Source organism: Oratosquilla oratoria, chromosome 7 (genome assembly GCF_046742065.1).
Source record: "Oratosquilla oratoria isolate Oo_2021 chromosome 7, ASM4674206v1, whole genome shotgun sequence".
NCBI classification, from domain to species: Eukaryota; Metazoa; Arthropoda; class Malacostraca; order Stomatopoda; family Squillidae; genus Oratosquilla; species Oratosquilla oratoria.
The window spans coordinates 7543937-7832294 of record NC_134783.1 but is presented as its reverse complement, the minus strand read 5'-3'; the positions used below and the strand labels follow the sequence as shown (position 1 = coordinate 7832294).

Below are 288358 nucleotides of genomic sequence, written 5' to 3'. Positions count from 1 at the left end.
ATTTTATCAACATTTGTTTTTACATACATTAATTTTCCCTTTCTATACTGTTGTTGTTTTTTTCATGTATTTTCCTCAGTTCCAGTTCCACTCCTTTATATATATATATATTTTTTTTTTTTGTCAAAATACTCCATTTCTCTTCTACTATTGTTTCCTCCTTGTGTATCCTTTCCCATTCTTTTTTTTTTTTTTTTTACCATTATTCTCTTATTTCATCAACATTTGTTTTTACATACATTAATTTTCCCTTTCTATACTGTTGTTTTTTTCATGTATTTTCCTCAGTTTCAGTTCAACTAATATGTGGTTACTTTTACTTAGTGGTGTCTTATTCAATCTTGTCCATTATTTCAGGTTCTGATGTAATTATTAGGTCCAGTCTCGATGGTTCTTCCTCATTTCTATACCTAGTATTCTCTTGTATCCATTGTGTCATTCTATATTCTATAATCATATCAAGTAGTACATTTCCCGATAGGTCCTCTCCATCCTTCACTGTCATTTCTTCCCAGCAGATTTTTTACAGTTAAAGTCACCCATTATAAATATTCTTCCTCCATCTTCCATTATCTTATTTAGTGTTATCCTTGTGTCTTCTAAAATATTTTGGTGTTCTCTCTCTTCCCACCAAGCCGTTTTAGGAGGCACATAATTTACCACAAACTTCATGTTCTTCTTGTCCCTGTCCTCTATTTCCATCATAATCATCTCTACTCTATTCTTTACATATGTAACATTCCTCACATTTATACCCTTCTTCGTCAGGAACATAACTCCACCCCCTTGTTTTACTTCTCTGTTTCTAATCCAATAATTATATGCACCATGTCCTACACTGTTGGGTGGTAATGGACCTTTCAATTTTGTCTCTATAATTCCCATTATGTCCGATTCTTTCTCCTTCAGGTAATCATTCAGTTCATTCAAGCCTGTTATTAAGCCATCTATATTTGTGAAAGACTTAATTTTCTGTTACCTCCATCCTGTTTTCTGTTTCCCTTCCGTTTTTCTCTGCTACGAACCTTTTCCTTACTTTCATATTCACTACTCTCCAATAAAATTTCTCTTTGTCTCTGTTCTGTTCTCGTTTTTTTCCTTAGCTTCGATTCTTTTTGTTTTCTCTTCCTCTCTTCCCTCTTTATTCATCTCTCTTTTCATCCATACCTGTTTATATTGATCACTTTTTGCTAGTTTCCCTGTTTTTTTGATAAGATATTCTCTGCTGTCGTTTGTGACCTGAATTTAGCTTCAATTTATCTGGTCTTGTCTATATTGTATTTCCCCAACCTATATATTTCTTCAATTTCTTTCCCTATTTTTTGTTGTATGGGGCAGAAACATGGAACATAAGAGAAGAAGAGAAGGAGTTTGAATGTGTTTGAGATGAGGTGTCTCAGAAGTATGATGGGGGTTACTAGGCTAGATAGAGTGAGAAATGAGGAGGTGAGGAGGAGAACAGGGGTGGAAAAGGAGCTGGGAGATAGGGTTGATGAAAAAATATTAGGATGGTTTGGACACATGGAAAGAATGAGTGAAGAAAGACTAGTAAAAGAGGTGTGGAAGGCAGATGTGGAGGGAGTGAACATGAGGGGACGTCCTAGGATGAGGTGGATGGATGGGGTGAAGGGGGCTCTGGGGAAGAGGGGAATGTCTGTTGAGGAAGGACGGGAGAGGACAGAAGACAGGGGTGAATGGAGAATGGTTGTATATGGATGATGTTGTGATAGCATGAGGTGGAATGGGCGGGGGGATGGGGGGTGAGGTAGTATGTGTGAGCAAAATTTGACGCAGCCCAAAGGGATTTCTCCCCGTCCTCTCATTTTATGCAATGGGGGACGGAGAGGGGGGTCGCCGATTTAATGAAGCGGCCTTGCTGTGGATGTGCTGTGTCTTGCGACACTGCTTCTGACCCAGGGCAGTGGACAAGGTGCAGGGATGACCCGTCATTCAGGAGGTGCTAAGATAAGAGGGAGGGTGGAGGGGTGTGGAGTGTATTCAGGGATGGAATGGGTGGGAATGATTTTATGTCCTTTTTCTTTTTGGCTACCCCCCCTTGGAAGGGGGAAAAGCCTTGGTATATGTATGTATGTATTTTTTGTTCATCTTCTTGAACTATTTTTGATATCTTGTTTATTTTTCTTTCTCCTCCTTTACTCTTGTAGTCCTATTTGGATTATGCTTCTCTTCCATTCCTAATATAATATATACATTTATTTTTATCTGCCAAGTCTCTTACTATATTTTCCTTCTCTCTCATTTCTTTAATAACTGTGTCCTTAGTTTATTCTTTCATTTGTTGTTTCACTATATCTCTAAATTCAATTTTGTTCTTCTCTTGGACTTTTTCCTACCAATTACCTCCTTTGCTATGGACTCTTTATTCTCTTTATTACTCTTTTTACTTGCTCATTCTCATCCTTTACTTCTCTTAACTGTCTTCTTAATTCTTCTATTTAGTTAGGTTTTCATTCTCCTTCTTTAGTTTTTCCAGTTTATCAACTTTTTGTGCAAGTAGTGTTAGCTGGTTAAACCTAACCTCCCAAGCTTCGTTTATTTTTGTTAGTTTCTCCTCTAGACTTACTAGTAGGGGAGGTTGTCATCTCCTTCATCAAATCCATAGAAGTAATTATCTCCTCTTTCCATTGAGCTGCTATCATCTATATTTCTACTTTCAATACCTCTGTCCACCTGTTCGATCTCATCTGTGTCATCTGCACACCTTTTGTTTACACCCCTTCTGACGTCCGGGGCCCGTTCCTCCCCTTTCTCATCTTCTTCCATTTTGCTCAATAATGTCTCCCCTTCTCCTTTTTCTTCACCTGCCCACTACACCACGAGCTTTCCCCTTCCCTACTAATGCAATACAGGTACTCCCTCGTCGCTGAAATCCACGAAAATTGCGTTATTTCCGAAGTTCTAATCTTCGCCGTCAATCCGACGTGTGTGTGTGTGTGTGAGAGAGAGAGAGAGAGAGAGAGAGAGAGAGAGAGAGAGAGAGAGAGCATGTGTATGTGTATTTACCTAATTATAGTATACAGGAAAAGGATCAAAGCTCGTTCCCGTCTTCTATTCTCTAATTAATTATTTATTCTACCTAGCCTCAAATTCATGTGTGTGCGTGTGTATTTACCTAGTTGTATCTTACGGGAAGGGGGCTTGGGGGTTATACTCATGGCGTTTCATCTCTGAATCTCGCAGTATCTAAATTGTTCTTAAATTCGTGTATGGTTTCTGCACACACTATCATTACGTCCAGTTTGTTCCATACATCCATCATTCTGTGGGGAAACCTGTTCTTTTTCAGGTCTGTTCTATAACTGTCCTTTTTTAGTTTCTTTCCATGTCCTCTTGTATTTCTCATATCCCAATTTAGTAAGTCTTTTTTATCAAAGATTTCTGTACCTCTCATGATTCTATGGTTGGTCAACAAGTCTCCTCTTTCTCTTCTTTGTTCCAGGGTCGGTAACTCTAGTTTTGACAGTCTCTCTTCGTATGACAGTTCTGAAAGTGTGTGTGTGTGGGGGGGGGGGGCAATCTTCATAGTTGCTCTTTGAATTCAATAAATTTTCCTTATATTCTTTTTGGTACTGGGTGACCATAGTGTCACTGTGCACTCCAGTCTTGGTCTTATCAATATGACTAGTACTTTCTTCAACATTTCTTCATCCAAGTAAGTAAATGCCATTTATATTGACCTCAGCAAAATATGGGTTTCTCCAACAACTTTATTTGTTTATCAGGGGATATGTCCTTTGTGATGACTGCTCCCAGGTCCTTTTCAAATCCCACTTTCTTTACATCCTTTTCACCAATTTTATGTCCTGATATCCTGTTTTTACTTTTTCCAAATTCCATTATACTACATTTCTTCCAACTTCCCAAATTTTGTTCAGATCTCTCTGCAGTGACTCACTGTCTATTTCAGTGCTCACTTTTCTCAACAATTTTGTGTCATCAGCAAAGAAGTTCATGTAACTGTCCACACCCTCGTCCATGTCATTCACATAAATAGCAAACATTATTGGAGCCAGTACCGATCCCTGTGGAACTCCACTAATCACCTCTTCCCAAGTAGAACCTTTATCTCTGAGCACTACTCTCATTTTTCTTCCATGCAGGAAATCCTCCATCCATTCCAGTAGTTTACCTTGTAGCCCTTTTACAGTTTTCCTAAGAGTTTTCTATGTGGCACTTTATCAAAAGCTTTTTGTAGATCTAGGAAAGCACAATCAGCCCATCCATCCCTTTCCTGTATTATATCTAATAGTCTTGAGTAAAAGCAGATCAGATTTGTGGCACATGATCTTCCCTGTCTGAATCCAAACTGTCTTGGGTTTAGTATGTTGTTCTCTTCCAGATGTTTTGTCCATCTATTTTTGATAACTTTTTCACAAATTTTGGCTACAGTACTTGTATGGGATACCGGTCTAATTTGTTGGGTCTTCCTTGTTACCTCATTTATATATTGGTATGATGTTGGCCTTTTTCCAGTCTTCTGGTATTTTTTCTTTCTTAAATGAACAACTTATTATATTATATATTTTCCTAATAATTCATCTTTACACTCCTTTATTATCCAGTTTGCAATTCCATCCAGACCGTGTGATTTCCTGACATCAAGGCTTGTTATTTGATCCATATTTCAGCTATTGTTGCTATTATTTCCGCCATAGGGTTTCACCTCTCACCCTTCATCTCAATGCCATACTTTTTCTCTAGTGAAAACCGATTTGAAATGTTTACTCATGACCTCAGCCATTTCTATATCTTCCGTGTATTCCATTTTCCCATGCCTTAGTTTCTCTATTTCATACTTGTTTTTCAATTTACCATTCATATATCTATAGAATAATTTTGGTTGATCCTTACATTTTTATTATGTATTTTTCATTTTTTTTTTTCTTTCAGTGATATATATTTGCCACTTTCTAGGATTTTTCTCTTTTTTTATCCATCTTTTCTAAGCTTCATATATATATATATATATATATATATATATATATATATATATATATGTATATATATATATATATATATATATAAATATATATATATATATATATATATATATATATATATATACATATATATATATATATATATATATATATATATATATATACACCACTACAATCAATAAGTAATGAGAAAATGTCAGGAGAGACACTATTTTCATAAGCTTACAAAACTTTGTCTCCTTCAAATTAATTACCTCTCGCATCTACACACTTCTGCATGCATCTCTCCCAATCCTGGAATACCTCCTCAAAGTCCTTTTTCTGTAGTCCCTTTAGGTAACTTTCCGATGCCTCTTTCAGCTCCTCTGTTGACTGGAATCTGGTTCCCCTGAGGCTGTCTTTCATGCATGGGAACAGGAAGAAGTCTCAAGGGGCTAGGCCAGGGCTGTAGGGTGGGTGTTGTACCACTTTCATTTCCCTGTCGGCCATCCAGGTGGTCACCAGCGTTGACTTGTGGCATGGGGCATTGTCCTGGTGGAACCACCGCTGACCACTCCTCCAATGCTGAGGCCTCTTCTTCCTCATCTTCTCCCTGAACCTTTTCAGAACAGTAAGGTAATATTCTTTATTGATGGTTTGACCCTGAGGAACCCATTCAACGTGAATGAGCCCCTGGGAGTTAAAGAAAGGAATGACCATGGCCTTCTCTTGCGACCTGCTCATCTTTGCATTTTTGGGTCTCGGGGAGGTCGCGTGCTTCCACTGAGCATTCTGACGTTTGCTCTCAGGGTCATAGGTGAACACCCAACTCTCGTCGCAAGTCACTACCTTATTTAGGAAACCTGAATCAGCCTCTATCATTTCGAGAATGTCAGTGCAACATTCCACACGAAACTGCCTCTGGTCGTCGAAGAGGATCTTTGGCACGAACTTGGCAGAGACTCTGTGTAGCTTCAGATCCTCGGTCAGAACTGTCTCTACTGTGCCAATACTAATACCGACAGCTCCAGATATCATCCTCACAAATATCCGATGGTCTTGTATCACTAACCTTTGCACTTCCTCAATGTTTTCCTACTTGCATGCACTTTTCAGTGCTCCAGATCTGGGTTCATCCTCAACCTATTCATTTCCTTCAGAAAATCTGTTAAACCACCAATAGAAACTTGTTTGGCTCATCTGTTCATTCCCATAGGCCTCCTTTAACATTCCATAAGCTTCTTGTTTACTTTTCTTAAGTTTAACACAAAATTTGATGGCGTAACCTTGCTCCATCCCTGCATCTTGACAAGTGTTCACAGATCGGCAAACCGAATCAGACTGGTTCCACCACATTCACCGCTGCACTCAGACCTACAAATATAAAAAGTTGCCAGTTAGTCATTGTACAGATTATATGCACGTGTATTTCACCATGGAGTAGTATGAGTGGATGGGTGGCGAGGTAAACACGGGGAACCATTAGGGATTTATTCTGACGTTTAGTCCTTACCAGGACTTCAGAGTACATACACCTTCAAACAATTCACACCCTAAATACCCGCCAGAGCTCTCCGCGTTCCGCCATGATCGACCTGACCACTTGTCCTCCTCTGCTCTGCCTCGCGAAGTATCAAACGGCTCGCCATTTTTGTTAATTTAATAAACCCATCGCGGTGGTTGTTGTTTGGATGGGAAGCAATGTAAGCTGCATCAGTCATTTTTCTTCTTTTCTTAGGAAGTCCTTTCTGCAGTACCTCTATTCTGTCCCAGTCTGGTAAGTGGCCATGAGTATCTACATGAACCATTAGCGAGTTGGATACTCGGTGTGCCTCCTTTATATATGCTATGTTATGTATTTTGTCCATTAGTTCTTCTTTGCATTCTTTTAGAATCCAATTTGCAATTCCATCTGCACATGTGTGTATGAATTAACAGATAAGTAAACTTACAAAACAGCATTTCAAAAGATACATTTATAATTAGCGTGCTGGTACTTATGTGCCCTTGGCATCTTTCCAACAGATTGGGGTGCAGATCCACATAGGTACCTCCGTGAACAAAATGAGCCATGAGAAAAGACACGAGCACTTCCGCACCCTTTTCCAGGTAATCAAATACTCATTACTTGGGGGTAATTGGGTCAAGGTCACCAAAAATATAGAATGATTATTATTTTTATTTTGTAGCTTTATAAAAGAAAAATTTAGTTACCATGAAAAAATATTCTTTCTCAAATTTCTTAATTATAATCTTAAACATCAGAATGACCTTTAGCAATTGTGAGAAGTGAGCCTTCAGCTTATTTTATTTCTATTTTTTTTAGAGAAGCCTAACTCAAAAATGGCTACAGAGATGTTAAATGTGGTGGCACACTAGGCATTTCTCCCTAGCATGCTATTTTCTTTTGCTACCTTGATTGAATAGAAACTACTTCGGTTGCAATTTTTTTTTTTTTTTATTCCAAATGTATGTAAAGCAAAAGGTAAAGGTTGCAAAGAGGAGAGCAGATGTGAAATGGAGTAAGAGTTTGACAGAAAATTTTGAACGTAATAAAAAGATGTTTTGGAAATAAATTAAGAGAGGAAGAGGAGGCGAATCAGGTAGAGAAGAAAAGGTAAAAGGTGCAGATGGAGAGATGATAATGGAAGAGAAGGCAGTAAGGGAAAGATGGGCAGAATATTTTAGGGAGTTGCTAAATGTGAAGGAGGATAGGGAAGGAAAGATAGCTGCAGTGGGAAATGCGAAGAAAATGACCGTGATGAGTGAGGAGAATGGAGGAGAAATAAGGAAGGATGAGGTGAATGCAGTTGTTAAGATGATGAAAGCAGGTAAGGCACCTGGTCTGGTTGGATGATATGCAGAATGTCTGAAAAAGGGAGGTACAGTGATGGTGGACTGGTTGGTAAGGTTATTTAATGTTTGCTGGAGAGAGGGTAGAGTGCCGGAGGACTGGAGGAGTGCCTGTATAGTTCCTCTTTACAAGGGAAAAGGGGACAAGTGTGAATGTAGTAGTTTCAGAGGGATTAGCTTGTTAAGTGTAGTTGGGAAGGCTTATGGGAGGATCTTGATTGAGAGGATTAGGAGAGAAGAACAGGAGTAATTGGTGAGGAACAGTGTGGATTTAGGACAGGTAGAGGTTGTGTAGATCAGATCTTTGTGGTAAGACAGATATGTGAGAAAGCTATAGGAAAGGGGAAGGATGTTTTTTGGGCTTTTATGGATCTGGAAAAGGCTTATGATAGGGTAGACAGGAAGGCACTGTGGGAGGTTATGCAGATATACGGGATAGGAGGAAAGCTTCTAGGAGCTGTCAAGAGTTTTTATGAAAGTAGTAGAGCTTGTGTCAGGATAAGAAATGGAGAGAGTGAGTGGTTCGAGGTAAAGGTGGGACTTCGTCAAGGATGCGTTATGTCGCCCTGGCTCTTCAACTTATACATGGATGGGGTGGTGCGAGAGGTAAATGCAAGGGTAGTGGACAAGGGATTGGAGATGGTTAAAGAAAATGGAGAAAAGTGGGAGGTGAGCCAGCTGTTGTTTGCGGACGATACTGCGCTTGTGGCAGGATCGGAGGGGGGATTGAGGAAGTTGGTGGCAGAGTTTGGGAGAGTATGTGATAGAAGAAAGCTAAAGATAAATGTGGGTAAAAGTAAGGTGAGGAGATGTACAAGGGGTGAAAGTGGCAGTAGACTGGAAGTGAGCATTAAGGGAGAGCGACTGGAGGAAGTGGATAGTTTTAGATACTTGGGTGCAAATGTGGCAGGGAAAGGTGGAGTGAAAGTGGAGGTAGAATGTAGATTGAGAGAAGCGAGTAAATGCCTGGGTGGATTAAAGAGTGTAATGAGGAATAGACATTTGGGAATGGATGCTAAGAGGAGACTGTATGAAGGAGTGATTGTGCCAACAGCACTGTATGGGGCAGAAACATGGAACATAAGAGAAGAAGAGAGAAGGAGTTTGAATGTGTTTGAGATGAGATGTCTGAGACGTACGATGGGGGTTACTAGGCTAGATAGAGTGAGAAATGAGGAGGTGAGGAGAACAGGGGTGGAAAAGGAGTTGTGAGATAGGGTTGATGAAAGAATATTGGGATGGTTTGGACACATGGAAAGAATGAGTTTAGAAAGACTAGTAAAAGAGGTATGGAAGCCAGATGTGGAGGGAGTGAACATGAGGGGACGTCCTAGGATGAGGTGGACGGATGGGGTGAGGGGGGCTCTGGGGAAGAGGGGAATGTCTGTTGAGGAAGGATGGGAGAGGACAGAAGACAGGGGTGAATGGAGAATGGTTGTATATGGATGATGTTGTGATTGCATGGGGGGTGATTGCATGGGGGGTGAGGTAGTATGTGTGAGCAAATTTTGACGCAGCCCAAAGGGATTTCTCCCTGTCCTCTCCTTTTAAGCAATGGGGGAACAGAGAGGGGGGGTCGCCGATTTAATGAAGCGGCCTTGCTGTGGATGTGCTGTGTCTTGCGACACTGCTTCTAACCCAGGGCGGTGGACAAGGTGCAGGGATGGCCCATCATTCAGGAGGTGCTCAGATAAGAGGGAGGGTGGAGGGGTGTGGAGTGTATTCAGGGATGGAATGGGTGGGAATGATTTTATGCCTTTTTCTTTTTGGCTACCTCCCTGGTAAGGGGGAAAAAGCCTTGGTATATGTATGTATGTAAATGTCAAATTACTATTGCACAATATAGTGAGAAGATGAATGATGAACTAAGACATGTTAAACCTATACAAATGTTAGACACATTGTTGAAATGTTCCTACGAAAGTCTAGAATAATGTAACCAAGATTGTTTCTCCCCAAACAAAGTAGCAAAAGCAAGCAGCAAACTAGCCAAATGTGCCACCACCTTTACTATTATCAAGTTTTAGTAACCAGTCTCTCATGGCACAATGTGCCCTTTGATTTGGTCAAGTAATTCAATATCACTAAACATCACTGTAAAAAAATAAATCAATACGCAATCACTACACACTAGTGTTATCTATATCAACAAAAACCATAACGAAGGAGACCACAAGAAACAATATGGCCTTACACTAGGCAGTTCAATGTCCATTACCACCTATGATCCCCCATCCATAAAGTTATCTTATCTTTTTTTAAAACAGCCAATTGTTTCAACACTCACTGCATGGTTACTAATTCTATTCCATTTGTTAACCACTCTATTGGTAAACCAGTTCTTGTTTATTTCCTTCTTAAAACTAAAATTGTCCAATTTGTATCTATATCTGACATATAACTTCTGGGAAGGGTAGGAAATTGTCTCTTCATGACCCTCATTCAATTGGAAAGTCATTATTACACTGTACTATTTTCCCTCCCACTGTTGGAGCAGATTTGCAGCCCACAGCTTTTGGAAAGGAATCTGATATGATGGAGGAAAATAATTTTCCTCTAGCATATCAAATGACATTCTGTGTATTTCTGTTGAAAAAACAAAATAGTTTCCCATAATTATTTTATGATGAAAAAATATCTGGAAGTGGGCGGTACAGCCAATTAATTGAAGGTTGGAGGACAAGTAGCCTAGTGTGATAACCCCTTAACTGGGCCAGGAATAGGATCAAGATTTTTTTTTTTTTTTTTTTTTTTTTTTTTTTTTTTTCTTTCTCAAGCACCTCATACCAAAAACATTGAGATCTCTATCTTATTTCTCAGTTACAACTGTCATATGATTAATTCTACTGTGTTGTAGCATGGGGCAGTATGCTACTGACTGATAGAAGGGGAACAGTCCCTGTTCATTAGGTCTCCATGTATAGATAAAAAGTAGATAAATAAATATAATAATAATAAAGTAATAAATAAGGAAAGATTGTCAAAGTAGAGATCTTGGGCCTCATCTGGGGACCAAATGACAGCCCTTCAGGGCTGGCACCTCCAGAAGATGATTTGAAGACGAGTAGCATGGAGATGATTCTTACCAATGTGCACATTATGGGACCACCACAAGCAGATACCCATTGTTGGCCCTAAATTCAGGAATTAACCATGTTTTAGTTTCATGGAAAGCAACTTATAAGCTTCAGGTTAGCCACTGATGTTTTGATGTCAGCATATTTGAATGCAGGGATAGAGCTTTGCATTAAGCACAAATCCCCTGCAAAATGCACCCATACATCATATCCCCTTTACCTGTTTGATTCTAATCTTTACTTTTATTTACAGATTCTACAGGGGTTGACATGTTTGGGCTACAAATATATTCTTGGAAGATCTGTTAACTACTACAGAGAAAGAATTGTCATTCCTGAAATGAAGAATGCTCGTTTTTTTTCTGCTTATGAAGTAAACTTTGCCAAGGTTTTACCAACAGAAAAATATAATGCCTCAGCTTAACCTTATGAAAAGGTGGCAAAAACCTCAAGCGGTGAGATCTTCATGTAACTTTGTCTTTGCAAATATGAAGTATGTGTTAAACACAGCCAAGACAGTCAAACAACATATTTGTTTTTATGATCCACATATAGAGGAATGCTGAACTATGTAGCTCAAACAAATCTTGGATTCATTTCTATTTTTCAACAGTGGTCTGAGTTGAAGTGTGATGTATTACATGAACAACATGAACAAACATGGCAGAGGGATCATGGCTCATATGTATCATGTGTATCAAAGTAATTAAAATAGGTAATATTTATCAAGTGCCATCTTTATCTTAATACATCAAGTAAAATACTGTAAAGACAACCCAACCTGGGTTGAAAAGTAACTCACAAAAACAGACCTGGTAAAAAAAATTACTATTTTATACTAATTTTAATATCTTTATAAAATTGAATGTTTGTATGAAACACAGCCATGGAAATCAAACATCTATTTAATAAACATTTTATACCAATAAGTTGCATATTTGTAGGACCTGGTGAATGTCAAATTGAATGCCCAATCTATGAATATTTTCACAAAAGGCTTACATGAAATTCTAAAACCTATGATGGACATCAGGATAAAAGTATTATACTTCCCTGCATACATAGTTACCAAGGCAGATTTTACAGAAATGAGTCAATTCTAACCATATTTTTCACTAGTTAAGAACATGGCCATTGGTTACTTTGAACCTTTTGAACATGCAGGAACAAATTAAACAAACCCAGATCAGAAACCCACCTCAAAAGTATCATAATATACTTCCCTACATGCATACTTGCCAAGGTGGATTTTACAGAAATGAGTTAACTCTAACCTCATATTTTTCACTGGTTAAGGACATGGCTGCTGGTTACTTTGAACCTTTTGAACATGCAGGAATACATTAAACCTAGATCAGAAACCCACCTCATTTAGCCACCCACTATCTTTTCACACCCACTCTGCCTCACCATCTTCTTTCTCACTTTATCCATCTTTGAAACCTCCACCATACTTCTCAAACACATCTAAACTCCCCCTTTCTTCTTCTTTAAATTCCAAGTCTTTACCCCATACAGTGTCATTGACACAAAGTCACTTTTATAGTCTTTTCTTTGCATTCATCCCTAAATACAAAATTTTTATCCATATACTTTCTTCGTTTCTTAAACACATTCTTCCTCAGTTACTCCCTCTACTCTCTTCCTAATCCTCTAAATTAAAGCCCTCCTATTTGCCTTACCAACCACACTCCAAAGCTGCTGTATTCATATTTGTCCCCTTTTCCTTTACAAAGTAGAACTATACAAGCACTCCTTCAGTCCCTCTCTTTGACACACATTAAACTAACCAATCCACTATAACTGTTCCTCCATTTACACTCCACACAACAACCATGTAACCTAGGTGCCTTACCAACTTTCATAATTTTCACTGTTTTCATGTCTTTTCCTATAGCTAAAAAAAATTATTGTGACATTTACCTAGCATCTCCCAATACCACAATCTCTATCTCCCTCCACATTCAATTAATTTTTACTCTACCATCTTTCCCTTCCTGCATTTACTTCCATTAACATTGTCTGCCTGCCCCTTTTACCTTTTTCCTCTCTACCCTTTTCAGTCTTTCTGCTTCCTTCCACAACATATTTTCATTCTTTTCCAAATTCTCTATCAAAATATTCTACTTTACATTTGCTCTTTACCTCCCTCACCTTGCAATTTTTCTCCTCTTGTCTTTCTGTCTCTCTCATATGCTTCCCTAGTTTCTTTGCAACCAATCATCATAAGCTCACTTCTCTTCCACCATTGCCTTCATTTCATCCCACCATTTGCCATCTCTCTCCTTCACTCCCATCCCACATACCATCTTTACACACTTTATCACTTCTTCCTGGTGTTAAATGTTCTATGTAGTGTTCTTTGAATCTGGGAGTCTGCCAGGAGTCTTTGTCTTGTTGAGCTAATAATTCTAGTTCTATCATTAGAGTTTCTCCTTAGTGCTACATATCTCTCGAAGTTTTGCATTTGTCTCCCAATTCATTATATACTCAGGGAGAATTTCTTTATCAATTCATTGTTAGCTGACTTCAAGACCAAGAATTGAATGGTCCAAGTCAGGGCCCACTTCATCTTGGTATGGATGAGGCTAGGAATACAATATCATTTAATTGATCAGAGTTGAAGTTATTAATTGTGGTGTTTTGAGTCTGTTGATGATGCTGATGGTGTCAGTTTTTACACTCTGTGAAGAGGGTAGGTAGTTGCTCTATTATTATTGTTCTTGAGCTTGGGTAGGGGGGTGGGGTGGGATGTCTTCCCTTCACTTGTAAGGAAATGTTGCAGGGCAGGAGTGCAATAGAGGGACCTTGGTTTTGGGAGGGCTGTTAATCCTTTTTTTTTTTTTTGTTTGGTTATTATTATTATTCATCATGTGTGACCTTAGCAGAGGTGGTTCCCCAGCAAAGTTCGCCCCTTCCTCATGGTGTGTTATTCCTCATCCTCACACAGGGCAATCACTGGGTCTAAGCTAGACTTCCAGATATTACTATCTCCTGCCCCTACCATCATTCACCATTGCTAGAGGACTTATGACAGTTAGTTGGAAGAATAAAGTCATCACAAGTTACTGGGAAAGACAGTGACTGAATGCAGTTTCCTCTTTGTCTCAGTCATTTCCTCACTCTCAGCATAACCTGGGAGCACAACTTGGATGTGGCGAGATATCAGCTGGTTTCCCTTCAACCTGCTTTAAGAACATAAGAACCTAAGAATGAAGGAGACTGCAAGAGACCATAAGGCCTACACTAGGCAGTTCCATGTCCATTATCACCTGTCATACCCACACATAAAGTTGTCTGTTTCTTAAAACAACTAATAGTTTCAGTGCTCTCTACATGGTTACCAAGTCTATTCCATTCATTGACCACCCAATTAGTAAACCAATTCTTGCCCATTTCCTTCTTAAATCTAAATTTGTCCAGTTTAATTAAATTCATTACTGCGAGTCCTGCCCTGTTGTCTTAATATGATGAGCTTGATTACATCACCCTTGTTAAAGCCTTTGATCCACTTATACACCTCTATTAGATCACCCTGCACTCTGCATCTTTCCAGAGGGTGTGAGTTAAGGTGCCTTAAACCTTTCTTTGTAAGGTAAATTTCTGAGCCCATATATCATTTTAGTCATTCTCCTCTGTACTGATTCTAGTGAATTGATGTTCATTCTATAAGACGGTGACCAAAACTGTACCACATAGTCAAGGATGGGTCTAACACTATTGTTTGATAATTACCTCTACACTTCTATTCATAACAGTCCTCTGTTAGCTTTATTCCTGGCACTAATGCACGTTTCCTGTATTTAAGGTCAGGACTCATTAGAAATCCCAAGTCTCTCTCGCACTCAGGTTTCTCTAAAAATGTGTTATCTTATATCTATTTTCAGGGTTTTGTAGCCCTACATTTAACATGCTACACTTTGAGATATTTAAGTTCATTTGCCATTTCACCAACCATGTGAACAATTTGTTAAGATCATCCTGCAGAATCTCAGTGTCGTCTCCTTACCTAATTAGATGTCCTATTTTAGTGTCATCTGCAAACTTAACACCACTATTAATCCCATTGTCCAAGTCATTTATGTAGATAATGAACAATAAGGGATTCAAAACAGAGCCCTGGGGGACCCCCACTAGAAACACTCCCCAAGCTGGATTTTACACCATTTATGGTGACCCAAAGTTTTCTTTCACTGATCCAAGCTCTAATCCATTCTAACATCTCCTCCTATACCATGGGCTGTGATTTTATTTAGTAGTTTCTAGTGGCATCTTGTCATACGCTTTGCCGGTCAAGGTAATTAACATCATAACTATCATTGTTATCCGACACCTTATGTACATTAGTGTAAAAGGATAGAAGGTTAGTCATGATTTACCCTTGGAGAAACCATGCTGTGTGTCACGCATCAAATTATGTCTCTTGATGTGTTCCCAAAGTCTATTAACTATTATTGATTCAAGCATTTTACCTATAACTGATCTCAATAGGCACAAAACCAGTGTCTACTGACTTATGAAACATTTCTGTTAACTGGTTGTAGATTTCAAATTTACACTCTTTAAGCACCCTCAGAAAAATGTTTGGACCCGGGGATTTTGCAGCTTCAAGTCTTTCAATCTGCTTGACTACTTCTACCTTATTAATGTGGATATTAGATAGTCCACTTTCTTCATCCTGACTGAAGATGAGATCGCAGTCAGGTACCTCAGTAAACACCGAGAGAAAATATTTGTTAAATGCCTCATTTATTCCTCTTATCTATCATGACATTTTTGTCATTTTGAATTGGGCCAATACTTTCCTTATTTTTTCTGTAGAGATGAAAGAAGCCTTTTGGGTTGGATCTCGCTTGTCTGGCAACCTTAATTTCGTAGTTATATTTCCCTGTGCGTGTATTCTTTTTAACCAGTCTCACTATATCATTATATTTGGATTTAAGGTGTGTTTCCCAGTTTTTTCTTCTTACGTAAAGTCCTCTTTTCATTCTGATCTCATGTTTTAGCATGTCTGTCATCCATTTGGGAGTATTACCATTCTTCAGTATTGACCACCTTTTCTTATGTAGGAGATAAGCTAAAGATGGCCACAAGACCTTGAAATGGCATTCATAGTAGGTAAATAAAAATTAACTCCCTTTGTAATTTATGTTAAAATCTTGTTTTATCAAATGCCTACTTTAGCAACCACTGCATTTCTATCATCTATGAAAATTCACCATACCTAAATTTCAATCAAAGGAAAAGAAAAAATCAACACCAATGATTTTTATAAATATCATTTATACCATTCTATGAGTATGTACATAAAATCCACTTCTAAATTGTACAGATTACAATAAACCATTATCAGCTCCAGGTTGTTCAATACGGTCTTTGGCCATATCTATCTCGAAGTCAAAGAAACTTGTTTCATTATAACAATAATATTCAGCATTCTTGTAATCTCCTGTTTTGGATGCACCAGGTCCGACAGCTGCAAGTAATCAGAGTTATCACTAAAACTTCAAAACCATTTTGCACCAAAGCTCAAGAGCTTCGAATATATATTTCAAAATCCATATCTTCACTAAAGTATATAATATTAAATCACCCATAGTGGCATTTTGAAGAAAGGCAGGTTATTTTTTCCAAGTTCTAAATAGGCTTAACAACTGTCGTTGAATTACAGTGATTTACATATTAAATTAAGATATCAAGACCAATGACAAGTACCTGTTCATAGTGATCCTGCAAATTGGATATATTTCATCTTCAAAACCCATCAACATTTGATCTTCAGACCTGGCCCAAGATAACTATTAACTTTGACAACATGTCCAACCACTTTTTGACAAAGGAGGGCCAAGTGGTGGCACAGAAACATACCCACTCTAATACAATGCAAATAAATCCAAAAAATTTCCCATAGACCTATGGGAAGGCTGAGAGATGCTGTTGGCTACTGTGAAGCTGCAGGTTTCCAATCAATTAAAGTCAATGCAACAGCTACTGTCATTGTTATAAAAGATACTTAAGAACTTCTGCACAACATAAACCCTATTGATGTTAAATTTGCACATACTAACAAAAGCTAATAATAAAAAATTCACATTACAGTAGCCCAATGAGACATTCTTGCCTACTCTGTAATTTTTTTAAGTGGATGAACAAGTGAGTGAGTGTGCATTTACCTAATTGTATCTTACGGGAAGGGGAGGTATAGGAGAGAGGCCAAACACAGAGTGTGGGATCCAATGTATTAAATGTTTTGCCCAGCAGGGCTTCTTCAGAAATAACACAGTGGAGAAACATCTGACTCCTTATATAGCCCGAGCTTGTGGGGAGAAACAAACATAAAACTGATGTAAACATAATTTGCATAAATTGCAGGTAACTTGGTTATTAAAATTGCTAAAGGCTTATTTATTGTAAAAAAATCCATTGTTTTGATTTATATTATCAATGAGAGATATAAAAGCAGATTCAAAACATCTACATGTATGGTTTTCATATTATATAATCTTAGATTTATTCCAGTCAACATTGTGGCCTGTATCGAATCTATGCCTAAAAATGGCATTATTCATATTGTAAGTTTTCATATCGTATTTGTTCCAATATTCTTTTATCAATACCATGGAAACTTTCACCAATGTATTGATAAAAAAATATTGGAACATAAATATGATATGAAACTTACAATATGAATAATGCCATTGTTAGACATAGATTTGATACAGGCCACAATGCTGACTGGAATAATTCTAAGATTATTAAATATGAAAACCATACACATAGATGTTTTGAATCTACATTTATATCTCTCACTGATAATATAAATCAAAACAATGGATTTTTTACAATAAATAAGCCTTTAGCAATTTTAATAACCAAGTAACAAGCAATTTACGCAAATTGTGTTTACACCAGTTTTATGTTTGTTTCTCCCCGCAAACTCAGGCTATATAAGGAGTCAGATGTTTCTCCACTGTGTTATTTCTGATGAAGCCCTGCTGGGCGAAATGTTAAATACATTGGATCCCATACTCTACGTTTGGCCTCTCTCCTTAAGTGCTGTTGCAATCGTTGCGGCTTTTACTCAAGGGGAGGTATTGCTTGTGGTGCCCCGTCTTCGTATCTCGAAGTGTCTAGTTTGCTCTTAAATTTGTGTTTAGTTTTTGCACATATTACTGTTTTATCCAGTTTGTTCCAGATACCCATTACTGTGTGTGGAAAACTTTTTTCCAGGTCTCTTCAAAAATTATCCTTTTAAGAGTTTTTTTTTCAAGTTCCTCTTATGCAATTTAGTAAGTCCTCTCTATCAAGGATTTCCATACCTTTCATGATTCTGTAGATGGTCAGCAGGTCACCTCTTTCTCTTCTTTGTTCCAGAGTTGGTAATTTCAATTTAGCCAGTCTCTCCTCATATGACAGGTTTCAAAAGTGTTGGGACCATTTTCATGGCTGCTCTCTATATTCTTTAAATTTTCTTTATATTCTTTTTGGTACTGGGTGACCATAGTGTCACAGCATACTCTAGTCTAGTCCTTATTAGTGTGACTAGTATTTTTAACCATTTCTTCGTCTAAACAAGTAAAAACCACTTTTATTGATCTTAGCAAGTTCTAAGATTCTCCGACAATTTTGTATGTTTATGTTGATTAGGGGACATGTCATTTGAGATAATTACTCCCAGGTCTTTTTCAGATCCCACTTTCTTCACTTCCTTTGTTCCAATTGTATATTGTCCTTTTTTTTTTTTTTTTTTTTTTTTTTTTTACTTTTTCCGAACTCCATTATGCTACATTTCATGTTGAAGTCTACTTGCCACTTCCGACTCCATTTCCAAAACCTTGTTTAGGTCTCCATAGTGATTCACAATTAGTTTCAGTATTCACTTTCCTCAGCAATTCAGCATCATCTGCAAAGAAGCTCATATAACATTCCACATCTTCATCCATGTCATTCACATAAATAGTGAACGCTACTGGAGCCAAAACCAATCCCTGTGGAATTCCGCTAATCACCTCCTCCTAAGCTGAACTCTTTTCTCTGAGCACTACTCCCTTTTTTCTGCCATGCAAGAAATCTTCCATCCAATTTAGTAATCTCCTTGTATCCTTCCTATGTCTTCCAGTGTGTGTATGTGTGTGTGTGATTCACCAGTCTCGATTCACAAGTTGGACTCATGGTCAACACCTATTACCCTCCTGGATAAGAGGTCAGAGCTTGTATATGGCTCAATCTATGGATAACACTGTGACTTTACACACCCACAACTCCTTGTCCACCAGAGTTGGAGTGTTGACTCACAATGGAATGATGCTGAAATTTTCAGCCCTGGGCAGTTGTACTTAAATCACTGAATTAGCAGCAGAGCACAGTACCACCACACCAGTGTGTGTAATTACCTAATTATAGTATACAAGAAAGGAGCAACACTTGTTGGGTCCCATTTCCTATTCCCTAACTTTTTATTATACCAAGCTTCAAATGCATGAACAGTTCCAATTTAATCCATATCCTTGATTTCCAATTATCATATTTACATTTGAGCCCATGTATTGTTTGAGCTTGGGCTATACCACCTAAGCTATTCCAAGTATTTTTACATCTATATGGAAAACTATTTCTTCACATCCTTTAGACATGTGGTCTTTCTCGATTCACTCCCATGACCTCTTAAAACCTTCATCTTTAATCAGGAGATTCTTTTCTCAGTGTAATCTATCCCATTTAGTGACCTGAACACTGTAATCATATCACCTTTCTCTTTGCTCTTTCAGAGTTGGCAGATCCAGTGCTATGTCTTTCCTCATATGGTTTATCTGCCAGGCTGGGTACCAGTTTGGTTGTTGCCTTTTGTATTCTCTTGATCGTTCTGTGTGGGGACCAAACTACTAACACCTATTCCAGTCTTGGACGGATTAGGATTTTGAGGAATTTTTTCATCTCTTCATCCATTTCGTGAAACACCACTTTAATTTTCTGCAGTAGTCCACACATCTCTCCCACAATCCTGCTCATATGTCTGTCAGGTGACAGATTGTCTTTTATCAACATTTCCAAATTTGTTTCTCTTTTTTCAGGGTCTGACCCTGCTGTGAAAATGCTGCATTTTACTGTGTTGTATTTCCTTTGACCAGAACAGTGTGGCAGAGGATAGGGGTGACTCTCTCCACGTGCTAAGACAGGACGGCCAATGAAAATCTTTTGGATGGGTGCAGAATGGTTTACTCTGATTTCACCAACTTCCTTATAAGAGAGACAAGGGCCTTTACCAGTAATGGTAATTCTTCCTAGCAAACAGCATACAAACAGCACTCTGAAGGAAATTGTAGCTCTGGATTTATCACTTTAAAATTAGTTGTTCCCTTGGAGTGAGAAGCTGCTTTATGGATCATCACTATATGCTAAAACCAAACCAAATATACATCTGGGATTACTTTGATCAAGCTGCAGGCTGTTACAAGAATGTGGTAATCAAAGAGATTCACATATATATTCATGTGCTTAGAGTTGGAAAGTTATACAACCTGTAATGGCCTATGACATTTTATGTAACAGGTAGTTGCCAACAAGTCTACCAAAAGAAACACCATAAAAGGACACAGCCTTTATTAGTACTATGTTTTGCTCATTAGAGCTTTATATCGAGACTTGATATAAAGCTCTAACAAGCAAACCATTGTACTAATAAAGTCTCCATCCTCACAAGGTGTTTCTTTTGATAGCCTATGACAGTGGATAATCTTGACTAAAACACATGAAATCTGTTTTCCCTAAAAAAGCGTAGACTCAGAGGTGACTTGATACAGGTCTTTAAGATTTTAAAGGGAATTGGCAACATCAAGTGACCAAATTTTCACATTGAATGAGAATCAGACAAGAAACAATGGTCTCAAACTGTCCGGAAATAGATTCAATTTGGAAGTAGGTAGAAACAACTTTGCCAACCGTGTAGTTAATGAATGGAATAAACTTCCTGCACAGGTAGTGCAATGTAGTTCAGTTCGAAGCTTTAAGAATCATTTAGATAAATACCTAAGTAAGATGCTGTAATGATTATAATTTATCATATATTATTTGTTTTTGTTTTGTTATCATTTGTCTGTCTGATTTTCATTTATTATTAGTTATATGTCAATTTATTATTATTTACTATTTACCTGTTTGTTTATTATTTAACTATACCTAAGCATTTATTTATGTATTTTATTTGTTATTTACATTATTATATTTTCTATTTATTATTCTATTATTAATATAATTTCTTTTTTCGCATCCGACCTAGATATGGATCAAAAGGTCTCCTGTCGGCATGCTCCGCCTTTGTAATCCTTTGTAACTCCAGATAACTCTACAGAGGGACAAAAGTTCTGGTTCTCAAGACTCCCTTGTGATTCCTGTATTGTTATATATATGCAAGACTGTTCCTGAACAAGGCTTTACTGGATATACTCAATGTTATCAACATGAGACAATTAACCCACCTTATCACCAAGCACCAACTGAGGCACTAATGTCACAAGACTTGCTTCCCCCATGATGACCCTTTTCATGCGGATACCTGATTTATCTATATTAATTTATTATGATAATAGAGCGACAAACCTAGTACAGTGGGTACTTTTTATCTATACAGTATGCATGACACACAGGTCACATTACTAAGTACAGTGAAACTGTACAGCAATAATAACAAGGGGATAACCTGAGAGAGAAAAAGCATAGTGGACAAGTGGGGATGGTCACCCACTTGGGATATGTCTGGGTCAGATAACCTAGTCTACCTGGTAACAGTGGGGAAGGTGGGGAAGGACAGTCTCTTGAGGAGCTTGACAGAGATGATCTACCCGGGCTAAAGAAGGTGAGTGCACTTAGACTCTGTCATGGCATATGCTATCACCGAGTGACAGAGAATTAGAAAAATGTAACAAGAAAATAAAGAGAAGAACAAGATTACTGACCATATTGAATTATCAAAGCTGTCAGAAAGGCAACTAAAAATATTTGATTATATATACTTTATTTTTGGCAACCTCTCTTGTAAAGGGAAAAAAGCCATTGGTTATATGTATCCTTTTTTACAACAAATTTAATGTCTAGGGAAAGAATGACAAGAAACTGAAAATTAAGTTACAGTGACCACTGTCTTATGTTGCCAATCAATATGCTGCCCCATATCTCTCTTGCTGGAGACCTGTAGCCCTAAGGACTTTAAGCACAGATATAAGGTCAGCTTCTATATCACACAGAGAAGATATCTTGGGGGATGTCTAGGGTGAAAGAGTGTAGGGCAGTCACACATTCTTTTGTTTGGAAACAAATCTTCCCTCACAAAGCAATGCCAAACCACTTTTCAAATTTCATTATCCTTTGTTTCTGCTAACATTCTCAAATCATATATTCTGCCTCTTCTGTTACTATGGTGCAGAATGGTCATCACTATTTCCCAAGCAAGTTGTAAAAGGTGATTAAATGTATTGAAAGAAGGGAATTGGAAATTTCTTTCTGGTGTTTTTCTATTGAAAGGAATAAAGGCCTCCTATGACCTGGCCAATACCCTAGCAGCAAGGTGAAAGGACATTGGTGCATACATCTTCCATGTAGTGAATTCATCTGGAGCACTTGGTATCTGATGTTTTCATAACATTCTAATTGTTGGGTTATGACTTGATTAGTTGTACTAGTGTTATTTCTGTATCTCTTGAGTGATTTCTGTGTTAATGCCCAAGGGTGCTTGATAAAGTACAGCTCTTTTTTTTTAGTAGACAGAAATATTTATGTAATCTGTGTATGTTGTTGCTAGGCTTGATTTTTTGTTGCACCCTGTGAGCTGTGCTTCTGTGATGTGATGCAATGGGTAACTGGGTCTGAGGGGTCTTGCATAGAATTGTGTGCCAATTATTTAAAATCTACTGCTCTGAGTGACTGGGTTTAAGGCCTTTTGTACAGAACATGGTACAAATTCTTTCCAATGTAATGTTCTATAAAGATAATTTTGGTTTACAAGTGTAAATGCCCTATTGAAATTATTTTTGGGCAGTCATCCATTATTTTCAAGGATCCAATTTTACTAGGAAGCTCACTGACTGAGCAGATTTGAGCACCGTTACTAGCAGCAAAGGTCAAGGGGATGGCAGTTCGAACCCTGCCACCAGCAAAGTTGAACCATGGGCATAGTTCAATAAATTCCATGCTACAAAGTCCTCAGTAAGGGCTACCATCCTAGCCTCCCATTAGGGGGGAGTTTGTGATGTTAAACCATATCATCATTATGGTTTTTACTGCTTGCAGGCTGTTTTATTTACAGCTGGGTAAGCTGTGAAAGCAGTTGTGTGTTTATGAGTTATTTTATACCATACTGAATGCTACTATCCCTCATTTAACTTTTTTCTTTACAGCTTCCAACTCCATCTCTTTAGCATAATAATGCCCCCAAGAAGAAAAGAGCATTGTTTATCTGAGAAAATACAAACATTGTGGTGTTTCTTTCTGTTACCCAAATCCTATGCTGACAGTGACAACCATTTAGAGCATGTTTACTTTTGTATTTGCCTTCACCGAGGTCTTTTGTGTAGATAACAAAGCTCTGTGTACTGAATGTGAGGACATAGTTTTTTATTTGTGCAGAGGGCTGGCCAGTTACACCACTCAATGCTTTTTTTTTTATTCATGGCTATTAAGGGTGACCAGTGTTACTGAAAATTTTCAAACGGGTGCAGACATGGATGAGATGGGATGGTCACCAAATGATGAAGTGGGAGTATACCAGCTCTGGCTACTGGACACTACTATAGAAACCCAGTTTCACTGGACTGCTTTTAACCCAAGCAATGAGGTATGGGACAAGGTTAATTTTTCTTCCTCTAGGTGCGAGACAAGAGTGGTGTACACTGGGTTTTAATGTGAATGATGAGGGTGTATGCTTTAACCTGCAAATCACCCTTACAAAGGGGAAAGGGCCTTCAGTATCAATTAACCACCCCCTTTAAAAGGGGGAAATGGACTTCAGTATCAATTGCCCATCCAATTTATAAGTGAGGAAAGGGCCTTCATTCAATCAATCCACTGCCCCAGGTCTTTCTTTAAGGAGACCCATGGCTTCTACATAACCAGCAACAGCCACCAGGTTGGCCCATAAGTCACTCATGGAAGAAATATTATGTTGTCTCAATATGGCTAAGATTGGGCAGTAAGATGAGATGTTCAGTGTCTTCTGTCAAATGGTTGAATTTGGGGCAGCTTGTTTCTGTGACCAAGCCTACCTTAGTATTTTCTTAGTGTGGGTTGGTGACATGAATAGTGGTGCAAGTGTGATTCTTAACCTCTTCAATACGAGTCAAATTCTCATGTGCAGCACTGGATGCCTAATGTACAATACATCTGTTACAACTACATACATACATATACCAAGGCTTTTTCCCCCTTACAAGGGAGGTAGCCAAAAAGGGAAAGGCATAAAAACACTCCCACCCATTTCATCCCCAAATACACTCCACACCCCTCCCACCCTCCCTCTCATCTGAGCACCTCCTGGATGACGGGTCATCCCTGCACCCTGCCCACCGCCCTGGGTCAGAAGCAGTGTCGCAAGACACAGTACATCCACAGCAAGGCCGCTTCATTTAATCGGCGACCCCCCCTCTCCGTCCCCCTCTGCATATAAGGCGAGGACGGGGAGAAATCCCTTCGGGCTGCATCAAAATTTACTCACACATACTACCCCGGCCCCCACCCCCCCGCCTATTCCTCCTCATGCAGTCACATCATCATCCATATACAACCATTCTCCACTCACCTCTGTTTTCCGTCCTCTCCCTTCCTTCCTCAACAGACATTCCCCTCCTCCCCAAAGCCCCCTTCACCCCATCCATCCACCTCATCCTAGGACGTCCCCTCATGTTCACTCCCTCCACATCTGCCTTCCATACCTCTTTTACTAGTCTTTCTTCACTCATTCTTTCCATGTGTCCAAACCATCCTAATATTCTTTCATCAACCCTATCTCCCAAATCCTTTTTCACCCCTGTTCTCCTCACCTCCTCATTTCTCACTCTATCCAGCCTAGTAACCCCCACCATACTTCTCAGACACCTCATCTCAAACACATTCAAACTTCTTCTCTCTTCTTCTCTTATATTCCACGTTTCTGCCCCATACAGTGCTGTTGGCACAATCACTCCTTCATACAGTCTCCTCTTCGCATCCATTCCCAAATGTCTATTCCTCATTACACTCTTTAATCCACCAAGGCATTTACTCGCTTCTCTCAATCTACATTCTACCTCCACCTTCACTCCACCTTTTCCTGCTACACTTGCACCCAAGTATCTAAAACTATCCACTTCCTCCAGTCGCTCTCCCTTAATGTTCACTTCCAGTCTACTGCCACTTTCACCCCTTGTACATCTCATCACCTTACTTTTATCCACATTTATCTTTAGCTTTCTTCTATCACATACTCTCCCAAACTCTGCCACCAGCTTCCTCAATCCCTCCTCTGACCCTGCCACAAGCGCAGTGTCGTCCGCAAACAACAGCTGGCTCACCTCCCACTTTTCTCCATTTTCTTTAACCATCTCCAATCCCTGACCCACTACCCTAGCATTCACCTCTCGCACCACCCCATCCATGTATAAGTTGAACAGCCAGTTACAACTACAAAATAGATATAATCAAGACACCGACGCCGGCATTCTCGTATACCCACTCACACCTCATGACGCCTATGTAGGCATCATCACATCAAAGAGGTTAATTCTCTTGGGAGGGATTTTTCTCTGAATGGCTTTGTTGTTGGAGGAAAGAGTAAGGTGGTCAATCTTGGAGTGGCTGTTTTGTGATATGAGTGTGAACATGTTTTTGTATGGATGCATTGTGTGGTGCAGATGGAAGGTATGTATGTATTGTATGTCTGCATGTATGTATGCATATATGCATGCATGTATGCATATATGCATGCATGTATATATACATGCATGCATGTAATACATGTATGCATATAATACATGTATGCATTTACTTAACTGAAGTACAGTATACAGGAAAGGAGCAACACTCACTGGGTCCCATCTCCTACACCCCAATGTCATCATAGGATGCCTCAAATTCATGTACAGTTCTAACTTAATTTAAATCCTTGATTTCCAATTATCATATGCATGTATGCATGCATGCATTCATATATGTATGTACCTTTTTCCAGTAACTTAGATATGATGGAGAGGGACGTGATAGGCTTATACGACTCAGATAGATCCGATAGTTTTTCTGCTTTTAGCATAGGTACTATGTGCTTTTTCTAAACTGTGGGCAGCTTATGTGTCCAAGAGCTGTTGAAGATTACTGTAAAAGCAAATTGTCTGACTGGACTATCTGTATGTTTTCTAAGCTTCTGAATATTTTTCTTTCTCTCTGCTGATGAAAGACAGTTGGTTTCAGGTGCTTGGCTTTCAAACTGAAGACAGTCAACAAGCAAGTAAAAATAAGGTTTTAATACTCCTGAGGGAAGATATAAGAGCCTGAGATAGATGGGCATAAAAATGTGACAGTTCAATTATGGTTCCATAATAATTATATAAAATAATTTCTTTGGTTTTTACTTACGCTCACTTGGAGGTGAAGGTGTTGCCTTGCCTAAATCATATTGAACAGATGCTGAAGCAGCTGCAGTTTCCCCTGATGATGGCATATTAGTGCAGAGGCGACTAACCAAAGTTGCCTGAATCTGTTCATTAAAATTTTAAAAGATTAAACTACAATTCTAGTCATATAAGAAATTTCTAATATAATTAATCTAACACCTTTTGCTTCTTACATATATTACAAATAATTCAATACAATAAAATATCTCGTACTATTCAACTGTATGCACAGTTATCTATTGATAATTGTTAATCAAATTTGAGTCACTACTGTATAATAATCTAATACTTGCAAAGAAACATTGATTTCTATACATATCAATTTCAACATCTTTAACTTCTCCCTAATATATGAATAATTGTATTGTCATAAATAACAATGTTACAATCATTTCCATCCTTGTGAACAATACTGCACTAAAGTGTAATAAAGTTGGTGAAAGATTTAAGATACAAAAAGGTAGGACTGAAATTAAAGATAATAAACATTCTTTTCTTGATTGGAGATGTCTTTTATCCCGCGAGGGATGTCGTGTCCTCAAAGAGTTTAGACAATTAATACACATATAACCTCACAGACTGAATAGGAAATGTCACTGAGCTCACGATGGAACCGTCGTAAATCTTTGTCCTTTTAGAAATTTTGTGATTGGCATTGGTTAACTTAAGTACCAGAGCAACAAATGTTAAGTATCAGAAGTAATTGCTGTCAAATTATTTCAAATTTGAGATGTTAATGGAAAAAGCCAAATTGGTTACTATTCTATGTGAAACAGTGACCCGAAACATATAAAAAAAAATCTAGATGAACCTCAATTATAGTAACCAATAGGCCACCACCAGTGGCAGTGACCATTACAGGCACATGATATAGGCCTATATTACCTTGAGATTATTAAGGCGTCTTGCAATAGTCGCCATCCCCTTTAGGTGTGTGCAAGGAAGATAACAATCGTAGAGGTAATGATAAAATGTAAAAAGTATTCACACTTCCTTGTTTCACTACCGCTTTCTCACCGAGAAGCTATGTCGTCATCGAGTATTATTTTGACTCGGTTGTCTAGTGTCCGATTCCAATGACAAATACCTTGCCAACAGAGACAACCCAAATGAAAGTCAGGTGCTAGATTTATTGAACAAGTTTTTCAGTCATCTACATTTGATAAATCATACAAAACCATTCTACCAAACCAATGCAAGAAATATTTCCAAAATTTTACTTATTTTTAAAAAGGAAGACAACGTTGTGGAGAAATCGTCAGACAAAATAAGTATGCGAAAGAGTGGAAAACCGATACTAAACCCGTGACGGTCTGGCACGCCATTTATTGTTATATAGCAACTCAACAAATCCGTATTCTCTAATGCCTAGCTGCTCTCAAATTTCGAAGTTCAACAGCAAACGCCCGCAGGGATCGTAAACAAATTGGCTATATGGTGGTAAAACAAAAAATCTGCGTGGTAAAGTGAAATAGCAAGATATTCGCAGTGTTTAGTTCTTCAAAATACCTGGCGGGGAAAAAAGCCCCACCGGAAAAAAGCCCCGACGAAAAAAAAAAAAATTATAGAAGATATGTAGTGACGTGATGCAGCTTACGACCCGTCACACACTAATCAAAGAAATCTTCGGAGCTAGCCTTTCCAAGTTCCTGTAGTTGGCAAGCGTAGTTCGCAAGGGTGTTCCTGCCAGCCAGCGGTCAGCCAATCAGGAACTTGGAAAGCTCCTCACGTTCCCGCCAGCCTCCTTTAAAAGGTCGGCGTTTGGCCGAGATGGGCAGAACAGTAATAATGATAATAATAATAATAATAATATCGCATGTAGCCCATTAACTGACAGGCTACAAAAATATGCAAACAGCTCAAACCCAACCTGGGGTAAAACAGGAATTCTCATGTCTTACCTGGGGCTAATCAGGAACGCCCTCTACACGCGGGAAGTGAAATCTACTCACCGTAAATTACACACACACACCTCTCACGAACATAACCACATCCCACGCATAAACATATACACTTCCTTTTTCTTTGACTAAAATTCGTTTCCTTTCTAACTTTCTCTTATACTACATCTTCTCATTTCAGTTTACCTCCCACTAAAGATTTTTCCGTTTTTCCCCCTTTCTCTCCTACTACGTCTCCTACTATTTTCCAAACTTTCGTTGGTGATATAATCTGCTCTTCCTCCCGGCATTGACGCCGCCGTCCAAGCTCCTAGCCCAGTTCTCCCGAGTCACGACAACAAATAAATAAACCCCTAATGGCTCGCAATTCGCCCGGTGGCAATAGCCCTCTTTTATACGCTACTATCTTTTCATTTTCTTACAGACATTCTTCCCCTCCCACAAAACCCGATCCCGCGCAAGCGAGGTGGTCTTTTCTTGGAATCCAGAATCCAGAATCAACACAGCGCTCGTAGAGGTCGGACGTCTCTTCAACCAGCTCTCACAACAAGCTCCAAGAATCATCGCCGGCCGGTGGTGGCTGGGAGATATATCTCCTAGCTGCTGCCGGTCTGGCATGACCGACCTCTACGTTGACGTCGGCAGGCGGGTTTGCACCAAGACAAATACACACACACTTTTCCCAAGTCACGTAAATCTCTGTTTTCAGAGTAGTGCTTGGAAGAAAAGAGGCACACGCACACTTTCTCGCTGGCAAAGCAGAGGCCCAAACCGTCTCTCTCAGAACGCCCAATCTGACCGCAGGCTGGTTGACGGAGAGACTTGGGACACCTTTCTGTCCAACCGGCCCGCAACCTAATGCTGGCCTCTCGCTGACGCTGGTGAGCGAGTTTACACTTCTGACATTTACACACAATTCCCAATCGCGTAATTCTCTGTTTTCAGAGTTGTGATTGGAAGGAAAGAGACCATACAACACCCGCCCGTCTGCCCCTCCCTCGCACCGCCACTGAATCAACTCTTCTTGAATCCAAACCCAGTCTGGGGATAAACAGGCAACGCTCGCCCCACCTGTGGCTCATCAGGAACGCGCTCGCCAGCGGTGGCGGCGAGGAGTTATCTCCTTGCGGCTGCCGTTCTGGTTACGGATCTCTTCGTTGACGTCGGCAGGCGGGTGTACACCGCCCGTCTGCCCCCCCCCCCTCGCACCGCCACTGGATCAACTCTAAAGAACTTCAAACCCAAAACCTGGGGACAATCAGGGTACGCTCGCCCCACCTGTGGCTTATCAGGACCGCCCTCTACACGCGGGAAGTGAAATCAACTATCTTCTCGTAAGATACACACATACACCTCTCACGAACAGAGCCACAACACACGCACAAACATCTACACCTACTTTTTCTTCGACTAAAATTCGCTTCCTTTCTAACTTTCTCTTCTACTACATCTTCTCATTTCAGTTTACCTCCCACTAAAGATTTTTCCGTTTTTCCACCTTTCTCTACTACTACGCCTCCTACCATTTTCTAAACTTTCGTTGGTGATCCTAACCCCGGCGTCAAGCGCTGCCCTCCAAGCTCCCGGTCCAGTTCTCCTAAGCCACGACAACAAATAAGCCCCTAATCGCTCGCAATTCGCCCGGTGGCAATAGCCCTCTTTTATACACTACTATCTTTTCATTTTCTAACAGACATTCTTCCCCTCCCACAACACCCGATCCCGCGCAAGCGAGGTGGTCTTTTCTTGGAATCCAGAACAGTACCGATCAGACCGACCAACGCACAAACCACATATCCTCGTCCAGTCTTCTAACTGTCCCATCGAGCCTCGCCGTCATCATCTGCTACCGCCTCGCTGACGTTAGGCTCCACGCCCAGCTACAACCATAAGCTCCACTAAGCTGTGGCCTTAGTCCGAGCTTCACCTATATTTCTCATGTGACACTTCTAGTGTCGCACCTTGTGGCTAATTACCAAAAGAAAGAGATTAAATATTTTGTGTTGATTTTCATTTGTCCTGCCGTTGTTCCGAACTAAAACTACTATAGATAGATAGACTTTATTTGGCAATGAATCTATGTACATGAAGTGCAAATAATCATAATGACAAGAACACATAGTTCGGAATAATAATTGCAAATTCCCGAGGATAACACAAAATGCATGTACGCTTATGTCCATTGTGCTCCTCAGATTGTTATTCTACACTAAGTCACAAAGACAACATATGTAGAGGGTTAAGGGGAGCAGAGACAATCATGAGTAATACCAGTTAGTACAGAAAATCCCCAATTAAGAAAATAAGAAGACCATTTAAAGTAAAATGATATGTTTATTGAGTAAGAGATGAGTTTACATAATACAACAATTATGTTATAAAATAGTACATTTAGTTAACCCTATTTAGTTCAAAGGTTTAAATGAGTGAGTTGGTATCGAAAAGAAGTCCCACAGTGAGTCTTTTCTATTTAAAATATCTTCATGCCCTTTCAAAACAACTCATATCGAGTGAATTGCCTTCAAAGGGTAAGCCCAGTTATTTTTCAAGGTATACGGTGAGTTCTTTTCACATTCAGTGAGGTGGTGTTTAATTGGATTAAAGGTGTGAAGTAGGCTTCCTTAATAGTGTGGGTATATAAGTAGCAATTCATACCATTATTGTGCTCGTCATGTTGAAATATATATATATATATATATATATATATATATATATATATATATATATATATATATATATATATATATATATATATATATATATATATATATATTTCAACATGTGAATTATAAAAAACAACAAAGATGGACATAAACTTTGTTATGATGGTTACATGTATACAAAGAATATGAATAAGATGTCTATACGATGGGAGCGTTCTAGGAGAAAAGCTTTGAAATGCAGTGCAACACTGCACATGGACTTTGGACATATTGAGTGTAATCAAAGCTACAGAGCATAGCCATGCCTCCAGTGGTTCTGAAGTAAATGCCACGAAGCCCAGACTTCAGATGAATGAACATGCTTCTCCCGCCAGAGGAAGGCCAAGTCAGATTATTGCTGACACCATCGTTGATCTTTCCGTCGATGCGCGTGCTGAGATTGATAACTCAATCTATCAAACGCACGATTCGCAATCATAAGCGCCATGCTCTTGCCAAAGATGCCGCTTGTCTCCAATATGTCTCCAATAACTGGACAACCCATGGACTATGTTTGACGGCCAGGCGTTCATGTTTTATGATAGTGGCGCTGATGCCAGTAGACGGATTAATGCCTTTGCAACTGAAGAAGGATTGCGTTATCTTGCTCGTTCCACTCCATTCAGTTCAGTTCCAAAACACTTTAATCAGCTTTACATAATTCGTTGCCCTTTGGGCAAATCACAGAACACATATGAAGAACTTTTCCGAGCCATTGTTGAACAGTGTGCCACATTAGGATTCAACCTTGATCCTACGACAATTACAACAGACTTCGAACTCGCTAACGTGAATGCTATTCGGACTGTTTTCGGTGAACATGTTCAGTGCCACGGTTGTTTCTTTCATTTAACACAGAGTACCTGGAGAAAGATCCAGGAATGAGCCTTGTGACGTTGTACAACACAGATCCTGAAATTAGACTATTTTGTTCGATGCTGGGTGCCTTGACTTTTCTATCATGTGACAGAATTTCGGATGGGATGGCATTCCTTAGAACTATTGTTTCCGAGCAACTGTATTGTCTGGTGGATTATTTCGACGCAACCTACCAGTCTGGAAGATATTGCAGTATCCAGATGCCTGCAGAACGCCCAGGTGATGTGCTCACCGTTTCGTATGCGCCGCACCCCACCCCTTTTTCAACCCAAACTTTGGAACGTTCCTTGTCTGGTGAGCATCGCACGGACAATCATTACGAGGCGTGGAATCATGCCTTCAAAACTCGATCACGATCGACACAGAAGGACGGTCGTGATAGGACACGACCATCCTTTTGTGTCGATTGTGTCATAGTTATTATGGCAAACAGTAGTCATGATACAAAGAAAAATTAAGTTCATGCCATTCATAATGTTAGCACAAATATTCAATATATGTTATTGAATATAAACCACTTAATCATAACATAAATAACAAAGGAAAACAGGTAATATGGTCCTAGTGAAAAAGTAAACTGCATATCATTCATGTGGTCAGTTTCATTAGCTTTCTGTTTTGACCTTTGCATGACTTATGTTTTTCCTTATTTGTCTTAATGTTATTATTTAGATTCCTAATTCTAAAGTACACATATATTTTGGCAAAAAATGATATGGCATCATGAGGTACATAAAGTCCAACATTTTCTAATTTTTGCCAAAATATCTGTGTACTTTAGAATTAAGAATCTAAATAATAACATTAAGACAAATAAGAAAAAACATAAGTCATGCAAAGGTCAAAACAGAAAGCTAATGAAACTGACCTCTCCTCCTCATCCTTACTACAGAGCATTGGCAAATGAACTTCAATATCTCTAAGTGTAGCGTGTTAAACGTAGGGCCACACAACCCCGAAAATAGATGCAGCTTAGATAACACGCTTTTAGAGAAAACTGAGTGCGAGAGAGACTTGGGAGTTCTAGTGAGTCCGGACCTTAAAACCAGGGAACAGTGCATTAGCACCAGGAATAAAGCTAACAGAGCATTAGGTTTCATTGATAGGACGGTAACGAATAGAAGTGCAGAGGTAATTATTAAACTCTATCTAGAGATAGTTAGACCCATCCTTGACTATGCGGTACAGTTTTGGTCTCCGTCCTACAGAATGGACATCAATTCACTAGAATCAGTACGGAGAAGAATGACCAAAATGATACATGGACTCAGAAATTTGTCTTACGAAGAGAGCCTTAGGCACCGAAACTTACACTCTCTGGAAAGACGCAGAGTGCGGGGTGATCTAATAGAGGTGTTCAAGTGGATCAAAGGTTTTAACAAGGGTGATGCAAACAAGGTCATCATATCAAAACAACAGGGCAGGACTCGCAGTAATGGGTATAAACTGGACAAATTTAGATTTTAAAAGGAAATAGGCAAGAATTGGTTTACTAATAGGGTGGTCGATGAATGGAATAAACTTAGTAACCATGTAGTAAGCGCTGAAACTATCAGTTGTTTTAAGAAACGACTAGACAACTTTATGGATGGGGATGACACGTGGTGATGGATACGGAGCTGCCTAGCGTAGGCCTTATGGTCTCTTGCAGTCTCCTTCATTCTTATGTTATGTTCTTATGTCTGCAGAACTGCCTCGGGATGAGCATGCCAGGAAGATCTCCTCATAGTCTGCTCCATAATCTGAACAACCTTCCTTGGCTGACTCCTCAAGAGTTCAAACTGAAAGAGAACATGCCTTGGTGTTGAAACAGTTTGGCAAGTAAACACCCACGATGAACTGGATAATAATTCCCAGGTTGTGAAGCTGGTTCCCCTTCAGTTTATGATGGGCGACCCAAATTCTGCAAAGCCTGAGAGCCGTTGTGAGCTACCTAAAGTGTGAGACTGGACCTATCTGCAGGTAAGCAGGTCTATCAGGTATGACCCTAATCCTGATGACACTGCCAACCATGTAACCATAGTACTGGTCAATACTCAGGTCGTCAATCACAGTCTGTGCAAGTTCAACGAGTGCAGGGCCAACTGTGATTCTTTCAAACCTCGGTTTTATTTCTGACTCAGTGGTAGAGTTCAGCATCTTGCCAAGAGAACCAGACCATCTGTTGTTTGAAAGAGTCTTGCCATCCAGCTCCTGGATCAGATGTCTGAGTGGCAACTCGTTGGTGTGGAGGTCACAAACAATCCAGACCGGCTTCCTCCCAATCTTCCGCTCTATCCACTGCATGACCCCACCCTTTGCCATCCTGTGTTTGCGTTGGTCCAATGGCCTTCAGGCTCTGGTCTATGTTCCTCCCTTTGAGGCAGTTCACAATGTTATCTGCCACTATCTCAGCTGATTTCTTGATGTCGTCTTTCTCTGGAGTGAAATGCCACAAATATTTCCCTCCTGGCTCACTGCACCATGTGTAGTGTTCCTCTTCACCATAGCAAGGAACAACTTGGCAGAATCTCTTATCCTCTTATCAAACTCCTCTTCTAGATTACTGACAAGTTTCTCCTGAGCTCTCCTTACTTTGTATGATCTATCACCAGGTGAACGTCATCAGGTGTTATTAAACCATCGTCAATCCAGGCAGCTCTTGCTATCTCTACAGTTTCTCTGAGACCAGTGTGGTGTTGCATGCAGGCCAGAGCTATGTTCGATATGTCTTTCCTATTTCGAATCTTATGCCTGGGGTGTTTGGAATTATTATTTTCTGGGTTAGGGACAAAGGCATCGTTCTCCTGGTCAGCATTCGAATCAGCCATGGGGAAATCATTAAACTGTGAATCAGCTTGACTCCAATCATCGGCCTTTTTTTTTTTTTTTTTTTTTTTTTTTTATCTCAGCCTGGGCCTTCTCAAGTCTCTTTTCCTCGGCAACTGGTCTCTTCTGTCTCTCCGTGGCAACCTCCTGTCTCTTGGACTCCGGAATATCATGGCTAGAAGTTATGAAAGTTCCTATACTGCCAGTCTTCTTTCTCTGAGTTTTGACAAATGCCAGTTCGATCACATCAATTTTCAGTTCACGCTTGCAAATACAGATGTGGGTCTCGGATTCACAGTCACGCTCACATTCAAACTCAGAACAGAGAACTATTGGGCACTTGCAAGTAATGATGTCAAATAACTGATCCAGTTGCTTGGCAAAGTTATCCTTAAATGCAAGCTTTCCTCTCCCAAAAGAGATATCACTTGCCTTTTCCCAACTGGCTTGCAGTCTCTCACTAACCTTCTTTTGACTTCTTATGACTGGAGACTTGAACTGAGCGTTAGCCAGAGTGTACTGTGCCAAGACAGCTTTGGTCATATCACTGGCACTGTCTTTATTTGTGTAAGTTCTTTGTTTCTTTTCGCTGGTTTGACTGATTAAAACACCGTATCTCAAAACATCTCACAATGTAAGCAACTCTGATTTCAGGAGCTCTCCCAGTCCCAAGATAGTGACTCAGATGGTTGGATTTCTGGTTCCTCGTCCTGACAGCAGCAGTCATCGTGATTATCAAATCATAAATGAAAGAAAAAATGTTAGTTGCTTGTTAAAGAATGTAACCAGAAAGCAACGTTCACTGTTTAATTGTAACGCAGCTCTACGTTAGATTTTCGAAAAAAAAATCACGCTAATAATTACCTAGCAAAAGGTTAAAAAATATTTAAACAATTTTTTTCTGTTTATATATACCAAAATCTACCGAAAAATATGGGTCATTTGTTTTAACTGACCTCCCCTCCTATGACACATCCTAATACCCAATGTCTCAGTGTTGCCAGGGCAAGTTATTGAAGTATCATCCCATGAAGTTGAACCTTAGTCTCCTGAGCCACGACACAAGTTCCAATAAATATATTTAAAATCGTTCACTAGTAATAGCCCCCTTTTATACACCACTATATTTTCATTTTCCCACAAACACCGATTCCGTGTGAGTGGGTGATCTTTTCTAAGTAGTCGTTCGACAGCCGTTGAGGAGAGAATTACTTGGTCCGAAAGGCTTGTCTGTAGAATCTACTTAAAGTCCAACTGAGAAGGTTTTGGTTTTCTTTGTTATTATTTTTTTCATATATGAAAATATAACTCAGAAGAAGTTAGAACACTAAAATGCACGTTTCTAACATTTTATAGTATTGATTTTATCCAGATAGCACGATCTTAAAAGTGCCTGGTAGCAGATGAACTTTTCAGTATCGTAGTTACATTTTCCACCGCTAGGGTATACTAATGACATAACAGCTGCTGTTTACATTCTTCAAAATGGCCAGCACGCAATACGAAAGTGACAAGAACCCCCTCCAGTCCAACACACCCATCATCTGTATACCTATCCAGTACCTCTCCTCGCTGACTCCAGCACCTACAACCTTACCGCCCCAAGAAACTCCCATCATTCCAGGAAAAACAGTCGATGTAAAGAGGAACGTCACTTCACCAGTAAACCCTCCCCACCCACCCAAAAAGCGCCTCATATTACCCTCTCACTCCAAACCAACCCAAGTAAAATTCACCTGTCCACCACACCCACCGGAGCATACACAAGTACGTAGGCTACCTCAATGAAAACCACATACTCCCAACATTAAACCCTATTTAAGTCTTCTAGACCTTCCAACGCCTCTACCAGGCCTAAGTGGAATGGATAAGCACTTGTAAGTTCACTCACACCAATCCACCACCATCCTCCCTCAAATAACTGACAAAACCCCGATTGCAGCGATCAGTAAAGCCAGCACTGTTCTTATTGATACACAACTTGAACCAACCACCACACTCTACCAACCCAAATAACAATGCACTCCATCATATATGGGAGTCTTCGAAAACTCCTCCTAAACTAGGAAATCTATGTATCTTTCTCTTGCATCATGAGGGGAGGGAAATACAGATGAAGTAAAGCTTAAGGTAATCGGCAAATACTGCATATCTACTGGGGTTATGAGCCTGTATAGTTCATAGATGTAGGAAAGAAAAGAGGACCCAGCACTGAACTCTGTGAGATGCCAGTGAGACTTTTGAGCTGAGGGAGCCATCAAAGGAAGGTCTCATGGTTCGACCAATGAGAAAGCTCTTGGCCTATTTGTGGAAGTTTTCAGTTACCCAGGACTGCCTGGTGGTGTACCTTGTCGAAGACTTTTTAGAAGTTGAACAAAATTACATCCATCGTGTGGCAAAGGTCATAATGTGGATTATGTGGTTGTAAGTCACAATTGATCCAGAACGGACTGTTCTGACCGAAAGCCGAATTTGTTTCGAGAAAGTTCTAATGTGCCTTTGCGATTAAACGTTTCATTGTCTTATAGACTGGAGTGTAAGACTTGTAGGTCAATAAGGGGTTCAGATATCCTGCCGTTCATGATCAATAATGATGAGATTTGTGAGGTTTTGCAGATGTCTGGAAACGTATCAGAGGCAAGCGAGAGAAATAGCCCTCAGCATGGAATCGTTTTGTTAGCATAGATAGATTTCACTAGGCATATTGCACTCTCGGTTTGATGGGCCTACAGTAGTGTTTCCCTAGGGGTGCTGAAATAAAATTTCAGGGGTGCTGGGAAGTACTGAATTCATGGCAGTACTTCACTTTTCTTTATCTCTCTAGTAATCAAAAGTTAACCAGAGTTAGGGGATGCCAGGCTGCCCAGATCTGACTACATGGGTGATAAGGTCGGATTTTTTTTTTTTTTTTTTAATAATAATAAATGCTGGCCTAGAGGTATTGGCACACTTGGGTTGTGATGATAGTTGTGGGAATTTTATATGTGCGTTTTTTTTTTTTTTTTTATAAATTGTCTAGTGTTATCGTCTCCAGTGTATGTAAAAAGTTTGCCTTCTGTCATCATACTTTTCTGAATATATTTTTTCGTAAAAAATAATGTCTTGCAAGTACATGTGCTTAATATCCACATTTCAGCCAGTGCTAAAATATGCAAAATACATACAACGTAGATGAAAGTCAAGATGCATGCGTTATCACACTATTATAGAATATGAAACATATAGGCGTGTTTCACCGGAGACTATTTTGCATTAGCAAGATATTCGTGAACATTTGGAGATAGATTTACATCTATAGCTCTTTATCGTTTTCTTTCTTAAGTAATCTAACTCGTTAATAGATGGCGTGAGCATGTAAGTTTGTGGTGACTATAATATTTTGTAATATTAAACAAAATTATGCAAGTTATAAGTAAATGGCGAATAAATAAATAATTTTAGTAAACCTGTTGTAACTGGAAAAATAGTATATGTTAGATATAGTCTAGTCTAGTCTAGGTCAGATATAGATGTGTAAAACTGTTATAGAAACTTTCGTATAAAGTTTTCACCCAAATTAAAGCAAAAACCTTATGCTATTCTACCATAATGATAATATATTTTTAGCACAATATTGAGAATTTTGTTTTCAAAAGGTAATCTTAGTACTGTTTCATAAAATAATTTAAAATATTGCAACTCTTGGCAATAATTGATCGTATACCGACTGTTCCCGAGTATTACCGAATCCTCAGGCATTGACTGCTATACCCGTAGGAGGTAGTGCCGTCGATCCACCGGACTGGTACAATGTTGGGAATTACAAGAACTGCCTGTTCTGCTGCACTGAAGGCTGTAGCACCAGCAGCTAGTAGCCGCATCCTTCAAAATGGAACCACCAAAACTCTTCCAGCATTATATACTGCTCGTAAGTAGCAAATTAAGGTTGTGTTAACGTGAAATTTATATTTGTCCATAGGCCGAAGCCGGTGAAAATGGCGGTGGTGTACAAGTGATGTCTGCCCTAGCCGGCTGTAAATAAGTTATTCCGTTTGGCAAATTATCACCATGTATTTGAAATGATTGTATGTACCGGTATTTTTGCCAGGCGTTTATTTATCGTGTATATGTAGGGATTTCATTGATGATGCTGTCGCACTGATATTAAGTCCGGCGACATGCTTGGCTCCCGGAAATTTACCACATAAATAACATGTAGGTTGAAACCTCGGTGGATTTCCTTTTAGTTCGTTATGGTAATTTATTAAAATACCTTCAGATTTACAGGAAGCTGCGCCATAGCATAATGCCATAAAGACCCGTAATGTGTGCGGTCACGAGAGTAGGCCATTACCCAGCCTCCAGCTGGTCGAGAGGTGACCGGTTAGGAGAAAGGTCATGGAATGGGAGACATACTGACATTGTAGATTAACCACATAACTTGATTCATTTAGTAATTTGCCCTAATATATCCGTAGAAGTACTTAATTGACGTTGAAGAATAAATAAGGGAACCGAAAGATTGCACAGTGACCGTGTATCCTGTGGCTTGCCTGTTATAGATTGGTTAAAATTTTGGGTATATGGGTAACCCTCAACCAAGTCATTTTTTATGGTAATTTTGACCTTGATTTGGGGGGATATTGGTTGGTAAACCTGCACTGTGATTAATATTTGGATGGTTAAAAAGGTTGCCTGTGACTTGGCCTGGTTGACGTTGGTACTTTGGACATAAGGTAGCCGTGGTGGTTATTTGTGCCTTAGTCAAATTTCTCTTCCTGGTATTTCCATACTTAGTTTCTCAAATTTTACTACAGACTACATTGACTACAAACTCCAGTAAGTTGTTCCAGGTAATCAGATTTGAAAATGTATATAATTTGTTGAGCCCTAATCATGAACTTTTCAATCTGGGTCATCCTTCTGGGAAATGGTCTTCTACACCTCAATCTGATGGACTCTTGATCATCTGTAGGCTAATATATACAGTTCATGTTTGTCTTCATGAGTCTTTAGTTGTGGTACCATTCATGTTGCAAGATGTGTTCCACATATATTGCCTCTACAGATCTTGTTTGCATACTCCAGGTGAGGCAGCACCTGGGCAGTATACAGTGCTTTTAGTAGTAGAAGTTGAGCATCCATCTTTCAAACCATTTTTGTAGTTCATCTAAGTCCTGAAGCTTGTCACCGTCCTTATTAGCAATTTTCCTGAATACTTTGTATTGTCTGCATTCTTCTATGCATAACTGTATCCAGGAGATAATTATTAAACACAAACAGGGGACCCAGCACTGATCCTTGAGGCACTCCACTGGCACTGGTAAGTGCTGATGGGTAGTAGAATAATGTAGTCTGCCTACAAGTCTTTCTTCCTGCTCAGCAGTGATTTTAACATGGAATTTTATATCGCTTTCATTTATCATGTCTTCACAAGTTGATGATTTTAGCTGTGAGAACACATTTTGAATTAAATTGGCCTTACCAACCAGCTCCACACTTGCTGATTTTTAATTTTTTTTTCTTGGAGGTAAATAGCCCTGTTGAAAATACAAGCTTGTGCCTTTGTTTTTGTGTCCTCATAGATGCATATTTTAATATGTAGGTATTATTTTAGTTGTGCACACCTACGCAATATAACATTAGAAAATTATATATTTTGTAAATTAAAATGCATGAATGTAGTATGCAATTTTCTTGGCTGAAATAAATAGCAAAAAACCTTGCTACAAGCATATCTACTAATGAACGAAGATGCTAGGATACAATATAGATGCCATGTTGTGTCCAGCCCAATCAGTGTCTGTTAGATGGCTTTCACATAGGTTGTTAGATGAGTTTATCTTTAAAATTCTTTGACCTCCACATAGATCAAAACAAATGTTGCATCATTTAACCCCTTCCATACGGTGCCGCACACGTAGGCGTCATGGGGAGCGAGTGTATTCGCGAGGCTGCCATATCGGCGTCTTGATTATATTTATTGTAGTCGCCCCTCCATAATGACATTATTTCTAATTCTTTTGTAATCGCATTTTCTATGGTTATCAAAATTCACGGGTGAAGAGAGAACGATCGATATAAGCGGTGACTATATTTTATGATGCGAGTATTATTACGACACGTCGTACGGCTGGCATTGGCTGCTGCCACCGAGATCTAAGTCCATGACGCCTACGTGTGCGGCACCGTATGGAAGGGGTTAACAGCAGTGACTTCATTAAGTTGGTTTTAGCAACTTTTTTTATTTCCACCAAGAGAATCTTTTACATTGATGCAGTATAATTTATATACATACATACATATACCAAGGCTTTTTCCCCCTTTCAAGGGAGGTAGCCAAAAAGGGAAAGGCATAAAAACACTCCCACCCATTTCATCCCTAAATACACTCCACACCCCTCCACCCTCCCTCTCATCTGAGCACCTCCTGGATGACGGGTCATCCCTGCACCTTGCCCACCGCCCTGGGTCAGAAGCAGTGTCGCAAGACAAAGCACATCCACAGCAAGGCCGCTTCATTTAATCGGCGACCCCCCCCCCTCTCCGTCCCCCCTTGCATATAAGGAGAGGACGGGGAGAAATCCCTTCGGGCTGTCAAAATTTACTCACACATACTACCTCACCCCCACCCATTCCTCCTCATGCAATCACAGCATCATCCATATACAACCATTCTCCACTCACCTGTCTTCCTTCCTCAACAGACCTTCCCCTCTTCCCCAAAGCCCCCTTCACCCCATCCATCCACCTCATCCTAGGACGTCCCTCATGTTCACTCCCTCCACATCTGCCTTCCATACCTCTTTTACTAGTCTTTCTTCACTCATTCTTTCCATGTGTCCAAACCATCCTAATATTCTTTCATCAACCCTATCTCCCAGCTCCTTTTTCACCCCTGTTCTCCTCATTTCTCACTCTATCCAGCCTAGTAACCCCCACCATACTTCTCAGACACCTCATCTCAAACACATTCAAACTCCTTCTCCCTTCTTCTCTTATGTTCCACGTTTCTGCCCCATACAGTGCTGTTGGCACAATCACTCCTTCATACAGTCTCCTCTTCGCATCCATTCCTAAATGTCTATTCCTCATTACTCTTTAATCCACCAAGGCATTTACTCGCTTCTCTCAATCTACATTCTACCTCCACCTTCATTCCACCTTTTCCTGCTACACTTGCACCCAAGTATCTAAAACTATCCACTTCCTCCAGTCGCTCTCCCTTAACCCCTTCCATACGGTGCCGCACACGTAGGCGTCATGGACTTAGATCTCAGTGGCAGCAGCCAATGCCAGCCGTACGATGTGTCGTAATAATACTCTCATCATAAAATATAGTCACTGCTTATATCGATCGTTCTCTCTTTCACCCGCGAATTTTGAATACCACAGAATGGGATTCAGGGCACATTTGAGAGAATGTAAAAACACAGGGGCGACTACAATAAATATAATCAAGACGCCAATATGGCAGCCTCGCGAATACACTCGCTCCCCATGACGCCTACGTGTGCGGCACCGTATGGAAGGGGTTAATGTTCACTTCCAGTCTACTGCCACTTTCACCCCTTGTGCATCTCATCACCTTACTTTTACCCACATTTATCTTTAGCTTTCTTCTATCACATACTCTCCCAAACTCTGCCACCAGCTTCCTCAATCCCTCCTCCGACCCTGCCACAAGCAGTGTTGTCCACAAACGACAGCTGGCTCACCTCCCACTTTTCTCCATTTTCTTTAACCATCTCCAATCCCTGACCCACTACCCTAGCATTCACCTCTCGCACCACCCCATCCATGCATAAGTTGAAGAGCCAGGGCAACATAACGCATCCTTGACGAAGCCCCACCTTTACTTCAAACCACTCGCTCTCCATTTCTAATCCTGACACAAGCTCTACTACTCTCATAAATACTCTTGACAGCTCCCAAAAGCTTTCCTCCTATCCCATAAATCTGCATAACCTCCCACATTGCCTTTCTGTCTACCCTATCATAAGCCTTTTCCAGATCCATAAAAGCCCAAAAAACATCCTTCCCCTTTCCTATAGCTTTCTCACATATCTTACCACAAAGATCTGATCTACACAACCTCTACCTGTCCTAAATCCACACTGTTCCTCACCAATTACTCCTTCTGTTCCTCTCCTAATCCTCTCAATCAAGATCCTCCCATAAGCCTTCCCTACTACACTTAACAAGCTAATCCCTCTGAGACTACTACATAAACATTTGTCCCCTTTTCCCATGTAAAGAGGAACTATACAGGCACTTCTCCAGTCCTCCGGTACTCTACCCTCTCTCCAGCAAACATTAAATAACCTCACCAACCAGTCCACCATCACTGTACCTCCCTTTTTCAGACATTCTGCATGGCATCCATCCAGACCAGGTGCCTTGCCTGCTTTCATCATCTTAACTGCCTTCACCTCATCCTTCCTTATTTCTCCTTCATTCTCCTCACTCATCACGGTCATTTTCTTCGCATTTCCCACTGCAGCTATCTTTCCTTCCCTATCCTCCTTCACATTTAGCAACTCCCTAAAATATTCTGCCCATCTTCCCCTTACTGCCTTCTCTTCCATTATCATCTCTCCATCTGCACCTTTTACCTTTTCTTCCCTACTTGATTCGCCGCCTCTTCCTCTCTTAATTTCTTTCCAAAACATCTTTTTATTACGTTCAAAATTTTCTGTCATACTCTTACCCCATTTCACATCTGCTCTCCTCTTTGCCTCCTTTACCTTTTGCTTTACTTCTCTTTTCTTTTCTTTGTACGTCTCGTATGACTCCCTCGTCCTCTTTTGTAACCAATCTGTGAAAGCTTGCTTCTTCTTTTCTACAACCTTCTTTGTTTCCTCATCCCACCATTCACTACCCTTTCTTCTATTTCCCCCTGTCCTTCTTGTTCCACACACCATCCTTGCACACTTTATGACTCCCTCCTTGAACCATCCCCATTCCTCCTCCACACCCATCTCTGCTCCATCCTTTACTCCCTCCCACTCCTTCAGCATCTTTTCGTACTCCTTCTCCGTTTCATTCAAGGAGTTCACTCTTAAGAACCTCCCTACCTTTTGTCCCTTTCCTCTTTCTCCATCTATCCTCCACTCTCAGCTTACCTTCCACCAAAAAATGATCCGATATTTTTTTATTATTATTATTATTATTATTATTATTATTATTACCATTATTATTATTATTATTATTATTATTAATTATTAATTATTATTATTATTATTATTATTATTATTATTACCACCTTACTGACTGCATCTTTAGCATTCTGCATTTGTTGATGAACTATTTCTTTGAAAATTACCTCTTCTTTTTCTTGGTCTCCTACATTCATTTCTGAGTTGTAAATCCTACTTTTTTTTTTTTTTTTTTTTTTTTATGGCCTTAGTTCATTTACATCTTCATGGTCCCAACTGGCTTCTCCCACTTTTCTCCATTTTCTTTAACAATCCAATCCCTGACCCACCACCCTTGCATTTACCCCTCGCACCACCCCATCCATGTATAAATTGAACAGCCAGGGTGACATAACACATACCTGCCAGAGTCCAACCTTTACCTCAAAACACTTATCTCCATATCTAATTCCAACACAAGCTTTACTATTCTTGTAAAAACTCAAAACTCTTGACTGCTCTTAACCCCTTCCATACGGTGCTGCACACGTAGGCGTCATGAGGAGCAAGTGGATTCGCGATGCTGCCATATCGTCTTGATTATATTTATTGTAGTCGCCCCTGTTTTTATTCTCCCTAATCTGCTCTTAATCCCATTCTGTGGTTTTCAAAATTCACGGGTGAAAGGGAGAACGATCGATATAAGCCGTGACTATATTTTATGATGCGAGTATTATTACGCGAGATTTAAGTCCCGTAGTGAAGTGGTTAAAAGCATTTCTCTTATCCCATATATCTGCAATACCTCTTACAGTGCCTTCCTGTTTACCCTGTTGGAAGCCATTTCCAGATCCATAAAAGCCCAAAAAACCTACCTTTTCTTAAAGCTCGCAATTTCTTACCTCAAAAAATCTGATCTACGCAACCCCTACCTGTCCTAAACCCACACTGCTGTTTACCAGTTACTCCTTGTTTCTCTCCTAATCCTCTCAGTCAAGACCCATAAGCCTTCCCAACTACACTTAACAAGCTAATCTCTCTGAAACTACTACTACCACCCCTTTCCCCTTGTAAAGTGGAACTAAATAGGCACTCCTCCAGTCCTCTGGCACTCTACCCTCTCTTAAACATTAAATAACCTCACCAACCAGTCCACTATCACTTGGCCTCCTTTTTTTAAAAAGACCTTATGCATGACCTCCGTCCTACCCAGGTGCCTTACCTGCTCTCATCTTAACTGCCTTCACTTCATCTTTCCTTATTTCTCCGTTGTCCTCACTCATCACGGTAATTTTCTTAGCACTGCCCACTGCAACTGCCTCTTTCCCTATCCTACATTTAGCAACTCTAAAATACTCTGCCTGTCTTACACTTGCTGCCTTCTCTTCAGTTATCTCTCCATCTGCACCTTTTACCTTTTTTACTTGATTTGCCTCCTCTTCATCTCAATTTCTTTCCAAAACATTTTTTTACTCAAATGTTGTAATCTTGCCCCCATTTCACATTGCTCTTTTGCCTCCTTTATCTCGTGCTTTGCTTCTTTTCTTTGTACCTCTTATGATTCCCTTGTCCTATTTTGTAACCAAATTGTGAAAGCTGTATTCTCTTCTACAACCTTCTTTACTTCCTCATCCCATCACTCGCTACCTTTCCTTCTGTTTCCTCCCATCCCTGTTCCTCCTCCACTCCTATTTCTATTCTATCCTTCACTCCCTCCCACTCCTCTCCCAGCTTCTTGTACTCCTTTTCTCTCATTTAAGCAGTTCACTCTAACATTTTCCATCCTTTTCCTTTCTCCATCTGTCTTCCACCCTTGACTTTCCTTCCAAGAAATCTGATATTCCCCACTTTCCCCTCAGAACATGTATATCCTTAACTCTTCCTACTAAACTCCTGGTTACCATTATATAATCCATTAAAACACTATCACCCTTCCATCCACCACCCTCTTCCATGAGTATTTATGCTTGACTTTCTTCCTAAACACTATTTGCTATCAACACTTCTAGACATCAACTCTCCACTATGATTTTTTCTGGAACTTCACACTTCCCAACCACACTATTGGGTTATTTCCTACCCTAGCATTAAGGTCTCCCAATACAACTATATTAACGTTTCTCCCTAATCCCTCTATGCACTCATTTAAATCCATCCAAAAAGCCTCTTTCCCCTACACTCTTCTCGCTACCAGGCCTGTATGTACTTGCAAAAACCCACATCTCCCTTCACAGCTTCACCTTCATCCACATTAACCATGAAGAAACCTTCCACTCCATGCTCTCGTCACTCCTGAGAACCTCCCAACTACACTCCCAAACTCACTCGCCCCTCCCTCAGTGTCACTCAAAGCCAACACATCCATCTTTCTTCTCATACTGCCTATCTCTGCCCTTTTACTCATCTGTACCACATCCATGCACATTAAATGACCCAAACCTTAGGGTATTGGTTGGAAAACTAGACCATGCTATGCCTTTACTTTTTTTAGGAATCCTTTTGGGGCTACAAGGAGAAGGATGCCAAGTCCTATCCCCCATACCCTTTTTTTGTACGACTCGAGTGGGAAGCCTTGGCAGAATTTTTTTCCCCTCCACAGGGTTAGGTGAAAAAATACATGTATTCGGAGAAAGGGTACAGGACAGTAACAAGGGGTGGGGGAACAGCATAATGGAGGGACAGCTGCAGTATAATAAAGTATCCTCATTTCTCTATTGACAGATTTCCTATATCACAAAATTTTGTGGCTCTGGTCTGTAGGGGCACTACGTATAGACCCTAAAATATCAACTGCATGCAACTTAAGCCACAGTAACATGCAGCCAATACCCCAGACACTGCACTTGTAGCAGGATCAGAGGAAAGATTAAGGAAGTTAGTGACAGTTTGGGAAGGTGTACAAAAGAAGTTGAAGATAAATGTGGGTAAGTAAGGTATTGAGATGTAAAAGGGGAGCAAGTGGCAGCAGACTGGAAGCGAGTATTAAGGGAGAGACTAGAAATTAAGCAGAAACATGGAACATAAGAGGAAGAGTTTGCATGCGAGATGAGGTGCCTGAGAAGTGAAGAGGGTCACTAGGCTGGATAGTGAGGAAGAGAACAGGAGTTGAGAGATAGGGTTGATTTAGTATTGGGATGGTTTGGATACATGAGAAAAACAAGTGAAGAAAGACATGGTAAAGAGGTGTGGAAGGAGTGAACATGAGGGCGACCTAGGATGAAGTGGATGGGGTGAAAGGGATTAGGAAAGAAGGGAATGTCTGAGGAAGGATGGGAAAGGACAAGATAGGGGCAAATAGAGAATGGTTGTGTATGGATAATGCTGATGCGTGAGTGGGGGGGGGGTGAAGGAGTGTGAGAAATAAATTGATGCCGGCTGAAGGGATTTCTCAGTCTTTTTTGTATGAGGGGACAGAGAAAGGGAGTCGCCAATTTAATGAAGTAGCGTTGCTGTGGATGTGCAGTCTTGCAACACTGCCTCTCACCCAGGGCAATGGGCAAGGTGCAGGGAGAGTATGTTGGGGATGGAATGGGTGAGTTTTCCTCCTACCTCCCTTGTGGGTGGGTGGGAAAGCTTTTGGTATGTGTAACCTCTTTATGGTCACACGATTAGTGGTATCATTCTCACATTTTAAATGCTAGTTCTTATTTTAGTGCACCTATTTACTTTTAAGTCGATCGTTAGTCTCTTACTTCTATGATTACATCAAGTCTCATCTCCCTCTGTATAATTCTACTTAAGTCTTTTCTCGTACCCACTGAATCCAGAAAAATGTCCTGCATTGCCGCTATCTAAAATAAAAAAACCAGAGGCTATCTGAAGCTCGTATTTACTTGATGTTTCACTATTGTACTGATAGATGGCTCCGAGTACATATTTTCGTTACTGTTCACTGCTCCACTGCCAAGGTGATTCTCTGTCCTGTCATCTTCCATTTTACTTCAATACTCTCTATGCTGTAATGTAACATCTCTGGTATCCACAAGCACTCCCTTTCCCATTTACAAAGGATTACAAAGGCGGAGCATGCCGACAGGAGACCTTTTGGTCCATATCAAGGTCGGATGCGAAAAAAAAGTCATAATAAAATGATAAATTAAAAACTAATGTAAATAACAAATAAAATACAAATGATAAATTAAAAACTAATGTAAATAACAAAAAAATGCAAATAAATGCATAGGTATAGTTAAATAAACAAACGGGTAAATGGAAAATAATAAATTGACATGTAACTAATAATAAATGAAAATCAAACACAAATAACAAAACAAAAACAAATAAAATAAATTATAATCAATACAGCATCTTGCTTAGGTGTTTATATAAATTATTCTTAAAGCTTCGAACTGAACTACATTGCACTACCTGTGCAGGAAGTTTATTCCATTCATTAACTACACGGTTGGCAAAGTTGTTTCTACCTACTTCCAAATTGAATCTATTTCTGGACAGTTTGGGACCATTGTTTCTTGTCTGATTCTCATTCAATGTGAAAATTGTCACTTTTAATGTCGATTCCCTTTGGAATTTTAAAGACCTGTATCAAGTCACCTCCGAGTCTACGCTTTTTTAGGGAAAACGGATTCATATGTTAGTTGATTTTTGTATGATTTATTTTTGATATTTGGAATCAGTTTTGTGGCTCGCCATTGTACTTTTTTCAATCTGTCAATGTCTTTAACCCCTTCCATACGGTGCAGCACACGTAGGCGTCATGAGGAGCAAGTGGATTTGCGACGCTGCCATATCGGCGTCTTGATTATATTTTGATTATATTTATTGTAGTCGCCCCTGTGTTTTTACATTCTCCCAAATGCGCCCTGAATATCATTCTCTGTGGTTTTCAAAATTCGCGGGTGAAAGAGAGAGCGATCGATATAAGCGGCGACTATATTTTATGATGCGAATATTATTACGTTACGTCATACGGCTGGCATTGGCTGCTGCCCGCGAGATTTAAGTCCCGTACTGAAGTGGTTAATGAGATTTGGTAACCAAACGGAAACAGCATATTCCAAATGTGGACGAACTAACTATTTATATAGCTTGTTAATGAGTGATGTACTTTTGAAATCAAAAGATTGTGCAATCAGTCCTAGAATCTTATTTGCTTTCTCAGAGGCTGAAATACACTGCGTGGATGATTTGAGGTCATTACTGATAATTACGCCGAGATCTTTTTCACTATCCACTTTTGTTAATGAATTTCCAAATAACTTATAATCGTACTTACTGTTATTTTTACCTATGTGCATTACCTTGCATTTACTTGTTAAATTTCATTAGCCACTTTTCAGACCATTGCTGTAATTTATCTAAATCTTCTTGAATATCTAATTGGTTAGTGATTTGCCATTCCGCAGAGTTTTGTATCAGCAAATTTGGAAACAGTAGATTTTAGTCCATGGTCTTTATCATTTATATATACTATGAATAGAAGTGGCCCAAGAATGGAACCCTGAGGAACTCCACTTGTAACATTTTTCCATCTAAGTTTTTCCATTTAAAACAACTCTGTTTTTGACCATTCAACCAATTACTAGTCCAACCTAATAGGCTACTACTTATTCCGTGTAAAGCTAATTTAGTAAGTAGTCTTTCGTGTGGGTCGGTATCAAAAGCTTTTGCAAAGTCGAGATATATTAAATCTATATTGTTTCTCGTCATAATTCGAGATAACTATGTTGTAGAATTCAAGTTAGTCACGCAAGAACGTTTCCGTCTGAAACCATGCTGGCTATCATTTATCAAACAGTTACTTTCTTAATGATGTTCGATAGCATCTCTGATGATAGTTTCCATTGTTTTTCCTACAATTGAAGTCACTTATAGGCCTATAGTTATTTGGTTTCTTTTTTGTCACCTTTTTTTTTATATGGGGGTAACGTTAAGCTAGCTTCCATTCTCTTGGGACATCTCCGGATATGATGGATTTCTTGAAAATAATATCTAATGGAACAACAATCTCATTTTTCATTTCCTTTAAGATTCTTGGATGCCAACCATCAGGCCCTGGTGTTTTATTAACTTAGTTTATCTATACACCTTTTAATTTTTTTAATTTTTTATTTACCGTAGTGAGTAAGTTTACCCTAGACTTTCCACAGGTTTCAGTTTGGAGTTCACTTTGAGGTGTTTAGTTTACGAATACTGAGCTAAAATAATTGTTTAAGATATTACACATTCCTTCATTTGAATATTCAAGTTGACCTTGACCGTCAGCAGATAATAGTGGACCAACCTAGGTATCCTGTTAATGTAACACCGAGACATTCCACTTTTAATGAGTTTCAGGAGCTTGAATTTTATGTAGTAATCTTGGTGTTTGCTTGTGTGTATTTACCTAGTTGTATTGTGCAGGAATGGGAGCTATGCTCATGACCCATTTTTATGTTGTAATATCTATTTTTTAAAGTTGAATTCCTGGATGCTGTTCTCGCACTATTGCTTCGTTCAATTTGTTCCAGACATCCACCACTGTGGGTGGAAAACTGTTTTTCAGATCATCTATAACTGTCCTTTTCGAGTTTTTTTCTATCAAGTCCTATATGTCGAAGATTTCCTTGACTAATTTAACGTCTTTATTGGTCTTGATAAATTGTAAGTTTCTCTATTTTGTTTATCTGTCTGGACATGTCTTTGATTACTCCTAGGTCCTTTTTGGAACCAACTTTCTTTTACTTCATTTGCATGGATTTTATTTTGTCATGTTTTTTTCCCCTCAATTCCCTTATACTACATTTCTTAATATTGAAGTTAACTTAAGACTTCATTTCCAAACTTTTTCCAGGTCTGTAGAGATTCACAATCTTTCCATTCTTTTCGAAGTTTTGCATTGTCTGCAAAGAAGTTCATGTAACATTCTACACCTTCATCAATGTCATTTACATGTGTATTCCTTGGCGTCTGGGAGGGTGTTCATGCATGGTGTGGAAGTTTTTCATTGTGATTTTTTAAACTTGAACATATAATTATGGTATTGCGTACATCTTGTGATTGCTTCTCTGAAGGTGTTCCCATATGACATTGTTCTGGTCATGGATTTGCACATGTGAAGCACTTTGTATTACACTACCCCCACATACTGCTCATATGAAGCACTTTGTATTACACTACCCCCACATACTGCTCATATGAAGCACTTTGTATTACACTACCCCCCCCCCCCCACACACACACTGTTTCACAACAAAACACTACCCCTACACTGTTCCATGACAAAAACACTTTCTTCCATTAATGACTTATGGGACTGACCTGGAGCCTTTGTTACTTGGGACTGTTGGTCTCCTGCAAGAGACAGATGGCAATAGATTGATTAATTGCAGATCACACGCACTTGCCCACTCGCTCCCTAGGGGAGAGGGAGGAAGAGACAGGAGCCTATGAGCATTGCTCCTTTTCTCTGTACAGCAATTGCATAAATATAGACTACTCTTCTTGGCCATCCATTCATATAGTCCTTGATGGTTAGTATAGCAAAGATAGGTATCTGGATGGGAGCTACAAGTTTTATAGCTGTAGTATAAAAAAATTGTCCATGTGGGAAGTTGCTAATGCATAGGAATTGGATAGATATGGATTTGGGAGACTGGAGGAATAATTGAGTTGTAGGGAGAAGGTGGGTGATGGTGCACTGGAGAAAAGGATGTTGGTGGGTGCGATAAAAGTTAAACATCTTCAGTAAGTCAGATTCTCACGGGCAGCATTGGATGTCTATGTATGATGCATCACACAACTTGTTATAAATCATGAAGTCGCTGCTCTATTACTTGTTCTTTCATGTGATCAAGCCAATTCACTGAATTCGGGGGTCGGCTACAACTACAAAATATAATAAAGATGCAGACACTGGCATCCTTGTATACCCACTTGCACCTACATAGGTGTCATCATATTGAAGAGGTTAGTAGTTGTGTAGATTTTTGAGAACTAGTTTTGGGTGATTATGGGAAAATAAAAAGTGGTGGAAAGAGCAAAGTATGCTAGGAGTTTGAAATGAGAAAAATGACCATGCTGGTTGATGGGATTGAGGGGGTAACTGGAGTTTTTATTCAATTTGACAGTTTTGTTTAATTTTCAGACCGTAATTATGCTGCACAGGTTGACGCTGGTAAGATTGTAGCTGTAATTGGTGCTGTTGTTGATGTTCAGTTTGATGGCGAGCTGCCACCCATTCTTAATGCCCTTGAAGTTACGGATCGCTCCCCCAGGCTAGTCTTGGAGGTTGCGCAACATCTTGGTGAGTTTTTATTTTCGAGTGTAGTTTTTTTCAACGGTACTGTGATGACAACAATTTGGCGGGACTTAGTAATTATGCTGATTTATGCTTCCTGAGGATAATGTAATATTAAGTTTTCAATTGTGTATGTGAAATGCTGACATAACAATTTTTCAGGTGAAAACACTGTGCGCACCATTGCCATGGATGGTACAGAGGGTTTAGTGCGTGGCAATGATGTCATCGATACAGGAAGTCCAATCTCAATCCCAGTTGGACCTGCCACTCTGGGACGTATCATTAATGTCATTGGTACGTATTATGTTTAAATCTTTCATGAATACTTCTCAACTTCACAGGATGTGTAGTTCCAGCCTTCTGTCCCCTTTTGTCACCTTTTATGACTTCTAGGAATTAGGCAGATTTCTATTTTCCCAATACTGCAGGGGATTGAAGTGTTACCAGAAATAGGCATCTGGAGAGGGATGAAGGGGTAACAACATAAACACTGGGGTGGAGACTTGGAATTTGAGGCAGAAATGAGAAGCTTAAGTGATGAAATGGAGTGTCTGGGCAGTGGTGGGAGTTGCAAGGCTGGATAGTGAGAAATAAAGGGAGGAGGAATAGATGACAAATGTGCTTATGAAAGAAAATTGGGATTGGGCACATGGAAAGAACGAGTGAAGAAATATTAATGTGGAAAACGGAGGTGGATTGAATGAACTTAGAGGGGGATGACAAGGAATATAATGGATTGGGTGAAATAGGCTTTGAGCAAGTTGGGATTATGTTTAGGGAATGGATTTTCATGTCCCAGTGGGTCCCAGTCTTTAATTTCTACACGAGGGTATGAGGGAGGGCTGCCATGTAAATGAAGTGGTCCTGCTGTGGATGTGGTGTATCTTGCCTCTGGCCACAGTGGGCAGGAGGCAAGGATGACCCTTCATCCATGAGGAGCAAGGGTGAGAGGGAAACTTTGGTTGATAGATGGGAGTGGATGCATATATTGGTAGGCTACATCCTACAAGGTGGAAGAGGACTTTGGTAAACAGATTGATGAATAATTGTGGGACAATTTTCCTCCACTGCTTACCACAGCAATGTTTTTTATACATTGCTGTAAATTGAAATGGAGGGAAAGCAATGTTGTGGTAAAGCATTAGTATACAGTACTTGCTGTATAATGCTTTATTTTCAGACAATTTTTTACATGTCTGATGTGACATGTTGGACATTGCTTAACCACTTCCATACGGTGACACCTACGTAGGCGGCATGAGGAGCAAGTGGGTACTCGATGATGCCGACGTCGGCATCTTGATTATATTTATTGTAGTCGTACCTACGTAACTTCCATTCTCTCTAAACTGGCTTCATCATATTTTCTATGGTTATCAAAATACACGGGTGAAAGAGAATGAACGATTGAGCACTGACTTTATTTTTTATAATGTGATTATGACGCAACATCGCACGTCGGGCAGCCAATGCTGCCAGATGTGCGATATGCCCCGGAGTGAAGATGTTAATTTTTTGTGCAATTTTGCAGGAGAACCAATTGATGAGCGTGGCCCAATTCCTACTCAGCACTTTGCACCCATTCATGCTGAGGCACCTGAGTTTGTAGAGATGTCAGTAGAGCAGGAGATCCTTGTAACTGGAATTAAGGTGGTGGACCTTCTTGCCCCATACTCCAAGGGTGGAAAGATTGGTAAGTAGCCAATAGTTTGTGTGATGTACTTGATCCTTGTGATAAAAAATTTGGTTCTTTGTATAATGTGCAGAAGAGGAGCCAAGGAAAAGGTGGTGAATGGGAGTAGTGGAGTATGTGGGTATGAAATGGGTGGGAGTGGATTTACCATTGCCAGGCTAGTTGTGACACGAATAAAAAAAAACAAAAAAAACTGCACAGTTTGAAGGAATGAGGGTTCAGGCAGGGTAATTTTTTTTTTTTTTTTTTTTTAGCATTAATGCAATATTTTGTAAATTATGATACACCAATGTAATATTTTTCTTGGCGGATATCAATAACAATGTTGCTAAAAGCTATGCACAAATGAACAGTCCTGTAGACTCTTTTAGACACCATCTTTGTCTTGATAGAATAGCCAGTCCACTAAAATGGCTCCTTCCTTCGTACACTAGTGAATTGGCAAAAATTGAGTGTGCTTAAGGGAAAGGGGTCAGTGGACATGAGTGAATGTTCCATTGCATAAAGGGGAAATTTGGATGGTGGAAGTTGGGAGAATTAGGAAAACTGAGTAAAGCAGAGCAGTGTGGTGAAGATAGGGTGTGGATTGAATTTTCATACCTGTAGTAGATATGTGTATTATAGAAAATATTCAAACTTGTAATATTGAATTGTTTTTAACCTTTCAGGGTTGTTTGGTGGTGCAGGTGTTGGCAAAACTGTACTCATCATGGAGCTCATTAACAATGTTGCCAAAGCTCATGGTGGTTACTCTGTATTTGCTGGTGTTGGAGAGCGTACCCGTGAGGGTAATGATCTCTACCACGAGATGATTGAATCTGGTGTCATTTCCCTTAAGGATGACACTTCCAAGGTGTCCCTGGTGTATGGGCAAATGAATGAGCCTCCAGGTGCTCGTGCTCGTGTGGCTTTGACTGGTCTAACAGTTGCCGAGTACTTCCGTGACCAGGAGGGACAGGATGTGTTGTTGTTCATAGACAATATCTTCAGATTCACTCAGGCAGGTTCAGAGGTATCTGCTTTGTTGGGCCGTATTCCATCTGCTGTGGGTTACCAACCTACCTTGGCCACAGACATGGGTAGCATGCAGGAACGCATCACCACAACAAGGAAGGGATCAATTACATCAGTGCAGGCCATCTATGTGCCTGCTGATGACTTGACTGATCCTGCCCCAGCCACAACCTTTGCCCATTTAGACGCCACCACTGTACTGTCTCGTGGTATTGCTGAACTGGGTATCTACCCAGCTGTGGATCCTTTGGATTCAACATCACGTATCATGGATCCCAACATCATTGGTGGCCACCATTATGAAGTTGCCAGAGCAGTACAAAAGATTCTTCAGGTAAGGGAATTGGTTTTTGCCTAGTTAAACTTAAACTAGTCTTGTGCCAAGTTAATTAACGTGATTGCATGTTATGTGGGACCACTCACTGGAGTGCAATGGTTATTTCAGGATTACAAGTCGCTTCAAGATATTATTGCCATCCTTGGTATGGATGAATTGTCTGAAGAGGACAAGCTCACTGTGGCCCGTGCACGAAAGATCCAGAGATTCTTGTCTCAGCCTTTCCAAGTTGCAGAAGTATTTACTGGGCATGCTGGAAAGTTTGTATCGCTGCCAGAAACGATCAAGGTAAATATATTAGTTTCTGTTGAATGTTTGAAAGACCTGCTATTAGGTATAAGAATACTGGTATACCCCACAAATCTGATTGGAGGAGTGGTGTATATACTGTTTCCTTAGGTCAGCATATTTATGAAGGGACTGTCAATGTATGTACAATTTGAAATGTACTTAAGCACTGTAGGTGATGAAGTGGGTCTGATTTGCAGGGCTTCAAGGACATTTTGGATGGTGCGTATGATCACCTACCAGAGGCTGCCTTTTATATGGTTGGAGGAATTGAAGAAGTTGTTGAAAAGGCAGATCAACTTGCAGCATCGATGAATTGAAGTGGTTAAAAGTGTAATATAGTTGTTGGTGACCAATGTCAAAATGTGCCCCAAGATAGGAGAAATCCTTGATGTACAGATTCCAGTGGATGAATGTAAATTTATATGAATAAATATTATGTAAGTTTGTTTTACTTTGATTATCATCTAATGGGATGGTTTGGACACATGGAAAGTGAGTGAAGAAAGATTAGTAAAAGGTGTGGAAGTGGTGAATATGAAGGGACATCCTAGGATGAGATGGATGGATGGGGTAAAAGGGGCATTATGAAAGAGGAAGGATGGGAGGACAGAAGATAGGGGTGAATGAAGAAGGGTTGTGTATGGATGATGCTGTGATGCATGAGGGGGTTGGGAATGGGGGCTGATGGAGTATGAGAAGTGAATTAATGCAGCCAGAAGGGATTCTCCCTGACTTCTTTTCTGCATGAAGGGATGTAGAGAGGGGTGGGGGGTTGCTGTGTCTTGGGACACTGCTTCTGACCCAAGGCAGTGAATAGGATGCAGGGATAACCAGTCATCCAGGAAGTGCCAAGATGTGAGGGATGGGTAGGAGTGGTTTGTGCCTTTTTCCTTGTGGGAAAGGAGCCTTTAGTATATGTATCGTCTAATGGATCCTGGAAATGTGCTGCAGGACATTAAAGTAATGGAGGTTAGAATTTGTAATGGAAGGTTATACAAGTTTAGTAAAATCCATCTTATTCAGCTCTAGAGCCACTAGTAACCATAAATAAAGATGTATGTACAAGGACTCTCCTGGGTGTAATGCAGCATTAGGGACCTGCCTCAAGATTTGGAACATGGAAAGTAAAATTTGGTTTTGTCCAGGATATGTATATAGAGTGGGTGTTCTGGCCTTTGTGTATAGAGTGGATGAGCAGGGGCAATGCCACATGAAATTGAGGTAAACCAAATATTAACTGAAGAACCCATTTGTGGAAGCATTGTGTAGACTTTGTATCCTTAAGGTATGGTTACATTAGTGGACAGATTTTAGATTTAGTTGGGGAATGGATTTCATCCAGTGCTGGAGGATTGTGGTTGGTATTGAAGCCCAGGGACACTCAATGCAATACCGTTAGTCCACACCTCGGAAGAGATCCAAGGAAAAGAAACTGAAGGTATGGTAACGGTTCATATTTGACAAAGAAAATATAAAATTGTTTCAGTAATAAGACTTTATTTAATGTAAAGTTATCTTTAGGTAGGAAATAATTTTTGAATTTATATTTACATAAATTAGTCATTTGAATACTGCTGAATGTAAATGTTGGTAATTTTTCTTGCACAAACTACTCACCATTTGGTTGATATCTACATTTTTCCAGTAGACCATGCTCCAATAAAGATGCCACAGGAGAGGCTTTTGGATGCAAGGCATCCCAACTATATTAAGAAATAATACTCTGAATCAGCCCTTCAATTACCATTTTATATGGTTGGCAAGTATATTTTTGCCTAGTGCTTGATAATCTGTGTTTAAGATGTGCAAAGATCAAGTATGCATTTTAAGATCACGAGTCAGTTATTTGGGATAAAATACTTGAGAAAGTGGCATAGGCATTGGCTCTGCCAATGGGATTCCTCATTCTGGATAGTGGGGCTTACAGTAGCTCCTTTTGCGATTGGTGAGAATTTCTCCAAAGTAGGCTGGGCTTGTGTGTAACCACTTAATATTGGATGAACGAATGCCAAAATTGGACTGCAAGCTTTTGTCAACTAGTGTAACCATACCTTTAGAGGAGGAAGTAGGGAAATAAGATTGGATACTGTAGAGGTGCAAAGATGTGAAATGGGAATATACTTCCATATAAAGGGGAGAAATATCCCATGAGACTATTGTTTTTCTTCATGAAATTTTGAATTATGTGCAAACATTTTTCCTTTTAAAGTTACAAGGAAGAAAGATTTGTTCAAGAAATTCTGCCAGCATAGGGAGTTCAAAACAGGTGTGGTTTTAGTTTGGTACTTTGCTTGTCTTGTGAAGTATACCATATCAGGACCTAGTCATGAGGAAAACTGGAACAAATGCTAGAAAATGTAGGTATATATTTTGGGGAGCACTAATAATTATTCTTTACCTTGTTTAGGAACTTGGTCTAACTTGAAATGGTTCAACCCATGTGCAACAGATGAAATAAAGCTACATCTTCCAAGGTGTTAATGCCCAATGTGATACCACCATTAACTTAATGCATGATGCTTGGCAAGATGAAAATGATGTAAGGTATGTAAGCATCATGTCTGGTAGGAGATTAACAAATGATGTACCATCTTTCGGGACCTAAAATCTTGAGGAAAACTTAAACTGATAATATGATGGAAGGTGATGATGACACTGTGCGTGTGCATTTTCTAATATTCAAACTTTTTCTAGAATTTGGAATAGAAACTTCAAGCAGTCCAGATCTTACAACTTGGAAATACTTTAAGGTATGTAAGGTCCATGTTTGGTACTAATTACCTTTTATGGATGATGGACCATCTTTCGGGACCTAGAATCTTGAGGATAGCTTAAACTGATGCAAGGGTAAAAAAATATGTATATATGCTATTTCTACATTTTTTAAATTTCAAACTACTACTTTCTAGGGTTTGGAATGAAAACCAGTAGTTCAACCAGTATGCTTGATGATAAGAATAATCCAAGGTATGTAGGCATCATGTGTGGTAGATTAATATGAATGATGTACCATCTTTCGGGACCTAGAATCTTGAGGATAGCTTAAACTGATGCAAGGGTAAAAAAAATGTAAATATATGCTGCTTATATATTTTTTAATTTCAAACTTCTTGTAGGGTTTGGAATGGAAACCAGTTGTTCAACCAGTATGCTCGACGAGATAAGAAGAATCTAAGGTACGTAAACATCATATCTGGTAGGAGATTAACATAAATGATGTACCATCTTTCGGGACCTAAAATATTGAGGAAAACTTTAACTGATGCTGTGATGGAAGAAGTTGATGCTGTGCATGTGCATTTTCTAATTCTCAAACTTTTTCTAGAATTTGGAATGAAAACTTCAAGCAGCCCAGCCCTTGTTATTAACCATGTTGGAAATACTTAAGGTATGTAAGGACTATGTTTGGTATTAGATTACCTTTTATGGATGATGGACCATCTTTCGGGACCTAGAATCTTGAGGACAGCTTAAACTGATGCAAGGGTGGAAAATTACAAATATATGCTGTTTATAAAAATTTTAATTTTCAAACTTCTTCTTACAGGGTTTGGAATGGAAACCAGTAGTTCAACCAGTATGCTTAACAAGATATAAATTTTTCCTAAGGTATGTAAACATCATGTCTGGTAGGAGATTGATATAAATGATGTACCATCTTTCGGGACCTAAAATATTGAGGAAAACTTTAACTGATACTATGATGGAAGAAGGTGATGACGCTGTGCGTGTGCATTTTCTAATTTTCAAACTTTTTCTAGAATTTGGAATGGAAGCTTAAAGCAGCCCAGCCCTTGTTATTAACCATGTTGGAAATACTTAAGGTATGTAAGGACTATGTTTGGTATTAGATTACCTTTTATGGATGATGGACCATCTTTCGGGACCTAGAATCTTGAGGACAGCTTAAACTGATGCAAGGGTGGAAAATTACAAATATATGCTGTTTATAAAAATTTTAATTTTCAAACTTCTTCTTACAGGGTTTGGAATGGAAACCAGTAGTTCAACCAGTATGCTTAACAAGATATAAATTTCCTAAGGTATGTAAACATCATGTCTGGTAGGAGATTGATATAAATGATGTACCATCTTTCGGGACCTAAAATCTTGAGGAAAACTTTTAACTGATACTATGATGAATGAAGGTGATGACGCTGTGCGTGTGCATTTTCTAATTTTCAAACTTTTTCTAGAATTTGGAATGGAAGCTTCAAGCAGCCCAGCCCTTGTTACTAACGATTTTGAAATGCTTTTAAGGTATGTAAGGACCATGTTTGGTACTAGATTACCTTTTATAGATGATGGACCATCTTTCGGGACCTAGAATCTTGAGGATAACTTCAACTGATACAAGTGTGAAAAAAAGTAAATTTATGCAGTTTATACATTTTTTTTTAATTTCCAAACTTATTCTATAGGGTTTGGAATGGAAACTTCTGCAGTTGAACCAGTATGCCAAGATAAAAATAATTTCCTAAGGTATGTAAGCACCATGTCTGGTAGATTAACATTAGAAATGATGTACCATCTTTCGGGACCTAAATTCATGAGGAAAGCTTCAACTGATAAAAAAGAAATGTATACTTTTTGAATTATTGGTTTTGTATTTATTTAATTTCCAAATCTTTATTCATTTCAGACTGGTCAGAATGAAGTAGCCCAACTAGTATGAAATTAGATTTGCAAGAAAAGGTTAACTGGTGCTGTATGAAGAATTTGTATATTTCTGCTGTAGATATGGAATGTGGGAAGTGGCACACTTTAAGCAGACCAACCAATGTCACAAATTTGAAACTGCTGAACCATGTGAATGATTAAATTATTTGACCAAATTTAATCTTACATGGATCCAGATAAAAAATTTTGAATAGTCTTACATGGATCCAGATAAAACTTTTGGAATAGTCTTACATGGATCCAGATAAAACTTTTGGAATAGTCTTACATGGATCCAGATAAAACTTTTGGAATAGTCTTGCATGGATCCAGATAAAACTTTTGGAATAGTCTTACAAGGATCCAGATAGAACTTTTGGAATAGTCTTACATGGATCCAGATAAAACTTTTGGAAGAGTCTTACATGGATCCAGATAAAACTTTTGGAATAGTCTTACATGGATCCAGATAAAACTTTTGGAATAGTCTTACATGGATCCAGATAAAACTTTTGGAATAGTCTTACATGGATCCAGATAAAACTTTTGGAATAGTCTTACATGGATCCAGATAAAACTTTTGGAATAGTCTTACATGGATCCAGATAAAACTTTTGGAATAGTCTTACATGGATCCAGATAAAACTTTTGGAATAGTCTTACATGGATCCAGATAAAACTTTTGGAATAGTCTTACATGGATCCAGATAAAACTTTTGGAATAGTCTTACATGGATCCAGATAAAACTTTTGGAATAGTATTTTGTCGCCAGACACCAAGATATCATAAACTAAGTTTTCATATAACAAGAACTGATAGCTGGCAACTGCTCCCTAAGCTGGTAACAAATTGTCCCACATTAATACAACAAATGTCAAGCTATCCCAAATCTGAGATGAGATAGCCTGAGGACATCAGTGAAACTAGTAAAAGGGGACAAATGTGAATAGTTTCAGAGGTATCAGTTTGTTGAGTAGTTGGGAGGGATTGAGAGAATTAGGAGAGGACATGACATGCATACATATACCAAGGCTTTTTCCCCCTTACAAGGGAGGTAGCCAAAAAGGAAAAGGCATAAAATCATTTCCACCCATTCCATCCCTGAATACACTCCACATCCCTCCACCCTCCCTCCCATCTTAGCACCTCCTGGATGACTGGTCATCCCTGCACCTTTTCCACTGCCCTGGGTCAGAAGCAGTCGCAAGACACAGCAAGGCCGCTTCATTAAATCGGCGACCCCCCTCTCCGTCCCCCCATTACATAAAAGGAGAAGACGAGGAGAAATCCCTTTGGGCTGCGTCAAATTTTGCTCGCACATACTACCTCGCCCCCCATCCCCCCGCCCATTCCACCTCATGCAATCACATCATCATCCATATACAACCATTCTCCATTCACCCCTGTCTTCTGTCCTCTCCCGTCCTTCCTCAACAGAAATTCCCCTCTTCCCTAAAGCCCCCTTCACCCCATCCATCCACCTCATCCTAGGACGTCCCCTCATGTTCACTCCCTCCACATCTGCCTTCCATACCTCTTTTACTAGTCTTTCTAAAGTCATTCTTTCCATGTGTCCAAACCATCCTAATATTCTTTCATCAACCCTATCTCCCAACTCCTTTTCCACCCCTGTTCTCCTCCTCACCTCATTTCTCACTCTATCTAGCCTAGTAACCCCCATCATACTTCTCAGACACCTCATCTCAAACACATTCAAACTCCTCTCTTCTCTTATGTTCCATGTTTCTGCCCCATACAGTGCTGTTGGTACAATCACTCCTTCATACAGTCAACTCTTAGCATCCATTCCCAAATATCTATTCCTCATTACACTCTTCAATCCACCAAGGCATTTACTCGCTTCTCAATCTACATTCTACCTCCACCTTCACTCCACCTTTTCCTGCCACATTTGCACCCAAGTATCTAAAACTATCCACTTCCTCCAGTCGCTCTCCCTTAATGTTCACTTCCATTCGACTGCCACCTTCACCCCTTGTACATCTCATCACCTTACTTTACCCACATTTATCTTTAGCTTTCTTCTATCACATACTCTCCCAAACTCTGTCACCAACTTCCTCAATCCCCCCTCCGATCCTGCCACAAGCGTAGTGTCGGCCGCAAACAGCTGGCTCACCTCCCACTTTTCTCCATTTTCTTTAACCATCTCCAATCCCTTGTCCACTACCCTTGCATTTACCTCTCGCACCACCCCATCCATGTATAAGTTGAAGAGCCAGGGTGACATAACGCATCCTTGACGAAGTCCCACCTTTACCTCGAACCACTCTCCATTTCCAATCCTGACACAAGCTCTACTACTATCATAAAAACTCTTGACAGCTCCTAGAAGCTTTCCACCTATCCCGTACATCTGCAATACCTCCAGAAGCTTTCCTCCTATCCCATATATCTGCAATACCTCCCACAGTGCCTTTCTGTCTACCCTGTCATAAGCCTTTTCCAGATCCATAAAAGCCCAAAAAACATCTTTCCCCTTTCCTATAGCTTTCTCACATATTTGTCTTGCCTCAAAGATCTGATCTACACAACCTCTACCTGTCTTAAATCCACACTGTTCCTCACCAATTACGTTCCTCTCCTAATCCTCTCCTCTCCTAATCCTCTCAATCAAGATCCTCCCATAAGCCTTCCCCACTACACTTAACAAGCTAATCCCTCTGAAACTACTACATTCACACTTGTCCCCCTTTCCCTTGTAAAGAGGAACTATACAGGCACTCCTCCAGTCCTCCGGCACTCCTCCAGTCCTCCGGCACTCCTCCAGTCCTCCGGCACTCCTCCAGTCCTCCGGCACTCCTCCAGTCCTCCGGCACTCCTCCAGTCCTCCGGCACTCCTCCAGTCCTCCGGCACTCCTCCAGTCCTCCGGCAGTCCTCCGGCACTCCTCCGGCACTCCTCCAGTCCTCCGGCACTCCTCCAGTCCTCCGGCACTCCTCCAGTCCTCCGGCACTCCTCCAGTCCTCCGGCACTCCTCCAGTCCTCCGGCACTCCTCCAGTCCTCCGGCACTCTACCCTCTCTCCAGCAAACATTAAATAACCTCACCAGCCAGTCCACCATCACTGTACCTCCCTTTTTCAGACATTCTGCATGGCATCCATCCAGACCAGGTGCATTACCTGCTTTCATTACACACACTCCAGCACTACCCTCTCTCCAGCAAACATTAAATAACCTCACCAGCCAGTCCACCATCACTACCTCCCTTTTTCAGACATTCTGCATGGCTTCCATCCAGACCAGGTGCCTTACCTGCTTTCATCATCTTAACTGCCTTCACCTCATCCTTCCTTATTTCTCCTCCATTCTCCTCACTCGTCACTCATTTTCTTCACTCATTTTCTTCACTCATTTTCTTCACTCATTTTCTTCACTCATTTTCTTCACTCATTTTCTTCACTCATTTTCTTCACTCATTTTCTTCGCATTTCCCACTGCAGCTATCTTTCCCTCCCTATCCTCCTTCACATTTAGCAACTCGCTAAAATATTCTGCCCATCTTCCCCTTACTGCCTTCTCTTCCATTAGGAGAGGAACTGAGGGAATAATTGGTGAGCAACAGTGTGGGTTTAGGAAAGGTACGGGTTGTGTGGATCAGATTTTTGTGGCAAGATTGGAAGGGCTTTATGGATTTGGAAAAGGCTTGTGACGGGCAAGAATGCACTGTGGGAGGTTTTGCGAATATATGGGATTGAGGTAAAGCTCTAAATAGTAGCCAGTTAGAATTGGAAATAGAGCAATTAGTTTGGGGTAAATGTGGGACAGCATCAGGGCTTTTAAGTCCCCATGGATTTGGTGGTGTGGGAGGTAAATGCAAGGGTAATGGGCAGGAGACTGGAGATGGTTAAAGTGAGGCAAACCAGTTCTTGCTTTTTGATGACCCTGCTTGTAACATTCAGATGGAATTCAAAGGAGTTGATAGATTGGGAGGGTATGTAATAGGAGAAAGTTGAAAAAAGAGTTAAAGTCTGAAAGGAGAGTCTGGAGAAAGTGAAGTTTTTGGTATTCGGAATTGCATTTGGCAGGAAAGTGGATGTGAATTGTAGATTGAGAAGCTAGTAAATGGCCCTGTTTAAGGCAGGGCATTCTGTGAAGGAAATCTCTGAAAATATAGGAGTTATAGTGCATTCAGTTTTCATGTCCACTACCCATAGCCAATAACATGCCATACCACTGAGAATTTACATAAAATTGAAGGCAAAGCGTGGCACTCCAGAAACATAGTCCTACCCCTGTTGAATCTCAAACAGCACTGAGCCTGGAAACTCTGCATACCCTGGTGGCAGCCAACCTTGGTCTCGCTGTCAGACATGAAAAAATATCTGGCTGGCTTGGGATATTTAGGGCAAGGGGCTTCCAATTTGTGGGTATTGACATCAGCATTATCGCATCCAAACTTATGGCACCTATGGTACTAATAAGTGAAGAGATAGGTAAATATGTGGAGTGGAAGTTTTCTTAGAGGTTAATGTGGATGAAGATGTAACTGGGAAGGGAGATATGGGTTTGTAAATGCATATGGGCATGTTAGTGAGGAATGTTTAGAGGAAAGGGAGGCTTTTTGGATGGATTTAAGTGAGTACATAGAGGGTTTAGGGGAAATGTCAAGTAGTGGTATTGGATCTTAATGCTAGGGTAAGAAATTAACCAATACAGTGGTTTGGAAGTGTGGAGTTCCAAGAAAAAATTGTAGTGGAGAGTTGGTAGAGATGTCAAGAGTTGATAGCAACTAGTGTTTAAGAAGAAAGTTTAAGTACATAAAGGAGAGAAAATAGTGGATGGAAGGGTGGTAGATGTGGTATATGGTATAGTGCTTTGGCCTAAGATAGCATAGAGCAGGGTACCACAGTGTTGTGGCATGCCCTGACCAGCAATGATGCCTCCTGTCCAAGAACCTCATTGTTGCAGCTGGCAAGGCCCCTTTTCGTATGTGTACTAGGTGTAACAAGGTTCTTTGTTCTGTAGCAAAGGACACAACCCCCACACCAGTAGATACCAGTCTGTCTTACTGTTTACATCTAGCGCTCCCGTGTACACACAACCCACTGATTAATAAATACATGAATTTCCCAACCTGTTTCACTGTTGCCCCCCCCCCCCCTGCAACATTTCTTGCAAGCATGGCATTGAGTAAGATTACTTGCAACAGTGAAACATGGAACAATACAAAAATCAGTGGCGTGTATGTGAATGAAGTGCCAATGGAACTAGATGAATCGGTGATAGTGTGCATGCTAGACTGTGAGTGCAGTGCAACAGTGTGCATGCTGGACCATGAAATGCCGTGCAACTGTGTGACACTTTTGTTGGACATGTAGTGGTGCAAACAAGGGCCCTGTCCCATTATCCTGGTCACTGAGCACTACCTGCCCTGACAGCATGGAGCACAGCTGACCCACACAGGCCACGCCCACCCAGCCGAGGAACTTGTACAATGCCTCTGCTCCCTCAGTGCAATACGTCGCTGCAGAAGTTAGTGACCAACTGCCACTCACACGAGCCATTGAGGGTGACTGTCGAGGAGGACCTATATGCACGTGCTGTGTCAGCATGTCAGAGGGCCCCACGCCAGGTGTGCGCACCCCTGCCTCTGTGGACCCCAGGCCCTGCACCTTCCCCCGGGAAGGTTGGCACCTGCTGCCCGGTGTCGATCTGCTATCACCCTCCACCACCTGTTGGCATCCACATACATATGCTACCATGGATGCCGATGCCGCCTGGTGTCTGACAGCTATCGCTGTCTGCCACCTGTCAGCATCCGTATCCATATGCTGCCTGACATAGGTGTGGACATCACGGTGATAGGCATTTGTCATCTAGGCATGTTGGGGATATCCAGAGCCAGTTTACAGCTACTGCTCTCAGACATATGTGGCCAACATATCTTACATGCCCCTGCAACAGGACTTCCTGCCAATCACCCTCTGCCACCTGTCCATCCGCTTCCGTATGATGCCTGACACAGGTGCAGACATCACGGTGATTGGCACTCGGCACCTAGGCGTGTTGGGGATATCCAGTGCCAACTTATAGCTGTTGTTCTTGGTGCCGACATATGTGGCTGACTATCTTGCATGACCTCCCCACCCCCACAACGGAACACTTCCGGGCTACCTTGACGCTTGGAGACAGACTGCAATGCTGCCATATGGGTTCACGAGGTCCAAACACCCCTCCTCTCCTTCGGCTTGGCTATAGTCCTGCCTGACTACCTGAAGCCTATCCTGGCAGTGACGTATGCAAACAGGTGTACTGAGCTAACACTACCCATTGACAGCTCATCAGCTGCTGCTCATGATTACTTCCTACAAGAATTTAGTGATGTGCTGGTCAAAATACAGCCCATATCAGCTTAACTGCCCCACTTTGTCACCAGTGACACCAATGTTTTGTGGGGATGACCTGTCATCAGACGCCAACAGGACACTTCAAAGGCTCTGGGCTGTGGCACAGATAAACCCTGCTTACCTGTGTCCTTAAGGTTCCTGTCCAACCATTTCGCCCTACCCAAATCGATCCCTCCGTATAGGAAGCTCTGAGATGCCCTCTCCGCAGACAGGAAGCTGGCGCAGTGCATCATCATCCCCACCGCCCTACAGAAGCGCCCACTGGCCCCCCTAGACTCGGTCCATCCTTCGGTGGAGGACCGCTCCTCATGCATGGCCCCCCGCCACAGCTTGCAGATAGGCATACCTCTTGTAATGGTCCAGCAAGTGCGGTTGGGGGGGAGTTATTACTTTGGCCTAGGATACTAACATAGAGCAGGGTACCACAGTGTACCTGTCTGCCTTGCCATGCGCATCTAGTGCTCCCATGTACACATAGCCCGCTGATTAATAAATGCGTGAATCTCCCAACCTGTTTCACTGCTACCCCCCCCTCCTGCAGCATTGCTTGCAAACGGTAGATAGGGCTTTAATGTTACTACATAGTGGTAACCAGAAGAATTTCATATGTACATGTTCTAGGGGGAGAGTGTGATGGAATACTGAATAATTTTTTGGTGGAAGGTAAGTCGAGTGGTGAGAGGAAAAGGACAGAAGGTAGGGAAGTGTATAGAGTAAACCAATTGAATGAGAAAAAAGGAGTACAAGAAAAAGCTGAGGGGGGAATGGAGATGGTTCAAGTAGGAAGTTGCAAGGTGTAGCATTAGATAAAGGAGAGCAGATGTGAAATTGGGGTAAAAGTATGACAATTTTGAAAGTAATAGAAGTTTTGGAAGGAGATAGATTGAAGTGAATCAAGTGAAGAGGTACATACATACATATACCAAGGCTTTTTCCCCCTTCCAAGGGAGGTAGCCAAAAAGGGAAAGGCATAAAAACACTCCCACCCAATTCATCCCTAAATACACTCCACACCCCCTCCCACCCAATTCATCCCTAAATACACTCCACACCCCCTCCCACCCAATTCATCCCTAAATACACTCCACACCCCCTCCCACCCAATTCATCCCTAAATACACTCCACACCCCCTCCCACCCAATTCATCCCTAAATACACTCCACACCCCCTCCCACCCAATTCATCCCTAAATACACTCCACACACCCTCCCACCCAATTCATCCCTAAATACACTCCACACACCCTCCCACCCAATTCATCCCTAAATACACTCCACACACCCTCCCACCCAATTCATCCCTAAATACACTCCACACCCCCTCCCACCCAATTCATCCCTAAATACACTCCACACCCCCTCCCACCCAATTCATCCCTAAATACACTCCACCCAATTCATCCCTAAATACACTCCACACCCCCTCCCACCCAATTCATCCCTAAATACACTCCACACCCCCTCCCACCCAATTCATCCCTAAATACACTCCACACCCCCTCCCACCCAATTCATCCCTAAATACACTCCACACCCCCTCCCACCCAATTCATCCCTAAATACACTCCACACCCCCTCCCACCCAATTCATCCCTAAATACACTCCACACCCCCTCCCACCCAATTCATCCCTAAATACACTCCACACCCCCTCCCACCCAATTCATCCCTAAATACACTCCACACCCCCTCCCACCCAATTCATCCCTAAATACACTCCACACCCCCTCCCACCCAATTCATCCCTAAATACACTCCACACCCCCTCCCACCCAATTCATCCCTAAATACACTCCACACCCCCTCCCACCCAATTCATCCCTAAATACACTCCACACCCCCTCCCACCCAATTCATCCCTAAATACACTCCACACCCCCTCCCACCCAATTCATCCCTAAATACACTCCACACCCCCTCCCACCCAATTCATCCCTAAATACACTCCACACCCCCTCCCACCCAATTCATCCCTAAATACACTCCACACCCCCTCCCACCCAATTCATCCCTAAATACACTCCACACCCCCTCCCACCCAATTCATCCCTAAATACACTCCACACCCCCTCCCACCCAATTCATCCCTAAATACACTCCACACCCCCTCCCACCCTTCCTCTCATCTGAGCACCTCCTGGATGACAGGTCATCCCTGCACCCTGCCCACCGCCCTGGGTCAGAAGCAGTGTTGCAAGACACAGTACATCCACAGCAAGGCCGCTTCATTTAATCGGCGACCCCCCCCCCTCTCCGTCCCCCTCTGCATATAAGGTGAGGACGGGGAGAAATCCCTTCAGGCTGCGTCAAAATTTACTCTCACATACTACTCCACCCCCCCACCCATTCCTCCTCATGCAATCACAACATCATCCATATACAACCATTCTCCACTCGCCTCTCCCTTCCGTCCTCTCCCTTCCGTCCTCTCCCTTCCGTCCTCTCCCTTCCGTCCTCTCCCTTCCGTCCTCTCCCTTCCGTCCTCTCCCTTCCGTCCTCTCCCTTCCGTCCTCTCCCTTCCGTCCTCTCCCTTCCGTCCTCTCCCTTCCGTCCTCTCCCTTCCGTCCTCTCCCTTCCGTCCTCTCCCTTCCGTCCTCTCCCTTCCGTCCTCTCCCTTCCGTCCTCTCCCTTCCGTCCTCTCCCTTCCGTCCTCTCCCTTCCGTCCTCTCCCTTCCTTCCTCTCCCTTCCTTCCTCAACAGACATTCCCCTCCCTTCCTTCCTCAACAGACATTCCCCTCCCTTCCTTCCTCAACAGACATTCTTCCTCAACAGACATTCCCCTCTTCCCCAACAGACATTCCCCTCTTCCCCAAAGCCCCCTTCACCCCATCCATCCACCTCATCCTAGGACGTCCCCTCATGTTCACTCCCTCCACATCTGCCTTCCATACCTCTTTTACTAGTCTTTCTTCACTCATTCTTTCCATGTGTCCAAACCATCCTAATATTCTTTCATCAACCCTATCTCCCAAATCCTTTTTCACCCCTGTTCTCCTCACCTCCTCATTTCTCACTCTATCCAGCCTAGTAACCCCCACCATACTTCTCAGACACCTCATCTCAAACACATTCAAACTCCTTCTCTCTTCTCTTATGTTCCACGTTTCTGCCCCATACAGTGCTGTTGGCACAATCACTCCTTCATACAGTCTCCTCTTAGCATCCATTCCCAAATGTCTATTCCTCATTACACTCTTTAAACCACCAAGGCATTTACTCGCTTCTCTCAATCTACATTCTACCTCCACCTTCACTCCACCTTTTCCTGCTACACTTGCACCCAAGTATCTAAAATTATCCACTTCCTCCAGTCGCTCTCCCTTAATGTTCACTTCCAGTCTACTGCCACTTTCACCCCTTGTACATCTCATCACCTTACTTTTACCCACATTTATCTTTAGCTTTCTTCTATCACATACTCTCCCAAACTCTGCCACCAGCTTCCTCAATCCCTCCTCTGACCCTGCCACAAGCGCAGTGTCGTCCGCAAACAACAGCTGGCTCACCTCCCATTTTTCTCCATTTTCTTTAACCATCTCCAATCCCGGACTCACTACCCTAGCATTCACCTCTCGCACCACCCCATCCATGTACAAGTTGAACAGCCAGGGCGACATAACGCATCCTTGACGAAGTCCCACCTTTACTTCAAACAACTCGCACTCTCCATTTCTAATCCTAACACATGCTCTACTACTCTCATAAAAACTCTTGACAGCTCCCAAAAGCTTTCCTCCTATCCCATAAATCTGCATAACCTCCCACAGTGCCTTTCTGTCTACCCTATCATAAGCCTTTTCCAGATCCATAAAATCCCAAAAAACATCCTTCCCCTTTCCTATAGCTTTCTCACATATCTGTCTTACCATCTAGGTGCAAATGAAGAGATAATTGAAGAGACAGCAGTAAGAGGAAGATGGGCAGAGTATTTTGAGTTAGTGTGAAGTGGGATTGGGAGGGAAAGGTAGTTGCAGTGGGAAGTGCTAAAGAAAATGAGTAATAAATGAGGAAAGATGAGATGAAAGCAGTTGTTAAAATGAGCAGGTAAGGCGCCTGGGTTAGATGGATGGCCTGCAGTCTAAAAAAGTGAGGTACAGTGATGGTGGACTGGCTGGCAAGGTTTTGTTTGTAAAAAAGAGGGTACAGGGCCAAAGGACTGGAGTGCCTGTATAGTTCCACATTACAAGGAAAGGGGTTAAAGTGTGAGTATAGTGGTTTCAGAGGGATCAGTTTGAGTAGCGAGGCTTTAGGGAGGATTAGAAAAGGAATGTGGAGTAATTGGTGAGGAACAGTGGGTTTAGGACAGGTAGTTGTGTGGATCAGATTTTTTGTGGTAAGATATGTGAGAAAGCTAGGGTTTTTATTTTTTTATTTTTTATATATCGGAAAAAGCTTTTCTGAAGAGGAGGCGAATCAAATAGAGAAGAAAAGGTAAAAGGTGCAGATGGAGAGTTGATAATGGAAGAGAAGGCAGTTTTAGGGAGTTGCTTAATGTGGAGGAGGATAGGGAGGGAAAGATAGGTGCAGTGGGAAATGCTAAGAAAATGACCGTGATGAGTGAGGAAAATGGAGGAGAAATAAGGAAGGATGAAGTGAAGGCAGTTAAGATGAAAGCAGGTAAGGCACCTGGTCTGGATGGATGCCATGCAGAATGTCTAAAAAAGAGGTACAGTGATGGTGGACTGGTTGGTGAGGTTATTTAATGTTTGCTGGAGAGAGGTTAGAGTGCTGGAGGTGCCTGTACAGTATAGTTCCATTTTACAAGGGAAAAGGGGATAAGTGAGTGTAGTAGTTTCAGAGGGATTAGCTTAAGTGTAGTTGGGAAGGCTTATGGGAGTATCTTGATTGAGAGGATTAGGAGAGGAACAGTGGATTTAGGATGGGTAAAGGTTGTGTAGATCAGATTTTTGTGGTAAGACATATGTGAGAAAGCTATAGGAAAGGGGAATGATGTTTTTTGGGCTTTAATGGATCTGGAAAAGGCTCAAGACAGAAAGGCACTATGGGAGGTTTTGTGGATATACGGGATAGGAGGAAAGCTTCTTGGAGCATGTCAGGATAAGAAATGGAAAGAGTGAGTGGTTTGAGGTAAAGGTGGGACTTCATCAGGGATGCGTTATGTCGCCCTGGCTGTTCAACTTGTACATGGATGGAGTGGCAGGTCAGGGGATAAAAAAGATGAAAAAAAAAGGATTGGGGAAGTTGGTGACAGAGTTTGGGAGTGCGTTTGAGAGAAGAAAATTTAAGAAATGTGGGTAAAAGTAAGGTGATGTGATGTACAAGGGATGAAAGTGGCAGCAGACTGGAAAAGAGCATTAAGGGGGAGGAAGTGGATAGATTTAGATACTTGGGTGCAAATGTGGCAGGAAAAGGTGGAGAGGTGGAGGTAGAATGTAGATTGAGAGAAGCGAGTAAATGCCTTGGTGGATTAAAAAGTGGAATGAGGAATAGACATTTGGGAATACATGCTAAGAGGAGACTATGAAGGAGTGATTGTGCCAACAGCACTGTATGGAGCAGAAACATGGGACATAAGAGAGGAAGAGAGAAGGAGTTTGAATGTGTTTGAGATGAGGTGTCTGAGAAGTATGATGGGGGTTACTAGGCTAGATAGTGAGAAATGAGGTGAGGAGAATGGGTGGAAAGGGAGTTAGGAGATAGGGTTGATGAAAGAGTATTGGGATGGTTTGGACACATGGAAAGAATGAGTGAAGAACATGACAGGATGAGATGGATGGATGGGGTGTAGGGGGCTTTGGGGATTAGGGGAATGTCTGTTGACGAAGGACAGAAGATGGGTGAATGGAGAATGGTTGCATATGGATGATGTGATGCATGAGGTGGAATGGATGGGGGGGGGTGAGGTAGTATGTGTGAGCAAAATTTGACGCAGCCCGAAGGGATTTCTCCCCGTCTTCTCATTTTATGCATGGGGGGTTGCCGATTTAATGAAGCAGCCTTGCTGTGGATGTGCTGTTACTTGCCACACTGCCTTTGACCCAGGGCAGTGGACAAGGTGCAGGGATGATCCGTCATCCAGGAGGTGCTAAGATGATCCGTCATCCAGGAGGTGCTAAGATGATCCGTCATCCAGGAGGTGCTAAGATGGGAGGGAGGCTCTGGAGGAGGTATTGCAGATATACAAGATAGAAGGAAAGCTGTTAAGAGCAGTCAAGTTTTTGAGGGTAGTAGCACTTGTGTTAGAATTAGAAATGGAATGAGTGGTTTCAGATAAAGGTGGGATTTTGCCAGGGATGTGTTATGTCGCCTTGGCTGTTCACTTTATACATTGATAGGGTATGTGGAAGGGTAATGGGCCAGGATTGGAGATGGTTAAAGAAAATGGGGGATAAGCCAGTTATTTGCTGATGACACTGCTTGTGACAGGATCTGAGCAGGGAGTAAAGAAGTTAGTGACAGTTTGGGAAGGTGTGCAAAAGAAGGAAGTTGAAGATAAATGTGGGTAAAAGGTGATCAGATGTACAAGGGGAGAATGTGGCATCAGATTGGAAGCGAGTATTAAGAGAGATTGGAGGAAGTGGATATCTAGATACTTGGAAATGAATGTGGTGGGAAAGGGAGGAGTGGGGGTGGAGGTAGAATGTAGATTGAGAAAAATGAGTAAATGGCTTGTGAGATTAAGAAGTGTAATGATAGACATTTGGGAATGGATACTAAGAAGATTATATGAAGGAGTGATTGTGCTGACAACACTGTATGGGGCAGAAACATGGTGTTTGAGATGAGGTGCCTGAGAAGTATAATAAGGGTTACTAGGCTGGATAGAGTGAGAAACGAGGTGAGGAGGAGAATGGGGGTGGAAAGGGAGTTCATAGAGATATGGTTGATGAAAGAGTATTTGGACACGTGGAAAACAAATGAAGAAAGATTAGTGGAAGGCAGAGGTAGGAGTGAACATGAGGGGGTGACCCAGGATGAGATGGATGGATGGGGTAAAAGAAAGGATGGGAGAAGACAGAAGATAGGGGTGAATGGAGAATGGTTGTGTATGGATGATGCTGTGATACATGAGGGGGTATGGGAGGTGAGGGAGTATGTATCAGAAATAAATTGATGCAGCCCAAAGGGATTTCTCCCCGTCTCCATTTCTGCATGAGGGGATGAAGAGTGGGGTCACCAATTTAATGAAGTGGACTTGCTGTGGATGTGCTGTATCTTACGACACTATTTCTGTCCCAGGGCAGTGGGCAAGATGCAAGAATGACTTGTTATCCAGGAGGAGCCAAGATAAAAGGGATGGATGGGAGTCGAGTATATGGGGATGGAATGTGTGGGAGTGGATTTTATGCCTTTGTTTTTTGGCTACTTCCCTTGCAGGGAGGAAAAAGCCTTTGGTATATGTATGTATGTAATATTATTATTCATGGTTGTCTGGTGAGCAATGTCATTTTTTCTTTTATTTTGAGGGGGGAGGGGGGTAAAGCTTCCATTCCATTATTTTGGAGCCTTTGTTCTGGTTTGTTCATATTGGCTTAGGTATTCTTTACTATTATTTTGTATTTTCTATGCTAGGTTATTGTTGTCAGGTCATTTTTATATGGAAGTGGAGTACGTGAGGATGAAATGGGTGGAAGTGGATTTATGCCTTTGATTTTGGCTATCTCCTTTGTGAGGGGGGAAAAAGCCCTTGATATATATATAGATAGAAACTAGGTAGCAAAATACACCTAGGTCTCTTACTACAACACTTGCCAACTGCCACTTGTGGATGTTTTGGCCCAGGAGATACACCCACTTAAGGAATTGGTGGTGTTTTATGTCCTGGTTCCAAATGTCTGCACAAGTGGCAGTTTGTGAGTGTTGGATTAGGAGCCCTGGTATTTATTTACCTTGTATCTTATGGGCAAGGGAGTTATGCTCATGGTGTCCTGTGTCTGTATCTTGCCATATCTAATTTCCTCATAAATTCTTGTACTGTTTTCGCACTCACTATTGTTTTGTCCAGTATGTTCTATGCATCCACCACTGGGGAAAGCTGTTCTTTTTCAGGTCTCTCCTATAACTGCTCTTTTTGAGCTTTCCTTCTGTGTCCTCTGGTTTCTCTCATCCCAATTTAGCAAGTCTTCTCTATCAAGGACTTCTATACCTCTCATAATTCTGTAGATGGTCTAGGTGTGTATAATTGGATGCTCACTGACTCGAGTGGGTAAGAGCGTCACTACCTGCCGTGGAGGTCAATGTGACAGCAATTCTAACCCTACCACCAGTGAGTTGGACCAAGGGCAAGGTTTCTTAAGTTCCACACTTAAGTTATCTGAAAGGTGCACTGTCCTAGCCTCACAATTGGGGGAGTTTGTGACATAAACCGAATCCCATCAATCAGTCGTATGTAATTTACCTAGTTTTATCATGAACCACAGAACTCTTTTCTTGCCAATCTGTTCAAAGATTAAATATTTGTAGATGAAATTGCTATTTTATTCTTAGGTTCTAGTATGATTGTAATATATTACAATTTAAATCATATATTTCTCAGTAAACTTGAATTTTAGGCCATGGTGAAACTTTTAAGGTGCAAGTATTTACCTAGTTGTATTATACAGGAAGGGAGCTATGCTCATGGTGACCCGTCTTTGTATCTCTCGGCATCAAGTTTTTTCTTAAAATCTTGAAAAGTGTTTGCACACACTGTTTCTTTGTCTAATTTGTTCCAAGTATCTATCACTGTGTGGGAAGCAATTTTTTTTTTTTTCTTTAGATCTCTTCTGTAATTATCTTTTTTTAGTTTCTTTTCATGTCCTCTTGTTTTTCCATCATCTCGTTTCAATAAATCATTCTTATCTAAGATTTCCATTCCCTTCATAATTCTATAGATAGTAGGTCTCCTCTTTCCCTTTGTTCTAGAGTTGGTAATTGTAATTTGGACAGTCTTTGTTCATATGTCATTTTGGAAGGAGTTGGTGCCAGTTTTGTTGTTGCTCTTTGGATTCTAATTTTTATTTTATTTTTGGTACAGGGTGTCCACAGTGTTGCTGCGTATTCAAGTTTTGGTTTTATTAGTGTAGTTAGATTTTTTTTTTCTATCATGGTTGTATATGGATGATGTTGTGATTGCATGAGGAGGAATGGGCGGGGGGGTGGGGGGGTAGTATGTGTGAGTAAATTTTGACGCAGCCTGAAGGGATTTCTCCCCGTCCTCTCCTTATATGCAAGGGGGGACGGAGAGGGGGGGTCGCCGATTAAATGAAGCGGCCTTGCTGTGGATGTGCTGTGTCTTGCGACACTGCTTCTGACCCAGGGCGGTGGGCAGGGTGCAGGGATGACCCATCATCCAGGAGGTGCTCAGATGAGAGGGAGGGTGGGAGGGGTGTGGAGTGTATTTAGGGATGAAATGGGTGGGAGTGTTTTTATGCCTTTCCCTTTTTGGCTACCTCCCTTGGAAGGGGGGAAAAGCATTGGTATATGTATGTATGTATGTATGTATCATTTCCTTGTCCAAATAGGCAAATGCCACTTTTATTGACCTCAATAAATTGTAGGTTTCTCCGACTATTTTATTAATATGCTTATCCGGTGTCAAGTCTTTGCTGATCATCACTCCAAGGTCTTTTTCCGAGATTACTTTTTTGACCTCTTCACCAATTTTATAATCTCTCGATATTTTGTTTTTACTTTTTCCAAATTCCATTATACTACATTTCTTGATATTGAACTTCACTTCCCACTTTTGAGTCCATTTCCAGATCTTGTCCAAGTCTTGTTGTAACGAGTTGCAATCCTCCTCAGTTTTTACTTTCTTTAGTATTTTTGCGTCGTCTGCAAAGAAATTCATATAACAGTCCACTCCTTCATCCATGTCATTTATGTATATGGCAAACATGATCGGGGCCAGTACTGATCCCTGCGGGACATCACTTATCATTTCTTCCCAATTTGAGAATTTATCTCTAATTAATACTCTAATTTTCCTTCCAGTGAGGAAGTCTTTCATCTATTCCAATAATTTTCCTCTGATGCCACCTATTGATTCTATCTTCCTTATTAGTTTGTGTGGTACCTTATCAAATGCCTTTTGTAGGTCCAGAAAGGCACAGTCTGCCCAACCATCTCTCTTGTATTATGTCTATTAATCTTGAGTAGAAGCAGATCAAGTTTGTTGTACATGGTTTTCCTTGTCTGAATCCAAATTGATTTGGATACAGTATAGTTTTTTCTTCCAAATGTTTAACCCATCTATTTTTGATTACCTTTTAAAAAAAAATTTGCTACTGTGCTTGTCAGGGAGACCAGTCTGTAGTTTGATGGGTCTTCCTTGTTTCTTTCCTTGTAAATTGGTACAATATTTGCATTCTTCCAGTCCTGTGGCACTTTTCCTTCTTGAAGTGAGAATTTAATTATATTGTATATTTTATCTGTTAATTCCTCCATGCATTCTTTTAGTATCCAATTTGCAATTCCATCTGGACCATGTGATTTTCTGACGTCAAGGGTTTTGTTTTGGTCGCTGATTTCTTTGTGTTACAATTATTTCTTTCATTGAGGGGGATATCTCTCTATTTCCTCACAGTTAGGTGACTTTTCTATTGTGAATACTGATTTGAAGTGGTTCATAATTTCAGCCATTTCCAGTTCTTCTGTATATTCATATTTACCTTGGCGCAGTTTTTCTATTTCTTGTTTGTTCTTCAGTTTGCCATTTACATACCTGTAAAATAGTTTGGGTTCTTCCTTGCATTTTTCTATTATTTTTTTTTTCATAGCTTTTCTTTTCATCTCTGCGTATTTTTACATAATCATTTCTTAGTTTGATGTACATTAGCCATTTGTTTGTTTTCTTGTCTCTTTTCCATTTCTTCCATGCTTTCTCTTTTATCCCTGGCCTCACTACACCTTTTGTTGTACCAGCTTTTTATGTTCTTTCCATTTTTTGTTGTATGTATTTATTCACTCCCTCATTATAAATATCTTTTAGTATATTCCATTTTTCTTCCATCCCTCATTCTTCATTTAGGAATTTTTCCCAGTTCGTATTGCAAAAGAATTTTTAAAGTTTCTCAATTTGTTTTGTTGTACATTAGTCTTCCTATTCTATGCTTATCATTTCTGCTTCGATCCATTTGCTCTTTAAACTCAAATTCTATTAGTACATGGTCACTCTTTCCTATTGGAGTTTTGTAATAAATTCTATCGACAATTTCAGGCTCTGTCGTAAGTATTAAATCCAGCCTTGATGGTTCTTCACTACTTCTGTATCTGGTATTTTCCTTTATCCACCGAGTCATTGTGTATTCGATGGTCATATCAAGCAGGACGTTGCCCCAGAGTTCCTCTGCCCTTCGCTGTCATTTCCTCCCAACATATTTCTTTTGAATTAAAGTCACCCATGATTACTACATTTCCTCTCCTTTAGTATATTGATTAATATTTTGTATCTTCCAATAATTTGGAATGATCACTTTCTGTCCAGGATTGTGTTTTGGGGGGCACATACACCACTACAAATTTTCTACTCTTCATATGTTTGCTTTCAACTTGTATCGTAATTGATTCTACATTATTTTTCCTTCAGTTATTTTTGTTACATTTAAATCTTTAATAGTCAAAACCAATACTCCGCCACCCTGTTTATCCTTTCTATTTTTTCTCCAGCAGTTGTATAAACCTTGTCCCACAGTGTTGGGTGGTGGAGTACACTTTAATTTAGTTTCCACAATTCCCATTATGTCTGGTTTTTCCTTGGCCAGATAATCATTTAATGCATTCATTCCTGAAGTTATTCCATCTTTATTGGTATAAGCAATTTTTAATTTCCTTTCTCGTCTTTTTCTGTCTTCTGTTTCCTTTTTCCTTATATACCATTTTCTCAGCCTCAGGTTTACCACTCTCCAATCTTTTTTTTTTTTCATTCACTTCGTTTCTACGTTTATTATTTTTCTTCATTTGTTTCCTTTTTTATCCATACATTCTTATAATGTTCACTATTTGCTAATTTCATTGTTCTGGATAGTACTTCCTCGGCAATTGTTTGAGATCTAAGCTTTACTTTCAGTGGCCTGTAGTGTTTTTCTTGAGAGTATCTGCCCATACTATAGGTCTCCTCGATTTCCCTATCCAAACCTTGTTCTTCCGCTTGTAATTCTTTCAGAATTTCCTTTGCGATCTCTTTCTCCCTCTGATATCTAGGTACATCATGCTTCTCTTTAATGCCATAGATTACAATGAATCTTTTTTTTATCCACTGTGTCCCTAACTAAGTTGCCTTTCTCTTTAATTACTTGGATCACCGTTTGGATCTATGCGTTTGTATGAAACTGACAGAAGCCAACCAAGTGTCCTCCAACCTTCAACTTCCAAGCCTTGTCAAAATTGTTCTGCTAGTTTTGATAAGGGTCTAGAGTCAATACTAATTCCAGTATGCTCCCATTGGTCAAAAGAATGGGGCCAATCCTTTACAGATGAAATGGATCCTACCAATAGCATTACAATCAAGAATCAAAGAAGCCCATCCCTCAACTGCAGCTGATGTCCTGGTTAAAATATACTACAACATTGAACAACAGTTGTCAATAATCCAGTAAGAGTATACAGGAAATCTTCAATGAACTGACCAAGAAGTAAGAATATACAAAGTTATGGTCTGTACTTTGCCACTTCAGTCTTTGTAGGCAATCTTGCACTGCCATTGTGCATTCTTTGTATTGGTCTAGTTAAGGGTACAAGGGTAAAGTTTTTCTGCCAGTTATAAATTCCTTTTCAGGGTCTTGCAGCCCTCTATTTCTCTACCCAAGAGAGTGGCAAGATCTTAGAAATGGGGTATTGGAAGCAGGCTTAAGGAAAACTAACTGCTGCCTTGTCATCTCCCAGCCTCTGGTGTAATGGTGCTTGCTGTGGACAATTTTGCGATGCCATTGTGCATTATCCTTTATGGACTAAGTTGGTCAAGGGTCCTTAAGTCTAAACATACACATTATACAGGGAAAGGAGAGGGCAAGAGATAGGTGTGAATGGATTATAAACTGATATGGCTTGAAGGGAAATCTTGTCTTCTGTAATTTCTGAAGTTGAGAAAGGTCACCATATAATGAAGAGGTGTGGGTAAACAAGCTTTGACAGTTGGGCTACTGCTGACCTGGGCACCAGGTGGAGGTCTGGGATGGCCCATCATTCACAGGGAGCTAAATGGGTGATGGATGGGAGCATAGCTTTCCTGGCCTCCCAATAAAAAGAAAGGGCCGTTAACCCCTACAATATGATGTCTACATAGGTATCATGAAAAGTGTGGGTATATGAGAATACTGGCATTGGTATCTTGATTATATTTATTTTGTAGTTTAGCTTGTAGGTAGAATGTAGATTGAGAGAAGCGAGTAAATGCCTTGGTGGATTAAAGAGTGTAATGAGAAATAGACATTTGGGAATGGATGCTAAGAGATTATATGGAGTGATTGTGCTGACGGCACTGTATGGGACAGAAACATATAACATAAGAGAGGAAGAGAGGAGTTTGAGATGAGGTGTCTGAGAAGTACGATAGGGGTTATTAGGCTGGATAGAGTGAGAAATGAGGAGGTGAGGAGGAGAATGGGGGTGGAAAGGGAGTTTAGAGATAGGGTGGATGAAAGAGTATTGGGATGGTTTGGGCACATGGAAAGTGAGTGAAGAAAGACTAGTAAGAGGTGTGGAAGGCAGAGGTGGAAAGAGTGAACATGAGGGGGCGAACTAGGATGAGATGGATGGATGGGGTAAAAGGGGCTTTGAGGAAGAGTGGAATGTCTTTTGAGGAAGGACAGGAGAGGACAGAAAATGGGTGAATGGAAAATGGTTGTATATGGATGATGTGATGCATGAGGTGGAATGGGTGGAGGATGGTGGATGAGGGAGTACGTGCAAGAAAAATTTGATGCAGCCCGAAGGGATTTCACTCTATCTTCTCCTTTTCTGCATGAGGGGACAGGGGGGGTCGCCAATTTAATGAAGTGGCCTTGCTGTGGATGTGCTGTCTTGCAACACTGCCTCTGACCCAGGGCAGTGGACAAGATGTAGGGATGACCCGTCATCCAGGAGGTACCAAGATAAGAGGATGGAGGGGAGTGGAGTGTGATAGGGATGGAATGGGTGGGAGTGGTTTTCATGCCTTTGTTTTTTTTGGCCACCTCCCTTATAAAGGGGAAAAAGCCTTTGGTATATGTATATATGTCGTTGTAGCTGAGTGACCCCCATATTCTGTGAACTGGTCTGATCATATTTTGTGGTTATTAACTTTCAGAGTGAAAGAGAATACAGCTGTAACTTTGTATTTTATAATGCGAGTATTGTGATGCATCATCATAAATCAGGCAGATAATACTGCCTGTGAGAATTTGACTCATATTGAAGAGTTTGGAAACAACATAGAATCTAGAGCAACTATAACTTGTATAAGTTTAAAATGCCCCCATGTGCAGAGTTCAGAGGATGGAAATATTGCAACACAATATAAGAACTGCTGTTTCCAGAGGTGACTGCTGGTTGATGTTTGAGAGTAGATAGTTGTAGGATGTTCTGTAAATTTGACTATCTAGAATAGTATAATATTGGGGGGGGGGGATCCTTGAATTGGTAAATAGGGAGTGTCTTCATGAAGTGGCTGTGTGTGGGGCTTGATATATTAAGCTCTTGATTCTAGTTCTATCATTAGGGTTTCTCCTAATGGTAGAACTCTCAGTTCTGCAATGGTCTTCAAATTTATTGTAAAATCTCATTGGGCATGTCTAATAGATTCATTATTGGTAGGCTTCAGAACCAAGTATCATGGATAGTATAAGTCAGGGTCCATATCTTTGTGTTCCACATCTCAGGTTTTTATGGTTAGTTGGGCTGTGTAGGCTCAGTTATGTAATAACCTTTAGTGGGATTGGAGTTGTAGTTATTCAGTGTGTTGCTTGGATCTGCTGATATAAATGGTGGGAAGAATTCCCCTATGTAGTTGTTATTATGAGCTGTAGTTTCCCAACATTTGTCCTTGTGGACAATCGTGTACCACTTGTGCATTATCTTGAATTTCATGTTGGTTTATAGTCAAGAGAATTTGTAGTTTGGTTATTAATCCTATTTTCTGTAGGAAGTTGTGGAGAGATGATAGATGTATTGGTGTTTGTTGCCCAGGATTTGGTGTTTGAGGGAGTAAATGACATTAGGTAGTTATGGTGGAGTGTAAATTGGACAATCAGCATGTGATATTGTGAGAGGGAGGCTTGATATTGGCAAATGGGGGTGGGGGAGAAATTCCCTGTCATGTGAAGCAGGAATATCTTCAGAAATACTAGTGCAGTTTAATAATATGTTGATATGAAGATAGCCATAGATGTATATGGGGCATGATTACCTGTAGATGACTTTATTGTTGTTCCCAGCATCTTTGCCACATGTTTAGCATTGTTGACTGAGGAACTGGATAAGTTTGTTACTGGCAACAGTGGAGGTATTGAAAAGGGTGGATGTGGTCACTTTGTTAGCTTCATCAATGATGTAGACACCTACATGAGATGGCACACAGCAGAAGGATATAAATTTAAAGTAGGTAGAGATTTGAGGAATAGACATTTGGGAATGGATGCTAAGAGGAGACTGTATGAAGGAGTGATTGTGCCAACAGCATTGTATGGGGCAGAAACATGGAACATAAGAGAAGAAGAGAGAAGGAGTTTGAATGTGTTTGAGATGAGGTGTCTGAGAAGTATGATGGGGGTTACTAGGCTAGATAGAGTGAGAAATGAGGAGGTGAGGAGGAGAACAGGGGTGAAAAGGGAGTTGGGAGATAGAGTTGATGAAAGAGTATTAGGATGGTTTGGACACATGGAAAGAATGAGTGAAGAAAGACTAGTAAAAGAGGTATGGAAGCCAGATGTGGAGGGAGTGAACATGAGGGGACGTCCTAGGATGAGGTGGATGGATGGGGTGAAGGGGGCTTTGGGGAAGAGGGGGAATGTCTGTTGAGGAAGCACAGGAGAGGACAGAAGACAGAGGTGAATGGAGAATGGTTGATGTTGTGATGCATGAGGTGGAATGGGTAGGGGGGTGAGGTAGTACGTGTGAGCAAAATTTGACACCGCCCGAAGGGATTTCTCCTCGTCTTCTCCTTTTATGCATGGGGGCATAGAGAGAGGGGGTTGCCGATTTAATGAAGCGGCCTTGCTGTGGACGTGCTGTGTCTTGCGACACTGCTTCTGACCCAGGGCAGTGGACAAGGTGCAGGGATGACCCGTCATCCAGGAGGTGCTAAGATGGGAGGGAGGGTGGAGGGATGTGGTGACTTGATACAGGTCTTTAAGATTTTAAAGGGAATTGACAACATCAAAAGTGACCAAATTTTCACATTGAATGAGAATCAGACAAGAAACAATGGTCTCAAACTGTCCAGAAATAGATTCAATTTGGAAGTAGGTAGAAACAACTTTGCCAACCGTGTAGTTAATGAATGGAATAAACTTCCTGCACAGGTAGTGCAATGTAGTTCAGTTCGAAGCTTTAAGAATCATTTAGATAAATACCTAAGTAAGATGCTGTAATGATTACAATTTGTTATATTATTTGTTTTTGTTTTGTTATAATTTGTCTGTCTGATTTTCATTTATTATTAGTTATATGTCAATTTATAATCATTTACTATTTACCTGTTTGTTTGTTATTCAACTATACCTATGCATTTATTTATGTATTTCATTTGTTATTTTTACATTATTATAGTTTTAATTTATTATTAATTTTTTTTTTTTTTTTTTTTTTTTTTTTTTTTTTTTTTGCATCTGACCTAGATATGGATCAAAAGGTCTCCTGTCGGCATGCTCCGCCTTTGTAATGTGGAGTGTATTCAGGGATGTAATGGGTGGGAATGATTTTATGCCTTTTCCTTTTTGGCTACCTCCCTTGTAAGGGAGAAAAAGCCTAAGGGATATGTATGTAGAGATATGGCTGCATGCCTTGGCTTGCTACCTGCCTTGTGAAGGGGAAAGAGGATCTTGGTATGGTAGATTGATAGATAGCTTTAGATTTAGATGATCAATGAATGGATTTTGTGAACCAATGGGTGACAGGATTTAAGGGTGGAGACTGCTTGTAGAGGTCTTTATGAATCCGATACGATTATACAGGATGCAGGTTGTGAGAGGTGTGGATAATATACAATATACAAAGCAGTGAGGATGATAGTTTAGCAATGAAGATTGAGGAAATTGGGGGAGCTCCACATGTTTGACTTGCATAACCCACAACATGGTTTGATTGGGAGCCGTCTGTATATATTTTGTTGAATGGGTAGATACATGGAAGAGTTTCTTGTCAAATAGTTTCAGTTGGCGTTTGATCTTAAAATTGATTAGGTGAGGCAGAGGTGTATTAGAGGAAGTAGCCAAGGATGGGGGTAGTTTCCTAGACTGTCTGGCCAAGCATTCCCATCTCCTTGAGGAACACCATGGCTTGAACAGGGTTTTTCCCACAAATCCTATATAATGTACATTGTGTTATTGACATGTGATTGTGTATAATGCAGTCTTCCTTAATGTGTTGTATAGTATGGGATGAAGTGTTACATCCTGGGTGGTTGTCTGCAACGCTGTCACCCACCCTCTTCTGGTAGCTTTGAAGGGATGTGGTAACCACATTGCAGTCTGGCCAGGTGGACTTGGTCCTTTTCGAGGAGAGGATTCAGAGAGATGGATATCAGGGGGTCTGGCATGCAACAATTTATTGTCTTTCAGTTTCTTGATGGAGCAGTGAGTGATATGATTATGGATATGCTTCTGGAGGCTGGTGTCTGGTGATTGTGGAGGAAGAGAAGTGTGTGTGATACAGGTTTTTGGTTCTGAAGTTTCTTGGTGTGTGTGGGTTTTCTATGTAGTGTAATGGATGTCCTGTTCTTGTGTGCCTCAGCTTTGTCTTTCCTTTTATGCTGTAAATGGTCTGTAGGTGTTGCATTTGTGCAGCCTGTAATGGTCTTTAGGGATTTGTTTTGTATGGTCTGAAGGGTGTTGTAGTGTGCCCTAGATTAGGGGCCCAAGTGGGGCTCATAATTCATCAATGTATGTATACTTTAGAATTAGTTTCTTCTTGTCCAAATGTTGTTCCTGCAATTTAGGTGTGCATTTAGTCCTTATGTTTGTGATGTGTTGTTTGAATGGCATGGATGTATTGTATGTTACACCAAGAATCTTGGTTGTATGTGTACGAGTTATTGATATAGAGGTGTGGTATTTGTTCTGCTGTCCAATTGGTGAGAAGAGTGGCTGTAGATTTGGTTGGGGCTATCAAGTCTTTGTAGTGAACCAGGTATCGAGTGTATTGAGATATGGGTGGGTGTAGTATTTCTGCATCTTTGTCTACTGAAGATGTTTGGATTTCTGAGGTGGGGGATAGAACTGAGCCATGTGGTACTTCGTTCTTTCAAAGTTTCTGGTGTACAATGATTGGTCATTATGACATAAGGATTTCTACCTACCAGATAAATGGCCAGCCCCCCCCTTTTTTTCCCCCATTTGTACATACATATACCAAGGCTTTTTCCCCCTTACAAGGGAGGTAGCCAAAAAGGAAAAGGCATAAAATCACTCCCACCCATTCCATCCCCGAATACACTCCACACCCCTCCCATCTTAGCACCTCCTGGATGACAGGTCATCCCTGCACCTTGTCCACTGCCCTGGGTCAGAAGCAGTGTCGCAAGACACAGCACATCCACAGCAAGGCCGCTTCATTAAATCGGCGACCCCCCCTCTCCGTCCCCCCATTGCATAAAAGGAGAAGACGGGGAGAAATCCCTTTGGGCTGCGTCAAATTTTGCTCACACATAATACCCCATCCCCCCGCCCATTCCACCTCATGCATCACATCATCCATATACAACCATTCTCCATTCACCCCTGTCTTCTGTCCTCTCCCGTCCTTCCTCAACAGACATTCCCCTCTTCCCCAAAGCCCCCTTCACCCCATCCATCCACCTCATCCTAGGATGTCCCCTCATGTTCACTCCCTCCACATCTGGCTTTCATACCTCTTTTACTAGTCTTTCTTCATTCATTCTTTCCATGTGTCCAAACCATCCTAATACTCTTTCATCAACCCTATCTCCCAACTCCCTTTCCACCCCTGTTCTCCTCCTCACCTCATTTCTCACTCTATCTAGCCTAGTAACCCCCATCATACTTCTCAGACACCTCATCTCAAACACATTCAAACTCCTCTCTTCCTCTCTTATGATCCATGTTTCTGCCCCATACAGTGCTGTTGGCACAATCACTCCTTCATACAGTCTCCTCTTAGCATCCATTCCCAAATATCTATTCCTCATTACACTTTTTAATCCACCAAGGCATTTACTCGCTTCTCTCAATCTACATTCTACTTCCACCTTTTCCTGCCACATTTGCACCCAAGTATCTAAAACTATCCACTTCCTCCAGTTGCTCTCCCTTGATGCTCACTTCCAGTCTACTGCCACTTTCACCCCTTGTACATCTCATCACCTTACTTTTACCCACATTTATCTTTAGCTTTCTTCTATCACATACTCTCCCAAACTCTGTCACCAACTTCCTCAATCCCTCCTCCGATCCTGCCACAAGTGCAGTGTCGTCCGCAAACAACAGGTGGCTCACCTCCCACTTTTCTCCATTTTCTTTAACCATCTTCAATCCCCGACCCACTACCCTTGCATTTACCTCTCACACTACCCCATCCATGTATAAGTTGAACAGCCAGGGCGACATAACGCATCCTTGACGAAGTCCCACCTTTACCTCGAACCACTCACTCTCTCTATTTCTAATCCTGACACAAGCTCTACTACTCTCATAAAAACTCTTGACAGCTCCTAGAAGCTTTCCTCCTATCCCATATATCTGCATAACCTCCCACAGTGCCTTTCTGTCAACCCTATCATAAGCCTTTTCCAGATCCATAAAAGCCCAAAAAACATCCTTCCCCTTTCCTATAGCTTTCTCACATATGTCTTACCACAAACATCTGATCTACACAACGTCTACCTGCCCTAAAACCACACTGTTCCTCACCAATTACTCCCTTTCTTCCTCTCCTAATCCTCTCAATCAAGATCCTCCCATAAGCCTTCCCAACTACACTTAACAAGCTAATCCCTCTGAAACTACTACATTCACACTTGTCCCCTTTTCCCTTGTAAAAGAGGAACTATACAGGCACTCCTCCAGTCCTCCAGCACTCTACCCTCTCTCCAGCAAACATTAAATAACCTCACCAGCCAGTCCATCATCACTGTACCTCCTTTTTTTAGACATTCTGCATGGCATCCATCCAGACCAGGTGCCTTACCTGTTTTCATCATCTTAACTGCCTTCACTTCATCCTTCCTTATTTCTCTTCCATTTTCCTCACTCATCATTCTCATTTTCTTAGCATTTCCCACTGCAGCTATCTTTCCCTCCCTATCCTCCTTCACATTTAGCAACTCCCTAAAATATTCTGCCCATCTTCCCCTTACTGCCTTCTCTTCCATTATCATATCTCCATCTGCACCTTTTACCTTTTCTTCTCTACTTGATTCGCCTCCTCTTCCTCTCTTAATTTCTTTCCAAAACATCTTTTTATTACTTTCAAAATTTTCTGTCATACTCTTACCCCATTTCACATCTGCTCTCCTCTTTGCCTCCTTTACTTTTTGCTTTACTTCTCTTTTCTTTTCTTTGTACCTCTCATATGACTCCCTCGTCCTATTTTGTAACCATTCTGTGAAAGCTCGCTTCTTCTCTTCTACAACCTTCTTTGTTTCTTCATCCCACCATTCACTACCCTTCCTTCTATTTCCTCCTGTCCTTGTTCCACACACCATCCTTGTACCATCCCCATTCCTCCTCCACACCTAGCTCTACTCTATCCTTCACTCCCTCCCACTCCTCCTTCAGCTTCTTTTTGTACTCCTTCTCCTTTTCCTTTTCATTCAACGAGTTCACTCTAAGAACCTCCTTACCTTTTGTCCCTTTCCTCTTTCTCCATCTATCCTCCACTCTCAACTTACCTTCCACCAAAAAATGATCTGATATTCCCCCACCCTCTCCCCTTAGGACATGTACATCCTTAACTCTTCCTATCATAATCCTATTTACCACTACATAATTCATTAACGCTCTATCTACCACCCTCTCCCATGTGTACTTATGCTTGACTTTCTTCCGAAACACTGTATTTGCTATCATCAACTTTCTTTCTAGACACATTCACAATCAACCCTCCACTACGATTCTTTCCCGGAACTCCACATTTCCCAACCACTCCATCAATTGGACCATTTCCTACCCTAGCATTAAGGTCTCCCAGTACTATTACATTGACATTTCTCCCTAAATCCTCTATGCACTCATTTAAATCTATCCAAAAGGCCTCCCTTTCTTCTACTCTTCTCACTGCCAGGCCCATATGCACTTACAAAAACCCACATCTCCTTTCCCAGTTTCACCTTCATCCACATTATCCTTGAGGAAACCTCCTTCCACTCCACTACACATTACATATTTTGTTTGAGATTTTGATTGGGGATGGCATCAAAAGCTTTACTGATGTCCAGATTTATGGGAAGTGTTTTGTGTGACTTGAATGAATCGATGCCATCATAAACTGAGGATTATCACAAATGTGTTTGTGGAGTGATTCAGCAAGGGTAGTATGTGATACAACAGGTTGTAATACGAGGTTTTCTATGACTTTGAAGGGGTGCAGAGAAGTGTGATAGTGATAATTTTCTCATGCTTCCAGTTGTCTGGTATAATGTGTGAATAGCTATAGGTTACTATGTTGGTGAGTGTGTATATGCCATGTAGTCCAATGTGTTTTGGATGTTATGAGGGGGCTTGGTTAGGTGTTGTGGGTTAGATTTTGTTAGTTTCCATTGTAGATAACAGCTGTGTCATTCTTTTGTCATGGATGAACACTTTATAGATTTCAATTCTTGATGCATAGATGAGGTTGAAATAGAATATGATTGAGGTGCTCTTATACAAGGGAGTGTCCACTTTCTGTATACATTTTAATGCATATCAATGCAACAATCTAGGTAAAAAAAAACTGCAATGTTTAATTATACACTGTCTAATTTGCTAATCCAGTGTTATTACAATATTCTATTAATAAATTTGGTACATAAAACAGATCTACAAATTGCTATCATTTGGCAGACATTTTAATGTCCACAAGACTAAAATTCATATAAATTACAATGTCACAGTAAACATAATTTTCTATTAGGCAATTCTTTTATGTAAACCTATCAAAATAAATACGTAACAAAATCATACTTTATTACAATAAATATAATAGGAATCGAGATCAAACCTACCTACACAGGGAATGTGATTCTAGTTGTCATTTCTTAAAAATAGGTGTACCTCCAGGAGACCAATTTTGTGCAGTTTGAACAGATTCTACACAATTGTGAATATTGTACAGTGTATTGGCTCATTCCCTACTTCAAAGCAACTCGACAGTTACTGAAATGGGTTAGACACAATGATGGCCTACAATTCGATTATTCTTGTTTTACAATCTAATTTGCGTTGCTTCATAATGGGGTCAACATCTACTTGACTTACACGCTGGCGATTTGAGCGAAGTCGTCGGGGGTCTAAATTAGCGCCAATGCTTTGCACACCACGTGCAAAGCGGTTGGTTGCTCCTGGTGCAAGAAACTGGACTCCTTTAGCTAGTCGAGAAAAGGGAGCCAACATATTTTCCTTATTAAGAGCTGACAAGGGAGATAGGGGATTACTACCAGGCTCCATAATTTCTCCTGCTATGCCAACCTGCCCATCTGAATGGCTGGTACTTAGCTGTAAGGTTAAATCTTGGGCAGAGGAGGATGCACGCTGTACTGAATCCTCACACTGCATGCCACGTTGGTCCACTTCATCTGAAGAGTGTGAAAGTTTACGAACTCTCTGCATGAATAATGAGGGGGATAGTGCCCCTAAGCTTGCCATGATTGGTGACTGGGGAACTGGCATGCCTTCTGGTGGAACTTCTTTTGCAGCTTCAACTCCACTAACCAAGATTTCTGGTGTAGCCGAGCGCTGACTAAATGACACGCTACGAATATCACCTTCACTAAAGCAGTGTACCAGTGGGGAGGTAACTACAGGGGTATGCATTACTGTGTGAATAGATGACATTAAGATACCACATGATGGTAAATGCAGGCTGGACTCTTGTGATCTCTCTTTGCTGTCAACTTCGCTGTGAACGTGCACCTCAGGTTTCTGAAAAAGGAAAAAAAAAATGTAGAAAGGCTAAGTTTAACAATATGATAATGTGAAGTAGGTATAGAAGAAATCCTCAACCTTTTCATTCCCATCTTGTTCCTTCAAACACAAGAAAATGGCAATACACTTGTACAATGCAGGATTACAAATGATTTCAATGTAGATACATAGCATGAATAGTATTACTAGTTAGGTTTGGTTTCTGATGGCCACAATTTCCCCATTTTCCATTCTATTGCACAATAACCTAATAGAATTAAAGTTGTAAAGTATGACTTTGTAATTTTGCATTAACCACTTCAGTATGATGACGCCTATGTAGGCATCACGAGATAAGAGTATTTACCTAGTTGTATTATATGGGAAGGGAGCTATGCTTGTAGTGACCCATATTTGTAACTTTCAGCATCAAGTTTCTTAAATTCTTGCATAATATTTGCACATACTGTTGCCTCGTCCAATTTGTTCCAGATATCCACTACTCTGTGGGAAGCTATTTTCAGATCTCTTCTATAACTATCCTTTTTGAGTTTTTCATGTCCTCTTGTTTTTCTCTTATCCCACTTTAATAAATCATCTCTGTCTAGAACTTCCATCCCTTTGATAATTCTGTAAATGGTCAGTAGATTTCTTCTTTGTTCCAGGGTTGCTAGTTCCAATTTGGACAATATGTATGTCAATTTAGAGAGTGTTGGTGCCATCTTAGTCATTGCTCTTTGTATTCTAATTTCTTTATATTCTTTTTTAGTACTGCGTGTCCATAGCATCGCAGCATACTCCAATCTTGGTCTTATCAGTGTAACTAATATTTTCTTTACCATTTCCTCGTTCAAGTAATCAAAGGTCACTTTCATTGATCTTAATAAACTGAAGGTTTCTCTGATTGTTGATATGCTTGTCTGGTGACATCTTTGCTAATAATTACTCCTAAGTCCCTTTCTGAGTTAACTTCTTTAACTTCCTTTGTACCAATTTTATATTGCCCCGATATTATATTTCTACGTTTTCCAAGCTCCATTATACATTTCTTGATATTGAAGTGCACTTCCCACTTTTGACTCCATTTCCAGACTTTATCCAGGTCTTTCTGTAGCGATTCAGTCTTCCTCTGTACTTTCGCATCATCTGCAAAGAAGTTCATATAACATTCCACACCTTTATCTATGCCACATATATGGCATACATAATTGGAGCCAATACCGAACCTTGTGGGACTCCAGGTCTAGTATTTGTATCTAAGTACTACCCTCATTTTTCTCCTGGTCAAGAAATCTTCCATCCATTCCAGAAACTTTCCTTGAATACCACCTATTGATTCAATTTTTCAATAGCTTTTTGTGTGGTACTTTATCAAATGCTTTTTGTAGATCTAGGAAAGCACAATCCGCCCATCCGTCCCTTTCTTGTATTATTTCTATTAGTCTCAAGTAGAAGCAAATCAAGTTTGGCTCATGATCTTCCGTGTATAAATCCAAATTGTGTTGGATTCGGTATATTATTTTCTTCCAGATATTTAATCTATCTACTTTTGATAACCTTCACATATTTTTGCTATTGTGCTTGTAAGGGAGACCGGTCTATAGTTAGTTGGATTTTCCTTGTCCCCTCCTTTATATATTGGTACATTATTTTCATTTTTCCAATCCTGTGGTACCTTTCCTTCTTTGAGTGAGTAGTCAATATCTTGTATATTTTGTCCGTTAGTTCATCTATGCATTCTTTTAATATCCAATTTGCAATTACATCCGGACAGTGTGATTTTCTGACGTCAAGGTGTCAGTTATTTCTTTCACTGGGGGGGATCTTTCTGTATTTCCTCCCAATTTTGTGTACTTTCAATTGTGAATACAGATTTTTGTAAATTTCAGCCATTTCTACATCTATATATTCATTATTACCTTGGTGCAGTTTTACTATTTCTTGTCTTTTAGTTTACTATTCACATGTCTTTTTCATATATTTATTTCTTTGATATATATTTGCCACTTTTTTTTTTCCATCTTTTCCAAGATTTCTCTTCTATCTTTTCCAAGATTTCTCTTCTATCTTTAGCCTCGCTACATTTTTTGTTGTACCAGCACTTAATGTACACCCTATCTTGCTTCTGCTTTGATATTTTTTTTATTCCCTCATTATAAATTTCTATTAATATGTTCCATTTCTCTTCCATCTTTGTTTCCCCAATTTGCATTTAGAAAGTATTTTCAGTTTCTCCAAATCCCTTTTGTTGTACAGTCAACTCCCCGTTAACGGAACATAATTTCTCCATAAGAAATAATGGTAATAGTGGGGGTTACGTTCCTTGACAACGGAAAAGTCTGTCTATTTTGGGATTTTATTACTAAAAATCCTAAACAAACACACTATTAATAAATTTGAAGGTTACAGAAACAATAAAAACACACATTCTTACTATATTGGTATTTATAGTGTGGTAAAATAACATTTTTTTATGCATGTAAACATGACGCATCACTACTATCACTGTCGCTTGCCGTGCTCCCGTCCCCAACCTCACTCCCCTCTCCTCGCCCTGCCTCCTCTTCCTGTCTTTTTTTTGAAAGAAATGGTGGAGTTTCATCTGCGTCATCTTTTTCTTCTTTTGATCTAACATCACTGTAACAGTTCAGCTCTGACATAACTTTTCTGGCCACTGTTGTACTTCTGTTAATATTCGGATCTTTGGCTTCCAAGATATCCAGTCCTTCTCATATAAACAAGAGTGTTTTTTCGAGATCACTTTTGGTCAAGACTCTCTCGGGCTCTGGGTTTTTTTATATAGGCCGAGATGCAGCTGCCTCCAACTCTGCATTCTGTATCGTCTCCATCTCTAACAGTTCTTCGTTAGTCAGCTCCACTGTGTGCGATTCTAGCAGTTCATCAATGTCCTTCTGCTCAAGTTGGTCAAACCTGGCTTCCCTGGCCTTGTCAAGACTTTCCTTGTTAGCTTTAGAGACATTTTTTTGGATGTCAAAGCCGATGAAATCGTACACCAACTGAGGAGAGCATCTTTGATGGTAAACTGCTTCCAATATTCCTTCACTGTCATCTTGTCTTCTCTCAACCATGTCAGTCAGGGTCGAACGTAGATAATACGACTTGAAGGTTTTAATAATTCCTTGGTGTATGATGGTCATGCTGATAAGGACATTATGCTTGTTTTGGTTTTGGATCCATTGTGCCAATAACTTCTCCATCCTCTCCATGGATCTTGCTCAGGAACATTGTGAAGAGGAGGCTGATGTACCAGCAATAGAACTGGCTCTGATCTTGTCAGCATTCGCCCTGATGATCCGCAAAGTGCTCTCATTCAGTCCGGTAGCATGAACAATAACGGAAGTTCTTTCACCCCGATCATAAAGATCCAACACTTTTAACTTCTTTTCTATGGTCATAAGTTTTCTTGACTTCTTTGCTGCACTCTCCTTTGGGGTACCAGGACGCTTGGGTGCCAGTACACGAATTTATGTAACACAAAACTTTGATAAAATTGTTTGAGTTCCACACGCTGAGAGGGCTGGCTTCACATTGAGGACAAGAGGCAGAGAGTGGGAGTCAGAGCGTCTCTCCCGTGCTCTGGTGGCGAGATATTCAACTCGCATAACATCGGACATTTCGTGTTATCAGAATAAATCTTAAGTTGTGTAAGATCGAAATTGTGTTAACAGAACTCGATAATGGGGAGTTGACTGTATATGTCTTCCTTTTCCATGTTTCTAATTTCTTTTAGTTCGAACTCTATTAGTATGTGGTCATTCTTTCCAATTGGTGTTTTGTATTCCATTTTGTCCACTACTTCAGGCTCTGACATGGGTATATGAGGATGCTGGCATTAGTACATACATATACCAAAGCTTATTCCCCCTTACAAGGGAGGTAGCCAAAAAGGAAAAGGCATAAAATCATTCCCACCCATTCCATCCCTGAATACACTCCACACCCCTCCACCCTCCCTCTCATCTTAGCACCTCCCGGATGACGGGTCATCCCTGCACCTTGTCCACTGCCCTGGGTCAGAAGCAGTGTCGCAAGACACAGCACATCCACAGCAAGGCCGCTTCATTAATTTGGCGACTCCCCCTCTCTGTCCCCCCCGTGCATAAAAGGAGAAGACGGGGGAGAAATCCCTTCGGGCTGTGTCAAATTTTGCTCACTCATACTACCTCACCCCCCATCCCCCCGCCCATTCCACCTCATGCATCACAACATCAACCCTGTCTTCTGTCCTTTCCTGTCCTTCCTCAACAGACATTCCCCTCTTCCCCAAAGCCCCCTTCACCCCATCCATCCACCTCATCCTAGGATGTCCCCTCATGTTCACTCCCTCCACATCTGCCTTCCATACCTCTTTCACTAGTCTTTCTTGACTCATTCTTTCCATGTGTCCAAACCATCCTAATACTCTTTCATCAACTCTATCTCCCAACTCCCTTTCCACCCCTGTTCTCCTCATCTCCTCATTTCTCACTCTATCTAGCCCAGTAACCCCAATCATACTTCTCGGACACCTCATCTCAAACGCATTCATACTCCTCTCTTCCTCTCTTATGTTCCATGTTTCTGCCCCATACAGTGCTGTTGGCACAATCACTCCTTCATACAGTCTCCTCTTAGCATCCGTTCCCAAATGTCTATTCCTCATTACACTTTTTAATCCACCAAGGCATTTACTCGCTTCTCTCAATCTGGCATTAGTCAATTATATATATATTTTTTTGTAGTTGTACACGAGTTACCCCAGATTCTGTGAACTGGTTTGATCACATTTTCTGTGTGTGGGTTAATATTACTCGCAGTAAAAGAGAGTGTGAATGTGTTAACTAAAAGCAATATGACAACATAATCGGGCTTATTTTTCTATTTTCAGTATATTGAAATAGAATACTGAAAAAAAAGGAGGGACCCAAGCCATGGGACAAATGTAAAATACATAGCGAACTTTCACTGTTACCTGAATGTAAAATGCTGCTGCTGAATTTTGCTCTGGTCCTGCACTTGGTCGCCTCAACTTCAGTCCTGCCATAGGGTTAAGCTTAGCTAACCCAGAGGTAACATTGTTGAATGCACGAGTACCTACAAATATAATGAAGATGGTTACATACTTTCTTCAAAGAGAAAAGAAAGTTAAGTGAATCAATCTGTTGTTCCCTGGTCTTTCCAGAAGAACCACAGCCTTCAGGTAACTGGCAACAGTCTCTAGTTAAGTCCAAAAGTCACTCAATGAATATATACGAGTTATTTAGGTATTGTTAGTGTCGGGTAATGTAATACAAAGTGTCCTGTGTGGTAGTTGCACCTGGGGCACTTTAAATCTGGCCAAGCCTATTCTGTATTAGTATTGTTAGTGTAGAGCACTGTACTATGTGTTCTGTGTCCTTTTGGGTTGTGATTGCCAGTTTGAATCTGATGCAGGCATGCCAGTGTTGCTCTTACCAGGTTTTTTCTTTTTCTTTTTTCCTCTCGCTTTCTCTTTCCAGTGGTCTTGAAGGGTGAGCCATTGCCATTTCTCAGGCCCCAAACTTTCAAATAAAACTTTCTTAATATCAGTGTTTGCCTTCCAATCAGGCTACCCCCTAAACATCCTGACATTTGGGGCCCTGATCCCCATCTCGCTGCCAGCACAGCCTGCCTGCCTGCCTACACTCCTGCCACCACAGGTATCATTAATGGCCTACCACCACCACCACCAATCTATCATTTAGTGAACTAGAGCTGCAATTGTCCCTACCTTGACCCACTCACATATTGAACAGAGATCATGAGGTTTTGTACCCCAACTCCAGTAAAGCTAATGACTAGCAATCTTGAATGTCAAAAGTCCATGATGCCCTGGGTGGCCTGCCACCCTTCCCACTAACCACAATCATTCTGAAGTGTCTTTTCAGGGAGGTGTTACAGCCATGCTACCAAAGCCATCATATGACATGATCCAGGATGTATTTCAAGTACAAGTTCTTTGAGCAGCCTCCTGAGATGAACAACCTCTTTTACGTCATCTAAGACACAGGACAACTCCAGTCCCAAGGGAGTAGCCGAGCACCCTGAGGCTTGCTACCCTGTGACAAATGGATTACCATGGCTACTGCCCCTGCCGTCTACTTGCCAACACTCCCACCTTCAAGTTCCAGCCCCATCATGTCTGGGACATGCCTCACCACATTACCATGACCCAGCCATTTTGGTGCCACCAATTCCTCTGGGAACACCTGTACCTCCGTCCCCAGCACAAAGTGCCCTGAAGATCCCCCAGGGACAACTGATCATAAACACCTGGCCCAGCCAGGTCAATGGCTAAGGAATATCCCGGCATGTGACTTCCTAGTGGCATTGACACTTCTCTGTAGCAGCCAAATAAAGTGTGGGTCATGACCTGACCCAGTGCATAAACTGGACAGAAGTCACCAAAAAAGAGGTCTGCCTCAGAGCACCATGCTGTGAGCATAGCTCGCTGCCTCCATAGCCATTTCTCGGTCACCTACCTTTAAATTTAACTGTTTCTCCTTATCAGTGATTCCCTTCCAGCCAGGCTAACACTTCCACATCCTGACATTTGGTACCCAATGTAAAATGTCTGTAGGTGGAGGGGGTAGCCTGGCTGGAAGGCAAACACTTATGTAGAGAAAGTTTTATTTTAAAAGTTGGGTGTGTGAGAGATGGTAATGGCTCACTCTGGCAGCAAGAGGAGTGGGAAGGAGGAAATGGCGATGGAAGCCACAAGTGGTCTGAAGTTTGTGATTTTTTTCCAGGTTATATACCAGTGTGCTCTAATTGGCTGCTAGGGAGAAGTGTCAATGCCACTGGAAAGCCAACTGCAGGGAAATTCCCAGGCCACTGACCTGGCTGGGAACCTTCGACAGAGCTGGGAACTACATGTGCATTCCCAGGGGACTTGGTTTTTTCTGACCCACGGACCTCAAGGAACCGCTTTGACCCAACACAGCCAGGTGTTCATGATCAGTTGTCCCTGGGGACTTCAGAGCACAAAGCAGTTGGGGAGAGATGCAGGTGCATTCCCAGGGGACATCATACAAGCTGATGGGGTCATGGGATGCTGTAAAAACATATGCCTAACATGCCCCTCATGGAAGTCGAGGCTGGAGGTGAAGTTGTGTGGAGCCTTGACAAGAAATCTGTAAGGTAGTTGTCCTGGCCCCAGATATAACAGGGCCAAAGCTTGAAGGTGTGGTGGTCAGTCTGTCACAGGATAGCAACCATTGAGATGCTTGGCTATTCCCATGGGACCAGTTATTCTTTACATCTTGGATGACATCGACGGGGTTGGTCATCCCAGGAAGTTGCTCAAAGGAATGTATCCTGGGATCATACTGTATGGCTTCGGTGACATGTGAGAATGGTTGAGTGGGGTCAAGGTGGGGCTGCTCACAGCTCTAGTTTGCTAAATGATACCTGTGGTGGCGACATTGTAGGCAGGCAAGTGGTGGCAGTTCAGCAGAGCCAAATGTCAGGATATGGGGGGATAGTCTGGCTGGAAGGCAAATACTGATGGGAAGAAACGGTTTCATTTAAAGTTGGCCTGAGAAATGGTAATGGCCACTCTGGCAATGAGAGGAACAGGGGGGATAGACAGCAATGGAGGCAGCAAGCTATTTACCTAATTGTAGTATACAGGAAAGGAGCAGCAGTTGTTGGGTCCCATCTCCTATTCTCTAATTTTCTAACATGTATGGTTCCAATTTAATTTACATCTTTGATTTTCAATTATCACATTTAAATTCCACATATACATCTACAGTATATGGGAAAATTATTTCTTTACATCCTTTCAACATGTGGTCTTTCTTAATTTACTTCTATGACCTCTTAAAGCCCTCCCATCTTTAATCAGGAAATCTCTTCTATCAATACAATTTATCCCCTTCAGTGACCTGAACACTAATTATGTCACCTCTTTCTCTTCAATCTTTCCAAGTTGGTAGGCCCAGTATTTTAGTCCTTCCTCATATGGTTTATCTGCCAGATTTGGGACCAGTTTGATTGCTGCCCTTTGTATTCTCTCAATATTGCTTATATCCTGTGTGGGGACTACACTACTGACACACATTCTAGTTTTGGATGTATCAGGGTTTCGATGAGTTTTTTCATCATCATCTGCAGTAGTCCATACGTCTCTCCCACAATCCTGCTGATATGTCTTTCAGGTGACAGATTGTCTTTTATCAACACTCCCATGTCTTTCTCCTCTTTTGCTTTTGTGATGGGTTCGCTTTCCAAGGATGGCCTTTTGTTCCCATTGCCCATTTCCGTTTACTTTGTATTTTTTGGTATTGAACTACATTTCCCATTCTTAGCTCTATCCAAAAACAGTATCTAGATCTTTTTACAATACTCTACTCTCTCATTTGTCACTCTTCTCATGTTGGCATATCTTGTTCCTTCCATTATGTCATTAACATAGACAAGAAACATTACTGGTGCAAGCATTGAACCTTGTGGAAATCTGCTCATTATTGCTCTCCAGCTTGACATTTTGTCCTTTACTATTGTCCCCATGTATTTTTCCTTCAAAAAGTCTTTAATCCACTTAGTTGTTTGCCTCTCAGTCCTCCAACATGCTCCAATTTCCACACAAGTCAACTGTGTGGTACTTTATCAAATGCCTTCTCTCTTGTAACACATCGATCACTATCGAGTAAAAGCAGGTTCAACACATGACCTTCCAAATCTGAAGCCAAATTGACTGTCAGAACGTTCAAGATATTTCAACCATCAATCTTTCATAATTGTTTCACATAATTTCACTATTGTGCTGGTTAGTGATACTACCCTATAATCTAGTGGGGGTTTCCATCTTTATGAATTGGCACCATGTTTGTCCCTTTTCCAATCAAGTGGCACAATGCCTTCTTTCAATAAACATGTAATAAGACTGTGGATCTTGTCTGCTAGTTGTTCCCTACATTTTAAGTATCCAGTTTGAGATCCTGTCGGGTCCTAAAGCCTTTGATCCCAGGAGATTGAGTACATCCCTCACTTCTACATTTATATTGGCTAAACCTGGTATTTTGCTCCCCCCACTTTTTTCCAAAAAGTTGTGCTCTTTTGTGAAGACCAATTGGAAACCTTCATTCATTATTTCTGCCTGAGCTGAGGCCTCTTCAAAGACCTCGCTATCTACTATATCTCTTTTAAAATTGCTTTCTTCCTCCCTGCAAATTCTGGTATAATCATTCCTAGCTTGTTTGTAAACTTTTTATTTTATTGCTTATTTTCTTCATTTTCCCCAAGCCACATCCCTGGCCTTTTTTTGTTAAACCTGTCCTGTTTTTGCTTCCTCCTTTGTCACATGTTTGTTCATTCCTAAGTTGTAAATGTCAAAAATTTCCCATTTCCTCCTTATTCATGAATTCCTCCCAGTTTGTTTCTTCAAAGCTTTTTTTTCAACACTAAGTAATCAGCTTTCCTGATTCATTCCTTGGCTATATTTCCTCATCCTCCAGATGAAATCCAGTTGTAACATGTCCCTTTTCCTTTTTGGGCAAAGGTAGTTCAAGGAGTTGATGATGTCTGGCTCTTTGGTTAGTAACAGGTCTAATCTTGTGGGAGTGTCATCTCCTCTTACCCGTATCACTTCCTTTACCCACTGGGTCATTGTGTTCTCCATTGCTATACTCAGCAGGGTATTTGCTTGGCTGCTTGTTTCCCAATCCTCCCAGTTGACCTCAGCACAATTAAAATCTCCAGTAAGGACCATGTTACTACTCTGTTCAATATTTTACTTTAGGAAAAGAGCTGTATCCAATAACATTTCTTGTCTTGGAGGGAACATATGCCACTATGAAGACTCTTTTATTGTGCCATTTAGAATTGATCTTTAGGTAAATTGCTTCAGACCTGCCTTCACTCACATCTGCTTCTTCCACCTCTATGTCGCTTCTCACCACAAACATTACTCCTTCACCCTTTTTATCTTCCCTGTCTCTTCTCCAGGAAGTGTATTTCAAAACTTTGGGGGAGTTTAGTCTCTACTAGACACAATATATCAGTCTCATTTATCTCCAAAGTTTCCTTGGAGTGCTTACTTTGAAATACTGCCTTCTTGTTTTCTTAGAAACAATTTCCTCACCTTCGAATTGACAACTTTCAAAAAAAAGTTCTTTGTTCTTTCATTTTTGGCTTGAGCTTTTGTCTTTGCTTGTTCCTCCTTGTTAACATCTTTCCTACATACATATACCAAAGGCTTTTTTCCCCCTTACCTGGGAGGTAGCCAAAAGAAAAAGGCATAGAAAACCACTCCCACCCATTTCATCCCCTACATACTCCACTCACTCTCCCCTCCCTCTTATTTTGGCACCTCCTGGATCATGGGTCATCCCTGGGTCAGAAGCAGTGTCCCAAGACATGGCATATCTATAGCAAGGCCACTTCATTAGTTCAGCGACCCCCCTCTCCGTCCCCTCATGCAAAAAATGAGAACACGGGGAGAAATCCCTTTGGGCTGTGTCAATTTATTTCTCATGCATACTCCCTTACCCCCCATCCCCTATGCATTGCATCACAGCATCATCCATACACAACCCTTCTCCATTCACCTCTATCTTCTGTCCTCTCCTGTCCTTCCTTAACAGACATTTCTCTCTTTCGAAATGCCTGTTACCCCATCCATCCATCTCATCCTAGGATGCCTCCTCATGTTCACTCCTTCCACACCTCTTTTGCTAATCTTTCTTCACTCATTCTTTCCATGTGTCCAAACCACCCTAATACTCTTTCATCAACCCTATCTCCCAACTCCCTTTCCACCCCTGTTCTCCTCCTCACCTCATTTCTCACTCTAGCCTAGTAACCCCTATCATACTTCTCAGGGTTTCATCTCAAACACATTCAAACTCCTTTTCTCTTCCTCTCTATGTTCCATGTTTCTGCCCCATACAATGCTGTCGGCACAATCACTCCTTCTTAGCATCCATTCCCAAATGTCTGTCTCATTACACTTTTTAATCCCCCCAAGGCATTTACTCACTTCTCTCAATCTACATTCTACCTCCAACCCCACTCCCTTTCCTGCCACATTTGCACCCAAGTATCTAAAACTATTCACTTCCTCCAGTCTCTCTCCCTTAATACTCACTTCCAGTTTTACTCACATTTATCTTCAGCTTCCTTCTTTCACACACCTTCCCAAACTCTGCCACTAACTTCCTCAATCCCTCCTCTGATCCTGCTACAAGCGCACTGTCGTCAGCAAACAACAACTGGCTTATCTCCCACTTTTCTCCATTTTCTTTAACCATCTCCAATTCCTGACCCACTATCCTTGCATTCACCTCTAACACCACCCCATCCATGTATAGATTGAACAGCCAGGGTGACATAACACATCCCTGACGAAGTCCCACCTTTACCTTAAACCATTCACTCTCTCCATTTCTAATCCTAACACAAGCTCTACTACTCTTGTAAAAGCTCTTGACTGCTCTAAACAGTTTTCCTCCTATCCCATATATTTGCAATACCTCCCACAGTGCCTTCCTGTCTACCCTGTCATAAGCCTTTTCCAATCCATAAAAGCCCAAAAAACATCCTTACCTTTTCCTATAGCTTTCTCACATGTCTTGCCACAAAAATCTGATCTACACAACCCCTACCTGTCCTAAAACCACACTGTTCCTCACCAATTCCCTCTGTTCCTCTCCTAATCCTCTCAAGACCCTCCCATAAGCCTTCCCAACTACACTCAACAAGCTCATCCCTCTGAAACTACACTGGCCTACCAGCTCTGGTGCTTGGCCTTCAAGCAAAAAATTCCATAAATCAACCTCTGAAACTACTACATTCACACTTGTCCCCTTTTCCTTTGTAAAGTGGAACTATACAGGCACTCCTCCAGTCCTACAGCACTCTACCCTCTCTTAAACATAAAATAACCTCACCAGCCAGTCCACCATAACTGTACCTCCTTTTTTCAGACATTCTGCATGGCATCCATCAAACCCAGGTGCCTTACCTACTCTCATCATCTTCAGAGCTGCTTTCACTTCATCCTTCCTTGAACTTTATTTTCATTGGATGTGTGCAATTTCTCTTATACTTGCCTAACCTATACATGTTATCAATCTGGTCTGTTACATCCAAAGCCTTCCCTAGAGTTGATGTGATTTCCTTAATCATTCGAGTTTCTTTTTCTTGATGTAACTTCCATAAGGTTGTATTCTTCCTGGGATCCAAAGATTAAGACACATCTAGACTTATCTACAACATCTCTGAGATTTTTTTTTTTAACAATAACCTTGACTATCTCTTTCCTGCTGATCCATGATCTCTCCTATCCTCATTTGTTGGTGGCCTATCTTTTTCCTCCATGGTGTTAAGATTTCTCTCGTTTATCATAGATTCATTTTCCCTTCTCAATTTATCAATCCCCGTTTTCTGAGCAAGGTTTGTTTCCTTTTCCTGCTCAAATTTTTTCTCCAGATTGTGTAATCTAGCTTCATGTGAGGAAATTAGGTCTCTAAATCTTTCCAACATGGTGGTGCAAGGTGGTCTGCTTCTTCAAAACCGGAGCAAATAATTACCATCTCTCAGGCCCCTAAATCTAACATACCGTATATTTCCGTGTATAAGACGAGGTACAAAATTAGAGCAAATTTTTATGAATTTATCTCATATCGGTAGTATAAGACGACTGCTAAATTACAAAAGCATCAGTGTATCAAACCTACCGTACAAAAAGAATTGTTTTGATTACGTTTATCAGCTGTTTTTTCCGCTTTTTCTCTTTTCTTTCTCATTACTTAACTGTATCCTTATACCAGATAAATTACTTACTGTATCCTTATAAATTCAAAATAAATGAAATAACAAAGCAAATCATGTATCATGATTTTCTGAGAACACACGTCAACTAACAAAAATTATTTGTTTACGTTCCTGGTTCAACTACTGTAATATATTTTTTTATTGATAAATAAACGTTTTATATACTGTAATCCAAAATTGTTATTTTCAGTCTTAAAAATTACTGAAAAGTTAGTGAAAAAAAAAAGGTTGCTATGAACGCAACCAGTGCTTGATGTTTACATTTTTTCAGCTGTGTTAAATGTGCTTACATAGAGTAGTTAAAAGTACCGTAATTTCAATAATATAGAATTATTCCTCGAATTTATCAACAATTGCCATTTACTATAAAGATATGCCAATAATATATAAGGTAAATATGGTTTAGTTACCTTTATTACCAGTTCTTATCATAATGTGAATCATTTCCTGTGTATCGGTGGTTATCGGCAGGCTAGCCTACCAAGTCATCTCACGTAGAATTCAAGGTCTGATTTTTATAATGGCAGTATAAGACGACCCCCAATTTTAAGGGGTGAATTTTTGGATTTTAGGGTCGTCTTATACGTGGAAATCTACGGTAACACTTCCCCCCCCCCCCCCCTCAGTGTTTGCCTTCCAGCCAGGTTACTCCATCCAGATCCCCAATGTTTGGGGCCACAATCCCCAGCTCTGCAAATTGCATCTCCTATTTAATTTTATAACATACCTAGACTCAAATTTATGTACTGTTCCAACTTAATCTATATATTTGATTTCCAATTATCATATTTAGATTTTAATTTCTGTATTATTTGAACTTGGGTTATATCACCTAAGCTATTTCTATATGGAAAACTATTTCTTCACATCCTTTTTCTTAATTTACTTCCATGACCTCTTAAAGTCCTCCCATCTTTGATCAGATCTCTGCAATGTATCTCTTTTAGTGACCTGAATACTGTAATTATGTTACCTCTTTCTCTTCAATCTTTCTAGGTTTGGCAGATCCAATACCTTTAGTCTTTCTTCATATGTTTTATCTGCCAGGCTAGGGACCAGTTTGGTTGCTGCCCTTTGTATTCTCTCAATCTTGTTTATATCCTTCACTCTGTGTGGGGACCACATTACTGATATATATTCCAGTCTTGGATATATCAGGGTTTTGATGAGTTTTTTCATAATCTTTTCATCCAAATAATGGAATGCCACTTTAATTTTCTGAAGTAGTCCAGTCTCTCCCACAATCCTGCTGATATGTATGTCAGGTGACAGGTTGTCCTTTATCAACACACTCAAGTCTTTTTCCTGTTAAGTGTAGTAGGGAAGGCTTATGGGAGGATCTTGATTGAGAGGATCAGTGTGGATTTAGGACAGGTAGAGGTTGTGTAGATCAGATCTTTGTGGTAAGACAGATATGTGAGAAAGCTATAGGAAAGGGGAAGGATGTTTTTTGGGCTTTTATGGATCTGGAAAAGGCTTATGATAGGGTAGACAGAAAGGCAATGTGGGAGGTTATGCAGATTTATGGGATAGGAGGAAAGCTTTTGGGAGCTGTCAAGAGTTTTTATGAGAGTAGTAGAGCTTGTGTCAGGATTAGAAATGGAGAGAGTGAGTGGTTTGAAGTAAAGGTGGGACTTCGTCAAGGATGCGTTATGTCGCCCTGGCTGTTCAACTTATACATGGATGGAGAGGTGAATGCTAGGGTAGTGGGTCAGGGATTGGAGATGGTTAAAGAAAATGGAGAAAAGTGGGAGGTGAGCCAGCTGTTGTTTGCGGACGACACTGCGCTTGTGGCAGGGTCGGAGGAGGGATTGAGGAAGCTGGTGGCAGAGTTTGGGAAAAGGTGGAGTGAAGGTGGAGGTAGAATGTAGATTGAGAGAAGAGAGTAAATGCCTTGGTGGATTAAAGAGTGTCATGAGGAATAGACATTTAGGAATGGATGCGAAGAGGAGACTGTATGAAGGAGTGATTGTGCCAACAGCACTGTATGGGGCAGAAACGTGGAACATAAGAGAAGAAGAGAGAAGGAGTTTGAATGTGTTTGAGATGAGGTGTCTGAGTAGTATGGTGGGGGTTACTAGGCTGGATAGAGTGAGAAATGAAGAGGTGAGGAGGAGAACAGGGGTGAAAAAGGAGCTGGGAGATAGGGTTGATGAAAGAATATTAGGATGGTTTGGACACATGAAAAGAATGAGTGAAGAAAGACTAGTAAAAGAGGTATGGAAGGCAGATGTGGAGGGAGTGAACATGAGGGGACGTCCTAGGATGAGGTGGATGGATGGGGTGAAGGGGGCTTTGGGGAAGAGGGGAATGTCTGTTGAGGAAGGAAGGGAGAGGACGGAAGACAGAGGTGAGTGGAGAATGGTTGTATATGGATGATGTTGTGATTGCATGAGGAGGAATGGGCAGGGGGTGGGGTAGTATGTGTGAGTAAATTTTGACGTAGCCCGAAGGGATTTCTCCCCGTCCTCTCCTTATATGCAAGGGGGGACGGAGAGGGGGGGTTGCTGATTAAATGAAGCGGCCTTGCTGTGGATGTGCTGTGTCTTGCGACACTGCTGACCCAGGGCGGTGGGCAAGGTGCAGGGATGACCCGTCATCCAGGAGGTGCTCAGATGAGAGGGAGGGTGGGAGGGGTGTGGAGTGTATTTAGGGATGAAATGGGTGGGAGTGTTTTTTATGCCTTTCCCTTTTTGGCTACCTCCCTTGAAAGGGGGAAAAAGCCTTGGTATATGTATGTATGTATGTTTTTGTAATGGGATCACAGCATGGTGATCAGAGGCAATCTGCTCTTCGGTGATTTCCATCCAGCTTATATACCAGGTCAGGTCATGATCTGCACTTTAATTGGCTTCTTGGGAGAAATGTCAATGCTGCTGGGAAGTCAGATGCTAGGACATTCCCAAGCCGCCAACCTGGCTGGGACTACACATGCATTCCCATGAGACTCGGTTTGTCTAACGTGACAAGGCCGGGTGTTCATGACTGGTTGTCCCCAGGGGACTTCAGAGCACCGAGTGGCTGGGGATGGAGGTGCATTCCCAGAACCAAACAGCTAGGTCATGGTCGTGTCGTGAGGCATTTGGACAACTGCCTAACATGCCATTATTAGTTTTTCCATCTACTTTGTTGGTCAGTTTTTCCCATTTTCAATGTTGTTTATTAAACAAAATTTGGGATATTTCTATTTAAATTCTTTAGATGTTCTATCATCTGACTCCACCACAAAAGCAGGGTCATCCACAAACAACAAATGTAATTACATACATATACCAAGGGCTTTTTCCCCCTTATAAAGGAGGTAGCCACTCCAACTTCATTCCCACATACTCCACTCCCATTTACCACTCTCCTCCCTCCCTCTTTTCTTGGCTCCTCCTGGATGACAGATCATCCCTGCATCTTGCCCACTGCCATGGGAAAGAAGCAGTGTAGCAAGACACAGCACATCCACAGCAAGGACACTTCATTTAATCAGCAACCCCCCCCCCCTCTCCGTCCCCTCATGCAGTAAAAAATCTGGGGAGAAATCCCTTCAAGTTCTGTCAAAATATCATTCACACATACTCCCTCACACCCTATCCCCCACCCACTGCTATCACAGCATCATTCATACACACTCATTCTCCACTCACCCCTATCTTCTGTCTTCTCCCTTCCTTCCTCAATAGACATTCCCCTTTTACCCCATCTATCCATCTTATCCTTGGCCACCCCCTCATGTTCACTCCCTCCATATCTGCTTTCCACACCTCATTTACTAATCTTTCTTCACTCATTCTTTCCATGTGTCCAAACCATCCAAATGCTCTTTCATCGACTCTATCTCTCATTTCTCTTTCCACCCCAACTCTCCTCTTCACCTCGTTTCTCACTCTATGACATTCAAACTCTTCCTCTCTTATGTTCCATGTTTCTGCCCCATACAGTGCTGTTGGCACAATGACCCCTTCATACAATCTCCTCTACGAACATTAAATATAATAGAAGAAAAGAAAGAAAAAGAAAAAAGAAACTTACCTGCATTCTTTATGGAATCAGGAGAAGTCTTTGTGAGCGAAGTAATAGGACTGAGAAGGTGAAGTGGATTTGTAAGCTGACTGCGTCCACGACTACGTTTTTTCTCCAACTTGCCACTCAAAAGTTGAACCTCACATCCAATCATTTGTACTGCTACTTCAAAGGTTTCCCCTATGGCTTTCACAGATTCTGAAAAAAAAAAAAAATATAAATAAAATAAATAAAAATTATACATATGACAAGGGCCTTTTCCCCCTTACAAGGGAGGTAGCCAAAGTCAAAGGCAGAGATCCACTCCCACCCATTTCATCCCCACATACTCCACTCCCATTCTCCACCCTTTCCCCCTCTTTTCTTGGCTCTTCCTAGATGATGGGTCATCCCTGTATCTCATCCACTGCCCTGGGTTGGAAGCAATGCAGCAAGACACAGCACATCCGCAGCAGCCACTTCATTTAATCAGCAACCCCCCTGTCCCCTCATGCAGAAAATGAGGGGATGGGGAGAAATCCCTTCAGACTGCATCAAAATATCATTCACACGCACTCTACCCTCTTTTATACGAACATTAAACAACCTCACCATCCAGTCCACTATCACTGTACCTCCCTTTTTAGACACTATGCATGACACCCATCTAACCCAGGTGCCTTACCTGCTCTCATCATTTTAATAACTGCTTTCACCTCGTCTTTTCTTATTTCTCCTCCGTTTTCCTTATTCATCCCTGTCAATTTCTTAGTGCTTCCCACTGCAACTACCTTTCCATCCCTATCCTCCTTCGCATTTAACAACTCCCAAAAATACTCAGCCCATCTTCCTCTTACTGCTGCCTATTCCATTATCATCTCTCCATCTACACCTTTTACTTTTTTTCTCCAATTGATTCACCTCTTCCTCTCTTACCCCCATTTCACATCTACTTTCCTTTTTGCTTCCTTTATTTTATCCTTTACTTCTCTTTTCATTGTACCTCTCATATGATTCATCCTATTTTGCAACCAAATGTGAATGCTTGTTTCTTCTCTTCTACAACCTTCTTTGCTTCATCATCCCACCACTCACTACCCTTCCTTCTATTTCATCCTGTCCTCCTTGTTCCACACACCATCTTTGCACACTTTGTGACATCCCCATTCCTAGTTCTACTCTATCCTTCACTCCCACTCTTCTCTCAACTTCTTCTTGTATTCCTTCTTCTTTTCTTTCTCATTCAAGCAGTTTAATCTAAGCATCTCCCTACCTTCTGTCCTTTTTCTCTTTCTCCATCTACCCTCCACTCTCAACTTACCTTCCACCAAAAAATTATCTGATATTCCCCCACTCTCTCCCCTAAGAACATGCACATCCAAAACTCTTCCTACTCTTCTTCTGGTTACTACTCTAGTCCACTGAAGTTCTATCTACCACCCTTCCACCCACCACTCTATCCCATATGTACTTATGCTCGACTTACTAAACACTGTATTTGCTATCAACTCTTTCTAGACACATCTCCACCATCAACTCTCCAGTATGATTTTTCCTGGCACTCCACACTTCCCACTCCATCTATTGGTTCATCTCCTACCATACCATTGAGATCTCCCAATACCATTACATTGATATTTGTCCCCAAACCCTCTATGCTCTCATTTAAATCTATCCAAAAAGCCTCCCTTTCCTCTACACTCTTCTCACTACCAGGGCCATATGCACTTTCCAGTTTCACCTCCATGCACATTAACCTTGAAGAATCCTCCTTCCACTCCACCACATGTTCACCTATCTCTTCTCTTACTGGTATAGCCACCCCTTCTCTCCCTCATCCTCTCTTCACTCCTGACACCCTCCCAAACTCAATACCTGTAGTAGGGGAGAAAGAATACTACCACCAAGTGATCCCACTTCAGTTGTAAGAGATGGCAAAAGAGAGAGAGAGAGAGAGAGAGAGGACCAGGCATCCTACTCTGTCCCCCCAGGAGGGGTATTCCTAAATAAAGCAAAGGCATAAGAGGGTCTGAGAGATTTCCAACCAGACCCCTAAGGTTTGGGTCTTTTCATGTGTGTGGGTGTGGTACACATACCAAAGGCTTTTTCCCCCCTTACAAGGGAGGTAGCCAAGAAACAAAGGCATAAAAACCACTCCCACCCATTCCATCCTCACATACTCCACTCCCATCCACCACCTTCCCTCCCTCTTATCTTGGCTCCTCCTGGATGATGGGTCATCCCTGAATCTCGCCCACTGCCCTGGGTCAGAAGCAGTATCGCAAGACACAGCACATCCACAGCAAGGCCACTTCATTAGTTCGGCGATCCCCCCCTCTCCGTCCCTTCATGCAGAAATGGAGAAGATGGAGAAATCCCTTCAGGCTGTCTCAATTTATTTTTCACACATACTCCCTCACACCCCATCCCCCACCCACTCCCCCTCATGCATCACAGCATCATCCATATACACCCATTATCCATTCACCCCTATATTCTGTCCTCTCCCATCCTTCCTCAATAGACATTCCCCTTTTTCCCAATGTGGTACAGATGAGATTAAAAGGGAAGAGATAGGCAGTATGTTTGTGAGAAGAAAGATAGATATTTTGGCAGTGAGTGAAACTTAGCTTGAAAGGGAGGGGCAAGTTTGAGTTTGGGAGTATTGAATAAAAAATTATGATAATGATAATTATAATTGCCAGCTATAATAAAGCCACAAATTCTGGTCAGTGAAATTTAAGGCAACAATTGTATGGTGTACTTCAAAATATGTTACAACCAACATAAACGACCCAAGAGTACATGTCACAACTTCAACCCCTCAACATCACCAACTGCATTTTGGTATGGTCCTAAGCCAATTTAGCAATATAGACAAAATTAGTTTTTGTAAAGTCATTTGGCTCTATTGTTATGGAGTAATTGTACACAAAACTTGAAGATCTTACCTATCATTTCTTCTTCTGATTTAATGGTGACAGCCATGTTGTTGAAGAATCTAACATTCATGGAACGAAACATGTGGAAGTAGCCGGCCTGCCCATCAACCAAGTAATTAAAGCGAATACACTGATAAGGACGACTCTGCTTAAACACTGTCTGGCTGTGTATACAAAGGAAAAAAAAATATGATGACTGAATATTAAGAATCAATATTAAGAATTACTGTGTATTCAATCTGGAAAAAAAAATCATAAACATGTTTCATCATAAACAATCAGTACTTATCCTCTGACATATATTCACTGCTGGTACACAGCCTTTATTATTAATACCTGAGTAACCTACACAACTAAAAGACATCACAAAGCTAATTAACAAGAAGAAAGCTGGGAAAACACAAATATAACTTATGACAAATGTAAAGAACTATAAAAACTTTAAAAATTAAAAAAGATAACCCACCACTGACTTATGAAGCAGTTGAAGCAACCCATGGAAAAATGCTATCACCAAATAAGTGATGCAATATTATTAACAAACATATGTATGTACCTTTTGGGTTTTTCACCCTTATAAAGAAAGGTGGTCAGCCAAGGCATGCACCCACCCTTCACCCATCCCATGCTCAACCAACACCCATTTGTTTTCTCTTTTACATAAACTCCTTGTGTATGCAGGGCCATCCCTGTTCCCTGCTCACAGCCAGTGTCAAGCAATGCAGCCAAACAAAACACTTCCACAGCAGGGTCTGACAGCCGAAGCTTGTCCAGCACTACTTTAATCCATAGAGACAACCTGCCTCATACACCCAAGAATTTACAGAACAGACAAGTAGAAATAACTTTAGGTCATGTCAGTTTATCATCCACTCATACCTATCTGTTGCCCTCTCCCTTCACTGTTCAACAGACATTCCCTTTATATTCAAGACCCAGTTCTCTCCATCCCTCTATCATTCGCAGTCTTCCCCTCAAATTCCCTCCATCCTTAGCTGCCCTTGACACTTTTCGTTTGTATTTTTACATTCTTTCCATATGCCCAAACTATCCCAGCATTCTTTGATTAACCCAAACTGCTTGTCACTTTTCACCAACTCTGCCTCATTTCTTCAAAATAAGTTTCAAACCTACATAACTCAATACAGAAAAATAATTAAGATATATTAAAAATCAAACTAGACCCCTTTATCTAACAAAGATATGGAGTGGGAAATAAAGAATTTTATAAATTCCCACACAGGAGGCCCAGATACAATCTTGAACATCCATCTAAAACACCTCAACCTAAATGCAATAAAGACCTAGTCTGGTATTTTCAACCACTCTAGGTTGTACAATACAACCCAACAAACCACCAAGAAATATATGGCATCTTACAGACCAACCTCATTACTAGCCACCATATCTAAGTTAATGGAAAGACAAGTTGCAGAAAAACGACTAATCTACCACCTCCCAAAACCATCATGAATATGTATACTTACATTTTGCTCTTCTTAAATATGGTTTGTTATTGGGAACTTCCTTTCTAAACATCTCCAATATAATCTCTTATTGTAGGTTGTGCTACAATCTATTCTCTACTGGCTCATCTCCTAGTCTAGCATTGAGATTCCCCAGTACCACTACATTTACATTCCTCCCAAAATGCTCTAACACTTGTTTAAATTCATCTAAACAGCCTCCCATTACCCTTCACTTTTCTCACTGCCAGGAATATATCCACTCACAAAAACCCACATCTCCCATTAGTTTCACCTTCACCCACAACCTGGAAGACACTTCCCTCCACTCCATCACACACTTTCCTATTTCAGCACATACCTGTAGAGCCACTCATTCCCTCCACTTCATCACTCCAAACAATCTCCCCACCATACTCCCAATTTCAAATTCACTCCTCCCCTTCAATTCAGTTTTACTTAAAAGCTAACACATCCATCTTCCTTCTCACAAACTGCCAACCTCCTTCCTTTTGTACCACTAACAACACACCCAATTATTAGTGTTCTGGTTGGAGCCCTCCTCCTAGACCCTCATATGCCTTGACTTTTTGTAGGATGAATATATAGAGTACAATCCCTAGTCCCATCACTCCACCTTAGTTGCCTTTTCAGACACCCATGGGAAACAGTGGCAGAAACCCCCCCCCCCATCACACACACACACCATTACCACAAGGGATCCAGAAATAGTCATAGGAGTGGTACATGCATACATATACCAAAAGCTTTATCCCCCTTACATGGGAGGTAGCCACAAAACAAATGCATAAAAACCACTCCGACCCATTCCCCACATATCCCACTCCCATCCACCCCCTTCCCTCCCTCTTATCTTGGATCCTCCTGGATGATGGGTCATCCCTGAATCTCATCCACTGCCCTGGGTCACAAGCAGTGTCGCAAGACACAGCACATCCACAGTAAGGCCACTTTATTAAATCAGTGACCTCCCTCTCCTTACTTCTTTCTTTTGCACATCCTCTCAAACTCTGTCACTAACTTCCTCAATCCCTCCTCTGATCCTGCTACAAGCACAGTGTCATCAGCAAACATCAACTGGCTTATCTCCCACTTTTCTCCATTTTCTTTAACCATCTCCAATCCCCAACCCACTACCTCTCACACCATCCCATCCATGTATAAATTGAACAGCCAGAGCAACATAACACATCGCTGACAAAGTCCCACCTTAACTCAAAGCACTCACTCTCATAAAATCTCTTGACTGCTCTCAATAGCTTTCCTCCTGTCCCATATATCTGCAATACCTCCAAAGTGCCCTCCTGTCTACCCTGTAATATGCCTTTCCAAATCCATAAAAGCCCCAAAAACATCCTTACCACAAAAATCTGATCCATGCAACCCCTACCTGTCCTAAATCCACACTGTTCCTCACCAATTACTCCCTCTGTTCCTCTCCTAATCCTCTCAATCAAGACCATCCCATAAGCCTTCCTAGCTACACTTAACAAACTGATCCCTCTGAAACTACTACACTCCCACTTGTCCCCTTTTCCCTTGTAAAGTGGAACTATACAGGCACTCCTCCAGTCCTGCAGCACTCTACCCTCTCCTAGACAAACATTAAATAGCCTCACCAGCCAGTGTCCACTATCACTGTACAGGAGTCCCTCAAATAGCGCGGGGGTTAGGTTCCTGAAATTACCGCGTATGACCAAATCCGCGTATGCTGACTTTCCATATTAAATACCGAGAACCGTATGTATGTGTATGTGTTGGTGTGTGTGTGTGTGTGTGTGTGTGTGTGTGCGTGTGTGTGTGTGTGTACGTGTGTGTGTGTGGATGTGGCGTATGTATGTGTTTGTGCGTATATACATGTGTATGTGGTGTATATACATGTGTGTGTATGTGGCGTATGTATATGTGTGTGTATGTGGCATATGTATGTGTGTGTGGCGTGTGTGTGTGTGTATTTACCTAGTTGTATTTACCTAGTTGTATTTTACGGGAAGGGGAGCTATGCTCGTGGTGTCCCATCTTCATATCTCATTTTATCTAAACTATTTTTAAATTCATGTATTGTTTTTGCACACACCACTTTCTCATCTAACTTGTTCCAACTCTGTGAGGAAAGCTGTTCTTTTTCAGATCTCTTCTATAGCTGTCTTTTTTTATTTTCTTTCCCTGTCCTCTTGTATTTCTATCATCCCATTTTATCAGATTCTCTCTATCAGTAATTTCTATGCCTTTCATGATTCTGTAAATAGCTATCAAATCTCCTCTCTTCGTGTGTGTGTGTGTGTGTGTATTTACCTAGTTGTATTTACCTAGTTGTATTTTACGGGAAGGGGAGCTATGCTCGTGAGGTCCCGTCTTCATATCTCATTTTATCTAAACTATTTTTAAATTCATGTATTGTTTTTGCACACACCACTTTCTCATCTAACTTGTTCCAACTGTCTATTGCTCTGTGAGGAAAGCTGTTCTTTTTCAAATCTCTTCTATAGTTGTCTTTTTTTATTTTCTTTCCGTGTCCTCTTGTATTTCTGTCGTCCCATTTTATCAGATTCTCTCTATCAGTAATTTCTATGCCTTTCATGATTCTGTAAATAGCTATCAAATCTCCTCTCTCTCTTCTTTGCTCTAGTGTCTGTAGTTTAAGTTTTTGTAGTCTCTCTTCATATGATAGTTTTGAGAGTGTTGGTGCCAGTTTAGTAATTGCTCTTTGTATTCTTTCAAGTTTTTTTATACATTTTTTTGTACTTGGTGACCATATCGTTGCTGCATATTCCAATCTTGGTCTTATCAGGGTGACTAGGATTTTCCTCACCATTTCTTCATCCAGGTATGTAAATGCCACTTTGATTGTTCTTATTAAATTATAAGTTTCTCCAAAAATCTTATTTATATGTTTCTCAGGTGACATATTATTCATAACAATGACTCCCAGGTCCCTCTCATTTTCTACTCTTTTTATTCCTTCTTCTCCCAAATTATATGATCCTGTTATTCTGTTTTTGCTTTTTCCAAATTCCATTATACTACACTTTTTTGTATTGAACTCCATCTCCCACTTCCTACTCCATTCTTGTACTTTATTTAGATCTCTCTGTAGTGATTCACAATCTTCTTCAGTTTTCACTCTTTTCAGTAATTTTGCATCATCTGCAAAGAAGCTCATATAGCTTTCAATTCCTTCATCCATATCATTAATATATATAGCAAACATTATTGGGGCCAGAACTGTTCCCTGCGGGACACCGCTTATTACTTCATTCCATTTTGAGTGCTGATCTCTTATCACTACTCGCATTTTTCTTTCTTGCAAAAAGTCTTCCATCCAATTTAGCAATTTACCTTGTATTCCTCCTTCATATTCTAATTTCTTAAGCAACTTCTTATGTGGTACTTTGTCAAAAGCTTTTTTTAGGTCTAGAAATGCACAATCAGCCCATCCATCTCTTTCTTGTATTATATCTATTAGCCTTGAATAGAAACATATTAAATTGGTGACGCATGATCGTCCTTGTCTGAATCCAAATTGCCTTGGATTTAGTACGTTGTTTTTTTCCAAGTATTTTACCCATCTACTTTTGATAATTCTTTCACATATTTTTGCTATTGTACTTGTTAGAGAGACTGGTCTATAGTTGGTAGGTTCTTCTTTATTTCCTCCTTTATATATAGGTACTATATTTGCTTTTTTCCAATCTTCTGGAACTTTTCCTTCTTTTAAGGAACTGCTTATTATGCTATGTATTTTGTCTGCCAGTTCATTCCTACATTCTTTCAGAATCCAGTTTGCTATTTCATCTGGCCCATGCGATTTTCTGACATCAAAATTACCCAAGTGTGTCAATATTTCATTCTTCGTTACTTCTATTTCTTCCATAGGGGGGACTTTTTCCTTCCACTCAATCTCTTCAGGTTGTATATTTTCCCTTGTAAACACTGATTTAAAATGTTTGTTCATAATTTCTGCCATTTCCATTTCCTCAGTGTATTCAACTCCCCCTTGTCTTAATTTCTCCAAGTCTTGTTTGTTTTTCAGTTTATTGTTTACAAATCTGTAGAATAGTTTTGGTTGATCTTTACACTTTTCTATAACATCTTTTTCATATTTTCTTTTTTCCTCTCTGCACTTTTGTACATATTCATTTCTATAACCAGTATATATTTTCCATTTTTCAGGTCTTCTGTCTTTTTTCCATCCGGTCCAGGCTTTGTCTCTTTTGTCTTTTAACTCCCTACAACTTTTGTTGTACCAGCATTTTACATATTCTTTTTCTTGTTTTTGTCTTGGGACATACTTTTCCACTCCTTCTTTGTAAATTTTTGTCAAAATATTCCATTTCTCTTCCACTGATGTTTCTTCTTTGTATATTTCTTCCCAGTTTTCTTGTTGGAAGAATTCTCTTATTTTATCAAAGTTTGTTTTTTCATACATCATTCTTCCTTTTCTATATTGTTCATTTCTTTTCATATATTTTTCTTCATTAAGTTCCAGTTCAATCAATATGTGGTCACTTTTACCTATTGGTGTTTTATATTCAATCTTGTCCACTATTCTAGGTTCAGATGTAATTATTAAGTCTAGCCTCGATGGTTCTTCTTCATTTCTATACCTAGTGTTCTCTTGTATCCATTGTGTCATTGAATGGTCAGTAATCATCTCAAGTAGAGCATTTCCCCATGAGTCATCACCACTCTTTACTGTCATTTCTTCCCAGCAGATTTCTTTGCAATTAAAGTCGCCCATCATAACTATTCTTCCTCCGTCTTCCATTATTTTAGTTAATGCTATCTTTGTGTCCTCTAACATACTTTTATGTTCATTCTCCTCCCATGAGGCTGTTTTCGGAGGCACATAGTTGATCACAAATTTTCTGCTCTTCTTATCTCGGTCTTCCACTTCTATCATAATCATCTCTACTGTATTCTTTCCATATATGACACCTTTCACGTTTATATCCTTCTTTGTCAGGAACATAACTCCACCCCCTTGTTTTTTCTCTCTGTTTCTAATCCAATAATTGTATGTATCATGTCCTACACTGTTGGGTGGTAGTGGGCCTTTTAATTTTGTTTCTACAATTCCCATTATGTCCGGTTCTTTTTCTTTCAAATAATCATTCAGTTCATTCAATCCTGTTATCAATCCATCTATATTTGTGTAAGACACTCTTAGTTTTCTGCCACTTCCATTGTGTTCTCTGTTTCCCTTATGTTTTTCTTTAGTATGTCGAACTGCTTTATTTTCATGTTCACTACTCTCCAATAGAATCTCTCTTTCTCTGACTCCGTTCTTTCCTCGTTTTTTGCCTTAGCTTCAATTCTTTTCTGTTTTTCTGCCTCTCTTTCCTCCTTATTCATTTCTCTTTTTATCCATACCTTTTTATATTGATCATTTGTTGCTAGTTTCCCTGTCTTGGATAGAATTTTCTCTGCCGTTGTTTGTGACCTGAATTTAATCTTAATTGGTCTGGTCTTATCTGTACTATATTTTTCGAGTCTGAATTTTTCCTCAATTTCCTTTATAATTTCTGGTTCATCTTCCTGGACTAATTTTAATAAACTGCTTACCCTTTCATTTTCCTCCTTGATTCTTGCGGTTCTATCTGGGTTATGTTTCTCTTCCATTCCTAATATAATTATACATTTCTTTTTGTCAGCTAATTCTCTTACTATGTTCTCCTTCTGTCTCATCACTTTAATAACTGAGTCTTCATTATGTTCTTTCAATTGCTGTTTGACTATGTCAGTGAATGAAACCTTATTCCCTTCTTGAGTTATTCTCCAATTTTTAGCTTCTGTAGCTATTTTCTCACTGTTTTCATTACTATTCTTCTTCAATTTCTCATTCTCCTCCTTTACATTTCCTAACTGTCTTTTTAGGTCCTCTACTTCTTCAGTTAAGTTTCTGTTAGCCTTCTCTAGTTGTTCCAATCTTTCAATTCTTTGGAGAATGGAGCCTACATTACCTAACTTACGTTCCAAGTCCTCGATCACCTTATCAACTCTCTCCTCTAGTCTTATCAGTCTGGGGGGGGTTGTGTCCCCCCCACCCTCTTTAAATCCCTGGAACATATTCTCGTCACTTTCTACTGTATTTCTCCTCTCTATACTTCTAATCTTTACATTTTTATTTGCCATTTCGTCATCCGGTGGTCGTTTCATGTTGACCTTCCGCCCGTCTGCCTGGGCCAAGTCCTCCACATCCTCATTACCTTCCATTTCCCCAGTAATCCCTCCCCCTCTCCTCTTTCCTTACTTTCCCACTACCTCACGAGCAATTCCCCCCCCCTGCAAATACAAAAAGGCACTTCTCTTTGCGTTGGTATCCTCAATCTGCACTTTTCTTCAGAGCGTTCGTCAAGCCGTCCGTTCGTTGAAAGTGTGTGTGTGTGTGTGTGTGTGTGTGTGTGTGTGTGTTAACATGTACAAGTAAGCATGTACGTGCGTGTGTCTGTGTTCGTATTTGTGTGTACATGCACGCGCATGGTTGTCTAACACGTGTCTACGTGTGCGTGTCTACAAGTGTGTAAGCGTGTATATGTCTGTTTTTGATCTCCCAAACCACCACAGCCAGTAATAAGAACCTCATAAGAGAAATTAAGACACGACAAGTGCAGTCATTATCAGACTTATTAGTTGTGTTCCAAACGAAAGAAACATTACACTTTAACAGGTTTGAGCAGTAAAATTGTTTGTGATGGTGCCGCGTGTGTGCATATTCGTGCCCGACTCGGCGCGAATTTTAAAACGGTTCTCTACATTTGAGATGGTTTTCAAATAAAATCCACGTATGATTGAATCCGTGTTATTCGAATCCGCGTTATTTGAGGGACCCCTGTACCTCCTTTTTTTTTTTAGACATTCTGCATGACACCCATCCAACCCAGGTGCCTTACCTGCTCTCATCATCTTAACAACTGCCTTCATCTCATCATTCCTTATTTCTCCTCCATTTCCCTCATCCATCAATGTCATTTTCTTAGCGCTTCCCACTGCAACCATCATTCCTTCCCTATCCTCCTTCACATCTAGCAACTCTAAAATAATATGCCCATCTTCCTCTTACTGCCTTCTCTTCCATTATCATCTCTCCATCTGCACCTTTTACCTTTTCTTCTCTACTTCATTCACATCCTCTTCCTCTCTTAATTTCATCCCAAAACATGTTTTTATTACTTTAAAAAATTTCATAAATACTCTTACTCCATTCCACATATGCTCTCTTCTTTGCCTCTTTTATCTTATGCTTTACTTCTCTTCTCTTTTCTTTTCTTTGTACCTCTCATATGATTATCTTGTTCTATTTTGTAACCAATCTGTGAAAGCTCACATCTTCTCTTCTACAACCTTCTTTGCTTCCTCATCCCACCACTCACTACCCTTCCTTCTATTTCATCCTGTCCTTGTTCCACACACCAACTGTGCACACCTTGTGACTCCCTCCTTGAACCATCTCCATTCCTCCTCCACTCCTAGTTCTACTCTATCCTTCACTCCCTCCCACTCTTCTCTCAGCTTCCTCTTGTACTCCTCAATTTCTTTCTCATTTAAGCAGTTCACTTTAAGTGCCTCACTAACTTCTGTCCTTTTCCTCTTTCTCCATCTATTCTCCACTCTCAACTTACCTTCCACCAAAATATGATCTGATATTCCCCCACTCTCTCCCCTTAGAACATGTATATCCTTATCTCTTATTATACTCTTGGTTACCACTATATAGTACATTAATCCTCTATCTACCACCCTTCCATCCACCACCACCCTCTCCCATGTGTACTTATGCTTGACTTTCTTCCTAAACACTGTATTTGCCATCAACTCTCCAGTATGATTTTTTCCTGGAACTCCACACTTACCAACCACTCTGTCTATTAGTTTATTTCCTACTCTAGCATAAGTCTCCCTATACAAATACATTGACATTTCTCCCTAATCCTACTATACACTTATTCAAATCTATCCATAGAGCATCCCTTTCCTCTACACTCTTCTCACTACCAGGCCCATATGCACTTACAAAAACCCACATCACATTTCCCAGTTTCACCTTCATCCACATTAACCTTGAAGAAACCTCCTTGCACTCCACTACACATATACCTATATCTTCACTTACTAGTATAGCCACCCCTTCTCCCCCCTGGATGTTAGAAGTAGTAAAGGGCAATTTCAAGGGACAGCTGTAGTACAGAAGCAGCATCATTCCTCCATGGATAGTACTCTAACATAGACAAATGATGTTTATTTCTGGTCCACAGGGGTACCCTAAAACAGTCCCTACAGCACTGGCTGCATGTTACCATGTAATCACTACTGCGTGTTACCATGCAGTCAATACCCCAGTGTGGAAACTTTCTTTTCTGCTGTCCTTAAATCTCTCCTCTATCACTTCCAGGACAACCAGTTTTTTTTTTCCATATGCCATTCTTCTGTATTTGTTCCTAAAATTAACATAAGAATAGATGAAGGAGACTTCAAGAGACCATAAAGCCTACACAAGGCAGTTCCATGTCCATTACCACCTATCATCCCCATCCATAGTTATCTAACCTCCTCTTAAAACAACCAATAATTTCAGTGCTCACTACATGCTTACTTAGTCTATTCCATTTGTTAACCATTCTATTAATAAACCAGCATACATAATGCATACTATTATTATTATAGATACAGCACTGTGACAAGGAAAGCAATGAACAAGAAAAAAGAGAAATATTAAATAATAGATAAGAGGAACTTTGAGGGCAAGATTCTCCTACATGAGGTTTGGTGGCCTCTTATCATACTTGAGATGAAACTTGTCTTTCTCTCTAAGTATTTTCTGACATATAGCATTATTAATGTTTTCTTTATTGGGTTGTGATAAAATACCTTTCCCTTTCTTATCCTGTTGGGGTTTGAATACTTGAGGACAGGTTGGGCACTCCCACTTTGTCTGGGGATAAACCAAAGTTGAAAAATAAATATACATACATACACATACCTACATACATATATACATACATACCAAAAGGCCTTTTCCCACTCATGGATGAATGGATTCCTGTCTCCCACCACACTGATTAAAGGCAATTGAGCATTACACAGCACCTCCATGGCAGGGCCCAACAAGTGAAACTAGTTTTCTCTCATTGCTTCACTACATGGTGACACCCTCCCTTATCCACTTGAAAAATTTAAGAGTAGATGTGTTTAATTTCCTCTATTTATAACCACTCTCCATTAATTCATTCCTTTTGCACTTTCATTCTTGCTTGACAAAACATTTCTCTACCTTCAAATGTCCCCTTTGCCCAATTCAGCCACCCTCATTCTCAGTCTTCCTCAAGTTAACTTCATCCAATTCTGCTTTTCATATTCTTTTTGATAATCTTTCCTCACTCATCTTTTCCAAAAATATGCCCAAACTACCTCACCACTCTTTCATCTACTCTGTGCCAGCTCTTTCCACCCTTGCTCTCTACCCCACATCCACATTTCTCACTCTATTCATCATGTTTAGGATTTTCCTTTCTTCCCTTTTTAATTTCAGTCTCTGTTTCATATCATGCCTTGGGTAAAATCATTCCCTCATACAACCTTCTCTTCGCATTCATCCACTGACACCCATTTCTCACAACTTCATTCCCCCCCCACCACAGTACATTTACCTGCCTCTTTTACTCTATAATTCACATCCTTCTTCACTCCCCTACCCATCACCACATGTGACACCAAATACTCACCACTTCCTCCAGCTTCACATATTTTAAATTCACATCCAACCTGCCACCATCATCAATCCTTAAAAATCTCATTACCTTACTTTTGCACTGATTTAATTTCAGTATTCTACTCTCACACACACTCTTAAACTCCATCAATTGCTTCAGTCTATTCTTTCCCACCTCAGCCACAAACACAAGCCATCTGCAAATGAACTGGCTTACCTCCCACTTCCCTCTACTTTCACCCAAAAACTCCAATTACTCATCCAACACTTGTCACATGATGACATTACACAGCTCTAGTGCAGCCCCTACTTGATTTTAAACCATTCACTCTCTCCATTCCTGACCCTCACACAAGCTTTATCGTATAAAAAAAAAATTACTGTCCTCAACAGATTTTCCCTTATCTTGTGTATTCTCAATACACTCTACAAAACACATCCTTACCCTTTGCCAAAATCTCTCATCTGTCTTACTGTAAATATTTGATCTATGCACCCTCTTCCTCTCCTACTGTTCTTCCTCAACTATTCCCTCTGTTCCCCTCCTAATCCCCTCAATTAACACCCTTCCATACACCACTTAACTGACTGATCCCTCTTAAACCTATTATATCCTTATCCCTTGTCCCTTTGTATGGTGGAACTATATATGCATTCCTCGAATCTACTGGTACACTTCCTTCCTTTTGACACCCAGTAAACATTTTCCCAACTATTTCACTATAATTAGTCCACCCTTTGTGAGACACTCTACATGACAACTATGTAACCCATGTGCGTTACCAGCTTTCATCTCTTTCAGTGCTCTTTGTATATCCTCTTTTGCTCACTTTATCATTCTCCTCTCCCATCGGTCATTTTCCTGGCCACAATCAAAGCCTCACTATTCCCTTCTAAATTCTACAATTCCTTGAAATAAAAATCCTGCAGCTCCACAGTAGCTGGCAATGGTCTTGGTGCCTTCCCACAGATCTCTTTGGGAAGAAACCTTGGATTATTGTTTGTGTTGTATCAATCAATCAATCAATCTGTTACCCTAAGTCTCTTTCAAAAGACCAACAGCTCTTGGATAGGCCCATAAGTCACTCAGGGAAGTCATATTTTGTTTAGGGATTGTTTGTGCTGGGCATCATACAATGAGGTGCTTTGTGTCTTTTGTGTGGTAGCTGCATCTAAGGCAGTTTGAATCTGTGGCCAAGCCTATTTTGTGTTGATACTATTGCATTGCTGTATGGTGTCCTGAATACAAACATGCCAGTGTGGATTTTTCCAAGGGGATGATGTTTTTGAGGTACAGGAGGAGTATTGATTTCAGTGGTCTGCCTTGGAGAGCTTGTTTAGTGATCTGAGTGTGAATGTGTTTTTATGTGGATTTATCATGTCATGCAGGTAGAAGGTTGTATATGTGGATATATGCTGGGGTGTTTTATTTTGGTCACATTCAGCTGGTAGTGCTTGTGTGATATAAGATGGATGGGTGGTGTTTAGGGTTCTAGCATAGAAATGTGTACCCATTATTTTCATGTGATGTTCCCAAGGGAGGATTTTAGTTTTTCTGTGCAGGTGTCTTATTGGAGTAGTTTTAGTGTATTCTGTTATTACTCTCCGTGCTTTATTTTGTATTGTTAGCAAAATGTTTGTGCTTGTTTTGCTAATAATTGGGGACCATGCTATGGAAATATACAAAGGATTACAAAGGCCGAGCATGCCGACAGGAGACCTTTTGGTCCATATCTAGGTCGGATGCAAAAAAAATCATAATAATGATCAAATAATAAATAAAAACTATAATAATGTAAATAACAAATAAAATACATAAATAAATGCATAGGTATAGTTAAATAATAAACAAACAGGTAAATAGTAAATAATGATAAATTGACATATAACTAATAATAAATGAAAATCAGACAGACAAATTATAACAAAACAAAAACAAATAATATAAAATAAATTATAATCATTACAGCATCTTGCTTAGGTGTTTATCTAAATGATTTTTAAAGCTTTGAACTGAACTACATTGCACTACCTGTGCAGGAAGTTTATTCCATTCATTAACTACATGGTTGGCAAAGTTATTTCTACCTACTTCCAAATTGAATCTATTTCCGGACAGTTTGAGACCATTGTTTCTTGTCTGATTCTCATTCAATGTGAAAATTTGGTCACTTTTGATGTTGTCAATTCCCTTTAAAATCTTAAAGACCTGTATCAAGTCACCTCTGAGTCTAAGCTTTTTTAGGGAAAACAGATTCATATGTTTTAGTCGATTTTCGTATGATTTATTTTTGATATTTGGAATCAGTTTTGTGGATCGCCGTTGTACTTTTTCCAGTCTGTCAATGTCTTTAACGAGATTCGGTGACCATGCGGAAACAGCATATTCTAAATGTGGATGAACTAATGATTTATATAGCTTGTTAATGAGTGATGGACTTTTGAAATCAAAAGATTGCGCAATCAGTCCTAGAATCTTATTTGCTTTCTCCGAGGCTGAAATACACTGCTTGGATGATTTGAGATCGTTACTGATAATTACGTCGAGATCTTTTACACTATCCACTTTTGTTAATGAATTTCCAAATAACTTGTAATCGTACTTACTGTTATTTTTACCTATATGCATTACCTTGCATTTACTTGTGTTAAATTTCATTAGCCACTTTTCAAACCATTGCTGTAATTTATCTAAATCTTCTTGAATATCTAATTGGTTTGAGTGATCATTTGCCACTCCGCACAGTTTTGTATCATCAGCAAATTTGGAAACAGTAGCTTTTAGTCCATGGTCTATATCATTTATATATACTATGAATAGAAGTACCCGTCTGGGGTATTGGCTGCTTGCTATTGTGGCAAAGTAGCATGCAGTCGATACTTTAGGGTCTATATGGGGCGCCCCTACGGACCAGAGCCACACATCATTTTGTCTATGATAGAGGAAAACTCTGTTCATAGAGAAATGATGACACTTTTATACTACAACTGTCCCTCCGTTATGCTGTCCCCCAACCCCTTGTTGCTGTCCTGTACCATTTCTCTGAGTATTCTTTTTCTCTGTGTGTGTGTGTGTGTGGGGGGGGATTCCCTGTGGTGGGGGAAAAGAATACTGCCACCAAGTATTCCCACTTGGATCGTAAGAGGCGAGAAGAAAGGGACGGGGATTGGGACTAGGCATCCTTCTCCTTGTAGCCCCACAGGGCACATTCCTAAAAGTAAAAGCAAAGGCATAAGAGGGTCTGGAAGTTCTCGGACCAGCACCCTAAGGTTTGGGTCTTTTAATGTGCGTGGATGTGGTACAGATGAGAGTAAAAGGGAAGAGATAGGTGGTATGTTTGTGAGAAGAAAGATGGATGTGTTGGCTTTGAGTGAAAGTAAGTTGAAAGGGAAGGGCGATTGTAAGTTTGGGAGTGTAAGTGGGAGGTTATCAGGAGTGAAGAGAGGGCGAGGGAGGGAAGGGGTGGCTATACTAGTAAGTGAAGAGATAGGTAAACGTGTAGTGGAGTGGAAGGAGGTTTCCTCAAGGATAATGTGGATGAAGGTGAAACTGGGAAAGGAGATGTGGGTTTTTGTAAGTGCATATGGGCCTGGCAGTGAGAAGAGTGTAGAAGAAAGGGAGGCTTTTGGATAGATGAGTGCATAGAGGGTTTAGGGAGAAGTGTAAATGTAATAGTACTGGGAGACCTTAATGCTAGGGTAGGAAAGGATCCAATTGATGGAGTGGTTGGGAAATGTGGAGTTCCAGGAAAGAATGGTAGTGGAGAGTTGATGGTGGAAATGTGTCTAGAAAGAGAGTTGATGATAGCAAATACAGTGTTTCGGAAGAAAGTCAAGCATAAGTACACATGGGAGAGGGTGGTGGAGGGAAGGGTGGTAGATAGAGCTTTAATGGACTATGTAGTGGTAAATAGGATTATGATAGGAAGAGTTAAGGATGTACATGTCCTAAGGGGAGAGGGTATATCAGATCATTTTCTGGTGGAAGGTAAGTTGAGAGTGGAGGACAGATGGAGAAAGAGGAAAGGGACAAAAGGTAGGGAGGTGCTTAGAGTGAAATCTTTAAATGAAGAGGAAAAGGAGAAGGAGTACAAGAAGAAGCTGAAGGAGGAGTGGGAGGGAGTGAAGGATAGAGTAGAGGTAGGTATGGAGGAGGAATGGGGATGGTTCAAGGAGGGAGTCACAAAGTGTGCAAAGATGGTGTGTGGAACAAGAAGGACAGGAGGAAATAGAAGGAAGGGTAGTGAATGGTGGGATGAGGAAATGAAGAAGATTGTAGAAGAGAAGAAGCGAGCTTACACAGATTGGTTACAAAATAGGACGAGGGAGTCATATGAGACGTACAAAGAAAAGAAAAGAGAAGTAAAGAAAAAGGTAAAGGAGGCAAAGAGGAGAGCAGATGTAAAATGGGGTAAGAGTATGACAAAATTTTGAAAGTAATAAAAAGATGTTTTGGAAAGAAATTAAGAGAGGAAGAGGAGGCAAATCAAGTAGAGAAGAAAAGGTAAAAGGTGCAGATGGAGAGATGATAATGGAGGAGAAGGCAGTAAGGGGAAGATGGGCAGAATATTTTAGGGAGTTGCTAAATGTGAAGGAGGATAGGGAGGGAAAGATAGCTGCAGTGGGAAATGCTAAGAAAATGAGAGTGATGAGTGAGGAAAATGGAGGAGAAATAAGGAAGGATGAAGTGAAGGCAGCAGTTAAGATGAAAGCAGGTAAGGCACCTGGTCTGGATGGATGCCATGCAGAATGTCTTAAAAAAGGAGGTACAGTGATGGTGGACTGGTTGGTGAGGTTATTCAATGTTTGCTGGAGAGAAGGTAGAGTGCCGGAGGACTGGAGGAGTGCTTGTATAGTTCCATTTTACAAGGGAAAGGGGGACAAGTGTGAAAGTAGTAGATTCAGAGGGATTAGGTTGTTAAGTATAGTTGGGAAGGCTTATGGGAGGATCTTGATTGAGAGGATTAGGAGAGGAACAGAGGGAGTAATTGGTGAGGAACAGTGTGGATTTAGGACAGGTAGAGGTTGTGTAGATCAGATTTTTGTGGTAAGACAGATATGTGAGAAAGCTGTAGGAAAGGGGAAGGATGTTTTTTGGGCCTTTATGGATCTGGAAAAGGCTTACGACAGGGTAGACAGAAAGGCAATGTGGGAGGTTATGCGGATATACGGGATAGGAGGAAAGCTTCGTGGAGCTGTCAAGAGTTTTTATGAGAGTAGTAGAGCTTGTGTCAGGATTAGAAATGGAGAGAGTGAGTGGTTTGAGGTAAAGGTGGGACTTCGTCAAGGATGCGTTATGTCACCCTGGCTATTCAACTTATACATGGATGGGGTGGTGCGAGAGGTAAATGCAAGGGTAGTGGGTCAGGGATTGGAGATGGTTAAAGAAAATGGAGAAAAGTGGGAGGTGAGCCAGCTGTTGTTTGCGGATGACACTGCGCTTGTGGCAGGATCGGAGGAGGGATTGAGGAAGTTGGTGACAGAGTTTGGGAGTGTGTGTGATAGAAGAAAGCTGAAGATGTGAGTAAAAGTAAGGTGATGAGATGTACAAGGGGTGAAAGTGGCAGTAATCTGGAAGTGAGCATTAAGGGAGAGCAACTGGAGGAAGTGGATAGTTTTAGATACTTGGGTGCAAATGTGGCAGGAAAAGGTGGATTAAAGGTGGAGGTAGAATGTAGATTGAGAGAAGCGAGTAAATGCCTTGGTGGATTAAAAAGTGTAATGAGGAATAGACATTTGGGAATGGATGCTAAGAGGAGACTGTATGAAGGAGTGATAGTGCCACAGCACTGTATGGAGCAGAAACATGGAACATAAGAGAGGAAGAGGAGCTTGAATGTGTTTGAGATGAAGTGTCTGAGAAGTATGATGGGGGTTACTAGGCTGGATAGAGTGAGAAATGAGGAGGAGAACAGGGGTGGAAAGGGAGTTGGGAGATAGGGTTGATGAAAGAGTATTAGGATGGTTTGGACACATGGAAAGAATGAGTGAAGAAAGACTAGTAAAGGAGGTATGGAAGGCAGATGTGGAGGGAGTGAACATGAGGGGACATCCTAGGATGAGATGGATGGATGGGGTGAAGGGGGCTTTGGGGAAGAGGGGAATGTCTGTTGAGGAAGTATGGGAGAGGACAGAAGACAGGGGTGAATGGAGAATGGTTGTATATGGAAGATGTTGTGATGCATGAGGTGGAATGGACGGGGGGATGGGGGGTGAGGTAGTGTGTGTGAGCAAAATTTTGACGCAGCCCGAAGGGATTTCTCCCCGTTCTCTCCTTTATATGGGGGGACGGCCTTGCTGTGGATGTGTTGTGTCCTGCGACACTGCTTCTGACCCAGGGCAGTGGACAGGGTGCAGGGATGACCCGTCATCTAGGAGGTGCTGAGAGGGGAGGGAGGGTGGAGGGGTGTGGAGTGTTTTCAGGGATGGAATGGGTGGGAATGATTTTATGCCTTTTACTTTTTGGCCACCTCCCTAGTAAGGGGGAAAAAGCCTTGGTATATGTATGTATGAATAGAAGTGGCCCAAGAATGGAACCCTGAGGAACTCCACTTGTAGCATTTTTCCATCTAGAAGTTTTTCCATTTAAAACAACTCTCTGTTTTCGACCATTCAACCAATTACTAGTCCAACCTAATAGGCTACCATTTATTCCGTGTAAAGCTAATTTAGTAAGTAGTCTTTCGTGTGGGACGGTATCAAAAGTTTTGCAAAGTCTAGATATATTAAATCTATATTGTTTCTTTTGTCATAATTCGAGATAACTGTGTTGTAGAATTCGAGTAAGTTAGTCACGCAAGAATGTTTCCGTCTGAAACCATGCTGGCTGTCATTTATCAAACGGTTACTCTAAATGATGTTTGATAGCATCTCTGATGATAGTTTCCATTATTTTTCCTACGATTGAAGTCAAACTTATAGGCCTATAGTTATTTGGCTTCTTTTTGTCACCTTTTTTGAATATGGGAGTAATGTTAGCTAGCTTCCATTCTCTTGGGACATCTCTGGATATGATGGATTTCTTGAAAATAATTTCTAATGGAACAACAATCTCATTTTTCATTTCCTTTAAGATTCTTGGATGCCAACCATCAGGCCCTGGTGTTTTATTAACTTTGAGTTTATCTATACACCTTTTAATTTTTTCTTTTGTTATATTTACCGTAGAGAGTAAGTTTACCCTAGACTTTTCACAGGTTTCAGTTTGGAATTCACTGAGGTGTTTCGTTTACGAATACCGAGCTAAAATAATTGTTTACGATATTACACATTCCTTCATTTGAATATTCAAGTTGACCGTCAGCAGATAATAGTGGACCAATGTGATTCCTAACAACCTTTTTATCTCTAATGTAACTATAGAATTCTTTGGGATTCTCGTTGGATTTATCAGCGATGTTAATTTCGTATCGTCGTTTTCTTTTTCTTAGTCTTTTTTTAAATCTCTCTGTATTGATACATAACTTTCATAGTCATTAGATGCACCCGAGCACTTATATTTCTTATAAGCCTGTCTCTTTTTAGCAATACTTTTTTCAGTTTCTTTGTCGAGCCACTTTGGGCGAGCCTGATTTGGGGGATGTCTGTCCTTAAAAGGAATGTAAGTTTGAATCATCTTAGTGAGCGTATTTTGAAATATTTCCCACACCTGATCTACAGGTCTTTCGTTTAATTTTGCCTCCCAATCTGTAAGCTGAAGCTCCTGACGTAGTCCTATGAACTGAGCTTTACTGAAATCGTGTATTTTAGAAACACAAGTATCTATTCTAAAATTGTTTAGGAGTTTGAATCTAACTAAGTTGTGATCGCTATTTGCAACAGATTCACCAACTTCTACATCAGTTACCATGCTTTCACGGCTAGTGATCAATAGATCGAGTAAGTTTCCATATCTTGTGGGCTCTTTTACATGCTGAATTAAGTAATTGTCACCAAGAAAATCAATCAAGCGACTACCTATATGGCCATGTTCAAGGGTCATCCAATCAATGTCAGTAAAATTGAAATCACCCATTATCAATAAATCCCGGTTGCAAGTACTAGACAGTTCTTGAAATAACAGTTTGTTGTCTGCTAATGATAATGTCTTTGGCCTATATACATACATGAGTAGATACATATACCAAAGGCTTTTTCCCCATTATAAGGGAGGTAGCCAAAAAACAAAGGCATAAAAACCACTCTCACCCATTCCATCCCTATCATATTCCACTTCCCTCCCTCTTATCTTGGCACCTCCTGAATGATGGGTCATCCCTGCATCTCACCCACTGCCCTGGGTCAGAAGCAGTGTCACAAGACACAGCACATCCACAGCAAGGCTGCTTCATTAAATCAGCGACCCCCCCCCTCTCCATCCCCTCATTTAGAAAAGGAGAAGACAGGAAGAAATCCATTCAGGCTGCATCAAGTTATTTCTCACACATACTCCCTCATCCCCCACCCATTCCACCTCATGCATCACAGTATCATACATATACAACCATTCTCCATTCACCCCTATCTTCTGTCCTCTCCCATCCTTCATCAACAGACATTCCCCTCTTTCCCAATGCCCCTTTACCCCATCCATCCATCTCATCCTTGGTTGACCCCTCATGTTCACTCCTTCCACACCTCTTTTACTAGTCTTTCTTCACTCATTCATTCCATGTGTCCAAACCATCCCAATACTCTTTCATCAACCCTATCTAACATCAACTATATTTCCACCTCTGCCTTCCACACCTCTTTTACTAGTCTTTCTTCACTCATTCTTTCCATGTGTCCAAACCATCCCCAATACTCTTTTATCAACCCAAACATCAATTATATTTCCATCCTAGGGATGGAAATATAGTTGATGGTAATTCTTATGAATTCTTTAAAGACAGTAATTATAGTTTCCCCTGTAGTTCAAAGTCTGTGCTTGCAGCGGATTTTAGTAGGATTATTTTGTTTTCCTGTTTATTTTCACTATCAGATCTTTGATGTGAAGGTCATATAAGTATCAAATGTGAGGCCTAGAATGTTAGGGTTCTTTTCCAATGGAAGGAACTGGCCATTTATATACATATAACAAGGGAAGTAGCCAAAGTCAATTTCATTGCCACATATTCCACTCCCATATACCACCTCTCCCTCTTTTCTTGACTCCTGGATGATAGGTCATCCCTGCATCTGGCCCACTGCTCTTGGTCAAAAGCAATGTAGCAAGAAACAGCACATCCACAGCAAGCCTGCTTCGTTTAATCTGTGACTTTACCCCCTCTCCTTTCCCTCATGCAGAAATAGAGAAGACACTGAAGAAATCCCTTCGGGCTGTGTCAAAACATCATTCACATATACTCCTTGACATCAGGAAATCACACAGCCCACACTGAATTGCAAATTGGATACTAAAACAATGTAAAGACAAACTAATGGACAAAATATATAATAAGTTGCTCACACAAAGAAGGAAAAATACCAAAGGACAGGAAAAATGCCAATATTGTACCAATATGTAAAGGAGGAAACAAAGAAGACCCAACAAATTACAGACTGGTTTCTCTTACCAGCACTGTAGCCAAAATATGTGAAAAAGTTATTAAGAACACAGGGATAAAACATCTGGAAGAAAACCATTTACTAAACCCAAGACAATTTGGATTTTGACAGGAAAGATCATGTGCCACAAATTTGATTTGTTTCTACTCAAGACTAATAGACATAATACAAGAAAGGGATGGATGGGCTCATTGTGCTTTCCTAGACTTACAAAAAGTCTTTGACAAAGTACCACACAAAAAATTAAGAAAACTGAAAACCAGAGGAGGAATACAAGGTAAACTACTGAGCTGGATGGAGGATTTCTTGCATGGAAGGAATATGAGGGTAATGCTCAGAGAAAAAGAGCTCAACTTGGGAAGAGGTGATTAGTGGAATTCCACAGGGATCAGTATTGGCTCCAATGTTTGCTATTTATGTGAATGACATGGATGAAGATATGGAATATTACATGAGCTTCTTTGCAGATGATCAACATCAAGAAATGTACCATAATGGAATTTGGAAAAGGTAAAAAAAAATGAGGACAATATAAAATTGGTACAAAGGAAGTAAAGTAGAATCTGAAAAAGACCTGGAAGTAATTAAAACAAATGACATGTCTCCTGATAAACAGATAAGCAAAACTGTCAGAGAATCTTACAGCTTGCCAAGATCAATAAAGATGACTTTTACCTACTTGGACAAAGAAATGGTGAAGAAAATACTAGTTACACTGATACAGCCTACACTGGAGTATGCTGTGACACTATGTTCACTCAGTACTAAAAAAGAATATAATGAAAATTGAGAGAATCCAGAGAGCAAATACAAAGATGGCCCCAACACTTTCAAAACTGTCATATAAGGATTGTCAAAACTGAAATTACCAACTGGAACAAAGAAGAGAAAGAGAGAGCTTGCTAACCATCTATAGAATCATGAAAGGCATGGAAGTCCTTGATAGAGAGGACTTATTAATTGGGATAAGAGAAATACCAGGGGACTTGAAAAGAAACTCGAAAAGGACAGTTATCCACACAGAGTGGTGAATATCTAGTGTGTGCAAAAACTAGACACTGTGAGATACAAAGACAGTACACCACAAGTGTAGCTCCCCTTCCTGTAAAATACAACTAGGTAAATACACCACCATCCTCCACCTACACCCTTCCATACATCACAATATCATCCATACAAAACCATTCTCCACTAACCTCTATCTTCTCCCTTCATCTCCCAACAGACATTCTTCTCTTTCCCAATGCCCCTTTAATCCCATCCATCCATCTCATCCTTGGTTGGCCCCTCATATTCACTCCTTCCACACCTCTTTTACTAATCTTTCTTCACTCATTCTTTCCATGTGTCCAAACCATCCCAATACTCTTTCATCAACCCTATCCTCCAACTCCCTTTCCACTCCCACTCTCCTCCTCACCTCCTTATTTCTCACTCTATCCAGCCTAGCAACCCCCATCATACTTCTCAGGAATTTCATCTGAAACACATTGAAACTCTTCATCTCTAATGTTCCATGTTTTTGCCCTATACAATGGTGTTGGCACAATCACTCCTTCATACAATCTCCTTTTAGCACCTACTTCCAAGTGTCTATTTCTCACTACACTTTTTAATTCTCCAAGGCATTTATTTGCTTCTCTCACTCTATGTTCTACCACCACCTCCACTCCTCCCTTTCCTGCCACATTCACAACCAAGGATCTAAAGTTATCAACTTCCTCCAGTCCCTTAATACTCATTTCCAATTTGCTACCAACCTCTTCCCTTGTACATCTCACCTTACTTTTACCCACATTTATCTTCACCTTCCTTCTTTTGCACACCTTCCCATACTCCATCGCTAACTTCCTTAATCCCTCCACTGATCCCGCTACAACCACAGTGTCCTCAGCAAACAACAACTGGCTTATCTCCCACTTTCCTCCATTTTCTTTAACCATCTTCAGTCCCCGGCTTATTACCCTTGCGTTTACTTCTCGCACCACTCCATCCATGTATAAATTGAACAGCCAGGGCAACATAATACACCACTGGTGATGCCCACCTTTACCTCAAACCACTTACTCTCTCCATATTTAATTCTACCACAGGCTCTACTACTCTCATAAAAACTCTGACTGCTCTTAACAGCTCTCCTCCTATCCCTTATATCTGCAACACCTCCCACAGTGCCTTCCTGTCTACCCTGTCATAAGCTTTTTTTCAAATACATAAAGGCCCAAAAAACATCCTTACCTTTTCCTAAAGCTTCCTCACATATTTTTCTTACCACAAAAATCTGATCCATACAACCCCTACCTGTACTAAACCCACACTGTTCCTCACCAATCCTCTGTTCCTCTCCTAATTTTCTCAATCAAGACCCTCCCATAAGCCTTCCCAACTACACTCAACAAACTGACCCCTCTGAAACTACTACACACACACTTGTCTCCTTTTCCTTTGTAAAGTGGAACTATATAGGCACCTACAGTCCTCTGGTAATTCTACCCTCTTTTAGATAAACATTAAACAACCTCACCATCACTGTACCTCCCTTTTGTTAGACTCTCTGCATGGCACCCATCCAACCCAGGTGCCTTACCTGTTCTCAACATTTTAATAACTGCTTTCACCTCATTTTTCCTTATTTCTCCTTCATTTTTCTCATTCACCACTGTCATTTTCTTAGTGCTTCCCACTGCAACTACCTTTCCCTCCCTATCCTCCTTCACATTTATCAACTCCCTAATATACTCTGCAATCTTCTTCTTACTGCTGTCTCTTTCATTATCATTTCTCCATCTACACCTTTTACCTTTTCTTCTCTACTTGATTCACCTTGTCTTCCTCTCTTAATTTCCTTCCAAAACATATTTTCATTACTTTCAAAATTTTCCATCATACTCTTTCCCCATTACACATCTGCTCTCCTCTTTGCCTCTATCTTATGATTTACTTCTCTTTTCTTTGTACCTCTCATATGATTCTCTTGTCCTATTTTGTAACTTTCCTTCATCATCCCACCACTCACTACCCTTTCTTCTATTTCATCCTGTCCTCTTTGTTCCACACACCATCTTTGCACACCTTGTGACTCCCTACTTGAACCATCTCCATTCCTCCTCCACTCCTAGTTCTACTCTATCCTTCACTCCCTCCCACTCTTCTCTCATATTCTTCTTGTACTCTTCTTTCTCATTTAAGCATTTTACTCAAGCACCTCTGTACCTTGTTCTTTTCCTCTTTCTCCATCTATCCTCCACTATCAACTTACCTTCCACCAAAAAATTATCTGATATTCCCCTACTCTCTCCCCTCGAATATGTACATCCAAAACTCTTCCTACTCTTCTCCTGGTTACCAGTATGTAGTCCATTAAAGCCCTATCTACCACCCTTCCATCCACCACCCTCTCCCTTGTTGGCCATTTACTTTTACTAAAGGGTCTTTCATTCATGGTTGTCTGGAGTAAATGCAGTGCTCGACAAGGATGTACAACGGTTAGCGAGAATGAGTGATGAGGAGTGTTGAGGATTGTTTTTGCTGAAATGCACAATTTTATATAAAAAATTAGCATATGGTTGCATTATTTGACCTATTTTCTTTAAAATGTGTGATTTCCATGTAATTTGATCAAAGACAAGTTACGTTTTTATCCTCTACAAAATTACCAACCACATACCGTCCGACTCACTAATTGCCGACCTCAACCAAACATTGACGGTTTTTGCTCAAATGCACAATTCTATATAAAAATTAGCATATGGTTGCATTATTTGACCTATTTTCTCTAAAATGTGTGATTTCCATGTAATTTAATGAAAGAGAAGTTACGTTTTTATCCTTTGCAAAATTACCAACAGCTATGAATACCGTCCGGTTTTTGCTGAAATGCACAATTTTATATAAAAAATTAGCATATGGTTGCATTGACCTATTTTCTTTAAAATGTGTGATTTTCATGCAATTTGATCAAAGAGAAGTCACGTTTTTATCCTCTGCAAAATTGCCGACCGACTCGCTCATAGTCAACCAAACTCGAACAAGAACAGTTTTTGCTTAAATGCACGATTTTATATAAAAAATTAGCATATGGTTGCATTATTTGACCTATTTTCTTTCAAATGTGCGATTTCCATGCAATTTGATCAAAGAGAAGTTACGTTTTTATCCTCTGCAAAATTACCGACAACAGCTATGAATACCGTCCACTCACTCATAGCTGACCAAACTCAAACAAGGATGTTTTTTTGCTGAAATGCACGAATTTATATAAAGAAAATAGCATATGATTGCATTGTGACCTAATTTCTTTAAAATGTGTGATTTTCATGTAATTTGATAAAAAAAAAAAAAAAAAAGTTACGTTTTTATCCTCTGTTAACTTACCGACCACAGCTACGAATATCGTCTGACTCATTAATAGCCGACCAAACTAGAACAATAACGGTTTTTGCTGAAATGCACAATTGTATATAAAAAATTAGCATATGGTTGCATTATTTGACGTATTTTCTTTAAAATGTGTGATTTCCATGTAATTTGATCAAAGAAAAGTTATGTTTTTATCTTCTGCAAAATTGCCAACCACAGCTATGCATACCGTCTGACGGTTTTTGCTGATATGCACGATTGGTCAAATTACATGAAAATCACACATTTTAAAGAAAATAGTCAAAATAATTTAACTATATGCAATCTATTACACTAATAACACAATAGTAAGAAACTTAATAGAGTGTAATTTGATCCATACCACCAGTGATCATAGATGGCAGGCTGGACGAATCGTAGCTGTGGTCAGTAATTTTGCAGAGGATAAAAGCGTAACTTCTCTGATCAAATTACATGGAAATCACACATTTTAAAGAAAATAGGTCAAATAATGCAACTATATGCTAATTTTTTATATAAAATTGTGAATTTGAGCAAAAACCGTCAATGTTTGGTTGAGGTCGGCAATTAGTGAGTCGGACGGTATGTGGTTGGTAATTTTGTAGAGGATAAAAACGTAACTTGTCTTTGATCAAATTACATGGAAATCACACATTTTAAAGAAAATAGGTCAAATAATGCAACCATATGCTAATTTTTTATATAAAATTGTGCATTTCAGCAAAAACAGTCCTCAACACTCCTCATCACTCATTCTCGCTAACCATTCGTACATCCTTGTCGAGCACTGTAATGTTAATGAGGCTTTCTGGGATAAGGCTTCCATTCTGTTATTTCTGAGATACTGCTCTGTTTTGTATTAGTGTGGGGATGTTCCTATATCACTAACTGAAAGTTTTAGGGGAAGGGGAACAGTCACTGTTGTCAGTTCTCCATGTGTAAAAAAGTGTTAAGGAATACAGCTAAAATTGAGAGAGAGAGAGAGATCTTGGGCCAAGTCCAGAGACTAAGTGAGCCTCTGATGGAGGTGAGGAGGTTGACAGGTTTAGAAAATGGGCAGCTTTGCTGTCCATCTTGCAGGACCATCTTATGCAGGTACCCATCATTGGTCCCAAACAAAAATATAAATAGCATAACATAAATAGAAAAACTGTATTATGTGAACATATTCAAATAATAACCCACATTCAAAATATATACCAGGAAGCTAAAAGAAACATTTGCAAGTCATTTACTTACCATGTATAAGGCCCTATTTCAATCTTTTCCAAATCAATCAGTGAAACCCTCTCATATCTTGGAATGATGTCACTTTCATCATCATATCTGTTGGAAGAAATTTATAAGCCAGAAGCAAAATCATAAACATACATATACCAACAGCTTTTTCCCCCTTTCAAGAGAGGTAGCCAAAGTCAAAGGCATAAATCCACTCCCACCCATTTCATCCCCACCCACTCACTCCCATTCACCACCTCTTCTGCCCTCTTTTCTTGGCTCCTCCTGGATGATGGGGTCATCCTTCCATCTCACCCACTGTCCTGGGTCAGAAGCAATGAGCCAAGACAGAACACATCCACAGCAAGGCTGCTTCATTTAATTGGGACCCCCCCCCCCCCCCCACCTCTCCATACCCTCATGCAGAAAATGGGATGGGGAGGAATCCCTTCAGACTGTGTCAAAATATCATTCACACATACTCCCTCACCACATACCCCAATCCCCCACCTACTCCCTTCCATGCATCACAGCATCATCCATATACAACCATTCTCCACTCAACCCTATCTTCTGTTGTCTCCCTTCCTTCCTCAACAGACCTTTCTCCCTTTCCCAATGACCCTTTTACCTCATTCATCCATCTTTTCCTTGGTCACCCCCTCATGTTCACTCCCCCCACCTCTGCCTTTCACCTCTCTTTTACTAATATTTCTTCACATTTGCTCACCTCTTTGCTTCCTTTATCTTATGCTTTACTTCTACCTTCATTTTAATGTATGTTAAATCAACTTTATGGCATCTATTAAAGAATTTAAAACAACAGAAACACCAAATACTTACTGAGCAACATAGTACGAATCTCTTGTTAAAACTAGAATTATGTCCATATCAATCTGATCAGGATCTCCCATTCTGAAATAATGAACAGAATGAATATAAAAATTCCTGAGACCAAAGAGGTTTGACATGGCATTGGCCATACATGAAAAAAATGCAGTTTTCAGAAGGTTTACTTGGTTTCTTTGACTTCTTAACTTCTTGTAAGAATAGGGTTACAGAGGGCAACACTCCATACCGTTTTAGTTGGCTTTTATGACCTAAGTGGGAAAACTCTGTGGCAGTATTCTGTAAGAGGTTGGTAGATAAGGTAGACAAATAAGGTAGATAGAGGGGTAGGTGGCGAGAATTTGATTTTATGTGTAGGATATTTGGAAAACATAAGTTGCAAAGGAGTTGCATAATCTTGCTCCCCATCTAAAGTTTATAAACAACCGCTAGGGAACAGATTTTAACCACTTCACTCCGGGCCAAAATCTCGCGGGCAGCATTAGCTGCCAGACGTACGATGTTGCGTCATAATACTCGCGGCATAAAAAATAGTCACCGCTTATATCGATCGTTCTTTCTTTCACCCGTGAATTTTGATAACCATAGAAAATGTGATGAAGCCAGTTTAGAGAGTATGTCAGTTACGCTGGGACAACTACAATAAATATAATCAAGACGCCGATATGGCAGCCTCGCGTATCCACTTGCTCCTCATGCCGCCTACGTAGGCGGCACCGTATGGAAGAGGTTAATGCCGATGTGACAAAATGTAAACTAAGCCATTCCTGCCTTGATATTGACTTGTGGGTAGGTGTTGGACAGAGGATTTTGCAAAGAATAAAAAGATGTTTTAGCAGGAAGTGAAGAGTAAGGGGAGAGTCAGGTAGGGGAAAAATTAAAGGCTCCAGAAGGACAGATGTTAATGGAAGTGAAAGCAGCAAGGGGAATATATGCAGATTATTTCTGGGTCTGTTGAATGGAAGGGTTTGACTGGAGCAGTGGGAAATACCATGAAAATTATGGGGCTAAGGGAAAAGGTGAGATACAAAGAGCACTGAAAGGGATGACAGCTGGTGAGACACCTGGGTTACGTGGATGTCATATGGAGTGTCTGGCAAAGGGAGAAATAGAAATTGTAGATTGGCTAATGAGATTGTTTAATGGGTGCCAAAGGGAGGAGAATGTGGTAAAAATCTTTTACAAGACTAGTAAAGCTGGGTAGGGAATAGAGAGCAAGAATGGTTTGAGGTAAAGGTGGGGTTGTGTCATGTCATCATGGTTGTTTGACATGTACATGGATGGGGTGGTGTAAGAGGTAAATACGAGGGTGATGGACTGGGGTTTGGACCTGGTGAGAGTAGAGGAGGGAGGTGAGACAGTTGTTGCTTGCAGATAATGCTATGCATGCAGCTGGGTTAGAGGAAGGGTTGAGGCAGCTCATGGTAGAGTTTGGGAGGGTATGTGACAAGAGAAAGTAGCAAGTAAATGCAGGTAAAAGGTGATGATCTGTACAACTTACGAAGGGTCTGCATCAATCAATCCCCAAGCTCCAAGAATAGTCTCAGCATCTGGTACTAAAAGATTCTTGCAATCATCAATAACATGTTTGACATGTTCTGGGCTCATGGAGTGCTCTTCATCTTCTCCGGCCAGTTCTGGGTTATACACAATCATGTCCTCTGTTATAGGGATTCCTAATGGAAAAAAGAAAAAAAAATTGTAAAAAACATTTTTATGAGGATATAAGGCCATACATGTAACATATGGCTTTTTCCCCTTTATAAGGGAGGTCAACGTTCACACCCACACAACACCCATCCTGACCCATTCGTCACCCCTCCCATCTTGACACCTCATCACATAACTGGGTCACAAAGTTGATCACTCTATACCTGCTGCCAATAACAAGGGGAGAATGATGATACCAGTGAACTGTGATCTTTCAAAATGGATATCAGGATCATCTCCCTGCCAACCATCTTCAAAACCTGTCAACATACTCACCTCCATTTGCAGAGTTTGAAACTTGATCTATGAACCAAGCTCAAACTCTTTCTCTTTATTAACTTGCAACTTTATTTCTTTCACCTTTTCACATGGGGAAAGCTGACATCTGGTGATTGCTCCCTCCTAGTACTATGAGCCCATGACAATATAAACTGTTCCACACCAAAACAACATGGACAACAGTCCCATGTTTCTTCCCAGAGGTATAGGAGGGCCTGAGGACCATTGCCAGCCAATGTGGGGCTGCAGGTTTCTATTCAGTGAAACTTGGCAAGAATTATATTATTACAGTCCCCATTAATCAATAGGGATAATGGAACTAGTCAAATAAACAAGAGTAGTCTGACTTACCTAACATATGATCTATGGTGGCTTGTCTATATGCATCCTTAAATCTATTCATATAATATCTGAAAGGAAAGACATTTGTTGTCTTAATTTATTTGAATATACTTTATAACAGCATTCAACAAAGTGAAAATATCTATGAAAGAATAATTGACACAATGCCATTTCCCTAATGTCAGCATGTACCACTGGCAACTAACTACCAACAGAAATCTTCTACCAGGATGATTCATGCTATCAAAGATTGGGAGATAAACTTGATAAATATAGGGATAGAAACTGAAGTGTACTCAATATGCCTGGTACAAATGTGAAATATACATACAAAAACCTTAATGCCCATGCATAACATTATCAAACCACCTGGAATATCCAGCAACCTAATAATGTATGCTCATTCTGTGTTGAAATATATCAATAATTAAGTCCTTATTATTCAGTCTGAACACACAATCTCGACAGAGTTTACAACTAGTTGCAAAACTAAGTATTGTGTAGCCACACAATTATCCCATGTACTGTAAAGTGAGACATTAACACGCACTGGTATTACCATGGTACTGTGGATGAACATATGGACTTTTTTTTCAAGACCATCAATATCTGCTAAATGAAGAGAAGACTTGAGACAACAGTAGGTATTTCTTGGAAAAGGTAGGTGCATCAAACAACCAGAGGAGAGGTGGAACTTTCAAACAATTACAAACTGAGAATGCACTTTGATGAACTTTGCAATGTGAATGTATTCAAATACTGCAACTGGTAGTAAGTGAGAAAACTCATTCCATACAAAGTCCCATGTCTAATTACAAAATGCAATATCCCTACCACAATGCAGCTTAATTTCATATTTAGAATGTACAAAATGCAGTACTGTATACAAAATCAATAATAGCCTATACAATTCATGTTCTGACCTGGACAATGAATACAGTGCACTGGCTAGATATTTCTCAGGGCCTAGAGCAATGTCGGCCATGTATGAAGGGGGACCCACTGGCATCAAGGCACTTGCTACATTAACAATCATTTCTACATAGTTGACCTCAAGCCACAAGTCTTGTGACACTGAGCATCCCTGCATCAGGTCTATGCCTGCCTGTCGATATGTGTCAAGGAAGTGACAGCGGTAATATCTGCAAAAAAATGCATGGCCAAGATACTGCAACCACATCTTAACTTCCAAGAGCTATATATGTGGTTCTTTCCAATTCATTTGGACTCGATTTTGTCTGTACATTTCAATTGTTATGCTACTAAAGATTATTCACTAGTTTTGTTTATTATTTTAGTTTTATACCTCTGGGCCAGGCCTTTGATAACACTAACAAATTGAAAGTCTGTATAGATCAGAAAACTACAAATTACATAAGGTCCAATCACAACCTAACATTTAAACACAATTTCATCTAATTCTACAATTACTGTTAAAAGAAATACATGCTATAAAGAAAAATAAATAAAATTGAAAAAATACAGTTGAAACAGCAATTTTTCATGATATTGGACAATGCTAAGATTTTTATGGTGTTATTTGATAATGATAAAAATAATGAAGAGGGTTATCCACATGACAAGAAAGAGTTCTGGGGACAGATTTTCCTGTGTGATGATGGAAATACAAAGGGCTTCCACATTTTATATATATATATATATATATATATATATATATATATATATAATATATATATATATATATATATATATATATATATATATATATATATATATATATATATATATATATATATATATATATATATATATATATAAATAATGGAAATAAATTGTGAAATGGCAATTCTATATAACAATAAATATTCTGAAATTTTATATCATACATCTGGCTATCTGGCTAATTTGTTATTTTCTTTATTTGTGTGACAATTCCCTACAAGACCAAACAAGCTTTAATGCTACCTGTTGGCAGAATTTACTCCATCCTTCATCATTCCAGTAAATTTTCTTTCTCCTGTGCGAGTGAAGTCTCCCTTAAAAGGAAAGAAAAAAAAATATATATATATATACATACATATACTACCATACTTGGGTACTAGTTCCATAGTTATATGGATGAAGTAATGGGGAAATGTGGTGTGCTGGTTGGGGGAGGGGTTTGTGCAAAAATAAAATGGAGATTTGTGCTGGAAGAGACGTGATGATAGTGAATAATATATTTAAAAAGAAAGATATATTTACCTAATTACTTATACTTATAGAACACAGACAACAGTCTCAAGTTTCTTCCCAGAGAGATCCATATGCATTGCCAGCCACTGTGGGTTTTCCACTTTATGAAACTTGAGACAACAATTGATCAACTAAAAATCATAATCAAGTCTCCTATTTCTTTATGATCTTTCAATGTTGACAGACTCAATGCTTTTAGTCTTTTGAATAGCTTATCTACCAGGTTAGGTACCCATTTGGTTGCTGCCCTTTCTATCCTCTTCATCTTCCCTGTAGTACTGGTACATATTCCAGTCTTGGATGGATTAGGGTTTCTAGGAGTTTTTCATTACAGTGAAAAGCCACCTTAATCAATAATAGTGAGATTGGTCTCTATGATGCAAGGTTTTCAGGCAGTTTGTTTATTTTCATTATTGGAATCACATGAGCTCCTTACCCAGATGGGATTTTGTTGTACAACCAGGAATAATTGAAGATATCAGTTAGGGTTTCTTATAGCTGTTGAACCAAAGTGTGTGACATGGATGCTTGATATTTTCTCTGGGCCTTCAGTGTGGGAATTTTTCAATTTCTTTATTGTGCTTTCTACATATGTATTGGTGAAAGGGGTGGGGTTGGTTTCTGTGTCCGTTTTGTGTCTATCCAAGCCTCCAAAATCACTTCTTGTACATCTCATCATCTTACTTTTGTACAAACACTGAACATTCTCCTCACACACACACACAAACAGGGATGGAAGAGAAATGGAATATACTAAAAGATATTTATGAGGGAATAAATAAATACATACCACAACAAAAAATGGAAAGAACATACATGAAAAGCTGGTACAACAAAAGGTGTAGTGAAGCTAAGGATAATAGAGACAAAGTTTGGAATGGAAAAGAGACAAGAAAACAAGCAAATAGCAACTGTACATCAAACTAAGAAATGAATATGTAAAAATACGCAGAGATGAAAACAGAAACTATGGAAAAAAAATAAATAAAAGAATACAAGCAAGAACCAAAACTATTTTACAGGTATGTAAATGACAAACTGAAGAACAAACAATAATTTGAAAAACTGCGCCAAGGTAAAAATGAATATACAGAAGAACTGGAAATGGCTGAAATCATGAACAACCATTTCAAATCAGTATTCACAATAAAAAGCTCACCTAACTGTGAGGAAATAGAGAGATATCCCCCTTAATGAAAGAAATAATCATAACACAGAAGGAAATCAGCGACCAAATTAAAACCCTTGATGTCAGAAAATCACATGGTCCAGACAGAATTGCAAATTGGATACTGAAAGAATGCATGGAAGAATTAACAGACAAAATATACAATATAATTAAATTCTCACTTCAAGAAGGAAAAGTGCCACAGGACTGGAAAAAGGCAAATATTGTACCAATTTATAAGGGAGGAAACAAAGAAGACCCATCACTCTACAGACCGGTCTCCCTAACAAGCACAGTAGCAAAAATTTGTGAAAAAGTTGTCAAAAATAGATGGGTTAAGTATTTGGAAGAAAAAACTATACTGAATCCAAATCAATTTGGATTCAGACAAGGAAGATCATGTACAACAAACTTGATCTCCTTCTACTCAAGATTAATAGACATAATACAAGAGAGAGATGGGTGGACAGACTGTGTCTTTCTGGACCTACAAAAGGCATTTGATAAGGTACCACACAAAAAACCAATAAGGAAGATGAGTCAATAGGTGCCATCAGAGGAAAATTATTGGAATGGATGAGACTTCCTCACTGGGAGGAAATGAGAGTAGTAATTAGAGACAAATTCTCAAACTGGGAAGAAGTGATAAGTGGTGTCCCACAGGGATCAGTACTGGCCCCGATCATGTTTGCCATATACATAAATGACATGGATGAAGTAGAGTGTTATATGAATTTCTTTACAGATGATGCAAAAATACTAAAGAAAGTAAAAACAGAGGAAGACTGCAACTCATTACAACAAGACTTGGACAAGATCTGGAAATGGACCCAAAAGTGGAAAGTAAAATTCAATATCAAGAAAAATAGTATAATGGAATTATGCTGTCCCACAACCCCTTGTTGCTGTCCTGTACCATTTCTCTGAGTATTCTTTTCCTGTGGTGGGGGAATTCCCTGTGGTGGGGGAAAAGAATACTGCCACCAAGTATTCCTACTTGGATCGTAAGAGGCGAGAAGAAAGGGACGGGGATTGGGACTAGGCATCCTTCTCCGTGTAGCCCCACAGGGGACATTCCTAAAAGAAAAAGTAAAGGCATAAGAGGGGCTGGGAGTTTTCCGACCAGCACCCTAATGTTTGGGTCTTTTAATGTGCGTGGATGTGGTACAGATGAGAGTAAAAGGGAAGAGATAGGTAGTATGTTTGTGAGAAGAAAGATGGATGTGTTGGCTTTGAGTGAAACTAAGTTGAAAGGGAAGGGTGAGTGTAAGTGGGAGGTTATCAGGAGTGAAGAGAGGGTGAGGGAGGGAAGGGGTGGCTATTCTAGTAAGTGAAGAGATAGGTAAACGTGTAGTGGAGTGGGAGTAGGTTTCCTCAAGGATAATGTGGATGAAGGTGAAACTGGGAAAGGAGATGTGGGTCTTTGTAAATGCATATGGGCCTGGCAGTGAGAAGAGTGTAGAAGAAAGGGAGGCCTTTTGGATTGATTTAAATGAGTGCATAGAGGATTTAGGGAGAAATGTCAATGTGATAGTACTGGGAGACCTTAATGTTAGGGTAGGAAATGGTCCAATTGATGGAGTGGTTGGGAAATGTGGAGTTCCAGGAAAGAATGGTAGTGGAGAGTTGATGGTGGAAATGTGTCTAGAGAGTTGATGATAGCAAATACAGTGTTTTGGAAGAAAGTCAAGCATAAGTACATATGGGAGAGGGTGGTGGATGGAAGGGTGGTAGATAGAGCGTTAATGGATTATGTAGTGGTAAATAGGATTATGATAGGAAGAATTAAGGATGTACATGTGCTAAGGGGAGAGGGTGGGGGAATATCAGATCATATTTTGGTGGAAGGTAAGTTGAGAGTGGAGGATAGATGGAGAGAGAGGAAAGGGGCAAAAGGTAGGGAGGTTCTTAGAGTGAACTCTTTGAATGAAAAGGAAAAGGAGTACAAAAAGAAGCTGAAAGAGTGGGAAGGAGTGAAGGATAGAGTAGAGGTAGGTGTGGAGGAGGAATGGGGATGGTTCAAGGAGGGAGTCACAAAATGTGCAAAGATGGTGTGTGGAACAAGAAGGATGGGAGGAAATAGAAGGAAGGTTAGTGAATGGTGGGATGAGGAAACAAAGAAGGTTGTAGAAGAGAAGAAGCAAGCTTTCACAGATTGGTTACAAAAGAGGACGAGGGAGTCATATGAGAGGTACAAAGAAAAGAAAAGTAAAGCAAAAGGTAAAGGAGGCAAAGAGGAGAGCAGATGTGAAATGGGGTAAGAGTATGACAGAAATTTTGAAAGTGATAAAAAGATGTTTTGGAAAGAAATTAAGAGAGGAAGGAGGAGGCAAATCAAGTAGAGAAGAAAAGGTAAAAGGTGCAGATGGAGAGATGATAATGGAAGAGAAGGCAGTAAGGGGAAGATGGGCAGAATATTTTAAGAAGTTGCTAAATGTGAAAGAGGATGGGGAGGGAAAGATAGCTGCAGTGGGAAATGCTAAGAAAAGGACCGTGATGAGTGAGGAAAATGGAGGAGAAATATGGAAGGATGAGGTGAAGGCAGTTGTTAACCACTTCACTCCGGGCCAAAATCTCGCAGGCAGCATTAGCTGCCAGACGTACGATGTTGCGTCATAATACTTGCATCATAAAAAATAGTCACTGCTTATATCGATCGTTCTCTCTTTCACCCGTGAATTTTGATAACCATAGAAAATGTGATGAAGCCAGTTTAGAGAGTATGTCAGTTACGCAGGGACAACTACAGTAAATATAATCAAGACGCCGATATGGCAGCCTCGCGTATCCACTTGCTCCTCATGCCGCCTACATAGGCGGCACCGTATGGAAGAGGTTAAGATGATGAAAGCAGGTAAGGCACCTGGTCTGGATGGATACCATGCAGAGTGTCTAAAAAAAAGGAGGTACAGTGATGGTGGACTGGCTGGTGAGGTTATTTATGTTTGCTGGAGAGAAGGTAGAGTGCCGGAGGACTGGAGGAGTGCCTGTATAGTTCCTCTTTACAAGGGAAAAGGGGACAAGTGTGAATGTAGTAGTTTCAGAGGGATTAGCTTGTTAAGTGTAGTTGGGAAGGCTTATGGGAGGATCTTGATTGAGAGGATTAGGAGAGGAACAGAAGGAGTAATTGGTGAGGAACAGTGTGGATTTAGGACAGGTAGAGGTTGTGTAGATCAGATCTTTGTGGTAAGACAGATATGTGAGAAAGCTATAGGAAAGGGGAAGGATGTTTTTTGGGCTTTTATGGATCTGGAAAAGGCTTACGATAGGGTAGACATAAAGGCACTGTGGGAGGTTATGCAGATATACGGGATAGGAGGAAAGCTTCTGGGAGCTGTCGAGTTTTTATGAGAGTAGTAGAGCTTGTGTCAGGATTAGAAATGGAGAGAGTGAGTGGTTCAATGTAAAGGTGGGACTTCGTCAAGGATGCGTTATGTCACCCTAGCTGTTCAACTTATACATGGATGGGGTAGTGCGAGAGGTAAATGCAAGGGTAGTGGGTCAGGGATTGGAGATGGTTAAAAAAAATGGAGAAAAGTGGGAGGTGAGCCAGCTGTTGTTTGCGGACGATACTGCACTGTGGCAGGATCGGAGGAGGGATTGAGGAAGTTGGTGACAGAGTTTGGGAGAGTATGTGATAGAAGAAAGCTAAAGATAAATGTGGGTAAAAGTAAGGTGATGAGATGTACAAGGGGTGAAAGTGGCAGTAGACTGGAAGTGAGCATTAAGGGAGAGCGACTGGAGGAAGTGGATAGTTTTAGATACTTGGGTGCAAATGTGGCAGGAAAAGGTGGAGTGAAGGTGGAGGTAGAATGTAGATTGAGAGAAGCGAGTAAATGCCTTGGTGGATTAAAAAGTGTAATGAGGAATAGACATTTGGGAATGGATGCTAAGAGGAGACTATATGAAGGAGTGATTGTGCCAACAGCACTGTATGGGGAAGAAACATGGAACATAAGAGAGGAATAGAGGAGTTTGAATGTGTTTGAGATGAGGTGTCTGAGAAGTATGATGGGGGTTACCAGGCTGGATAGAGTGAGAAATGAGGAGGTGAGGAGGAGAACAGGGGTGGAAAGGGAGTTGGGAGATAGGGTTGACGAGAGAGTATTAGGATGGTTTGGACACATGGAAAGAATGAGTGAAGAAAGACTAGTGAAAGAGGTATGGAAGGCAGATGTGGAGGGAATGAACATGAGGGGACGTCCTAGGATGAAGTGGATGGATGGGGTGAAGGGGGCTTTGGGGAAGAGGGGAATGTCTGTTGAGGAAGGACAGGAGAGGACAGAAGACGGGTGAATGGAGAATGGTTGTATATGGATGATGATGTGATGCATGAGGTCGAATGGGCGGGGGGATGGGGGATGAGGTAGTATGTGCGAGCAAAATTTGACGCAGCCCGAAGGGATTTCTCCCTGTCTTCTCCTTTTATGCAATGGGGGGACGGAGAGGGGGGGTCACCAATTTAATGAAGCGGCCTTGCTGTGGATGTGCTGTGTCTTGTGACACTGCTTCTGACCCAGGGCAGTGGACAAGGTGCAGGGATGACCCGTCATCCAAGAGGTGCTAAGATAAGAGGGAGAGTGGAGGGGTGGGAATGATTTTATGCCTTTTCCTTTTTGGCTACCTCCCTAGTAAGGGGGAAAAAGCCTTGGCATATGTATGTAAAAACAGAATATCGATAGATTACAAAATTGGTGGAGAAGAGGTCAAAAAAGTAATCTCAGAGAAAGATCTTGGAGTGATAATCAGCAAGGACATGACACTGGATAAGCATATTAATAAAATAGTCAGAGAAACCTACAATTTATTGAGGTCAATAAAAGTGGCATTTGTTTATTCGGACAAGGAAATGATAAAAAGAATCCTAACTACACTAATAAGACCAAAACTTGAGTACGCAGCAACACTATGGACACCCAGTACCAAAAAGAATATAAAGAAATTAGAAAGAATACAAAGAGCAACAACAAAACTAGCACCAACTCTTTCTGAAATGACATATGAGCAAAGACTGTCCAAATTAGTATTACCAACTCTGGAACAAAGAAGGGAAAGAGGAGACTTACTATAGAATAATGAAAGGAATGGAAATCTTAGATAAGAATGACTTATTGAAATGGGATACTGGAAAAATGAGAGGACACAAAATGTAACTAAAAAAAGATAATCACAGAAAAGATCTGAAAAAAAAACCCACCAGCTTCCCACACAGAGTGATAGATACTTGGAACAACTTAGATAAAGAAACAGTGTGTGCAAACACTATTCAAGATTTTAAGAAAAAACTTAATGGCTCCCTTCCAGTATAATACAACTAGGTAAATACACACAATGAGAGAAATAATTGTGACACAGAAAGAAATAAGGGACCAAATAATGAACTTTGATGTCAGAAAATCACACAGAATTGTAAACTGGATACTAAAAGAATGTATAGATGAACTGATGGACAAAATATACAAGATAATAGATTGCTCACTCAAAGAAGGAAAGGTACCAAAAGACTGGAAAAATAGCAATATCATGCCAATATATAAAGGGAGAAACAAAGAAGACCCAACAAACTAAAGACCGGTCTCTCTTTCAAGTACAAAAGCCAAAATTTGTGAGAAAGTTATCAAAAGCAGATGAACTAAACATCTACAGAACCAAATCAGATACAATTTGGTTTTAGACAGGGAGGATCATGTGCCACAAACTTGATCTGTTTCTATTCAAGGTTAATAGATATAATGCAAGAAAGGGACAGATGGGCAGACTGTGCTTTCCTGAACTTACAAAAGGCGTTTGATAAAGTACCACAAAAAATTATTAAGAATACTCAAAACACCAGGAGGCTTACATGGAAAACTATTGAAATGGATGGCAGATTTCTTGCATGGGAAAAAAAATGAATGGTGCTCAGAGATAAAATTCTACTTGGGAAGAAATCATAAGTGGAGTCCCACAGGGTTCAGTACTGACTCCGATAATGTTTGTTATATATGTAAATGACATTGATGAAGGTGTAGAATGTTACATGAACTTTTTTGCAGACGACGCAAAACTACTAAAGAAAGTAAGTACGGAGAAAGACTGTGAATCACTACAGAGAGATTTGGACAAGGTCTAGGAATGGAGTCAGAAGTGGGAAGTGTACTTTAACATCAAGAAATGTAGTATAACGGAATTCAGAAAAAGTATAAAAAAAAAAAAAAAAAAAAAAGTAAAAAGGAAGGGATATCAGGACAATATAAGATTGGTGAAAAGGAAGTAATGAAAGTAGGATCTGAAAAAGACCTGGGGATGATCATCACAAAAGATATGCCCCCTGACAAACAAATAAACAAAATTGTCAGCAAAACCTATAACTTGCCAAGATCAATAAAAATGGCTTTTACTTACTTGGATGAAGAAATGGTAAAGAAAATACTAGTCACACTGATAAGGCCTAAATTGGAGTACACAGCGACACTATGGTCACCCAGTACTAAAAAGAATATAAGGAAGATTAAGAAAATCCAGAGAGCAACTACGAAATTGGCCCCAACACTATCAAAACTGTCATAAGATTGTTAAAACTAGAATTACCAACTCTGGAATAAAGAAGAGAAAGAGGTGACATGTTGATCATCTACAGAATTATGAGAAGTGTAGAAGTCCTTGATAGAGATGACTTACTAAATTGGGATAAGAGAAACACAAAAGGACATGGAAGGAAAACTCAAAAAGGACAGTTATAGAAGAGACCTGGGAAAAGTGTGTGCAAAAAAAAATAAAAGAATTTAAGGGCAAATTAGATATGGCGAGATACAGATGGGACACTATGAGTGTAGCTCCCCTTCCCATAAGATACAACTAGGTAAATACATCCAAAAGCAGTCACACACACACGATGCTGACATTGGTGTGAATGAACTCCAAGCCAGCACTTTTTCAATAAGAACAACGAAATGCCTATGTTGTGCTTACAGAAAAGTTGAGTTTTTCGAGTGACCACTATGGTATAATAAGTATCCAGTTTGACTTAGTGGAGGAAGGAAAAGAAGAAAAAAGGAATAATGAGCCAATGAGGAGATGATTGGACATGAGCAGAGTCAAATCACCACTGGGAGTAATACCGAAAAGAACTTGTTTGAATGATACCCCTAAGTCAACTCAAAGGTGGGACAACAATATTTTTTCAGGGTTTCAAAGAGAAAGAGGACTCTTAGGTAAAGGTTTAGATATAGAAAGAGAAACTAGGTATAACAATGTACTAAGGAATCAAGACATTATCAACTTGATGGAGGAGCTAATAGATTTAAGATTTGACTATAGAGCAATGCACAGAGAGATAACCAATCTATGAAAAGCTAACGAAGATATGAAGAGAGCTTAATGATCTAAAAAGTGAATTACGATCGGAAGTGATAACAAAAGAATGAAGATTGAAGACAAATAAAAACGAGAAATTGAAAAAAAAAAGAGATCAGAGAACAAATACAAGCAGTGACTGAAAAAGTTGGAGAATCAATTAAGGAGATGGATCTCCTAGAAATAAAAAAATCATTGAAAACAAGAGCAAGAAAATCAGAAAATAACATTTAAAGAAATAGTACAACAGTAGTTAGAGGAAAATGCTAAAAAAAATGTAATTTTCGCAGGAAAGTTAATTTTTCCCTGATACAAACCTGAGGTACTCCTTACAATAGGATACTTTCGCGTAGCGCGAATATTTCTACTGCGAAATTAAAATCCTCACTCTGTGGGTCTGGGCAACGCTTATCCTCAGTAAGGGGCCCCATTGGGGCAAGGGGGGGGGGGGCTTGCCCTCCACCACAAGTCTCGCACACTATAACCATTCTCTGAGCCAGGTATGAATTAAGCACAAGGTTTGTCAGGCAAGGAGAAGGAACTGTTTAGAGGGGTGGTTGAGGAGGGCCATTAAAGGTAAGGAGTACCTCAGGTTTGTATCAGGGAAAAATTAATTTTCCTGCGAAAATTACATTTGTTCCGAAGAATACAAACTCTTCGGTACTCCTTACAATAGGAGACTTGGACTTAGGAGGGAAGGAAGTTGTTATCTAGCCTGGGAAACCGCTGTAAGGAAAATCTAGTGTGCTAAGACTATGTTGACCAGACCCCTATACATTCCCCTCACTTTGAAGTGCACCCATTTCTGTTCCCTGGAGTGGAGACAGACAGGTTATAATCACTTTTGTACCACTGAAGGGCTTGAATTGATTCCCTTGGAATGCTTGAGAGCCCGCGGGTGAGGTAAGGGAATGTAAGAGTATGAGAAGGACTTTGGAAAGTTATCCCTGCAGTTGCCGAGCCAGAACCTGGATGAGTTGTCAGGGTCGGCTGTGTGCTCTTGAGGAGGGGTATATCATTTTCAGGACTTCTTGGGCGGCCACTATGGGGCCCAAAGATAAGTTCCCTAAAGATTCCCGTATAACTTCTTTGAGGCAAAAGGAAGTGAACGTATTCTGGCTCTTCCATATACCTGCTTGAAGAACCTGGTTGACTGACAGATTCTTTCTGATGACTAGGGAGGTCCCTACTGCCCTCAGGTCATGGACAATCTGTGTGGTTCATGTCGCAGGCTCTGCGGATGACTTCCATTTTGCAGTAAGAAATGGAATTCTTAGTGATGGGCTACCTTTAGTAGAGATGAACAACCTCTTTAATTCTGGTCGAAGATGTTCGGTTCTCTTGAGGTAGGTCCGGATGGCTCGTACCGGGCATAGAACTGTTTCAGTCTATTCTCCCCCTGCAATTCGTCTAAGGACAGAACACTAAAGGACCAGAATCTAGGGTCGGATTTGGCAGGATCTTGGTTTTTGGCAATGAATTGAGGCATGAAAGTGAAGGAGACCTCTTTCCATCCTTTGGAATGGGCGACTCTATAAGAGATGGCATATAACTCCCCTACTCTCTTGGAAGATGCCAGGGCTAGCAGAAAAAACTGTCCTCTAGGTGAGGTCCTTCAGATGTGCCTCTCGGAGAGGTTCGTAAGGGGGACCCCTCAGAGAGTTCAGGACTAATGCCACATCCCACGGAGGAGAACTGATTTCCCTGGGGGGGCATGATCTTTGAAGTGCCTGAAGAGCATGGAAATTTCCGGTGAAAGGGCTAGGACCATGCCCTTCAGAGAAAACACCTGATTTAGAGCTGCCCTATAGCCTTGTACTGCCGAGAGGGAGATCTTCTTGGACTTCCTGAGGAAGTGGAAGGAGGCGATCTCAGGAATGGTGGCTCGATCTGGGACTAACTTCCTGGAGTGGCACCATTTTGCAAAGGCATTGCATTTCCCTTGATAAAGGTTAGCTGAGGAAGAGCGAATAGGAGCGGACATGTCCTCTGCCACTTCTCTGGGAAAACCCTTCTTTAGGAGGATCCGGACCATAGTCTGAATGCGTGAAGATTGAGTGCTGAAGGGTTCTTGTGCCAAGGCCCGTTGATGGGTGAATACAGAAGATCTGGTCTTCCCTGAAGGGCCAGAGGCTCTTCTACTGCTAGCTCGAGGGCGTCTGGAAACCATGGGGCTTCGGGCCACCAAGGATCGATCAAAGTCATCCGAAGGTAGGATGCGTGTCTTGCTCTCAGGAGTACCTTCTGGAGCAAGGGAAATGGTGGGAAAGCGTAGGAGTCCAGGTTGTCCCAACTTTGCAGAAGAGCGTCTTCTCCTGCTGCCAGAGGATCCGGGAAAGGGCTGAAATATATTGGGAGTTGGTGATTCCATCTCATTGCAAAAAGGTCCACTAGAGGGGAGCCCCATTTGCTGAGGATGAAGTTCGCTACCTCTCGATAGAGGGACCATTCTGTGTTGATTATCTGATTCTTCCTGCCGAGGTGGTCCGCCCAGACATTCCTCTTCCCTGGGATGTAGCGGGCTTTGAGTGACACCTGGAGATTCTTGGCTAGGTTGAGGATGTCCATCATCAGAAGGCATAGTTCCTGGGAGACTGTGCCCCCCCTGCTCGTTCAGGTAGGGTACTACCGAGGAATTGTCCGACATTATGCCCACTACTTTTCCTGAGACTTGATCCTTGAAGTGACGGAGAGCCAGGAGTACTGCTTTCAACTCAAGCCAATTGATATGGGCTGTCCGCTCGACTGTGGACCAGGAACCGCTGATGTGATCGTCGTTGAGGTGGGCTCCCCAGCCCTCCTTGGAGGCATCGGAGAACAGGAGGACTTCGGGGGGAGATGGGCCAAGGGGCATCCCCATGAGAAGGTTGCATGGGCCTTCCACCAGAGAAGAGAATCCTTGACTTCTTCGGTGAGGGAGATGTGTTGTAGGGGTTCTCCCTCTTGCGGGGCCCACTGAGACTTGAGGAGCCACTGTAGCGGTCGCATTCTTTGTCTACTCCTGGGGATTAATTTCTCTATGGAGGCCATATGGCCCAGGAGGATTTGGCATTGTGTCGCCGTCAGGAACCTGGTCGATAGTGCCTGTGCAACTAGAGAAGCGAGATTCTGGATCCCCTTTTCTACTGGGAAGGACTCCATTAGGGAGGAGTCCAGGACCATACCCAGGTACGTGACTCTCTGTCTTGGTAAGAAATCTGACTTTTCCGGGTTGACTACTGTGCCCAATTTCAGGACAAAGGTTAGGACCATTCTCAGGTGTTCTTGGCATAGCTGGGCAGAATGTGCAAGGATCAGCCAGTTATCCAAGTAACGGAGTAGTTGAATTCCCCTGGAGTGGGACCATGCTGAAACGAGGTTGAACACACTGGAGAAGACTTGGGGTGCTGTGGAAAGTCCGAAGCAGAGGCAGGGGAAGTGGAAGGTGTTGCCCCTGTGGATGATTCTGAGGAATTTCCTGGAGGAGGGATGCACTGGTATGTGGAAATAGGCATCTTGGAGGTCCAGCGACACCATGAAGTCCCCTTCCCTGATAGACGCCCTTACGGACTCTGGGGTGTCCATTCGGAACTTCGTCAGGGAAAGGAACTTGAGTGGAGACAAATAGATGACTGGTCTCCACACCCCTGTTGTCTTTTCTACTAGGAATAGCCTTGAGTAGAACCCTGGGTCTGGAGTCGAGACTTCCTCTAAAGCTCCTTTCTGGAGCAGAACGGAGGATTCCTCCGCTAGGGCCCGCCCGCGAGCCGAGTCCGGGTGGAAGCTGCTGACTTGGATGGGATAGGGGGAGAGGTTTGGGACAGTGGGGAAGGGAAGACAATAGCCTGTCTTAATGACTTAGTAGGTCCAGTCTTCCACCCCGGCCTCTTCCCATGCTCTCCAGTAGAGGGAGAGGCAACCCCCTATCTTGTGCGGAGGGGCTGGCGAATTCCTAGGATTCCTGTGGGGGAGTCCGGAGCCTCTATAATGTTTGCGTCTAGGATCTCTAGTCGTAAAGGGACGGGGCTTTCCTGTCTGCCTTTTTGACTTGGAGTGGAGGGGTAGGGAATCAGCATGCGGGTTAGAAGGGGGGGCTCTTTGTCTTTGAACCCGGGTTCTTTGTCCGTGCCGGCGTTGAGTTTCCGGGATGCGTCGGGGGCAAGTCGCAAGCGACCACATCCGGGAAAAATGTCTTACAGGAGCGGTAGCTAGAGGTGGCCTGAGGCGCATGTCCGTCTACGCTAACCGTCCTGGTTGAAGGAAGAGAGGACAACTTAGCCTGAGAATGACTCGAAGTGGACGTTGTACCACCTTCCTGGCTACTACGCTTTGGAGGGACCGTCGAGTATCCGGGATGGGTCGAGGGCAAGCCGCAAGCGACCTCATCCGGGACAAATCTCGTACAGGAACGGTAGCTAGAGGTGGCCTGAGGCGCATGTCCGTCTACGCTAACCGTCCTGGTTGAAGGAAGGACAACTTAGCCTGAGAATGACTCGAGGTGGACGTTGTACCACTTTCCTGGCTACTACGCTTTGGACGAGGGACCGTCGAGTTTCCGGGATGGGTCGAGGGCAAGCCGCAAGCGACCTCATCCGGGAAAAATCTCGTACAGGAACGGTAGCTAGAGGTGGCCTGAGGCGCATGTCCGTCTACGCTAACCATCCTGGTTAAAGGAATAAAGGACAACTTGGCTTCCTGTCTACTACGCCGTGGAGGAGGGAGAGAATTGCTCGTCTCCTCTGAAGCCGTAGTCTGCCTTCTCTTGTTTTTGGGGGGTGAAGAGGGAAGCTATTTTCTATGCTTGCGCACCTTTTCCCCTGCATGTGCTTTCCTGTGAACATGAAAGTACACGGAACACCGACTATCATCTCACTGAATGCACGTCTCACATGGGGATGAAGGTGAACACTTAAGAGCTATACACTTGAAACACCAAATGTGAGGATCCACTTGGGCTGGCGGTAAGGGGGGTGAGACAAAGGTATCTCCCTTCGGCGAAGGCACCCAACCCATCTTGAACAACAACAATACTGGAACCAGATTCCATACTTACAGTGAAGGGTAGGATACCCGGTGGCGGTTAAGGGAATAATACAGGAAAGGGATACGCACTTAATAAATTCCAGGACACAGGATGGCGTAGGGAAAACCCTGATGAAATTGAAGGACGACGAACTCCTTAGCGTCCTGGGAGTGAGCTGGCGACAATCGAAGAGGGTTGCTTGATTTTCGGCCCATACGTAAACATAGAACCGTTGAGTAATTAACGGTTCGCTGCCGCGCTAATAATGGAGTTTGACTGAGAATCGGCCCATTAACCCCTTCCATACGGTGCCGCACACGTAGGCGTCATGAGTAGCAAGTGGATTCGCGACGCTGCCATATCGGCGTCTTGATTATATTTATTGTAGTTGCCCCTGTGTTTTTACATTCTCCCAAATGCGCCCTGAATCCCATTCTCTGTGGTTTTCAAAATTCACGGGTGAAAGAGAGAACGATCGATATAAGCTGTGACTATATTTTATGATGCGATTATTATTACGACACGTCATACGGCTGGCATTGGCTGCTGCCCGCGAGATTTAAGTCCCGTACCGAAGTGGTTAAGGGGGAAACCGATAAAAACTAAACATGTATAGTAGAGAGATGTTAACGCGGTCACTACTGCGAAGAGAATGGTTATAGTGTGCGAGACTTGTGGTGGAGGGCAAGGGCCCCCCCCCTTGCCCCAATGGGGCCCCTTACTGAGGATAAGCGTTGCCCAGACCCACAGAGTGAGGATTTTAATTTCGCAGTAGAAATATTCGCGCTACGCGAAAGTATCCTATTGTAAGGAGTACCGAAGAGTTTGTATTCTTCGGAACAAATGGTAATTAAAGTAATTAAAGAAAAGGAAAACTGGGTAAAAGACACGGATAAAAAAAAGTTCATTGTAGTTCATGGTATTAAAGGAAAACATAATGTATACAAATACCAAAGAGAAAAAGAAGAGAAATTGCAAAGGAAATTCTGAAAGAGGTTCAAGAAGAGGGACAAGAATTGGACAAAGAAATAAAGGAGGCACATAAGATGGGACAATACTCTAGAGAAAAACACTATAGGCCACTAAAAATTAAATTAAGGAATCAAATGATAGCTGAAGAGGTACTATCAAAAGCAGCAAAGCTAGCAAATAGTGAAAATGATAAAGATATATGGATAAAAAAGGAAATGAGCGATGAGGAAATAGAAAAAGAAAAGACACTTGAAATGAACCAAATGAAAAAAATGTGAGAAGAAAAGAGATTGAAAAGAATATTTTTTCTTGGAGAGTACTGGACCTGAGGCAGAGAGAGAGAAAAAAAAAAAAAAAAAAAAAAAAAGGAGGGAGGGGGATGAATGGGAGTGGAATATGTGGAGAGGGAATGGCTGGGAGTGGATTTTATTCCTTTATTATTTGGCTACCTTTCTTGTATGGGAAAAAAAAAGCCATTGGTATATGTGTATGTATGTATATGTGTGTATATATATATATATACATACATACATGGAACATATGAGAGGAAGAGAGAAGGAGTTTGAATGAGTTTGAGATGAGGTGTCTGAGAAGTATGATGGGGGTTACCAGGCTGGATAGAGTGAGAAATGAGGAGGTGAGGAGAAGAACAGGGGAGGAGAACCGGGGTGGTAAGGGAGTTGGGAGATAGGGTTGATGAAAGAGTATTAGGATGGTTTGGACATATGGAAGGAATGAGTGAAAAAAAAGACTAGTAAAAGAGGTATGGAAGGCAGATGTGGAGGGAGTGAACATGAGGGTACATCCTAGGATGAGAAGGATGGATGGGGTGAAGGGGGCTTTGGGGAAGAGGGGAATGTCTGTTGAGGAAGGACGGGAGAGGAGAGAAGACAGGGGTGAATGGAGAATAGTTGTATATGGATGATGTTGTGATATATGAGGTGGAATGGGTGGGGGGATAGGGGTGAGGGAGTATGTGTGAGCAAAATTTGACGTGGCCCGAAGGGATTTTGCCCCGTCTTCTCCTTTTCTGTAGGGGGGACAGAGAGTGGGGGTTGCCGATTTAATGAAGCAGCCTTGCTGTGGATGTGCGGTGTCTTGCGACACTGCCTCTGACCCAGGGCAGTGGACAAGGTGCAAGGATGACCCATCATCCAGGAGGTGCCAAGATAACAGGGAGGGGGGAGGGGGAGGGGGGAGTGGAGTGGAGTGTGTTTTGTGATGAAATGGGTGGGAATGGTTTTTGTGCCTATTTCTTTTTGGCTACCTCCCTTGTAAGGGGGAAGAAGCCTTGGTACATGTATGTATGTGTGTATATATATATATGTATATATATACATATATATATATACAGTAGACCCTCGTTTTACGCGGATTTTTTTATGCGCGGTTTTGAATTTACGCGGATTTTTGGGTTTTTGGGTTTTTGGGCATTTAAGGCCTATTACACATGGCTTTCTATGTCTCGAATGCACTCTATCCTAGATGAGAATCCAGACCTGGGCGTCAAAGAATATTGGAAATCATTCACAATTGCAGACTGCCTCACTATTGTGGAAGGGGCAACCAAGGAAGTTAAGCATCAGACTGTCAACTCTGTATATATACACAAACACACACATATATTGCACTGGAAAAAAAATCAACATTTCATCTGCTCACTATGTAGATATATAAAGAATGTGAAAAATGGAAGGGGGAAACATGGGTCTTGATCCAGTTATTGAGTTTATTATTGACCGGTTTTGCTTTACAGCAGCTTCTTCAGAGGAATGATACTCTGGGTCGAAGTTGGCAGCATATATCGGGAGCCAGACCCAGGTTTCCTCCTTGTGAAAAAAAAAAAAAAAAAAATCATACTATGGTGAGACCCACAGGAGGCTTATGACCAGGATCAAAGAACACAAAGCGAACCTAAGATACAACAGGCTTTCCAACGCAATGGTGGGACACAGATCAAGAAGGTCATATGCCCGATTGGCAACGATCAGGGGCCGTATACACAAAACTTTTTTGTTAGCCTTAACAATCTCTGCTAGCTAACAGAAAACCACTAAAAGTTATACACCAATGCTTAACTAACAAATGTTAGCTAGCAAACAGTTGTTTGTCAAGTCCCGCTAAACAGTGCTGAAGTTAGCAGCTTATGAACATGTAAATGGATGTATTATTAAAAATTGCACACATAAAACAGTGTTATTAATGCTGTTGTTCAGAATTTATTAATAGAGTATCATGATAGCACATAGATATCGTATGTATGGTTTTTTAGGAGTACTTATTAAACGACAGATATTTTTGGACGAAGGCGCATTGTACAGGCGGCCGCGCCACATTCAAATCTTCCGACACACGACTCAACAATTATTTCATAGGATATAGACATGGCAGAAGAATCACAGAAAAAGAAAAGGAAGCCAAACTGGTTACAAGAGGAAACACTCCTCTTGGTCAACGTGATTATGGAGAAAAAAATAATTATAAATGGGCGATTCAAGCCAAGTTTAAACCACAAGGACAAGAGGGAGACATGGCAAAGCACATTGATGCTGTGGTATCGTTTTCTGTTTACATATAAATGTTCATCGACACTTGGAGCCACAATTCTAATGTTTGTGTCATCTATGGTACCCACAACACCGGGAAACCTACAGTCTTTCATGAACTCCGCTTGTTTTACTTGCACTTCTTGGCGAGTCAATGGGAATTTTACAAATTGAGTTACAATATCTGGTTCTGATAGTGCATCAATTGTTTGAGTAATGACACGGCTGATTGTTGCTTGCGAGGTCCCAAAGTCGTCACTGCTGCATTTTACCTATGGCTAAATATCATAGGGTAATTGCCACCTTCGTTTCAGGACTCAGTGGTCGATTCCTTTCTGTTCGGGATTGAAGTTTGTCCCTCACTAAATCAGCCATTGTTATTATACCAGCACGGTTCATTCTGAAGCGTTTGATGAATTCGTCGTCATTGTACTAGTTAAATATGTCCCGTCGCTGTCGATAAACTCGCTGTCGTCTTTGTAGTTGTTGTTGCTCCGCCATCTTCTCTACTAACAGGAATTTGTTAAGAGCTTAACCCCTTCCATACGGTGCCGCACACGTAGGCGTCATGAGGAGCAAGTGGATTCGCGACGCTGCCATATCGGCGCCTTGATTATATTTATTGTAGTCGCCCCTGTGTTTTTACATTCTCCCAAATGCGCCCTGAATCCCATTCTCTGTGGTTTTCAAAATTCGCGGGTGAAAGAGAGAACGATCGATATAAGCGGTGACTATATTTTATGATGCGAGTATTATTACGACACGTCGTACGGCTGGCATTGGCTGCTGCCCGTGAGATTTAAGTTCCGTACTGAAGTGGTTAATAGTCCTCCACAGCACTTATACCTTAACAGTACTTTTAAGGCCCTAACAAGTTTTCTGTATCCACTGTTAGTGCTTAACAGCTAAATGTTAGCCTTAACAGGAATTTGTTACCCTTAACAGCTATTTGTTAGTGCTAACAAGTTTTGTGTATACGGCCCCAGAGGTGGTAGAAAAAGGAATGACAAAGAGGAGAAGGAAAACAGTTGAAGCATTATACATAGCTACCAAACCCAACGTAATCCAAAAAGTAGGAGACATAAAGTGGTCAGAATAAACAGCAGCTATAGAGGGATGCCCCAGGACAGCTCCAACCTAACACGGGGATTTTGTGCAGTGAAAAATGTCAGATAAAACATCACGGTGACATATATTTTCATATTTTACAAAGGATTACAAAGGCGGAGCATGCCGACAGGAGACCTTTTGATCCATATCTAGGTCGGATGGAAAAAAAAAAAAAAAAAAAAAAAAAAAAAAAAAAAAAAAAAAAAAAAAAAAAAAAAAAAAAAAAAATTAATTAAAACTATAATAATGTAAATATAACAAATAAAATACATAAATAAATGCATAGGTATAGTTGAATAACAAACAAAAAGGTAAATAGTAAATGATTATAAATTGACATATAACTAATAATAAATGAAAATCAGACAGATAAATTATAACAAAACAAAAACAAATAATATAACATAAATTATAATCATTACAGCATCTTACTTAGGTATTTATCTAAATGATTCTTAAAGCTTCGAACTGAACTACATTGCACTACCTGTGCAGGAAGTTTATTCCATTCATTAACTACACGGTTGGCAAAGTTGTTTCTACCTACTTCCAAATTGAATCTATTTCCGGACAGTTTGAGACCATTGTTTCTTGTCTGATTCTCATTCAATGTGAAAATTTGGTCACTTTTGATGTCAATTCCCTTTAAAATCTTAAAGACCTGTATCAAGTCACCTCTGAGTCTACGCTTTTTTAGGGAAAACAGATTCATGTGCTTAAGTCGATTTTCGTATGATTTATTTTTGATATTTGAAATCAGTTTTGTGGCTCGCCGTTGTACTTTTTCCAGTCTGTCAATGTCTTTAATGAGATTCGGTGACCATACAGAAACAGCATATTCCAAATGTGGACGAACTAACGATTTATATAGCTTGTTAATGAGTGATGGACTTTTGAAATCAAAAGATCGCGCAATCAATCCCAGAATCTTATTTGCTTTCTCAGAGGCTGAAATACATTGCTTGGATGATTTGAGGTCGTTACTGATAATTACGCCGAGATCTTTTTCACTATCCACTTTTGTTAACGAATTTCCAAATAACTTGTAATCGTACTTACTGTTATTTTTACCTATGTGCATTACCTTGCATTTACTTGTGTTAAATTTCATTAGCCACTTTTCAGACCATTGCTGTAATTGATCTAAATCTTCTTGAATATCTAATTGGTTTGAGTGATCATTTGCCACTCCGCACAGTTTTGTATCATCAGCAAATTTGGAAACAGTAGATTTTAGTCCATTGTCTATATCATTTATATATACTATGAATAGAAGTGGCCCAAGAACGGAACCCTGAGGAACTCCACTTGCAACATTTTTCCATCCAGAAGTTTTTCCATTTAAAACAACTCTCTGTTTTCGACCTTTCAACCAATTACTAGTCCAACCTAATAGGCTACCACTTATTCCATGCAAAGCTAATTTAGTAAGTAGTCTTTCGTGTGGGACGGTATCAAAAGCTTTTGCAAAGTCTAGATATATTAAATCTATATTGTTTCTTTTGTCATAATTCGAGATAACTGTGTTGTAGAATTCGAGTAAGTTAGTCACACAAGAACGTTTCCGTCTGAAACCATGCTGGCTATCATTTATCAAACGGTTACTTTCTAAATGATATTCGATATCATCTCTGATGATAGTTTCCATTATTTTTCCTACGATCGAAGTCAAACTTATAGGCCTATAGTTATTTGGTTTCTTTTTGTCACCTTTTTTGAATATGGGAGTAACGTTAGCTAGCTTCCATTCTCTTGGGACATCTCCGGATATGATGGATTTCTTGAAAATAATTTCTAATGGAACAACAATCTCATTTTTCATTTCCTTTAAGATTCTTGGATGCCAACCGTCAGGCCCTGGTGTTTTATTAACTTTGAGTTTGTCTATACACCTTTTAATTTTTTCTTTTGTTATATTTACCGTAGTAAGTTTACCCCAGACTTTTCACAGGTTTCAGTTTGGAATTCACTTTGAGGTGTTTCGTTTACGAATACCGAGCTAAAATAATTGTTTAAGAGATTACACATTCCTTCATTTGAATATTCAAGTTGACCGTCAGCAGATAATAGTGGACCAATGTGATTCCTAACAACCTTTTTATCTCTAATGTAACTATAGAATTCTTTGGGATTCTCTTTGGATTTATCAGCGATGTTCATTTCGTATTGTCGTTTTCTTTTTCTTACTGTCTTTTTTAAATCTCTCTGTATTGATACATAATTTTCATAGTCATTAGATGCACCCGAGCACTTATATTTCTTATAAGCCTGTCTCTTTTTAGCAATACTTTTTTCAGTTTCTTTGTCGAGCCACTTTGGGCGAGCCTGATTTGGGGGACGTCTGTCCTTAAAAGGAATGTAAGTTTGAATCATCTTAGTGAGCGTATTTTGAAATATTTCCCACATCTGATCTACAGGCCTTTCGTTTAATTTTGCCTCCCAATCTGTAAGCTGAAGCTCCTGACGTAGTTCTATGAACTGAGCTTTACTGAAATCTGGTATTTTAGAAGCACAAGTATTTTTATCTCTTATGTATTTTCATTGATCAAAAACCTTGTATCATATATTTTATTCTTTTATTGATATATATATTTAATTTTATATCAATACTCTACTGATTTATATATTAGATCGGACAGCCTAACACAGGGATTTTGTACATACACACACACACACATATATATATATATATATATATATATATATATATATACCAAGGCTTTTTCCCCCTTACAAGGGGGGTAGCCAAAAAGAAAAAGGCATAAAACCATTCCCACCCATTCCATCCCTAAATACACTCCACCCTCCCTCTTAGCACCTCCTGGAAGATGGGTCATCCCTGCACCTTGTCCACTGCCCTAGGTCAGAGGCAGTGTTGCAAGAAACAGCACATCCACAGCAAGGCCGCTTCATTAAATTGGCGACCCCTCCTCTCCGTCCCCCCATGCAGAAAAGGAGAAGACGGGGAGAAATCCCTTCGGGCTGTGTCAATTTTTTTTTCACACATACTACCTCATCCTCCATCCCCCCACCCATTCCACCTCATGCATCACAGCATCATCCATATACAGCCATTCTGCATTCACCCGTCTTCTCTCCTCTCCCCTCCTTCCTCAACAGACATTCCCCTCTTCCCCAAAGCCCCCTTCACCCCATCTATCCATCTCATCCTAGGATGCCCCCTCATGTTCACTCCCTCCACATCTGCCTTCCATACCTTTTTCACTAGTCTTTCTTCACTCATTCTTTCCATGTGTCCAAACCATCCTAATACTCTTTCATCAACCCTATCTCCCAACTCCCTTACCACCCCTGTTCTCCTCCTTACCTCCTCATTTCTCACTCTATCCAGCCTGGTAACCCCCATCATACTTCTCAGGCACCTCATCTCAAACATATTCAAACTCCTTCTCTATTCCTCTCTTATGTTCCATGTTTCTGCCCCGTACAGTGCTGTTGGCACAATCACTTCTTCATACAGTCTCCTTTTAGCATCCATTCCCAACTGTCTATTTCTCATTACACTTTTTAGTCCACCAAGGCATTTACTTGCTTCTCCCAATCTACATTCTACCTCCACCTCCACTCCACCCTTTCCTGCCACGTTTGCACCTAAGTATCTCAAAATATCCACTTCCTCCAGTCGCTCTCCCTTAACCCCTTCCATACGGTGCCGCATACGTAGGCGGCATGAGGAGCAAGTGGATATGCGAGGCTGCCATATCGGCGTCTTGATTATATTTATTGTAGTTGCCCCTGCGTAATGACATACTCTCTAAACTGTCTTCATCACATTTTCTATGGTTATCAAAATTCACGGGTGAAAGAGAGAACGATCGATATAAGCGGTGACTATATCTTATGATGCGAGTATTATTACGACACATCGTATGTCTGGCAGATAATGCTGCCTGCGAGATTTTGGCCTGGAGTGAAGAGGTTAATGCTCACTTTCAGTCTGCTGCCACTTTCACCCCTTGTACATCTCATCACCTTACTTTTACCCACATTTATCTTCAATTTTCTTCTTTCACACACTCTCCCAAACTCTGTCACTAACTTCCTCAATCCCTCCTCTGATCCTGCTACAAGTGCAGTGTCGTCCGCAAACAACAGCTGGCTCACCTCCCACTTTTCTCTATTTTCTTTAACCATCTCCAATCCCCGACCCACCACCCTTGCATTTACCTCTCACATCACCCCATCCATGTATAAGTTGAACAGCCAGGGTGACATAACACATCCCTGACAAAGTCCCACCTTTACCTCGAACCACTTACTCTCTCCATTTCTAATCCTGACACATGCTCTACTACTCTCGAAAAAACTCTTGACAGGGATTTTGTACAGTGGTAAAATGTCAGACAGCTCTGTCAATACGTCACAGTGACACTTATAATTTTTATTTTTATATGTAATTCCAAAAAATCTTGTATCTTGTATTTTATTCTTATTGTATGTATATTATATCGATGCTGATTTATTTATTGTACTGAGACCAACTATTCCTCAAGGAGGGAGAGTGGGCCTGGCTCACTATATACACTGCCAACTTCGACCCAGAGTATCATTCCTCTGAAGAAGTTACTGTAAAGCAAAACCAGTCAGGAATAAACTCAATAATCAGATAAAGACCTGTGTTTCCCCCTTCCACCTTTCTCATAATTGTCCCAATGTCTCAACATATAAAGAATGTGATTACCTTAAGTGCAGAAGTGCCAGCATATTGTTTGCTAATAATGTCTCCATTGTTTGCCCACATTATCTGTAGAACTGAGCGGCATATTGGGGGCAGTGGACTCTCTGGAGGAAGCATTCCAAGCTTTACAAACTGACTTTCTAAAACTGATTTGGCGATGGCAGTCTGGTTTGGAGAAAGAGAACACATTAGTTTATACAATACCCCTAACCTTTGCTTCCAAACATCAGTTAAGACTTCAAATAAATACTAATAAACAGCCTTAGAATATACAGGTAACTATGACTGGATTTCAAATATATTACTACTTGAAGAAACCCACTTCCTAAGACTATCATTTGTATAGGAATTAGCTAAAGTTATCATAAAAAAATAACATACAACTGGTAAGGTTCCTGTGTTTGATGAGTCTCAAAGGGAGTTTTGATGAAAATAGGAACAGTCATAGTGGACTAGCTAGTGAGGTTGTTTAATGTGAGCATAAGAGAGGGGAATCATGTGCCAGAGTGATGGAGGAGTGCTTATTAAGTTCCACTTTACAAAGGAAAAGGGGACAAATCTGAATATAGTAGCTTTAGAGGGATCAGTCTGTTAAGGCATATGGGAAGGTGTTGAGAGAATTATGAGAACAGAGGGAGTAACTGGGAAAGAAGAGTGTAGGTTTAGGAAAGGAAGAGGATCCATGTACAAAAAATTTCTAATAAGGCAGACATATGAGAAGTTTTAGCATGTGCATGTATTTACCTAATTGTATTATACAGAAAAGAAGCAACGCTCATTAGGTCCTGTCTCCTATTCTCCAATGTATCATACCTAGCCTCAAATATACAGTTCCAACATAATCTATATCCCTGAATTCCAATAGATTTAAATTCATGTATTGTTTCAGCTTGGGGTATATCACCTTCTCATCTGTATCTGTCTGTATCTATACCTGTGTATGTCTATATCTACACCTGAATATGCATCTATGTGTGTCTGTTAGTTTCTGCATCTGTTAATCTATGTATCTGCACCTGCCTGTATCTGTCTGTCTGCCTGCACCTGCATCTGGCCCAGATCAGAAGCAATGCAGAGACACAGCACATCCACAGCAGGGCCAGACAGCCTAATCTGGTTTACTTCCACCACTTCATTTACATAGTGTTCCTCCACCCCTTATATCTATGCATGTATATACATATGTATGCATGTATATATGTACGTATCAATCAACCCACTGCCCTAAGTACCTCTTGCAAGAAACCCACAGCTCCAGCATAGCCATTAATGGCCACCAGAGAGACACTTAGGTGATCTAGGGAAAAAATAATGCTTTATATAGATGTTTGAAAATTTATCTGGGCCTTTAGCATGGCAGTTATGAAATTTCTTTATTGCTCCTTCCATGTCCTTGCTAGAGATGAGGGACAGAGCACCTGTTAAATCTGATTTTTCACATTCTTTTTTTCATACAAGGGAAAAGAAAATGGAATGGGTGGGAATAGGTACATTTTTGGCTACTTGGCTACCTTGATTTGGCTACCTCCCTTATAAGGGGGAAGAAGCCCTTGGTATATAGATAAATAGATAAAAAAAAATTTTTTTTTTTTTCTTATTTTCTTGAATTGTGGATTTGAAACTTGTTTTGGAGAAGTGTTTGAAGAAATTGCTACAAAATAAAATTGTGATAAAAAAGTTTCAGTATACAGCAGGGATAATATGCCCCACAATTTTTTTTTAGAGATGCTGAGATGGGAGGGGTGGATGATTGGGTCTTTAGATGTGGCTCCAGTTCAGCCAACACCATTAAAAAGGGGAGAAGGCCATAGATAAATACATACATACACTATGAAGACATTACAAGTAAATACTATTTCATCTAATATGAATGTGTTTTGTGTGTGTGTGGTGGATGGGAATAGAATGGGTAGGAGTAGAATGGGTGTGTGCCTTTTGACTTGGCTGTCTCTCTGTATATAGATAGATGAATGTGGTACAAAAATACAAAACTTACCTGAACTACATTAGTCCTATCTAAACAGTCCATGCAGTTGACACGAAAAATCCCGTTCTGGCAACATATTACACCTTCTTTGTCTACCCAACAGTAAAGCATCTTGTTGATAATATCATGTAAGCTCTCCATTAAGATGGCAACATTTTCAAATCGCATGCCACGGCTGAGAAAATGTAAAACAACAAATAAAATCAAGCACTTTGTATGATGTATTTACTAAAATCTTTCACAGGTATAAACATTACAGTTTTAACAATTCTTTTTTGTAAGCTGACTACTGAGAACTGCCCTAGCCACCACATCATGTTACCCTATTTCTACCCAGATTTTTTCAGCTTTTTCCTCTCACACATCTACAAACAACCAGCTTATCTCCACTTCCCTCAATTTTCACTCACCAACTCCAAACCCCTGCCTACCACCCTCACATTTACCTTTTTCACTGCCCAATCCATACACAAACTGAACATCCATGGTAACTTTACAAAACTCTAGCACAGCCCTACCTTCACCTCAAACCACTCAATCTCTCCATTTCCTACCCTCACATAAGCTATACTAATGCAAAAACTTTTGACCACCCTTAACAGAATTCTCCCTCTTGTACATCAACATTGAAAACACATTTTATAATGCCTCTCTGTCAACCCTGTCATTTGGCTTCTTTAAATCCATGAAAGCACAAGACATCTTTATCATTTGCCAAAAAATTCTTGCATATCTTACAACAAAAGCTTGATCTACACACCTTTCTTTCCTAAATCCACACAACTTCCAGAATTACTCCCTTACTTCCTCTTAACCACTTCAGTATGAGTTAAATTCTCACATGCAGCATCTGCTGCCATATGTACAATTCATCATACTACTCATAAAATATAATGTCACTGCTGTATTACTCATTTTCTTTTACTCTGAGTAATAATAATCACAGAAAACAAGACCAAACCAGTTCACAGAATCTGGGGGTAACTAGTGTACAACTACAAATATATATATATATATATAATCAAGACACCGACACTGGCATCCTCGATTACCCACTTGCGCCTCATGACACCTACGTAGGCATCATCATACCAAAGTGGTTAATACTTTCAATTATTGCCATCCCATACACCTTATCAATTTCAATTAACAAACTGATATCTCTACAATTACAACATTCATACTTGTCCCCTTTTCTTTTGTACTGTGAAACTATACATACATTCCTCCAGTCCACAAATACTTCCATCCCTTAGGCACACAGTAAACAATCTTTGTATCTTCTCTTTTCTTATAGCCCTACCATTCTCCTCTCCTATCACAGTTATTATTGTGGCATCTCCCATTGCCACAATCAACCCTTCCCTATCCTCCCCTTATTACTTTCAATTCCATTAGCATCTGTTTCACAAGATCACCATTTCTAGGTACCCATCACTGATCCCTTCAACCTCAAATTAAAGAATCTATTTAGACTATCTAAAGGCCTCTTCACCCTTATATAAGAAGTAGCCTTAATTACAGAATATATACAAAAACATAGATTTTTTTCTTACCAATATTCATGGAAGTCAAATGTGACAAATATAAGATGAGGAGAATCAAGGGTGAGAATATTATTGAGGTAGGCATCAGCTATGACCTTCTCCTTCCCTGTTTGGGCCACAAGATTCACACATACTACCTGTCCAAAACGCACCACTTCTTCTTCAAAATGTTTGGTAAATGCTGCTGCTGTTTCTGTTGTATCTGCAACATCAATATTTACTTTAGTAAGCTTGCAATACACAAGTAATTACATGCATTATCAAAAGAAGGCTATGAGGAAGGATATAGAACATAGCATTTCTGCAATATCATGTCTTCATACAGCCACCAACCACCTTTACCTCTACTATATTTTCCCATGTATACTTATGCTTGGTTCCTCTAAAACAGCGTGTTTGCTACCACCAACTACCTTTCTAAATTCATCTCTAACATTATCTCTCCACTAAGGATCTTACCTGACACACCAATCCTGCCTACTACTCCATTTCTTACTTTAGCAATGAAATTCCCCCAATACCATTACATTCACATTCCTCCCAAGACTCTAAACACTCATTTAAATGTATCCAAAAAGTCTTCCTTTCCTTTTTTAATTTTCTCACTACTAAATCCATATTTCCATTTATATACCAAGGGCCTCTTCCCCATTATATGGGAGGTAGCCAGCCAAGGCACACACCCACTTTCACCCATTCCACTCCCAGCCACCACCCACTGTTTCCCTCTCATCTTAGCTCCTCATCCCTGTCTTCTGCCCAAATCCATATGTACAAACAAAAACCCACTTCTACCATCTCATGTCTTTCAAACAACACCTCACAAACATAAAAAACAAATGCACACCTAGACTTAACGCACTTAAGTCAATCACTGGAACAACATTTGGACAAAACAAAGAAACTAATATAATATACAAACAATGCATACGCTCAGTGATGAATTATGCGAGTCCTGCATGGGCTCCTAATCTCAGTGAGACACACCACAACACCCTTCAAATCATACAAAACAAAGCCCTAAAAACAATTACAGGCTGCACAAATACAACACCTACAGACCATTTACACCATGAAACAAAAGTCCTCAAAGTCAAGGACCACCTCGACATGAGAGGCACACAAACACTTGCTGCAGCCACCACAAACACATCACACCCGCTACACTACATAGCAGAACACCCACACACACCAAGAAACATTAAAACAACACCCAAAGACCTTTATTACGCACAGATACTCTCTTCTCTTCCTCCACAACCACCAAATACCAGCCTCCGGAAACATATTCATAATCATATCACTCACCGCTCCATTAACACACTGAAAGACAACACACTGCTGCATGCCAGACCCCCTGATATCCACCCTTCTGAATCCTCTCTCCCACGAAAGGACAGAGTCCACTTGGCCAGACTGCGATGCGGTCACCACCCAGCACTTCTAAGCTACCAGAAGAGGCTGGACGACCGTGTTGTGAACAGCTGCCCAGGATGTAACACTTCACCCCATACCATACAACACATAATGGAAGACTGCATTATACACAATCATGCACGCAAACAACACAACATACACTCTATAAAGGATTTGTGGGAAAACCCAGTTTCGGCTGTGGCCTTCCTTGGGGAGACGGGACTGCTCGGACAGACAGTCTAGGGAACGACAACAACAACCATCTCAGTTTCACCTTCACACACATTATACCTTGAAGACACTTCCCTCCACTCCACCATATGTTTTCCTATCTTAATATTTACTGGCAGAGCCAGGCCTTTCCTCCCTTGCTCTCTCATAACTCCCGATACTCTCCCAAACCCAAGATCACCTCTCCCTTTCAACTTAAGTTTCACTTAATGCTAATACATACATCTCCCTTTTCACAAACTGCTAATCTCTTCCCTTTTACTCTCATCTATATCACAACCATACACATTTAATGATCCCATTTTTAGGGTTCTGGTAGTTCTTTCCCTGAGAGCTGATCTAAATAAATGCTCATACCACATGTTCAAAATTTTACAAATCCTAGACTATATATTTTACATTTCAGTATATTATATAAATGACCAATGTAATATCATATTTTGCACAATTACTTTATGTCACTAATTATGCCCACAACATAAGTTTCAGAAATCTAATCTGACCATATTTCTGCCTCATACAAATTGGACAAAATCACCATAAAACTCTTTTCTTCTTTAATTAATCTTCCTACCTAAGCTAAATGGTTAATAAAAAAAAAAATCTCTAAACCTTTATAGACTTGTGTTGTTCTACATTAGTTTGAAGGTGTTGAGATAAAGGCATTGCTTGGGTTCTTCACTTTATTGGCAAGTCTTGACAGTAGCATAGTCAAGCTTCATCTCACTCTCGTCATGTAGGGCATGACAAAGAGAATGAGTGCCGGTTGCCAACAAAATGATAATTCCATTATTATATTCCTTATGACTAAATTCATGTCTAATATAGAACTGAGTGTGAGCACCCAGTATAATTTATATATACATATATATATACAGGAAAAACTACATATATATGGAAAGAAACATTATCCTATCGACGTAATTAATAACACTGGGTAACAGCCAAAAAATCGTCAGAGGTTTCTCAGCTGATTTAGACTAATTTTGGTGTTCTGAGTCCGAATATCACATTGGTTTTGCTCAATCAGGTCAACTTTTTGAGATACAGCCATAGGCCTACCTGACGAGCTATACATATGATAATTTGAAGGGTTTTGAGTTCAATCCTATTTTTCTTGAAGAATATAGCGAATTATTCATATATAAATGGTTGCTTCTGGTGTGTTTCTGTTTGAAATTGACTAATTGACTTATTTCTTTCTTTTCAGGGTATTGATATGGCTTCGGCGCGACGGTCATGCAGGAATAATCCTGACATTTTCTGCTACATTTGCGGAGAATACACGCTGTCAATGCACAGGAAGAGCATCACAAGCTTTGTGAAGCGCGCATACCAGGCTTACTTTCAAGTCAAGCTGGGTGACCAAGATAAGTCCTGGGCACCGCACATGGTGTGCATGACGTGCGTGGAATACCTCCGGCGGTGGACGAAGGGCACGAAAACTTCACTGAAGTTTGGGATTCCGATGGTTTGGAGGGAGCCGTCTGACCATGAATCGGATTGTTACTTCTGCGCCATCAATACTACTGGCATCAACCGGAAGAATCGGAGCAGCCTCCAGCACCCCGACCTTCCATCTGCCCGCCGTCCAGTTGCTCACTGCGAAGAACTTCCTGTACCAGCGTGCAGAGAGCTTCCTGACAGCGACGTCGAGGCCACCACTGCATATGAGGGAGGAGATACAGAAGAAGAGTATGAAACACAAGATGGTCCGCAGCCCTTTTCACAATGTGAGCTTAATGATCTGGTTCGGGATCTCAGCTTGTCGAAGACTTCCGCCGAGCTGTTGGCCTCCAGACTCAAAGAGAAAAATCTACTCGGCGAGGACGCGCGTATCACATTCTTTCGTAGAAGGCATCAGGACTACATGGGCTACTTCTGCCAGGAGGAAGACCTCGTGTACTGCCGAGATGTCGCCGGTCTTCTTGTTAAACTCGGCGCTCCTCAATATGATCCGAGAGATTGGCGACTCTTCATAGACAGTAGCAAGCGCTCTTTGAAGAGTGTGCTCATCCACAACGGGAACGAGTTTGCCTCAATTCCTCTTGCGCACTCCACAACTCTCAAAGAGAAATATGAAGCAGTCAAGTACGTGCTCGACAAAATCCAATATGAGCAGCACCAATGGCTCATCTGCGTCGACCTTAAGATGGTGAACTTTCTACTTGGTCAGCAGTCCGGGTACACAAAGTACCCATGCTTTATATGTAAGTGGGACAGTCGAGACAGAGCCCAGCACTATGTGAAGAAAGAGTGGCCGGCGCGAGAGCAGTTAGTACCTGGGGCGAGCAACATCATAAACGAACCTCTTGTTGACCGGGAAAAGATTTTGTTCCCACCGCTTCACATCAAGCTTGGGTTAATGAAACAGTTCACGCGCGCTCTGGACAAGGATGGGAGGTGCTTCAACTACCTGTGGCGAGCCTTCCCTGGAGTGACCATTGAGAAGCTGAAGGCCGGCATTTTCGATGGCCCACAGATACGGCAGCTCATCAAGGACACAGAGTTCAAAAACTCCATGAACACGCTAGAGTGCGCCGCCTGGAGGTCGTTTGTGCAGGTGGTGAACAACTTCCTGGGGAACAAGAAGGCAGCAAACCACGCCACACTCATCAACAGCATGATAAAGAACTTCCAAAACCTCGGGTGTTTGATGAGTATAAAGATGCATTTCCTGTTCTCACACATGGAGAAGTTTCCTGAAAACCTTGGTGCGGTCAGCGACGAGCAGGGAGAAAGGTTCCATCAGGACATGCGTCAAATGGAGGAGAGGTACCAGGGGAGGTGGGACGCAGTCATGCTCGCGGACTACTGCTGGTCGCTGAAGAGAGACAACCCAGCAGCTGCTCACACACGGAATTCGAGGAAACGGCGATTTACGCCGTGAACTCAGAACTTTTGTGTCACGTAACGCTCATGTACATGTATTAAGCTTATCAAATGTAATCGAGTATATAAAAAATGAATGAATTTGCATACGTTGACTTTTATTTCCCCAGGAAAACGGAAAAACCAAATTTTTATGATCCGCAGAAATTGGGTTTTTGGACGAAAAATCGTTTTTTTCTTAAATGTCTGCAGCGAACAATCCTGACCTGATTGAGAAAAACCAAGGGCATTTTCGGACTCAGAGCATCACAGTCTAATTCCTCTGGAAAACCCTGGACGATTTTAAAAAAAAAAAAATTTTGTTACCCAGTGTAATTTGTCATAAGGTAACACTGTATGGCCAACTCCCTAGTCGGGATGCAGGTGGCTTTGATGGTTGAATCTGAGGTCAAGCCAAAGTGAACACAGATCAGGTCAGACAATGGGTGGTTTGGTGAAGCTTGCTGATACCACCACCATCTGAAATCATGTAGCTTATACATGTGCATGTGCACACTAGTATAGAATGAATCACGGCACTACCATTTGCTGACAAGAGTGAAGTCAATGCTCGAAGATAAAAATATAGTATTTGCCATACAATATCAATGTACATGGATTTTGAGCAATTTCATTACAAGAAAGTACTACTGTTTACAATAAAATTTACTTAATCTTGTGAAGGAGGATAGGGAGGGAAAGGTAGTTGCAGGGGGAAGTGCTAAGAAAATTACAGTGATGGAGGAGAAATAAGGAAAGATGATGCGAAAGCAGCTTTTAAGATGATGAGAGCAGGTAAGGCACCTGGGTTGGATGGATGCCATGCAGAATTTCTGAAAAAAGGAGGTACAGTTATGGTAGACTGACTGGTGAGGTTATTCAATGTTTGTTTAAGGAAAGGGGGACAAGTACGAGTGTAGTAGTTTCTGAGGGATCAGCTTGTTAAGTATAGTTGGGAAGGCTTATGGGAGGATCTTGATTAACCCCTTCCATACGGTGCCGCACACGTAGGCGTCATGGACTTAGATCTCGGTGGCAGCAGCCAATGCCAGCCGTACGACGTGTCGTAATAATACTCGCATCATAAAATATAGTCACCGCTTATATCGATCGTTCTCTCTTCACCCGTGAATTTTGATAACCATAGAAAATGCGATTACAAAAGAATTAGAAAGAATGTCATTATGGAGGGGCGACTACAATAAATATAATCAAGACGCCGATATGGCAGCCTCGCGAATACACTCGCTCCCCATGACACCTACGTGTGCGGCACCGTATGGAAGGGGTTAAGAGGATTAGGTTAGGAACAGAGGGAGTAAATGGTGAGGAACAGTGTGGTTTTAGGACAGGTAGGGGTTGTGCAGATCAGATTTTTGTGGTAAGACATATATGTGAAAAAGCTATAGGAAAAGGTAAGGATGTTTTTTGGGTTTTTATGGATTTGGAAAAGGCTTATGACAGGGTAGACTGGAAGGCACTGTGGGAGGTATTGCAGATATATGGGATAGGAGGAAAACTGTCAAGAGCAGTCAAGAGCTTTTATGAGAGTAGTAGAGCTTGCGTTAGGATTAGAAATGGAGAGAGTGAATACTTGAGGTAAAGGTGAATGCAAGGGTAGTGGGTAGGGGGTTGGAGATGGTTAAAGAAAATGGAGAAAAGTGGGAGACAAGCCAGTTGTTATTTGCTGATGACACTGCGCTTGTAGCAGGATCAGAGGAGGGATTGAGGAAGTTAATGACAGAGTTTCGGAAGGTGTGTGAAAGAAGGAAGCTGAAGATAATGTGGGTAAAAGTAAGGTGATGAGATGTACAAGGGGCGAGAGTGGCAGCAGGCTGGAAGTGAGTATTAAGGGAGAGACTAGAAGTGGATAGTTTTAGATACTTGGGTGTGAATGTGGCGGGAAAGGGAGGAGTGGAGGTGGAGGTAGAATGTAGATTGAGAGAAGTGAGTAAATGCCTTGGTGGATTAAAAAGTGAAATGAGAGACATTTGGGAATGGGATGCTAAAAGGAGATTGTGTGAAGGAGCAATTGTGCCGACAGCACTGTATGGGGCAGAAACATGGAACGTAAGAGAGGAAGAGAGAAGGAGTTTGAATGTGTTTGAGATGAGGTGCCTGAGAAGTATGATAGGGGTTACTAGGCTAGATAGATTGAGAAATGAAGTGGTGAGGAGGAGAATGGGGGTGGAAAGGAAGTTGAGAGATAGGGTTGATGAAAGAGTATTGGGATGGTTTGGACACATGGAAAGAATGAGTGAAGAAAGTTTAGTAAAAGAGGTATGGAAGGCAGAGATGGATGGAGTGAACATGAGGGGGTGTCCTAGGATGAGATGGATGGATGGGGTAACAGGGGCATTGTGAAAGAGAGGAATGTCTGTTGAGGAAGGACGGGACAGGACAGATGATAGGGGTGAATGGAGAAGGGTTGTGTATGGATGATGATGTGATGCATGAGGGGAGTGGATGGGGAGGGGAGTGGATGGGGGTGGGGGGGTGAAGGAGTATGTACAAGAAATAAATTGTCTGATCCAAAGAGGACAAAATGGGGGCGATTCCAATATTGACCTTTTTATGGCACTATTAATGCAAGTTTGAACCATGGGGACATGTTCATCCCAAGAAGGGTGAAGGTCAGACACAAGGTGTCAAAGACCATTGAAAATCTTTCAGTTCTGGCATTCAACTAAGCCATTTGAACTAGGGCGGTATGCAGTAGTATTACATTTTGTGATTTGAAAGTATTTACAAATATTAGAAAAAAAATCTCCTTATCATACTTAGTCCCACTGTTAGAAATCAGAGTTATGGGTGTAGTGAAGGGGCATATGAGTTTGTCAATAAGGGTCTTTGTCACATGTTGTGCTGTTTTGTCTGGTAGGGGAGAAAGAATACAGAATTGGGAAAAATGGTCAACACAAACAGAGGTATTGATTTCCTCTGGGTATAAGTGGTAACTTAAGGATGCCAATAGCTACTGTATTGAATGGTTTGCAAGGGGTAGGATAAGTTAAGACAGGAACATCTCTGCACATGAGTGACAAGCATCTATGTATGAGTGTATATCCTTCCTAATGGTTAACCAGAAGTATTGCAATCTGGCTTGTGTAACATATTTCTCCTTGTCTGGGTGTGCGGCAATGGGTGTATCATGTAGGAGTTTCAGAACTTCAGGAATGAGGTCCGTAGGGACTACAAGCTGAAATACTGACCAGTTGGTTCCATGATTGTTCATTAGTGGTGTTTTGTGACAGTATGTCATCAACTAATGTGTAATTGTTGAAAATGGGAGGGAAATTATCTGTATCAGTTGTGTCTGCAGATTCGAGGAAGTATATAACATGCTTCCATAGAGGATCTGATCTTTGCACTGCAGCTATGCACACTTCGGTAAGAGTTACTGAAATAGGATTTTGAGTAATGGTTATGATATGGAGACTAAGAGCGTCTGCTACTAAGTTCGCTTTACCCTACACAAAATGAAAGGTGGGCATGAACTCCTGTATTATGAGGAACCAGCGAGCATGTTTTCCTGAGAGTTTCTTTCCTTTTAAGAGGTGTAAGACTAGTTGATGGTCCATGTAAATGTGCATGTCATAACCAGGATGATCTCTTCAAAGTGTTTGAGGACATACATTACAGCCCATGCTTCTATTACTGTGACTAAGTAATTTTGTTTATGTTTCTTGAGTGTGCAGCTAGCATAGGTAATTGGTCTGAGTTTTTTGTATATTGTAAAAGGAAACTTGTGGTTTGGGAAGGCAAAGAGAGGTACCATGGTTAAGGCTCTCTTTAAGTCATAAAGGCTTTCTCCTGGTCAGGTGTCCAAGTGAAGGGGGTGTCCTTCTTAAGTAGTTAAATTAATGGTTCTGTTATCTCAGCATAACCTGGAATGTTTGATGACTGATGATTTGGTTTAATGTCACAAACTCCCCCCTAACAGGAGGCTAGAAAGGTGCCCCTTACAGTGGACTTTGTAGCATGGAATTTAATGAACCATGCCTTTAGTTTAACTCACCCTGAGTAGGATTGGAATCACCATCATCTTGACCTATGCCTGTAAAATCCTGATAGACCAAGGAATGAATATTGTCAACAGAAATAGGGCATGGAAAATCAAGACTGCCTTGACCTTGTCCTGCAAGATTAAAATTCCTTGTGAGTTAAGGACATGACCTAAGAAGCGTATTTCTTTCTGAAGGAAGGAGTACTTCTTAATCTTTAGTTTGAGGCCTGGATTTGCTAGTCACGAGAAGACAGTGTTAAGAGTGTGTTTGCTAACCAATTTCAAAGCAATGATCACATCAATGAGGTAAACACAGAATGGCCTATGAGACCTGCAAGGACTGTGTGCATAAGTTGTGTGAACACTGAAGGAGCTGAAACAAGACCCATGGCTGATTGTTTCAAGTGATAGTGTCCTGTGGGGCTACTGAAGACTATCAGGGGTCTTGACTCTGGAGCAAGGGGAATCTGGAAATATTCCGACAAACTCCAAGGTCAAGAACACTATGTTCTTTTCACCAATAGAGTGTAAGAGGTCTTACAATACAGGGAGGGCTGTCTATCTGGGATAGTTAGCTTAACCTCTTCACTCCAGGGCACATCGCACCTCTGGCAGCATTAGCTGCCCGACGTGCGATGTTGCGTCATAAAAATCCCATTATAAAAAATAAAGTCAGTGCTCAATCGTTCGTTCTCTTTCACCCGTGTATTTTGATAACCATATAAAATTGAATAAGCCAGTTTAGAGAGAATGGAAATTACGTAGGTACGGCTACAATAAATATAATCAAGATGGCGACGTCGGTATCATCGAGTACCCACTTGCTCCTCATGCCGCCTACGTAGGCGTCACCGTATGGAAGTGGTTAATTCCCTGAAGTCTACTACTGGGTGGAAGGAACCATCATGTTTAAGGATAACAAAGTGAGAGAAATTCCATTCATTGATTGATGATTCAATGATGTCCTCAGTAATCATGTCTTGGATAAGGTTATCTACAATTATGTGTTTATTGTGTGGCATTCTGTATGCAAGAATGTAACATGGTTTTGAGTTCTCACAATGGGGTACATGATTCTGAACAAGGTTAGTAACTCTGAGGTATTCACATGGAGTGGCAATAGTTTGTCTGAACTTGTTGCAAAGTGCAATCAAGTCTGCTTGTGCATCAGGGAAGTGTATAGGGTTGAAATGTGATGCATCAATGGGTTCCTGTGCCATAGGCACATCAGAAGTTATGGTACAAACTTGAGAAGTAGGTAATTGGTCATCCATGACTTTGATACAAATGTTTGTACCAACTGTGAGATGGGGGGGTACATTAGTGTCATTGGCAATCAAAATGCAATTGTGACCTTTCTTTGATGTTGAGCTGATGGCTGAAAGAAGGGAGATGCCACTGACATGGCAAGTTTCTGGTATACAGAATACATCAGTGCCTGGGGGCTTGAAAAACTCAGTGTATCATTATATACTCATAATGGAACCGTGTCTTTGGGGTGATGAGCACTGTGAGTGTGTCGGGATGTAGATGCCACTTCTGATACTAGAGTGAATATGATGTTGAATTCCTCAATAAGGGGCAAAACATTTTCTTCAGTCAACATGCAAGAGTTAGTACATCATTTGGAATACATGTCCACAGCTGTCAGTAACGTGGAAGAGGTAGAGTCCTGGGGAAGGTTTGGAGTGGTTGAGCACTGGGAACTCTGTTGTATGAAGGTATTGGAACAATTTATACTAGCAGCTGGTGAATCCTTGTGTGATGAAGCGGAGTGAATTTGAAGGGAGTACAAGCAACTGACAAGGGGTCATGGTCTGCCTGTGCCTGCTTGGCCACATGAATGTGATTTATGTTATGAGTTGCTGCTGATGGCAATGAAGGGAGGAAATGGTTTGTATTAATGATACCATTTCGAACAGGGGAAATGACTATGTTATGTTGCTTCATCAGTTTTAAAACTACGATGATATCAGCAGGGAAGTGAACATCAGCTATGTAGGCAGTAACTGGAATGGATGGGCACTGATCTTTCCAGCTACTGTCTAGGGAGAATTTACCAACAATCAGGAATGGTACACCATCTTCAGTGCATAGGTTGACATCAGGGGGGTTCCAAAATGGTGACATTTTCTTGCAGTGCAAAATTTATGGAAATCTGAATTGATATTTTGTTGACTGGGGAGTTCGTGTGAAGAAAGATTTCCACTTTGCTGTTACTAGAAGTTGCACTGAATGTTAAGGAAGGGGAAGACATGTCTGGGATATGCAGGGTATGAATAGGGAAGGTTGATGAGGGAATTTCTGGGTATGGAGTGATAACCCTTGATGTGCACTGAATGTTGGTGTTCATTAATTATAAAGGAGATATGTTACATGATTTTCTTGTGGGAGAGTAATCTAGGGAGTTTGGTCTTTGTTGCCTCCATGCTAACAGCACATGGCAATGATCACTTGTGTGGAAACATGTTCTGTGATAATCGAAGTGGTGTGGGCAAAGGTGACTTAGGGAATAATTGACACTTGGTGTAGTTTAAGTGCTATATTCTGTGGATCCTTGTACAACAGCCTAAAGACTGACAAGATGCGGCCCATGTGGGGGGGGGGACCGACCACAAAGGCCTAGCAACGTGCATACAGAAGTATGGCCCAACTGTCTGGGTGTGAAACAGCATGAGCAAATGGATGACTGAGTCGGCTGAGTGGCTTACCCACTCAGGGGAGGCAGTATATATACCCAGGACTGATCTGACGCCTTGACCCGATGCGAATTACTTGGGTTGACCCATCCTAACCTTCAAGCAGCAAGTCAGGTCAAACTACCATCCACCTTTGTGTGCATTAACTTGCACCTACAAGCATACCAGTGCATGTATACACCACATTACCTTCCTTCCCTGCAAAGCATGGGGAGGCAACCTTGTACAGATGACAGCAGAGATGTCTGAATTGGTGACACTGGCAGCGGCGACGTCAGAAGCGGTTGACCTTGGCAGTGGCGAATTCAGAAGTGGGGCGGCCATGAGCAACATCAGTGGAGGCAAGAACCCTCTGGGGGTGGTGCAGACAGCAATGATGAAAGTGGTGACATCCCTAGCGTGGCAAACATCAATCTACGTCAATCATGACATCGATCTGCGGTGCTCGTGATGTCGATTTGTGTTGATTGTGACGTCGATCTGTGTTGATTGTGACATTCAGCTATGGTGATCATGACGTCGATCTGTGTTGATTGTGACATTCAGCTACGGTGATCATGACGTCGATCTGTGTTGATTGTGACATTCAGCTACGGTGATCATGACGTCGATCTGTGTTGATTGTGACATTCATCTACGGTGATCATGACGTCGGTTGTTATTAAACGTGATGTCCAGCTACGGCGATCGTGACGTCGGTTGTTGTTAAGCGTGATGTCCAGCTACAGCAATCATGGCGTTGATGCTGGGCCGGAGTCACAAAGCTTGTCGATGGTCCAGGGTTGACTGGGTGCACTCGCATCAAAACTCCCAGGGGTCACCAATGTGGGCAAAAGTGACGTACGGAGTAATTGACACTTGGGGTGGCCTGAGTGCTTTATTCTGTGGATCCTTGTACAACAACCTAAAGACTACCATCCAACTCAGAGTGCATCAACTTGCACCTACAAGCATACCGGTGCATGTATACACCACAGCGGTTTAGTTGTGAAGGTTGTCTATGGTAACATGTTTGCAATATGTCCTGGTTTGTGACAGTATATACAAACCAGTTGTGTTCTTGATGGAGAGCATTAACGTTGGTGTGAGCGATGTAAAGTGCAAGAGGTATATCTTGACCTCGTGTTACACTGTGTGGACCGTATGACTTGGGCTATTGTGTGGGTGGATGTGATGGGTACTGACTGGCTCTGGATCTGGGTGATTGCTTTGTCAGTGTCAGAGAATTTCCTTGAGAATTTACCTAGTGTGATACCTGGTGTGAATGGGATAGTACCAGCTTTCTGGAGTGTGTGTCTGGGTGTAACTGGAATAGTAGTCAAAAACATGCTACGAGTGGGACTGTGTGTTCCTATGAAACTTTGTCTTCTGAGACCCAGTCAGAGTTTTTGAGGCTCTCAGTTCGGTTTTAAATGTTGAAACAATTTTCACAGCTTTCTCTTTGGTGAGGTGTGGACCATGACTGTATGTCATAGCCAACAAGAACAGGGGTGGGGAAGTGATCCAAGTGGCTCAAATGATGCAAAGGACTTCTTAACCACTTCCATACGGTGATGCCTACGTAGGCGGCATGAGGAGCAAGTGGTTACTCGATGATGCCGACGTCACCATCTTGATTATATTTATTGTAGTCGTACCTACGTAACTTTCATTCTCTCTAAACTGGCTTCATCATATTTTCTATGGTTATCAAAATACATGGGTGAAAGAGAACAAACGATTGAACACTGACTTTATTTTTTATAATGCGATTATTATGACGGAACATTGCACGTCGGACAGCTAATGCTGCCAGACGTGCCATGTGCCCCGGAGTGAAGAGGTTAAAGTGCTCTATGAAATCATGATAAGACTTAGTTTCTTCAAAAAGATCAAACTGAATGACATCCCCAGCTAATGTGTTACTTTTGTTTATTCTGCATATTAGAATGGATATTTCATCTTTGTCAAATGTGCTGTTTCTATATGTAATTTCTGATTCAACCTCGAAAAAGAAACTGTGTACAGGAACGTTCTTCCCTTTAAATCTAGGTAATTTTGTTTCATCCTTGACAATGGTGATAAAATTCTGTGTTGTCATGGTGTTTTGCATGGTAGGTGAATTATTTGAAGAGCTATCGGCAGAAGTGGGGACATGTCTGGTGTTTTGCAATTCAGAGCAAAGCAGCTGCATGTACAGAGTCTGTATGTTGTAATGGTGACCTTTCTTGTGTTTTTATGTATATTTCCCGTTGTGTTTATTTATCAATATTAATTTATATATTGTGTACATTTTTGTAATCGAACCATGCGTTTTTTTTTTTTTTTTGCCGTGAATTCGTGGTGTGCCCAGCGACGCCAGTATTTTGATAGCCGCGGAAGTGAGTGCATGTCAGTGCTTGTATAAACACTATCATATTAAAATTGTGTGTTATTCAGCCCCCCTAACATTTGGTGGCAGCAGAATTTTTTTTTTTATATTGTGTGAACTCGTTTAGTGCCGCGTTATTCACGTGAACATTCAAAAAGTACTCTAAAAAATTGAGTTTTGACATTGCTCAGAACTGAGTGCCGGCTGGCAAAAATTTACGTGTGCCTTTTGTCCCTTCTCTCCTTCTCGTTTTCTAGGATTGCAGGTTTAATAACTTTCAGGAAGTAATGGTCCTAACGACCAGTATTGTGAAGGAACTGATTACCGAGTGTTGGCGACATTCATTACGTGATTTTTTTGAGGAACACATGCTTCATGGTTCTTCGTGTCTGGCTTCGTTTGAACTTTTTTGCCATCGCCATCGTCTTCAGCATAGCAAAGAGCACTGCCTCATAAGTAATGCAGCTCAGCATAGAGTCAGGTAGTGGCTATGGTCAACCGGAGTGTAGATCTCTGATGTCTCTTCTCAGCATGTGGAATCTACTTGGGTGCCTCGTAGGAATGTGTGTTGAATTCCAGGGAAGGTGTAGTATAGAATGTCAAATATCCCACTTGTCTGCTCCCAGAATGTAGACTCGTGTTGTTTTACATTAGGCATCACTTGGGCTCTTCTCTTTATTGGTAAGTCTTCACAGTAGCACAGTCAAGTTTTGTCTCACTCTCACCACGTAGGGCACAACAAAGAACGAAAATTGGTTGCCCACATGGTTATAATTACATAATTATATTCCTTATGACTAAATTTATGTACAGTATAGAACTGAGTGTGAGCACCCAGTATAATTTATACATATACACATATATATATACAGGAACATTACCCTATCGATGTAATTAATAATTTGTCGTAAGGTAACATTGTATAGCCAACTCCCTGGTCAGGATACAGGTAGCTTTGATGGCCAAATACGAGGTCAAGCCAAAGTGTCTGTGGGTTGGGTCAGACAATGGATGGTTTGTTGAAGCTTACTGATGCCACCCAAATCTGATATCACATAGCTAATGCAAACTAGTACAGAATGAATCCATGACACTATCTACAGGCATTTCTTGCAACACCTTAAAAAGTGCACTCTACCTTTGTCCAATCTTGGTGGAGGTCTGTACTTGTAGCCAGGTTGACTCCAATACACTGGAACAGATCCTCGAACCTTGTGTATGGAAAAAGCTATTTCAGAATATATACAATTTCAAGACTTTGTATTACTAAACATAAGTGCAAATGAGGGGTGGTAATTATATCTTAAGGATGGTGTGTGGAACAAGGAGGATGGGAGGAAATGGAAGCAAGGGTAGTGAATGGTGGGATGAGGAAGCAAAGAAGGTTGTAGAAAAGAAGCAAGCATTCAGATTGGTTGCAAAATAGGATGAGAGAATCATAAGAGAGGTACAAAGAAAAGACATGTAAAGTGTAAGATAAAGGAAGCAAAAAGGAGAGCAGATGTAAAATATGGTAAGAGAATGACAAAATTTTAAATGTAATAAAATGGTGTTTTGGAAGGAAATTAAGGGGGCTGTCACGATGAATTTCCGAAAAAAATTGAAATATTAAAAAAAAAATTCCCTGTCATCTAGTGGCCTTTGGCAAGCCAGTCCTGAAATATTTCAGCAAAATACAAAAAAATAAAGGAGGTATGACTATTTTTCTGACTCTCCCCCCCCCATTTCCCAGTACACCTTCGCTGCACATATGTTCGACTAAGTTATTTCATCGCAATAAAAATGGCACAAATGCGATGTATTTTCTTATTCACTAATAAGACTAGCTGGAAACTTGTCCTAAACATGGAGAAAGCACTTCGCACTCGTGAGTAAACCGAGAGAATTTTTGTGAGTAGGCGGAGAAAGCAAGTTGTCGCGCCTTGGAGAAATTTTATTTACTTTATTTGAAGCTATAATCATTTCAAGAATGCCTAAACATTCGAAGAGGAAATGTGCATTTCATGAAAGAGCTAAGAAACTGAATCAAATTATTGAGAAAGAGTGTACTGCCTCGGTTATTACTGGAGATGACTCGTAGCAATGCTGCTGCACACCCGGGCTCGCTACACTGACCGCGTTATCGCACTCCTCTGCCCCTCCACATCCTCTTTTCTAAAATGACATCACCGCAAACATCGAGCATGCGTGACGTACCATCACGTGCCTCTTCAACCGAAACGCTCCGAGTGCTTTTCGTCACAAGAGCGACTGTCATTGATCATAACTTTGGAAGGACACAATCTTCTTTCTCACTTGGTTGGAGTCAATCCCATCATTACAAAAGCACTTGAGGAACAAGACAAAGACACAGAATGGAAAAGGACACCAAAGACCAGAAAGAGGAAGAGAAAACTATCGTTCAGCTCCGATTTCCAGCTGGGAGCTTTCTAGTAAGCGAACCTGGCGACAATGAGGGAGGTGGTGCCTCCTGAAACCCTTGCCTTCTGAGCTGCTAATACCTCATAAAAGGGGGGAGCAGGTACCAGCTACACTTTATAATGACATTTGAATGACATAGAATACATGAAGATTGGTGCAGAGAAAAAAATCTAAATGAAATATATAAAAAATGCAGAGAAATGTATTTTGAACTTCAAAGCTCAATATCTCAAAACTACACTTTTCTCTAAAAAAAATTCTATCTCCACAACTACTTGGCCAATTTTAATGGGGTTTGGATCATTTGAAAGCTGAATAAATTTGCAATTTTTTTATGGTGGCGTTTTTCATTTTTTGTGATAGTAGATATATTGTATTATGTAAAAAAAAAATCAACATTAAAAAAAAAAACAATCTTTCTCATAAACAAAGAGGAAATTCCAAAAACTGTACAACAATTATTTAGGTATTGCTATAGAGCATTTGTGGTATTTTTTTCAGCATGCTCAGTCAATGGATAAATAAGGAGATAGAAAGTTTGTAATAAAAACAAAAAATAATAATAATTACTTCATTGTTTTTCAACCAAATGATATGAAAATTGGTGGTGAACATCTCAGTATATGTATATATAACATATTAAAAATTCGCGAAATTCCGATCATAATTGACGAAGTTCGAATATTTCGATTTTTTTCGGAAATTCATCGCGACGGCCCCCTTAAGAGGGGAAGAGGAGGCGAATCAAGTAGAGAAGAAAAGGTAAAAGATGCTTATGGAGAGATGATAATGGAAAAGAATTTTGGGGAATTATTAAATGTGAAGGAGAATAGGGAGGGAAAGGTAGTTGCTGTGGGAACTGCTAAAAAAAATGACAGTGATGAGTGAGGAAAATGAAAAAAAAAAAAAAAAAAAAAAAGAGGTGAAAGCAGTTATCAAAATGCTGATAGCAGAAAAGGCACCCGAGTTAGATGGGTGTCATGTGGAGTGTCTAAAAAGGGGAGGTACTGTGATGGTGGACTGGCTGGTGAGGTTATTTAATGTTTGTCTAAAAGAGGGTATTGTGCTGGAAGCCTGGAGATGTGCATATATAGTTCCACTTTACAAGAGAAAAGGAAACAAGTGTGAGTGTAGTAGTTTCAGAGTGATCAGTTTGTTGAATGTAGTTGGGAAGGTTTATGGGAGGGTTTTGAGAGGATTTGGAGAGGAACAGTGGGAATAATTGGAGAGGAAATCTTTAGGACAGTTTGGGGTTGTGTGGATCTGATTTTTGTGAAAAAGCCTTGGCAAAAGGTAAGGATGTTTTTTGGGCCTTTATGAATTTTAAAAAGGCTTATGACAGGGTACACAGGAAGGCACTGCAGGAGGTATTACAGATATATGGGATAGGAGGAATGCTGTTATAAGAGCAGTAAGAGTTTTTACAAGAGTAGTAGAGCCTGTGTTAGAATTAGAAATGGAGAGAGTAAGTTGTTTGAGGTAAAGGTGGGACTTCACCAGGGATGTGTCATGTTGCCATGGCTGTTCAATTTATACATGGATGGGGTGGTGCAAGAGGTAAATGCAAGGGTAATGGGCCAGGGATTGGAGATGGTTAAAGAAAATGGAGAAAAATGAGAGGTAAGTCAGTTGTTGTTGTTTGCTGATGACACTGTGCTTGTGGCAGGATCAGAGGAGGGCTTAGGGATGTTAGTGACAGAGTTTGGGAAGTTGTGTGTGTAAAGAAGTTGAAGGCAAATGTGGGTAAAAGTAAGGTGATGAGATGTAGAAGGGGAGAGGATGGCAGCAAATTGGAACTAGGTATTAAGGGAAAAAGACTGGAAGTGGATAGCTTTAAATACTTGGGGACAAATGTGGCAGGAAATGGAGTGGAGGTAAAATACAGACTGAAAGAAGCAAGTAAATGCCTTGGTGGATTAAAAAGTGTAATGAGAAATAGACATTTGGGAATGGATGCTAAGAGGAGAATGTATGAAGGAGTGATTGTGCTGACAGCACTGTAAGGAGCAGAAACATGAAACATAAGAGAGAAAGAGAGGGAGAGATTAAATGTATGGGGCAGAAACGTGGAACATAAGAGAAGAAGAGAGAAGGAGTTTGAATGTGTTTGAGATGAGGTGTCTGAGAAGTATGGCGGGGGTTACTAGGCTAGATAGAGTGAGAAATGAGGAGGTGAGGAGGAGAACAGGGGTGAAAAAGGATTTGGGAGAGAGGGTTGATGAAAGAATATTAGGATGGTTTGGACACATGGAAAGAATGAGTGAAGAAAGACTAGTAAAAGAGGTATGGAAGGCAGATGTGGAGGGAGTGAACATGAGGGGACGTCCTAGGATGAGGTGGATGGATGGGGTGAAGGGGGCTTTGGGGAAGAGGGGAATGTCTGTTGAGGAAGGAAGGGAGAGGACGGAAGGGAGAGGACGGAAGACAGAGGTGAGTGGAGAATGGTTGTATATGGATGATGTTGTGACTGCATGAGGAGGAATGGGCGGGGGGTGGGGGGTGGGGTAGTATGTGTGAGTAAATTTTGACGCAGCCCGAAGGGATTTCTCCCCGTCCTCTCCTTATATGCAAAGGGGGACGGAGAGGGGGGGTCGCCGATTAAATGAAGCGGCCTTGCTGTGGATGTACTGTGTCTTGCGACACTGCTTCTGACCCAGGGCGGTGGGCGGGGTGCAGGGATGACCCGTCATCCAGGAGGTGCTCAGATGAGAGGAAGGGTGGGAGGGGTGTGGAGTGTATTTGGGGATGAAATGGGTGGGAGTGTTTTTATGCCTTTCCCTTTTTGGCTACCTCCCTTGGAAGGGGGAAAAAGCCTTGGTATATGTATGTATGTATGTATGAGATGAAATGTCTGAGAAATATGGTAGGGATTACTAAGCTGGATAGAGTGAGAAATGAGGAGGTGAGGAGGAGAGCAGGGGTGGTGAGGGAGTTGGGAGATAGGGCTGATGAAAGAGTATTGGGATGGTTTTGACACATGGAAAGAATGAGTGAAGAAAGATTAGTAAAAGAGGTGTGGAAGGCAGAGGTGAAGGGAGTGAACATGAGGGGGTGACCAAGTATGAGATGGATGGATGGGGTAAGTGGGGCATTGGGAAAGATGGGGATGTCTGTTGAGGAAGAGAGAAGACAGAAGATAGGGGTGAGTGGAGAATGGTTGTGTATGGATGATGATGTGATGCATGGATACATGGAAGTGAGTGGGTAGGGATGGGCATGAAGGAGTACATGTGAATAATATTTTGACACAGTCTGAAGGGATTTCTCCCAGTTTTCTCTTATTCTGCATGAGGGGATAGAGAGGGGGGTTGCCAATTATATGAAGCAGTCTTGCTGTGAATGTGCTGTGTCTTGCTACATTGCTTCTGAGCCAGGGTAGTGGGCAAGATGCAGGGATGACCCATCATCCAGGAGAAGCCAAGAAAAGGGGGAGGGATGGTGAATGGGAGTGGAGTATGTGGGGATGAAATGGATGGGAGTGGATTTATGCCTTTGACTTTGGCTACCTCTCCTGTATGGGGGGGGAAAGTTCTTGGTATATGTAATTATATTTAAACCATATATGCATGAATATCAATACAATTTTCCTATCATATCTAATAAATTTGATACATCCAAGGTTTAATTATGTATTTTCTAACTAGGGCTAACAAAATATACTTTTATATATTGTATGAACAAACAACCACAGAAAGCCATGAATCTCTTGCAAGAGAGATCTAGGGCAATGGTTTGACATTCACCCATACAAAAGATTCACTGAGGAAAAACAACATGGCCAGCTCAACAAAGGAGCATATTATGGCGGGATTAGATTTACACAACATTTAATTTACAAATTTAAACCCTATGTGCCACACAGTCACCCCTTACTGAAATGGTGGTGATGATATCAATCACTAAATCAATCCATTGCCCCTGACCTCTCTTGAAAAAGACCTGCTGCCTTCAGGGAACTGGCAACAGCCTCTGGGTGGGACCAAAAGTCACTTAGAGAAGAGGTACTGTGCTGTTGTCTGAGGATTATTAGTGTGGGTCATGGCTGTATGAGGAGTTCTGTGTATTCGTGTTGTGTGTACATCTGGGGCAGTTTGAATCTGTGGCTAGACCTATTCAGTGTTGATACTGTATTAATGAAAGATGGTGTCCTGTGTGTAGGGGTGTTAGTGTGGTTCTAGTCTGGTATGTTTTTTTTTTTTCTGTGGGAGTTACATCTGGAGGTTTGTTGTTGGTCTTTCTTGAAAGACTTGTTTAACTCTCTGGATGTAAATATCTTTCTGTGGTCTGGGTTGTAGGTTGTGATAGATGTTTGAGTAGTATGCTGCTTGTATATCTTTTTTATTGTATCTGGTAGTGGTGCTTCTGAGATATAGTGTAAAGGGTGTATACTGTTTAAAGCTCTGGAATAAAATTGTGTTCCTGTCATTTTCATACGACGTTCTATTCAGAGGATTTAGTTTCTAAATGTAGGTGTCCCTTGTGGGTGGTTTTGGTGCATCCTGTTATTACTCTCAGTGCTCCAATCTGCAGTGTTTGTCCATTGTTAATGTCTGATTTGCTGATTGCTGGGAGCCATGCTGTGGAGGCATATTAGGAAAGTTCTTATGAAGTGTTTATAGATGACTATTAGAGACAAATTTTGTTTCACAAAAGTCTGTGCTAGAGATGGTTTTCAATAGGTTTGTTTTTTTGTTGCACTTTACTGTCAGGTCCTTGATATGTGTGCTCAATGTCATATGGATATCAAATGTCAGATCCAGAATTTCAGGATTCCTTTCCAATGGAAGGGTTTGGCATTTTGTTTCACTATGGGATGTTTTTTGATTCATGATTGTTTGGAGTGAGCAGTGTTACTGTTGAATTCTGGGGTGATACTTCCATTCTGTCATTTAGGAGCCATTGTTCCAGTTTGCTCAAGTATGTTTGAGCATTTTTTTTTTTTTTTTTGCTATTATTTTGTATTTAATGTGCTGGGCTATTACTGTCATCTGCATACAGGATAACTCAGGTGTTTAGTTCTGGTTCACGAGTTGGAAGATCACTCATGAAGAGGTTGAACAGCAATGGTGAAAGTATTGCACATTGAGGGACTCCATTGTATAGTATTTTTGTACCTGAGATATATCTGTTTAGAGTTACTCTGCATTGTCTTTCTGCTATGAAGTTGATTAACCATTTGTCATTGCTATGAATATTTGTCTCAATGATCTTTTTGAAAAGTATATGTCTGGAGACCTTGTCAAAAGCTTTGTTTATATGTATAACTACCACAACTGTTCTTTCTGATAGGGCTTTTTCATTGAGTCCTTCTAGAAGTTATGTGATATTTGTGAGCAGACAATGATGACAATGATGGTGATGACTGAATAACAAGAGGAAATTAAGGTTAGAAATCTACAAAAAGAACAATAATTACTTCCCTGCATTGGTGTAGTAGTAATATAATAATAATAGTAGTAGTAGTACTCTTTTCCTTTCTCCTCCCCTCCTGATCCCATCCCCCTTCTCCCCCTCCCACCCTCTTCCTTCTCCTTCTCCTTTCTGGCATATTCTTTTCCATAGTGTATCTCTTCTCCTGCTCCCTCTAAATCTGTATTACTTGCATACCCTTGAAACTCCCCACACCCTGGCTCTCTTTCTCTAGCAGCCCCTCTCATAATATCTGTGCAGTTACAATCCCAGACACCCCCTCCCATCACCCCTCTTATCCAAATGCTTTTTATCTCTTTCTCCATGTGTTCCCTCAAACATGAGAGAAAAGTTGTGAACTATCATCTGAGAATTGAGTACGGGCAAACCAGGGGATGAACCATAGATGACAATTGTAAGGAATTATAATATTATAGAGGTCTCCGAGACTGGCACAGGTGGGATCTGGTGGTGTTCAATTTAAGGGACCCAAGGACTAGGAATACCACTCGATATGGTCAGCAAACCATGCTGCATTTGCACAACAAAATTGCAGACAATGCGCATGCATCAAAGGTGGAAGAAGGTGCACAAATTGCAGAAGAGGAGGGGAATGCAGAAACTGGAGGGAGTAACAACTTCTGGAGGCAAGGAGCAGTCAACTGGGAAAGGATGTGGAGACTGTGGAGAATGGGAGGGATGTGATGGAGATGAATGTGGGTGGTGGTCTGGTGAGTGAGGGAAGAGGGAAGTGATCCCACAATATTGAGGTTGGAGGGCACCAGCCCATGCCATCAAGAGCAGCAGGGTGGGAAATGGGAGGGTAGATTCTGGCAGATGTAGCAACAGCCCATGGCTGAGGGATGGATGGATGATGCCTACAGTGATCTTTGAGCGCATCATGAGAGAGAAAGGATCTGGAGTCATGCTCTACACACCCAGGGAGTAACAGGACCATCAGGCTTAGATGCATCTGGATGGAAATATTTCAGCACCAGCCTATTTGGGACAACAGCGGAGAGACTGCAGGATGCCATCACTGGTTTGGCAAGGAAAATGGCTACTGAGGACTGTCAGAACCTTGAGGCATACACAGCGTACAGACTTATCACACTGGACAAGAAGCCTGGCTGTCATCCAATTGGTATAGGTGAGGTGCTGAGAAGAATAATAGGGAAAGCTATCATGGAGGTTGTATTTTAGGTGGATGGTGGAGGTGGATGGATGGGGTAAAGGGGGCTTTGGGGAAGAGGGGAATGTCTGTTGAGGAAGGACGGGAGAGGACAGAAGACGGGTGAATGGAGAATGGTTGTATATGGATGATGTTGTGATTGCATGAGGTGGAATGGGCAGGTGGATGGGGGGTGAGGTAGTATGTGTGAGCAAAATTTGACGCAGCCCGAAGGGATTTCTCCCCGTCCTCTCATTTTATGCAATGGGGGGACGGAGAGGGGGGGTTCACCAATTTAATGAAGCGGCCTTGCTGTGGATGTGCTGTGTCCTGCGACACTGCTTCTGATCCAGGGCAGTGGACAAGGTGCAGGGATGACCCGTCATTCAGGAGGTGCTAAGATAAGAGGGAGGGTGGAGGGGTGTGGAGTGTATTCAGGGATGGAATGGGTGGGAATGATTTTATGCTTTTTTCTTTTTGGCTACCTCCCTTGTAAGGGTGAAGAAGCCTTGGTATATGTATGTATGTATGTATCATGGAGGTCACAAAGGACAGAGTGCAAGAAGCAGCAGGTAGCCTTCACGTGTGTGCAGGGCAACAGGTAGGATACGAGGCAGCAATTCACACCATGAGGAGGATATTTGAACAACCAGACTGCAAAGCAGTCTTATTAGTCGATGCATCCAACACCTTCAACAACATAGAGAGGCTACTATACACAACAACAAAATCAAGTGCTCAGTTTTGGCCAAATGTGGAGAACACATACAGGGAACCAGCAAAGCTATTCATCAACATAAAGACACCAGGGTTAACAGGTAGCATATGCAGATGATCTCACGGGGGCAGGGAAAGTAGCAGATGTAAGAAAATGGTGGGGTCTGGTGCAGACACACAACCCAGACTTGAGTTATATCTCAAATGCAGAGAAGTCCATCCTCATAGTGAAGCCAGATTACTTTGACAAAACCAAAAATCTTAAAGATAGTGAAGTGAAGATAACTAAAGAGGGGAAAAGACATCTCGGTGTAGTGATCAGTTCTGAATCACACACCAAATCACCCAGGGCAGTGGACAAGGTGCAGGGATGACCCGTCATTCAGGAGGTGCTAAGATAAGATGGAGGGTGAAGGGGTGTGGAGTGTATTCAGGGATGGAATGGGTGGGAATGATTTTATGCCTTTTTCTTTTTGGCTACCCCCCTTGTAAGGGGGAAAAAGCCTTGGTATATGTATGTATGTATGTATATCAAAGACAAAGTTATTGAACTTCCATGAAGGATGGGGGAGTTTGGCATTTAAACCCTCTAAACCCTGCCAACATAGAACATCAAAACTCCCTGAAACTTACATCCTCCTTGACAAACTTTTCACAAGACCAACAGGAGACTAACGAAGATGAAATCAGAGAAATTAGAAGAAACATAACATAGGACAGGGAAGTGAGGCTGAGGGAGGAGCTTTGCACCCTATTATATCAGCTATTGAATCATATGAAAAGAAAGCAATGGCACAGGAAAATGGGGCATCCAATTGGCTGACAGCACTACCAATCAGGGCAAAGGGATTCAACCTAAACAACAGAGAATTCTGGGATGCCATGGCCTTGAGGTATGGATGGACACTGGAAAGGCTGTCTAACAGATGTTCCTATGGTACACAGTTTGATCCAAACCATGCAGTGATATGTAAGCAGGCTGGATTCATCTACATGAGACATGACGAGATAAGGGATCTCACTGCGCAAATGCTTCAGGAGGTATGCAAGGATGTGACCATTGAACCAACATTACTCCCACTAGGAGGGGAGACCTTCAGGCACCATACTTCCAACACATCACATGAAGCAAAAGTGGATGTCAGCATAAGTGGTTTCTGGACATGGAGATAACTGGCCTTGATATGCGAACATTTGATCCAATAGCCCCATTACAATAACCTAACTATTGAGGTATCCCACTCCTGGAATGAGAATGAGAAAATCAGGATGTACAAGGAACATATACAGAATGTAGACCAAGGCTCATTCACTCCAATAACCTTTACGACTTCAGGCGGGATAGGTCCAAGGGCAAAGGCATTCTACATTCATCTGGCAGAGGTGATGGCAGAAAAGAAAACCAAAAAGCAGCATTGTATCATGGATGAGCTGTAGACTGTCATTCTCACTCTTAAGGGGGTACGCGACACCTGGGGGGGTGAATTTGGTCAAGATATGGCATTTTTCAAAACTGTGTTCAAAATGTTCGTATACCACTTAGAAATAAATCCCGACAAATAATTTTCCAGCCGCGCGCAATTTAAAGGTCCTGGGTGAGGTTTAAAGGGACAGTTTTAAAGGCGCAACCCACACTAGAGGGAGGCGTGCCACTTAGGACCTTCAGGCGCAGCGAATAACGTTGAAATTTGATTGAATTTACACTCGCCCAGTGTATCAACGGCCAATACGATTGTGGAGGGGAAGGGAGGAAGGTGGAGGGAGAATATTTCGCCAACTTTGTGCGAAACTAAGCGTTAGTTACCGGATAGCTCTGAAAAGGGAAGTACGCATGTCTCATGAGCTCTCATTGCAATCTATTACTTTAGCTAGTACATATTACTCTTTAGTACAGTCATCATGGGTAGCAAAAAGAACAAAAGAACATCACAATGACAAAAAACAGCAGTTAAAGATGGCAAGCAGTCAAAGACGACTAAAGATCTCACCACCTCTCACTCCACCACCGCCCTCACCTGCACCTCTGTGACGGTGACAGAGGTAAAGGACAACATTAGACTAAACAATTCAAAGAGGAAGATTAAATCCAAAGAAGAAAGCAAGAGGAAAAAGATCAAGGCTATACAGGGAGAAGAAAGAAGAAGGGACATCATATGATGCTGGAGGGGGTGCCCTACCAACATAGATTGGCGAGGGGAATCTGATGAGGAAAGAGAAGGTGCCCACTACTGGAAAATAAACCTCTTTCCAATGATTTAGATACCCTGAAGACCCCCAGCAGAGAGGTTTCATATGAAGAAACCGCCAAAGGTGCAAAAAAGCAAATTATATGATGTTGTCGTCTGTGCGTCGTCACTACTGTGACATACTTATACTTTAGTTTTTCAGTATTTAAAGTACTTATAATTAAAATATGTTGATAATTTTTACTGTACTTACTTATTATATAATAAGAATTAAGCCATGAAAAAATCAGTCAAATTGGTGAAACTATAAGCAAGTTACAGATATATTCATATTTCAAGTTGCCATATCTCCGTTCGATATTTTTCTACTTTTTTTTAATCATAAAAAATCTAATATACATCAGATTTAGATGAAACTTACAGGGAATATTACTTTTAGTAACTGCTAGGGCCGATCGTTCGAATATTTTGAATAGGATGAAAGAATTCGGAGTAATAGTGGAAACGAGCAAAAAAATTGTATTTTTCACGATTTTTGCCAGACATTAAAATTGAAATGCCTGTATGCAAAAGTATAAAGGAAATTGTTCAATTACTCAATGACCGGCCCTAGGTGTGCCTACTGACTAATCATAGCCAAAACATAAAACAAATTGGTCCACGTATTATGGTGTTGTGCACTTTTAAATGTCGCTACTGGTATACGTACATGTGTACATGTGTACATACATCATTCTGCTTCACCTAAAATGTAGGCAATATGGATACCTATTTACCTGAGAAGTTTCAGCTCTTTACTCTAAATATTTTAGAAAATGACCTCCAGGTGTCGCGTACCCCCTTAAGATCAGCCATCCTATGCCTGAGAGGTACCAGGTCCCCGCCACCCAAATCAGCACATGTACAAAACCTCAATTTTGAACAGACTGTAGCAGATAGTAGGATAAATGAACTTCTGTATTAGGCTTCATTAAAACATATATAAAAGTGTAGTTGACCACAGTCATTGATGATAGAGGTGCCAATAAACTGTATCTGTGGGAGACAGATCCTGCTTTCACCACACAAGGATGGAGGTTGTTTATCATAAAAGCAGCATCGGCAGAAGCAGCAGATAGTTATCAGAGTTTCTTTCTGTTGTCCAAAGTCACTGTTTACAATGGATTTAAGTAGATTTGTTTTTTGTTGATTTTTTCTATTTGGTTTTTGACATGTGAGCTGAAATTCATACGAGTATCAAGCGAGGCTAAGAATTTTAAGGTTCTTTTCCAATGGAAGGATCTGGTCATTCAATTCTAATACATACATACATATACCAAGGCTTTTTCCCCCTTACAAGGGGGGTAGCCAAAAAGAAAATGGCATAAAATCATTCCCACCCATTCCATCCCTGAACACACTCCATACCCCTCCACCCTCCCTCTTATCTTAGCACCTCCTGAATGACAGGTCATCCCTGCAACTTGTCCACTGCCCTGGGTCAGAAGCAGTGTCGCAAGACACAGCACATCCACAGCAAGGCCGCTTCATTAAATCGGCGACCCACCCTCTCCATCCCCCCATTGCATAAAATGAGAGGACGGGGAGAAATCCCTTCGTGCTGCGTCAAATTTTGCTCACACATACTACCTCAACCCCCCCATCCACATCCACCCGCCCATTCCACCTCAGGCAATCACATCATCATCCATATACAACCATTCTACATTCACCCCTGTCTTCTGTCCTCTCCCATCCTTCCTCAACAGACATTCCCCTCTTCCCCAAAGCCCTCTTCACCCCATCCATCCACCTCATCCTAGGACGTCCCCTCATGTTCACTCCCTCCACATCTGCCTTCCACACCTCTTTTACTAGTCTTTCTTCACTCATTCTTTCCATGTGTCCAAACCATCCTACTATTCTTTCATCAACCCTATCTCCCACCTCCTTTTCCACCCCTGTTCTCCTCCTCACCTCCTCATTTTTCACTCTATCTAGCCTAGTAACCCCCATCATACTTCTCAGACACCTCATCTCAAACACATTCAAACTCCTCTCTTCTTCTCTTATGTTCCATCTTTCTGCCCCATACAGTGCTGTTGGCACAATCACTCCTTCATACAGTCTCCTCTTAGCATCCATTCCCAAATGTCTATTCCTCATTACACTCTTGAATCCACCAAGGCATTTACTTGCTTCTCTCAATCTACATTCTACCTCCACTTTCACTCCACCTTTCCCTGCCACATTTGCACCCAAGTATCTAAAACTATCCACTTCCTCCAGTCGCTCTCCCTTAATGCTCACTTCCAGTCTACTGCCACTTTCACCCCTTGTACATCTCATCACCTTACTTTTACCCACATTTATCTTTAGCTTTCTTCTATCACATACTCTCCCAAACTCTGCCACCAACTTCCTCAATCCCTCCTCCGATCCTGCCACAAGCGCAGTGTCGTCCGCAAACAACAGCTGGCTCACCTCCCACTTTTCTCCATTTTCTTTAACCATCTCCAATCCCTTGCCCACTACCCTTGCATTTACCTCTCGCACCACCCCATCCATGTATAAGTTGAACAGCCAGGGCGACATAACGCATCCTTGACGAAGTCCCACCTTTACCTTGAACCACTCACTCTCTCCATTTCCAATCCTGACACAAGCTCTACTATTCTCATAAAAACTCTTGACAGCTCCCAAAAGCTTTCCTCCTATCCCGTATATCTGCATAACCTCCCACAGTGCCTTTCTGTCTACCCTATCATAAGCCTTTTCCAGATCCATAAAAGCCCAAAAAACATCCTTCCCCTTTCCTATAGCTTTCTCACATATCTGTCTTACCACAAAGATCTGATCTACACAACCTCTACCTGTCCTAAATCCACACTGTTCCTCACCAATTACTCCTTCTGTTCCTCTCCTAATCCTCTCAACCAAGATCCTCCCATAAGCCTTCCCAACTACACTCAACAAGCTAATCCCTCTGAAACTACTACATTCACACTTGTCCCCTTTTCCCTTGTAAAGAGGAACTATACAGGCACTCCTCCAGTCCTCCGGCACTCTACCCTCTCTCCAACAAACATTAAATATCCTCACCAACCAGTCCACCATCACTGTACCTCCCTTTTTCAGACATTCCGCATGGCATCCATCCAGACCAGGTGCCTTACCTGCTTTCATCATCTTAACAACTGCCTTCACCTCATCCTTCCTTATTTCTCCTCCATTCTCCTCATTCATCACTCTCATTTTCTTCGCACTTCCCACTGCAGCAATCTTTCCTTCCCTATCCTCCTTCACATTTAGCAACTCCCTAAAATATTCTGCCCATCTTCCCCTTACTGCTTTCTCTTCCATTATCATCTCTCCATCTGCACCTTTTACCTTTTCTTCTCTACTTGATTCCCCTCCTCTTCCTCTCTTAATTTCTTTCCAAAACATCTTTTTATTACTTTCAAAATTTTCTGTCAAACTCTAACCCCATTTCACATCCACTCTCCTCTTTGCAACCTTTACCTTTTGCTTTACTTCTCTTTTCTTTTCTTTGTACGTCTCATATGACTCCCTCATCCTATTTTGTAACCAATCTGTGAAAGCTCGCTTCTTCTCTTCTACAACCTTTTTTGTTTCCTCATCCCACCATTCACTACCCTTTCTTCTATTTCCCCCTGTCCTTCTTGTTCCACACACCATCCTTGCACACTTTATGACTCCCTCCTTGAACCATCCCCATTCCTCCTCCACACCCAGCTCTACTCTACCCTTTACTCGCTCCCACTCCTCCTTCAGCTTCTTTCCGTACTCCTTCTCCTTTTCCTTCTAATTCAAAGAGTTCACTCTAAGAACCTCCCTACCTTTTGTCCCTTTCCTCTTCCTCCATCTATCCTCCACTTTCAACTTACCTTCCACCAAAAAATTATCTGATATTCCCCCACCCTCTCCCCTTAGCACATGTACATCCTTAACTCTTCCTATCATAATCCTATTTACCACTACATAATCCATTAGTGCTCTATCTACCACCCTCTCCCATGTGTACTTATGCTTGACTTTCTTCTGAAACGCAGTATTTGCTATCATCAACTCTCTTTCTAGACACATTTCCACCATCAACTCTCCACTACGATTCTTTCCTGGAACTCCACATTTCCCAACCACTCCATCGATTGGACCATTTCCCACCCTAGCATTAAGGTCTCCCAGTACTATCACATTGACATTTCTTCCCAAATCCTCTATGCATTCATTTAGATCTATCCAAAAGGCCTCCCTTTCTTCTACACTCTTCTCACTGCCAGGCCCATATGCACTTACAAAGACCCACATCTCCTTCCCCAGTTTCACCTTCATCCACATTATCCTTGAGGAAACCTCCTTCCACTCCACTACCCGTTTACCTATCTCTTCACTTACTAGAATAGCCACCCCTTCCCTCCCTCACCCTCTCTTCACTCCTGATAACCTCCCACTTACACTCCCAAACTTACACTCACCCTTCCCTTTCAACTTAGTTTCACTCAAAGCCAACACATCCATCTTTCTTCTCACAAACATACTACCTATCTCTTCCCTTTTACTCTCATCTGTACTACATCCACGCACATTAAAAGACCCAATTCTAATAGTTTTTTTTTTGTTTTTTTTCATAACTGCCTGATATAAGCAACATTACTGTTGATTTCTGGGGTGAGGCTTCTATTATTTTTAAGACACTGTTCTAGTTTGTTCAAGTTTGCATGGGTGTTCTTTGCTGTTATTTTGTATTCATTATGTTGGATTATTATTGTCAAGTCATTTGTATACAAGAGAACTTTGGTGTTTAGTTTTGGTTCTGGAGTTCAGAAATCACTTGTGAAGAGATTGAACAATGATGGTGAAAGTATTGCACCCTGAGGCATTGAATAGTTTTGGTTATTTTGAGCTACTCTGTACTGTCTTCCTGCCATAAAAATAGTTAACCAGTTTCTTGTTGTTGTTATGAAATGTCTGACCCAGTAATTTTTTTTGTATAGTACATGTCCAGGGCCTTTGTCAAAAGCCTTGCTTATATCAATGGTTACCATAACTGTTCTTTCTGATGGGTCTTTTTTACTAAATCCTTCCAGCACTTGTTATGTGATGTTTGTGAACAGTGTGTATATATATACCATAAGGCTCTATACTCTTTATAAGGGGAATGGCCAAGTCAAAGCATACACCTAAACCTTCACCTATCCTGCACCCATCTTAAATCTATTTGTTGTCCCTTCTATCTTAGCTCCTTGTGGATAAAGGATTGTCTTTCTCCCCTACTTATTGCTCAGGTCAAAGGCAATGCAGCAAAATACACCACTTCCACAGCTGGGAACTACAGCCAAAGTTGGTTTATCAATCTGCTTCATTACATGGCAATTCTCCCCCTTCATCCATTTAAGAATTCACAGAGCAGAAAAGATCCTTGTGGAGTAATGATGGCCATCCCAGCTCCCCACCTACTGACTGGGTCAGAAGAAATGCAGGAAGACTGACCCAGGCACTGGGTGGAGGGCAGGAATGCCTTTTATCAACATGGAAACAAGATAAAAGGGAAATTTCTACACACTCATTTCAATTGATCTGAAATACTTCTCTCTTCACTTTTCTCACTACTTAAGCCATATGCTGTTTAATGGCTTTTTCCCCCTTACAAGGGAGGTAGCCAAAGTCAGACATATTACTATTATTTTGTAAGCACAAAAATATCATACTTAAAATAATAATAATGACTAAAATAAAATACATACTTATACCAAGGGCTTTTTCCCTTTTACAAGGGAGGTAGCCAAAGTCAAAGGCATAAATCTGCTCCCAACCATTTCATCCCCACATACACCACTCCCATTCACCACCCCTCCCTCCCTCTTTTCTTGGCTCCCCCTAGATGATGGGTCATCCCTGCATCTCACCCACTGCCTTGGGTCAAAAGCAATGCAGCAAGAAATATGTATGTGATATGGTTTAATGTCACAAACTCCCCCCTACCGGAAGGCTAGGATGGTGCCCCTCACAGAGGGCTTTGTAGCGTGGAATTTAATGAACCATGCCCTTGCTTCAACTTCACCGGTGGTAGGATTCGAACCACCATCCCCTCGACCTTCGCTGCCCTAACCTTCTCAGCCAGTGAGTTTACTAGGTTAAAAAAACAAAAATAATAAATAAACAAATAAATAATAATAATAACAATAGCAATAATATCCCTTAAAACTTACCTGAAGAAAAGCAACTCTATGATGTGAAAATGATATAATCTGTTCAGTTTCAACATAGTTTGCAACTCTTCCACTTTCATCTACACCTCTTCTTTTGTACCTTGTTCCTGCTCTGTGACGACTTCTTCGTGATATTAAAGACAGGGTATAGGCATCCTTTTTCTGAAATAAATATGCAGGTAATTAAACATTTGTCACACATAAAAGATCTGTGACTTCTTAATCCTCCCTCAACTTATGCATCACTATCTGCAAAAAAAGTTGGCTTAGCAAGGAAGAAGGACATCCTAACCCTTTTCACGACCATCAGGGACTAATGATAGCTACCTGCTTGTGGTGGTCCTGTGAGACACATCAGAGCATAATTTCCCCAAGTGCTTGTCCTCAAACCCCACAAACTCTATCCCTATCTGGATGTGCAGCACCAAGACACTAACAATAAATATCCACACTTGGCCCAAGATCTACATGAACTATCTTTCCTCCATTTCTTCACATAATTAGAGCAGACAACCAGTGACTGCTTCAATCTTTACTAGTTGGTGATACAAAGAGCCACACTTATACAAAGGATTACAGAGGCAGAGCATGCCAACAGGAGACCTTTTGGTCCATATCTAGGTCAGATGCGAAAAAATCATAATAATGATAAATGAATAAATAAAAACTATAATAATGTAAATAATAAATAAAATACATAAATGCATAGGTATAGTTAAGTAATAAACAAACAGGTAAATAGTAAATAATAATAAATTGACATACACATATACCAAGGCTTTTCCCACTTACAAGGAAGGTAGCCAAAGAGGAAAAGGCATAAAACCATTCCTCCCCATTCCATCCCTAAATACACTCCACTCCCCTCCACCCTCCCTCTTATCTTAGCACCTCCTGGATGACGGGTCATCCCTGCACCTTGTCCACTGCCCTAGGTCAGAGGCAGCTGTTGCAAGATCCAGCACATCCACAGCAAGGTTGCTTCATTAAATCGGCGACCCCCCCTCTCCGTCTCCCCATACAGAAAAGGAGAAGATGGGGAGAAATCCCTTCGGACTGCATGAAATTTTTCTCACACAAACTACCTCACCCCCCATCCTCCCACCCATTCCACCTCATGCATCACATCATCCATATACAACCATTCTCCATTCACCCGTCTTCTGTCCTCTCCCGTCCTTCCTCAACAGACATTCCCCTCTTCCCCAAAGCCCTCTTCACCCCATTCATCCATCTCATCACTCCCTCCACATCTGCCTTCCATACCTCTTTTACTAGTCATTCTTCACTCATTCTTTCCATGTGTCCAAACCATCCTAATACAGTAAAAGCCCTCTTATCCGGCATTCAGGTATCCAGCATAGTTTTTCCGAGCATTAAAATCTATAAAAATCTATATGAAATAAATACAAATCGATAAAATTTCCCGCGCGAGGCTTTAATTGTTCCCGCCATCACCAGACACACCACTGTCTGGGTCACTTTTGCACCACCTGCCACAGCCCACCGCCCACGCTGTTCAGTCTCACATGTGCCACGTTTGTGTTTGTCTCCGCTCAGTTCAGCTAAACTTTCATCATGCCCAAGGTTGATAAATGGAAACGTGTTGTGCTTATACTTAGGCAGAAGGTGGACATTTGCAAACGTTTAGAGAAAGGGGAAAACAGAAAAATACTCATGGACGAATTTGGCATAGGCTCATCAACCATCTACAATATCAAGGCCCAATTGAAGAAGTTACATGAGTTTATGAAGGGGACAGATACCCCAAAAGCTGCTGAAAACAGTCACACTTTACAATATCAGCGTGGTGACGCCACAATCATGTGATGCTTTGTTTATGTTACGGTATGTGATACTATATGTTAACTGACATTAACCACTTCCATAAGGTGACTCCTACGTAGGCGGCATGAGGAGCAAGTGGGTACTCGATGATGTCGATGTCGGCATCTTGATTATATTTATTGTAGTCGTACCTACGTAACTTCCATTCTCTCTAAACTGGCTTCATCATATTTTCTATGGTTATCAAAAGGCACGGGTGAAAGAGAACGAACAATTGAGCACCGACTTTATTTTTTATAATGCGATTATTATGACGCAACATCGCACGTCGGACAGCTAATGCTGCCAGATGTGCGATATGTCCCGGAGTAAAGAGGTTAATAGTGAATAAAGGGGGTGATTGTAGACATATTTCTGTACCCCTTCACTCACTTTAGCAACCCCTTCAAGTACAGTAGAAGCCTGATTTAACGGATATCAATTTAGCAGAAGCTCAAATTAGCGAACTGCAAATAGCAATAATGAAAATGCTCAACTTAGCGGAAATGGTCCGCTAAGTTGACCATTTTCCGCTATCTGGCCAGACGTGTGTCTACGGAAATAGCTCAATTTAGCAGGAACGGTCCGGTAAGTAGAGCATTTTCCGTCAACTGCTCACATGCGTGTCTCAGAGTCCAATGTTACCAGATTGTGGTGGTGGAGTCAAGGAAAAATTTATAATTTAGTATTTTGGAGGTATATAAATATATATATATATAAATATATATATATATATATTTATATATATACTGTATATATATATATATACTGTATATACGTACTATAATACTGTATATATACAATAATATATAATTCAGTATATGTATAAAGTATAATTCTAGCAGAAATATATTCAAGTAGAAATAGACGGTATAATAGGAAAACAAAATAATGAAACAGTAAGTTGATGGGAAAATTCAAAATCAGTACGCGAGAGTAATCACCACGAAAAACACTTCTATAACAACAAACTACATTTTCTGCAACAACACAACAATAACACTCACTATCCAAAAACCAACTGCCCAGTCCTATTAATCGCTAGAATTATGTACATTGAACCAAACACGAAGCTATGACTAATATTCCCCGAAATTCAAAGACACCTCATATCATTGTTATACGACACACACACACACACGTTGCAACAAATTACTGCACGTTGCTGTTCGTTTGCAATTCATGATTGTGCTGCCTATAATTCACTTACAATAATATATATACTGTATGTGTGTGTGTGTACACTAGGGAATTTTTAGGTACGTATCATTTTTACAATCCGCTCTGGCAACACTGTTACACCAACGCTCACTCGCTCAATTTAACAGAAAATTCACTTTAGCGGACTGGACCTTGGCTGAATTAGTTCGTTAAATCAGGCTTCTACTGTATCCGGAATTTTTGAGTATCTGGCATGCCTTTGGTCCCAGTGATGCCGGATTAGAGAACTTTTACTGTACTCTTTCATCAAAGCATGTAACTAATAATAAATGAGATTCAAACAAATAATATAAATGATATAGACCATGGACTAAAAGCTACTGTTTCCAAATTTGCTGATGATACAAAACTGTGCAGAATGGCAAATGATCACTTAAATCAGTTAGATATTCAAGAAGATTTAATTAAATTACAGTAATGGTCTGAAAAGTGGCTAATGAAATTTAACACAATTAAATGCAAAGTAATACACATAGGTAAAAATAACAGTAAGTACGATTACAAGTTATTTGGAAATTCGTTAACAAAAGTGGATAGGGAAAAAGATCTCGGCGTAATTATCAGTAACGATCTCAAATCATCCAAGCAGTGTATTTCAGCCTCTGAGAAAGCAAATAAGATTCTGGGACTGATTGCGCGATCTTTTGATTTTAAAAGTCCATCACTCGTTAACAAGCTATATAAATCGTTAGTTCGTCCACTTTTGGAATATGCTGTTTCCGTATGTTCACCGAATCTCATTAAAGACATTGACAGACTGGAAAAAGTACAACAGCGAGCCACAAAACTCATTTCCAAATATAAAAAATAAATCATACAAAAATCAACTAAAACATATGAATCTGTTTTCTCTAAAAAAGTGTAGACTCAGAGGTGACTTGGTACAGGTCTTTAAAATTCTAAAGGGAATTGACAACATCAAAAGTGACCAAATGTTCACACTGAATGAGAATCAGACAAGAAACAATGGTCTCAAACTGTCCAGAAATAGATTCAATTTGGAAGTAGGTAGAAACAACTTTGCCAACCTTGTAGTTAATGAATGGAATAAACTTCCTGCACAGGTAGTGCAATGTAGTTTAGTTCGAAGCTTTAAAATCATTTAGATAAACACCTAAGCAAGATGCTGTAATGATTATAATATATTTCATATTATTTGTTTTTGTTTTGTTATCATTTGTCTGTTTTGATTTTCATTTATTATTAGTTAGGTCAATTCATTATTATTTACTATTCACCTGTTTGTTTATTATCTAACTATACCTATGCATTTATTTATGGAGGAATGGGCAGGGGGGTGGGGGTGAGGTGGTATGTGTGAGCAAATTTTGACGCAGCCCGAAGGGATTTCTCTCCGTCCTCTCCTTATATGCAAGGGGGGAAGGAGAGGGGGGGTCGACGATTAAATGAAGCGGCCTTGCTGTGGATGTGCTGTGTCTTGCGATACTGCTTCTGACCCAGGGCGGTGGGCAAGGTGCAGGGATGACCCGTCATCCAGGAGGTGCTCAGATGAGAGGGAGGGTGGGAGGGGTGTGGAGTGTATTTAGGGATGAAATGGGTGGGAGTGATTTTATGCCTTTCCCTTTTTGGCTACCTCCCTTGAAAGGGGGAAAAAGCCTTGGTATATGTATGTATGTACATTATTATAGTTTTTTTTTTACATCCGACCTAGATATGGACCAAAAGGTCTCCTGTCGGTATGCTCCACCTTTGTAATCCTTTGTAAACATACAAATGATAACAAAACAAATAAACATATAATATAAAATAAATGATAGTCATTACAGCATCTTGCTTAGGCGTTTATCTAAATGATTCTTAAAGCTTCGAACTGAACTACATTGCACTGCCTCTGTAGGAAGTTTATTCTGTTCATTAACTACATGGTTGGTGAAGTTTTTTCTACCCACTTCCAAACTAAATCTATTTCTAGACAGTTTGAGACCATTGTTTCTTGTCTGATTCTCAGTGAAAATTTTGTCATTTTTGATGTTGTCAATTCCCTTTAGAATCTTAAAGACCTGTACCAAGTCACCTCAGAGTCTATGCTTTTTTTAAGAAAAACAGATTCATATGTTTTAGTCGATTTTCATGATTTATTTTTTATATTTGGAATTAGTTTTGTGGCTCGCCATTGTACTTTTTCCAATCTGTTAATGTCTTTAATGAGATTCTGTGAACTTATGGAAACAGCATATTCCAAATGTGGATGAACTAACGATTTATATAGCTTGTTAATGAGAGATGGACTTTTGAAGTCAAAAGATTGCACAATCAGTCCTTGAATCTTGTTTGCTTTCTCAGAGGCTGAAATACACTGTTTAGATGATTTGAGATCATTACTGATAATTATGCCGAGATCCTTTTCACTATCCACTTTTGTTAACGAATTTCCAAATAACTTGTAATCGTACTTACTGTTATTTTTACCTATGTGCATTACCTTGCATTTACTTGTATTAAATTTCATTAGCCACTTTTCAGACCATTGCTGTAATTTATCTAAATCTTCTTGAATATCTAATTGACTTCAGATCATTTGCCATTCTGCACAGTTTTGTATCATCAGTAAATTTGGAAACAGTAGATTTTAGTCCATGGTCTATATCATTTATATATACTATGAATAGAAGTGGCCCTAGAACAGAACCCTGAGGAACTCCAATGGTAACATTTTTCCATCTAGAAGTTTTTCCATTAAAACAATTCTCTGTTTTTGATCATTCAACCAATTATTAGTCCAATTTAATAGGCTATCACTTATTCCGTGTGAAGATAATTTAGTAAGTAGTCTTTCATGGGGGACAGTATCAAAAGCTTTTGCAAAGTCTAGATACCCGGTGCATTAAATCAATATTGTTTCTTTTGTCATAATTCAAGATAACTGTGTTGTAGAATTTGAGTAAGTTAGTCACGCAAGAACGTTTCCATCTGAAACCATGCTGGGTATCACTTATCAAATAGTTACTTTCTACATCATGTTCGATAGCATCTCTGATGATAGTTTCCATAATTTTTCCTACGATTGAGGTCAAACTTATAGGCCTGTAGTATTTGGATTCTTTTTGTCACCTTTTTTGAATATGATAGTAACGTTAGCTAGCTTCCATTCTCTTGGGACATGTCTGGATATGATGGATTTCTTGAAAATAATTTCTAATGGAACAACAATCTCATTTTTCATTTCCTTTAAGACTAGTAAAAGAGGTATGGAGGGCAGATGTGGAGGGAGTGAACATGAAGGGACGTCCTAGGATGAGGTGGATGGATGGGGTGAAGGAGGAGGGGAATGTCTGTTGAGGAAGGACGGGAGAGGACAGAAGACAGGGGTGAATGGAGAATGGTTGTATATGGATAATGTTGTGATGCATGAGGTGGAATGGGCGGGGGGATGAGGGATGAGGTAGTATGTGTGAGCAAAATTTGATGCAGCCCAAAGGGATTTCTCCCTGTCTTCTCCTTTTATGCATGGGGGGATGGAGAGGGGGGGTTGCCGATTTAGTGAAGCGGCCTTGCTGTGGATGTGCTGTGTCTTGCGACACTGCTTCTGACCCAGGGCAGTGGACAAGGTGCAGGGATGACCCGTCATCCAGGAGGTGCTAAGATAAGAGGGAGGGTGGAGGGGTGTGGAGTGTATTCAGGGTTGGAATGGGTGGGAATGATTTTATGCCTTTTCCTTTTTGGCTACCCCCCTTGTAAGGGGGAAAAAGCCTTGGTATATGTATGTTAAGATTCTTGGATGCCAACCATCAGGCCCTGGTGTTTTATTAACTTTGAGTTTCTCTATACACCTTTTAATTTTTTCTTTTATATTTACCATACCAAGTTTACCCTAGACTTTTCACAGGTTTCAGTTTGGAGTTCACTTTGAGGTGTTTCATTTACAAATACGGAGCTAAAATAATTGTTTAAAATATCACACATTCCTTCATTTAAATATTCAAGTTGACAGTCAGCAGATAATAGTGGACCAATGTGATTCCTATCAACCTTTTTATCTCTAATGTAACTATAGAATTCTTTGGGATTCTCTTTGGATTTACCAGCGATATTCATTTCATACTGTCATTTTCATTTATTGTCTTTTTTAAATCTCTCTGTATTAATACATAACTTTGATAGTCATTAGATGCACCCGAGCACTTGTATTTCTTATAAGCCTCTTTTTAGCAATACTTTTTTCAGTTTCTTTGTCAAGCCATTTTGGGCGAGCCTGATTTGGGGGACATCTGTCCTTAAAAAGGTTGTAAGTATGAATTATCTTAGTAAGCATATTTTGAAATATTTCCCACATCTGATTTACAGGTCTTTCACTTAATTTTGCCTCCCAATCTGTAAGCTGAAGCTCATGATGTAGTCCTATGAACTGAGCTTTACTGAAATTGGGTATTTTAAAACAGAAGTCTCTAATTTTTAGTAGTTTCAACCTAATTTGTGATTGCTACCGTATTTTACGGCTTACAAGACGCACTTTTTTTCCTAAAAAATACCCTGAAAAATGCTAATGCATCTTCCAAGACGAATGTTGTACTGTATTGTAAGGCAACATCCAGGCTCATGCAAGCTTGGACATTTGACCGATAGCGACCTGGATTTGTATGTTGAGTCATTACACTATGATGTTAGCTTAAGTACTATTTAATTCAACCTTTTATATTATGTAAACTCAGTAATTAGCTGTTACAAGTATTTCCAATACCATAATCCTTCCTGGAGCCTACTCGGCGTATGGAGAAAACGGGCCATTCCCTCGTCTCATAGTAACACACACACACACACATACACACGAACGCACGCAAATGCCAGGTGCCTTTATCAGTTACCACCAGGCTATCACACGTGTCATAAGATTTTTTGTCCTGGAAATTATCACCCATGGCTAGTTCATCAAAACGGTTTAGTTATACTATCGCATACAAGCTACAAGTTGTACGATATGCCAAAGAACACTGGAAAAGAGCAGCAGAAAGACACTTTGGACCACCACCTACCGAAAAAATTATTCGGCAGTGGAGTTTTATATATCTACCTCCATATTTTTGACATTTTTATCTTATTTTCATGAAAATAAAACCACCCTTGGACAATGAAAAATGTATAGTATATTTACTAATCACCAACCAGTATCATCACCATACAAACAAAATCGGACAACTGATTTTGTAATGTAAACAATACGTCCAATATGTGTCGTCCTTGCTTCTTATATTTTTGTGTTCAGTGGTCGGGTATATGGTGAATGTGTTCTTGTATGAGAATGACTTTTTTTTTTTTCTTAGAAATTTCTTTCAAATATTAGGCTGTGTCTTCCAAGATGCAGCGTCTTGCAAGCCAAAAAATACGGTATTTGCAACAGTTTCACCGACTTCTACATCGGTTATCATGCTTTCACGGCTAGTGATCAATAGATTGAGTAAGTTTCCATGTTTTGTGGGCTCTTTTACATGCTGAACTAAGTAACTGTCACCGAGAAAATCAATCAAGCGACTACCTATATGCCCATGTTCAAGGGTCATCCAATCAATGTCAGTAAAATTGAAATCACCCATTATCAATAAATCCCGGATGCAGAAACTACACAGTTCTTGAAACAACAGTTTGTTATCTGCTAATGATAATGTCTTTGGCCTATATATTACACCTACATTCATTTTTTGTCCATTTGTTTGGATTAATTCTACCCACAAACTATCATATGCAGCCTGTTTCACTTTCTCTAAAACACAAGCATGGACATTGTTTTTAACGAATAACAGAATACCCCCACCTTTCTTGTGGTTTCTGTCCTGATGAAAGTGTTTAAATCCCACATTATTAAATTCAGCTTCAAACTTTTTACCATTTAACCATGTCTCTGTTATTCCTATCATATCAAGATTTTTGCTTTTGACATGCGCCTGTATTTCTTGGAATTTGTTCCTAATACTATGAACATTAAAGTACATGGTTTTAAGAAACTCGTGATTATTTCTTTTTGACACATTTTGAGTTTCAATATCATGGCTTACATCATAATTATGTTCTTTATTGACACCTTCCTCTATATTGATATTTGGTCCTTCAATGACATTCAATGCCATATTAACATTTCCCCCATCACAGACACCTGGTCGCTCACTGTCATCCAATCTCTTTTGTACACTTTATCCACCATGTCACCGCGTTTCACACCGGCCACCCGTTGTTCATTGACATTCTGTCCGGCATCCCTTCCTAAAATTATATTTTGTCCTCCAGAGACATTATATCCTACCATGATATTTTGTCCTACACTATCATTACATCCCGTCATGATCTTTTGTCCTCCATTGTCATTACATCCCATCATGATCTTTTGTCCTCCATTGTCATTATATCCCATCGTGATATTTTGTCCTTCAATGACATTCTGTCTGACATCCCTTCCTAAAATTATATTCTGTCCTCCACTGATATAGCCTACCATGATATTTTGTCTTCCACTATCATTACATTCCATCATGATATTTTGTCCTCCACTATCATTACATCCCATCGTGATCTTTTGTCCTCCACTGTCATTACATCCCATTGTGATATTTTGTCCTTTGACATTACATCCTAATGTAATATTTCGTCCTCTACCGACATTATATCCTAAAATTATATTTTGTCCTATACTGGCATATTGTTCTACATTATTGCTATACTCTACTCTGTTTTCCCCAGTACACTCTATTTCCCCTTCCCTTTGGGTTTCTACCCCAAAAAAGGAACTAGTTCATTACAAACTCCCACAATGAGGTTTGTAAGAACATCTTTGCCTCTGCGGGTAAGGTGGATCCCATGAGAAGTGTAAAGGTTATGACGCTTGGAAAAGAGATACCAAGGATCAAGAAAGTGGTATCCCAGTTGTGTGCACAATTGTGATATCCTCTCATTGATCCCTATGGCTGTACAAGTCAATCCAATCCATTGCTCCAACCCTGCACTCTATAACAAGGTACAATAAGTAAATACATACACACCAAAAGGCCTTTTCCCTTTTATAAGGGGTGTGGCAAAGTCAGAGCATATGTCCACTGTACATCCATCAATATGAGGAAATAGAAAGACCAATGTAAACATGTACATACATAAATATACCAAGGGTTTTTCCCCCCTTATAAGGGAGGTAGCCGAAGTCAAAAGGCATAATTGCACTCCCACCCATTTCATCCCCACCTCTCCCTCCTTCCCTCTTTTCTTAGCTCCTTCTGTAAACAGATGCAGGGATATGTAAACACATACATACGCATGAACCACAGGCTGGAACAGACATCTAGAATGAGCTCTGAAGTGCAGTGCTTTTTCAGTAAGTTTGGAGGAAACACCTAGTTTTGTATTTGTATTTCAGGATAGGGAGCTTTGTTTATTGAGTGACCAAAATGATAAAATAGAGTAATTCCACATTAATGGTCAATACACAAAATGGAGAAAGAAGAAAGACAAAAATATAGTGAACCAACAATGAGAAGACAATGTAAGCAGGGTGGAATCACCATTAGGGGTCATACCAAAAATCAGTTGCAATATGGAAACCCCGAAATTGAATCACAGATTTGAAAATAATGTTTTATCAGGGTTTATAAAAGAAAGTGGAATACTAGGTAGAGGTTTAGAGTTGGAAAGAGAATCAAGGTTTAAAGATATAAGAAATCAGGAGATTACAGAATTGATAAATGAAATTATTGGTATTAAAGAAAAACATAATGTAGCTAGATATCAAAGAGAAAAAGAGGAAAAACTAATTGCAAAAGAAATTCTGAAAGAGATACAAGAGGAGGGACAAGTAATGGAAAAAGAAATTGAAGTGCATAAAATGGGACTATACTATAAAGAAAAAATAGACCACTAAAAATTAAGGTCTCAAATTATAGTGGGAGTACTAATGAAAACAGCAAAGTTGGAAAAAAGAGAAAATTACAAAAATGTATGGATGAAAAAGAAATGAGTGATGAGGAAAAAGAGAGGTAAAAGACACTAAGAAATGAAGCAAATGAAAAAGAATGAGAAAAGAACAGAGACCAAAAAGATTGATTTTTTTTTCTTTTGGAGAGTATTATACCCAAGGCTGAGAAAATGGTATATAAAAATATAAATAAATAAAAATAGAAAATAAAAATAAACAAGAAAGGTGAAAGATAAAAATTAAAAATAATGTATACCAACATAGATGGCATGATTTCAGGACTAAATTAATTAAACAACTACCTGACAGAAGAGAAACCAGTTATAATGGAAATTGTGGAGATGAAATTAAAAGGTCCACTACCACCTAATATGTGGGACAAGGTTTATACAACCATTGGATGAAAAATAGAAAGAAGAAACAGGGTGGAGTCATGTTTTTGACTAAGAAAGGATTAAATGTGACAAAGATAACAGAAGGAAATAAATAATGTGGAATTGATTATGATAAAAGTTGAAAACAGTGATATGAAAAGTAGAAAATTTGTAGTAATATATATGGCACCAAAACCACATTCTTGGACAGAGTTGGAAGACACAAAGTAAGCATTAAATGAATTACTGAAAGGAGGAAACAGTAATTATGGGTGACTTTAACTCAAAAGATACATGTTGGGAAGAGATGACAGTGAAAGGTGGAGAAGACCTTTGGGGAAATATACTACTGAATATGACCATTGAATACACAATGACTCAACAGGTAAAGAAAAATACCAGATATAGAAACAATGAAGAACCATTGAGACTAGACTTAATATTTACGTCAGAGCCTTAAATTGGAGATAAAATGGAATACAAGACACCAATTGGGAAGAGTGACCACATACTAATAGAGTTCAAACTAGAAGAACAAACTGTTTTGGGAAGAAAAGAAAAACACAGAAAAGTAAGACTAATGAACAACAAAATGGATTTTGAGAAACTCAGAATTTTTTTTCAAAAAGTAAATTAGGAAAACTTCTTAAATGAAGAAAGATGGAAGAGAAATGGAACATACTGAAAGAAATTTATAAAGAAGGAACAGATAAATACGTACCAAAGCAGAAACTGGAAAGGATGTACATTGAGTGTTGGTACACCAAAAAATGTAGTGAGGCTAACGATAGAAGAGACAAAGCTTGGAAAAGATAGACAGAAAATGGGTAAATGGCAAATGTATACCAAACTAAGAACTATGTAAAAATACATAGGGAAGAAAAAAGAGACTATGAAAAAGACATAATAGACAAATGTAAGGATCACACAGGGAAGAAAAAAGAAACTATGAAAAAACAAAACATAATAGACAAATGTAAGCATCGACCTAAACTATTCTACAGGTATGTAAATGATAAATTAAAAAATAAACAAGAAATAGTGAAACTGCATCAAGGGAATGAAGAATATATAGATGTAGAAATAACTGAAATTATGAACAAACATTTTAAATCTGCATTTACAATTGAAAATCGATTAAGAGAAGCGAGTAAATGCCTTGGTGGATTAAAAAGTATAATGAGGAACAGACAATTGGGAATGGATGCTAAGAGGAGACTGTATGAAGGAGTGATTGTGCCAACAGCACTGATGGGGCAGAAACAGGGAACATAATAGAGGAAGAGAGAAGGAGTTTAAATGTGCTTGAGATGAGGTGTCTGAGAAGTATGATGGGGGTTACTAGGCTGGATAGAGTGAGAAATGAGGAGGTGAGGAGGAGAACAGGGGTGGTAAGGGAGTTAGGAGATAGGGTTGATGAAAGAGTATTAGGATGGTTTGGACACATGGAAAGAATGAGTGAAGAAAGACTAGTAAAAGAGGTATGGAAGGCAGATGTGGAGGGAGTGAACATGAGGGGGCGTCCTAGGATGAGATGAATGGATGGGGTGAAGGGGGGTTTGGGGAAGAGGGGAATGTCTGTTGAGGAAGGACGGGAGAGGACAGAAGACAGGGGTGAATGGAGAATGGTTGTATATGGATGATGATGTGATGCATGAGGTGGAATGGGTGGGGGGATGGGGGGTGAGATAGTATGTGTGAGAAAAATTTGATGCAACCCAAAGGGATTTCTCCCCGTCTTCTCCTTTTATTCAAGGGGGGTCGGACAGGGGGGGGGGTCACCAATTTAATGAAGCAGCCTTGCTGTGGATGTGCTGTGTCTTGCAACACTGCCTCTGACCCAGGGCAATGGACAGGGTGCAGGGATGACCCATCATCCAGGAGGTGCTAAGATAAGAGGAAGGGTGGAGGGGGGTGGAGTGTTTTTAGGGATGGAATGGGTGGTAATGGTTTAATGCCTTTTTCTTTTTGGCTACCTCCCTTGTAAGGGGGAAAAAAGCCTTGGTATATGTATATTTGTATGTACAATTGAAGGAGTTTGAATGTGTTTGAGATGAGGTGTCTGAGAAGTATGGTGGGGGTTACTAGGCTAGATAGAGTGAGAAATGAGGAGGTGAGGAGGAGAACAGGGGTGAAAAAGGATTTGGGAGAGAGGGTTGATGAAAGAATATTAGGATGGTTTGGACACATGGAAAGAATGAGTGAAGAAAGACTAGTAAAAGAGGTATGGAAGGCAGATGTGGAGGGAGTGAACATGAGGGGACGTCCTAGGATGAGGTGGATGGATGGGATGAAGGGGGCTTTGGGGAAGAGGGGAATGTCTGTTGAGGAAGGAAGGGTGAGGAAGGAAGGGTGAGGACGGAAGACAGAGGTGAGTGGAGAATGGTTGTATATGGATGATGTTGTGATTGCATGAGGAGGAATGGGCGGGGGGGGTGGGTGGGTGGGGTAGTATGTGTGAGTAAATTTTGACGCAGCCCGAAGGGATTTCTCCCCGTCCTCTCCTTATATGCAAAGGGGGACGGAGAGGGGGGGTCGCCGATTAAATGAAGCGGCCTTGCTGTGGATGTACTGTGTCTTGCGACACTGCTTCTGACCCAGGGCTGTGGGCAGGGTTCAGGGATGACCCGTCATCCAGGAGGTGCTCAGATGAGAGGAAGGGTGGGAGGGGTGTGGAGTGTATTTAGGGATGAAATGGGTGGGAGTGTTTTTATGCCTTTCCCTTTGTGGCTACCTCCCTTGTAAGGGGGAAAAAGCCTTGGTATATGTATATTTGTATGTACAATTGAAAAAACACAAAATTGGGATGAATGGTAGAAAGATCCCCCACGCCATGAATGAAATAGTTGTGACACAGAAAGAAATAAGGGACCAAATAATGAACCTTGATGTCAGACAATTACACTGCCCAGATGGAATTGCAAATTAGATAATAAAAGAATGTATAGATACACTAACGGACAAAATATACAAGATAATTGATCACTCACTCAAAGAAGGAATGGTACCACAAGATTGGAAAAATGCAAATATAGTACCAATACATAAAGGGGGAGATAAGGAAGACCAAACAAACTATAGACCAGTCTTCCTTACAAGCACAATAACTAAAATATGTGAAAAAATGAAAAAAAAAAACAAAAAAATAGATGGATTACACATCTGGAAGAGAATAATATATTGGATCCAAAACAATTTGGCTTTAGACATGGAAGATCATGTGCCACAAACTTGATTTGTTTTTACTTGAGGCTAATGGGCATAATGCAAGAAAGGGATGGATGGGCCGATTGTGCTTTCCTAGAATCACAAAAGGCATTTGATAAAGTACCACACAAAAAGCTACTAAGAAAACTCAAAATAATAGGTGTACAAGGAAAATTATTGAAATGGACTGAAGATTTCTTGAACAGGAGAAAATGAGGGTGGTACTTAGAGACAAAAACTCAGATTGGGAAGAAATGACAAGTGGAGTCCCACAAGGTTCTGTATTATAAAATTTGTAGTAATGAAGGTGTAGAATGTTATATGAACTTCTTTGCAGATGATGCAAAACTACTAAAGAAAGTACAGAAAAAGACTGAATCACTACAGAGAGACCTGGACAAAGTCTGGGAATGGAGCAAAAAGTGGGAAGTGAACTTCAACATGAAGAAATGTAGTATAATAGAGTTTGGAGAAAGTAAAAATAAGTTTTATTTCAATATACATGTTTTTTTATGCAATGGGGTTGCCAGAAGTTGCCAATAAATTATCTATTTTACTCTGTATAAAAAAAAAATGGAATTGAGCTGTAATATTTGGTCAAAGTGTTAACAACATTATAGAGATTCTTTTGAAATGTTTACCTAAAATTCGTTCATGTGCCAAAATTTTTCGAGTGATTGCCCACTAGGCTCCCTTAACAAAGACATGTCACCAGACAAGCATATAAACAAAATAGTTGGAGAAACCTACAATTTACTAAGATCAATAAAGGTGGCTTATAATTACTTGGATGAAGTAATGGTAAAAAAATATATATATACATATCAGTCACACTGATAAGACCAACACTGGAGTACACTGCAACGCTATGACACCAAGTACAAAAAAGAATATAAAGAAATTAGAAAGAATCCAAAAAGCAATGACATAGATGACGCCAACATTTTCAAAACTGACATATGAACAATGATTGTCTAAACTGGAACTACCAACCCTGGAACAAAGAAGAGAAAGAGATCTACTGGTCATTTACAGAATCATGAAAGGCATAGAGGTCCTTGACAGAGAAGACTTATTAAGTGGGATAAAAGAAAAACAAGAAGACATGAAAAGACACTTAAAAAGGACAGTTATAGAAGAGATCTGGAAAAAATAGTTTTCCATACAGTGATGGATGTTTGAAACAAATTGGACGAAACAATAGTGTATGCAAAAACCATACAAGAATTTAAGAACAAACTAGATGCTGAGAGATACAAAGACGGGTCACTGTGAGCATAGCTCCCCTTCCCATATAATACAGCTAGGTATATACAGAGCGGTGGATGTCTGGAACAAACTGGATGAAACAATAGTGTGTGCAAAAATTATATGTGAATTTAAGAGCAAACCAGACACTGCAAGAAAAACGGGACACTACAAGCATAGCTCCCCTTCCTGTAAGATACAACAAGGTAAATACATACATATACCAAGGGCTTTTTCCCCCTTAAAAGGGAGGTAGCCAAAGTCAAAAGACAATTCCACTCTCACTCATTTCATCCCCACCCACTCCACTCCCATTCACCATCCCTCCCTTCCTCCCTCTTTTCTTGGCTTCTACTGGATGAGGTCATCCTTACATCATGCCCATTACCCTGGGTCATAAGCAATGCATCACTGTAAACACAACTTTGTTGGCTCCTCCTGAATGACGGGCCATCCCTGCATCCCGCCCACCACCCTGGGTCAGAAGTAATAGTAATGTAGCAAGACATAGCACATTCACAGCAAGGCCACTTCATTTAATCTGTGACCCCCCTCTCCGTCCCCTCATGCAGAAAAAGAGAAGACAGAGAGAAATCCCTTTGGGCTGCATCAAAATATGATTCACACATACTCCCTCACCCCCCCCCCTATCCCCCACTACTGAAAGAAGATTTATTGCACATCACAGGACATCACACTTACTTCATCTATTGATCACTAGCCGTGAAAGCATGATAAATGATATAGAAGTTGGTGAAACTATTGCAAATAGCAATCACAACTTAGATTCAAATTGCTAAAAAAAATTTAGAATAGATACTTGTGTATCTAAAATACCCGATTATTGTAAAGCTCAGTTCATAGGACTATGTCACGAGCTTCAGCTTACAGATTGGGTGGCAATACTAAGTGAAAGACCTGTAGATCAGATGTGGGAAATATTTCAAAATACACTTACTAAGATGATTCATACTTACATCCAGTTTAAGGAGACGCCAACCCCCAAAATCAGGCTTGCCCAAAATGACTCGACAAAGAAACTGAAAAAAGTATTGCTAAAAAGAGACAGGTTTATAAAAAATACAAGTGCTCCATCGCTCATCAGTCGTTCGCATTAACTTACCGCCCAATTCCATTTCCTCTCTTTTACCGCCTCTACAATATCTTTCACTCTAGTCTGCTCTTTCACCTAACTTGCTCTCTTTCGGTCTCTCAGTGTTATTCCCATCATTGATCACTCCATTCTCCTCTGTGTTGTCCTTAGTTTTATTTCCATTGCCTTCGTTAGTTTCCATGTCTCACACCCGTAGATTATTGCTGGTAGAATGCATTGATTGTAAACCTTACATCTCAAACATAAAGGCAGAGAGCCTCTCAGGATTTTATTGTACTTACCAAACACTTTCCAACCAATTGTAATGCGTCTTTTTATTTCATTATCATGATCTTTAGTCATTTTCACCATCTGCCCTAAATAATTGTACTCCTCAACCTCTTCAAGACTCTCACCATCAAATACAATCTCTTTACTTTGAACTTTCGTGTTGAACATTACTTTGGTCTCAAAGTAGGTTTAAAAATGAATAAAATTAAACATTTATTAATTTTTAAACCTACTTTGCAACTTTTGTTGATTAGATCACTCACCATATCTTGCAAGTCTTCTGCTCTTTCTGAAATAAAAATGATGTCTTCCACAAATCTTAGGTAGTTCAAATATTCACCATTAATCTTTAAACCTTTCTTTTTCCAACCCAATCTTCTGAAAATATCTTCCAAACAAGCTGTAAATAATTTAGGTGAAATTGTATCACCTTGCCATACTCCTTTCTCGATCTTGATCTTTTCTATATCTTTATGTAGTCGAATTATAGCAGTACCTTTCACATAAATCTTTTCTAAAACTCTTACAATCTGTTCGTTTGTACCCTGCTTGCGTAGCGAGTTTAGTATTGCTATTTGTCCTACCAAGTCAAAGGCCTTCTCATAATCTACAAAAGCTAAACACAGGTATAGAGTATTCTGTCTTTTTCTCGATTAGTTGGTTTATCAGGTTCACTTAATGACTATTAAAGTTATGTAATAATACAGAGATTTAAAAAAGGCAATAAAAAAATAAAACGACAAAACGAAATGAATATCGCAGATAAACCCAAAGAATTCTATAGTTACATTAGAGATAAAAAGGTTATTAGGAATCACATTGGCCCACTATTTTCTGCTGACAGTCAACTTGAATATTCAAATGAAGGAATGTGTGATATTTTAAACAACTATTTTAGCTCAGTATTTGTAAATGAAACACCTAAAGTGAATTCCAAACTGAAACCTGTGAAAAGTCTAGGATAAACTTACTACGGTAAATATAGCAAAAGAAAAAATTAAAAGGTGTATAGAGAAGCTATAACAGGGCCTGATGGTTGGCATCCAAGAATCTTAAAGAAAATGAAAAATGAGATTGTTGTTCCATTAGAAATTATTTTCAAGAAATCCATCATATCCGGAGATGTCCCCCAAGATCATATCTTCTCGGTGAACGGAAATGTATCTACTTTCCACATGTCCTTAGATTTAAGTAATTATAATAAATTTATCTTCTTTGAGCAAATCGCTGAGGGTAGCGACTGCTAGCTGGACCGAGCACTGTTGACAGAAGATATATTACACGTCACAGGACATCACAAATACACATCACAGGATGTCACAATATGAGAAGATAGATATTAAGCATACAACATCACATATCTTGCAGCAGCAGCACCAAGCGGCTCTTGAACGTCATGTATAACCAGAACCAGACCAGAGGCCACTTAACTGGAATTAGGCCAACCTAACCTTTACCTCTTAGGACACCTGGTCTGCACAAGATGCGACTATTGAGAAGCATACATCCACAGAAGGAATTATCTTTATATTTTACTTTTCACCCCGTCTGGGGTATTGGCTGCATGTTATTGTGGCAAAGTAGCATGCAGTTGACACTTTCGGGTCTATATGGGGCGTCCCTACGGACCAGAGCCACACATAATTTTGTCTGTCATAGAGGAAACTCTGTTCATAGAGAAATGATGACACTTTTATGCTACGACTGTCCCGTTATGCTGTCCCCCAACCCCTTGTTACTGTCCTGTACAATTTCTCTGAATATTCATTTCCTTTTTTTGCCTACCCTGTGGAGGAGGAAAAGAATGCTACCACCAAGTCTTTCCACTTGAGTTGTAAAAGGCGACAAAAAACAGGACGGGGGAATGGATAAGGAGTCCTGCTACCTGTAGCCCCAAAGGGGACATTCCAAAAAAAAGTAAAGGCATAAGAGGGTCTAGGAGTTTTCCAACCAGTACCCTAAAGTTTGGGTCTTTTAATGTGTGTGGATGTGGTACAGATGAGAGTAAAAGGGAAGAGATAGGCAGCATGTTTGTGAGAAGAAAGATGGATGTGCTGGCTTTGAGTGAAACTAAAATGAAAGGGAGGGGTGAGTGTGAGTTTGGAATTGTAGTTGGGAGGTACTCAGGAGTAAAGAGGGGATGAGGTAGAGAAGGGGTGGCTATACTAGTAAGTGAAGAAATAGGTAAGTATGTAGTGGAGTGGAGGGAGGTTTCTTCAAGGTTGATGTGGATGAAGGTGAAGCTGGGAAGGGAGATGTGGGTTTTTGTAAGTGCGTATGGGCCTGGTAGTGAGAAGAGCATAGTCGAAAGGGAGGCTTTTTTGGTAGATTTAAATGAGTGCATTGAGGGATTAGGGAGAAATGTCAATGTAGTTGTATTGGGAGACCTTAATGCTTGGGCAGGAAATGAACCAATAAATGGAGTGATTGGGAAGTATGGAGTTCCAGGTAAAAATTGTGGTGGAGAATTGATGGTGGAGATGTGTCTTGAAAGAGAGTTGATGATAGCAAATACAGTGTTTAGGAAGAAAGTCAAGCAGAAGTACACATGGGAGAGGGTGGTGGATGGAAGGGTGGCAGATAGAGCATTAATGGACTATACAGTGGTGATCAGGAGTATGGTAGGAAGAATTAAGGATGTACATGTTATAAGGGGAGAGAGTGGGGGAATATCAGATCATTTTCTGGTGAAGGTAAATTGAGAGTGGAGAATAGGTGGAGAAAGAGGAAAAGGGCAGGTAGAAAGGTACTTAGAGTGAACTGCTTAAATGAGAAAGAAAAGGAGAATGAGTATAAGAAGAAGCTGAGAGAGGAGAGGGAGGTAGTGAAGAATAGAGTAGAACTAGGAGTGGAGGAGGAATGGGGATGGTTCAAGGAGGGAGTCATAAGGTGTGCAAAGATGGTATGTGGAACAAGGAGGGCGGGAGGAAATAGAAGGAAGGGTAGTGAATGGTGGGATGAGGAAGCAAAGAAGGGTGTAGAAGAGAAAAAGCAGGCTTTCATAGATTGGCTACAAATTAGGACAAGGGAATTGTATGAGAGGTACAGAGAAGGGAAAATTGAGAATGGAGAATAGGTGGAGAAAGAGGAAAAGGGCAGAAGGTAGAAAGGTACTTAGAGTGAACTGCTTAAATGATAAAGAAAATGAGAATGAGAATAAGAAGAAGCTGAGAGAGGAGAGGGAGGTAGTGAAGGATAGAGTAGAGCTAGGAGTGGAGGAGGAATGGGGATGGTTCAAGGAGGGAGTCATAAGGTGTGCAAAGATGGTATGTGGAACAAGGAGGGCAGGAGGAAATAGAAGGAAGGGTGGTGAATGGTGGGATGAGGAAGCAAAGAAGGGTGTAGAGGAGAAGAAGCAGGCTTTCATAGATTGGCTACAAATTAGGACAAGGGAATCGTATGAGAGGTACAGAGAAGGGAAGTTAAGTATAAGATAAAGGAGGCAAAGTGGAAAGCAGATATGAAATGGGGTAAGAGTATGACAGAAATTTTTTAAAGTAATAAAAAGATGTTTTGGAAAGAAATTAAGAGAGGAAGAGGAGGCAAATCAAGTAGAGAGGAAAAGGTAAAAGGTGCAGATGGAGAGATGATAATGGAAGAGAAGGCAGTGGGAGGAAGGTGGGTAGAGTATTTTAGGGAGTTGCTACATGTGAAGGAGGATAAGGAGGGAAAGGTAGTTGCAGTGGGAAGCGCTAAGAAAATGAGAGTGATGAGTGAGGAAAATGAAGGAGAAATAGGGAAGGATGAAGTGAAAGCAGCTGTTAAGATGATGAGAGCAGGTAAGGCACCTGGGTTGGATGGATGCCATGCAGAATGTCTGAAGAAAGGAGGTACAGTTATGGTGGACTGGCTGGTGAGGTTATTTAATGTTTGTTTAAGAGAGGGTAGAGTGCCGGAGGACTGGAGGAGTGCCTGTATCGTTCCGCTTTACAAGGGAAAGGGGGACAAGTGTGAGTGTAGTAGTTTCAGAGGGATCAGCTTGTTGAGTGTAGTTGGGAAGGCTTATGGGAGGGTCTTGATTGAGAGGATTAGGAAAGGAACAGAGGGAGTAATTGGTGAGGAACAGTGTGGTTTTAGGACAGGTAGGGGTTGTGTAGATCAGATTTTTGTGGTAAGACAGATACAGTATGTGAGAAAGCTATAGGAAAAGGTAAGGATGTTTTTTGGCCTTTTGTGGATTTGGAAAAGGCTTATGACAGGGTAGACAGGAAGGCACTGTGGGAGGTGCTACAGATATATGGGATAGGAGGAAAGCTGTTGAGAGCAGTCAGGAGTTTTTACGAGAGTAATAGAGCTTGTGTTAGGAACTTAGGATTAGAAATGGAGAGAGTGAATGGTTTGAGGTAAATGTGGGACTTCGTCAGGGATGTGTTATGTCACCCTGGCTGTTCAATTTATACATGGATGGGGTGGTGCAAGAGGTGAATGCAAGGGTAGTGGGTATGGGGTTGGAGTAGTTAAAGAAAATGGAGAAAAGTGGCAAATAAACCAGTTGTTGTTTGCTGACACTGCGCTTGTAGCAGGATCAGAGGATGGACTGAGAAAGTTAGGGACAGTTTGAGAAGGTGTGTAAGAGGGAAGCTGAAAATAAATGTGGGTAAAACTAAGGTGATGAGATGTACAAGGGGAGAGAGTGACAGTAGGCTGGAAGTGACCATTAAGGGAGACTGGAGGAAGTGGATAGTTTTAGATACTTGGGTGCAAATATGGTAGGAAAGGGAGGAGTGGGGGTGGAGGTAAAATGTAGATTGAGAGAAGCGAGTAAATGCCTTGGTGGATTAAAAAGTGTAATGAGAAAAAGACATCTGGGAATGGATGCTAAGATGAGGTTATATGAAGGAGTGATTGTGCCGACAGCACTGTACAGGGCAGAAACATGGAACATAAGAGAGGAAGAGAGAAGGAGTTTGAATGTGTTTGAGATGAAATGCCTGAGAAGTATGATAGGGGTTACTAGGCTGGATAGAGTGAGAAATGAGGAGGTGAGGTGGAGCACCAGGGTGGAAAGGGAACTGGGAGATAGGGTTGATGAGAGAGTATTGGGATGGTTTGGACACATGGACAGAACGAGTGAAGAAAGATTAGTAAAAGAAGTGTGGAAAGCAGAGGTGGAAGGAGTGAGTATGAGGGGGCGTCCTAGGATGAGATGGATGGATGGGGTAAAAGGGGCATTACAAAAGAGAGGAATGTCTGTTGAGGAAGGATGGGAGAAGACTGAAGATAGGGGTGAATGGAGAAGGGTTGTGTATAGATGATGCTGTGATGCATGAGGGGGAGTGGGTGGGGGATTGGGGGTGAGGAAGTATGTACAAGAAATTTGACGCAGCCCGAGGGGATTTCTCCTCATCTTCTCCTTTTCTGCGTGAGAGGACAGAGAGGGGGGGGTCGCCGAATTAATGAAGCCACCTTGCTGTGGATGTGCTGTGTTTTACGACACTGCTTCTGACCCATCATCCAGGAGGTGTCAAGATGAGAGGGAGAGAGGAGGGTGGAGGGGAGTGGAATATGCAGGGGATGGAATAGGTGGGAGTGGTTTCTATGCTTTTTCTTTTTGGCTACCCCCCATGTAAGGGGGAAAAAGCCTTAGGTATATGTATGTATATATATGTTATTAAAATATGTCATGTCCTTCTATGTATCATAACTGTATGTGTTTTTATTTAATATTGAGTGTATCTCACAACCATGTAAATACCTATTTCTGTCACATTGTAAATATTACTGTATGACCAAAAATAGATGTAATGGCAATAGTCACAGCCTTCATGGTCAGTTGCCTTGCTTCCTAGCACAGATCACGACTGGCTCTGCACAAGACAACTAGCTACAACTTACTAGAGTAAATCCATAGAACGAAACAACATTTTACTTCCTCTGCTACTCACATCGCCTCCAAAGTATGGATACAACCTTCCACACCACCCACTCCCTTCCATGCATCACAGCATCATCTATACACAACCATTCTCCACTCACCCCTATCTTCTGTCTTCTCCCTTCCTAACTCAACAGACATTCCCCTCTTTCCCAATACCAGTTTTACCCTATTCATCCATCTCATCCTTGGCCACCCCCTCATGTTCACTCCTTCCACATCTGCCTTCCACACCTCTTTTAGTCTTTCTTCACTCACTCTTTCTATGTGTCCAAACCATCCCAATACTCTTTCATCAAACCTATCTCCCAACTCCCTTTCCACCCCCACTCTCTTCCTCACCTTGTTTCTCACTCTATCCAACTTTGTGACCCCTACCATACTTCTCTGGTATTTCATCTCAAACACATTTAAACTCCTCTCTTCCTCTCTTATGGTCCATGTTTCTGACCCATACAGTGCTGTCAGCACAATCACTCCTTCATACAATCTCCTTTTACCATCCATTCCTAAATATCTATTTCTCATTACGCATTTTAATCCTGCAAGGCATTTACTTGCTTCTCTCAATCTACATTCTACTTCCACAGCCACTCCCTTTCCTGCCACAATCACAAACAATTACCTAAAGCTATCCCCTTCTTCCAGTCTCTCTCCCTTCACTTCAGTACAAATCAAATTCTCACATGCAGCATCGGCTGAAATATGTACAATTCATCACACTACTCGCAATATAAAATATAAAGTCACTACTGAATTACTCATTCTCTTTTACTCTGAACACAGAAAATGTGATCAAACCAGTTCACAGAATCCAGTGGTAACTCACGTACAACTACAAAAAATATATATACAATCAAGACGCCGATGCCTGCATCCTCATTTACCCACTTGCACCTCATGATGACACCTACGTAGGCGTCATCATACCGAAATGGTTAATACCCACTTCCAATTTGCTGCCACTTTCTCACCTTGTACATCTCATCACCTTACTTTTACCCACATTTATCTTCAACTTTCTTCTATTGCACACCTTCCCAAACTCTGCCACTAACTTCCTTAATCCTTCCTCTGATCCTGCCACGATCAGTGTTGTCAGCAAACAACAACTGGCTTATCTCCCATTTTTCTCCATTTTCTTTAACTATCACCAATCCCCAGCCCAATACCCTTGCATTTACCTCTTGCACCATCCCATTCATGTATAAATTGAACAGCCAAGGTGACACATCCCTGGTGAGGTCCCACATTTACCTCAAACCACTCATTCTCTCCATTTCTAATTCTAACAGACTCTACTACTCTCATAAAAATCTCCTATCCTCCTATCCCATATATCTGCAATATCTCCCACAATGCCTTCCTGTCTACCCTGTCATAAGCCTTTTCCAAATCCATAAAGGCCAAAAAAACATCCTTATCTTTTCCTAAACCTTTCTCACATATCTGCCTTACCACAAAAATGTGACTCCTGCAACCCCTACCTGTCATAAACCCACACTGTTCCTCACCAATTACTCCCTTTGTTTCTTTACTAATCCTCTCAATCAAAACCCTCCCATAAGCCTTCCCAATTACACTCAACAAACTGATCCCTCTGAAATTACTACTCACACACTTTTACCTTTTTCCCTTGTAAAGTGAAACTATACAGGCACTCCTTTAGTCCTCTGGCAATCTACCCTCTTTCAGACAAACATTAAACCTCACCAGTCAGTCCACCACCACTGTACCTCCTTTTTATAGACACTCCACATGACACCCATCTAGCCCAGGTGCCTTACCTGCTCTCATAATTTCAATCACTACTTTCCCCTCATCTTTCCTTATTTCTCCTCCATTTTCCTCATTCATCATGGTCATTTTCTTAGTGTTTCCCACTGCAACTACCTTTCCCTCCCTATCCTCCTCCACATTTAGCAACTCCCTAAAATACTCTGCCCATCTTCCTCTTACTGCTGTCTCTTCCATTATCATCTCTCCATCTGCATCTTTTTGCTTTCCCTCTCTACCTGATTTGCCTCCTCTTCCTCTCTTAATTTCTTTCCAAAACCCCTTTTTGTTACTTTAAAAAATTTCAGTCATACTATTACCCCATTTTACATCTGTTCTCCTTTTTGCCTCCTTTATTTTATGCTTTACTTCTCTTTTCTTTTCTTTGTACCTCTCATATGATTCATCCTATTTTGTAACCAATCTGTGAATGCTCACTTCTCTTCTACAACCTTCTTTGCTTTATCATCCCACCACTCACTACCCTTCCTTCTATTTCCTCCTGTCCTCCTTGTTCCACACATCATCTTTGCACACCTTATGATTCTCTCCTTGAACCATCCCCATTCCTCCTCCATTCCTAGTTTTACTCTATCCTTCAATCCCTCAAACTCTTCTCTCTGCTTCTTCTTGTACTCCTCCTCCTCCTTTTCTTTCTTGTTTAAGCAGTTTACTCTAAGCACCTCCCTACTTTCTGTCCTTTTCTTCTTTATACATCTATCCTCCACTCTCAACTTACCTTCCATCAAAAAATTATCTGATATTCCCCCACTCTCTCCCTTTAGAACATGTACATCCAAAACTCTTCATACTCTTCTCCTGGTTACCACTATATAGTCCATTAAAGCCCTATCTACCACCCTTCCATCCACCACCCTCTCCCATGTGTACTTATGCTTGACACTTTTTTACACTGTATTTGCTGTCATTAACTCTCTTTCCAAACAAATTTCAACCATCAACTCTCTAATACAATATTTTCCTGGAACTCTACACTTACCAACCACTCCATCTATTGGTTCATTTCCTACCCCAGCATTAAGATTTCTCAATACCACTACATTGATATTTCTCCCTAAACCCTCTATGCACTCATTTAAATCTATCCAAAAAGCCTCCCTCTCCTCTTCCCTCTTCTCACTACCAGGCCCATATGTACTTACAAAAACCCACATTTCCTTTCCCAGTTTCACCTTCATCAACATTTACTTTGAAGAAACCTTCCACTCCACCACATGTTTACCTATTTCCTCACTTACTAGTATAGCTACACCTTCTCTCTCTCATCCTCTCTTCACTCCTAACACCCTCCCAACTACACTTCCAACTCAAACTCCCCCCTTCCTTTCAATTTATTTTCACTCAATGCCAACACATCCATCTTCTCACAAACATATTACCTATCTCTTCCCTTTTATTCTCATCTGTACCACATCCATGTACATTAAAAGACCCAAACCTTAGGGTTCTGGTTGGAAAACTCCTCCCAGACCCTCTTATGCCTTTGCTTTTTTTAGGAATGTCCCCTTTGGAGCTACAGAGAGTAGGATGCCTAGTCCTATCCCCATCCCGTTTTTGTCACCTTTTACAACTCAAGTGGAGGCACTTGGTAGCAGTATTCTTCTCCCCCACCACAGGGTTCGGTGAAAAAAGGAAATGAACATTCATATAAGTGGTACAGGACAGTATAAGGGTTGGAGGACGGCATAATGGAGGGACAATTGCAGTATAATAAAGTATCATTAACTCAAAATTTGCAACTCAAAATGCTAAATTTGCTAAGTGCACTCAATCCTTATTTTAACAGACCTCCATTCAATGGATATTGGAAGCAACAAATAAAATCTGTTGCAGCCAACTGTCTGTAAAGGGGTTACCACACTGGGCTTCCATAGGCTTTAACAGATTGTAAACCTATATGAATGTTAGACATACTGTTGAAATGTCCTTAGAGAAGTCTAGATTCCTGTAAGAAATGTCATATTCTAGTTTTTCAAATGGAGGTTGGAGGTAAGATGTGGGAGGGAAAAAATAGCCCAGTTTGATAGCCCTTTAAGTCCTACTTACTGCAGACAGTTGTGGCCACACTAAAGATGAGCCGATTTGGAACTAAAAATGCTGAATTTACTGTATTATAATGTCTATTTACAGCGTACAGGTATTTTACACTGTCAGATTGGATGGTGTGCTTGATTAAAAGTAAAGTACTATATTATTCCTCTTTCTTTCATACTGTAGTTGTTGATATTAGCCACAACAGACAGAATGTCAGTAACTGCAGACAATTGGCATTAACAGACTGATGTTCCCCTCTTTTTGTCCATTAAAATGAGGGATGAGTGTATATCCACCAAACCTTAATGAGAAGCTTAATATTACCTTATTCATTTCATCATCAGGTGATAGCAGCCTAGTTTCACCAACCATTTCCAGTGGAACAGTTTCCACTTGAACAAATCCTTGGATAACAGGGACAATCCATGGATCAAACAGAGGATCCTGAATAAGATAATGATCAAGAAATAAGCCAACTAATTACATGTCCACTTTCAAGGGAAAAAAGAAATCACAACAAATATTTTGCATCATGTAATCAAGAGATTATATAAAAGATAACTTTATATATACAAATATCTTACTACTTACATTTTCGTCTATCAGTTCATGCAACATGTGTTTATTCCAAAAGAACTGATCATCAGCTCTTTTCCATAGTGGAAGATCTAAATTGTATGTCTCTGAACTTTGTCGCTGAAGAGAATTTGTTAAATCTCCTTCAAACGAGAAATAGAACGAATTGGATTCATTAAACATTTTACTAAGTTCATCAAGAACCCGTTTTTCATATCTCTCTTTGTCTCGACCATCTCGACGTGCTCGCCCTTTCTGAAAATATAACTTTCATTGAAATATAGTCAAGAAAGTCTAATTAAATTATGCTTTTGATTAATAAAACTTAGTAGTCTGAAACATATACTCTAATATTCATACCAAACCTGAAGACCTTACTTGGCCCGTTGCTGAAACAGCTGCATTAACAGTTGCAGTTCGCAAAGATGAGGTAACATTCCTTATAGTACCAAAAGTTTTAGAAAGAGCAACCTTTTGTTGAAGATCACCAAATGGCAGTTTTCGCTCAGCCCCACTGTGAAAAAATTATAAACAAACATGAAATATTACAAGCAGAATGAATAGTAATGCAGAAACATGACTATACTATGCTGTTTATACCAGTATTTGTAGAACTTCAATCTCTCACCTAAAGTTTATAGAACAAAAACCAAAGTTTTTATTTTACCAAGTGCTTTATATAAGACTCCAGTGTTTCTTCTAAACACATAGGCCAAAGCAAGTCTGTGTAAGAAACCCATACAGTGGGTTCCAAATAACAAACTAACTTTGGTCAGGAGAAGGAGGAGGAGGAGGATAGGAGGAGGAGAAAAACTCACAATCTGTTGTTGTTTTTTATTTACTGTATCAAACCTGGCCATGATTTGAAGTTCTATCAATCCATTTGTCAGCTTACTTCTGCCTTATTTATCGGGTACTTTCTTACACTGGATATGAAATATAGGTGAAATGCAAAAATATGTAACTACCGTATATTTCCATGTATAAGACGACCCTAAAATCCAAAAATTCACCCCTTAAAATTGGGGGTCATCTTATACTACCATTATAAAAATCAGACCTTGAATCCTACGTGCAATGACTTGGTAGGCTAGCCTGCCAATAACCACCGATACACAGAAAATGATTCACATTATGATAAGAACTGGTAATAAAGGTAATTAAACCATATTTACCTTATATATTATTGGCATATCTTTATAGTAAATTGCAATTGTTAATAAATTCGAGGAATAATTCTATATTAATGAAATTACGGTACTTTTAACTACTCTATGTAAACACATTTAACACAGCTGAAAAAAATGTAAACATCGAGCACTGGTTGCATTCATAGCAACCTTTTTCTTTCGCTAACTTTTCAGTAATTTTTAAGACTGAAAATAACAATTTTGTTTTACAGTACATAAAACGTTTATTTACATACATACATATACCAAGGCTTTTTCCCCCTTACAAGGGAGGTAGCCAAAAAGGGAAAGGCATAAAATCATTTCCACCCATTCCATCCATGAATACACTCCACACCCCTCCACCCTCCCTCTTGTCTAAGCACCTCCTGGATGACAGGTCATCCCTGCACCTTGTCCATTGCCCTGGGTCAGAAGCAGTGTCGCAAGACACAGCACATCCACAGCAAGACCGCTTCATTAAATCGGCGACCCCCCCCTCTCCGTCCCCCCCATTGCATAAAAGGCGAAGACGGGGAGAAATCCCTTCGGGCTGCATCAAATTTTGCTCACACATACTACCTCACCCCCCATCCTCCCACCCATTCTACCTCATGCAATCACATCATCCATATACAACCATTCTCCATTCACCCCTGTCTTCTGTCCTCTCCCGTCCTTCCTCAACAGACATTCCCCTCTTCCCCAAAGCCCCCTTCACCCCTTCCATCCACCTCATCCTAGGACGTCCCCTCATATTCACTCCCTCCACATCTGCCTTCCATACCTCTTTTACTAGTCTTTCTTCACTCATTCTTTCCATGTGTCCAAACCATCCTAATATTCTTTCATCAACCCTATCTCCCACCTCCTTTTCCACCCCTGTTCTCCTCCTCACCTCCTCATTTCTCACTCTATCTAGCCTAGTAACCCCCATCATACTTCTCAGACACCTCATCTCAAACACATTCAAACTCCTTCTCTCTTCCTCTCTTATGTTCCATGTTTCTGCCCCATACAGTGCTGTTGGCACAATCACTCCTTCATACAGTCTCCTCTTAGCATCCATTCCCAAATGTCTATTCCTCATTACACTCTTTAATCCACCAAGGCATTTACTTGCTTCTCTCAATCTACATTCTACCTCCACCTTCACTCCACCTTTTCCTGCCACATTTGCACCCAAGTATCTAAAACTATCCACTTCCTCCAGTCGCTCTCCCTTAATGCTCACTTCCAGTCTACTGCCACTTTCACCCCTTGTACATCTCATCACCTTACTTTTACCCACATTTATCTTAGCTTTCTTCTATCACATACTCTCCCAAACTCTGTCACCAACTTCCTCAATCCCTCCTCCGATCCTGCCACAAGCGCAGTGTCGTCCGCAAACAACAGCTGGCTCACCTCCCACTTTTCTCCATTTTCTTTAACCATCTCCAATCACTTGCCCACTACCCTTGTATTTACCTCTCCCACTACCCCATCCATGTATAAGTTGAACAGCCAGGGCGACATAACGCATCCTTGACGAAATCCCATCTTTACCTCGAACCACTCACTCTCTCCATTTCCAATCCTGACACAAGCTCTACTACTCTCATAAAAACTCTTGACAGCTCCTAGAAGCTTTCCTCCTATCCTGTATATCTGCATAACCTCCCACAGTGCCTTTCTGTCTACCCTATCATAAGCCTTTTCCAGATCCATAAAAGCCCAAAAAACATCCTTCCCCTTTCCCATAGCTTTCTCACATATCTGTCTTACCACAAAGATCTGATCTACACAACTTCTACCTGTCCTAAATCCACACTGTTCCTCACCAATTACTCCCTCTGTTCCTCTCCTAATCCTCTCAATCAAGATCCTCCCATAAGCCTTCCCAACTACACTTAACAAGCTAATCCCTCTGAAACTACTACATTCACACTTGTCCCCTTTTCCCTTGTAAAGAGGAACTATACAGGCACTCCTCCAGTCCTCCAGTACTCTACCCTCTCTCCAGCAAACATTAAATAACCTCACCAGCCAGTCCACCATCACTGTACCTCCCTTTTTCAGACATTCTGCATGGCATCTATCCAGACCAGGTGCCTTACCTGCTTTCATAATCTTAACAACTGCCTTCATCTCATCCTTCCTTATTTCTCCTCCATTCTCCTCACTCATCACTCATTTTCTTCGCATTTCCCACTGCACCTATCTTTCCCTCCCTATCCTCCTTCACATTTAGCAACTCCCTAAAATATTCTGCCCATCTTCCTCTTACTGCCTTCTCTTCCATTATCATCTCTCCATCTGTACTTTTTACCTTTTCTTCTCTACTTGATTCGCCTCCTCTTCCTCTCTTAATTTCTTTCCAAAACATCTTTTTATTACTTTCAAAATTTTCTGTCATACTCTTACCCCATTTCACATCTGCTCTCCTCTTTGCCTCCTTTACCTTTTGCTTTATTTCTCTTTTCTTTTCTTTGTACCTCTCATATGACTCCCTCGTCCTATTTTGTAACCAATCTGTGAAAGCTCGCTTCTTCTCTTCTACAACTTCTTTGTTTCCTCATCCCACCATTCACTACCCTTTCTTCTATTTCCCCCTGTCCTTCTTGTTCCACACACCATCCTTGCACATTTTATGACTCCCTCCTTGAACTATCCCCATTCCTCCTCCACAGTAGTTGCATTTAAAACATAGAAAATTTAAAAATTATAAAATTATAAAACTTAATTTCTAATCATCATCAATATTACACATCAAACGTATTTCTAAAACCTTTATTTTCAATGAAATTACATTACATTACTTCTAAAACTTAAAACATTATAAAACTTTATTTCTTTATTTATTTACATAAAAGCGGAAAAAACAGCTGATAAACGTAATCAAAACAATTCTTTTTGTACGGTAGGTTTGATACACTGATGCTTTTATAAATTAGCAGTCGTCTTATACTACTGATATGAGATAAGTTAATAAAAATTTGCTCTAATTTTGTACCAAGTCTTACACAAAGGTCGTCTTATACACGGAAATATACGGTACTTTTACTTATTCACAAATACAAAAATAAGAGCTGTCAAGTTTCTACAAGAGTAGTGAGGCCCATGTTAGAATTAGAAATAGAGAGAGCAAGTGCTCTGACTTCACCAGTGATGTGTCATGTCACCATGGCTATTCAATTTATATATGGATGGGGTGATGCAAGAGGTATATGCAAGGTTAATGAGCCAGGGAGTGGAGATGGTTAAAGAAAATGGAGAAAAGAGGGAGATAAGCCATTTTTTGTTTGCTGATGACACTGTGCTTGTATCAGGATCAGAGGAGGGATCAAGGAAATTAGTGACAGTTTGGGAAGGTGTGCAAAAGAAGGAAGTTGAAGATGTGGGTGAAAGTGTGGAGATGAGATGTACAAGGGGAGAGGATGGCAGCAAATTGGAAGTATTAAGGGAGAAAGACTGGAGGATGTGGATAGCTTTAAATACTTGGGGGCGAATGTGGCAGAAAAGGGAGTATGAGTAATGGAGGTGGAGGTAGAATGTAAATTGAGAAAACCCAGTACAGGCCTTGGGAGATTAAAAAGTGTAATGAGAAATAGACATTTGGGAAAGGATGGTAAGAGATTGTATAAATGGGCAATTGTGCTGATGGCACTGTATGGGGCAGAAACATGAAACATAAGAAAGGAAAAGTTGAAATGTGTTTGAGATGAAATGCCCGAGTAGTATGGTAGGGGTTACTTGGCTTGATGGAATGAGAAATGAGGTGAGGAGGAGAGTGGGGATGGAAAGGGAGTTGGGAGATAGGGTTGATGAAAGAGTATTGGGATGGTTTGTACACATGGGAAGAATGAGTGAAGAAAAATTAGTAAAAGAGGTGTGGAAGGCAGAGGTGGAAGGTGTGTATATAAGGGGATGACAAAGGATGAGATGGATGGGTTGGGAAAGAGAGGTATGTCTGTTCAGGGAGGAAAGGAGGGAGAAGACAGAAGATAGGGGTGAATGGAGAATGGTTGTGTATGGATGATGCTGTGATGCATGGAAAGGAGTGGGTGGTGGATGGGGAGGGAGAGGGAGTATGTGTGAATGATATTTTGATGCAGCCCAAAGGGATTTCTCCCCATCTTGTCTTTTTCTGCATGAGGGGACAGAGGGAGGGTCACAGATTAAATGAAGTGGCCTTGTTGTGGATGTGTTGTGTCTTCTTACAATGCTTCTGACCCAGGGCAGTGGGCAAGATGCAGGGATGACCCGTCATCCAGGAGGAGCCAAGAAAAGAGGGAGGGAGGGGTGGTGAATGGGAGTGGAATATGTGGGGATGAAATGGGTGGGAGTGGATTTATGCCTTTGACTTCGGCTACCTCCCTTGTAAGGGGGAAAAACCCCTTGGTATATGTATGAATAAAAAAATAAACTTACATGATACAAGGGGTTTGAACGAGGGCACAATTGTTGCGTTATAACATGCATACATATACCAAGGCTTTTTCCCCCTTACAAGGGAGGTAGCCAAAAAGGAAAAGGCATAAAATCATTCCCACCCATTCCATCCCTGAATTCACTCCACACCCCTCCACCCTCCCTCTTATCTTGGCAACCCTCTTTTTATATGTGGGGTACTTGCAAGTGCCAATGGCATAGGTGCCATTTTCTATATCTATAGGCCTAGTCTATATTCCTATTTACCTGTAGATTGAGAGAAGCAAGTAAATGCCTAGGTGGATTGAAAAGTGTAATGAGAAATAGACATCTGGGAATGGATGCTAAGAGGAGGTTATATTTACCTAGTTTTAATATACGGGAAGGGAGCTATGCTTGTGGTGACCCATCTTTGTATCTCTCCGTATCGAGTTTTATCTTATGAAGGAGTGATTGTGCCAACAGCATTGTATGGGGCAGAAACATGGAACATGAGAGAGGAAGAGAGAAGGAGTTTGAATGCATTTGAGATGAAATGTCTGAGAAGTATGATAGGGGTTACTAGGCTAGATAGAGTGAGAAATGAGGAGGTGAGGAGGAGAACAGGGGCGGAAAGAGAACTGGGAGATAGGGTTGATGAAAGAGTATTAGGATGGTTTGGACACATGGAAAGAATGAGTGAAGAAAGATTAGTAAAAGAAGTGTGGAAGGCAGAGGTGGCAGGAGTGAATATGAGGGGGTGGCCTAGGATGAGATGGATAGATGGGGTGAAAGAGGCATTACAAAAGAGAGGAATGTCTGTTGAGGAAGGATGGGAGAGGACAGAAGGTAGGGATGAATGGAGAGGGGTCGTGTATAGATGATGCTGTGATGCATGAGGGGGAGTGGGTGGGGGATGGGGGGTGAGGAAGTATGTATGAGAAAAATTTGACGCAGCCCGAAGGTATTTCTCCCTGTCTTCTCCTTTTCAGCATGAGGGGATGGAGAGGAGGGGTTGCCGAGTTTATGAAGCAGCCTTGCTGTGGATGTGCTGTGTCTTGCGACACTGCTTCTGACCCAGGGCAGTGGACAGGATGCAGGGATGACCCATCATCCAGGATGTGCCAAGATGAGAGGGAGTGAGGAGGGTGGAGGGGAGTGGAATATATAGGAAATGGAATGGGTGGGAGTGGTTTCTATGCCTTTTTCTTTTTGGCTACCCCCCCCCCCCCCGTGTAGGGTGAAAAAGCCTTTGGTATATGTATGTATGTATGTACCCGGTTTCACATTTATTTCACTTCTTTATTTCTGTGTGAAGAATGTTTACAAATTATCATTAGCTACCTATCTGGATCTTCCTTATGATTAGGTATGGTGATGGCACTACTTCCCTATGCCATAACTATATTCACGACCCTTGACCTCTGTTTTTTTTTTAACCATTTCTTGTACTCCTCCACTATATTCTACTGCATTTTATCCTCAAGAGCTTTGTAAACTAGTATCTATATTTTAGTTTACTTTTTTATGGTCCTAGTTTTAGATACTTGGGTGCAAATGTGGCAGGAAAAGGTGGAGTGAAGGTGGAGGTAGAATGTAGATTGAGAGAAGCAAGTAAATGACTTGGTGGATTGAAGAGTGTAATGAGGAATAGACATTTGGGAATGGATGCTAAGAGGAGACTATATGAAGGAGTGATTGTGTCAACAGCACTGTATGGGGCAGAAACATGGAGGTAGCCAAAAAGGAAAAGGCATAAAATCATTCCCACCCACTCCATCCCTAAATACACTCCACGCCCCCTCCACCCTCCCTCTTATCTTAGCACCTCCTGGATGACGGGTCATCCCTGCACCTTGTCCACTGCCCTGGGTCAGAAGCAGTGTCGCAAGACACAGCACATCCACAGCAAGGCCGCTTCATTAAATCGGCGACCCCCCCCTCTCCGTCCCCCCATGCATAAAAGAAGAAGACAGGGAGAAATTCCTTTGGGCTGTGTCAAATTTTGCTCACACATACTACCTCATCCCCCATCCCCCCGTCCATTCCACCTCATGCAATCACAACATCATCCATATACAACCATTCTCCATTCACCCGTCTTCTGTTCTCTCCCGTCCTTCCTCAACAGACATTCCCCTCTTCCCCAAAGCCCCCTTCACCCCATCCATCCACCTCATCCTAGGACGTCCCCTCATGTTCACTCCCCCCACATCTGCCTTCCATACCTCTTTTACTAGTCTTTCTTCACTCATTCTTTCCATGTGTCCGAACCATCCTAATACTCTTTCATCAACCCTATCTCCCAACTCCCTTTCCACCCCTGTTGTCCTCCTCACCTCCTCATTTCTCACTCTATCTAGCCTAGTAACCCCCATCATACTTCTCAGACACCTCATCTCAAACACATTCAAACTCCTTCTCTCTTCCTCTCTTATGCTCCATGTTTCTGCCCCATACAGTGCTGGAATGAAAAGAAGACTTTACATAAAAATAAAAAATTGGGAAACACACCTTAGATCAAGATGTAACAAAATGGCAAAGCTGGTCAAAAAGAATACACGTACAGTGAAATGTAATTATGAAATTAAGGTTGCTAGTCAAGCATGATGCAACCCAAAAGGTTTCTTTCATCTCTATAGAACAAACAATAAAGAAAGAATTAAAAACGATGAAAATGTCATGATAGAACCAGAGGAAAAAATGAGTGAGGAGTTTAACAGTTATTTTCTATTGGTGTTTACTAATGAGAGGTTAGATAAGTACCTGACTGCGATCCGATTTTCAGAGGGGATGAAGAAAATTGTCTATCTAATATCAGCATTAGTAAAGTAGTAGTCAAGCAGACTGAAAGACTTAAAGCTGAAAAATCCCCGGGTCCAGATGAAATTTTTCCGAGAATGCTAATTTGAAATCTGCGACCAGTTAACTGGAATATTTAATAAATCAGTAGACACTGGTTTTGTGCCTACTGCTTGGAGGCAAGCAAACGTTGTTCCTGTTTTTAAGAAGGGAGATAGATTGTCTATATGCAACTACAGGCCAATCAGTTTGACATCGGTTATAGGTAAAATGCTTGAATCAGTAATAGTAAATAGACTCAAGAGAACAAATTGAAAGACATAATTTAATTTGTGATTCACAGCATGGTTTCTCCAAGGGTAAGTCATGTGTGACTAATCTTCTATCCTTTTCTTTTACACTAAAGTGTATAAGGCGTCAGTTTATCATAATTACGATGTTATTTATCTTGACTTTAGCAAAGCGTTTGACAAGGTGCCACACCAGAGACTACTAAATAAAATCAAAGCCCATGGCATAGGAGGAAAAGTGTTAGAATGGATTAGAGCTTGGATTAGAAACAGAAAACAGCGGGTCACCATAAATGGAGTAAAATCTAGGTGGGGCAATGTTACTAGTGGGGTCCCTTGTTGTTCATTATGTACATAAACGACTTAGACGACAGGATAAATAGTGATGTTAGTAAGTTTGTGGACGACACTAAAGTAGGATGCCTAATTAGGTCAGGAGACAATGCAGACATTCTGCAGGATGATCTTAACAAATTCTTCACATGGTCGGTGAAATGGCAAATGAACTTCAATATCTCTAAGTGTAGTGTGTTAACCCCTTCGATATGATGATGCCTACATAGGAGTCATGAGGAGCAAGTGGGTACGTGAGGATGCCGATGTCGGCGTCTTGATTAAATATATTGTAGTTGTATACTGCTACCATGTATTTCCACTTGGATCATAAGAGGCGAGAAGAAAGGGACGGGGAGTGGGACTAGGCATCCTTCTCCTTGTAGCCCCACAGGGGACATTCCTAAACAAAAAAGTAAAGGCATAAGAGGGTCTGGGAGTTTTCCGACCAGAGTGGGAGGGAGTGAAGGATAGAGTAGAGCTAGGTGTGGAGGAGGAATGGGGATGGTTCAAGGAGGGAGTCACAAAGTGTGCAAGGATGGTGTGTGGAACAAGAAGGACAGGAGGAAATAGAAGGAAGGGTAGTGAATGGTGGGATGAGGAAACAAAGAAGGTTGTAGAAGAGAAGAAGCAAGCTTTCACAGATTGGTTACAAAATAGGACGAGGGACTCATATGAGAGGTACAAAGAAAAGAAAAGAGAAGTAAAGCAAAAGGTAAAGGAGGCAAAGAGGAGAGCAGATTTGAAGTGGGGTAAAAGTATGACAGAAATTTTTTAAAGTAATAAAAAGATGTTTTGGAAAGAAATTAAGAGAGGAAGAGGAGGCAAATCAAGTGGAGAAGAAAAGGTAAAAGGTGCAGATGGAGAGATGATAATGGAAGATGGGCAGAATATTTTAGGGAGTTGCTAAATGCGAAGGAGGATAGGGAGGGTTAGATAGCTGCAGTGGGAAATGCTAAGAAAATGACTGTGATGAGTGAGGAAAATGGAGGAGAAATAAGGAAGGATGAAGTGAAGGCAGTTGTTAAGATGATGAAAGCAGGTAAGGCACCTAGTCTGGATTGATGCCATGCAGAATGTCTAAAAAAAAGGAGGTATGGTGATGGTGGACTGGCTGGTGAGGCTATTTAATGTTTGCTGGAGAGGGGGTAGAGTGCCGGAGGACTGGAGGAGTGTCTGTATAGTTCCACTTTACAAGGGAAAAGGGGACAAGTGTGAGTGTAGTAGTTTCAGAGGGATTAGATTGATAAGTGTAGTTGGGAAGGCTTATGGGATGATCTTGATTGAGAGGATTAGGAGAGGAACAGAGGGAGTAATTGGTGAGGAACAGTGTGGATTTAGGACAGGTAGAGGTTGTGTAGATCAGATCTTTGTGGTAAGACAGATATGTGAGAAAGCTATAGGAAAGGGGAAGGATGTTTTTTTGGGCTTTTATGGATCTGGAAAAGGCTTATGATAGGGTAGACAGAAAGGCACTATGGGAGGTTATGCAGGTATATGGGATAGGAGGAAAGCTTCTAGGAGCTGTCAAGAGTTTTTATGAGAGTAGTAGAGCTTGTGTCAGGATTAGAAATGGAGAGAGTGAGTGGTTTGAGGTAAAGGTGGGACTTCGTCAAGGATGTGTTGTGTCGCCCTGGCTGTTCAACTTATTCATGGATGGGGTAGTGCGAGAGGTAAATGCAAGGGTAGTGGGTCAGGGATTGGAGATAGTTAAAGAAAATGGAGAAAAGTGGGAGGTGAGCCAGCTGTTGTTTGCTGACAACACTGCGCTTATGTTCCATGTTTCTGCCCCATACAGTGTTGTTGGCACAATCACTCCTTCATACAGTCTCCTCTTAGCATCCATTCCCAAATGTTTATTCCTCATTGCACTTTTTAATCCACCGAGGCATTTATTCGCTTCTCTCAATCTACATTCTACCTCCACCTTCACTCCACCTTTTCCTGCTACACTTGCACCCAAGTATCTAAAACTATCCACTTCCTCCAGTCGCTCTCTCTTAATGCTTACTTCCAGTCTACTGCCACTTTCACCCCGTGTACATCTCATCACCTTACATTTACCCACATTTATCTTCAGATTTCTTCTATCACACACTCTCCCAAACTCTGTCACCAACTTCCTCAATCCCTCCTCCGATCCTGCCACAAGCGCAGTGTCGTCTGCAAACAACAGCTGGCTCACCTCCCACTTTTCTCCATTTTCTTTAACCATCTCCAATCCCTTGCCCACTACCCTTGTATTTACCTCTCGCACCACCCCATCCATGTATAAGTTGAACAGCCAGGGCGACATAACGCATCCTTGACAAAGTCCCACCTTTACCTCGAACCACTCACTCTCTCCAGATCCATAAAATCCCAAAAAAATCCTTACCTTTACCTATAGCTTTCTCACATATCTCACCACAATCCGATTTACACAGCCCCTACCTGTCCTAAACCCATACTGTTCACCAATTATTCCCTCTGTTCCTCTCCTAATCCTCTCAATCAAGATACTCCCATAAGCCTTCCCAACTACACTCAACAAGCTGATCCCTCTGAAACTACTACACTCACAATTGTCCCCCTTTCCCTTGTAAAGTGGAACAATACAGGCACTCCTCCAGTCCTCCGGCACTCTACCCTCTCTTAAACAAACATTAAATAACCTCACCAGCCAGTCCACCATAACTGTACCTCCTTTCTTCAGACATTCTGCATGGCATCCATCCAACCCAGGTGTCTTACCTGCTCTCATCATCTTAACCACATCCATACGGTGACGCCTACGTAGGCGGCATGAGGAGCGAGTGGGTACTTGATGATGCCGATGTCGCCATCTTGATTATATTTATTGTAGTCGTACCTACGTAATTTCCATTCTCTCTAAACTGGCTTCATCAATTTTCTATGGTTATCAAAATACACGGGTGAAAGAGAACGAACGATTGAGCACTGACTTTATTTTCTATAATGCGATTATTATGACGCAACATCACACGTCGGGCAGCTAATGCTGCCAGACGTGCAATGTGCCCCGGAGTGAAGAGGTTAACAGCTGCTTTCACTTCATCCTTCCCTATTTCTCCTCCATTTTCCTCACTCATCACTCTCATTTTCTTGGTGCTTCCCACTGCAACTAACTTTCCCTCCCTATCCTCCTTCACATTTAGCAACTCCTTAAAATACTCTGCCCACTTTCCTCTCACTGCCTTCTCTTCCATTATCATCTCTCCATCTCCACCTTTTACCTTTTCCTCTCTACTTGATTTGACTCCTCTTCCTCTTTTAATTTCTTTCCAAAACATTTCTATTATTTTCAAAATTTTGTCATACTCGTAAAAACTCTTGACTGCTCATAATAGCTTTCCTCCTATCCCATATATCTGCAATACCTCCTACAGTGTCTTCCTGTCTACCCAGTCATAAGCCTTTTCTAAATCCACAAAGGCCCAAAAAAATTCTGACCTTTTCCTACAGTTTTCTCACAAATTTGCCTTACCACAAAAATTTGACCTATGCAACCTCTACCTGTCCTAAACCCACACTGTTCCTCACCAATTACTCCCTCTGTTCCTTTACTCTTCCTTTCAATCAAAACCCTCCCCAATTACACTCTACAAACTGATCACTTTGAAACTACTACACTCACACTTGTCCCCTTTTCCCTTGTAAAGTGGAACTATACAGGCACTCCTCCAGTCTTCCAGCACTCTACCCTCTTTTAGACAAACATTAAACAACCTCACCAGCCAGTCCATCACAGTACCTCCCTTTTTTAGACACTCCACATGACACCGATCTAACTCAGGTGCCCCACCTCCTTTCATCATTTTAATAACTGATTTCACCTCATCTTTCCTTACTTCTCCTTCATTTTCCTCATTCATCACTGTAATTTTCTTGGTGCTTCCCACTGCAACCACCTTTCCCTCCCTATCCTCCTTCACATTTAGCAACTCCCTAAAATACTATGCCCATCTTGCTTTTACTACCGTTTCTTCCAATATCATCTCCCCATCTGCACCTTTTAACTTTTTTTTTCTACTTGATAGCTGTACAGGAATCAAAAGATTTCCCCTCCCCTCCCAATGTTGGTAGTACTCATGAATTCCTCCTGGTCATTTCTTCAAAAAATTCTCTCAAACCTAAGAAGGCCATCTTCCCATAATTAGGACTCCTTCACCTGTACAAGTAGCACATCCAATCTCGTCTTGAGTCTTGTCATTTACCCATTGGGTCATCATGGCTTTCATTGCAATATCTGAGTGTACTGTCTCAATAATTATCACTACCACATATTTCCAGTCCTCTGGGTCTGGTGTGGGAAGACCATTTATAAACTGGTTAGCACTGGTGATAGTACTGCTCCCTGGAGCACTCCATTATACAGAGGTACCTCTACTTACGAAATTAATTCGTTCTGGAAATCGTTTCGTAGCGTGAAAATTTCGTAAGTAGAAACGCTTTTTATCCCACAAATGCCCTAATCGGTTCCAAGCCCCTTAAAAATCGGACATAATTTTTTTTATAAATTACGAAAATGCATCAAAACCTGTAACAATTATATGTTAGAATTAAATTACTGCACAATAAACATAAAAATGAGAGTTAAACACAATGTAAAGAATAAATTTTTTTTTTTTTTTTTCATTTAATTTTTCTCGTTTTAACTGCTATCGTTGTCACCTTTTGCCTTCTTCGGTTCAGGTTCACTCTCAGCAGTGGTTTTTGCCTGGCATTTTGTGAAGAACCGACCCAAGGTCATTTGCTTTTGTCGGCTTTTAACAATCTTTCGAAAATGTGCAAGGCAAACATCATCATAGTGAGCGATAGCCCGACTAGTGAACACTTTTTCTGGGCGATTCTTTTCAACAAATTCCGAAACTTCATAGAATTTTCCTAAAATGTCTTTTATTCAGGCTGTCAGAATAATGGCTGCCTCCTCTTCATCTTTACTGAACTCCTCCTGCACTGCCATGTGTTGCATCGCCTCCAACTCCCTCAACTCCTCCGTCAAAAGCTCCTCGTGGTGCTCCTGAATCAACTCGTCGGTGTCCTCGTCATTCACCTCAAGCCCCATGCACTTTCCCAGCAAAACAATTTCGTTAACTTCAGGCTCAACTTTACCCTCCAACTCCACCTCAAACCCCTCAAAATCTCGTGGGGCAACAGCATCACGCCACAGCTTTCTCCAAGCCGCATTAAGGGTACGCCTGGTCACCTCCTGCCAAGCCATGACGATTATCTTGAGGCAAACAACAATATCGAAGTGCTGCTTCCAAAACTCACGAAGGGTAAGCTGGGTGTTTTCAGTGATGTCGAAACACCTCTTGAACAAGTGTTTCGTGTAGTTTCTTAAAGTTCGAAATGACTTGTTGGTCCATGGGCTGGAGGATAGAGGTGGTGTTAGGTGGGAGGTACAGTACCTTAATAAATGAGAACTCCTCCAGGATATCATCTTCAAGGCCGGGCGGGTGGGCAGGTGCCAGCGGCAGCGCCAGGAATTTTTAGTTGGGGAGGCTAAGGGGGGGCTGAGCAAATTTTTGGGGGGGCTAATAGTAATATGATAATACACATATATTATCCTCATTTCAGAAGGGGAGGGGGGTTAATGGTAGGGCTAGTACTGATGGCTGACAAATCTTTAGCCCTGGCAATTAAAAATTCCACTTAATAAAATTATTTCAATGAGTGTTTTAAATTTTCAATTTGCTCATATCAGTTGGGGGGGCTAATGGGGGGGCTGGCCACTTTTTTGGGGGGCTAAAACCCCCCCAAGGCACCGCCACTGGCAGGTGCATTATCAAGAATGAGGAGGCACTTGATGGGGAGATTGTTCTCCTCTAGGTACCTCTTAACAGCAGGGCCAAAAACCAAATTGACCCACTCAACAAAAAATTGTCTGGTAACCCAGGCCTTGGCATTGGCCCTCCATAGCACCTGAAGTTTTTCTTTTAATATTTTGTGGGCCTTAAATGCTCTGGGATTTTCGGAGTGGTACACCAGCAGGGGCTTGATTTTACAATCCCCACTGGCATTGGCACCAAGGGCAAGTGTAAGGCGATCCTTCATGGCTTTGTGGCCTGGCATTTTTTTTCTCTTCTACTGTGATGAAGGTACGGCGAGGCATCTTTTTCCAAAAAAGGCCAGTCTCGTCACAATTAAAAACTTGCTGTGCAACGTAGCCTTCATCGATCACCAATTGTTCAAATTTTCGCACAAATTCGTCGGCCGCTTTCTGGTCGGCGCTAGATGCCTTGCCATGCTGAACAACAGAGTGAATAGGTCCTGGAGCTGCAGCGTCTACGTCGTGGGACCACCCCCCAACCCCAAGAGTTGGGGGCCAAACGGCAGCAACTACCCCTGGCCACCGGCTCTACGCAGGTGGCACCAATCCCCAAGAGGAGCTACGCCTACCTTGGGGAGTACCACAATCCTTTTTCCCAACATGCAATATTACGTTTTTTCTGCACCAAGGGGTGATTTTCCGGCGATCACCCCTCTTCTTCTACTTTTAGCTGGAGATGTAGAGAGCAATCCTGGGCCCACCACAAAATACACATGCCCAACATGCTCTAAACCCATTACTTCGAGCAGACAGACAAAGGGCTCAGTTCAGTGCAATATGTGCAAAAACTGGGCCCACCTCACTTGTACAACACTTGCTGACACAAACCAATACACAAACACTTGGACATGTTCTACCTGCCCTCCAGTAACTCCACTCCCACCTCCCCAACCACAGCCAGCACCCTCACCCACTCACAATTTCCCTCTGCCCTTAGCCCCGATTAGTACTCCCCTTCCTTTGTCCCCGATCTCTCCTTTCCCTCCCTCTGACCCAGATCCTACACCTTCCCCACTACCACCCCAACCTCAACCCCAAACGGCAACATACAACACATACAAAACACACAACATCAACATATTACAACACAACATTGACGGTATTAACACGAAAAAACATGAACTTGAACACTTTCTTAAACAACACAACATACACATTGCGATTTTACAAGAAACAAAACTAAGACACTCACACAAAACACCATCATTTCATAATTACACCACCATCAGACAAGACCGGACTGACGGCTATGGCGGTGGACTCATCACCCTGATCCACCACTCCATCTGTTTTGTGGACACAAGTGCCACAACCAAAATTCTCCTCCCTACCACAGATAACACAACAGAAATCCAATCCATTCGAATCTGCACAGGCAACAAATCAACACTGACAATAGTTAACATGTACATTCCCCCCCAATCATCCCCCACAGTTCCAGACACCTTCAGGCCTCATTTTAGCCAACTAGCCTCAATCACCAACCTGATCATGGGTGGAGACTTCAACGCCAAGTCGTCTGCCTGGTATGTCGACAACCCTGACACAGACAGAGGGCTTGATATACAGACTCAGTTTGACTCATTGACTATCATGAACAACACACATAATCATACACATATCCCACACCAAGCCCTCTACACTCCCTCCTCTCCTGATATCACCTTCTGCTCCCCCTGCCTAACCCCAACAACATCATGGAGAGTGGTCGGAACCCTTGGCTCTGACCACCTTCCAATCATCATCACCACCAAAACAAGATGCACCCCAGTCGGCCACAGACACACTTACACCAATTACAAGAGAGCTAACTGGGAAGCTTTTACTGAAGAGACAGAACAGCATTTTGAAACACTTAACAGTACACCAATCACAAACATAAACAATGCTGTGCACACTTTTAATACAATCATACAAAATGCAGACAAGAGATACATCCCTAGAGGCAACAGAAAATCACACAACCCCAACTTCACACCAGAAATCCAAAGCCTCATCAGACAACGTGACACACTTAAACACGGTACCCCCACACCTATCCCTCAAAACATAGCAGACCAAATACAAATACTAAACACTGTGATTGCCAATAAAATACATGAACAAAAAACACAGAATTGGCAAAACTTTATCAATACACTTGATCACAAAACAAACACCAGCAAATTGTACAAAACACTCAACAGCATTACACTATCCAACAGTAACACTACACGCTCTCATGCAGCAATAATCACAACAACAGATAATCTACCCTCAAACAGACAACAAGCAAACGCACTCATACGTCATTTTGCACAGACAAGCCATCTCACTTCTCACCCTGATGACCGACGCACCATTCGACGTAAGAAAGACTTTCCCACAGACTCAGACTATATACCCTTCATAGACAGTCAGACAAAACTCATAATACATAGTCTCAAGCACTCATCTGCCTGTGGCCCTGATAACATAAGCAACATCCACCTAAAACACATTGGACCACAAGGTATACACGCACTCACAAACATTGCAAACTACAGCTATTCATACAACACTATACCCGACATCTGGAAGCATGGTAAAATAATCACCATTCCAAAACCGAACAAAGACCCAACAATCCCAACATCGCACCGTCCAATCACACTTCTCTGCACCCCCTCTAAAGTCATTGAACGCCTAATACTTAAACTTGTCACACCACATATTCCCCTTGCTGACTCACAACACGGTTTTAGGCCACTACACTCCACAAACACTCTTCTGACAAACCTCACACAAAGAATTTTAGATGGCATCAATTCGGATAGGTCCCACCAAAGAACACTTCTTATAACATTAGACATTAGTAAAGCTTTTGATGCTATCCCCCGCCACAACCTAACAAATAAAATATATAACACAGACATGCACAATAACACCAAAAGATGGCTGGCCAATTATCTGGCAGGTAGGAATGCTTACGTGTCATATAATGGCCAATCATCGCACATCAGAAACATTAAGAACGGAGTACCACAGGGCTCGGTTCTATCCCCCACACTATTTAATCTATACATGCATGACTTACCCACGCCAGACACCTCAGAAATACAAATCTCTTCCTACGCAGACGACATAACAATCACATGCACACATCGTAACACAGACAAAGCTGCAGAAATAATCCAGCCATACCTTGACACACTAAACACATGGTTCATCACAAACACTCAAAATAGCTCCAACCAAATCTACAGCAACACTTCTCACCAACTGGACAAAAGAACACAAATACATACCTCATCTCTACATCAACAACACTCTAATACCACACACAAACACACCGAAAATTCTTGGTGTAACATACGATACATCCATGTCTTTCAAACAACACATCACAAACATAAAAAACAAATGCACACCTAGACTTAACGCACTTAAGTCAATCACTGGAACAACATTTGGACAAAACAAAGAAACTAATATAACAATATACAAACAATGCATACGCTCAGTGTTGAATTATGCGAGTCCTGCATGGGCTCCTAATCTCAGTGAGACACACCACAACACCCTTCAAATCATACAAAACAAAGCCCTAAAAACAATTACAGGCTGCACAAATACAACACCTACAGACCATTTACACCATGAAACAAAAGTCCTCAAAGTCAAGGACCACCTCGACATGAGAGGCACACAAACACTTGCCGCAGCCACCACAAACACATTACACCCGCTACACTACATAGCAGAACACCCACACACACCAAGAAACATTAAAACAACACCCAAAGACCTTTATCACAAACAGATACTCTCTTCTCTTCCTCCACAACCACCAAATACCAGCCTCCGGAAACATATTCATAATCATATCACTCACCGCTCCATTAACACACTGAAAGACAACACACTGCTGCATGCCAGACCCCCTGATATCCACCCTTCTGAATCCTCCCTCCCACGAAAGGACAGAGTCCACTTGGCCAGACTGCGGTGCGGTCACCACCCAGCACTTCTAAGCTACCAGAAGAGGCTGGATGACCGCGTTGTGAACAGCTGCCCAGGATATAACACTTCACCCCATACCATACAACACATAATGGAAGACTGCATTATACACAATCATGCACGCAAACAACACAACATACGCTCTATAAAGGATTTGTGGGAAAACCCAGTTTCGGCTATGGCATTCCTTGGGGAGACGGGACTGCTCGGACAGACAGTCTAGGGAACGACAACAACAACAACAACAGAGTGAATTCCAGTCCTCCTTTTGAACTTCTCGAACCACCCACGCGATGCCTTAAACTCCTGGTGTGGTTCTTGCACCGAAGTTCCCTCGCCTGCATCCATCTTTACGAGGTCATTAAAGATGGTGGTCGCCTTTTCGCAAATTATGGTCTCGGTCACTGTGTCTCCAGCTATCTCTTTCTCCTTTATCCACACGAGGAACAACCTCTCCATTTCATTGTTCACTGCCGACCTCCTCTTTGAAATGACAGAGAGGCCTTTGGAAGGAGTTGTAGCTTTTAGGGCTTCCTTTTGTTTTAATATCGTGCCGATCGCAGATGGATTACGGCCATATTCTTTGGCAAGATCAACCAAACGCATCCCTTTTCCGTACTTTTCTATTATCTCTTGCTTTGTTTGTATGGACAAAACAACTCTCTTCTTCTTCTCACCACTTTTCTCCATCACTTTCTTGGGGCCCATAGTGAATAAAAGTTAATACACACACGTAAAGTTGCAATAAACACTAACAAAAGCTGACGAAAAACTGTCCGAACACTTCGTGCTTTACTGAATTTCGCTAGTGTGAGACTGAGGCTTCAGTGATCCTCTTGGGCCGACGGGAAAACGAAGAGGATTCTGGGTATACGCACATACACACAGAGGTCCCTCCTAGCCAATGGGATGCCAGGAAGATGCTGGGCAATAGCCAATGGCAGAGCAGCTAGGACGTGCCACTTTCAAACCAAGATACAGGATGCTACAAGTATGTTTACGTTCGGTGGACTCTGGGAGCTGTGAGTAGCAGCGCGTATTTTGAAATTTTTGCCTTTCGTATCCTGAAATTGCTTTCGTAACAAGAAGCAATATTTTTCCGAAGAAGTGTTTCGTAACCTGAAAATTTCGTATGTAGAGCCTTTCGTAAGTAGAGGTACCACCGTACATTCTTTTGATACCTAATGGATGGTTGTTCTGCAACACTAAGCCAGCCAGGTTTGTTAACTATTTCTTATCAATACTGTGGCGTCTTGATTATATTTATTGTAGTTGTACCTGCATGACCCCCATACTCTGTAAACTGGCTTCATCATATTTTCTATGGTTATCAAAATTCACGGGTGAAAGAGAGAACAAGCAATACAGCAGTGACTTTATTTTTTATAATGCAAGTATTATGACGCAACATCGCACGTCTGGCAGCTAATGCTGCCTGCAAGATTTTGGCCCGGAGTGAAGGGGTTAAAGCACACAATAAAATGATGTACTGAATCATTGCTTGTATTAACCCCTACTGTCAAGGAATTTGGGGATAATACTTTCCTACCAAGGACAGTCGCAGTTATAGAGCTCAAAATATTTACCATGAAAATAAAAATATTATATATATATTTATACATATATATATATTGTATATATAAATATATATATATATATATATACATATATATATACATATATATATATATATTATATACATATATATATATTATATACATATATATATATATTTACTTACCTAGAATAAGATGTGTGTTTGTGGCAAGGTCGTAGGTTTAATTCACAATCAAATGGGCCCGACAAAGGTAGAAAAATAATTCTTGTAATGCAAAAAACAGGATAATTGTCTGCCAAGTTTCCCACTTCACGTGCCCCAGCTACAATAAGAAGTCGAGGTTCAATATCTGAAACAATCAAACAAATAACTACAGATCAAGAAATATATGAATACAGACGCTCCTCTACTTACGTTCATTCGTTTTACGTTTTTTCAATTTTACATTTGAACTGACTGTAAAAAAAAAATTGTAAAAGAAAAGAAAAATTTAAGTGAATTTTTGAGTTTAGCGCGCTCTCCGTAGTATGAGACATTCAAGCGATACTTATGCATGACACTGCGTCCATTGTTTACATCGCACAAATGACAGACTGAACGTGCCTTGCCTCCTCCTCCACCATCTCACTTTATGTTGCTTGAATTTAATTTATTTGAAATTAATGTTATTATTTTACAATGTTATGTTTATAATTAGTGAATTAGGGGTGTTTTATAAGATATAGTAATAGAATTTATGGATGTATAGTTCGGAATGTAACAAAAACGTAAGTTGAGGAGCGTCTGTATATATAGGAGATGAAAAGCTACCATTACCTTACTCCTTTGTACGAATAAAATATGAAAAAACTAAACAGCTGTTCTCTTACTTTTGCTGTTATTATAATAAAATAAACAATAACAATAATAATTCTATTTCTATACTAAAAACCTCTTCCCCTTTATAAGGGAGGTAGCCAGCCTAGGCATGCACCCATCCCCACCCATTCCACTCCTATCATCATCTCAATAACAATAACAATAATAATAATAATAATAATAATAATAATAATAATAACAACAACAATAAAAATCAAACTGAGTAGTCCTCAGTCTTGTCCAGAGACTAAGTATTTGACCATGTGGGTTATATCTCAGGGTGGAGGTGAGGTTTGTGAAGGGCATTTGGTTGAAAGCTGTTCATGTGCAAAGGCTTGCTTTCCAAGTATTCCTGTTTAGTTGGGCCTATGCAGATCCTTATGTATGCACCCATCCCCAGATTCAAACAAGTCAAAATAATAATAATAATAATAATAATAATAATAATAATAATAATACAATCATATTAGTTTCAACTACAAAAATTTTGAGTTAACTGGACAAATCTTGAAAAAACAAGATAACTTAACAACATACTTATTCCAGTAGCATTAGGCCTCCTATTCATAAGAACTAATGAAGTTATAATAATAATTAATGCCTAAAGTTTCACCAAGTAGGAAACTCAGAGCCCCATAGCTGCTAGTAACAGTCCTCAGGCCCTCCCACTGATTTCTTTGCAAAGAAACATTAGACTGTTGTCTGTGTTGTACTGGTGTGGGGTTGTTTTTATGTCACTGGCTGAAAACAGGAAGGGCTGTAGTTACCAGGTGTCAACCCTCCATGTGTGAAAAGGTTTAAGAACTGTAGTTGTAGGTGAAAGAGAGATGGGCCCAGTCCAGAGACCATGTGTCATCCTTCAGGGCTGCATCTCCCTAAGGAGGTGAGGGGGTTGATGGATTTTGAAAACGGACACCTCTGCTGCCCACCCTGCAGGACCACCACAAGCAGGTACCCATCACTGGTCCTTAAAATGAAGTAACAAACATCCAATACAAACACCACTTTATGCCATCTTACCTGCATGAATCTGAATTTTTCCCACCAACCCATGTACTATGCCTAAGCACACTGGATTTATAGCTGCAGCAAGATCCCAACCTGAAAAAAAATAACATCACATTCAAACAATCTGTGTTGTACTCAGTACCGTACAACAAAATGATACAAGAATCACGGTTACCATACAGAAAGAACAGGGGTCATGTCATCCAGTCTGGGGTATTGGCTGCATGTTATTGTGGGGTTAAATGCTGCTAGTAGCATGCAGCCAATACTTTAGGGTTTATATGGGGTGCCCCTATGGACCAGAGCCACACATCATTTTGTCTGTGGTAGAGAAAATCTCTATTCATAGAGAAATAATGATATTTATACTGTGACTGTCCCTCCCTTATCCTGTCTCCACACTCTTGTTACTGTCCAGTACCATTTCTCTGAATATTCATTTTCTCATTTCACCAAAACCTGTGGTGGGGGAAAAGAATACTGCCACCAAGTCTTTCTACTTCAGTCGTATGAGGCAACAAAAATGGGATGGGGATAGGACTAGGCATCCTTCTCCCTGTAGCCCCAAAGGGGACATTCATAAAAAAAAAAGTAAAGGCATTAGAGGATCTAGAAGGAATTTTCCAACTAGTACTCTAAGGTTTGGGTCTTTTAATGTACATGGATATGGTACAGATGAGAGTAAAAGGGAAGAGATAGGAAGTATGTTTGTGAGAAGATGGATGTGTTGACATTGAGTGAAACTAAGTTGAAAGGGAGAGGAGAGTTTGAGTTTGGGGGTGTAGTTGGTCGATTGATTTATGAAATTTTTGGCTTGAAGGCCAAGCATTGGAGCTGGTAGGCCATTCAGCGCATATATATCATATACAAATAGAATAAAAAAAAATTGAAGTAAAACGGTAAAAAAATAAGCATTTACAAAAACACATCAAAACAAGATACATATACAACCAATCATATGCACAATTTTAAATTCCATAAAATAAATTGACGTCATTTAAAAACTTTAAAACATTCTCCACATGAGCCTTCTCCCCTAAAACTTCTTCAAGAGATAAATTTGTTAAAAAGTTTGCCCTGCGCTTATTAAAGTATGCAGGTCACTGAATTAAAATGTGTTTGATTGTAAAAACAACTTGGCAAGTGGGGCATTGGGGGGCCAGCCTTTCTGCTCTACTTGTCATAAAAAATTTATGGGTAATGTAGGAATGGCCAATTCTTAATCTTGTTAAAACAATACTTGATCTCCTGTCTAAAGAATGAGACTTCCAAGGGCTCACCGAGGGGTGAATCTCTTTTAACTTGTAACTACCATCCAGCCTTGTCCATTGTTCCTGCCACTTCTCCATTGCATGACAATGAATTACTTGTTTGAAGTCTGTATGTGGGATTTTTGTGTCTGTTATGTGGCCGAGTCTAGTAGCGGGTTTGGCTGCAACATTGGCCTGTTCATTTCCAGTGATACCCACATGGGACAGCACCCAGCAAAATTTTACTTTTATTTTCTTCTGGTTGTTAATAAGAATCAACCAGTCCTGTGTTTCTTGGACTAAATAGTGAAGAGGCAATAATTTACTCAGAGAGGATAGAATGCTCAGTCTGTAAAAATAATGTTATTAGATAAAACTGAATTAAAAACAAAATTCAGGGTGTTGTTGACTGCTAGCAGTTCAGTAGTAAAAACAGAGCTAAAATAAGGCAACTTCCTCTTTAACCCCTTCCATACGATGACGCCTACGTAGGCATCATGAGGAGCAAGTGGGTACGCGAGGCTGCCATATCGGCGTCTTGATTATATTTATTGTAGTTGTACCTGCATAACCCCCATACTCTGTAAACTGGCTTCATCATATTTTCTATGGTTATCAAAATTCACGGGTGAAAGAGAACAAGCAATACAGGGGTTACTTTATTTTTTATAATGCGAGTATTATGACACAACATCACACGTCTGGCAGCTAATGCTGCCCGCAAGATTTTGGCCCGAAGTGAAGGGGTTAAAAGTGTTATCAGATACAACAGCACAACCAACACCATCTTGGAATTTTGATCCATCAGTATAAATAAAAACTGAATCAGCATGTATTGATAATTGTTCTAAAAATTCACTCCTTAGCTCTACAGCAGTTCTATTTTTCTTGTTTTTAAAAGGACAAATTGCAGTGGGAGATCAGTTCCAAGAAGGGAATTTGGGAGGCATAACCTCAGCAATTGTAACAGGAACAAGTCCTACCTCCTCTGCCCCAACTTCACATCTCACTTCTAAAGGTTTCAACAAAGTACCTTTTCTTGGAGCTCTGTCTACCGGCTGCTTTACATATTTGAAGTTTGGATTTTGTTTTGATGCTAACACATGAGATACATATCTAAGGCTTAATTCCTCCCTGCGAATATAGAGGGGGGGGGGAATTCCTGTGTCCACATGCAAGCTATCCACTGGAGATGTTCTATAAGCTCCTGAACAAATCCGCAAAGCCATATTGTGGACTACATCAAGGTTCTTTAATAAAATCTTACATGCTGATCCATAAATTTGACATCCTTAATAGATTTTGCCAAGGCACAATGCTTGGTAAAGCCTTATTAGAGTTATACGATCTGCTCCCCAGTTGAAGCGAGACACTACCATAAACTAGGATGCACTTGTTGTTGTCGTTCCCTAGACTGTCTGTCCGAGCAGGACCGTCTCCCCAAGGAAGGCCACAGCCGAAACTGGGTTTTCCCACAAATCCTTTATAAAGTGTATGTTGTGTTGTTTGCGTGCATGATTGTGTATAATGCAGTCTTCCATTATGTGTTGTATGGTATGGGGTGAAGTGTTACATCCTGGGCAGCTGTTCACAACACGGTCGTCCAGCCTCTTCTGGTAGCTTAGAAGTGCTGGGTGGTGACCGCATCGCAGTCTGGCCAAGTGGACTCTGTCCTTTCGTGGGAGAGAGGATTCAGAAGGGTGGATATCAGGGGGTCTGGCATGCAGCAGTGTGTTGTCTTTCAGTGTGTTAATGGAGCGGTGAGTGATATGATTATGAATATGTTTCCGGAGGCTGGTATTTGGTGGTTGTGGAGGAAGAGAAGAGAGTATCTGTGCGTAATAAAGGTCTTTGGGTGTAGTTTTAATGTTTCTTGGTGTGTGTGGGTGTTCTGCTATGTAGTGTAGTGGGTGTGATGTGTTTGTGGTGGCTGCAGCAAGTGTTTGTGTGCCTCTCATGTCGAGGTGGTCCTTGACTTTGAGGACTTTTGTTTCATGGTGTAAATGGTCTGTAGGTGTTGTATTTGTGCAGCCTGTAATTGTTTTTAGGGCTTTGTTTTGTATGATTTGAAGGGTGTTGTGGTGTGTCTCACTGAGATTAGGAGCCCATGCAGGACTCGCATAATTCATCACTGAGCGTATGCATTGTTTGTATATTGTTATATTAGTTTCTTTGTTTTGTCCAAATGTTGTTGTTGTTGTCGTTCCCTAGACTGTCTGTCCGAGCAGTCCCGTCTCCCCAAGGAAGGCCACAGCCGAAACTGGGTTTTCCCACAAATCCTTTATAGAGTGTATGTTGTGTTGTTTGCGTGCATGATTGTGTATAATGCAGTCTTCCATTATGTGTTGTATGGTATGGGGTGAAGTGTTACATCCTGGGCAGCTGTTCACAACACGGTCGTCCAGCCTCTTCTGGTAGCTTAGAAGTGCTGGGTGGTGACCGCATCGCAGTCTGGCCAAGTGGACTCTGTCCTTTCGTGGGAGAGAGGATTCAGAAGGGTGGATATCAGGGGGTCTGGCATGCAGCAGTGTGTTGTCTTTCAGTGTGTTAATGGAGCGGTGAGTGATATGATTATGAATATGTTTCCGGAGGCTGGTATTTGGTGGTTGTGGAGGAAGAGAAGAGAGTATCTGTGCATAATAAAGGTCTTTGGGTGTAGTTTTAATGTTTCTTGTTGTGTGTGGGTGTTCTGCTATGTAGTGTAGCGGGTGTGATGTGTTTGTGGTGGCTGCAGCAAGTGTTTGTGTGCCTCTCATGTCGAGGTGGTCCTTGACTTTGAGGACTTTTGTTTCATGGTGTAAATGGTCTGTAGGTGATGTATTTGTGCAGCCTGTAATTATTTTTAGGGCTTTGTTTTGTATAATTTGAAGGGTGTTGTGGTGTGTCTCACTGAGATTAGGAGCCCATGCAGGACTCGCATAATTCATCACTGAGCGTATGCATTGTTTGTATATTGTTATATTAGTTTCTTTGTTTTGTCCAAATGTTGTTCCAGTGATTGACTTAAGTGCGTTAAGTCTAGGTGTGCATTTGTTTTTTATGTTTGTGAGGTGTTGTTTGAAAGACATGGATGTATCGTATGTTACACCAAGAATTTTCGGTGTGTTTGTGTGTGGTATTAGAGTGTTGTTGATGTAGAGATGAGGTATGTATTTGTGTTCTTTTGTCCAGTTGGTGAGAAGTGTTGCTGTAGATTTGGTTGGAGCTATTTTGAGTCTGTTTGTGATGAACCATGTGTTGAGTGTGTCAAGGTAAGGCTGGATTATTTCTGCAGCTTTGTCTGTGTTACGATGTGTGCATGTGATTGTTATGTCGTCTGCGTAGGAAGAGATTTGTATTTCTGAGGTGTCTGGCGTGGGTAAGTCATGCATGTATAGATTAAATAATGTGGGGGATAGAACTGAGCCCTGTGGTACTCCGTTCTTAATGTTTCTGATGTGCGATGATTGGCCATTATATGACACATGAGCATTCCTGCCTGCCAGATAATTGGCCAGCCATCTTTTGGTGTTATTGTGCATGTCTGTGTTATATATTTTATTTGTTAGGTTGTGGCGGGGGATAGCATCAAAAGCTTTACTAATGTCCAATGTTATAAGAAGTGTTCTGTGGTGGGGCCTATCTGAATTGATGCCATCTAAAATTCTTTGTGTGAGGTTTGTCAGAAGAGTGTTTGTGGAGTGTAGTGGCCTAAAACCGTGTTGTGAGTCAGCAAGGGGAATATATGGTGTGACAAGTTTAAGTATTAGGCGTTCAATGACTTTAGAGGGGGTGCAGAGAAGTGTGATTGGGCGGTGCGATGTTGGGATTGTTGGGTCTTTGTTCGGTTTTGGAATGGTGATTATTTTACCATGCTTCCAGATGTCGGGTATAGTGTTGTGTGAATAGCTGTAGTTTGCAATGTTTGTGAGTGCGTGTATACCTTGTGGTCCAATGTGTTTTAGGTGGATGTTGCTTATGTTATCAGGGCCACAGGCAGATGAGTGCTTGAGATTATGCATTATGAGTTTTGTCTGACTGTCTATGAAGGGTGTATAGTCTGAGTCTGTGGGGAAGTCTTTCTTACGTCGAATGGTGCGTCGGTCGTCAGGGTGAGATGTAAGATGGCTCGTCTGTGCAAAATGACGTATGAGTGCGTTTGCTTGTTGTCTGTTTGAGGGTAGATTATCTGTTGTTGTGATTATTGCTGCGTGAGAGCGTGTAGTGTTAGTGTTGGATAGTGTGATGCTGTTGAGTGTTTTGTACAATTTGCTGGTGTTTGTTTTGTGATCAAGTGTATTGATAAAGTTTTGCCAATTTTGTGTTTTTTGTTCATGTATTTTATTGGCAATCACAGTGTTTAGTGTTTGTATTTGGTCTGCTATGTTTTGAGGGATAGGTGTGGGGGTATCGTGTTTAAGTGTGTCACGTTGTCTGATGAGGTCTTGGATTTCTGGTGTGAAGTTGGGGTTGTGTGATTTTCTGTTGCCTCTAGGGATGTATCTCTTGTCTGCGTTTTGTATGATTGTATTAAAAGCGTGCACAGCATTGTTCCAGTGATTGACTTAAGTGCGTTAAGTCTAGGTGTGCATTTGTTTTTTATGTTTGTGAGGTGTTGTTTGAAAGACATGGATGTATCGTATGTTACACCAAGAATTTTCGGTGTGTTTGTGTGTGGTATTAGAGTGTTGTTGATGTAGAGATGAGGTATGTATTTGTGTTCTTTTGTCCAGTTGGTGAGAAGTGTTGCTGTAGATTTGGTTGGAGCTATTTTGAGTCTGTTTGTGATGAACCATGTGTTGAGTGTGTCAAGGTAACAACAACAACAACAACTATGATGCACTTTTTTTTATCCACCATGCCTCTTACCCAGTTTTCCTTTTCTTTAATTACTTTATCATTTCTTTAGCATTTTCCTCTACCTGCTGTTGTACTATTTCTTTAAAGGTTATTTTCTGATTTTCTTGTTCTAGCTTCCATTTATTATTTCTAGGAGATCCACCTCTTTAATTGTTTCTCCTACTTTCTCGGTCACTGCTTGTATTTGTTCTTTGACTTCTTTTTTCAATGCCTCATTTTTACTTTTATCTTCAATTTTCATTCCTTTGTTATCACTTCTGACCATATCTAATTCATTTTTTAGATCATGAAGCTCTTTGTTGATCTCGTTATTAGCTCTTCGTAGTTGGTTTATCTCTCTGTACATTGCCCTATATTCATCTTTCAAATCTATCAATTCCTCCATCAAATCAGTGTGTGTGTGTATGTATATCTATTTACCTATTTACCTAGTTGTATTATACAGGAAGAGAGCTTTGCTCGTAGTGATCCATCTTTGTATCTTTCAGCATCTAGTTTGTTCTTAAATTCTTGTATAGTTTTTGCACACACTGTTGCCTCATCCAATTTGTTCCAGACATCTACCACTCTGTGTGGGAAACTATTCTTTTTCAGATCTTTTCTATAGCTATCCTTTTTTAAGTTTCTTTTCATGCACTCTTGTTTTCCTTTTATCCCCCTTTAATAAACCTTCTCTGTCAAGGATGTCCATCCCTTTCATAATTCTGTATATGGCCATATGTCTTCTCTTTCTTTTCTTTGTTCTAGGGTTGGTAGTTCCAGTTTGGACTTTGTTCATATGTCAATTTAGAAAGTGTTGGTGCCATCATTGTTGTTGCTTTTTGGATTCTTTCTAATTTCTTCATATATATATATTTTTTGTGCTGGGTGTCCACAGTGTCGCAGTGTACTCCAATTTTGGTCTTATCAGTGTGACTAATATTTTCTTTACCATTACCTCATCCAAGTAGTCAAAGGCCATTTTTATTGATCTTAGTAAATTGAAGGTTTCTATGACTATTTTGTTAACATGCTTGTCTGGTGACATGTCTTTGTTGATAATTACTCCTAAGTCCTTTTCAGCGCCAACTTTTTTTTACTTCTTTTGTACCAATTTTATATTGCCCTGATATTCTATTTTCACTTTTTTCAAACTCCATTATACTACATTTTTTTTATGTTGAAGTTCACTTTCCACTTTTGCCTCCACTGTTGTATCTTATGGAAAGGGGAGCTATGCCTGTGATATCCCATCTTTGTATCTCGCAGTGTCTAGCTTGCTCTTACATTCGTGTATGGTTTTTGCACAGACTATTGTTTTATCCAGTTTGTTCCAGATATCCACCACTCTGTGTGGATTTTTTTTTTTTTCAAGTCTCTTCTACAACTATCTTCTTGAGTTTATCATCTCCCCTTGTATTTCTCTTATCCCAATTTAATAAATCCTCTCTATCGAGGACTTCTGTGCCTTTCATGATTCTGTAAATGGTCAGCAGGTCGCCTATTTCTCTTCTTTGTTCCAAAGTCAGTAATTTAAATTTAGCCAGTCTCTCCTCATATGACAGGTTTGAAAGTGTTGGGGCCATTTTCATGGCTGCTCTTTGGATTCATTCAATTTTCTTCATACTCTTTTTGGTACTGGGTGACCATAGTGTCACAGCATACTCCAGTCTAGGCCTTATTAGTGTGACTAGTATTTTTTTAACCATTTCTTCATTTAAATAAGTAAAATCCACCTTTATTGATCTTAACAAGATGTAAGATTCTCTGACAATTTTGCTTATCTGTGCATGTGTATTCACCTTGGTCTTTGGGTCACGTGCTGGACCCATGATTGACAGCTATTTCCCCACTGGAAGAGAGCTTAGAGCTTGTATGACTGTTTTATGGGTAATGCTGTGACCTTACATGCACACACACCCCCAACTCCCTGCCCACGAGAGTTGGAGTAACAACTCGAAGCACAGCAATACTGAAATTATTTCAGCCCTGGGCAGGATTCGAACCCGGACCGATGTAGTGAGAGTCGGGGACTCTACCAACCGCGCCACTGTGTGTGTATTTACCTAGTTGTATTACACGGGAAGGGAGCTATGCTCATGGTGACCCATCTTTGTATCTTTCAGCATCAAGTTTTTTTCTTAAAATCTTGAATAGTATTTGCACACACTGTTTCTTTATCTAAGTTATTCCAGACATCCAGTACTCTATGTGGGAAGCTATTTTTTTTTCAGATCTCTTCTATAGTTATCCTTTTTGAGTTTCTTTTCATGACCTCTTGTTTTTCCATTGTCATTTTTTAGTAAATCATTCCTATCAAGGATTTCCACTCCTTTCATGGTTCTAAATATAGTCAGTAGATCACCTCTTTCTCTTCTCTGCTCCAGTGTTTGTAGTTCCAATTTCGATAATCTCTGTTCGTATTTTAATTTGGAAAGAGCTGGTGCAGACTTTGTCGTTACTCTTTGTATTCTTTCTAATTTCCTTTATATTCTTTTTAGTATTGGGTGTCCATAGTCTTACTGCGTATTCCAGTTTTGATCTGATCGATGTAACTAATATTCTTTAATCATTTCTTCATCCAAGTAATCAAATGCCACTTTCATTGACCTTAATAGGTTGAAGGTTTCTCCGACTATTTTGTTTATATGTTTATCCGGTGTCATGTCTTTGTATGTGTATTTACCTAGTTGTATCTTATGGGAAGGGGAGCTACACTTATGATGTCCTGTCTCTGTATATCGCAGTGTCTAAATTGTGTGCATGTGTGTGTGTATGTATATATATATATATATATATATATATATATACTTGTGAATGCTCACATTTTCTCTTTGCCTATCATTTCCTTTATTCATCCTTCTCCCATTCCCAATCATCCTTCACCTCTCTTCCTTCTATACTACCTTTCCCAATGCCTACTCCTCTATTCACTATTAGCCATTTTGCATCCTCCATAATCAATCCCTTGAGCCAGGTGTAGAGAGCAAGTGCAACTTGGGAGTGCACCTCTGGGTAGATGTGTGGGTGTTAATAGGCTTTGAAGACTTGACACTGGAGAGATGATCCTCTGTTCCATATGACCACCTAATGGATATTGCTCATCACAGAGCTTTGGAAGAATAGGGGTCCCTATTCTTCAGAAGGGCAAAACTGAGACCCTATTGTTCAAAAGTTCTACTTAACCTAATCATTTCATTTCTGTATCTTTTATAGCCCCTGTTCTTCAAAAGGTCCCTCATCACTGGTTCTGTACATCATTTAAGATTCCCTCAACACAGAGTCAAAACTTGGGGGTAATGGTCAGAGACAAATTGGAGCAATTTCATGCTTAACTTCCAAAACATTATATATTCTAACACTAATATATACTGTATACATCTTTCCACACTTTACCTAAAAAATCATGTTTTAAGAGTTATAAAAAAATCTTAAAACTAGCCAATCATTTGCTCTTACTCCCAATCCAATTCTACCTACATGGATCTTTTGGACTATTGATCTTTTAAAGGGCAGAATGCAACAGGAAATAATCTTTCTACATCACTCACTCCCTTTTAGAAATGGTTTTGTAAACTATTCCAGTTGATTCCACCTTTGTAAAAGTCACATTTGGATTAAAATAAGTGTTTACTGCCCTAATGTCAGTCATGACAGTCTTAGTCTCATATCATGTAGGCATAGGCCAACAACCAGGCCATAACTCTGAAGTGATGGGATGGTCATATTTAGCTCCATAGTCTACCATAGGGCCTAGGCCTACATATGCATGTGGTATGTCATTTGTACAGGCTGTCATGCACATTTTGTAAATCTGCACAGATTATGAATATTCATTAAATTTGTAACACCAATAATGAATTCATAATTGGGTACACAGACAACAAATCCATTAGACATGCACATATTATGAACCCAATTTCATACAAGACACCAATTGTGAAGTGACCACATATTATTACTAGAGTTAGAACTAAAGGAGGAAATATATATAGATAGAAATGAGAAATTCAGAAAATGAAGACTGATGTATAGTAAAACGGACTCTGAGAAACTTTGGATTTTTTTTTCTTAAAGTGAGTTGGGAAAAATTCTACAACAAAGAAACAAGTGGAAGAAAAATGGATTATTCTGATGAAAACCTATAAAGGAGTGGATAACTAGGTCCCAAAGCATAAACAGGAAAAGGTGTATATTAAGTGCCGATTTAATACGTGCAGCAAAGCAAAAGATAGAAGAAATAAAGCTTGGAAAAGATGGAGAAAAAAAAAAAAAAAAAAAAAAAAAAGCATGCTAACAGGAGACCTTTTGGTCCATAACTAGGTCAGATGTGAAAAAAAAATATGATAAAAAATAAAATAAAATAAAATAAAATAAAACAAAAATTATAACAATATAAATAATAATAAAATAAATGCATAGGTATAGTTAAATAATAAACACAGGTAAATAGTAAATAATAATTAATTGACAGATAAATAATAATAAATGAAAATCAAGCAAATAATAAACAGACAAATAATAAACAAATAATATAAAATAAATGGCAGACATTACAGCATCTTGCTTAGATGTTTATCTAAACGAATCTTAAAGCTTCAAACTGAACTACATTGCACTAGCTCTGCAGGGAGGGAAAAAACTAGGAAAAAGACAACAGAAAAACAAAATAAAATAAAATGAAATAAATAAAATAAAATAAAAATTATAACAATATAAATAATAATAAATAAAATAAATAAATGCATAGGTATAGTTATATAATAAACACAAGTAAATAGCAAATAATAATAAATTGACAAATAATAATAAATGAAAATCAAGCAAATAATAAACAAATAATAAACAAATAATATAAAATAAATGGCAGTCATTACAGCATCTTCCTTAGATGTTTATCTAAACGAATATTAAAGCTTCAAACTTAACTACATTGCACTGGCTCTGCAGAGGGAAAAAACTATGAAAAAGACATAACAGAAAAATGTAAGGATCAGCCAAAACTATTCTATAGATATGTGAATGGTAAACTAAAAAATAAACAGGAAATAGTGAAAGTACACCAAGGGAATATGGAATACACAGAAGATAAAGAAATGGCTGAAGTCATGAGCAAACTCTTCAAGTTGGTTTTCACTAGAGAAAATATACAAAATCTGGATGAAGGGTGAGAAGTGAAATCCTCCTCCCCCCCCATCCATGAGGGAAATGACAGTAACACAGAAAGGAATAATGGACCAAATAATGAACCTTGATGTCAGGAAACCACATGCCTCAGATGGAATCGCAAACTGGGTATTAAAAGAATGTAAAGAGGAACTAATACACAAAATATATAACATAAGTTGCTCACTCAAAGACTGAAAAATACCAGAAGACTGCAAAAATGTTGATATTGTACCTATATATAAAGGAGGAAACAAGAAAGACCCAACAAATTACAGACCAGTTTCCCTTACAAGCACGGTAGGCAAAGTTTGTGAAAAAGTATAAAAAGTAGATGGATAAAACATCTAGAACAATATACGAAATCCGAGACAATTCAAATTTAGACAGGAAAGATCATGTGCCACAAATCTGATCTGTATTTACTCAAGACTACTAGATATAATACAGGAAAAGGTTGGATGGGCTGATTTGCTTTCCTAGATTTACAAAAAGCTTTTGACAAAGTTCCACACAAAAAATTATTTAGAAAACTGGAAACCATAGGGGGAATACATGGTAAACTATTGAAATGGATGTAGTAGTTCTTGCATGGAAGAAAATGAGAGTAGTGCTCAGAGATAAGAGTTCTAATTAGGAGGTAATTAGTGGAATTCCACAAGGATCAGTATGGGCTCCAATAATGTTTGCTATTTATGTGAATGACATGGACGAGGGTGTGGAATGTTACATGAACTTCTTTACAGATGACACAAAACTACTGAAGAAAGCAAGTACAAAAATGGATTGTGATTCACTGGAGAGATCTGAACAGGGTTTGGGAATGGAGTCAGAAGTGGGAAGTGGACTTCAACATTAACCACTTCCATACGGTGACACCTACGTAGGCGTCATGAGGAGCAAGTGGGTACGCGATGATGCCGACGTCGGTGTCTTGATTATATTTATTGTAGTCGTACCTACATAACCTCCATTCTCTCTAAACTGGCTTCATCATATTTTCTATAGTTATCAAAATTCATGGGTGAAAGAGAACGAACAATTGAGCACTGACTTTATTTTTTATAATGCGATTATTATGACGCAACATCGCACGTTGGGCAGCTAATGCTGCCAAACGTGCGATGTGCCCCGGAGTGAAGAGGTTAAGAAATGTAGCATAATGGAATTTGGAAAAAGTATAAAAAAAGGATATCAGGACAGTATAAAATTGGTGCAAAGGAAGTAAAGAAAGTGGCATCTGAAAAAGACCTGGGAGTAATCATCACAAAAGATATCCAACCTTATAAACAGATAAACCAAATTGTCGGAGAAACCTATAACATGCTCAGATCAACAAACATGGCCTTCATTTACTTGGATGAAGAAATGATAAAGAAAATAATAGTTACATAGATAAGGCCAAAATTGTAGTATGCAGTGACACTATGGCCACCCATTACTAAAAAGAATATAAGGAAAATTGAGAGAATTCAGAGAGCAACTACAAAGATGGCCCCGACACTATCAAAACTGTCATATGAAGAGAGATTGTCAAAACTAGAATTGCTAACTCTGGAACAAAGGAGAGAAAGAGGTGACTTGTTGACCATCTACAGAATTATGAGAGGTATAAAAGTCCTTGATAGAGAAGACTTACTAAATTGGGATAAGAGAAATACAAGAGGACATGGAAGCTCATAAAGGACAATTATAGAAGAGACCTACAAAGGATTACAAAGTCTGAGCATGCCGACAGGAGACCTTTTGGTCCATAACTAGGTTGGATGCAAAATATATATATATATATATATATATTGTAACATAATATTAGATATTACGTCATATGTGTAATTATGTTATAGAATTGTGTTCCTTTGTATTACATAACTATGTTCATATTTCTTGTCTATGTATGTATTGTAACAATGTTAAGTAGTAACGCCCGTCCACTATATGTAATCTTGCCTACGTGCGGAGAAATGTGCGCACTCTTGTAGAACAAACAGACAAGCGAAATCCTGAATAGTTCGGAGCGCACAGATTTGACAGTTACTAAATAAGTAGATTGTTCAAGCGAGTCGAGGGTCTTAAAACTACCCATGTTGACGTGTGTTAACTTACCCTCCTCCCCCCTTTGCGCTCACCCGCACCCTTCACCGGAAGTATCCCGCTTCCGGTCCAATGGTATATAAGCGGTGGAAATCACTCACACCTTGTCATTTCCCGCATATTGATCTCTTGATAAAAATACAAGTTTGGACTCATGAGACGATTGGTGGGAAGTGAACACCCTTTTTGCCTACATTACGTGTCATATATACATTGCATTACTTTATACTTATATTTGTACTTATTACTTATTTTGATACATGTTCCTGATCTCTTTGTACTTAGATAGTACCATATTGTATACGTATCTTGTGTTTCTTATTTGAACGATACTTTCCATATTCTTATAATCATGTAACGGTCCCATTGACCCACCTGCCCATTCTCTTTTGTGTTGATTGCCTGTAAATATTTTCCATGATATTAATAATTTTGTTTACTAGTTTTATCGCTAGTTTAATATTCCTTTCCTGGAATCTTCTTTGTTACCTTTACTTCTAGTCTTACGAATTATCTAGGCCCTGACCAGATAGTTCAGTCCTACAGTGGCTTCTAGAAGTGAGCTGGTTCTTAAGCACTTATCCGTTATACGTAACGTCTCTTCACATAACCAGCCCGTCCCGTAACAAAGTGGCGACCCTTGCCAAGGATATTTCATCAGGTATTTAACACATTCTTTTAGAGATGGATGATATAATTCAAGAATTCGTTCAAAATCCTAAGGTAAGTTTCTTAAAGAAACAAACTAAAGACACTTTGATAGAAATAGGCAAGCACTTTGGAGTAGACATTGATACAAGTTTGCGAAAGAAAAAATTACTTCAGGAACTCGTTGAAAATCTGATCGAAGATGAGATCTTATCTCCAGAAGAGATTACAGCTATACAAATTCCTTCAAATAGGTTAGAAATAGAGGCACGACTAACCGAACTTAAGATTAAGGAGATTGAATTAAAGGTCAGGAGAGTAGAAATTGAGGAGGAAGCTAAATTGAAACAAATGCAAATGGAGGCAGAATCTAAAGCTAAAGAGGAGGAAACTAAACTGAAACAAATGCAAATTGAGGCAGAATTTAAAGCTAGAGAAGAGGAAGCTAAAGTGAAACAAGTAGCTAAAGAGGACGAAACTAAAATCAAATTGGCAGAATTTAAAGCTAGAGAAGAGGAAGCTAAAGTGAAACAAGTAGAGTTAGAATTAAAGAAGACAGAAGTAGAAGCTAGGATTGTTGATAGACAACCCGTAGTTCAGGAAGGTCATATAGATATTTCCAAGTATGTAAAACTTTTACCCCAATTTTCAGAAGGAGAGCCAGAAATTTTCTTTCTTCAGTGGGAAAAATTGGCGCAACAGTTACAAATCCCTAAAGAAAATTGGCCATTAATCATTCAAACACAATTTAAGGGTAAGGCTCAGCAAATTTATACTTCTCTTTCAGAAGCAGAAAGTGAGTATGATAATATGAAAGCTTGTATTTTAAAAGCTTATGAACTAATACCAGAGGCCTATAGACAGAAATTCCGTAATTATAGGAAGACACCTCAGTTAACATACGTAGAATATGCGGCTCAACAAGAGAGGTTATTCAATAGGTGGTGTTTGGCTAGTGAAACAGACACCTTAGATAGACTTAAACAGTTGATTTTATTGGAGCAGTTTAAGAATACCTCAGAGACAGATCTTAGGATTTTTATAGATGATCATGTTCCCGAAACTTTAACTAAAGCTGCTGTATTGGCTGATGAGTTCACACTAAATCATAAACCTAAGTCAAGACAAATGGAATCCCAAAAGTCAAAGTCATATATTCCAGATTCAACAAAATACTTTGATCCTTGGTCCCCAAAGAAACACTTTGAAAATCAGTCTAGCCCATCACATTTCAGTTACAGGTCTGATTTCTATCAATATCCTCCAAACCAACCTTGGCAAAGAATGGACAGGTTTAAGACTAATCCCCCTGTAACTTGTTCATATTGTAAAAAGGCTGGCCATCACATTTCAAATTGCAGAAAGAGACTGGCACCCTCATTCTCCAATAAGACACCAACTCTTGTAAGTAATATAAAATCAGATGATTCAAAATCCTCTATTCAGGATACACTACCAAAGAAGCCGGTATTGTCAAGTAATGTAGAACCCCCCTCATCAGATCATGATCCTTGTTTCAAACCATTTGTATCTTCAGGAACTATATCTCATAGTAGTAGTTCACAACAATATCCTATTTCCATACTCCGAGAGACAGGAGCAAAGCAAAGTCTGATTTTAAATTCTGTCTTGCAGAATCTGGGTGAGTCATATACAGGTTATGATATATTGATAGAAGGAGTTGGAGGAATTGTAAAATGTCCATTACATAATGTTTTCTTGCGGTCTGATTTAACAACCGGAATGGTTAAAGTAGCAGTAGTAGACTCTCTTCCCATAGTAGGAATATCCTTATTGTTGGCCAATGACATCGCTGGAAGCAAAGTCATTTCTCCCTTAATAACAAATAACCCTAAGACCTCAGTAGAACCTTCAGATAACTTACAGTTGTTTCCCGCTTGTGCTGTAACCAGATCTCGGTACAAGAAATCTGAAGAGGAGACCTATAATCTAGAATCCCTATTCTCCCAAACTGACCCATCTTCTTCTTCACCAGTTTCTCTATCTAGAGCAGAATTAATCAAAGAACAGAAGTCAGATCCTTCTCTTAAAAATTTGTACGAGTTTGTTTCATCTCCAGAAGAAGTTGAAAATATGTCACGAGGTTTCTATATAGAAAACGGAGTCCTAATGCGAAAATGGAGAGCATCCACCGCAACCGCTGACCAGCCATGGCAAGTAAGGAATCAAATAGTCCTCCCTCTTGGTTTCAGGAATAATGTTCTAAGATTGGCTCATGATACTCCCTTAGCAGGTCACTTTGGGGTAAGAAAGACCTTGTTCAACATAACCCAACATTTCCATTGGCCCACGGTTGTCAAAGATGTTGCCCAATATTGTCAACTTGTAGGTAAGCCCAACCAGAAAATTGTAGAAGCTCCACTCCATCCCATTCCTGTAATGGAAGAGCCATTTAAAAAAATTCTTATTGACTGTGTAGGATCTTTACCTCCTTCACGTAAAGGAAATCAGTACATTCTCACAATCATGTGTACGAGCACTCGTTTTCCAGAAGCAATTCCTTTGAAAAATATTAAAGCTCAAAACATAATCAGAGAAATGTTGAAATATTTCACTATGGTAGGATTTCCCAAGAACATTCAAAGTGATCAAGGAAGTAATTTTCTTTCCAACAAGTTTAGAGAAACTCTTGTAACACTAGGTATAAATCATGTAACTTCCTCCGCCTATCATCCTCAATCACAAGATGCTCTAGAGCGCTTTCACCAAACGCTCAAGACAATGTTAAGAATCTTCTGTGCTGAGAACAATCGAAATTGGGAAGACGGACTCCCCTTTTTGTTGTTCGCCACCCGAACAACAATTCAAGAAAGCCTTGGATTCAGCCCGTCAGAATTAGTCTTCGGTCATGAAGTCCGTGGCCCCCTAAAGATACTTCATGAACAATGGATGAAAGAAGAACCACCAGTTCCTTCTTTGAAATACGTGTCCCAGGTCACCGAGAAGTTGTTAGAAGTTTGGAAATTGGCAAGAGAGAACTTGACGAATGCTCAACGAGTAATGAAAGGTCGGTATGATAAAAATTATAAACTTAGAACTTTCTCTCCAGGAGATCAAGTGTTACTTTATCTTCCCATACCAGGAGATCCATTGCAGGCTAAATACAAAGGACCCTATGAAGTCTTGTCCAGAGCCAGTGATCTCAACTACATAATCAAAACTCCAGACAGAAGAAAGAGTTCCCGTCTCTGTCACATAAATACCTTAAAACCTTATCATTCCAGAGATCCAATTCCAGCTTGCAGCTCTACCACAATAGAATCGGAAGAGCCTCCTGATAACCTGCCTAATCCTCCTGAGATTCCCTTGGAAAACTCTCAGATACTACAAAATCTTCAGATAAAAGTAGGACACTTATCTGAGAAACAAGGTAAAGACATTCTTTCTCTCTTAAGAAGTTTTCCAAAATTATTTCTAGATTCCCCAAGATTCACTTCTTTGATAGAACATGAAATAATTCTAGACTCGCCAAGAGCTATCAAACAAGCCCCTTATAGAGTCAATCCAAAAAAGAAGGAGCTCATAAAAGCAGAAATAAACACTCTGCTTCAACAGGGAATAATTGAACCCTCCAGTAGTCCTTGGGCATCTCCTTGCATTCTTGTCCCTAAATCTGACAATTCTTATCGCCTGTGCATTGACTACAGGAAAATCAATGCCCATACTAAGGCCCATGCTTTTCCTATCCCTAGGATAGATGATATCATAGACAGTCTAGGAACTGCCAAGTATGTATCCAAGTTGGATATGTTAAGGGGATACTATCAAATCCCGGTACACCCTCGCTCAAGAGAAGTTACCGCTTTCATTACGGAAGAGGGATTGTTTCAATTCCGAGCAATGCCATTTGGGCTTAAAAATGCCCCTGCCACTTACCAAAGAATGATAAGTAATCTTGTTGCAGGATTGCCAGGAGTAAAAACTTATCTAGATGATGTGATAATATTTAGTCAGTCTTGGACAGAACACATTGAACACTTAAATAATTTCTTTTATAGAGCAGACCAAGCAAACCTTACCATCAATTTGTCCAAATGTGATTTCGGACATACACAGGTCCCCTATTTGGGATTTAAAGTTGGAAATTCCCAAGTGTTTCCAATAGACGCCAAGATAAAAGCCATCAATGATGTACCAACACCCACTAATCGTAGAGAGGTACGTCGTTTCCTTGGAATGAGTGGCTATTATCGCCGTTTTTGTCCAAATTTTTCAGATGTAGCAGAACCATTGACTGACCTGTTGAGAAAAGACCACGACTTCGTGTGGACACCTACCTGTGAGACGGCCTTCAAAAACCTTAAGTCCCTTCTCACTAACGCACCAGTTCTAAGGGCACCCGATTTCCAACGACCCTTTCATCTTCAAGTCGATGCCAGCGACTCCAGTATCGGTGCCGCTCTCTTGCAAGAACATAATGAAGTTCTTCACGCTATCGCCTACTACAGCAAGAAGCTGTCCCTTGCGCAGAACTACTTCGTACTTTCTAGAACATAGCTTTTCAACAGAAAGTGAAAAGCTTTCCCAAACGGTGGTGTAACGTAATATTAGATATTACGTCATGTGTAATTATGTTATAGAATTGTGTTCCTTTGTATTACATAACTATGTTCATATTTCTTGTCTATGTATGTATTGTAACAATGTTAAGTAGTAACGCCCGTCCACTATATGTAATCTTGCCTACGTGCGGAGAAATGTGCGCACTCTTGTAGAACAAACAGACAAGCGAAATCCTGAATAGTTCGGAGCGCACAGATTTGACAGTTACTAAATAAGTAGATTGTTCAAGCGAGTCGAGGGTCTTAAAACTACCCATGTTGACGTGTGTTAACTTACCCTCCTCCCCCCTTTGCGCTCACCCGCACCCTTCACCGGAAGTATCCCGCTTCCGGTCCAATGGTATATAAGCGGTGGAAATTACTCACACCTTGTCATTTCCCGCATATTGATCTCTTGATAAAAATACAAGTTTGGACTCATGAGACGATTGGTGGGAAGTGAACACCCTTTTTGCCTACATTACGTGTCATATATACATTGCATTACTTTATACTTATATTTGTACTTATTACTTATTTTGATACATGTTCCTGATCTCTTTGTACTTAGATAGTACCATATTGTATACGTATCTTGTGTTTCTTATTTGAACGATACTTTCCATATTCTTATAATCATGTAACGGTCCCATTGACCCACCTGCCCATTCTCTTTTGTGTTGATTGCCTGTAAATATTTTCCATGATATTAATAATTTCGTTTACTAGTTTTATCGCTAGTTTAATATTCCTTTCCTGGAATCTTCTTTGTTACCTTTACTTCTAGTCTTACGAATTATCTAGGCCCTGACCAGATAGTTCAGTCCTACAGTGGCTTCTAGAAGTGAGCTGGTTCTTAAGCACTTATCCGTTATACGTAACGTCTCTTCACATAACCAGCCCGTCCCATAACAATATATATATATATATATATATATATATATATATATATATATATATATAAATGATAAAAAAGACAAAATAAAATAAAATTATAATAATATAAATAATAATGAATAAAATAAATAATACACAGGTATAAATGATAAACAAACACGTAAATAGTAAATTGTAATAAACTGACAAATAATAAATGGAAATCAAGCAAATAATAGACAAATAATAAACAAATAATCAAATAATATGAAATAAAGGGCAGTCATTACAGCATCTTGCTTAAATGGTTATCTAAATGAATCTTAAAGCTTCAAACTGAACTACATTGCACTGCCTCTGCACGAAATTTATTCCATTCATTAACTACATGGTTGGCGAAGTTGTTTCTACCCATTTCCAAATTAAATCTATTTCCTGACAGTTTGAGGCCATTATTTCTTGTTGGATGTATGGAACATACAGTACTACCTCTCATTAACGGACTAAAAGGGGGGTAACGGTGTCCATTGATGTGAATAATCCGTTGATTTGGAGTGGTTTTTGGGTGGCATAGTGATTGCACAGCACTAAAAAACAGCACCAAAAACACCGCAATCACAGCTTACTAACGTCCATTAATGAGAGGTAGTACTGTACTAAATGAAACAATAGTGTGTGCAAAAACAATACACAAATTTAAGAGCAAAGTAGACATGGCAAGATACAGAGATGGGATAACATGAGCGTAGCTCCCCTTCCTGTAAGATACATACATACACCAAGGCTTTTTCCCCCTTACAAAGGGGGTAGCCAAAAAGAAAAAGGCATAAAATCATTCCCACCCATTCCATCCCTGAATACACTCCACACCCCTCCACCCTCCCTCTTATCTTACCACCTCCTGGATGACGGGTCATCCCTGCACCTTGTCCACTGCCCTGGGTCAGAAGCAGTGTCGCAAGACACAGCAAGGCCGCTTCATTAAATCGGCGACCCCCCCTCTCCGTCCCCCCATTGCATAAAATGAGAGGACGGGAAGAAATCCCTTCGGGCTGTGTCAAATTTTGCTCACACATACTACATCACCCCCCATCCACCCGCCCATTCCACCTCATGCAATCACATCATCCATATACAACCATTCTCCATTCACCCGTCTTCTGTCCTCTCCCGTCCTTCCTCAACAGACATTCCCCTCTTCCCCAAAGCCCCCTTCACCCCTGTAAGATACAACAAAGTAAATACTAGGTAGGTAACCTAACCTTTTTATGAAGTTTCATGTGTGTATATAAAATGGATTCATAATCTATGCATACAATTGTGAATTCATTATTGGTGCAGCACCTTTCATGAATATTCATAATTTGTGCTGATTCACAAAATGTACATTACATAGACTACCTAGGCCTAGGTCTATGACTAAACTAGACCATCATCTTATTCTTAGTATTAACCTAATCCATGAACTGGTGATGTGGCCATAGGCCTAGCCATGACTTAACTTATTTTTAATAGGTGCACCTGTGGACAGTGCTATCCAATGGAAATGGGTGTAAAAAGTGTTTGCCATGAATAGTCAGCAGTACGAGTAGTCAAAAAGTTAGACTATTTGGACTGTATCATTAATCATGATAAATTCCAAGCCAACTGTTCTAACCACTACCTTACCCATTTTTATATTCAACAGCTACACAACAGACCATAATTTGTTTAAATTTCTCACAGCTATTCAATGTTTTCAATGTTTAACAACAGTGAACAATGACGTATGAATAGCTATGTTTGGTTACTGATACTTCACACTTCCGAAGATTCCCGATAATAGCCAAAGTGTGAAGGAGCTGTTTTCAAAGTGCAGATGACTTATTCAGAGATGAAAAATAGCTTTTATGTTGCCTAAATTCAAGTTTAATAGCAAAAATATGGTATCTGTTCAGTTGTGTACATGGACACTACAGCGTTAGAAAATGAAATATTAATTTTGTAAATTATAATACATGAACATATGTGATTTTCTTGGCAGAAATAAAAATAAAAAATACCTTGCTATAAGCAAATATACTAATGAACAAAGTCGCTACCATAGGATCGGGACGCCATCTTGTCGTTTGTCAAGTGTTGTCTGCCTGGTCCAGTTGAGGCCTGGTGTACGCCCTCGGTACTTCCGCCAGTACCTCACGAGGTATATATTCTTGAAGGAATGCTATGGAGCTGAAATCCATGCATTCCTTCAAGCTAAGAAAAACCTATATAACCCACAATCAGAAAGAGTGATTGAACAGGCTGCCAACATCCGTGATGACGACAATCCAGATGACCTTAAATTACAGGTACCGATTTCCTAAATACACGTTAGGTTAGGTTAGACGAACTTATCATCCTTTCATTTCTTCGACGTCAGGATCTATCATAACAAACATGGCATACCATTTGTCCGGTGCGACTTTGTTACTTACGAAATCTGTTAACTTTTTTGTTTTTTATTTCTGCCAAGAAATTACATATTACGTTCATCCAGTATTATTTACAAAGTTAATATTTAATTTTCTAAAGCTATATCACGTTCGAATGGTTGGCAATACTTTTTTAATTACCCTGTTAGTTTTGAAAAAGTATCTCCCATTGTGCATTCTGACCTTTGAGGAGTTCTTGACTATCATGCTGCTATCTAATATTTCTCTTAACCACTTCAGTACAATGACACCTACGTAGGCATCATGAGGCGTATGTGGGTACATGAGGATGCTGGCATCGATGTCTTGATTATATACATTTTTTTGTAGTTGTACATGAGTTACTCCTAGATTCTGTGAACTGGTTTGATCACATTTTCTATGTCTATTATTACTCGGAGTAAAAGAGAACAAGCAATATAGCAGCAACTTTATATTTCATAATGAGAGTTGTGTGATGTAGCATAAGCATACATATGGCAGCCAATGCTGTGCATAAGAATTTGACTTGTACTGAAGTGGTTAATAAACCACAACACTGTTATAATTTATAAAAGAAATTGCAGCATATAATAGGAAAGGGATATACATTTTAATCACAGCAATACAATCAAAGTATCGAGAGGGAACACACATCGGATGTGTGTTCCCTTTTCATCTTTTAGATTTCAAAGTAAACATGTATGTTTTCTTTTTTACGTTTCTCTCACCCTTGCCAATATTTAGGGCAGTTTTCCTATGTCAGTAATCATACTTTACCAAGTGAACAAGAGAAAAAATATAAATAATGTTCATAAACAATTACTTTTTCTATGTGACACTACATCAGTTAAAAAAAATAGACTTGAATAAAAATAACCAAATTTACACATATAATGCAAAGCACGATGCCATCATGCAAACAGGATAAGTTAACACTAAACAATAACCTTTACCAGTGACAGATTTGCTGGGAAATGATCATATGATATGATGTAACCCAAAATCCAATTGGTGTAGACAATAAAATAGCTGAATTGTCTAAAATTTATCCAGGGCAGGGGTATGGTAAAGAATAAACTATTTTTCCAGAAACGTAAGAATTAATTCAATATTCATCCTGATATATTACTAGAATGTGCGTCTTATTGTCCGGCCTATTTAAATCACCCATTTAATCCCCCACCCACGGAACGATGTAAACAAACATAAAACTTACATGTTTTAGCCTCCCATTTACCACTTTTTCGGTCACACCATAACGAATCTTGTCCTTTGTTGAATATGTAGTATTTCTCTGTTTGTAATAACTCCATCTGGTATATTTTTCGGTGTGAAAGCACTCACAGCTGAAAAAAAAAATTGTCAAGTGGTCACTCCCATTTCGACATCTTTCTCTGCTATCAGCTTTTGACAGAACCAGAAACAGGGCGAGGGTAACTGGGTTATAATGTTTTGAAGAAAATACAATTTCTATTCACAATTAAAAACAATTGGGGTTCAGGTATATTATATATACATAAATAATAGAGATTCGCAAACATAGTATACGATATGATTATTTCGTTTTGGTAATCTATTGTTAAAGGATTGCCTGTATGGCGCCATTTTCAAATGCTTTCCTTTAACTCATACGTGAGTGTTGTCCTCGACTATGATTATTTTGCCTATCACCAGTGCCTGTTTAATCTAGTTGCACATAGAGCACGTGCTACGGGCCCCCTCGCTTCAGGGCCCACAGGGAAGAAAAAAAAAAGAAACTTTCGAGACAAAATGATTACTAATTTTCCTGAGTTTTTTATATTGTCAGGGCCCTCACATGGGGTGTGTGTGTGGGGGGGGGGCAATTCTAGTCTGGACATGCTGCCAATAAGGCTGATAAAATAATTATAATAAAAAGGTCAAAGGAACCCTGAATATATTACCGTAATATACGAATTTTGCGTTAGAATAAACAGAATATGAAATATTTTCCCCTTGTCCCTTCTGCAATAGTGACACTAAATAAAAATGTTAAAATCTGTTTAATTATTCCGCAAGCCAAGCTATAATAGACAGTAAGGAATGGTGGAGATGGGAAGTGGTGATGGGGGAAGGGGGGCGTCACTTTTTTTTTTTTTGGGGGGGGGGGGGGGAGGAGTGAAATGTCACTCCCACGGGCTTTGTTTGAGCCCGTGCGGTGGTGTTTATGTAAAACACCTTGTGGAGAGGAGGTAGAATGGTGTAGCTAGCTAGAGGGGGATAGGGGGCAGTAGAAAAGAGAGGCTGCAACTGTTAGAGCGACGACGGACGCTCTAGTAGCTGACGGAGCTCATAGGGGCTTTGGAGGCGGCTCACAAGACCTTCAGGGGGAGCCGGTGGTCCCCGTCTGAGGAAAGAGGTGGCGGGGCAATCGCTCAGGTAGTGGAGGAGGTCGGTATTTTCTGCATGGCAGTGGTTGTACCGGCGGTCCTCCATGGTGCTCTGGGGATTAAGTTGCCAGAAACAACGGTCCTCGAGACGCAGCCTGAAGAGCAGCTTTTATACCCTTCTGGGAGTGGAGCGGGGGGAGGACTAGAGGTTCATATGCTGTTACCTTTTTGTACCACCCCGCCCGTTGGGAAATATGTGCCTCCAGACTGTGTTGGAGGTGCGACTGCGTGCGTGCTAATGCCCTAGTTCGAAGTTTGAGCTGGCTCCTGCTGGGAGGGACCTGGACGCTGCTGCCGCGTCTGCAAAGTCGTTTCCATACATACCGACATGACTTGGCACCCAGTTGATGATGACATTCCGTCCAGCACAGTGTAATTTGTGCAGGAGCGCAACGATATTGGTGAGGAAGTGGACATTATCTTCTGGCTCTGCATATTGCAAGCAGCTTATCAGGTTCAGAGAGTCGGTGTGGATGACCACGGAATTGGAGTGGGATACAAGGGCATGTTCTAGGGTCCCCTGCATCGCCACGGCCTCGGCTTGAAGAGAGGACGCGGAGTCGCTGACTCTCCTGCCGAAGGTGCATCCATCAGTGACGAAGGCAGCTCCGGCCGCGTGTGGGCTGTTTGGTTCTACAGAACCATCTGTAAAATACGTCGTATGACCAGGTCGCGTCAGTGCCCGGATGCTGTTGTTTGCCGAGACGCGTGCTCTGTCTGTGTGGCATGCGCCCTTTTTCCCCGGGAGTGACGTAATTTTAAAGGTCACAGGAGCCGGTGCCCACGGCGGCGGGCATTTAAAATTTGGGTGGGATTTTGATATGCCCTTCTCGAGGAGAGGTTGACGCAGTTGGAAGGAATCCAGGAGCTTGGCCGGAATCCTGGAGCTTGGCCGCGTGTGAGAGCCAAGTGTTTGGGCGTTGCAGTGTCCTTGTCAGGTCTGTGGGTGGCCATGAGCTCTCCGAGAGTGAATTCCTCGTCTGTCTGGACCATCATGTTCCCGACGTGGTGGATCCTTCCCTCCCGCAGCTGTTGTTGCGTCTCCTGGGTGCGCTGCGGCAGGAAGGCACTGCTGGTTCGAGAGGCGAATTCCTCTACCAGCCGCTGCGCCTCTTCGGTTGGGGCATGATGGGTTAGACGTGGGCGAGACCTGTTAGTGGCTACATGAAGTTTGCGCCAGAACTCGGAGAGGGAGGTGTGGGCGTTGAAGCCCTCGCACCACTCGTGAAATTTGTTTACCCTGACACGCGTAGCCGTGGCATGCGCTTCACGAACTGCCGCTCGGAGGTTGGCAAGATTGACCTGTGTCCTGTTCCGTTGGAAGGCGCGGAGGAACATGCTCACCCTGTGGTTAGCCTCTCTCATTTCCAGTGGTTCTTGTGCCTCCGGGTGGGCTGTCCCTGCAGTGGAATCGTATCGCTCACGACAGCGTGGAGGGCGGTTGAGAGGTCCGCCTCCAAGCTGTCGACGTCCCAAGCTGAAGGTTTGTACTCAGTTGCCTAGGACGTCAGGGCGTTGGAGAAGAGAGGCCAGTTGGCCTTGGATGTGTTCCACCGCGAAATGTGTGGCACCACCGGTGGCGGAGCCACATCTCGTATGTACGTGCATACGGCAAAGTGGTCACTGGTGGCAACAGGGTGGATCTCCCATCTCGCGTGGGAGGAGAGAGTGGCAGTCACAAGGGTTAGGTCAAGCCTGCCTCCCCGTACATGGGTCGGAGAGCCGTCGTTCAGCAAAGCGATGTGGGGGGAGAAGTTCAATGTAAGGTGTAGGGGACTCCCAGCAGCATTAGGGCTCTGTGTGGATGACAGAGATGGGTGGTGAGCGTTAAAATCCCCTCCGAGAATGAGAAGTCTGTCCCCAGCAAGAGTGCTCACTTCCCCAAGGTCCAGGACCGCGTGACGGCCCCTGTACAAGTTGTAGGTGGTGAAGGTCTCATGGCCTCGTTGTACGAGAACCGCATGAGCCTCCACGCCATCGCCACAGTATATGGGGTTGGTGTCTTCGCTGCAGGGTAGGCTGTCCTTGACGAGGGCCATGCAGCCTCTCGTGGTGTCACTGCGCAATAACTGGCTTATAATATATCTTAAATTATTGGCTTTTGCATTTTTTTTTTTTTTTTGTCCCTTCAAGAATTTAGCTATTATTCAATGTAAGGCCTTTTTGAATTTTGGCATTTTTCCAGAAAAAATAATCGCAAATCGTGAACGAGACTTTGGGCGTAGTTACCCGTCTGGTAGTGAAAGGAAGTTAAAGAGGACAATTTGAAGAAGGAGAGAATGGCTATGTCTAAAATTCCAAAGTTGAGTACTTTCTTTAAGATAAAACCTAGTGACACTGACACATCTGAACCAAGGTGGACATTCCCATCCTTCAACATCACTTGATGAAAGTGTTGTTGAACTTGGGGCTGAGAACAAGAAATCACCCAAGTATGTTGAGGATAAAAGTTTCAAGGCTGATAATTTGGAAGAAACCGAAACAGTGGTACACAGTAGAGAAGAAGAACAAAATACAGAAACAAATGATTCAACACTAGTGTCAAAAGATGTGGAGAACAAAAACAGTTTTTCCACTTATCTAGGAAAGTGGTCACCCAAATTTGATGAGTTTTTGAAAGAATACTGGATTACTAAAGAAAGCCAGGATTGTCAAAATAAAGACTTTGATTTTACTTCCTCCAAAAGACACTACAAAAGTGAAAATAAAACAAGATTTTGTCAGAAATCTTACTTTAACAGGGTTCACAAACTTACAAATTGTAAACAAGAAAGAGGTTGGCTCTGCTACTCACCAAGCCAAGGCTGCCTATTTTGTTTTCCCTGCAAAGTTATGAGCTCAGAGTTCCCTTTTAAGTTTGCCGAGGAAGGTTTTAATAAATTGAAGAATGCTAACACTGGACTGATTCGACACAAAAAAGTACTGTACACAAGAAAGCTACTGTTACCTTGTTAGCTCGGAAGAACAAGGTGAGCGTGTTGATGCTATACTTCTCAAAGAGATGGAAAATTATCAACAGTACTAGCGAAAAGTGCTTGATCCTGTTGTAGAAGTTATCAAAAATTTAGCAGGACGAGGTTTCCTTTTCTGTGGAAGTGATGAAATCGTTGGCTCTTCAAAGAATGGTAATTACATTGGATTGTTAGTACTGCTGGCCAAGTTTGACCCGTTTCTGTCTGAGCAAATAAATGCTCATTGGAACAAAGGAAAAGGTCGTATTTCATATATGTCCAAAGATGTATGTGAAAAATTTATTAGTCTGATTGGGGTCAAGATGCTTGACCAAATAATCAGTGAAATTAAAAAGTCTAAGTATTATTCAATTTCACTGGATTCAATACCAGATTTAGCACACATTGACCAACTTACTTTGTGCGATACGTGTTGCCTTCTGGACCAGTAGAAATATTTATCAAGTTTTTAGAGATGGAAGGACATAGTTCTGCAAATCTTGCTGACAGCTTACTAGATTTCTTTAAAGAAAGGGAAATCAACATCAAAGATTGCAGAGGCCAGAGTTATGACAATGCTAGTAACATGAGTGGTAAATACAACGGACTACAGGCCATCATCAAGGAAAGGTGTAAATTTGTGGAATATATTCCATCTTTTGCCCATTCCCTGAACTTGGTAGGACATTTTACTGCAGAATGTTGTCCACAGGGCCCTCACATGGGGTGGGGGGTCATATGCCTTGGGGCGGCACATTTAGGGGGCGGCAATTCTAGTCTGGACATGCCGCCTACAAGGCTGACAAAATAGTTATAATAAAAAATGTCAAAGGATCCCTGAATATTTTACCGTAATATACGAATTTTGCGTTAGAATGAACAGAATATTAAATATTTTTCCCTTGTCCTTTCTGCTGTAGGGACATTAAATACAACTTTTAAAATCCGTTTAATTAATTCACAAGCCAATAGCTAAAACAGGCTCTAAGGGATGGTTGAGATGGGAAGTGGTGATGGGGGAGGGAGGGCGTCACTGAGAACTTTGCCCCGGGGGTTGGGGAGTGGGGAGCACTTTGCCCCAGGGGGTGGGGGTGGGAAGCACTTTACCACGGGGCGGCACTTTGGCATGTAAGGGCTCTGGTTGTCCAGAAGCAGTCTCTCTCTCTCTCTCTCTCTCCTTTTTTTTTTTTTTTTAATATATACATATTCTTTTCTGCTTCTCATCGATGGGACCTCCTCGCAAAGGCACTGTCAAATAGTAAGTCTCCCCTCCCACTGCCCAAAAGAATGTCTGATACTAGATGGTCTGCTCGAACAGATGCAACTTCAGCTCTCCATAAAGGCTATTTTATTATCATGAATGTGTTGGAAGATATTGCAGAGGATACTGATGTCAAGCCTGAATGCAGGACTCTTGGTAACTATAAAAACACTGAAGACAGGACTTGTGATCATACTGTGGGATCAGATTCTGGAAAGATTTCAGAAAACCAGTGTTTCCTTGCATTTATCAGATCAGGACTTAAAATCTGATTGAGCGTTGTACGAATCTTTGCGAGATTATGTTGAAGCTCTTCGACCAACTTTCAGAGCTTTTGAAGATCTGGCCAAAATTCTTACTGATTGTAATCACTATCACAAGAACGTTTCACGACAAAGACAAAGGAATCGCAAATATGACCACTACAACGGTTCTATCTCAGATGATACCAACATAGAATCCATCCAACCATCTGAATAATTCAGAATTGGAGCTTTTCTGGTTATTGTGGACATCTTGGTTGCTGTTCTCTCAAAAAGGCAGATAGCATATGTCACGTAGCCAATGTCCACGTTTTTTTTTTTTTTTTCGTGTTGGTTGTTAGTTGTCTACCAGCACGTAGCTTAACACCCTCCCCCTCACCTATATCTGCCATCGGTGTATACCATTGTAACACCCAGGTCAGCATCGGTCAGATCACAGTGGGAGGTTTGGTTGTCCTGGCTTCAGGTCATATGGACGCTGCTAGGGCACGGTATGTGCGTGTAAACTGCCAGATTTGTAGTTTTGTTATATTTCTTTTCTTATCATTTTACTTTCTTATTTGATTTAATGTGACTAAATTAATTTAATACAACTTGTAGCAAAGATACCATGTGTCAGTGCGCTGCGATATACTTTAATTTCTGTATTGTAATTTAAGTTTAGACGTATGGTGAAGGTGATTCCGTCACCGGCAGGTTGGGCATGCGCATGTCGCACTCGAGTTGCCAGTTAATTATCATGTTGTTTTGCTTTTCTTTTCTGTGATAATATTAAGGTAATTTGGATACGTATTTTCTTTGTTTGTACTTTCAGGTTAGTATGTAAGTGGTTATGCCGTAATGCAGGCAAAGTGGGACAGGAAAAACTTCTTTTGATGCACCCTTTCGGCTCCATTGACCTGTCAGGTCAATTGGGAGTATTTCAGGTAGGCCTCAAATCTCCCTCTCTCTGTTCTCTCCCTCTTCTCGTAGAATTGGTGACTGTCCACCCGTCTCCTTTTACGGGGACTTTTTCCCACAAGGTATGTAGTAACAGTCTAAGTGTACAATACGCAATTGGTTTTTATAGACACGAGTGTAACCATTACTAACCATCACCTGCCACGCACGGGATCCACATGCTTTGCAACATGGCACTACCTCCCCCTCTTGCTGACCTTGCTTTCCCAGAACAACCACCTTACCTAACGCAGCAGAATTCAGACAAACAAGATATAGATGCCCAATGTCACCAGAGAAACCCATTAAACCCCCTTTATTATACCTATCCCTATTATATTACCCATAAGCTAATATATATATAAAATATCTAACCATACCCACCAACCATACGACTAACCCCCATGAATAGAACTGACCCCAATGCATAGAATAGCCAGACTAACACCTTTACTTACGACAACCCACTAACCCCCTATATTAACCGACGATAATGTAACCAAAGAGGAGACCTGGACAGGTCAAGAGCCTGCCAGCCAGAACCTGGCTAGGTCAAGTGTCTGCCAGACACAAATGTGCCCGAGGTCAAGGCCCGGCACTTACTGTATTTTGCCCAAAGGGCCCATATATACTCTGTTGCTAATAACTCCAGATTGTTGTTAATAGATAGAAGAAAACTGCCCCTTTGGAGCTTATCTCGCCCGCATTAAGTCCACCTTATGTAACCAACAACAATCATCCAACACGGGGTTACACGAGGAAAAACGTCCTATGTCTGGTGTGTGCTTTTTGATTGATTTTAGGGTCACCTTTTGTGAATTTAGGAGTGTCAAACGGGCTTTTTCCGGATTCTCGTGTGTAACCTTTCTCTTTGTTTCGTCCACATGTTTATCCACAATACGCGTAATTGCACAAATATCAAGGGTTAGTTCATAATCTCACACAAATTTACTTAAATGTTATTAAGAAACCGAGTGGTTTGTTATATTATTTTTTGTGTAAGTAAAGTATAGAAACAAAACATTCTTTTCGTTCCTGGACAAAAGAAAGAAATTAAGAATAACGTTAAACTCTTTAAGTGTTCAAAACCCCCAAAAAGGTAACACATATAAGAAGTTGAAAGGAATGTTTGGGTTTCTTCGAAAGCAGCCAAAACTCACTCCAGATGAAGTAAAGGCTGGTGCAACAAAATTGATTCACGCTTAGCCTGAAGACTTGGAAAAAGGAGTTCGAAGAGGAACTGATCCAGTTTAGTGAACTTTTGAAAACTAACCTAGTTGATACTGTTGCTGGATCTCAACAAGACATTTACGAACTAACACTGTACCGTCTGATAGTTCATAATTCTTTTGAGTCTTGTTTTCCTAATGTCGAGGTCGCGTTGAAGATCTATTTAACTCTAATGGTTACCAACTGCAGTGGTGAATGCTCCTTTTCAAAATTAAAGAGAATCAGAACGGAGTAAGAGTCAGTATGGGTCAAACAAGATTGAACCATCTCTCTCTAATGAGTATTGAGCACGAGTTACTGAGGGAAATTAACACATCAAAGATAATTGAGGAGTTTTCTGTTGCCAAGTCTCGTAAGTGCATCATGTGAGCCACGTAACTAGTTGATATGAAATGCACACAGTTCAGCAAATGGTTCTAAGATTCTCCGAGACAGCACAAATAGTCTATTGGCTCAGGTACTGGTCGGGTATGCTCGGTGTTGTTCTACAAAAAGGGATAAAAGGTGTACAGAATAAAACCCTCTTTTTTAATTGAGAACTCCCATCCATACTGGCAGTTCTTTTAAATTCCTCGGATATTTTTTTCCTCTCTTCAAAGGAAAATGCAGGGTGGGTGTGATGATATATATATATATATATATATATATATATATATATATATATATATATATACATATATATATACATATATATATATATATATATATATATATATATATCAGGGGGGGAATACTTTTTTTTTCCAGAGCCATTTTTCATTTTTTTTTCTTTTTTTCACTAGAGCCATTTTTTTTTAATTACCAGAGCCATTTTTGATACTTCCAGAGCCATGTTTTTGCAGGTTCGATTTCCTTCAACCTATTGGAAGGCTAAGTCATTACTCATGTGCATAAAAAATAACTCCTTTTTTTTTTTTTTTTTTTTTAACAAATCAGCCTTTAATTTTGGGGGGAGGGGGATGGGTGAAACTGATCGGCAGACACAGCGCCTCTGTTTCCACTGGCAGTGGTTGGGGGTGGAAATGCACGACAAGCCTTGCAATACACCGTTAGTGTACCATCACTGCTCCGATCCACTTCAAGCCAATTTAGGTTCCACGAGCGTATAGTAGATTCATACTTTACTGGTTTTCGTTTTCCTTGGCCCTTGCCCGTAGAGTTTGAATTAAGCTTTGCTGGTCCAGAAGCGGTTCCTGCCGTCAAAACACTCTCCCTCGATTCTGAAAAGACTGAAACTGAGGGCAAACCATCTTCACTCGTCTTCACTCGCTTCACTAGAAATCGCTCCATGATGTACGATCATCGAAAATTTGGCATGGACGTGACGTACGAACGTGGACCTAGCTACCGTAAACCTTAGCTAGCGAACGAATATTTTTTTTATTTTTGTATTTCTTAATCTCCCTCCAAAGATCCATATTTATGAACTAAATATATAATTATCAAATGTTCATATTTATACTTAAATTCATTTACTTTCAATTAGTAACCAAACATTTGATTCTATTTTGTTTTCTCATAAATACGCGAACGAGGTTATAAATGGGATTTCCCAGTTTCTCTCCCAGGCCTCGAGCAAGTTTCCATATGTACAGTGTATGTATGCATGCCGTGATGTGGTATTGGGTATGGTGCATTGTACATGTAGTCAGCGCGTTGATTGGGCAGCTAGCTGCATGCAACCAATGAACTTCCCTGCATACAGGTACCATGCAATTCGCAACTAGCGACATTATATAGCACAATAGTCGTGTAGAGTCTAGTCAACATGTACTATAGTATACGTGCGCATGCAGCTGATACGAAGCTAGGCTTGGTAAGCCATTGAACTCTAGCAGCTATACCGCGTACACATACGTACGTACATCAACAAATTAAAGTTGATTGATGCGTTGCGTTTATGATATCGATTGATAATGCAATGATTGATCACGGGTAAGTTGTGTTTGCTCTGATCCTTTCATCAATGGTGATGGGATTCAGGGATTGCCAAATGATGGATAATGCATGAAAAACGTTGAATCTTGCCGCGTTCGCGTTAGCGTTTTTTTTTTTTTTTTGAACAATGCGGGTAATCCAGAATTAGTAGTTAACGAACCTTTCAGACAGTCAACTCTCAGATACAGAAATTCAAGCACTATCGTTAGGTTTGAAATTTGATGTCGGAATTCACAAAACGAAATTTAGTGAATATCTAAACAAAAACTATATATGGAAAATGGATGATGTAGACAAAGGTTTTATTCAAGGTATTACCACATGCTATCAAGCCTTAGCAAACAAGAACAAATGTGTTATTCCAAAAGATTTCTCAATGCTTTAATTTGCCTAAATAAAGACAAAAATATTATAATCACAAGTGCAGACAAAGGAGGAGGCATAATAGTAATGAACCAACAAGACTACAATAATAAAATGTTAGATTTACTCAGTGACAGTGAAACTTACGAGAAAAAACATCAGGGTTACGCAAACACCGAAGGCGAAAAAATTCACAACAAAAGCGAGAAAAATATTAAAGAAATCAGTACAAGGAAAAAAAACTATTAAACTTACTTGAAGAAGCACCCATACCACCAAGAATGCACGGCCTGCCTAAGATCCACAAAACAGGAATTCCTATGCGCCCCATTACGTCAGGAATCAATAGTGCACCTCATAAGTTAGCCCAAATGTTTAGCTAAACCTTTATCCAATACTTTAGGAACTATCAGTGATGCACATCTACGAAATTCGTCGGATCTAATTAACAGATTAAAAGTTTTAGATTTCAATAACAAGAAACTAGCCAGCTATGATGTCACCTCTTTGTATACTCGAGTATCAATAAAAGGCGCTCTAAATGCTGTTGAACGAGTAGTAAATAATTTGAAAAATGAAGATCTACCCGTACCCAAAAAAGATTACCTCGAATTAATTTCTCTTTTGTGTAGGATTTGCGCTTTCACTTTTGATAATATTGAATACAGACAACATTCTGGCCTCGCCATGGGTAGTCCTCTTTCTGCCAGTGTTAGCAAATTTATACATGGAAATACTCGAAACAGAAGAATACATGACTATAATAGGTAGGAATAGTAAATGGTTTAGGTATGTTGGATGAGATACTCGTAATTGTACCTAAAGATACAGACATTAATAACAAACTCAGGAGATTAAACAGTGTAAATGAAAATATACAATTTACTGCAGAAAATGAAAATAACGGAAAATTACCTTTCTTAGACACAATTATCCATAGAATAGATAAAAATGTGAAATTTTCAGTATACCGGAAACCCACCAATAAAGAAGACTATATACACTTCTACTCAGGACATAATGACAGAACTAAAACAGGTATTATAATAGGTTTCTTCCTCAGAGCATTTCGTATATGCAGTAAAGAATTTCTAGATCCTGAATTACAACATATTACTGAGACTTTCATCAAACTCAAATATCCAAAAGGTCTCTTATGTAGGTTGAAAAAGAAAGCCAAAGAAATAATTAACAAAAGTAAAGATGAAAATAAAAATAAGAATGATAATAAATGTTATATTGAAACCAGATATATCACACTACCAAACTCTAATGTTAATTCATACCTAGACACTTTTCTTCTAAAAGCGGGTATCAAAATAGCTAGGACATCAGGTAACAAAGAAGGACTTTTGCTAACACGTAGCTACAATAATCCCACTAACGAAAACAGCGTTGTTTATAAAATCCCGTGTAAAAGCTGTCCCTCTTCATATTTTGGTGAATCTGGTCGCGGATTTAATAAAAGAATAAATAAACATAGAAATGACGTAAAAGCCCATAGGACATCTAACTCCATAGTAATACACGTGGATAAACATGGTCACCTTCCAGACTGGAAACAACACAACCGTATTAAATAAAGGTTCATCCAAGAAACTAAGGAAGACAATTGAGGCAGCATATATCCAACACTAATAACAACATTAACCATAGAGAAGGATTTATATGTTTAGCAAAATGCCACAAGCTTATTAATAATAAAAGAATACGCAGATATAAATAACAAGCTCTCCGGTTACGTCTGAGTCTGATTTGTTAGCTTTGTGATCAAGACCCTGCGGGTCGAAAACGTTAAGGCGTAAATTTTCCCATTTCTCCTCGTCATCTTCTTTCACCTTCAATTTTATTTGTCATAATATAGTCCATATATATATATATATATATATATATATATATATATATATATATATATATATATATATATATATATATACATATGCAGCAAAGAATTTCTAGATCCTGAATTACAACATATTACTGAGACTTTCATCAAACTCAAATATCCAAAAGGTCTCTTGTGTAGGTTGAAAAAGAAAGCCAAAGAAATAATCAACAAAGGTAAAGATAAAAATAAAAATAAGAATGATAATAAATGTAATAATGAAACCAGATATATCACAGTACCAAACTCTAATATAATGTTAATTCATACCTAGACACTTTTCTCCTAAAAGCGGGCATCAAAATAGCCAGGACGTCAGATAGCAAAGTAGGACATTTGGTAACACGTAGCGACAATAATCCCACTAACGAAAACAGCGTTGTTTATAAAATCCCGTGTAAAAACTGTCCCTCTTCATATTTTGGTGAATCTGGTCGCGGACTTAATAAAAGGATAAATGAACATAAAAATGACGTAAAAGCCAATAGGACATCTAACTCCATAGTAATACATGTGGATAAACATAGTCACCTCCCAGACTGGAACAACACAACCGTATTAAATAAAGGATCATCCAAGAAACTAAGGAAGACAATTGAGGCAGCATATATCAACACTAATAACAACATTAACCATAGAGAAGGCTTTATATGCTTAGCAAAAGCCACAAGCTTATAAATAATAAAAGAATACGCAAATAAAATAACAAGCTCTCCGAAGCGTCCCATAAGATGACCCGTCCGTGTATAAAATATCCTGTTACGTTTGAGTTGTTAGCTTTGTGATCAAGACCCTGCGGGTCGAAACGTTAAGGCGTGAAATTCTGCCATTACTCCTCGTCCACTTCTTTCACCTTCAATCTTATATATACATATATAGATTTACATATATACATATATATATATATATATATATATATTATACTAAATAAAAATATTTGTCTTCCGAAATTTTTCTTTTCCTGCGGCCAGCGATGCTTGGGGCAAATCGGTTACATCGCCCAGTCGCCTGATATTTGGGACACGGGTATTTGGACCACGAAACTGCAAGAAATCGAAGAAGAAGAAGAACTCGAAGAACTCGAAGAAGAAGAAGAAGAAGAAGAACTCGAAGAACTCGAAGAAGAAGAAGGAGAAGAACTCGAAGAAGAAGAAGAAGAAAAAGAAGAAGAAGAAGAAGAACTCGAAGAAGAAGAACTCGAAGAAGAAGAAGAAGAAGAAGAAGAAGAAGAAGAAGAAGAAGAAGAAGAAGAAGAACTCGAAGAACTCGAAGAAGAAGAAGAAGAAGAAGAAGAAGAAGAAGAAGAAGAAGAAGAAGTAGAACTCGAAGAACTCGAAGAAGAAGAAGAAGAAGAAGAACTCGAAAAACTCGAAGAAGAAGAAGAAGAAGAAGAACTCGAAAAAGAAGAACTCGAAGAACTCGAAGAAGAAGAAGAAGAAGAAGAACTCGAAGAAGAAGAACAATTCGAAGAAGAAGAAGAAGAATTCGAAGAAGAAGAAGAAGAAGAAGAAGAAGAAGAAGAACTTGAAGAAGAACTCGAAGAAGAAGAAGAAGAAGAAGAAGAAGAACTCGAAGAAGAAGAACTTGAAGAAGAAGAAGAAGAACTCGAAGAAGAAGAACTTGAAGAAGAAGAAGAAAAAGAACTCGAAGAAGAAGAAGAAGAAGAACTCGAAGAAGAAGAACTCGGAGAAGAAGAAGAAGAACTCGAAGAAGAAGAAGAAGAATTCGAAGAAGAAGAAGAACTCGAAGAAGAAGAAGAACTCGAAGAAGAAGAACTCGAAGAAGAAGAAGAAGAACGAATGAAGAAGAAGGAGGCTAGAAAGGAACGGAGAGAGGCCAAAGCAAAAGCTTTAACAATTCGCAAAGTTAGAAACAAGAAAAGCAAGTAAAAAAAAAGTTATTACTTAAAGGAAAAAAAGAAGTAAAAAAAATATAAAAAGGGTGTTTTGAACGGAAATTTAACACCAGCACAAATCGCCTATATAGATGACTTGCGATAACAGCAAGATGTTGACAAGAAATAAAAAGCAATATTATTTTGATATTTTATTTTCCTAAAAAGGGGCGTAGCCCAGGGCGCGCAGCAGGCCAAGCCCCCCGGCGTAGCCTGGCCGGCGCAGCCGGTGGGCTTGTATATATATATATATATATATATATATATATATATACATGTATATATATATATATATATATATATATATATATATATATATATATACATATATATATATATATGACGTAAGCGGAATAGGAAACACAGAAGTCTTAGTCTTGAGTTTATTCCTGACTAGTTTCGCAGGTATGCTTTTTCAAAGGAATAGGTTTACAAACGGGCTGTGGGCATTATATACATTGGGTGGACCTCACCACCTCCCCGAGTTACCATAGTTGGTGACGAGTGTGAACATTACATTGTGGCTAAAGTAACAATGATGAAATTTTACGTTAGCCACAATGTAATGTTCACACTCGTCACCAACTATGATAACTCGGGGAGGTGGTGAGGTCCACCCCATGTATATAATGCCCCCAGCCCGTTTGTAAACCTCTTCCTTTGCAAAAGCATACCTGCGAAACTAGTCAGGAATAAACTCAAGATTAAGACTCCTGTGTTTCCTATTCCGCTTACGTGAACTTGTCAGAATGTCTCAACGTATATATGTATATGTATATATATGTATATGCATATACATATGTATATATATGTATATGTATACATATATATATAAATATATAAATATACATATGTATATATGTATATGTATATATTTATGTATATACATATATATATATATATATATATATATATATATATATATATATATATATATATATATATATATATATATATATATATCACGTACTGCATATGCATATGCGAGTGGTGGCCCCGTTGTTCCTTGTGCTACGGGCCTCGCAGCTCTATAAACCGGCCCTGGCTATCACCAGACAATTTCATTTAGTTGAAGGGAAATTTGCATGTCTGCAAAATATGAATGACAAGTTCAGGCCTCATAGAGAAGACACCTTTCTTACGTTTTAACCCATATGGTGGAAAGGCAAATGTGGTGGACAACAGAACAGTATAATTACGATATAGACCTTGAGTATGACCTACGTGAAACTGTTTAGCTGACAAACTTACTTGCCCAAACAATTACATATATCCACCATGTTTTATTTTATTTTATTCTTCAATAAGTTTATGGTAATCTTTGCAGTCGCCCTCAAATTTACAAATATTTTCATAACCGTGTGATCAGCAAAACACATCAAACAGTCAGCCTTTCCCAGACTATTCTGTGAGTCGCACGACTACTCCAACACCTGCCATTTCACTCCTGCAAACTTCTCTTCCCAGCTTCTCTCTAGTCTTCCTTTTTCACGCTTATCGTCTCGCGGCGTCCAGTCAGTAACACGTTCCATTTCCTATTATCCTCTCTGGCTAACTTCTGGTCCTTTATCACCTCTACAATATCTTTCACTCCAGCTTGTTCTCTCACTACATTTTATATTTTCCTGTCTTCAGCGTTATTCCCAGAACTGATCTCTTCATTTTTCTCCATTATCTCCTCAGCTTCGTCTCCAGTCCCTCATGGTGAGAACCAGCCAAGAGAATAGACAGCCTCTAGAAGCGGATCTCAACTCTGGACCATTTGTGTAAAATTATTTCGCTGACAAAGAAAACGATAGAATATAATTAGATATTTGTGTTTGGTTTTTGTAAATTACGAAAAGGCCCTCGACTCGGCAAACAAGATGCAAACGAATACATTATAAGGGTTCTAAAGGACATTTGTACGAAGGGTACGGCAAGGAGATACAATTTCACCAAACTACACACACACACACACACACACACACACACACACACACACACACACACACACACACACACACACACACACACACACACACACACACACACACACACACACACACACACACACACACACACACACACATATATATATACATCTACACTGAATGGTTCCCAGCGATCAATTGATATCTTTATTACGGGTTAGCTGGGTTCGAATCCTCGGCTCGTCCACGTTTCAATTTCCAACAAAAATGTCTCCATCGAGCGATTCTTCAGTCTCGATTGCGATGGCATGGAATTAAAAGTTGTTTGTGGTTGAATAATAATAATAATATATATATATATATATATATATATATATATTATATATATGTGTGTGTGTGTGTGTGTGTGTGTGTGTGTGTGTGTGTGTGTGTGTGTGTGTGTGTATATATATATATATATAAATATATATATATATATATATATAAAAAGTATATATATATATATATAAGTGCGTAGGACGGAAGGGTGGTGAGGTAAACACCAGGAACCGTTGAAGTTTTATTGCTGATGTTTTGTCCTGAAAGGACTTCTT

The 288358-nt window shown here is 40.5% G+C and overlaps 4 protein-coding genes across 5 annotated transcripts in view; 2 read left to right on the top strand and 2 right to left on the bottom strand.

Annotated features, from left to right (window-relative positions):
- Window positions 1-16008, top strand: part of LOC143026981 (uncharacterized) — a 39499-nt gene extending 23491 nt beyond the window's left edge. Inside the window, exons 6-7 of the mRNA XM_076187782.1 lie at window positions 6966-7049; window positions 11124-16008. Of these exons, the coding sequence (XP_076043897.1) occupies window positions 6966-7049; window positions 11124-11294 (255 nt within the window). The 3' untranslated portion in view covers window positions 11295-16008. The remainder of the gene's footprint in view (window positions 1-6965; window positions 7050-11123) is intronic.
- A 125-nt stretch (window positions 16009-16133) lies between these two features.
- NdufV3 (NADH:ubiquinone oxidoreductase subunit V3) lies at window positions 16134-27618 on the bottom strand. The gene is made up of 3 exons (XM_076187783.1): window positions 27388-27618; window positions 26465-26585; window positions 16134-16346 (listed from the first exon to the last, which is right to left on the bottom strand). Exons 1-3 carry the CDS (start codon window positions 27421-27423, stop codon window positions 16204-16206), a joined length of 300 nt encoding a protein of 99 aa, XP_076043898.1. The 5' UTR covers window positions 27424-27618; the 3' UTR covers window positions 16134-16203.
- A 10884-nt stretch (window positions 27619-38502) lies between these two features.
- ATPsynbeta (ATP synthase, beta subunit) lies at window positions 38503-55930 on the top strand. The gene is made up of 7 exons (XM_076187780.1): window positions 38503-38699; window positions 51995-52153; window positions 52310-52444; window positions 53682-53843; window positions 54512-55191; window positions 55303-55482; window positions 55683-55930. The coding sequence occupies exons 1-7, from the start codon at window positions 38582-38584 to the stop codon at window positions 55800-55802; spliced, it is 1554 nt and encodes a 517-aa protein (XP_076043895.1). The 5' UTR covers window positions 38503-38581; the 3' UTR covers window positions 55803-55930.
- A 32621-nt stretch (window positions 55931-88551) lies between these two features.
- sp3 (phosphatidylinositide phosphatase spermathreecae) lies at window positions 88552-272132 on the bottom strand. 2 transcript variants are annotated; one of them, XM_076187778.1, is made up of 21 exons: window positions 271937-272132; window positions 248887-248967; window positions 247192-247357; window positions 227026-227161; window positions 226663-226902; window positions 226396-226515; window positions 199196-199357; window positions 182218-182290; window positions 167516-167708; window positions 165969-166134; window positions 163976-164137; window positions 140871-140941; window positions 139868-140086; window positions 138954-139012; window positions 138115-138289; window positions 136608-136679; window positions 135786-135872; window positions 109452-109606; window positions 106531-106719; window positions 94685-94806; window positions 88552-89730 (listed from the first exon to the last, which is right to left on the bottom strand). In XM_076187778.1, exons 1-21 carry the CDS (start codon window positions 272031-272033, stop codon window positions 88993-88995), a joined length of 3483 nt encoding a protein of 1160 aa, XP_076043893.1. In that variant the 5' UTR covers window positions 272034-272132; the 3' UTR covers window positions 88552-88992. The 2 variants fall into 2 exon arrangements, with proteins under 2 accessions (XP_076043893.1, XP_076043894.1); XM_076187779.1 differs by lacking the exon at window positions 139868-140086.
- Window positions 272133-288358: the final 16226 nt, after the last annotated feature.

Coding starts and splice junctions, on each gene's coding strand:
- NdufV3 (XM_076187783.1), bottom strand. CDS start 27,423: ATGGCGACTATTGCAAGACGCCTTAATAATCTCAAG. Junction 26,586..27,387: donor GACGCCTTAATAATCTCAAG/GTAATATAGGCC, acceptor TTTAATGAACAG/ATTCAGGCAACTTTGGTTAG. Junction 16,347..26,464: donor ACCTTCACCTCCAAGTGAGC/GTAAGTAAAAAC, acceptor GATTACTTGCAG/CTGTCGGACCTGGTGCATCC.
- ATPsynbeta (XM_076187780.1), top strand. CDS start 38,582: ATGTTGGGAATTACAAGAACTGCCTGTTCTGCTGCACTGAAGGCTGTA. Junction 52,154..52,309: donor GGAGGTTGCGCAACATCTTG/GTGAGTTTTTAT, acceptor ACAATTTTTCAG/GTGAAAACACTGTGCGCACC. Junction 55,192..55,302: donor CAGTACAAAAGATTCTTCAG/GTAAGGGAATTG, acceptor TGGTTATTTCAG/GATTACAAGTCGCTTCAAGA.
- sp3 (XM_076187778.1), bottom strand. CDS start 272,033: ATGGAGTTATTACAAACAGAGAAATACTACATATTCAACAAAGGACAA. Junction 248,968..271,936: donor TAAATGGGAGGCTAAAACAT/GTAAGTTTTATG, acceptor ATTTTTTTTCAG/GTTGGGATCTTGCTGCAGCT. Junction 226,903..227,025: donor CTGTTTCAGCAACGGGCCAA/GTAAGGTCTTCA, acceptor TTATATTTTCAG/AAAGGGCGAGCACGTCGAGA.